Source organism: Chiloscyllium punctatum, chromosome 48 (genome assembly GCF_047496795.1).
Source record: "Chiloscyllium punctatum isolate Juve2018m chromosome 48, sChiPun1.3, whole genome shotgun sequence".
NCBI classification, from domain to species: domain Eukaryota; kingdom Metazoa; phylum Chordata; class Chondrichthyes; order Orectolobiformes; family Hemiscylliidae; genus Chiloscyllium; species Chiloscyllium punctatum.
This window is the reverse complement of record NC_092786.1, coordinates 53,446,261-53,653,578: the sequence shown is the minus strand read 5'-3', so window position 1 is coordinate 53,653,578 and position 207,318 is coordinate 53,446,261. Positions and strand designations below refer to the sequence as shown.

General features: G+C 44.9%; 1 protein-coding gene across 2 annotated transcripts; it reads left to right on the top strand.

Moving 5' to 3' along the window:
- The first annotated feature begins 3,798 nt into the window (after nucleotides 1-3,798).
- coro2ba (coronin, actin binding protein, 2Ba) lies at nucleotides 3,799-191,190 on the top strand. Of its 2 annotated transcripts, none has more exons than XM_072565256.1 (12): nucleotides 3,799-3,816; nucleotides 129,596-129,796; nucleotides 140,686-140,802; nucleotides 147,383-147,532; nucleotides 149,977-150,141; nucleotides 159,621-159,737; nucleotides 160,808-160,912; nucleotides 162,153-162,249; nucleotides 164,489-164,601; nucleotides 174,972-175,062; nucleotides 180,245-180,381; nucleotides 182,970-191,190. In XM_072565256.1, the coding sequence occupies exons 2-12, from the start codon at nucleotides 129,596-129,598 to the stop codon at nucleotides 183,099-183,101; spliced, it is 1,425 nt and encodes a 474-aa protein (XP_072421357.1). In that variant the 5' UTR covers nucleotides 3,799-3,816; the 3' UTR covers nucleotides 183,102-191,190. The 2 variants fall into 2 exon arrangements, with proteins under 2 accessions (XP_072421357.1, XP_072421356.1); XM_072565255.1 differs by lacking the exon at nucleotides 3,799-3,816 and adding an exon at nucleotides 3,981-4,449.
- Nucleotides 191,191-207,318: the final 16,128 nt, after the last annotated feature.

Below are 207,318 nucleotides of genomic sequence, written 5' to 3'. Positions count from 1 at the left end.
TGAGGCATGGTGGCTCAGTGGCTAGCACTGCTGCCTCACACTGCCCGAGACCTGAGCTCAATTCCACCCTCAGGCAACTGTCTGTGTGGAGTTTGCATGTTCTCTCTGAAAAAGGGCTTATGCCCGAAACGTCGATTCTCCTGCTCCTTTGACGCTGCCTGACCTGCTGCGCTTTTCCAGCAACGCATTTTTAAGCTATGTTTTCTCTGTGCCTGGTTCCCTCCAGGTGCTCTGGTTTTGCTCACAGTCCAGAGTTGTGTAGGTTAGGATGATTGGCCATGGAAATTGTCCCATAGTGTCCAGAGATGTGCAGGGTTAGGTGGGTTAGCAATGGGAAATGCAAGGTTATAGAATAGAGGGGGTAAAATGCTCTTCAGAGGTTGGTGTGGACCCAATGGGCCAAATGGCCTGCTTGCACACTGTAGTGTTGAGATGTAACTTTATCAGTCACTTTTAACAGTCTTTGTCTCAGGAACTCTGTCTTGGCTGAGGCACTATCTGTACGGAGCTGCACTCCAGCAACAGGCAACACCTTTGAGAGAGAACTCTGACAGTATAAACTGATATTAATTCAGCTGAAGGTCCCTCTAACTCATTTTATAATTGTCCCTGACATTGCACTCTCAATGTTTGGTGAATGGTGGTTAAAACAAAGCTGAGTACTGCCGAATGAACAAAGAATCAACAGCGTTATTCGATCCTAAACTACAGGTTCCTCTGGAAAGCCAAGCAGCTGTGACTGAAGAATGCAGATAGACTGTTATTTGACCTGCACACCCGACAAACAGATTGAATTAGTCAGTAATATTGTCCATGAATCAAACTGGAGTGTACACAGGGGAAGGAAATGGCGGAAGAACCTATTTTTGGAATTCATTGTTTCAATAATTTGGAGGCTAAACCGTAAATAACTTTAACAGGAGAAAATCACAGAGTGGTGAGGAAATAGTTGAGGAAAATGTAAAGAATTAAGAAAGGGCTTGTGCTATTCTGCAAAATCTGCTACTTCCCACCCGAGAGATGCTGAAACATAGCTACACGTAAAGGCAAGTCAACTGATGATCAAAGAATTATTACACTGGAGATGGCCATTCAGCCCATCGGGCCTGCACTGGGTTCTATCACCTAGTGCCAATCTCCTGCTTTTCCTCCATACTCTTGCATGTTATTTCTACCCAAATAATTATCCAATCCCTCAATTGAACCTGCCCCCATCATATTTCCAGTCAGTGCATTCCATACCCAAACTATGGGCTGTCTGAAAGTTTTTTCTCACATGGCCCTTGAACCTTTAGCACATCACTTACATCCTCTCTATCAAATCTCCTCTCAGCCTTTATCTGTCTGAGGATGTGTGACTCTGTGCTGTGAGAGTGGACTGTTCATTCTTTATCTGCGTCCAGCTACATTCACTGGGCTTTCACCTCCCAAAATCCACTCCAAACGAAATTCCATCAGCCCCAGTCATGAAAAAGCCGATTAACAATGCTTCAGTGGAACCGTTCCCAATTTTTCAACCTTGTCTCACAAAAGCTTTCCAGTTTTACACCTGATCTGGGTAAATAAAATTAAATGGTAATGAATTCAATTCCTTTCTGTGGGAGCTTGGCTGCCTCATTCGACAGTCTTAATAATTTAATGCCTACGAAGGAGGTGAGAGCTTTTATTGAGCAATGCAGTAAAGCGTGGGCTTAACACAAATTGGGGAAATCCGAATCCAAAATCCTGATCTCAAGCCAGGATATAATTCCACTTATTACACAAAAGGACATCTACTGGTTACATTACATAATGGCATAATGGTATTATCGTATCAGACCACGGCATTTTGATAGGAAGATGGTCATGTCATGGTAATGCCACTGGCCTAGTAATCTACAGGCTCAGGTAAATATTCAAGGGTTCGCATCCCACTATAGAAGCTGATAGATAGAGAGATTTTGGATCAGTAAGGGAATCAAAGATTATCAGGAAAAGGCAGGAAAGTGGAGGTGAGGATGATCAGATCTGTTGTGATCTCATTGAATGGTAGAACAGACTTGATGGGCTAAATGGCCTATGTCTGCTCCTGTGCCTTCTGGTCTTAGAATCACAGAATTGTTTCAGTGCAGAAGGTCAGGACATTGAAGATGCTGTGTGGATGCAAGCTGGTGTTATTGCTGCAGACTGCAAAACTGAGGGAGAAATTATTTGAAAATTGGTTAATTACTCTCATGTCAATTAGTCGACACAGCCAGTGCAGTACTGAGGACATTCTCCATCTATTGGTAGTGCTCCCCTTTGGGTGAGACATTGAACCAGGCCCTGTGCCTGTCCTCTCCGATCGACATTGAAGTTTCTCTGATACCATTTGGAAGAGCACCAGGAAAGTCCTGCCTAGAGCATTGTCCAATACCCTGCCCTCAATCAGTAGCACCAAAAACAAAGGGCATCTTTTACTCATCTGTGGGAGCTCCCTGTGTATATATTGGCTCTCACAGTCCTTCCATTGGAGCAGTGATCAAATTTCAGAAGCATGTCATATAGGTTTTAAAGCGAGTTGGAATGTCCTAAGATCAACTAAGGCTCTATATAAATGAGAGGCCTTTTTTGTATTTAGCCAGTGAGCTATAATTTCCTAGAATATTCAACCAGCTCTCTCAGCAAGTTCAGTTGGCTGGAAGCTTGTTTGCAATACAGAGTGATGCTGTCAGTAACTCAGTGGTTAGCACTGCTGCCTTACAGGGCCCCTGATTCAACTCCAGCCTCCAGTGACTGCCTGTATGGAATTTGCATGTTCTCCCTGTGTCTACATGGGTTTCAACTGGGTGCCCTGGTTTCCTCCCACAATCCAAAGACATGCAGGTCAGGTGAATTGGCCATGCTAAATTGCTCGTAGGGGTTAGGTGCATTAGTCAGGGGGTAAATATAGAGTCGGGCAATGTGTCTGGGCAGGTTACTCTTTGGAGGGTCGGTGTGGACTTGTTGGGCTGAATGGCCTGTTTCCATACTGTAGGGAATCTAAACTAAACAGTGTGGGTTCAATTCCCGCACTGGCTGTAGTTACCATGAAGGCTTTCTCTTCTCAACCTCACCCCTCCTCAGGTTAAAGCACCACCAGCCCTCTCTATCTCAAATGAGAGAGTGGTCCCATAGACTGTGAGTACAATAGAGACAGTGACACTGACATGGAGTCTCTATCAGGAAGGTGAGACCAGTGATCCTACGAAGTGTTCCCGGTAACTTATTGTAAATAAGGGTACACATTTTCAGTTTCTTTTTTTTTATCTTAGAAAGCCCGATTGTCTTTTTTTTTGGGGGGGGGTGAAATTTGTCGCCCTCGTCTGGTCTGGCTGTACCTACACGGGACTCCAAGTCCACAGCAATGTGGTCCCACTGTTCTGAAGGAGCGTCACTGGACTGGAAATGTTGACCCTGCTTTCTCTCTCTCTCTTTCCACAGATGCTGCCAGACCTGCTGAGTTTCTTTAGCAACTCCTGCGAGGGTTGCGGCTGTCTCTTAACCAGGGGTGGACAACAAGCGCCTGCCCCGTCCCCTGACTTTTACCTGTGAGGCTGTTGGCGTGGTCTGTTCAGAATGGACAATTGGGACAGCCAAGAGGATGGAGACTGTGCACGCAGCAGCCAGGGGCAGTTCACAATGAGTCAAACAGCTGCAAGGGGACCATAAAGAAACCTATTGTTCAGGGGATTGAGAGTTAAAAGCTTTTACCAGTTGTGCATCGACCCAGATTGTGAAATCTGGAAAATTCAGGAACAGCGGTTGTGGCTGACTCTCTCCGACTTTGTGTAGCCCTGACGGACAGGGCTTTGTAAGGTGACTTATGCCTGTGCTCGGAGACTGCAGGTTAAACCTGCACCCTGACCGGTTCCTGTATCCATTCCCGGCTCTGCGCCAATATCAGATTGGCCCTGCGTGAATTCCACTTGCCTCCCTCCTCCCTTTAAATTCCTGCTCTCTTTGGGCTGGAATCGGTATTGTTACAGAGAGAGAGAGAGAGAGCGCGGAGGGGAGGGAAGAGAAAGAGAGCTTTTTTAAAAGACACTGGTGATTTGGCAAACAGAAATGCGTCCACTTCCTGCTTGTTTGCAGTCGTTGGCTGTTACACACACACACAGCTCTCTCTCTCTCTCTGTGTCTCTCATCCTCCAAGATTTCTCCAGTGCCAGCCTCCCTATTGGACTATTCATCTATTATAAATGAGAGCTGACATCACGGGTTAGGCTGGGTTAATCAGATTGCAACAAAAAAAAAGGTCTCGGACTTCCTCTGCCACTGCAGCAGTGGGAGAGTCAGCTCATCTCCCTGTTCCTGCAGGCACCAGCCCTGTTTACTCACTGGAGGACTCTCGTCAAACCCCCAGGACCTCCTCCACCTACACTCCCTCCCCACCCCCCCACCCCCCTCCCCTTTCACTCCAGAAATAACATCTGCATGACTGTCACAAAGGTAAGAGGCGTGGGACAAACCCATGATTTGTTATGGATGCGTGTGTTTATGTGTATGTGTTTTAACATGTTGTTTAATACACAGCCAGCCGGGATGATGAACTGCTTTTGCAGGCTGTGCTTCTGAGTGTGTCAGTCCGGCTGCTGCGGGCAGACAATGCAGGAAAAGCTCCATCTCCTGACTCAGCCTGCACTGCGCTGTCTAGACCGTGTAGTTAGTTCGCAGGCAGCCAAAGGGCTCTGGGTGCTGTCCTCAGGACCCTGGGTTAGGAGGAGACTCTTGCCTTGGGGTCCGATTCTTCAGAGAAGCTGTCAGAAGAGGTGGGTGAGAATGTAGGGGTGGTGGGGGTGGAGGGGCTAGGGGTTGGAGTTGGAGGTCTCTCCTGCAAACAGAGCTTGCTCATCTGCCAACTCTCATGCTCACTGCATTACCAAGGAGAAATCAAAGCCATGTGTGTGTGTGTGCTGGCAAAACTCAGTTCCCAACTGTTTATTGGACAGAGGCAAGACATTCAAATGAGCCGACTCAACTTTACAGTAGTTACAATTCTATGTTAGTCGTTCATTCTCAACCTTACCCCCACCCACCCATCTGATGTTTCATATATCAGTGAAGTGTGTTTGTAACTGTTGAGAGCCTCCATTCCATGTATCTTTCACAGCTGTTGCTGTAACAGGTATAAGGTAAGGGATTGGTTGGTGTGGGTTTATGGATGGGATTCTACCACAGGGTGAAGCCTAACATAGGGCACTGACTTACCAAGAGGTCCAGCTGAACAGATAAAAAGTCTAGCGTGCGTTTTTGTGATATTGAGGAGGGATTACTTCTCTCAAAGGTCAGGATTTGGAGATGCTGGTGTTGGACTGGGGTGGACAAAGTTAAAAATCACACAACACCAGGTTATAGTCCAACAGGTTTATTTGGAAGCACTAGTTTTCGGAGCGCTGCTGGCATTGTGTGATTATTATCTTCTCTCAAAGGGTCGTGACTCTGTGGAATTCACTTCCCCATAGTGTGGTGGATGCAGGGATGTGAGGAGGTGATCAGTATTTAATTGGTAATGGTTTGAAGGGTCATGGATAAATGGCTAGGAAAGAGGAGAGGAGACTGAGATGAAGTCAGCCATGATCATATTGAATGGCCCAGCAAGCATGAGGGGCTGAATAGCCTAGTTCTGCTCCATGTTCGTATTGACAGAGAAACATCTGAAGGAGAGCCCACTGCTAGGAAGGATTGTCGATTCACTGTTCTCGCCACTCAGTTATTGGAGGCGGGTTGATCCCTGCCAATCAGAGAGGACTATAATGTAAATACATGAGGTAGACTTCACTGACACCCCCCCCCCCCATTACCCAGCAGACAGGTACCCCATGATACCCCAATGTCCTGGCTCACTGCGGCGAGTTTAGGGGCACCAACTGGATAGATACTGGTGCCAATGGAGACTGTGAGGTTCAAAACTGTTTGGTAGCCAGTGGATGTATTGGCTTGGACTGTAGCCTTATCGGGAAAGGCTGGTAGTATTTCTAGTTCTGTGAACCAGTCCTATCTGCTTGCCCCTGGCACCCCCACTGCTCCCAAAGCCAACTTTGGAACGCATTCCTGGCGATTGCAATTTCATCAAATAATTCCAACTGTTTTGCTCATCAAAGAACTGTATTCCCTTGTAAATAATATTTTTACATCTAATCAACAACCGATCCTCCTTGAGGTGGAGTAAAAAAACACCATGTCCTATCTAAAATACCCTTATGACCATCTGCCTGAGTTTTTATTATTGGCATCTGGGGAGCCAGCAGTGTCTGGGAAATATGCATTTCATCTCTGGGGACTCCCAAGACAACCCCGGAGAGTTGGCAACTCCTTCTCATGCACTCTTTGTTCCTGGAGGGTGGTTTGGGAGCCATGTTCCTGGAGGGTGGTTTGGGAGCCATGTTTCTGGAGGGTGGTTTGGGAGCCATGTTCCTGGAGGGTGGTTTGGGAGCCATGTTCCTGGAGGGTGGTTTGGGAGCCATGTTCCTGGAGGGTGGTTTGGGAGCCATGTTTCTGGAGGGTGGTTTGGGAGCCATGTTCCTGGAGGGTGGTTTGGGAGCCATGTTTCTGGAGGGTGGTTTGGGAGCCATGTTCCTGGAGGGTGGTTTGGGAGCCATGTTCCTGGAGGGTGGTTTGGGAGCCATGTTCCTGGAGGGTGGTTTGGGAGCCATGTTCCTGGAGGGTGGTTTGGGAGCCATGTTCCTGGAGGGTGTTTTGAGAGCCATGTTCCTGGAGGGTGGTTTGGGAGCCATGTTCCTGGAGGGTGGTTTGGGAGCCATGTTTCTGGAGGGTGGTTTGAGAGCCATGTTTCTGGAGGGTGGTTTGAGAGCCATGTTTCTGGAGGGTGTTTTGAGAGCCATGTTTCTGGAGGGTGGTTTGGGAGCCATGTTCCTGGAGGGTGGTTTGGGAGCCATGTTCCTGGAGGGTGGTTTGGGAGCCATGTTTCTGGAGGGTGGTTTGAGAGCCATGTTTCTGGAGGGTGGTTTGAGAGCCATGTTTCTGGAGGGTGGTTTGAGAGCCATGATTCTGGAGGGTGTTTTGAGAGCCATGTTTCTGGAGGGTGGTTTGGGAGCCATGTTCCTGGAGGGTGGTTTGGGAGCCATGTTTCTGGAGGGTGGTTTGGGAGCCATGTTCCTGGAGGGTGGTTTGGGAGCCATGTTCCTGGAGGGTGATCTGAGAGATACATTTCCTACCATGGACCCAGCAAGTGGCCCCACAAGGAAACTAATTGGGAGGGGGGAGTCAAAGAGGTCGAGGACACCACTTCAGACTCATTGGGCTGTCTCACGGGCCGTAATTTATAGTAATAGCAGTATCCACTCCTAACACCTAACCTTTTTGCCTAGGGAACTGCCCGCTCCCCAGGGGTTAGGTTCAGCAAGGTCCATTCTATAAATAAATCCAGCCACAAGCATCGCTAACAGCAGTCATTTCTCAAGCATAATTTAATAACATATTCCAGAATGTGCTTTAACTAGATGTCCACATGGAATATGCACAAACAATACCACACATACAGTCCTGAAAATTCTTAATTTTGTATCCCATTCCTGTGGGACCAGTGGGGCATCAATACGTCTTTTAAAATATGTTGAATCTTGGCTTGTAACATTGACAACAAAAACAACGATCGATTCTGCCACTTGCAGACTGATTTGTAGCTCACTCGTGACTTTGATGCTCATGAGTTACGTGGGTCAATTTCACAAAAAGAGATTTTTATCACAAGTTAGAGTCAAAAGTGCGAGGCTAGAGTATATAAAACAGAAAAGTTGCCAATAATACAGTCTATAAATATTTCAAAGAGTTATGTGGGTTGCTTCAGCTATTCGTAGAGTCCTACAGCACAGAAACAGACCCTTCAATCCAACCAGTCCATGCCAACCTTGTTCCCAAACTAAACTAGTCCCACCTGCTTGCTTTTGGCCCATATCCCTCCAAACATTTCCTATTCATGAACTTAACAAAAGGTCTTTTAAACATTGTAACTGTACCCACATCCACCACTTTCTCTAGCAGTTCATTCCACACACCAACCAACCACTCTCTGTGTAAAGAAGTTGCCCCTCAAATCCTTTTTAAATCTTTCTCCTCTCACCTTAGACATATGCCCGCTAGTTTTGAAGTCCCCCACTGTAGGGAATAGACCCTTGCTATTCACCTTATTTATGCCCCTCATGAATTTTTAAAGCTCAATATGTTCATACCTCAACCTCCTACGCTCCACTGAAAAAAAAACCCAGTCTTTCCAGTCTATTTTTATTCCTCAGACCCTCCATTCCTGCAACTTCCTGGTAAGTTGTTTTTGAACCCTCTCCAGTTTAACAATATCCTTCCTATAACGGACACTAGAACTACACACAGTACTCCAGAAGAGGCCTCACCAATGTTCTGTACTACCTTAACATCACGTTCCAACTCCTATACTCAAAAGCTTGAGCAATGAAGGCAAGTATGCTAAACACCTTCTTAACCACCCTGTCTACCTGTGAAGAAAATTTCAAAGAATTATGTACCTGAACCCCTAGGTCTCTCTGTTCTGCAACACTACCCAGGGCCCTACTATTAATTGTATGAATCCTGTCCTTGTTTGGATTACCAATACCTCACATTTATCCAAATTAAACTTGTTGGGCTGAAGGGCCTGTTTCCACACTGTAAGTAATCTAATCTAATCTAATCTAAACTCTACCTGCCACTCCTCAGCCCTTTGACTCAATCAATCAAGATCTCTTTGTAATCTTAGATAATAGTGGGCGGCATGGTGGCACAGTGGTTAGCACTGCTGCCTCACAGCGCCAGAGACCCGGGTTCAATTCCCGCCTCAGGCGACTGACTGTGTGGAGTTTGCACGTTCTCCCTGTGTCTGCGTAGGTTTCCTCCGGGTGCTCCGGTTTCCTCCCCCAGTCCAAAGATGTGCGGGTCAGGTGAATTGGCCATGCTAAATTGCCTGTAGTGTTAGGTAAGGGGTAAATGTAGGGGTATGGGTGGGTTGCGGGTCGGTGTGGACTTGTTGGGCCGAAGGGCCTGTTTCCACACTGTAAGTAATCTAATCTTCACTGTCCACTATATCGTCAATTTTAGTGTCATCTGCAAACTCACTAACTATGTCTCCCATATTTCCATCCAAATCGTTCATCTAATTGACAAACAAAAGTGGACCCAGTACCAAAACTTGCGGGCTGTGATAATCTTGAGGACCAAAGCGTGTTGTTTCATCCAAAAACAGAAATTGCCGGAGAAACTCAGCAGGTCTGGCAGTGTCAGTAGAGAGAAAGCAGATTTAATGTTTCGAGTTCAGTGACTCTTTCATAGAAGAGGCTTCACCTTTCTGTTCTGAAGCAGCATTTCACTCTAGCAATTTCTGTGTTTGATTCAAATTTTCAGCATCTGTGGTTCTTTGGTTTATTTATGTCTTGTTTAATGTCTCATCTATCTTTTGAAAGAGATGTTAAACATGTGCTCCACGTGCTTCTCAGGTGGATGTAAAGGATTGTATGGTGTTAATTAAAGAAGAATAAGGGAGTTCTGGTCAATAATAATCCCTGAAGCAAAAAAAAATTACCTACTTATAAACATCTTGCTGTTTTGGGGAGCTTGTTGCACATAAACTTGCTTTACAAAGTTGGCTGCAAAGCACTTTGGGTTAACTTGAGGTTGTGAAAGGTGCAATATAAATGCAAGTTAAAAAGTGTGACACTGGAAAAGCACTTCCAGGACTGCACTTTTCGACTCTGATCTCCAGCATCTGCAGTCTTCACTTTCTCCTAAATAAATGCCAGCCTTGCTATCTCTATTTTGTATCTTATTTAATATCAGTTCAATCTTCATAGTTTTTTGCAGATTGATAAGACCAAGAAGTCAGACTATAAATTTGCTTCGCCTCAACATTATGGGAAAGTGCATCATGACCTGCACAACATTGATAGCACACCATACTTAGGGAGGTGGAAAAAGGAGAATTAAAACTTGTGAGTTCTTCACCTGTTGAGGAGAGAGTGAATTAACGGAGGTGATGACAAGATGGGTCAATGTGTGGTTGACCTCCACAATGGGCTTCTTGGGGCTGAATGGCCTCTTCCTGTTCCTGAACAGATCATGGTTTTGTTTTAGCTTACTGGTTATTCAGCAGGAAGAAAGTGGGAAAACAGATTTTTTTTTCCCTGCACCACTCTTACAGGGAGCACAGACTGGAATGCAAAATCCTGTTGTTTCCAAAATCCTGGCTGGATATTTTGGTGAAGAGAGGGGAAAGCAGACAGAAAGAGAACTTTTAAAAATCTAGACTGACTCAAGTTAGAAAATGTGGTGAGAGGGGAGACCTTCCACAAATATTATGTGTAGCTAAATTGTTCTTTCTGAATGAATTAAAGCATTGCCATAGCAACCAGAGCAAATTTTCTTATTCATTCATGAGATGCGGGTGTTGCTAGCAAGGCAAACAATTATTACCCTATAAAAACCAAAAGAACTGCAGATGCTGGAAATCAGAGACAAAAGCAGAAATTGCTGGAAAAGCTCAGCAGCAGGTCTGGGCAGCATCTGTGGAGAGAAATCAGAGTTAACGTTTCGGGTCCAGTGACCCTCCCTCAGAGCCGATTAGAACTTCCTCAGAAATTATTAGCCTAATTGATGTTGAGAAAGTGGGGATGAGTAGCCTGTTGGAGCATAAATGAATGGCTTACTCAGCCATTTCACTGGGTTGTTAAGAGTTAACCAGAGTGTGTCTGGAGTCATACATAGTCCAGACCAGGTAAGGATGGCAGATTGGCAGAAGTGGGTCCTGCAGATGCTGGAGATTAGAGTCAAGATTAGAGTGATGCTGGAAAAGCACAGCAGGTCAGGCAGCATCCAATGAGGCTCATTCCTGATGAAGGGTTTTTGCCCAAAGCATTGATTTTCCAGCTCCTTGGATGCTGCCTGACCTGCTGTGCTTTTCCAGCATCACTCTAAGGATGGCAGATTTCTTTCCCTAAACAGCATTAGTGAAGTAGGTGAATTTTTATGACAATCTAGTAATTTTGTGGTCACCATTATTGGAAAATAATTATCCTAGATTTATTTAATTGAATTTTAATCCCTAATTGCTGTAGTTGGGGTATGAACCCATATCTGTGAATTATTATTAGGTCAGGAGCATATCCACTAAACTACCAACTCGTTTACAATAACATTCCTTCTTTTGATCATATCAGCAAATTTGTGACAACTTATTTGCAAATATTATTGACAGCAGGAACGTTTACCCCTTCCACTGGGCTCTGCCTTAGCAAGTATTTCTCTCATTTCGGGCATCAGCCCTTCTTCAGGAATGAGGAGAGTGTGTCCAGCAGGCTAAGATAAAAGGTAGGGAGGAGGGACTTGGGGGAGGGGCGTTGGGAATGCAATAGGTGGAGGGAGGTGAAGGTGAGGGTGATAGGTCGGAGTGGGGTGGGGGCGGAGAGGTCAGGAAGAAGATTGCAGGTTAGGAAGACGGTGCTGAGTTTGAGGGATTTGACTGAGACAAGGTGGGGGGAGGGGAAATGAGGAAACTGGAGAAATCTGAGTTCATCCCTTGTGGTTGGAGGGTTCCTAGGCGGAAGATGAGGCGCTCTTCCTCCAATCGTCATGTTGCCATGGTCTGGCGATGGAGGAGTCCAAGGACCTGCATGTCCTTGGTGGAGTGGAAGGGGGAGTTGAAGTGTTGGGCTACGGGGTGATTGGGTTGGTTGGTCCGGGTGTCCCAGAGGTGTTCTCTGAAACGTTCTGCAAGTAGGCGGCCTGTCTCCCCATATAGAGGAGGCCACATTGGGTGCAGCGGATGCAATAGATGATGTGTGTGGAGGTGCAGGTGAATTTGTGGTGGATATGGAAGGATCCCTTGGGGCCTTGGAGGGAAGTAAGGGGAGAGGTGTGGACGCAAGTTTTGCATTTCTTGCAGTTGCAGGGGAAGGTGCCGGGAGTGGAGGTTGGGTTGGTGGGGGATGTGGACCTGATGAGGGAGTCACGGAGGGTGTGGTCTTTACTTGTGGACCTGCACCTCCACACACATCATCTATTGCATCCGCTGCACCCAATGTGGCCTCCTCTATATTGGGGAGACAGGCCTCCTACTTGCGGAACATTTCAGAGAACACCTCTGGGACACCCGGACCAACTATCCAACCACCCCATAGCCCAACACTTCAACTCCCCCTCCCACTCCACCAAGGACATGCAGGTCCTTGGACTCCTCCATCGCCAGACCATGGCAACACGACGATTGGAGGAAGAGCACCTCATCTTCCGCCAGGGAACCCTCCAACCACAGGGGATGAACTCAGATTTCTCCAGTTTCCTCATTTCCCCTCCCCCCACCTTGTCTCAATCAAATCCCTCAAACTCAGCACCGCCTTCATAACCTGCAATCTTCTTCCTGACCTCTCCGCCCCCACCCCACTCCGGCCTATCACCCAAACCTTGACCTCCCTCCACCTATCGCATTCCCAACGCCCCTCCCCCAAGTCCCTCCTCCCTACCTTTTATCTTAGCCTGCTGGACACACTTTCCTCATTCCTGAAGAAGGGCTGATGCCCGAAACGTCGATTCTCCTGTTCCTTGGATGCTGCCTGACCTGCTGCGCTTTTCTAGCAACACGTTTTCAGCTCTGATCTCCAGCATCTGCAGTCCTCACTTTCTCCTCAAGTATTTCTCTCCCCTTGCCCATTTTGCTTGCGGATTTGGTAATCCTGCCAAAATGTAATCTTGAAGTGTTACAGTTCCTGATCCTGACCTCCCCTCCCATCCTTTCTGGTTGAGCTTATCCACACTGTGCCCCTTATTCAGCAGGAACGTCCTAGATCTTGGGTTCGGTGGCTGGTTGAATTTCGGATAATAGGTTTCAGGGTGAGTGGGATGATGGAGTGTGTGTGTGGGCGGGGTGGGGGGAGAAGCCAGATGTGGTTACTGCAGCACTGGGGGAGGCAGAAGTGACGCGAAGCTTAAGCAGGCTTTCCTTGAGCTGGGCTTCTGCCAATCAATTGCGGACAATGCAGTCATTGATTTAAACAAACTCTTGGCTGGAAACTGACTGACTGCATGATAAGGGTTGGTCTAGGAGAATGTATGGCACAAAATAAATTAAATCCTCCCGGAACAATTGACTCTTTCCATACCGACAAGGGTCGCCAGTCCTCAGCAACTGTCCAGGAGTCTCTCAGACACTCTGAGAAACCTGTGAGGTAATCTTAAGGAGCGCTTGGAAAACTGTGGCTTCTTTTTCCACTTTCTTCCCTTTGTTATTGATCGAAGTGTGACAGCTTGACCAAGAAGGAGGCCAGCTGGTGAAACCTTCAAGCATGGTCTTGTGATGCAGCATTAGCGTCCCTACCTCAAACCCAGAAGGTCTTGGGTCAAGCCAAGAGTGTGGTGCTGGAAAAGCACAGCCAGTCAGGAAGGGCTTATACCCGAAATGTTGATTGATTCTCCTGCTCCTCGGATGCTGCTTGACCTGCTGTGCTTATCCAGCATCACACTCTTGACTCTAATCTCCAGCATCTGCAGTCCTCAGTTTCTCCCGGTCTGGTGTCAAGCTTCACTTGCCCTGGAGGTACATCATAAAATCTCTGAACAGATTGGTTAAACAATAACCATAACCAATCAGAGTTGGCAATAATAATTGACTTCTGGTAAATATGTTAAGAATTTCTTTTAACAGCATTAATTGATCAGACATTGCTCCATTTACAAGACTGTTTGTTGTACTTTCATACTGTTGTGGTTCTATATAGCAGGGAAGGAATGACCTGGGTAAATACGACAAGGTTACTTGCTCCTTCAGTCTCCAGTCTGACATATCCGATTCACATATCACTGGTTCAAACTACGAGATTTGTCACGAATATTGTCCTCATCTTTGTGACTCAATAGATAAGTCCCCTAAACAGCTGGAAGTTGGGGTCAATAATAATCACATAATAGGTAATAGATAATAGGTAGACAAGTGTATCACTTGTATATCTCACAGCCATTAACTTGTCAATGCTTAGTGATAATAGAAAACTTTTATTCAAAACGTTAAGCTGTGGCAGCTGAGCTGGTGATTGAATTCAGTGAATTCTGACAACATTAAACTCCAAGGTCAAGCTTGAGGCAAATTAGGAAAATCTTTGCTGTTGCATTACTGCTTGAAACTTCAGCGAATGAGCGAGTCAGGGGCTACGGTTCAGTTTACACCTCCTCCCACCCTTCCTTCTGCAAAAATGCTATCCGGTATTCCTGATTCCTCCACCTCCACCGCATCTGCTCCCAGGAAAACCAGTTCCACCACAGAACACACCAGAAAGACCAAAATTTCCCCTCCCATGTGGTTGAAGATGCCCTCCAATGCATCTCATCCACACCCCGCACTTCTGCCCTCAAACCCCACCCCTCCAACCGCAACAAGGACAGAACCCCCAGGTCCTCACCTTCCACCCCACCAACCTCCACATAAATTGCATCATCCACTGACATTTCCGCCACCTCCAAACGGACCCCACCACCAGAGATATATTTCCCTCCCCACCCCATCTGCTTTCAGTAATGACTGTTCCCTCCGTGACTACCTCACAAGCTCCAAGCCCCCCACCAACCCACCCTTCCCTCCTGGCACCTTCCCCTGCCACCACAGGAATTGCAAAATCTGTGCCCACAGCTCCCCCCTCACCACTGTACGGGGTCCCAAAGGAGCCTTCCACATCCATCAAAGTTTCACCTGCACTTCTACACATGTCATTTATTGTATCTGTTGCTCCCAATGTGGTCTCCTCTATATTAGGGAGACTGGATGCCTTCTTGCAGAGCGCTTCAGAGATCATCTCCGGGACACCCACACCAAACCACCCCACCGCCCATGGCCGAACATTTCAACTCCCCCTCCCACTCTACCGAGGAGGCCTTGGGCCTCCTCCATTGCCACCCAATGCCTGGAGGAAAAATGCCTCATCTTCTGTCTCGGGACCCTTCAACCCCACGGCATCAATGTGGACTTCACTAGTTTCTTCATTTCCCCTCCCCCCACCTTAACCCAGTTCCAACCTTCCAGCTCACAGCTGTCCTCCTGACCTGTCCCACTTGTTAATCTTCCTTCCCACCTATCCGCTCCACCTTGCTCTCCGACCTATCACCTTTACCCCCACCTCCATCCCCCTATTGCACTCTCAGCTACCTTCTCCCCAGCCCCACCCCCCTCCCATTTATCTCTCCACCCCCGAGGCTCCCAGCTTCATTCCTGATGAAGGGCTCCGGCCCAAAACGTCCATTCTCCTGCTCCTCAGATGCTGCCTGACCTGCTGTGCTTTTCCAGCACCACACACTCTCGACTCTGATCTCCAGCATCTGCAGTCTTCACTTTCTCCTAAGGTTCAGTTCTCCGTTCTGTGACCTAGAGCTGGGAACGCAGTGACCAACCCTCCGCATAGACAGAGCACAACACGAATAACTAACTGTGGTGATTGGAACCAGGTGGGCTGCATTGACTAGGAGGTTCCTGATTTGCCCAGGTTAACAAATCCAATCAGGAAAGTCTTGGCTGACCAAGATAACCAGGAGAATAGAATAAATAAATAAATAATAATCAAATATAACCTGAAAAAAATAACCAGGAGATTAGAATCTCCTCAATTGAGGACTGCCTCTGAGCTGGCTGGCCACAGCCAGTGTACTGTGCAGTGGTGAATAAAGGGTGACAGGATAGTACAGTACAGAGGAAGGCTATTCTGCCTATTTAGTTGGTGCCAGCTCTTTCAAAGAACAATCTAGCTAGTCCCACTTGTTCACTCTATTTATCCAGTTCCTTGCAAACATAAACAAAGCTGTACCCACCACACAGTGCATTACAAAGGCTACCCACTCATCTGCGTAAAAATATTTTTCCTCCTGTTACCTCTTGTTCTTTTTTCTAATCATGTTTAAATTGGTTATAAATCCTTCAGCCATTGGAAACATTTCTGTTTTATTCACTCTTCCAAAACCCTTCTTTATAAACAGCTCTATCAAATTTCCTCATAGCCTTCTCTGCCCTGAGAAGAACAGCCTAGCCTTTTCCTTACCTCTGTGTATCTGTAATCCCTGATCCATGGAACTAACTTAATTTTTTAATGTATCCCTGACAAAGCCTTAACATCCTTCCTAAAGTCTGTTGCCCAGAATTGGACCTGATACATCAGCTGGTTTTGCTTTATCTCGATTTATCAAAGTTTCCTGGTTTTTGTCGGCAAATTTAAAGTGATGCACACAAAAAGAGCATTTTCACTTTTCAGGTCTGCCTGAGTCTGTGGTGGAGGCCTGTTCAGCTGAAACATTCAAGAGGGATTAGACAATTGCCCGAAAGAGAAGATTATGCAGAGTTATGGGGCGAAGGCTCTCTGAATGGTATTCTATGAGTGGATCATTCAAAGAGCCAGCATGTTTTTTATGGGCCAAACAGCCACCTCCTGCACTGTAATAAGTCTGTGATTCTGTGAATTCTCTCAGTTCCTGAACCTCATTAGATGGCTGTGTTTAAATTGTGAGCAGGTGGAATGTGTCAGAGGGTAATAAGAAGATAAAACAGTCCTTTCTAAAAGAAACAAGGGAGGCTTGATGGGATGGAATTCTGCTGTACACGTTGACTGTAAATCAGTAGCTGCTTGGCATTGTGCCCCAACACAAAACTCCTGCAAGGTGACACTAAGTTGACAATCTCATTCTGAGAGGCAACGGAGTATAGCTGATTTTCTCTAAGGTCAAGGTCACCATAGTCCCACCAGACGACAGGGCTGCTGTCTCATTAAAGAGAGAGGTGACTGGTGGTGGTTTTAAACTGAGGGTCACCAGGCCTCAGATGAGAGGTGAGGTTGAGAAGGAGAGTCTTTCGTGGTAACCTCAGCCGGTGCGGGAATTTAACCCATGCTGTTGGCATCGCAAACCACCCATCCAGGCTCACCGACCCTCTAGTTCCTCACTGCTTCCATTTTTTTAGAGTAGCTTTGATAGTGTGCAAACAGGCCCTTCAGCCCAACAAGTCCACACTGACCCCCCAAAGACTAACCCACCCTGACCCATTTCCCTACCCTATATTTACCCCTGACTAATGCACCTAACAAAGGGCTTTTGCCCAAAACGTCAATTTTCCTGCTCCTCAGATGCTGCCTGACCTGCTGTGCTTTTCCAGCACCACTCTAATTAATGCTCCTAACACTGTGGACAATTTAGCATGGCCAATTCACCTGATTCACACATCTTTGGATTGTGGGAGGAAACCCGCACAGACACTAGGAAAATGCGCAAATTCCACACAGGTAGTTGCCTGAGGCTGGAATTGAACCCGGGTCCCTGGCACTATGAGGCAGCACTGCTAACCACTGAGGCACCGTGCTGCCCCTTGAAACATAAGAAACCATAATATACAGCATTTTCACTTGAAACGATATTAATAATTTTCTGTATAATTTAAATTTAGAATAGTAGTTCATTTGGTTTAAGCAACTTTTAGCAAAGGGGAGTGAACTGCCAACAAGATGAAGATTTGTCACAGGGGAGAATGAGAGACTACGTCACTGAATGGTACAATATTAAAAAGAGTGAAGGAATGCAGAGACGTGGGGGAGGATTATGTGCAAACTTTGCCAAGAGAATGTATTTAAGGGGTAGTCAGACTAATACACGACAGGTAAAAGAATAGAAGTCTACACTGATAAGCTGAAATGCAGAGGTGTGTGTGTGTGGAATATAAGTATCAAGATTGGGCCAAATGGCATGTTTGTCGGTGCTAAATTCAATGTGGTCACAATTTTCTTCAGTTTACAGGACAAGATGAGGAGAATGTTTAAAAGTACTAGCAGAGTTTTTGTTTTAACAGATGTAAGCACGGAACGTGAATGTTTCTGAATCACTCATTAGGCCTCCCCAGTAGCTCTGCACTTTAGGAGGGATGTTGGACATTGCAGGAGGTACTGAGGGGATTGACTGGACTGAAAACACAAATGAAGGACTTCAGTGAACATGGGGAGAAGCTGGAGGGTGGTTCTCCATACGAGTATAGAAGAAGAAAATGAGATGTGGTGTTATTCAAAATCATAAAGGGTTTGGTTTGACTGAATAATGGGAATCTGTTTCCACTTGGCAGAAAGACCAGAAACGGGATTCAAAACAATTGGCAAAAGAATAATGGGAGATCATTAGGATTTGTTTTAATGCAGCAGGTTAAAGTGACCTAGAATACGTTGTCTGATGGGGTGGTGGAAACAGATTAAATCATAATTTTCAAAACGGAATTGCATACTGCTTGCAGGAGAGTTGGGACTAAGATGTAGTATAAGCATGTTGGGCTGAATGTCCTCCTGTTGAGTGATGTTCTTCTGAGACATTCTGGACTGGTGTACTGTGCCTGCCAAGCAGTGCTGCTGCTGATGTCTTGAGTGTCTAAGGTTTTCCATACTTTAATTTAAACAATTTGTTGAAGGAAGAAAGTTTGAATTCAGCAAAACACAAAATAAAGATATTGTGGGTTCCATTCTTCAAACATGCTGTTCAGGCCACTGTCCCTGGCAGTAGTGAAAGGGTTAACATGCAGTACTCTGCAGTGTCCCTGAATGTATGAAGCTGAGCTATTCACACGCCTTGGAACAATGTCAGCTGTTGGGAATGCAGACTGTAAATCAAGTGCATTCATGCAACTAAAGGGGAAGCTGGATACATACATGAGAGAGAAAGGAAGAGCAGGCCGTGCTGATAGTGAGAGGGTGTAGGATTGGAGAAGGAGCAGTTGCACAGGCTAGTTAGACCAAATGGCCAGATTTGATGCTGTAAATTTTCAGATCGGTGTAAATTGATAAATCATTGACATCTGGGTGTTGATGGGTCTAGCCTGTTACAGATTCACCTCCTCAACTTGCATAGCTGTGCTCAGCAAGCTATAGACCAGCATAGCAAAGTAATTGGTTGGCTGTAGCAGTGACTACTAAACCTGTCTAACATCTGGAGCAGCATGTAATTTCAATAACTGTCCTATACAGATGATGTAGGAGCTATACAAATGATGCATGTTTTCTGTATCACTGGCTGTGGGGTGATTCCTAGGGCTCAACAAGTTGTGTACATTGAACCATCAGAGCAGGAGGTGCACACCAGGGGCAAAATGAGCTCCATGCCTTTGTCACTGTCTCCCCTTCTTTTTTTTGTTCACTCATTGAATTTGGATGATACTGGTTGGACCTTGATTGCACATCCCTATTTGCCCTTGAGAAGCTATCGTCATGAGCCACTGCAGTCTATGTGCTGTTGGAAGACCCGCAATGCTGTTAGAGAGGGAACCGCACCGAAGGAACGGCAATATGTTTTCAAACGTGGATGGTGATTGGCTAGGGGAGGAATGTGCACGTAATGGTATTCTCATGTATCTGCTGCCTTTGTCCTTCTAGATGGCAATGGTAGGTGCTGTCTAAGAAGCCTTGGTGAACCTCTACAGTGCATTTTGTAGATGGTGCACCCTGCTGCTACTGAGCATCGGTCGCGGAGGGAGTGGGTATGGTGCCAATCAAATGGGCTGCTTTGACCTGGATGGTGTCGAGCTTCTTGAGTGTTGCTGGAGCTGCACCCATCCAGGCAAGGGGGGAGCATTCCATCACACTGCTCAGTCGTGCCTTGCAAATGTGGACAGGTTCTGAGGAATTAGGAGATGAGTTATTCGCTGTGGAATTCCCAGCCTTCCCAGGACTACAGATGCTGGAGATCAGAGTCAAGAGTGTGGCGCTGGAAAAGGACAGCAGGTCAGGCAGCGTCTGAGGAGCAGGAAAGTCAACATTTCGGGCATGAGGGGGTTAGACCTGAAACGTTGATTCTGCTGCTCCCCGGATGCTGCCTGACCTGCTGTGCTTTTCTAGCACCACACTCTTGACAATTTATATAGCTAGTCCAATTCAATTTCAGGATGTTGATAGTGGGGGCTTCTGTGTGAGTCATGCATTGAATGTCAAGGGGAGACTCTCCTGATGGCAGTGGTCATACCCTGGCACTTACGTGGGACAAATGTTACTTACTGCTTGTCAGCCCAAGCCTGGTTATTGTCCAGACTTGTTGCATTTGGGAATGGACTCCTTTAGTATCAAGGCGTTGCAAATGGTGCTCATCGGCAAACATTTCCACTTCTGACCTTATAATGGAGGAAATGTCATTGATGAAGCAGCTGAAGATGGTTGGGCCTAGGACACTACCCTGAGGATCTCCTGCTGAGATGTGGGAGCTGAGATGACTGACCTCCAACAACCACAACCATCTTCCTATGTGTCAGGTATGACTCTTACCAGCAGCGAGTATTGCCCCTGATTCCCATTGATTCCAAGAGTCCTGAAGAAGGGCTACACCCAAATCGTCAACTTCTCCACTTCCTGATGCCGCCTGGCTTGCTGTGTTCTTCCAGCCTCCTGCTTGTCCAGCTAGGGTTCCATGATGCCACACTCAGTTGAATGCAGTCAAGGGCTGTCACTCTCACCTCCCCTCTGGAATTCAGCTCTTTTGTCCATGTTTGAACCAAGGCTGTATTGAGGTCAGGTGCTGAGTAGCCCTGGCAGAACCCAAACTAAGCATCACTGAGCAGATTATTGATGACACCTTCCATCACTTTATTAATGACCAAGAGGAGTCTGATGGGCCAGTGATTGACTAGGTTGTTTTGGTCCTACTTTTTGTCTGCAGGACATAGCTGGGTAATTTTCCACATTATCAGGAGGATGCTGAGTTGTCACTGTACTGGAAGAGCTTGGCTCAGGGAGCAGCAGGACTTGCAGCACGAGACTTTAGTGTTATTGCTAGAATATTCTCAGGGCCTGTATCCTTTGCTATACCCTACCATTTCTTGTTGTCTTTGTCGATATGCTAATTTTGGCACTAGCTCCCAGATGTTAGTAAGAAAAGCCTTGCAAGATTGGCAGAGTTGTTGGCATTTCTAGTAACTTAATAGATGCTAAGTTGTGCATCCAATTTCATTCCTTTTTCCTTTCTAGACATTAAAACAACTGAGTTCCTTGCTTGGCCATTTCAGAGGGCAGTTAAGAATTAATCACAGTGATGTGGGTCTCGTGTCACATGTAGGCCAGACTAGGTAAGGAGGGCAGATTCCTTTGGAAAAGGGCATTAGTGAACCAGATGGCTTTTTAACAACAGTTGCTTTGTGGTCACCATGAGACATTTAACTCTGGCATTTTAATGGGGTTTAAACTCCACCATTTGTGGTAATGGGATTTGAAGCAGGGTTCTGAGAATGTTACCTGGCTCTCTAAGTTACTAGTCCATTGGCCACAGAAATAAATCCGCAGAGGCCAGAATACCGTCACCAAGTCACCCCTTTATATACACGTGGAGTGTCTTAGAATCCCTACGGAGTGGAAACAGGCCATTTGGCCCAACAAGTCACAGCATCATGAACATCAGCACCCAGAGCGTCAGAATCCCTGACACACCCTTTTATTTTTTTCTTATTTTATTAAACAATACAGTTTACAAAACAGTTAACATTAACAGCTGAATACAGAGAAACAGCAATTTTGCAAGGGAGAGGAATAGCAAAGCCAGGCCCCAAACCCTACTGTTCAACCAGTTTTCAGGAAAATGAGGGCAAACCTCAAATCCCACTTTCAGTCATCATAAAACAGTAACAATGACAGGTACATATAAGACAGTCCAATTACATAAAAAGCTGTGCATACAATACAGACCCCCAGCAACCCAGCAAACCACCCATCCCTCCCACTTTCCAGCCACTCTGAGGCAGCCTGCCCCTACACCCCTTCCAGCCCTCAGTCCACCCTGAAACACCTATCGAACACCTCTAGGACAGCCCATCCTGCCTCCACAAACCTCCCCCCTCCCCAGGACGACAGCGCCCTTCGCACCTCCCGGCGACCTCTAGGACAGCCCACCCTGGTATCTGCCCACCCAGACACACTCTTCTATATCTGTCAGCCAGAGCTGTCTGATTGGACCAGGTTAGCAACCCAGTGAGGGAACTCCTACTCTCTGAGATCCAGCGAGCTGACCCCGTAACAATCACGACAACCACGAGGCCCTCACCTTCCTTAATCTGGGCAATGAGCCTGATTCCCAATGCTTTCTTATCCACTCCACATATTTACAACCTTTCCAATGTCAACATGTAGGTGCTTTTTTTTTAATTGCAGCACCTACTGAAGGGGCAATAACCATGACAACCACAAGTAAAGGCCTCTGATAAGGCCCTAGTTTTATTACAATAAAATACTCCAAAAATCTGAAATAAAAACTGAAAGTGCTGGAGAAACTCAACAAGTCTGACTGCCCATGCAGGGAGAAACAAAGTTAATGCTTCGGATCCAATATGACTCTTTGAGAATGGCTCATCATATGAACTCTGTTTTTCTTTCAATCCAAAGGCTGATGAGTTTCTCCAGCTGTTTCTAGTTTTATTTCAATGTTCATTTGCTTGGTCCATCCAGCCTCCCTCTTACAGTTGTTGCTCCAGGTATTTAAAAACATTCTTTCTCCAGCAAGAAAAAATATACAGTACTCGAGGAAACAAATATCCGGTCACATTCTCCCAAGTGTTAATGTTTCAAAAGTGCAACAGAAACAGAAATTGCTGATGAAACTCAGCAGGTCAGGCAGTACCAGTGGGGAGAAAGCAGAGTTAACTTTTCGAGTCCGGTGTCTCTTCATCAGACTTTTAACGTTGATTCTGCTTTCTCTCCACTGATGCTGCCAGACCTGCTGAGTTTTGCTAGCAATTTCAGTTTTTGTTTCAGATTTTCAGCATCTGCAGTTCCTTGTTTTACTTTCAAGAGTGAGTCTGCTGTAAAGTAGGAAGGTATTGATTGTAGAGTGTGTAGACCATCAAGACAATCCATTAGAACTTCCTGTACATCCAGTTTGAGCTGACCTCGCAAACGTATTGAATCAGTAACAGCATAATGTCAGACTGTGAAGATAATGATTACTTTGTGCATGTGAAGTAAAGGGCGCTTCTAAATTCTCCTGTGTGAAATCACTAAATACACTGAGATTGTCCATCATACAGACCAGTAAAGCAAAATGGCATAGTGGCTCAGTGGTTAGCACTGCTGCCTCACTGTGCCAGGGACCCAGGTTCAAATCCAGCCTCAGGTGACTGTCTGTGTGGAGTTTGCACATTCCCCCTGTGTCTGCATAGGTTTCCTCCTATAGTCCAAAGATGTGTAGATCAGGTGAATTGGCCATGCTAAATTGCTCATAGTGTTAGGTGCATTAGTAGGGAGTAGGGGAATGGGTCTGGGTGGGTTATTCTTTGGAGGGTCGGTGTGGACTTGTTGGGCTGAAGGGCCTGTTTCCGCACTGTAGGTAATCTAATCTAAAAAAAAATGAACTGTCCAAAGGCAGGTTTGAGGTGTGGCTAGTAACAGGTGATATATTTTCAGATGAATCCAACAGCAATCTAATGCTGAAGTATTATTTATACTTTGAGTCTATTGCCTGCAATGACTGTCATAAGCAAGGATTAAATTTTTCACATCCATGACTAAGCATCAGTTGCAGAGTAGAGAACTCTGGGGTGACACCCCTCCCCCACCCCCCACCAATAAAATGCTGTGACTGTGAAACAGTTAGGTCAATGAGCAAAATGGGGTTCAGTGTCAGGATTGGTTTCAACTTGATTTTACTGAACCTCTTGGTCATTGTGGGTTCCTGGCAATGATCTATGAGGAGAGCCATCTGCAAACATAGGAAACTGCATATTCCCAAACCGTCCTTTTAACAGTGGTGAACTCGCAAGGTATGTCATTCTCTACTGAGGAGCCTGGGAGTATGGCAAAAGTCAACAATTCAGCCAAGTTGGACATTTCCTTTTCCCACATTACACCTGTGCTGAGATGACCAGCTACAACCATTCACTGGAAAGCCTAGCTGGACAGGCTGAGTTTGAGACTGATGCTATATACAGTAAACACAAGCCCTTTTTCGAATTCGAGAGCTCCCACCTTGCTTGACCAGTCTGTGCTTTTTCAGAGGGTTTTCTGTGGATTTGGAGATCCAATCTCCTCCCGCCACCCGGTTCAAAGTTAGGCCACTTCCTATGTAGTATTGTGTCTCAATCGAAACTGAATGGAGCTGCACTGTATTAAAGTATTTGTGGCAAAGCATCTGACAAACAACTTCCATTCATGAACCACAAGAGCTTCAAATCATGTTTCTCTCTATGGTGTGTGACGGTGACACAATTCTACACAAGCTACATTATTGACAGTGACTCAATAGCTATTTGCCCGTTTAGTTTTCCGTTAAGATACTGCCCTTTAAGGGTATCAGATGTGCAATTGCAATAGAAAATTCCTTTTAAAAACATGGAACAGAATATTGTACTGGAGATTAGGACAGCCAGTCATTGCAGGCAATAGACTTAGAGTTTAAACAAAACTTCAGGATTAGATTGCATTTGGATCCCATGAAAATATATTGCCTGTTAACAACACGTTGATTCTGCCTTTGGACAGTTCTTTTTGCTTTAATGGTCTGTGTAATGGACAATCTCAGCGTATTTGGTGATTTCACAAGGAGAATTTAGAGTTGGCTTTACTTCAGAAGCACAAAATAATCATCGTCAAAATCTGACATTATTCTGTCACTGATTCAATACATTTGTGATATCAGCTCAAACTACATCTGGAGTACTGTATCCACTTCTGATCTCCCTGTTTTAGGCAGGATATTATCAAACTGGAGAGGGTTCAGAAGAGATTTACCAGGATGTTGCCAGGATTGGAGGCTTTGAGTTATAAGGAGAGGCTGAATAGGCCTTTTTCACTGGAACGTAGGAGGTTTAGAGGTGACCTTATAGAGGTTTGTAAAATCATGAGGGGCAAAAATAAGGTGAGGGGCAGTCATCTTTTCCATAGGGCGGGGGATTTCAAAGCTAGAGGGCATATTTTTAAATTAAGAGAGAAAGATTTAAAACAGACATGAGGGGCAATTTTTTTACACAGAGAGTGGTTTGTGTGTGGAATGAACTTCGAGGGGAAATGGTGGATGCGGGTACAGGTACAACATTTAAAAGGCACTAGATAAGTACATGACAAAGAAATGCTTAGAGGGGTATGGGCCAAGTGCAGGCTGGTGGGACTAGTTTAGCTTGGGAACATGGTCGGCATGGACTGGTTGGACTGAAGGGTCTGTTTCCGTGCGGTATGACTCTGTGATTCTAGATGTATGGAAAGTTTTAATGGATTGTCTATTGGTCTGTGCATCACCCACCATGAAACTGCAGCTTCACTCACTGACCTTTAGTTACTTTACTTCAGAGATGGGACAGACTGCTTAGAAAGTCCAGCCGACTGACTGTATCTCAGGACTTTGGGTTAAATCTTAGGACAAGCTTTGGGACCTTCATGCCAGTCTGAAAAGCAGGTGTTAAGCCGGCACTGAGTCATACAATCACAGAAATGTTACAGTGCAGTAGGAGGCCATTCGGCCCATTGTGTTTGCACTACTTCGTTATTACTGACTGACAATCACTTGCTTTTTCCCATTACCCTTGCACATTATTTCAAATAATGTCCAAATAATCATCCAGGGCCTTCTTGAATGCTTGAATTGAACCTGACTCCATTGCATTTCCAGGCAGTGCATACACACGCACACACGCGTGCACTCACATATACACACATGTGTGCACAAACACAAGCCCAAACACGCACACATACACTTACCATTACTACATCCTGCGGGTAACTAAATATGGGCAACAAACCGACTAGTGATGCTGAGAATGAATATAAGATAAAGACCTTTTTGATAATTGAGTTTCAATTCCCCACCATCTCTAATTCCCCTTCAGCCCCACTACTCTGCAGGAGTTTGAACTCCCCCATTGCTGACTGCTTTTAATGAATCCCCCATCAACAGCCAAGCCTCCAGCATCCAAGGTTGGAAGCTGTTGTGTGGTGCAGTGGTAATGCCACTACCTTTTGAGTTAGGTGATCCAGGTTCGCGACCAATTCTCTAGAGATGTATAATAATATTTCTAAAGCAAGAGTCATTTTGGATTTGAAGCATTAACTCTCTTTCTGTCTCCAAAGATGCTGCTGAGTATCTCCGGGCATTCCCTTTCTTTGTTATCAATATCTTAGAACATCGGAAAATATCTCGAGGCTCTGGAATTCCTTCCCTAAAACTCTGCCTTTCTCTCCTCCTTTACAAGACTGTCCCTAAAACGTAGGAGCAAATCACTGCAGATGCTGGAACCTGTATTGAAAACAACAAATGCTGGAGATCCCAGTGGGTCAGGCAGCATCCATGGAGAGAGAGCAAGCTAACATTTTCAGTCTCGATGACTCTTCATCAGAGCTGACAGGAGTGTGGAGGGGACAGCATTAATGCAATAATTGGTGAGGGGTAGGGGTTGTGGTGGTGAGGTTGGAGTGTAGAGTCCTGGGGAGAAAGAATGTTGATAGTTCAGATTAAGTGATCCCTGTGGAATTTGCACATTCTGCCCGTATCTGCGTGGGTTTCCGCCGGGTACTCCAGTTTCCTCCCACAGTCACAAAGATGTGCAGGTCAGGTGAATTGGTCATGCTAAGTTGTCCATAGTGTTAGGTGCATTAGTCAGAGGGAAATGGGTCTGGGTGGGTTACTCTTTGGAGGGTCGGTGTTGACTGGTTGGGCCGAAGGGCCTGTTTCCACATAGTAGGGAATATCAGCATCTAAAGTCTATCTCTTTGATAAAGGTTTTTGTCCTTCTATAGCTCCACGTCATTTTTTGTCAATCCTGCATAGGATGGTTATCTCAATTAAAGATACCATGTAGGCGAAAGTGAGGACTGCAGATGCTAGAGATTAGAGTGAAGATTAGAGTGCTGCTGGAAAAGCACAGCAGGTCAGGCAGCATCCGAGGAGCTGGAAAATCGATATTTTGGGCAAAAGCCCTTCATCCGGAATCTTTTGCCCGAAATGTTGATTTTCCTGCTGCTTGGATGCTACCTGACCTGCCGTGCTTTTCCAGCACCATTCTAATCTTGACTAAAGATACCACGTATCAAGGAATTAAGGGATACGGGGAGAGTGTGGTAAGTGGCGTTGAAATGCCCAGCAGCCATGATTAAATGGCAGAGTGGACTCGATGGGCCGAATGACCTTATTCTTATACTCCTATTTCTTATGGTCTTATGATAAACAGAAACTGTTGTTGGAATTATATTCTGCAATTTCAGGAGAAGAAGGAAACAAGATGATAAATTTATCTCACTCTCTAAAAGTAAAGCAGATTTCATTTTGATGTATTCCCATTAGCTCCTAGAGTTAAATTGATGCTGTGTCATTCATTCATTCACTCACTAACACATCATTTAAACCAATCGAGGTGCGAATCTTGCCACATCATTAAATGAGGCATCACCTGCAGCAACTGGGGATTCAGTTTCACACTCAGAAACTGCACTACATTTTTAAACAGTGCTTTCTATGAAGATTTAATTAAGCTAAACCAACAAGTAAAAAAATAATGTGTTAGGAAGGTAAGGAATGGGGATTAAGTGAATCTTTTGCAATGTTTTTTTTCAAAAGAGAAATGAAAGAACTGTCGATGCTGTCAATCTGAAACAAAAACAGATGTTGCAGGAAAAGCTCAGCTGGGCGGGCAGCATCTGTGGAGAGAAAGCAGAGTTAACGTTTCAGGTTGTGTGGCCCTTCCTCACAACACATTCAATTAAATGCAGCTAATTTATAATCGAACGGCTCCCAGCTACAATCGCCAGAAATAGACACGAACCTCAGTTCTGAGGAAGAGTGACTGGACCCGAAACGTTAGCTCTGATTTCCCTCCATGGATGCTGCCAGACCTGCTGAGCTTTTCCAGCAATTTCTGTGTTTGTCTTTTTTTCTTTATGCTTTCGTGAGATGTGAGTGTTACTGACTAGGGTTTGTAACTGATTCTGCAACTGCCTGTAAACTCAGTGGCTGACATGGACCATTTCATAGTACCAACCACATTGGGCCTGGAGCCACGTGTAGGTCAGACCAGAGAAGCATAGCAGATGTTGTTGCCTAAAGGACATTTGTGAACAGGATTTCTTTTGATGAAATTCTGATGAAGAGTCACTGGACCCAAAATGTTAACTCTGCTATCTCTCCACAGTTGTTGCCAGACCTGCTGAGTTTTGCCAGTAATTTCTGCTTCTATTTCAGATCTCCAGCACCCGTGGTTCTTGGTTTTATATTTGGCTTTTATGATGGCAGTTTCATGGTTAGCAAAACTAAGGGTAGCATTTATATTCCAGATTTATTCATTCAGCTGAAAAGTCCACCAGCTGCCAACCCATGTCTCTGGGCAATGGCCTAGATTTCTGGTTCAGTGATAATACCAATACATTGTCACTTCCTCACAAAGCCATTGGTGAACGTGTCCATTACCGGTGGAAGGTGTTCAATTGTAGATCAGCTGCATTTAATTGTATGCCGCTGATGGGCATTAATTGTTAGGGTTGGGGAAGGAGGAGTTTACTGACGCATACAGAAAGATGCCTACTGACACCGTGACACGGACGAGTTAGAAGTTATAGATATTTTTAATCAACCAGTCCAGACACATTATGACATAGTACTGTGGTAGAGGTGATTGTGCTCATGCTACTGAGTGAATAGTTTCCTGGTTCAAATCCCACCTGCTCCAGAGGTGTGCAATATTGCCTCTGAAATGGTTGATTAGAAAATATCTAGCTTCAGTGGGGCCTCCAGGAGCCCTGTTGTGGTACAATGGTAGTGTACCAAGAGGCCCAGGTTCAAGTCCCATCTGCTCCAGAACATCTTTGCACAGGTGGATGAGAAAAGTAGGTTAAAGGAAAGAATTTGGTGACATGCATCTGGATGGTGTTTTCATGCTGTAGAAACTATGGAGCTGATGAAATCTGAACCAGTGCCTCTGTGCCCAGAGGTAGGGACACTGCCAGTGCACCAAATGATCGCTAAATGATTTAACAGCGCAAAGTTCGAAGATTTATGATTGTAATGTTTCTCTGGAAATAATTAAGACTGAGTAAAGATTGTCTACAGTCTAATGGCTTTCTAGATTATCACAAAAGTGAAGGTGGTGGGATCTAAGGAATGACAAGTTTTGAGGCTCTGGGAATGTTTAATTAGGATAGACAAATGCAGGAATGAGAAATGATCTCCACTTTGAGGATGTAGAGGAGTGGGTATATGGTGGAATGTAGAATTGAAGCTTAGGAAGATAGAGAATAAGATTCAAAAGAGCAATGGCCATAAATAAATTAGGGGAATTTTACAGGAGACACAAATGCTCTGGAACCAGGGAGACTGTTTCACTTTGAGGTTTGTGGAACTTTGGGATACGAAGCTGTTGAGCATGTTCACAAACTGAAATCTGTGTGAACTCTAAGGGAATCAAGAAATCTGTGGGTTTAATGGAAAAGTGGAGTAAAGGTAAAGGATCCAGCCATAATCTTGTTGAAGGTAGCAGACCAAGCTTGAGGGGCTGAATGGCCTACTCCTGCTTCTATCTTGTTCTAGAATGTTGGAAGCTGAATGATTTTCTATAATAACAACGGTACAATAAATATTCCAAGTGATATCCGTTTTTGTCAACAATTGTATTTATTGCAGCTGGTACGATTTATAATTCAGCTATCCTACATGCATCTGTAAAATTGCAATTAGAACACCGATAACATGTAATTTAAAACAATGAAACAGGAGGCAATTTTGCATTCAGCTCATGACCTTTTGAGAAGGCCTCATGGTTGCCCTGGTAACAGGATTTTCCAGCACCCTCATTTGGTTGTAGATTGTTCATTAGGAATTACTGCAATTACACAATTTTGATTTGCCCAGTATGGCTGTGTATGCCAGCAGCAGAATACTGCAGCATTAAGCCTTTTGCACCAGTTAGCCCCTGAGGAGGCACTAAATACCTGGATTATCCAAACATTTGTTTGCATTGTATCTGCCTACTGTAGCCACATAGTCCAACATTACAGAGCAGAGCAAATAGAAATGGATAAGAAGTATTCCCCAAAGTGAATAGGACACAACCTTATAAAGGTAAGTCACTTGGCAGAGCGTAAAATTAGTCTGGTGTACAGACTGCTCACGTTTGCACAACAGCTTGGTCACTCTTTGGTGACGTTCTACTCAAAACAGCTCGGTTACTTTTGTAACATTAAAGTGAAATAGTCTGAAATAACCACAGAAAGTGCTGGAGAAACTCCGCATCTGGAGAGAGCGAGAAACTGAGTTAACATTCTGAGTTTTCAGAAAGGCCAATGACTTGGTTATTTCTGTTTCTCTCTTTTCAGATGTTGCCAGACCAGCTGAGTTTCCTCCAGGAACTTGCTGTTTGCATTTCAAGTTGTTTTCTGCCTTATTACCATGGCCAATCTGTGACGAGTGTCCGGATTCAGTGAAAGGGCTCTCTTCCAGTTTGGACATTGGCATCCATTGATGTAACTAGGACTCCAAATGCCATCTGAGTTTGGAATTGGTCAGATCCTGGGCAATTTGAGTTCTGATCAATTTCTCTCCACCAGAAGTGGAGAGGACCAGTCAGAGGAATGTGTTTGATTGTTTTTGTATACCTCAGGAACCACATCTGCTGCCTGAGGCACCTCCCCCCCCAGCATGATTGCAACGACCCCAATCCCAGGCCTCCTGCCCCCACTCCCACACCCTCCCTTTGTTGTGCCACATCTCAGGAAGTGATTGCCATGGAGAGCTGTGGGGAGCAGAGCCCTTGTGAGTATTTAAGGCTGAGACAGAGAATCGTGATCAGTCAGGGAATCAAGGGTTATGGAGAAAACGCAGAAAAGTGAATGTGAGCGATGTCCAATCAGCCATGATCCTATGAAATGGAAGAGCAGATTGGAGAGGCCTATTATTTTCCTATTTTCTAACGGTCTTATGGTCATCTCTAACCTAATATCGAGTCTTCATTCTGAACAGCAGCATGGGGTCTTCACTGTATCCCAGCGCCTGGCCGGTGACAGTGAGACCAGAACCTTGAAATGATGGGTGGAGGGTTCTTTTGGATGCTAAGGAGTAAAATCTACCACATGGTATTGCTGTCATTAGTCCTCAGTGTTTTTACCATTTTCTGTCAACTCAGCTCCCTCGCACTGACAACAGCCACGATCACCTCATCCCTGTGCTGGCTGGTGATGCTCATTGTTCAGGGTATTACACAGTGTGGTGGGTGTCAGCCTAGAGGTAGTAGTGGGTCAATTCCAGGACTTCACACCTATTCTTGTCTGTCACTGTAATCTGGTATTGAGGGAGTGCTTCAGTGTCTGAGGTGTCATCTTTGGGAGAAGACATTAAACCATGGCCCTGACTGATGCCCTTGGGAGAAGCACCAGATCTCCGGGCACATTTTGGAGAAAAACACAACATTTTGCTTTCTGAAGAAGGCCCACTGGACTCAAAGCGTTAACTGTTTCTCTCCCCAGGTCCTGCCAGACCTGCTGAGTTTCTCCTGCATTTGTTTCAGATCTCCCATATCTGGAGTTCTTTGCTTTTCTGCAGCATCCCACCCACAGTGTTTTCACTAATGCTTACCACTGAAGGCAACATTAACATTATCTGTTTGTGGGTGGGCTTTTGTTGTGCCTAGGTTGGCTGCCGTTTTTCCAACTGCAGTGACCACACTTCAAAAGTACTTCCTCGCTGCTCATTAATAACGTTATGAAGTGTTGACAAAGTAGGAAAACATGGCTATCGATCTGCACACAGGAAGCTCCCACAGCCTTCTTGGGAAAATATGCTGCCAAATGTGGTGAAGCACAGTGGCTCAGTGGTTAGCACTACTGCCTCACAGTGCTAGGTACCCAGGTTCGATTCCAGCCTCAGCTGACTGTGCAAACTTCACATTCTCCCTGTATCTGCATGGGTTTCCTTTGGGTGCTCTGGTTTCCTCCCACAGTCCACACATGTTCAGGTTAGGTGGATCAGCCATGCTAAATTGCTCATTGTGGCACACCAATGTGCAGGCTAGGTGGATTAACCATGGGAAGTGAAGGAGGTGGGTCTGAATGGGATGCTCTTGAGCAATTTGCTGTGGACTTGATGGGCTGAATGGTCAGTTTCCACATTTGTAAGGATTCTGTTTTCCCTTCCATTCAGGGTGGAATTAACTGGTTAAGTAGAACAATTGTTTTAATGAAGTATCTGTATTGTTCATTTTAATCTTTCTGGTAGTGAGTTCTACATTCTCTGTTTTGCTGTTTTACTTTTTTTGACCCTAATTAATTTGCAGATATGTTCCAATTCCGGGATGTTATAACTCACCTCTGGAGCAGCTGAGACTTGAACCTGAGGTTCAAGTGGTAGGAGCACTACCACAGCACATCGAAAGCCCTCTTTCAACAGGGGCTTAAATTTCACCATAGCGAGATTTGAAGCCTTGGCTGTAGGCTTTTAGCCTGGATTTACCAATCTAGTGACAATACCATTGCATCACCACCTCTTTTCCACATTCTCCCTCTTTTTGATTTTTTTAGTCTCTCACTTCCCTTCCTTACGGACTTTGGCTTTGCCCTTGTAAGCTGCCCCCGTGTCTTCCACCACCATCACCCTCCCCCCCCCGCCCCATCCCAATTTCCATTCCCTCGATCAAGTTGTTCAGATGTTATTACACACCCTCTGGAGCAGGTGGGATTTGAACCCAGGCCTCCTAGCTCAGGGACAGGGACACTAGGCCTGCACCATCATCTTCTTACGGCTTTCTGGGCGAAGACGTTTCAGCTGAAATCTGTCTCGAATTTGTTAGTGATCCACCTTTATATTTATGATACTTGGCTGTGGATTCCCTCCACTAGTGGAACCAATTGAAGGCTGGTTGTTGTTGTAATAACAAGAGTATCGGAGCAACGGGTGTAAATTAAACGCAACTCCATCAGTGCAGTGAAACGCTAACACTCCAGTCTAACCTGGAGCACTGAGCTCTTGTGGTGCAGTGGGTAATGACCTTACCTGTAGGTGAGGAGGCCCGGGTTCAAGTCCCAGCTACTCCAGAGATGTGTCAGAGCATCTCTCCGAATAGATTGATTAGAAAATACCTATCCTGTAGCACTGTAAGTGGAGAGCTAGTGGTCATTGAAATATTTGAAAGTAGAATGACGAATTTGAATGAACAATCTCTGAAGCGATGTTGGAGGTTGGGGTTGCTCAGTGGTTGGCACTGCTGCCTGACTGTGTCAGGAACCCTGGTTTGATTCCAGCCTTGGGCGACTGTCTGTGTGGAGTTTGCACATCCCCCGCCTCTCCTTTGTCTGTGTGGTATTCCTCTGGGTGCTCTGGAGTCCTCCTACACTGTAAAGATATACAGGTTGGATTGGCCATGCTAAATTGCCCATTGTGTCCAGGAATGTGCAGGCTAGGTGGATTAGCCATAGGAAGGGTGGGGTCATGGGTCTGGGTGGGTTGCTCGTCAGTGTGGGCTTGATGGGCCAAATGGCCTGTTTTGACGCTGTAGAGATTCCTGTGATGAAATGGCATGGACATGTTGGACCAAAGGGTGTGTTTCTGTGCTGCAATACATCACTGACTATTATTATTATAAACTCCACGGTGTATTCACAGCTTGGGTCTTTGTGTTTTTTTCTCTGTCCAATTGTGCCTACTCTTGTTTTCACACAAACACACACACAAGGAACTGGTAAACCGTAGGTGGTTGGGGGGGCATTGGACAGAAGCAGCAGCAGATGAGGTTCCCGTGTGAAACTCAGTAAGTGTGAGACAGTGGCTGCAGTATTTCCAGATGTACATCCCAGCTGTACACTCCAACACATTCGCCCTGTTACAGTGTATTTTACAGCAGGGAGTTGGAACAGCGTGCCAGAGAAATGACATCAGTTCTGCCATTACACCTCTTCAGAAAACGAAGGAAAAATCCGATTGCTTTTCTCAGCCTGTTGGATGCTGCTGACCCTCCAGGTCAGTAGCAGGGTTAGTTGTTGTAAGAGACTGTTACACAATTCCCATTGATGGGATTGGACAGGGGGAACAAAAAACCTTTTTAATGCAGATCTGGACTATTCTCCCCATTGTCCTGTGTCAACATGTAGCCCTCAATATCAATAGAACAAACCACGTCATTATTTATTTTGGTGGGATCTTGCTGTGCCCCTTTGGGCTGTTGTGTTTCCCTTTTTCTTTATTTCCTGCAAGAGCGACTGCGCTTTCAAACAAAAACCAACTCCTCCGTTGTAAAGCGCTTTGGGAGATCAGGAGGTCATGTCATCCTGTTGTTTGGATAGTTCCTGAGTTGTATACGTTTTCATTCTCTCTCCCCTCCTTTAACCTCCACCTTCTTAATGTTTAGCTCTAATACACAATCTGAGTTAACCTTCGTCAATGTTAAGCTGAGAGGAGGCCTGCACTGTTAGGCGAAATGTTAAACAGAGACTCTGTTTGCTTCTTCAGGGATCTGGAAGTTTCTTTGTAGGACTTGACATAATAGATGCAGAAAGGTTATGGAAGTGTCCAGGACCAGGGACATAATGACAGAATCAGAGGTCACCCATTTTAAGTCAGAGATGGGGAGGAATTTCTTCTCTTAGGCGGTAGTGAGTCTGTGGAATTCATTACCGAATAGCGCTGTAGAGGCTGGCTTATTAAGTCTGGCAAAGACTGACATTGTTGAGAGAGTGTGGTGCTGGAAAAGCACAGCTGGTCAGACAGCATCTGAGGAGCAGGAGAGTTGACATTTTGGGCACATGCCCTTCATCCGCTTATGCGAAAGTGAGGACTGCAGATGCTGGAGATCAGAGTCGAGAATGTAGGGCTCGAAAAGCACAGCAGGTCAGGCAGCATCCGAGGAGCAGCAAAAATGACATCTTCTGATGAAGGGTTTTTGCCCGAAAAGTCAATTTGCCAGCTCCTGAGATGCTGCCTGACCTGCTGTGCTTTTCCAGCACCACACTCTCGACTCTGATCTCCAGCATCTGCAGTCTTCACTTTCTCCTCCCTGAAGACTTTTTAATCAGTAAGACAATCAAGGATTTGGGGGGAAAGGCAGAAAGTAGAGTTGAAGATGATTAGATTAGATTACTTACAGTGTAGAAACAGGCCCTTCGGCCCAACAAGTTCACACCACTCCTCCAAAGAGCACCCCACCCAGCCCCATTCCCTTACATTTACCCCTTCACCTAACACTATGGGCAAATTAGCATGGCCAATTCACCTAACCTGCACATCTTTGGACCGTGGGTGGAAAGTGGAACAAACCCACACAGACACAGGGAGAATGTGCAAACTCCACACAGACAGTTGCCTGAGGTAGGAATTGAACCGGGATCTCTGGCACTGCGAGGCAACAGTGCTAACCACTGTGCAACCACGCCGCCCACTACTTGTAGCAATCGCATGGGTCCTAGCTATGCCTGCCCCTTTGTCAGGTGTCTCAAACAGTCCTTCTTCCAGTTCCCTGGCATCCAGCACTTCATCTTCACTATGGACATGTAGTCCTTATACAAATCCATACCCCACAAGGAGTTGGGCTGTGGTAGTTGGGCTTGTGGATCTTGGAACAGGTGGAACCAGGCAGTGTGGTGCTGAGGCACTGAGTTGGGAATTGAACCCAGGTCTCTGGCGCTGTGAGGCAGCAGTGCTAACCACCATGCCGCCCCTATGATCAGATCAGTCGTGGTCACATTGAAAGATGGAGCAGACTCAATCAGCTGAATGGGCTACTTTTGCTCTTACATCTCATGGTCTTAGCAAGAGAACTCTTCCCAGCATCCCCACCAATGTCTATCCGTCGGCCTACATCATAAGGGAGAGTAAAGCTGAAGGGTTGGACATTGCTGTTTGTGGGATCCTACTGTGCCCAATACTGACCATATTTCCTACATTACAACAGAGACTATACTTCCAAACAAAAAACACTCTATTGGCTTTAGGATATTCCAAGGTTATGTAAGGTACTATATAAATGCAGTCCTTTCATCTTTCTTCAACACCTTGCCCCTTGAATCAGTCCAATGTGTTTTCAATGTTGGGAGCATGTTTTGAGCACGGAATGCAGGCTGACAGCTGAGTGCAATACCCAGGACCTCCCCTTCCGAAATGATACCTTCCAGACTCTGTGACCCCTTCTCATGTGTTTGGGAGATAATCCTTTCTTGAAGCTGTGTCCTATGTGTGTGCGTGTTGTTTACAAAGTTCTGGGACAATGCTGTATTCCACTCAATGCAGAGTGAGCAGCGCAACACCCTCACCTAAAGGAATTAATGCCAATCGTCGTTCAGCCCTAAACTCAGGTCCTTCAGTGATTAATGTCCTGCAGCAAAGTAGCCAGGTCCTCATCCACTGGAGCGTTGGTTACCGTGAGAGATGGCAGAGTGAGAACAATCTGAAAAGACCCTATTAATGGGACCTGGTCATTGAAGCCCGTTATAATGGCACTAAACAAGCTGCTGAAAGCAACAATGGGATCAAAACGCTCAAGCTCTTCAAACTGGGCTCTGGTTTTGTGCCTGACAGCAGCTGTGAATGCAGTCAGTTTAATTGAGATGACAGTGAGCAGCAGAGTAGGAGCTGTGGGATATGGTGCATAGCAGTAACCATGACTGGGAGGTGTGGGGGCTTAGCACCAGCCTGCAACTTAGTGACGGGCAAAGACTTGGGAGAGCAGGGACCTGGAGAGGATAACCTTCCCAATTTTGTCTTTCCCTGAGCATGGTGCCACCTGTTGTGAGAGCACAGTGGCACATTGTCCTACCCAGTTGCCCACCTTGCTGTTAGCTTTGATGCTGATTTGGCTGGCTAGTAACATATATCCAGTATCTGAACAGGATGGAGCCCTTGCTTTTAAATTCTCACTCATCTTCTGTAATCTCCATCTTCCTGTTTTTTTCTAAATGTGATCCAGTATCCACTTGCTACCTAGAATTTACAGGACAGAAACAAGCCATTTCATGGAACAGCTTCATTCTCCAATATACCGCTCACTACCCTTCCATATGTCCCAACCTTCTACATCTCTCCCTCTCTCACGTGTTGGTCTAGTTTCCCCTTAAGTACTTCTTGGCTACTTGCTTTGCTCACTCCCTGTGGTAGGGAGTTCCACATTCTAACCACTCTCTGATAGAAAGAGTTCCTCCCCATTTCATTACTGCATTTATCACTGACTATTGTATATTCACAACCTCTCTCCTTCTTGGTTTCCCCAGAGATGAAAGCACCTTCTCTAAGTCTACATTATTGGATCCTTCCCCCTACACGAAGACTTCGATCAGGTTACCCACACTTCCTCGCTCTCGGAAAAGCCTTTTTGTTTCCAGGACAGGACATCACAGATGCTCAAACATTGGGTGCATCCAAAGAGACAAAGCGCTGCTGCAGGGCAAAGGGACAGCTGCTAATTGGCCATCAAAGTCAATGAGCAGAGTTAGATTGGCAGCCGTGACCTAAGCTGAAGCGAAGCAGTTTGTCTCTGTCTCTGGGGATGGAGCTAAACTTCATTAAAAGGTGCCAGTGAGAAACAAACAAGGTTAATGGTGAATTAATTATACCTCATTATGATTTCTCTACTCTTGCCTTTTGTCTTCTCTTTCTCTCTCAGTGGGCTGACTCCTTACCTGGGCAGCACTGCATAGATATAGAAACTGAAATCAGAAACTAAAACAGAAATTGCTGGAAAAGCTTAGCATGCCTGGCAGTATCTGTGAAGAGAAACCTGAGTTAACGTTTCGGGTTCGGTGACCCTTCCTCAGAGCTGGGTATAGATCTCTGCACATTAGGAGGAGGAGTTGGCTACTCAGTCTCTCTAGTCTATTCCATTGTTCAATAAGATAATTGCTGATCTGATTACTCCACCTTACTGCCTCCCCTAATGACCCGTAACCCCCTCCCTTTATCAAGAACCTATCCAACTCTGCTTTAAAAACATTTAAAGGATGGTTTTTTTAAAATTCACTCATGGGTGTCACTGGCTGGGCCAGTATTTATTGACCATCCCTAGTTGCCCTTGAGAAGGTGATGGTGAACTGTCTTCTTGACCCGCTGCAGTCCACTTGCTGTAGGTAGACCCACAATGCCATTAGGGATAGAATTCCAGGATTTTGACCCAGTGACAGTGAACGAATGATGATATATTTCTGAGTGAGGATGGGTGAGTGGCTTGGGGGGGGAGCTTGCAAGGGGTGGTGTTCCCATGTATCTGCTACCCTTGTCCTTCTAGATTGAAGTGGTCATTGGTTTGGAAGGTGCTAAGGATCTTTGGGAAATTTCTTTGGCCACCAAAAACAAAAGGCACTTCCACTATTTAAATGAGTGTTGTTAATAATCTTTTTGTGTTTTAAATGCAAAATCAAAGAATCTGGGAGGAAATGCTCATTTTGAATTGAATTAGCTTTATTGTCACACGTACTCAGTGAAAAGTTTACAAATGACTGTTTATGGCGCCATCTTAGGTACAAAGATACCTGGGTACAGATACTTAGGTACAGATTTTTTGGCATAAAACAGAAACATAAAGAAATGAAGAGTACGCAATTTACAGTCCTTCCACCCCAGTCTGCACTGGCCCACTTCTCAGGACTTGCCTCCAGTTAGCACACTAGCTTAATTTGATTATTAGAAGCTAACGTTGACTGTCATTAGAATCTTGCATTTGCAGTACAGTAGATAAGCAAAGGTAGATTGGAGAGGTGCCACATTAGAGATCCTGGGATTTTAAGTCTGATTTGTAAAGGCTTCCTGCAGCTAAAAGCTAAAGATAGCTCCTGACACTGCTTTATCAGTGAACAGAGAAATGTTGCTGAAATAAAAATAGCAGCCCTGAGGTAAGAGGAAGACAGAATAACAATGAATGTGCAGAACATCATGTTAAGTGAGGTGTGTGATGTTCATATGAACTGTGACTGGGCACAAGGAGAGGTTAATCCGAGAAGGACAGGGATGAAAGAGATGCTCAAGAAACGTATGTACAGTGGAGAGCAACCAGAATCAGAATTTTTGTAACAGACTAAAAACCTCTTGTGAATTATCTACCAGTAACTCCAGTAAAATGAGGGTTCCTGATTTTACAATGTTAAAGAATGAATATAAAGGGCAAGTAGGTGTTGCTGATTTATATGCACCCAGAGAGTTCTGCAGGTCCACCTTCCAATGTTCCTCGTTCTTTATTCCAAAGAGTTCCCCTCTGACATAGTAAATGGGACGGCCAGAACATTGCTGCATTGGTGTGGTATCAGGCCGGAGTGCTGGAAGGAAACCTAAACAATTGGACACTTTGATTGAAGGGGAATGTTGCCAGAACGAAGTAGGAAATGGGACTGTGTAGCTGAAGCTGAGATCCCTCCGTGAGTGTCAATCATGTTTCGGCTTGGTGTCGGTTGGGCAAGATAAGAAAGTGCTAAAGCTCTTCCTGGCTTCTCACCCTCAGCAGGATAGGGTTGTTTGCTGTGCATGCCTTTGTTTGTGTGTCGGAGTTCTTTGTTGCATCTATTTTTAGAGTTAATAATGGAAGTGAAATTAGTCCAAGGCCCCCCAGACATGGAGTAGCTTTTAAATGTCGTTGCTACTTAGTGAGAAGGGGGTCAGATTGCTCAGTTGGTTGGATGGCTGGTTTATGATGCAGACTGATGCTACCAGCCTGACTTCAATTCCTGCACCAATTGAGGTTTCCATGAAGATCCCTCCTTTTAACCTCACCCCTCACCTAAAGCATGGTGATCCTCAGATTAAGCTTACCACTAGTTTTCCCTCTCTCTCTGTCCCTCTCTCTTTCTCTGCCTCTGTGTGTGTGTGTGTGTCTCTCTCTCTCTCTCTCGCTCTCTGTGTATGTCTCTCTCTGTCTGTTTGTGTGTGTCTCTCACTCTTTGTCTATGTCTCTCTCTCTCTGTCTGTCTGTGTGTCTCTCTCTCTGTAAAATGAGAAAGTGACTTGAGCTTTTACTGAATGAGTTGTGTTCACCTTGTTTCTTGAAGCTTTCCATTCTTCCACAGTGCACTGTCCAGTGAGTTTGTTGGAATGGACTGTATTTTCCATGTTTGTCTGGAGTGGTTCAACTTCAGAAACTGGCTTCCTATTCAAAATAAATGATGCAAATCTAACGGGCGGCAAGGTGGCACAGTGGTTAGAGACCCAGGTTCAATTCCCGCCTCAGGCGACTGTGTGGAGTTTGCATATTCTCCCCGTGTCTGCATGGATTTCCTCCGGGTGCTCCGGTTTCCTCCCACAGTCCAAAACAAGTGCAGGTTAGGTTAGCTGAGTTAGGTGCAGTGTTAGCTGAAGGGATAAATGTAGGGGAATGGGTCTGGGTGGTTGTGCTTTGGCGGGTCAGTGTGGACTTGTTGGGCCGAAGGGCCTGTTTCCACACACTGTAAGTAATCTAATCTAAAATAGGTGCAGAGGAACCTGTCTGAATACGTGCGTAAGTTGTTCAAGGTGGCAGGATAAGTGGAGGGAGCAGTAAATGAAACATACGGTATCCTAGGCTTCCATATAGGGCCACAGAGTACAATTGCTGGGAGGTAATAGTGAAATTTTACAAGGCACCAGTTCAGCCTCAGCTGGAGCATTGTGTCTGGTTCTAGATGCCAGACTGATGGGAAGGATATGAAGGCATTGGATAGGGTGCGGGAGAGATGGGAGAGGAGGAATTTCAGCCGTGAAGTTAGATTGGAGAAGTCAAGGTAGTTTGAGAGAATGGGAGGAGATCTGATTGAACTGCTCAAGGTCATGAGGGGTCCAGAGATAACAGATTTCCACTTGACAGGATTGTGAAGGGGAGGGCACAGGTATCTCGACTATTTCTCCAGAACACACTAATTAATGTAATTAGTGGAAGAAGCAAAGTGATATGAGGGAAAACGTTATTGCGCAGGGGGTGGTTGGAGTGTGTAACACTCAGCCCGAGAGGGTGGTGAGGCAGGTTCAATCAAGGCTTTCAAAAGGGAATGAGGATGATTACTTGAAAAGGAAGGATGTACAAGGTGAATGCAGGAGAATGGCACTGTGAATTGCTCAATCGGAGAGCTGGCACAGACAATGGGCCAAGTGACCTCCAACACTGAAACAACTTTGCATTTCTGTGGCTCTGAGCTGTCGTTTAAACTCTTTATATTGTGACAGGTTCCTCATGGTCCCCTGTGGGTTGCAAAGGATTCCTGGGTGAGGAGGGGTGGGGGTGTGAATTACCCCCATGCCTCCTCTAGGTTGTGTTCTGGGGGAATAGTAGAGATACCTGTGGACTTGCCCCAGTCTAGGGCATCTCTAGGGTCCCAGCTGTAGTGAGGGGGAGGAGAGCTGGGCAAGTGCCAATTGGAAACATGCGCTTTACATACTGACTGAGTGAAGAATGCCACAGTCACATTGCATGTGCCATGCCTGCTGTGTTTACAGGAGACAGCAAACGTCATTCCTCAGCATTTCCCTGAGGCAGCCAGACAGGTTAAAAGAAGAAAAAGGCCCAAAGCTATCCAGTGTCCCATCAGCTATCAAAACTGCAATGGGTTTTGTTTTGTTTTATTGCTGTGTAATATCAAGCTACATTTTTATCCCTGTTGTTCGGCCTCTCCCAGATCTGCGTAAAATTCTAATTACAATGAGCTGTGCTGTCCCCATTGAATGGAATGTAATTATACAGAGAATGAGCAGCATTCAGGAATTTCTGCCTGTGTTGCTAGGAGGCTCAAAAGAATGTCCCAGAATCACTTGCTGACTAATGTTCGTTTTAAGACATGAAACTTGGTGCCATTTTTTGCCACGCGCTTAGACAGAGCAGGAACTAGATGAACTTGTTCTGTGAGGACAAAGTTAAAAATCACACAACACCCAGTCACAAAGCTGGCTCCCCCACATCATTGGTCTGTGTGACGAGAGTAGAAAATACAACATGGGAAAACACATTGGATCTGCTAGCAGCCTTGACCCTGCAGGTATTACCCTTTCCTTAGCCCACTTGGCTGACCCACTCTCAAATGCTGAGGCACCTTTTCAATCAGTGATCATTAGTGCACAGCACAGTGGCACAACAGAAATTTGCATTTGTGTAGTGCCTTTGACAGGACAAAATGTCTCAGGATCCTTCACAGAAAAATAATCAGATAGAAAAACGATTGGGCAATACAAGGAGATATTAGAATCACTGGGCTGAGAGCATGGCTAAGGGGTCAGGCTTTAAGGAGTATTGAAGGGAGGACAGAGAGGCAGAGGTTTTGGGAGGGAATTTCATGTCGAGGCAGTCGAAGGCATAGAGGCTGATCTGAAGCACACCTGATTCTTCAACTTCGAGGAGCAAGAGAATTGACATTTCAGGCATGGGCCTTTCCTAATGAAGGGCCACACTTTTCGACTCTGACTCTCCAGCATCTGCAGTCCTCACTTTCTCCTTGGAATTATTTTTGTTTGGCTAAAATTTTTTAAAATGGTCATTAACTAAAATGGGTACTTTTATGAAATCAATTATTTTTAATGGCATTTTAACTTTCAAAATCCATTAATCTGCACATCTGCAGGCAGCTGGCAGAATATCCAAACATGCTTGTGTCATAAAGTATGTAACAGGAGAAACAGTCAGTGAAGGGAGATGGAGTGTGTGTGTGTGTGTGTGTGTGTGTTTGTATGTGTGTGTGTGTTTGTGTTTGTATGTGTGTGTTTGTGTGTGTGTTTGCGTATGTGTGTGTGTTTGTATGTGTGTGTTTGTATGTGTGTGTATTTGTATGTGTGTGTGTTTGTGTGTGTGTTTGTGATTGTGTGTGTGTTTGTGTGTGTATGTGTTTGTGTGTGTGTGCGTGCGCGTGTGTGTATGTGTTTGTGTGTGTGTGTCAGGGGAAGGGGGCGTTGGGGTCTGCTGTGAGAAGTCACCAGGAAATCTATTGTCAGTCTTGAAGCTCTAAGTATTATAGATATGAACTGACAGTTACACCGTAAATTCACATTATTATTTTTTTCTTTAAGCATAACCTTGAATGTGATCTTTTGGTCTGATGGTCTTACAATCTTGTGCTCTTTCTATCAAAAACTCCTTGCTAGAATTTGTGTTTTATCATCTGAGGATGTTAGCCACGATCATATTCGAGAAAGTTTAATCAAACAAGTGCCTATTTTCTCCCCTAAAGCTATGAAGAAAATACTGTAAAAATTGCTCTTATTTTATGAGTGGAGTTGAATTTGGCACATGGACCTGAAGGTCTCGCTGTCTCCATTTGCCCATCTCCCTCTGCTCCTTTGGCTTGAGTGAGATGACGATGGAGCAGTTGTGTCTCTCGGTTGGTTAAGTATTGATGGTGTTTTTGCAAGAGGAGGTATTTTCAACAGTCCAGCGTTTTGCCCAACTGTGGCAGATGAGGAAAGTAGTAGAAGGGGAGGTCAATCAGTTAGAGAGTTATAGAGGTCCACAGCACAGAAAAAGGCTAATTGAGTCTGAGCTGATCCAAAATTACCACCTAACTATTCTAATGCCATTTACCAGCCTTTGACACATAACCTTGAATATCTTGGTATCCCAAGTGCACATCGAAATATTTCTAAAATATTATGAGGGTCTCAGCTTCTACGTTACACCCTATGGATGAAAATGTTTCCTCTCCAAACCTCCTACCCCTTCCTTAAATGTATGCCCCTGGTTATTGATCCCTCCGTTGAATGAATGAATTATTTATTGTCACGTGTGAAATAACTCCACAGAGGTTGGTATCCCATCCCCAAGTCACCCTTTATTTACATGTGTACAGTACATGACACTGACCCAGCTAGCTCTGAGCCAGCTCCGAGAGTGAGCAGAACCCCTGACAGTCCTGTTTATATCTATCAGCCAGCACTCCCTGATTGGACCAGTTTTACAGCCCCATTCTGAGGTCCACCTGGCTGACCTTGTTACAATCACTATAACATGAAATGTCCCTACCTGTCTATGCCCCTCATAATTTTATACATCTCGGTTATGTTCTCTCAGTCTCCTCTGCTCCAAGGACTACAACTCCAATATGTCCAAACAAAATTAAAATCTGGGATTAAATATCGAATGATGACCATTGCTGATTGTCAGAAAAACCATCTAGTTCGCTAATGTCCTTTTAGGGAAGGAGACTGCCATCCTTACCTGGTCTGGCCTACATGTGACTCCAGACCCACAGCAATGTGGTTGACTCTGGGCAATTAGGGATAAATGCTGGTGTAGCTAGTGACATCCTCATCTCATGAATGAATATCAAAAATAAACAGAAATTGCTGGAGAAACTCAGCACGTCTGGCAGCACCTGTGGAGAGAGAAACGTTTCAAGTCCAAATGTTAACTCTGCTTTTCAGCAAGGGGAAACATCTCTTCCTGTCTACTCTAGCTATGGTCCTCATTCTTTTATACATCTCAATCCTGTTTCTTCACTTCCTCTGCTCTAAGGAAAACAACTCCAGCCGGACCGATCTCTCTTCATAACGAAAACTCTCCAGCTCAGGTAACATCCTGGTAAATCGCTGCACTCTCTGCAATGGATTTGAGTCTCTCAAGCCTGCTTGGTTATTAGACAATGGCTCATCAGTCCCACAACTCCATTTTCAAACATTTGCTCATGTCCCATGATAGCTTTACTGAACAAAATTCAATCAATCTCAGATTAACTGAATGTTTTATTTGAAGAATGAAGTGGATCAAAGCCAGCAATGTTGGATTAAGAAGGGAAATGATAAGGGGAGCAAAAATGAAACATCAATATTGGCATGGGCTAATTAAACTTAATGGCTGAAAGAGTTGAGTATCCCCTTCACAAATAACTGCAAAATGCATTTGCCCCCAACAGGTTCAAATTTGCATAAAGGTGGTTGTTTTTATTCATTCACAGATGTGGGTGTCGCTGGCTAAACCAATTCAAATTGCTCAGAGGAGTTGTAGAGTCATAGAGATGTACAGCATGGAAACAGACCCTTCAGTCCAACTCATCCATGCTGACCAGATATCCTAAATTAATCTAGTCCCATTTGCCATCATTTGACCCATATCCCTCAACCCTTCCCAATGCATGTACCCATCCAGATGCCTTTTAAATGTTGCAATTGTACCAGCCTCCACCACTTCCTCTGGCAGCTCATTCCATACACACACCACCTTCTGTGTGAAAAAGTTGCCCTTTAGGTCCCTTTTAAATCTCTCCTGTCACCTTCAGCCTGCACCCTCTAGTTTTGGACTCCCAACCCCGGGAAAAAGACCTTGGCTATTGACCTCATCCATGCCCGTCATCAGCCTCATTGCTGTGGGTCTGGACTTATATGTGAGTCACATAATGTAAGTTTGGCAGTTTACTTCTCTATAGGTTGTAGAGTCATACAGCACAGAAACAGACCATTTGGTCCAATCAGTCCATGCCAAACATAATCCCAAACTAAACTAGTCCCACCTGCTCCTGGCCATATCCCTCCAACCCTTTCCTGTTCACGTATTCATTCGAACGAGTGAACCAGATGGGTTTTCTGATGACTGACAAGAGTTTTTATTGAATTCAATTTCCACCACCTGCCATGGTGGGATTTGAACCTAGGATACTCAGAATATTACCTGTATCTACTAGATAAATAGTCTAATGACAATACCACTGGTCTATCACCTCCTCCTAAACCCATTAACATGCTGGCACCATAACTTAGTGCAATGGGACTAAGGTTATCTGAGTGACTCATCAAGTCAATTTGTGTTGTTCAAAAGTAGGACAAAACCAAACTGCTATAGGTGTAACATCACAGGGAGATACCAGAGAGAAAAATAAATGGAGGTACACAGCACAAATGTAAACCAAAGTACTTTGCCAAACAAGTCTTGATTTTCTGATCACAGACAATTGAAGTGATGGCTTTCATTTGTTGCCCAGCTTGAATGAAAAATGTGGGATGATCAATCCTTTCTGTCCCAGAGCTTTGAAAGCGAGGTCAAGCAATATCACATAGTAAATAGCAGGACGCAGAGAAATTCACTGGAGGCCACATGATAAGATGTTTTCAAAGTGCATTGACATTGAAGGCTTACTGAGGTGGAAAGCACTTGCACTGGGTAAATAATGCAGGATCACTCTCATTGCTGCTGAAGAACATAAAGAACCCATTAATGCTGACGTGCATCATTGATCTTACATAACACTTCTACTGTTAAGAAATGGTGCCTTGGAAGAAGACAGTGTAGCTGAAGATGCAATGGTGAAGGTATATAAACTAGGTTATGAGTGTCGATAGGTACACCTTCTAGACTCTGTGTTTCACTGTGCCCATTTGTTTTTAGCAGTGGGATTAATCATTGAATAAAAAACACAAGGTAATTCAACTGCTATTCTTTGGACAGAGGTGGTTAAGGGATGATTTAATAGACATGTATGAAGTGTCAAAATATTTCCTCATCAGTTTGATTTTAAATGCTTTCAGTGTGGAGCTCTCCACTACATCCACGCGTCCTAACAACAGTACCCCTTCTGACTACTCTATCATGAAGCCCTGCTACATTTATCTGCAAGGGTTGAGAGTGGCCAGTTAGAAAAAAAAGAGAAACAAAGACAATTATTTCACACTTAACTGTAATTAGCTGCTTGTTACAGATTGCTGGCCATTCATATGTACTGTCCGATTTGTAAACCTCTCTCACCAACAGAGTTAAACTCTAACTGACCTTGGACTGGCCTGCTTGTATATTGCTATTAGGCATTGCGGCCTTAAGCTCATTTCAATCTTAAAACTGAATCGTACATTGTGCATTACTTGGGTTAAAGCTGCTCTCAATATAAATCAATCCCATTCTGCATTGTCACCTAAGTTTCAAACCTAAGAAAGTCCATGAACACTGGCTAATCGACTCTTATTATTACAAATCTATGGGTCTATCCAAACCTTTTCTCTCACTCTTGTTGTAAGATGCATTTTCTTCCTGTGGAAAGAAGGAACGTGCAAAATATTTTGATGTTGTAATCACCCTGGGATTGATAAAGCTTCCTCAAACAAATTACATCGTGACGTTAAATGAGATTTGGGTGGACTTGGACAGTTGGAGATCATTACTACTGTCGCTTTGGGGAAGAGTTGAAGTAATTAAATGAGTGCGGTAGTCACCAGGGAAGGATAATGCTGACCTTCATGTGGCAAAACATTTAATACAGTGTTGAAAAATTGATCAGTCTCTGCAGATGAATAGAATCTTTGGAATCTTACAGATAGAAAGGAGGCCATTCAGCCCATCATGTCTTGCCCTTCATTAACCACTGAAATCTAGCTGTATGACATATCCTGTAAGGATCCTGATGGCTTAGTTGAATCATTTGTTTCTGTTTGCAGCGATATTGAAGGTCACTACCAGTTGCCAGGGGCACCATAATATTGATTCATTTCTTCTTCGTAATGGGAAAAAAGTCATGGAGGAGGTGACATCAAAGTAGCTCAATGAGCAGATAATGTTGCTGCTGAGACAAGGGACAGAGCCACAAAGCCAGAAAATTGCTCTGTCGTTTATTCTCCAGCTCCTCAAATGGCTGTCCTTACATTGGGGCAAATCTGTGTTTTGGCAGCTATTTTTCCTCACTGGGCTTGTTGTTAAAGATCAGGCTGTTTCGTTGGGGTACGGCATGCCTCGGTAGACATCCCATCCTGAGGTGGGATTTGATTCCGGACCTCTTAGCCCCCTAGGTAGGGATGTTCTCACTTCACCACTGGACCTTTTCACCTTCCAACTTGTTAATTATCATTACTTCAACCAGAAACTCACTGAGTGACTCATTGGCATTTCTCCCTGATGGGTGCCATCTGATGGGCACAAAAGCAATTGCATACACCCAACATGTCACAGTCATTTTCACGCCAGCAACATCTGCTGGGTCTGTGAGGTTGATGAGAAAACTACTTTGGGGCAGTTCAAACTTTGAGTGCCTTCTGCAGTTGTTAACAGTGCAAATAGAGTGAATGTAACAACTTGAAGTCCTGACTTTGCCTGAAACTACTGGAGCTATTGAATCAATAAGAACTGAACTTTGCAAAATTGCTGACCTGCTTTATAATGACTAAGTGGTATCTTTGACATTAATGTCCATGGTGATGGTAAATGATTTATGGTGTTTGCTATAATATGCTATATTGGATATGTTAAATGGCTTTGGGTAATTTCTATAAGGAGTGGCATGTTTACATGCCCATCGAGAAGGTTGAATTGTGATACTGAACACTGTCATCAGGATTTATTAAAGAAAGAGCTATCTAGATATTGTACAACGTTATCAGCATTGAAAAGCATCCTCTGCTTTACACTGCACCCACAAAAACACAAAGCACTGTCCCAGGGAAAATGATCAGTCATCTATTGTACGTCATGCGTTTGTTGACTTTGGTCCCTGATACATGGACTTCGAACAAAGGCATAGCTCCTTGAAATGCTGGTCTACAAAGGTTACTGCCAATTAATGCTTTGAGGACTGATATCCTTTAATGCTCAAAAAGTCTCAAAACCCACTCACTTACACAGAGTTCAGATTGAGCCACTAGTGAACAGTAATTCATTTACTTTACGTCGTTCAGTAAACATAGACCCATCTGTTAATGGTCGGAACAGAACAAAGATCAAAGAAAATTTACAGCCCAGGAACAGTCCCTTCGGCCCTCCAAGAAAGCGTACAGGTGTTGCTGGTATTTCTTACTCTCCTCCAATTGCCTTAGAGATGATCAGCTGACTATACCATTTCTGAGAGTAGTTAAGGCTTAACCACATTACTGTGGGTCTGGAGTCACAGCTAGACCAGGTAGGGATAAGTCAAAAACAGAAATTGCTGGCAAAGTTCAGCAGGTCTGGCAGCGTACGTGGAGGGAAAGCAGAGTTAATGTTTCGGGTTGAGTGACCCTTCCTCAGAAATAGGTGGGCAGAGCAGATTTTCTTCCTTAAGTGAACCAGATGGGTTTCTGCAGCAATTGGTGATGGTTTCAAGGTCATCTTTCCGGTGGCTAGCTTTGGATTCCATTTCTGGAAAAATGTCACTAACTACACAGCATGGGATTTGAACCCTGGCCTTTAGAGCATCAGGTGCTGAGGAAAGGCGGAGGAGCGGGAAGTGGAGGAGATGCGGTGGAGAGCATCGTCAACCACATCTGAGGGGAAATTGTGGTCTTTGAAGAAGGAGGCCATCTGGGTTGTTCGGTATTGGAATTGGTCCTCCTGGGAGCAGATGCGGCGGAGGCAAAGGAATTGGGAATTTGGGATGGCGTTTTTACAGGGGGCAGGGTGGGAGGAGGTGTAATCTCGGTAGCTGTGGGAATCGGTCGGTTTATAGTAAATGTCCATGTTGAGTCGGTCACCCGAGATAGAAATGGAGAGGTCTCCATTACACCTCCTCCCACCCTGCCCCCTGTAAAAACGCCATCCCATATTCCCAATTCCTTCGCCTCTGCCGCTTCTGCTCCCAGGAGGACTAATTCCAATACCGAACAACCCAGATGGCCTCCTTCTTCAAAGACCGCAATTTCGTCTCAGACGTGGTTGACGATGCTCTCCACTGCATCTCCTCCACTTCCCGCTCCTCTGCCCCCAGGACAGAACCCCACTGGTCCTCACCTACACCCCACCAACCTCCGGATACGTCGTATCATCCTCCGTCATTTCCGCCACATCCAAACAGACCCCACCACCAAGGATATATTTCCCTCCCCTCCCCTATCAGCGTTCCGGAAAGACCACTCCCTCCGCGACTCCCTCGTCAGGTCCACACCCCCCACCAACCCAACCTCCACTCCCAGCACCTTCCCCTGCAACCGCAAGAAATGCAAAACTTGCGCCCACACCTCCTCTCTCACTTCCCTCCAAGGCCCCAAGGGATCCTTCCATATTCGTCACAAATTCACCTGCACCTCCACACACATCATTTACTGCATCCACTGCACTCGATGTGGCCTCCCCTACTTTGGGGAGACAGGCCGCCTACTTGCGGAACGTTTCAGAGAACACCTCTGGGACACCCACACCAACCAACCCAACTGCCCTGTGGCTGAACACTGTAACTCCCCCTCCCACTCCACCAAGGACATGCAGGTCCTTGGCCTCCTCCATTGCCAGACCATGGCAACACGATGCCTGGAGGAAGAGCGCCTCATCTTCCACCTAGGAACCCTCCAACCACAAGGGGTGAATGCAGATTTCTCCAGTTTCCTCATTTCCCCTCCCCCCCACCTTATCTCCCAACCCTCGGACTCAGCACTGCCTTCTTGACCTGCAATCTTCTTCCTGACCTCTCCGCCCCCACCCCCTCTCCGGCCTATCACCCTCACCTTAACCTCTTTCCACCTATCGCATTCCCAACGTCCCTCCCCCAAGTCCCTCCTCCCTACCTTTTATCTTAGCCTGTTTGGCACACCTTCCTCATTCCTGAAGAAGGGCTCATGCCCGAAACGTCGATTCTCCTGCTCCTTGGATGCTGCCTGGCCTGCTGCGCTTTTCCAGCAACACATTTTTCAGCTTTAGAGCATCAGCCTGAGTCTCTGAAGTACTGCACCTAAGACATTGCTAAGACACCACCTTCTTGCTTTGTGCCAATCATGATGGAATAAATATTATACTGTTGCCGATTCATTCAGCAGACTGGATCTCGATCCAAAGAGATTCTACAAGTACATTAAAGCAAAGAGCAGCTAGGAAAAGAATAGGGCCCCTTAAAGATCAACGAGGTCATCGATGTGTGGAACCACAGGAGATGGGAAGGATACTAAATGAATATTACCATCGGTTTTTACTGTGGAGAAAAAATCGGAGACTGGACCTTGGGGAAATAAATATTGATGTCTTAAAAGCAGTCCACATTACAGAAGAGGAAGTACTGGAGGTCTTAAAGAACATAACAGGATAAATCTTCAGGACTAGATCAAAGGGTCCCTAGGGCAACTTATTCTCACAGAGGGTGGCTCGTATGTGGAAGGACCTGTTTCTATGCTGTATGAATCTATGACTCTGTAACTTGGGACTGTTCTCCTTAGAGAGAAGGAGACTAGATTAGATTCCATACAGCGTGGAAACAGGCCCTTCGGCCCAACAAATCCACACCGGCCCTCCAAGAGTAACCCACCCAGACCCATCTCCCTCTGACTAATGCACTTAGCACTATGGGCAATTTAGCATGGCCAATTCACCTGATCTTTGGAAACCCACGCAGACACGTGGAGAATATGCAAACTCCACACAGACAGCCACCCAAGGCTGGAATCGAACCTGGGACCCTGGTGCTGTGAGGCAGCACTGCTAACCACTGAGCCACCGTGCCACCCTTTGATAAAGGGCTTTCAACATAGTGAGTGGATTGGTTAGAGTAGATAGAGAGAAGCTCTTCCCGCTCGTAAAGGAAAAATGAACGATAGGACATAGATTTAAAGTGATCTGCAAAGGAAGCAAGGGTGATGGGAGAGAAATCTCCTTCACCCAGCAAGTCATTAGAGTCTGGAATGCATTGCCTGGAAATGTAGTGGAGGCAGGTCCAATTGAGGCATTCAAGAGGGGCATTGGATGATTATTTAGATGAAAATTGCATGTAAGGGTACAGTAGAGAAATCAGGAGATTGGCACTGGGTAATGATACTTGCTTGAAGAGCCAGTACAGGCCTAGTGGGCCAAATGGCTTCCTTCTGTACTGTACAATTTTGTGAACTCACTGTCGTGCTTTGAATATGTTCTGGTCAGCATTTTATATGAAGCGTTGTCAGGTGAGGAAGGCAAAATCTGAGAACAAAAACAATGAAATATTTGCATTGATGTTTGTGTATTTTTTAACCTCACACTATTTTATAAATTGCAGCAATACCTTACAAGATGCTTTTCTCTTTCTTTCAATGCTGTATGCTAACAGAAGGGCTTCATTCCCTCAAGTTGTTTCCCAAGCCTTTGACCTAGAAGCAACCAAAGCCATTCACGTATTTTGCGCATGTTGGCTGTTGTCAATTATGACATAATCTCCATAAAATGTGAGAAATGTTTTATGTTGGGTGATATCATCATGTGTGGCTTAAAGTATCAAAAGCATCTGCTGAGCCCCTGTGACTGTAGATTGTGGGAATGTGACACCAAGGCCGTGACTCAGGGTTGGGGTGAAATACTAGACCAGTTAGTGAGATGTTATCCCTCCTCTAGCTCAGACCTTCTCTATGAGTTGTCAGTTCTGGAGCTCATTTCATGTGAAATCAATTTCTTCGGTCTTGAGGGGAGAGTGGGAGGAGGCAGGGGTCTTGAGTGTGAGCTTGCTGCTCTCTCCCTCTGGTTACTCCTTCAGCCATAGAAACAGAAGAGAGGAACTGTCTGTAATTGGGCTGGACAGTGACTAGGCCTTGGACCACGGAAACACACAGCCTGCAGATCAGGGTCCGGGAGGGTTACTGTGAGAGTAGTTTGAGCAGGAGATCAGGCCACTCGTGAGGGTAGAGGAGGTGCGGTGTGAGTTAGGTGTGTACCGCTGCTGAGTGGGGTCAAGGCTGGGCCATCAGATGGGGATGGGGTAAGATTTAGAGTACCGAGGGGGTTGAAGGATAGAGACAGACTGTCAGGCAGGGGGAAGTGGGGGGCACGAGGGGATGTTGGAGGGCAGGCAGGGTAAGAGTTGGTCAATTGGAGGTGAGATTCCTGCCACTAAAGGAAGGCGGGAAGGAAGTGGCTAAAGTGAGAGTCAAGCTGCTGGAGGATGAAGGGTTTGAGAGTTGGACCACTGGATGGTGGAGGAGGGGGTTACAGTCAAATCCCCAGGGGCTGGGGGAGGTATAGAGAGAGAGGGAGGGAGAGAGAGAAATGGGCCACAGGCAGTTGAGGAAGGAGGGTCGGACTCTGGGGGAATGGGGTCAGAGAATTGGATTATGGGGGATTGAGGAGGAAGGGTCAAATTGTTCGAGAATGGGGAGGGAGAGTTGGACTGTGGGGGCTTTGGGAGGGCAGGTCAGATTGTGGGGGGAGGGGGAGGGAGGGTCGGGTTGCGGGGTCGGGGGAGGGATGGTCGGGTTGTGGGGGTTGGTGTGGGAATAAGGTGCGATTTAAGACCATAAGACCATAAGACATAGGAGTGGAAGTAAGGCCATTCGGCCCATCAAGTCCACTCTGCCATTCAATCATGGCTGATGGGCATTTCAAATCCACTTACCTGCATTCTCCCCGTAGCCCTTAGTTCCTCGAGACAACAAGAATCTATCAATCTCTGCCATGAAGACATTTAGCGTCCCGGCCTCCACTGCACTCTGCGGCAATGAATTCCACAGGCCCACCACTATCTGGCTGAAGAAATGTCTCCGCATTTCTGTTATGAATTTACCCCCTCTAATTTTAAGGCTGTGTCCACGGGTCCTAGTCTTCTCACCTAACGGAAACAATTTCCTAGCGTCCACCCTTTCCAAGCCATGTATTATCTTGTATGTCTCTATTAAGTCTCCCCTTAATGTTCAAACTCCAATGAATACAATGCCAGGATCCTCAGCCATTCCTTATATGTTAGACCTACCATTCCAGGGATCATCCGTGTGAATCTCCGCTGGACACGTTCCAGTGCCAGTATGTCCTTCCTGAGGTGTGGGGACCAAAACTGGACACAGTACTCCAAATGGGGCCTAATCAGAGCTTTATAAAGTCTCGGTAGCACAACGGTGCTTTTATATTCCAACCCTCTTGAGAAAAGTGACAACATTGCATTCGCTTTCTTAATCACGGACTCAACCTGCATGTTGACCTTTACAGAATCCTCGACTAGCACTCCCAGATCCCTTTGTACTTTGGCTTTACGAATTTTCTCACCGTTTAGAAAGTAGTCTATGCTTTTATTCTTTTTGCCAAAATGCAAGACCTCACATTTGTTCACGTTGAATTCCATCAGCCATTTCCTGGACCACTCTCCCAAACTGTCTAGATCCTTCTGTAGCCTCCCCACTTCCTCAGTACTACCTGCCTGTAAACCTAACTTTGTATCATCTGCAAACTTCGCTAGAATGCCCCCAGTCCCTTCATCCAGATCCTTAATATATAATGCGAACAGCCGTGGCCCCAACACTGAACCCTGTGGGACACCGCTCGTCACCGGCTGCCATTCCGAAAAAGAACCTTTTATCCCAACTCTCTGCCTTCTGTCAGACAGCCAATCCTCAATCTATCCCAGTAGCTCACCTCGAACACCATGGGCCCTCACCTTGCTCAGCAACCTCCCGTGTGGCACCTTATCAAAGGCCTTTTGGAAGTCTAGATAGACCACATCCACTGGTATTCCCTGGTCTAACCTACTTGTCACCTCTTCAAAGAATTCCAACAGGTTTGTCAGGCACGACCTCCCCTTACTAAATCCATGTTGACTTGTTCTAATCAGACTCTGCTCTTCTAAGAATTTAGAAACCTCATCCTTAATGATGGATTCTAGAATTTTACCAACAACCGAGGTTAGGCTAATTGGCCTATAATTTTCCATCTTTTGTCTTGATCCTTTCTTGAACAAGGGGGTTACAACAACGATCTTCCAATCATCCAGGACTTTCCCTGACTCCAGTGACTCTTGAAAGATCTCAACCAATGCCTCCGCTATTTCCTCAGCCACCTCTCTCGGAACTCTAGGATGTATTCCATCGGGGCCAGGAGATTTATCAATTTTAAGACTTTTTAGCTTTTCTAGCACTATCTCTTTTGTAATGGCAACCATACTCAACTCAGCCCCCTGACTCCCTTTAATTGTTGGGATATTACTCATGTCTTCCACTGTGAAAACTGACGCAAAGTACTTGTTAAGTTCTCCTGCTATTTCCTTATCTCCCATCACTAGGCTTCCAGCATCAGTTTGAAGTGGCCCAATGTCTACTTTTGCCTGTCATTTGTTTCTTATGTATTGAAAGAAACTTTTACTATCATTTCTAATATTACTGGCTAGCCTACCTTCATATTTGATCCTCTCCTTCCTTATTTCTCTCTTTGTTATCCTCTGTTTGTTTTTGGAGCCTTCCCAATCTTCTGATTTCCCACTGCTCTTGGCCACTTTATAGGATCTCTCTTTTTCTTTAATACATTTCCTGACTTCCTTTGTCAGCCATGGCTGTCTAATCCCTCCCCGGATAATCTTTCTTTTCTTGGGGATGAACCTCTGTACTGTGTCCTTAATTATACCCACAAACTCCTGCCATTTTTGCTCTACTGCTGTCTTCCCTGCTAGGCTCTGCTTCCAGTCTATTTTCGTCAGTTCCTCTCTCATGCCCTCATAATTACCTTTATTTAACTGTAACACCATTACATCCGATTTTGCCTTCTCTCTTTCAAACTCCAGACTGAACTCTACCATATTATGATCGCTGCTTCCTAAGGGTTCCCTTACTTTAAGATCCACAGACTAATTCGAACACAGAATCAGGGATTGTAGTGACATGCTGTACTTTCTTTCCTCCTGCCTCACTCCTTGCTGCGACCATTCAGTGTTTGTCCCAGATCTCAGGGACTGAGTGAGCATTTGGATGAGATGGTGAGGTGGGTAAGGGGTGGCGCTGAGGTGGCCACACATCCACTCACCCAGATCCCCCTGCAAAACACAGAGCACTCTGGGAGAGGAGGATAGGCCATGCTGAAAGGCGTCGTCACCCTCTCCTTCACGTTTATTGGAGTGTGCCCCACCAGATGCAAGCTGAGATCAGTGTGGGTTAAACTCAAGGCCTTAGCACAGCCCCAGACTCCAGTGCCTTCCCTGGTCTGCTTCATAACTGAAACGTTTTAAGAGTTAGCTGTACGCTTGGTACTGCTGAAGAGTAATTTCTGTTAGTTGCTTATTTAAATGATAAATTTATGGCACTTGGATTGTGTTATTCCCATGTGTGTTCACTATTCTGGCAAAACTTAGATGTGCTCAGAAGCCTCTAGAGTGAGAGGAGAATGGAAATATACCCCCAAGGAGTGAAAAGTTTGGACAAGCCTGTTCCAAGAGTAGACCCTGAGCACCCGCAGAACGCAGTATGGAATAGTGATGGGTTTGGAGTCTGTGTGACTTCAGAACTCATTCCCTGTTGCTGTGCTTTTTAAATTTTTAAATTTTAAATTAGGTTTGTTTAATGAAGCATTTGTTCGTTCACAAGAGAGTAAGCCTTACCTTCCTACAGTGACTGCATGTAATTGGATGAGGGATTATACAGTCAGGTTCAAGGCTTGTTGGTTGTGAGGTGGTGTCATCGTGATTCTCACCATGGAGTCAGGAGGGAGTGGGCAGCCTTCCCGAGAATTCCTTTCTTGCTGCAGCTTTCAGAAGTTGAAGCCATCCACCGGGACACCGATTGCCAAGCATGGAGTTTCCCAGCGGCTGTGTGATCTCACAGCTTCGAGGGAACGTCGGTTATTGGTTCAAGCCCCATGCCAGTCACCTGAGCATAAACCCGAAGGCAGACCTGAGGAAGTGCCGCACTGTCAGAGGGCCTGTCTTTCACAGTGTGGGAACAGGTCATTTGGCCCATCGAGTCCACACTGACCCATTATGAAGCACAGTGGAACACTCCTGAATTGTGTAAAGCTCTTTTCAGTGAAAGTTAGGCTTGTACATGAAGAACAGCCATATGAATAGGTATATCAGAGAACAGGTCTGGCCTTTATTGGAATATTCAATTAGCAATATAAAACTGGACAGGACAAACTGCAAGGGTTTTAAAACAGCTTAAATGTGCTGCTGTCTTTGAGTGAATATTTTATATTGCTAATTGAATATTCAGCCCATCCTCCAGATAATGCTTCACTGTTTCAGGGCCATTTCTAAATGATGGAGATGAGATGGAAGAGAGTTCAGAGAGATGGCACGTGTTCATTTAAAGCTTAGGGAATGATGCACTGCAGCCCACTGCCTGTTGGTGTATTATCTAAAGAGGGTTGACTCAACTGCACAGTGCAAACTGAGGCACTGGGTGGGTTTGGGGAAGGGAAACAGTAAGGGCTGATCTTGTCTTTGCAGTTGTTCCCCTTTATCAGAGGAGCAGTCACAGTGGGCGTGCAGATTTTGGGGAGGCATCGTGGTAATATCAGTGGACCAGTAATCTCAGAGCCAGGCTAACGTGCTGTGTTCAAATCCCACCATAGCAAATGGTGAAATTAGAGACGGGCAATAAATTCTGACCTTGCCAGCACACCCACATCCTTTGAAAAAAGGTGAAGCATTCATCAGATTGCCAGTTGCTGAGACTGAGGTTAGATGCCGTGTAATTTAGAAGGAATGTTGGTTGAGTTTAATCCAATGCAATTATTTTAACAGCAGTTCAGCATTTCAAACAATTGTCATAGTTACAACTGAACATAAGAGTGGAGGAAATAGAAGCAGGAACAGACCTTTCTCAAGTCTGCTGTGCCATTTGTCATGCTGCAGCTTTATATAAGACTTTGGTTAGGCCACACTTAGAGTATTGTGTTCAATTCTGGTCACCACATTACAGGAAGGATGTGGAGGCTTTGGAGAGAGTGCAGATGAGGTTTACCAGGATGCTGCCTGGATTAGAGGGTATGCGCTATAAATAGAGGCTAGAAGAATTTGGGGTGATTTCTCCAGAGTAGCATAGGCTGAGAGGAAACTTGATAGAAGTCTATAAAATTATGAGATGCGTAGATAGAGTTGACGGTCAGAATCTTTCTCCCAGACCTGAAATGTCTAAAACCAGGGGGATGCATTTAAGGTGAGAGGGGGAATGTTCATTGGAGTTGTGAGGGGCAGTTTTTTACACAGAGTGGTAAAAGTGTGAAACACACTACCAGGGGTGGTGATGGAGATAGATACAGTAGGGGCATGTTAAGGGACTTTTAGATAAGCACATAAATAAGCTAGAAATAGAGGGATATAGACCATGAGCAGGCAGAAAGGATTAGTTTAATTTGGTTCTGGATTAGTGGTGCTGGAAGAGCACAGCAGTTCAGGCAGCATCCAAGTAGCTTCGAAATCGACGTTTCGGGCAAAAGCCCTTCATCAGGAATAAAAGCAGTGAGCCTGAAGCCTGGAGAGATAAGCTAGAGGAGGGTGGGGGTGGGGAGAAAGTAGCATAGAGTACAATGGGTGAGTGGGGGAGGGGATGAAGGTGATAGGTCAAGGAGGAGAGGGTGGAGTGGATAGGTGGAAAAGAAGATAGGCAGGTAGGACAAGTCCGGACAAGTTATGGGGACAGTTACTGAGCTGGAAGTTTAGAACTAGGGTGAGGTGGGGGAAGGGGAAATGAGGAAACTGTTGAAGTCCACATTGATGACCTGGGGTTGAAGTGTTCCGAGGCGAAAGGTGAGGCGTTTTTCCTCCAGGCGCCTGGTGGTGAGGGAGCAGCGGTGAAGGAGGCCCAGGAGGCCTAGGAAGTGCCCAGTCTCCCCATACATTGGGGAGACTGGGCACTTCCTAGCAGAGCGCTTTAGGGAACATCTCCGGGACACCCGCACCAATCAACTACACCGCCCCGTGGCCCAACATTTCAACTCCCCCTCCCACTCTGCCGAGGACATGGAGGTCCTGGGACTCCTTCACCGCTGCTCCCTCACCACCAGACGCCTGGAGGAAAAACGCCTCATCTTCCGCCTCGGAACATTTCAACCCCAGGGCATCAATGTGGACTTCAACAGTTTCCTCATTTCCCCTTCCCCCACCTCACCCTAGTTCTAAACTTCCAGCTCAGTAACTGTCCCCATAACTTGTCCGGACTTGTCCTACCTGCCTATCTTCTTTTCCACCTATCCACTCCACCCTCTCCTCCTTGACCTATCACCTTCATCCCCTCCCCCACTCACCCATTGTATTCTATGCTACTTTCTCCCCACCCCCACCCTCCTCTAGCTTATCTCTCCACGCTTCAGGCTCACCGCCTTTATTCCTGATGAAGGGCTTTTGCCCGAAACGTCGATTTCGAAGCTACTTGGAGGCTGCCTGAACTGCTGTGCTCTTCCAGCACCACTAATCCAGAATCTGGTTTCCAGCATCTGCAGTCGTTGTTTTTACCTAGTTTAATTTGGTAACATGTTCAGCACAACATCCTGGGCCGAAGGGTCCTTTTCTGTGCTGTACTGTTCAATGCTCTATTTAAGAAGATCACAACCATTGTTTGACTTAAAGCATCCACATGAAGTTCGATTTCCATAGTGTCCAATAACCTAACAATTTCAACGTGGACTATCACCAGCAGCTGAGAATTCTGAGGAAAGAATTCAAAAGAATGCAAGAAGATTTTCAGAATACCACATTTTGGAAATCTTGATTGGGAAGGAGTGAAGAGTAATGGGGAAGGTGAATTATAAAGTCATCCTTTGTTTCAAATACCTCCATTGCTTGACACAACATTATCTTTGTAATTGTCTCTATCCCTACATATGTCTTGAGATCTTTGCATTCCTCCAACTGTGTGTACTCTTAGAGTCATAGAGATGTACAGCATGGAAACAGACCCTTCGGCCCAACCCGTCCATGCCGACCAGATATCCCAACCCAATCTAGTCCCACCTGCCAGCACCCGGCCCATATCCCTCCAAACCCTTCCTATTCATATACCCATCCAAGTCCCTCTTAAATATTGTAATTGTCCCAGCCTCCACCACATCCTCTGGCAGCTCATTCCATACATGTACCACCCTCTGCGTGAAAAAGTTGCCCCTTAGGTCTCTTTTATATCTTTTCCCTCTCACCCTAAACCCATGCCCTCTAGTTCATCTCTGCACCAAGTTTTGTATTCAGCTGCCAGAGCCTTTATAACTCTTGCTTACTCCTGCTGCTCTTCTGTAAAATGCTACTTGGACCTTTCTGCTTTGACCAGGCTTTCAGTCACCTGTGCAACTTGGTGTCTGTCTGTTTGATAATGTTTCTGCAGTTTGCCTTGGAATGGTTTACCACATTCCGGGTGGGCATGTAAATTCGGGTTGTTCCTGCTGTAATAGGGACTTAATTGCATTAAGGGCATCCAGAGGTGCACCAGGGAATAAAAGATAAACAATTCAGGGCTTCCTGCCACCCAACTCAATTCTTTTAATTGTGTGCAAATAATGGTAATTACATAGCACCTTCTCATCTGTGTAACATCGATTAAATGATAATTTTGAGATTCATTAAAAATGTAAAATATTGAAACAGGAGTAGGCCATTCAGCCCCTCAATCCTGTTCTGCCATTTTATATAAAATCCTGGCTGACCTTCCCCAGGTTTCGATTCCTGTTTTGTGCCAGTTCCTCATAACCCTCAACTGTTTGATATTTCAAAAACCAATTTTCCTCCCCTGTCAGTGATCTAACCTCCACATTCTCTGGGGTTGGGAATTCCAGACACTTACTACTTTCTGAGAGAAGGGGGGCACAGATGCAAAATCACTAAATGCCATTAAAAAGCAGGAATTCTGCTTCACCCCATCATCGCCAGTCTTTAAGGAATATTCTCAGTGCCTTTTTACAGCTTTGTAACATGATCTATGGATTGCCTCAGTTTTGAATGACTCAGTATCACACAGGGATGTGCATTTAATAACTGAGCCAAGCTTACATCCACCTTGAAGCAGCCAAATTATCATTGCACAGAAGATTCTTTGCAAGAAACCCCCTCGAGCTGATATTTTGTTCAGATGACGCAAACAGAGAACCAGTTAGCTGGCAATTTTGAAATGGACTATCTCAGTGTTCCAGCTCACATGGTTTGGTGATAGCTAGGATCCTACGATTAGCTGTCCCTGCTGTATCTCCATATGAATGATAGCCTAAACCAATCAGCACCTTCTCATGCTGTTTAAAATGATGCCTCTTTATCGAGATTGGAACCAGGAGGCAAGTAACAATGATTGCAAGGTGGAAAGTTTCAACTGCCAGTCTCCTTTTAATAACATTTTAAGTTCTGTACTACTGTACTCAACATTCATTTATGTGTGAAGTGGAGAGTAACAGATTTTTGATTACCAGCAGCATAAAAAGATCTGGGGAAAAAAGGCTTTGAAATGCTCAATTAACTAAGATCACATTAAATTGACAGAACTGGCTTGATGGGCTGAATGGCTCCCTGCTATTTCTATCTATCTGTATTTTTCATTTTAATCCTTCTAGTAGTGAGTTCTACATTCTCTCTTCTGCTGTTTTAGTTTTCTTTGCCCCTAATTAACTTGCAGATATTTTCCAAATCCGAGATGTTATAACTCAGATGAGACTTAAGAACACTACCACTGCATCACAGAAAGCCCTCTTTCAACATGCACTTAAATTTCACTATAGTGAGATTTGAAGCCTTGTCTGTTGGACTTTAGCTTGGATTACCAATCTAATGGAGATTGTTTAGGCAGCACCTGCTGGCAGTGCTGGGTATGTTTGACCCACTGAGACAAGGAAGGGATGGTAGGGTGAAGAAACCTTGGGTGACAAGGGATGTGGAACAGCTGGTCAAGAGGAAGGAGGAAGCTTACTTAAAGTTGAGGAGGCAATAATCTGGTAAGGCTCTAGAGGGTTACAAAGTGGCTACGAAGGAACTGAAGAATGGACTTAGAGCTAGAAAGGGGCATGAAAAAGGTTTTAGTGGGTAGGATTAAGGAAAACCTTCAGACGTTCTACACTTATGTGAGGAACAAGAGAATGGCCAGAGTGAGTGCGGAATAATCGGGGATAGTGATGGGAACTTGCGCCTGGAGTTGGAGGAGATGGGGGAGGTCTTTAATGAATACTTTGCTTCAGTATTCACTACTGAGGGGGCCCTTGATGTTTCTGCAGACAGTGTGAAATAGATTGATATGCTGGAACAGGTTGATGTTAGGAAGGAGGATTAGATTAGATTAGATTACTTATTTTTTAGATTACTTACAGTGTGGAAACAGGCCCTTCGGCCCAACAAGTCCACACCGACCCGCCGAAGCACAACCCACCCATACCCCTACATCTACCCCTTACCTAACACTACGGGCAATTTAGCATGGCCAATTCACCTGACCTGCACATTTTTGGACTGTGGGAGGAAACCGGAGCACCCGGAGGAAACCCGCGCAAACACGGGGAGAATGTGCAAACTCCACACAGAGAGTCGCCTGAGGCGGGAATTGAACCCGGTCTCTGGCGCTGTGAGGCAGCAGTGCTAACCACTGTGCCACCGTGCCGCCCACATGTGCTGAAAGTTTTGAAAAACATAAGGACAGATAAATCCACTGGGCCAGACCGGATATACCCTAGGTTACAAAGGGAAGAGATTGCTGCAGATGATCTCCTCACTGTCCACTGGAGTAGTGCCAGATGATTGGAGGGTGGCAAATGTTGTTCCCTTGTTCAAGAAAGGGAATAGGGATAAACCTGGAAATTATGTAGACCAGTTAGTCTTACATCAGTGGTGGGCAAAGTGAGGATTCTGAGGATTTATGATTACTTGGAAAACCATATTTTGATTAGAGATAGTCAGCATGGCTTTGTGAGGGGCAGGTCATGCCTTACAAACCTTATTGACTTTTTTGAGGATGTGACAAAACACACTGATGAAGGTAGAGCAGTGGATCTACATGGGTTTTAACAAGGTGTTTAATAAGGTTCCCATGGTAGGCTCATTCAGAAAGTAAGGAGGCATGGGATACAGGGAAACCTGTCTGTCTAGATACAGATTTGGCTGGCCCATAAAGACAGAGGGGGTAGTAGATGGAAAGTATTCAGCCTGGAGCTTAGGGACCAGTAGTGTTCCACAGGGTTTGATTCTTAGATTAGATTACTTACAGTGTGGAAATAGGTCCTTCGGCCCAACAAGTCCACACTGACCCACCGAAGCGCAACCCACCCAGACTCATTCCCCTACATTTACCTCTTCATCTAACACTACAGGCAATTTAACTTGGCCAATTCACCTAACCTACACATTTTTGGACTGTGGGAGGAAACCAGAGCACCCGGAGGAAACCCATGCAGACACAGGGAGAACGTGCAAACTCCACACAGAGAGTCGCCTGAGGCGGGAATTGAACCCGGGTCTCTGGCACTGTGAGGCAGCAGTGCTAACCACTGTGCCACTGTGCCGCCCACTACTCTGTGTAATTTTTACAAACAACTTGGATGAGGAAGTGGAAGGGTGAGTTAGTAAGTTTGCCAACGACACAAAGATTGACGGAGTTGTGGGTAGTGTGGAGGGCTATTGTAGGTTGCAATGGGACATTGACAGGATGAAAGGCTAGGCTGATAAGTGACAGACGGAGTTCAACTGGAACAGTATGAAGGGATTTGTTTTGGAAGGTCAAATTTGAAGGCAGAATACAGGGTTATAGGCAGGATTCTTAGTAGTGTGGAGGAGCAGAGGGATGTTGGGTGCATGTCCATAGATCCTTCAAAGTTGCCACCCAAATTCAGCTGGACCATTTCAAACATTCCACCCACCCCTTCCTGGGCCTCTCCATCTATATCAATGGTGACCAACTCAACACTGACATTTTCTACAAACCCACAGCTACCTTGATTACACTTCCTCCCACCCTACCTCCTGTAAAAATGCTATCCCTTATTCCCAATTCCTCTGCCTCTGCTGCATCTGCTGCCAGGAGGACCAGTACCACCACAGAACACACCAGATGGCCTCCTTCTTTAAAAACCACAATTTCCCCTCCCACATGGTTGGTGATGCCCTCCAGCGCATCTTAACCACTTCCCGCACCTCTGCCCGCGAACCCCATCCCTTCAACTGCGACAAGTCAGAACCCCCCCCTGGTCCTCACCTTCTACCCCACCAACCTCCGCATAAATCGCATCATTCGCCGACATTTCCACCATCTACAAACCGACCCCACCACCAGGGATATATTTACCTTTTCACCCCATCCGCTTTCCGTAAAGACCGTTCCATTCGCAACTACCTCGCGCCCCCCAGCAACCCACCCTCTCCTCCTGGCATCTTCCCTTGCCACCGCAGGAATTGCAAAACCTGTGCCCACACCTCCGTCCAAGGCCCAAAGGAGCCTTCCACATCCATCAGAGATTTACTTGCATTTCCACATGTGTTTGTTGCTCCTGATGTGGTTCCCCTCTACTCTGGGGAGACAGGACGCTTACTCGCAGAGCGCTTCAGAAAACATCTCCGGGGTACCCACACCAACCAACCAACCCCACTGCCCCGAACACTTCAACTCCCCCTCCCAGTCTGCTGAGGACATGCAGGTCCTGGGCCTCTTCCATTGCCACCTGGAGGAAGAACGTATCATCTTCTGCCTCAGGATCCTCCAACCCCATGTCATCAATGTGGATTTCACCAGTTTCCTCATTTCCCCTCCCCCCACCTATTCCCAGTTTCCTTCCAGCTCAGCACCACCCTCATGACCTGTCCAGCTTCCTTCCAACCTATTACCTTTACCCCCACCTCTATCCACCTATTGAACTCTCATCTACCTTCCTCCAGCCTTTGGCCTTGCCCTTGTAAGCTGCCCCCATGGCCCCTGTATTCCCTCTATCAAGCTGCTCCAGATGTTATGACACACCCTCTGGAGCAGGTGGGATTTGAACCCAGGCCTCCTAGCTCAGAGACAGGGACACTAGGCCTGCACCATCATCTTCTTACGGCTTTCTGGGCGAAGACGTTTCACCTGAAATCTGTCTTGAATTTGTTAGTGATCCACCTTTATATTTCGGATACTTGGCTGTGGATTCCCTCCACTAGTGGAACCAATTGAAGGCTGGTTGTTGTTGTAATAACAAGAGTATCGGAGCAACAGGTGTAAATTAAACACAACTCCATCAGTGCAGTGAAACGCTAACACTCCAGTCTAAACTGGAGCACTGAGCTCTTGTGAAGCAGTGGGTAATGACCTTACCTGTAGGTGAGGAGGCCCGGGTTCAAGTCCCAGCTACTCCAGAGATGTGTCAGAGCATCTCTCCGAATAGATTGATTAGAAAATACCTATCCTGTAGCACTGTAAGTGGAGAGCTAGTGGTCATTGAAATATTTGAAAGTAGAATGACGAATTTGAATGAACAATCTCTGAAGCGATGTCGCAGGTTGGGGTGGCTCAGTGGTTTGCACTGCTGCCTGACTGTGCCAGGGACCCTGGTTTGATTCCAGCCTTGGGCGACTGTGTGGAGTTTGCACATCCTTTCCCCCCCTCCTCTGTCTGTGTGGTATTCCTCTGGGTTCTCTCACTCTGGAGTCCTCCCACACTATAAAGACATGCAGGTTGGATTGGCCATGCTAAATTGCCCATCATGTCCAGGGGCGTGTAGGCTAGGTGGATTAGCCATAGGAAGTGTGGGGTTACAGGGATAGGATGGGTCTGGGTGGGATGCTCTTTGGAGAGTCAGTGTGGAGTCAATGGGCCAAATGGCCTGTTTCCAAACAGTAGAGATTCTATGATGATTCAGTGAAGTTCCTGTTAGTACCTGGGTAGCTATCAAGCGATAGGGAGTGGTGTTGGGGTTTGTGGTGGTGGGGGCACTGACAGTACCAATGCTGCCAAAAGGGTCCCTGGACCGTAAGGTCTGTAAGGAAGCTATGTTCAAACTGAATTTAGAATTGAAAGGTTTGGCCACAGCTGAGTTAGCAATGACTGGTAGGCAAAACAGCGAGACTGAGATTGACTAAAGAAATATTTGTGGATAGGCGTGAATATTTGCAGAAAGAAAGCTTGGCAACAAGGCATATAACCGTTGCCACAGCAACCGTAACCAGATCTGTGCAAAGTCACAGTGGGTCTTTGAAAAGGGAGCGCTACCCTCTCTGTTTCTTAGCGAGACTGGGAGGAGAGAGAATCAGCAGCAAACAGAGATATCAATGACATTGTGTGAAAATCCTCGGTTGGAGGAAGAGAGTGAGAGAACATAGAAGATGAAGGAAGTGAGGAATGCAGGATGAGTGAATGTGTGAAACATACAGCAAAGGTCAGCTATACCAGAAGAGAGAGACATGTTTCCATCAGACCTTTGTTATGAGTAATGGGCAAGGGACATTAACACAACATTTGTTTTCCTTACAACAGTGTATTGTTAAAGAGGCCCCTTTAATTTCTTCAATTCCATGAGGGTTTCACTCTTAACTATCCCACTGGGCAGTCCAAACGGATTTAGTTACCGGCCTACAGCAATTTAGCTATACAACAATCAGCTTATAAAGCCTTTTGTTAAACACTGAAGCCTGGAAGCAACTGGGAGCTATTCAAGCAGGTATATTTGCCTGAAGGATAGCTAAGAAAGTGTGTTGTGAAAATGACAAAACAATTTAAAGATCCCAGCTGATGTCACTACCGAACAAGTCCAATCCAGATAAATATGACTTGATAGATCATATTTTATTTTTATTCATTTAACGTTACAGTCCTTCACTGAAATGTAAGTGCATTTGGCTACAGATTTGGTTGCAATAATAAAACAGAAGTTTATCACACAAAGGAAATAAAAATTAAAAAGACCAAACCAAGCTTTCTAAGTACTGAATACCACAGTTTGAAAGATATCAAAGCACAGAGCAAAAGCAAAATGCCATCTACTCCCTGACGCCATCGCTTATTATCCACACTGGCTATTGATGCCAATGTCAGTGTGGGTGCTGTTTTACCACAAGATGGTGAAATGGTGACTAAATGGCCTGTTGGTTATTTTGTAAAGAAACTGACCACATGTCAACAGAAACTCGCAATAATGAAGGAGACTTTGTATTTAATCAAAATCCAGAGTAATTCCTTCCCTATCAAATCAGTAAGTTTGACTTAACATTCACCCTAATAGCATTCGGGGAATCCAGCTACACCATATGGGCTGCAGTTGTTCAGGAAGACAGTTCACCACCACTTTCTCAAGGGCAACTAGGGATGGGCAATAAATATTGGCACAGCCAGCAATGCTCACACATCCTATGATTGATCATAAAGAAAAATGCTTCCTTTCAGTTCACATTCTGTAAGGCCTTTTACCTTGATTACTCATATATCTTAGATCTTAGACTTTCTCAGCTTTGAATAACCAATGCAGGTTTCTAACCAGGTATGCCTGATTTGGAGATTTCATAAAAAGAAATGGTAGCACATGGCTCACAGTACCAAGGACCCGGATTCGAATCCTGCCTCAGGCGACTATGTGAAGTTTGCATATTCTCCCTGTGTCTATGTGGGTTTCCTCCGGGTGCTCTGGTTTCCTCCCACAGTCCAAAGAGTCATAGAAATGTACAGCACGGAAACAGACTCTTTGGTCCAAGTCATCCATGCCGACCAGATATCCCAACCCAATCTAGTCCCACCTGCCAGCACTTGGCCCCTATCCCTCCAAATCCTTCCTATTCATGTACCTACCCAGATTCGTTTTAAATGTTGCAATTGTACCAGCCTCCACCACTTCTCTGGCAGCTCAATCCATACATGCACCGCTCTTTGAGTGAAAGAGTTGCCCCTCAGGTCTTTTTTATATCTTTCCCTTCTCACCGTAATCCTATGCCCTCTAGTTCTAGACTCCCCCACCTCAGGGAAAAGACCATATCTAATTATTGTATCCACGCCCCTCATGATTTTATACATCTCTGAGGTCACCCCTCAGCCTCCAATGCTCCAGGAAAAACAGCCCCAGCCTGTTCAGCCTCTCCCTATAGCTCAAATCCTCCAACCCTGGCAACATCCTTGCAAATATTTTCAGAACCCTTTCAAGTTTCAAAACATCCTTCGATAGGAAGGAGACCAGAATGTGTGCACGATATTTCAAAAGTGGCCTAACCAATGTCCTGTACAGCCTCAACATGACCTCCCAACCTCTATACCCATTGCTCTGACCAATAAAGGAAAGCATATATATTTCTGGACGGTGGCACAGTGGTTAGCACTGCTGCCTCACAGTGCCTGAGACCCGGGTTCAATTCCTGCCTCAGGCGACTGACTGTGTGGAGTTTGCACGTTCTCCCCGTGTCTGCGTGGGTTTCCTCCGGGTGCTCTGGTTTCCTCCCACAGTCCAAAAGATGTGCAGGCCAGGTGAATTGGTCATGCTAAATTGCCCGTAGTGTTAGGTAAGGGGTAAATGTAGGGGTATGGGTGGGTTGCGCTTCTGCGGGTCGATGTGGACTTGTTGGGCCGAAGGGCCTGTTTCCATGCTGTAATCTAATCAAACTGCTTTCTTCACTATCCTATCTATCGACGACTCCACTTTCAAGGAGCTATGAACCTGCACTCCAAGGTCTCTTTGTTCAGCAACACTCCCTAGGACCTTACCATTAAGTGTTTCTTCGGACCTTAGATGTGCAGGTTAGGTGGATTGGTCAAGCTGAATTGCGTTTAGTGTCCTGGGATGTGCAGGCTAGGTGGGTTAGCAGTGGGAAATACAGTAGTAGGAGGTTAGGTCTGTGTCTTCGGAGGGTCAGTGTGGACTCAATGGGTAGAATGGCCGCTTCCACACTGTAGGGATTCTATTATTCTATAAAAAAACTGTTTCTCTGAGGTAACTTATTCCCTTGGATGTTCTGAACAATCTCTTTTCTTGGAAAAGACATGCTCTCATCTGTCTCCAGGACTCCTTTGAATGAACCTAAAATCCTTTGAACAAAATTATTAAATACTTGTTCATATTAGATTTCACTAAGCCAATGACTTAATATTTTCTCTCTCTGGCTGTAAACTACCACTGGAAACAAACTTCCATTAACATTCTCAGAAGCCTTGCAGTCATCTCTCTGACATATACTGGCTGAACGTTATGGTTCGGAAAAGACCAACTTCATTAATTATTCAACCCTTTCACAAAAAAAAGGACAAAACCCTTATGCCACTTGTATGAAATCCAAAATGTTTTAAAAAATGATATTAATATGTATAAATCTCAGAACTTTCATCACAACAAGGGTGCAAGCAGATATAAATAAAGTGAGGGGCAAAATTCTGGCAGATAGCGTGTAATTAATGGCAATGTAAAGATGTTCACTTTGGTATTAGAATTAAAAAGACTATTGTTTAATTAGTGATGACTGAAGAATTCTGGGGTGAGGGATAGTCAACATGGCTTTGTGTGTGAGAAATCATGTCTCACGAACTTGATTGAGTTTTTTGAAGAAGTAACGAAGAGGATTGATGAGGGCAGAGCAGTGGACGTGATCTATATGGACTTCAGTAAGGCGTTCAACAAGGTTCCCCATGGGAGACTGGTTAGCAAGGTTCGATCACATGGAATACAGGGAGAACTAACTATTTGAATACAGAACTGACTCAAAGGTGGAAGACAGAGGGTGGTGGTGTAGGGTTGCCTATCAGACTCGAGGCCTGTGACCAGTGTGTGCCACAATGATTGGTGCTGGGTCCACTGCTTTTCATTGTTTATGTAAATGATGTGGATGTGAACATAGTTATTAAGTTTGCAGATGACACCAAAATTGGAGGTCTAGTGGACAGCAACATATTACAATGAAATTTTGTACAGATGGGCCAATGGGCAGAGGATTGGCAGATGGAGTTTAGATAAAAGTGAGGTGCTGTATTTTGGAAAGGCAAATCAGAGCAGGACTTATACAGTTAATGGGAAGGTCCTGGGGAGTGTTGCTGAACAAAGAGACCTTGGAGTGCAGGTTCATAGCTCCTTGAAAGTGGAGTTGCCGATAGATAGGATAGTGAAGAAGGTTTTTGGTATGCTTTCCTTTATTGGTCAGAGCAATGAGTACAGAGGTTGGGAGGTCATGTTGCGGCTGTACAGGACACTTTTGAAATATTGTGTGCAATTCTGGTCTCCTATTGGCTGGATATTGTGAAAATTGAAGGGGTTCAGAAAAGATTTACAAGGATGTTGCCAAGGCTGGAGGATCTGAGCTGTACGGAGAGGCTGAATAGACTGGGCCTGTTTTCCCTTGGGCATCGGAGGCCTAGGGTTGACCTTATAGAGCTTTATAAAATCATGAGGGCAATATATAGTGTAATTACACAAGGTATTTTCCCTGGGGTCGGGGAGTCCAGAACTAGAGGGCGTAGGTTTAGGATGAGTGGGGAAAGATATAAAAGGGACAACTTTTTCACGCAGAGGGTGGTGCGTGTATGAAATGAACTGCCAGTAGGACTGGTGGAGGCTGGTACAGTTACAGCATTTCAAAGGCACCTGGATGGGTATATGAATAGGAAGGGTTTAGAGTGATATGGGCCAAGTGCTGGCAAATGGGACTAGATTAGGTTAGGATATCTGGTCGGCATGGACCAGTTGTTTCTGTGCTGTACATCCCTTTAACTTTATGACTCTAAGAAGAACCTAGGTATTCTTGAATTGCAAGCAACTAGTAGCAAAAATAGAAATTGATGGAAAAACTCAGCAGGACCTTACCTCAGAACTTCACTCGACCTGAAACGTTAACACTGATTTCTCTCCACAGATGTTGCCAGAACTGCTAAGCTTTTCCATCGATTTTGTTTCTGTCTCTGATTCACAGCATCGGCAGTTCTTTTGGTTTTTACAAGAAGTTAGTATTCAGGCCCAGCAAATGATTAAGACTTGATTTGATTTATTATTGTCACACGTACCTAGGTTTGAACAGAGCGAGGAATACAAAGTTACAGCTGCAAAGACAGTGCACAAAAAGCAAGATCAACATTAGATTTGAAATTTGAGAGGCCCATTCAGAAGAAGCTGTTCTTGAACCTGTTGGTACATGTGTTTAAGCTTTTGTATCTTCTGCCTGACCGAAGAGGTTGGAAGAGATTGTAACAGGGATGGGAGGGGTCTTTGATGTTGCCTGCCTTTCGTCAGCAATGAGACATGTAGATGGAGTCAATGGCCATGAGATTGGCTTGTGTGGTGGTCTTGGCTGTGTTCACGACTTTCTGTGTTTTCTTACTGTTCGGGGCAGAGCAGTTGCCGTACCAAGTCGGGATGCATCCAGATAGAACACTTTCTGTATTTTGAGTTGAACTGGACATACGAGAATATGATGCTTTAGTTATTAGTGAGATCATATCTCAAATACTGTGTGCAGTTTTGGGCTCCTTATTTCAGGAAGAATGTAAATGCATTGGAGGAAGTTCAGAGGAGGTTTACTAGATTGGTAAAGGCTATGTGGGCAGGTTGTCCTGTGAGGAAAGATTGGACAACTGGACTTGTTTTCATTGGAGTGTAGAACAGTGAGGATGATTTGATGGAAGTTTATAAGATTCTGAAAGGTAGATGTGGAATGATGTTGCCTCTTGTCCAGAACAGGGGTCACTGTTTTAAGATTAGGGGTCAAGGGGAAATGTTTTCTAAGAGGACTATGTGACCCTACCTTAGCAGAAGGTGGGATAATTGAATATTTTTAAGGTGGAGAGAGAGAGATTTGTGTTAGGCAGGGGAATCAAAGGTAATGGGCCTGTTGCCACACTGTAAGTAATCTAAGTAAGTAATCTAAGTAATCAGGGAAAACTGGGAATATGGAATTCACAGCACAATCAGATCAGGTGTGATCTTACTGAATGGTAGAGCAGCCTTAAAGGGCTGAATGGCCTACTTGTGGTTCTAATTTGGACACAGCATCGTGTCTTGGGCTATTTTATGACTAACTGGGAGGTCAGATGGGACCTTGTTTTAACATCTCTTCCAAAAGGCAGCATCTCTGAGATTGCAGCACTCCTCCAGTACTGCAGTTGACTGTCAGCTGGATTTCATGCCCAAGCCCTTGGTCTAGAAAGTACAAAGGTCTGACTCACAGGAGTGCTACAATTGAACCATGGTTGGGAAGTAGGCGCTGACTATGGTCTGACAGAGTGAGTCAGCTGTAAGTGTTACAATTTCCACTTGTCTTGAATTCACGTTGTTGAAGGGAAATAGCAATGTTATCAGCAAGAGCTTGGAGACCTTGAAGAGTTAGGTTTTGAGGAGGCTTTAGGTGGGTGGAGATGTGAGAGTTATGGGTTTGAGGAGACACTGACAGATTACAAAGCTCTGCAATAACTACTAGAGAACAGAGAGGGATGTTACAATTCCTCGGCATTTGGAGGAGGTTGCAGAGAGACACTAAAACAATGGATGAATTTGAAGATGAAGATGAAGATGACCATGAAATTTTCCTCTTCAACGGAGTTGCATTCTGGGGATATTAATAAGACTCTGAACAGTAAACGCACTTGAAAGGTTTTTTTTGCTCATCAATAATTACATTTAGGCACTGTATGAGGCACAGTCTCCATCAAATAGATCTTGCTGGTCTGTAGCTGTATTGTAACACAAGAAGATTCCTCAGAACTTGAACTATGGATAAATTGCTTATTTGTCTCCATTAAATGTCTGGATCTATTTAAAGACAGTCAAACCACCGCCATGATTTCCTCAGTTATGTCTGAAATGGCACTTTTCCTCTCAGGACTCTTTTAATAGGATGATCAAAAAAAAACAACTGTTTGGTGTGTTGTCTTTCCCAAATTTTCCTGAATACTTTCCACATGGGGCCTATCTTTTTGTTGACGGACTTGTCTGGGGCCTAAGGCGTCCCTCTGAATCAGGAATCCTTGTATCAGCAGCTGTCAAGATGAACAGTCAACTCTTCCTCGAAAATCCAGATGTTTTCCTTCAGTGACATTTATCCATTAAACAGAGTAAACCTGACTGTACGTTTCATTCAGCATCATTTATTCTGGATATTCTTACCAGTAAATGAGCTGCGATAGCTGATCGGCAAGAGCTGTTTTCACATGAGCATCACCAGCTGCACAGATTTTGTTCCCTTTGAAGATTTTCCACCCCACATTCTCTCTCACTCCTGTCTTGTCCTGATGGCTTGGATTGCAAAGCAGAGAGCTGTTCACTAAATATCTGACAGCTTTCAGCGCCTTGCTACTCTGCCAAGATAAACAGTGAATGCAAACAGACCATTTAACAAAGAGGAACTTCACAGCGCAACCCAAACCTGTCCTCTCCTTAAGTCTCCACAACAGGTTACTGGTTAAGGTTGGGATCAGAGATCTTGGTCAATCTTTCCTTCTCTAAGCCGGGATCCCAAACCTTCTACTACTCTTTAGGAATTACATTTGAACTCTGTGATGGCATTGGGAAACCTAAGCCAGTGCAATGAATAGAAGAGGTTTGGATATGGATTGACTAGTTTGGGAAAGCTTGGGCATTACATTGTAAAAATCTTGATTTTAACCGAAACCATCTATAGGGCATGAAACCCATTCCAGTCTGCCCAATTTTACATTGTAGTGACATGAATGAAGTTTAAAATCAGCCCAGGTGTTTACCTGATACCCAACTTGAAAGGAGCACCGAAAATGCTGGAGAAACTCAGCAGGTCTGGCAGCATCAGTTGAAAGAGAAACAGAGTTAATGTTTTCAGTCTGGTTTAACTCTTCTTCAGAAGATGAGACAGTGCTCTCCTCAGTGCTATCACATCCCTCCTATAACCAGGGTATAGGAACTGCCCATACAACTCTCACTGTGCTCTAACCAACATTTAATTAATCTCTAGCATCACCTCCCTGCTCTTACACCCTGCTCTTAAACTCTGTGCTTTGACTAACAAAGGCAAGTGTACCCTATGTCTGCAAATTATCCAACAACCTGTAAAATAAAATCTCGGGGTTTCCTGTGCTACTTTTAAAAGGACACCCCAAAAAGGTGGAAACTTGATGGGCTGACGGGCTTTTGACTCTGCTGTGATTCTCTATGGAAACAATATATTCTTTGCTTTTAAACTAAAAGTGTTGTGTATCAGTGGATTGAAATGAGGCAACTCAATGACAGTGAGATAGGTGACAGATGCTTGGCAGCCGTGAACCCTGGGGGTGCTGAACCGTTTTTGGGGGGAAATCTGTGAATGGCAGCAAGCCTCCGGCCCACTTTACTCAGACAATGCTGCAAGCAGCATGGAACATTCTCCAGCATCCTTGCCCCATTCCTGAAGTATATGATCCACACATGTTTCTGAAGGACCTGCTCAGCTCATGTGGTCTGCTGCTACAGAATGTGGCCCTGAGCTAGAAACTGGAGCGGCTTGACAACGAGAGGAGACAAATTGCATGGTTTGTGCAGCATAGCGATGATTGTGATTTGGCAAAACCCTGTTTCTGGCTCCTTTCACAAGGAAGCGAGTAAATAGATTTATTCTGACATCATGTTGAGGCTGAGATCCTGACTCCTTGTGAAGAAATGAGACTGAGACAAAAACAAATTTGCCTGAAAGCTGTTCTTACTTTTCAGAAATAATTTTTCTGGAAATGTAATTTTTCTTCCCTCCCACCCCCCTCCCCCACACCCACCACAATCCCCTGCCTGACTATTGTTGTTTTCCTCTCCATTCGTTCCAGCTGGCGATTTCCAAAAGAGAAAGGGTTTTATTTTGCACACTCTCTTCCCTTCAGCTGGACAATGGGCCAGTCACAGCTCCCTGTGACTTGGCTGTCAGTGCTCAGTCCAATGTTACAAACAGGAAGCTCTCTTGCTCTCTGTGGAATACAGCACGGACATTGCTCCTGTAACCTGGGAGACATCAACCAGATAGGGACCCAGCTTTTCGGGTTGCTTTGCCAATATTCTCTTGAGCCTTGAGGGTCAAGCTGTTTTTTTTTTAAACATGTTTCCCTCTCTGGTTGTCAGCCCTTTTTCCTGAAGGCACTGACTCTTGCTGCAACTGTACAATTGGAACAGTACCTTAAAGTTCTCCTGTACCTGGCCCACTCTTTGTGGGTAAAACTTTGACTGGAAATGTTGGCAAGGTGATTGACTACGGTAGGCAGGTTAGAAGGATAGATTTGCATTAACATTCTGAAGAAAAGTCCTATCGGACTTGAAATGTTAACTCTTTTTCCCACCACAGACGCTGCCAGACATGTTGAGTTTCTCTAGAATTGTGTTTTTCATTGCATTTGTTTGGCACCTTTGAAAGGATCTGTGTGGAGCCACAGGAAATGGGGGAGATACTAAATGAATATTTGGCATCAGTACTTACTGTGGAAAAGGATATGGAAGATATAAACTGGAAGGAAATAGATGGTGACATCTTGTAAAATGTCCAGATTACAGAGGAGCAAGTGCTGGATGTCTTGAAATGGTTAAAGGTGGATAAATCCCCAGGACCTGATCAGGTGTACCCAAGAACTCTGTGGGAAGCTAGAGAAGTGATTGCTGGGCCTATTGCTAGATATTTGTATCATCGACAGTCACAGGTGAGGTGCCGGAAGACTGGAGGTTGGCTAACGTGGTTCCATTCTGTAAGAAGGGCGGTAAAGACAAGCCAGGGAACTATAGACCGGTGAGCCTGACCTCGGTGATGGGCAAGTTGTTGGAGGGAATCCTGAGGGACAGGACGTACATGTATTTGGAAAGGTATGGAGTGATTAGGGATAGTCAACGTGGCTTTGTGCGTGGGAAATCATGTCTCACAAACTTGATTGAGTTTTTTGAAGAAGTAAGAAAGAAGATTGATGAGGGCAGAGTAGTTGATGTGATCTGTATGGACTTCAGTAAGGCGTTCGACAAGGTTCCCCATGGGAGACTGATTAGCAAGGTTAGATCTCATGGAATACAGGGAGAACTAGCCATTTGGATACAGAACTGGCTCAAAGGTAGAAGATAGAGGATGGTGGTGGAGGGTTGTTTTTCAGACTGAAGGCCTGTGACCAGTGGAGTGCCACAAGGATCGGTGCTGGGCCCTCTACTTTTTGTCATTTACATAAATGATTTGGATGCAAGCATAAGAGGTACAGTTAGTAAGTTTGCAGATGACACCAAAATTGGAGGTGTAGTGGACAGCGAAGAGGGTTACCTCAGATTACAACAGGATCTGGGCCAATGGGCAGAGAAGTGGCAGATGGAGTTTAATTCACATAAATGCGAGGTGCTGCATTTTGGGAAAGCAAATCTTAGCAGGACTTATACACTTAATGGTAAGGTCCTAGGGAATGTTGCTGAACAAAGAGACCTTGGAGTGCAGGTTCATAGCTCCTTGAAAGTGGAGTCACAGGTAGATAGGATAGTGAAGAAGGCGTTTGGTATGCTTTCCTTTATTGGTCAGAGTATTGAGTACAGGAGTTGGGAGGTCATGTTGTGGCTGTACAGGACATTGGTTAGGCCAGGTTGGAATATTGCATGCAATTCTGATCTCCTTCCTATCGGAAAGATGTTGTGAAACTTGAAAGGATTCAGTAAAGATTTACAAGAATGTTGCCAGGGTTGGAGGATTTTGGGTGAGAGGAGAAAGATATAAAAGAAACCTAAGGGGCAACCTTTTCACACAGAGGGTATGGAATGAGCTGCCAGAGGATGTGGTGGAGGTTGGTAGAATTGCACCATTTAAGAGGCATTTGGATGGGTATATGAATAGGAAGGGTTTGGAGGGATATGGGCCGGGTGCTGGCAGGTGGGACTAGATTGGGTTGGGATATCTGGTTGGCATGGACGGGTTGGGCCGAAGGGTCTGTTTCCATGCTGTACATCTCTATGACTCTACGACATTTGGCAGCCAATGAGGCATTGCCATTATTTAGTAGAAGAAATGCAATATTCAGTTTGGATACAACCAGATCCCACAACATGCTCGTCGATCATGGTCAGATAGTCTGGGATTTTTTTAAACTGACGCTGGTTCATTGAGCATGAGGAGAACCTCCCTCCTCTTTGATAGCGCCAGGGGATCTCTGTTCTAAATGCAAATTGGTTCAGCACCTCATGTGAAAGGAGGTACCTCTGGCAATGTTGCACTCTGTGAGTACTCCATTGGAAATGGAATGCTTAAGAAAATTCAGCATGTCCACGAGGATTCTGACAAAGTTTTATAGAACCACCATCAAACGCATCCTATCTGGATGCATGACAGTGTGGTATGGCCACTGCTTTGCCCAGGACCGAAAGAAGTTGTGAACCCAGCCCAGTCTATCCACAAACTGGGCTTCCATCCATTGACTCATCTGTACTGCCTGTTGCAGCGGGAAAGCAACCAACAACTATTCCTGAGATATTATTTTTAAAATGATTTGTTACAAGCTGGAATGGTCCACCTAAAAAGGCATTCAAACAATATGCTTCTTATTTTTCTAAGCTCCAGCTGATATGAGCCCAGCCTGTCCAAACTGCCTTCATAAGGCAACCTACTCCTTCCAGGTGTTAGTCCAAATGTATTTGTGTCTTTCCTTAGATAAGGTGATCAATACTGTGCGCGGTACTCCACACGTGGTCCCATCAGTGCACACAAGCTCCCTACTCTTGCCATTAATTGCCCTCACGATAAATAGGATTCTATTAGCTTTCTTTGTTACCACTAGACTGTGAGATGGGGACAGAAGTAGGCGAGTTAGCTCATTGAGTCTGCTCCACCAATCAGCGAGATCGTGGTTAAATTGATAATCCTCAATTCCACTTTCCTGCCTTTCTATTTAATCCTTCTATTTCCTTCTATTTAATAACCCTTCTATTTAATCTCCCAGCCTCTACTGTCCTCTATGGTAAAAAATCACACAGAGTAAGTACTCTCTGAGAGAAGAAATTCTTCCTCATCTCTGTCTTAAATATGCAGCCCCTCATTCTGAGATGATACTCTCTGATCCTAGACTTTTCCATAAGGGGAAACGACCTGTCCACACTTGTCCTGTCAACTCCCCGAAGAGGCTTATACGTTTTAATAAAGTTGCCTCTCATTCTTCTAAATTACAATCTGTCGAGGCCTAATGTATTTAACCTCTCCTCATAAGACAGTTCCTCCATACCTCGTATTAGCCTAGTGAAAAATTTCAGGACTGCCTCCAATTTCCACAGATAAGGGGCCCAAAACTCTAATCCAGCTGTGGTCGAACTGGTGCTTTGTATAATTTTTAGCATATCCTTTTATTATACTCCTTTCCCTTTGAAATAAAGGCCAACATTCCACCTGCCTTCCTTATTCTGTGTTGAACTGTTTATGACTCCTGCTGTACCTGGACACTAACGTATTGTGATTCATGCACAAGGACAGTCTTTGCATCGGACAGTTTTCTCAAAGAGCTGGACACTGGGAAGCTGGGCTACGTGGCCTCGTTCTTTGCTATCTGGGTCTATAATTGATTCTATAAGTGAGTGCTCCCCCTCATTGTACCACAGGGATTCAGAATCTTAGATCACAGGTGTTATCGTTTCTATGGAGCATTCTCTCTGTCAAGCACTGGACACAACACAGACTCTGAAAATACATGATTAACCCTAAGCCTCCTGAGATCTTCTGTTGTAATTTGCCTAATGTGAAAAATCGGTTGATGGCATCTCCTTGGCAGACTTTTAAAAATAATAAATTATGCATGTTTAGGATCATCTAGGATATACAAAAGAAGCTAATGTTTGCTTTTTCCAAAAAAGTGGGGAAAAACACTGCCATGTGACCAGGCAGTGCAGAAGGTCTCAACTCTGTCTCTTGCTGTGCGCAGTTAATAACACTGTCAATGTTTGAATCCCAGGATTTGTGGGCTGGGGGAGGAGAATGAATTAACTCCACATCACCAAGCCACCCTTTATTTACATATGGAGAGTTCCTGGCATTGATCCAGCTCCTTCACAGCCAGCTCTCAGTGTGAACAGGATGTCTGACACTCCTATTTACATCCGTCAGCCAGGGCTCCCTGATTGGACCAGATTAACAGTCCCAATCAGGGAACTCCCATTCTATCAGGTACCCTGGCTGATCCTGACCTTGTTACAATCACTGCAGAGCGGATGGCAGCAGGAAAAGCTCAGCTGAGATTCCTGGTTCCCTCCTCCTCACCCTCCACCACAGCTTTCACTTGAAATCTTCAGTGTTTAGGATGTTAGGGAGTGCATGATTAGACTCTACTGCGATGCCCACAGCAGTTGAACAGCCAGCCACAGTTTCATCTCAGGAGCTCAGTTTGAGTGAGGTGGCAGAGGAATGTTGGGCCAGTGGCTGAGTGGCGGAGAACTGGAGGACAAACTGAGAATATTCTGGATGTCTCTGCTGCCTGTGCCTCATTTAAATGGAAATCAAAATGTCTGAACATTGGGTCTAAAGTGAAGATTGAAGCTCCTTGAGTGACTGCTAAGTTTGATAAAGATTGATTCTAGAATTTTCTACGAAGTAAGTAAAGAGTTACTTCTATGGTAACTTGCTTGTTATTCATGTTACACAAGAGAAGTGAAAGGCCACATTTGATTAGATTAGTCAGACTATTACATATTTAATGCAAGTCTCCAACAATGTATCATTATTGTGATTTTTGATATAAATTTCGGGATTGAGCCATGCAGCAGCAGATGGGATGATCACTCTCTGCCAAAACAGTCTACAGGGGACTGTGGTCTTTTATTATTTATGGAATCACAGGGAGCTGGGAACACTGACTGACTTTGAATGCAGCCAAATGCTTGGGAGAATTAATATTGCAACAGCACAAACTCCTTTTCACACAGTTGGCAAAACGCAGGATAGGCCAGTTTTCCTCTGTAGCGTTAGTGTGTTTTTTGACAGGGCCAGAAACGTGTTATTGTCTGAGTCCTTCCTGAGAACTGAGGGAGCGCCATTTCCACAGGGGCTACGGTGATTTCAAGAGGGCAGCTCTCACCTCGAGAGGGATGGACATTTCTTGTTGGTAGATGTGGGAAGGTTGTTTCCTTTTGTGGGAAAGTCGAGGACTTGAGGGCACAATTTCACGGTGAGGGGTTGCACATTTAAGACAGAGATGGGGAGGCATTTTTTCTCTTAAAGGGTAGTGTATCTCTGGAATGCTTTACTGGAGAGGGCTGTCGAGGCTGGGTTGTTAATTATATTCAAGGCTGAGGTAGATTTTTAATCACAATAATGATATCTTGTTGGAGGCTTGCATTAAGTATTTAATAGTTTGACTAATTTAATCAAATATGGCCTTTAACTTCTCTTGTGTAACATGAATAACAAGCAAGTTACCACAGAAATAACTCTTTGCTTACTTCATAGAATATTCTACAATCAATCTTTATTGAACTTAGAAGTCACTAAAGGAGGGTTATGTGGAAAGGACAGGAAAGTGGAGTTGAGGATGATTAGATAGGGCATGATCTCATTGAATGGTGGGGCAGTCTCAGTGGGCTGAATGACCTACTCCTGCTCCCATGCCCTATGGTCTTGTCAGTGAATGTCTGGAGAACTGTTCTTTCATACCTCCGTTGCTGTTGTGATCACACATCACTTTAATTTTAGCCCAAAAAGCTGAATTAATGACTATGTGAATGACAAAAGAATTGAACATTATGTGGGGGGGAGGAAGTGGGGGCAGACAAGAAAGTGGAGCTAAGACCAGAAGAAAGAGGAACAGGAGTGGGCCATTCAGCCCATCGAGCCTGCTCTGCCATTCAATAGAATCGTGGCTGATCCGACACACCCCTCACATCCACTTTCTTGCCCTTTCCTCGCTAAGGCCACAATCAGGTCAGCCATGACCTTATTAAATAGTGGAGCAGGCTTGAAGGGCTGAATTGCCTACTCCAGCTCCAGATTCTAGTGTTCTTAGCTTCTGTGGAAGTGTCAATTTAAACGTCTCTCCTGATTAGATCATGTCTCTTTGCATCCTCATCGATTTATCCTCAGCGTTCCTTCCTCTCACTCTTCAGCAGGTTTGTTTTGGGTTGGTTGTTGTCCTTGGATGAAGCTCAGGATATTTTCCATTATGCACCTACACACACACACACACACACACACACACACACACACACTTTCTCGCCTACACATACTCCCCCTTCACACACACATACACACATATACTCACATACACACCCTCACACGCATACCCACTCTCATTCTCAGACACACACCCACACTCACTCTCACACGCACATATGTACACGCACTGATTCACACTCTCTCTCACACACACACGCTCTCTCAAACACAAACACACTTGTACACTCTTACACAAACGCATACACACTTGCACACACTCTCATATATACACACACTCTCACACACATACTCTCAGAGTTCCTCGCATGATCAGGTTTCTCCTCGGTGATGTTAGAATCTGCCCATTAGTGTTGGTTTGGGGCCAGGCAATTAGATAAAAGCCGCTGGATTTACTGCCTCTGGCTCACTGCGCTGAAGCAGATGTGACTTATCTGATGCCACGTGCTGCTGTTGCTGAAGCACATTCCACTCCCCAGAAATGCTGAGGGAAATTGTTTATGAATTTGGAGTACAAGGTCAGCTCTGTCAATAACAACTGGAAGCTGCAGGATGGGAAAAGATTAACCAGGAAAAGAAATGATGGGGATTATTTCTGAGGTCTGCTCATTGCCTCCTCAGTGACGTAGTGTCATCAGGTTCGGATTGGGATAGACCTGGGAAAGTAAGAGGAAGAGGGATTCCTCAGGTACCTTCATTATCGAATCGAATGGGATTCAAACTCGTTTTGGACAGTAGGGGAAATGGGACAGAGAAGATCTGGTGCACCAGAGAGAGAGAGAGAGAGAGAGAGCACAGAGATGAAATGAAAGGAACAAGCTTAACACAGACCAGCTTTGCTCTGAACTGGTTTCCTAATTCAGCACCGCTTATGAAAAAAATCATCCCACTGCAGACATTCCCCTGGGGAGTCCTGAACAGACAACTGCAGTAGTGACCAGGAACCCACAGTGTGTGTTGCAAATATGTATTGCTTGGCTCCCAGATGTTCCCTATTTCTGGTAAGTTCACTGGGTGAAAGGTAGGATAACTGAGCATGACCTGAGCAGGAAATCCTTACTTCAATTCAAACATCTTCTTCAAGAAAATAAACCAAGGAACAAACTGTAAAAGATGCTCTTTGCTTTTGTCCCTCTTCTTGAAGGTCTGTGAAGATGCTAGTCCCTTCTGGGAGAAAACTCAGTGCACCAATGGCTATTTGACTGTGGTAGGCCTCGCCACCAAGTCTCATCATTTGGTCACAACACACCGCCATCATGATAGACTCCTCATTGTCGAGGATTCTGAGGGGCAAATGATTTCATTGTCTTCAATGGGTCCAATCATGACTGAAGAGTCCAATGCAAGTTTGGCACGGTCCTCCACAAAACTGGCACTTTGTGCTGTCACCGTTAGTACTTGGGAAAAGTTTGTATCTGTGTCAGGTCTGGCCATCCTCAGAGAGACAAAAAAAAACTGCCGATGCTGGAATCCAAAGTAGACAGGCAGGAGGCTGGAAGAACACAGCCAGCCAGGCAGCATCAGGAAGTGGAGAAGTCGATGTAAGAGTTACACCCAAAACTTCTCCACCTCCTGATGCTGCTTGGCTTGCTGAATGCCCTAATTCTGCTTTTATATCTTATGATTTTAAATGTATTGAATGATAGAGCAATCTGAAAGAGGGCGAATTGCCTAATTGCTTTTAATTCACATCATCATATGAAGAGGTCAAAATTGAACGAGTGCATTTTTTTGATTCCATTCCCTACAGTGTGCAAACAGGCCCTTCGACCCAACAAGTCCACACCAACCCTCTGAAAAGTAACCCACCCATTCCTTTATCCTATATTTACCCCTGACTAATGCACTTAACACTATGGGGCAATTTAGCATGGCCAATTTACCTGACCTGCACATCTTTGGACTGTGGGAGGAAACCGAAGCACCTGGTGGAAACCCATGCAGACACGGGGAGGATGTGTAAACTCCAAACAGACAGTCGCCCAAGACAGGAATTGAACCCAGGAGGGTTTTGGAGGGTTTATGTTGGTTGGGTAGCATTTACAGAAGGGGGTTACAGAATTTGGGAGGGAGGGGCCATAGTCCTGAAGAAGTGTTACACCTGAAACAATGACTTCTCCACCTCCTGATGCTACCTGGCTTGCTGTGTTCTTCCAGCCTCCTGCCTGTCTACTACTGACCATCCTCATGGCTGTCCAGTGGGAATTTGTCCAGTGATGGCCCTTGAAGAAGGTCAGTGCCTTGGCTCCTGTTGCCTTTCAGTCATGGTGCTTTCTTTGGGAGGGCAGCAACACTCTTGGATGCTGCATCGTCCCCAGCTCCTGCTCCAACCTGGGGACACTGCCTCTAACAGTAACACAACTGTGCCATCAAACTCCCATCGACCTGTGCTGCCGGAGGCAAGATGAAGCTAACTGCTTTTGTATCTGTACAATTCAGTCTCACCGTGGCTGTTGAATTAACCTTTGCCACCAATCAAGTAAAAATAATGTTAAAAGTTATCATGCTCAAGGTTCCCAAAAACTTGTTGAGCATCATGAAAGCACAAGTCAGCAGCGTGTTGGAATACTCCCCACTTGCCCTGGATGGGTGCAGCTCCAACAGCACTCAAGAAGCTTGATGCCATCCTGGACCACTTGAATGGCACCACATCCATAAACATCCATTCCCTCCATCACTGACACTTAGTAGCAGAAGTGTGTACTATCTACAAAAGGCACTATGGAAATTCACAAAGTCTTTTTAAACAACACCTTCCGAACCCATGACCACCACCATCTAGAAGAACACCACACAAGAACATCACGAACTGCAAATTCTCTTCCAAGCCAGTCACTATTCTGACTTGGAAATATATCGCTGTTCCTTCACTGTCATTTGGGTCAACATCCTGGAATCCCCTCGATACTGGCACTGTGGGTCACCCCACAGCAGGTGGACTGCAACAGCTCAAAAAGGAAGCTCACCAGCACCTGCTCAAGGTTAATGGGAATGGACTATAAACACTCGCTACCCGAGACACCCACATCATTATCTCATGAACGAATGAAAATAAATAACTCTATAGGTTTCCAAATGTTGTTTTGAAACCAGGATAATACAGGTTTCTAACATCTGCAGCTGGAAGTACTGGCAAAGTGGGGGCTGAGTTTCATGGTGCTCCCTTGTAATCTCCGTTATCAACTCTTCAGTTTTTATACATGAGGAGTGCAGTTGTCTAATGGCCAACTTTCTGTCTGATAATATATAGTAGCAATAGATTCCCTGCAATCCGTATCAGGAGGAATGCTTTATTGCTCCCTTCTAGCCAGCAACTGAAGGCCCCATCACTCAGTGTCTTCCGCAACAGCCTTGCCAAGTTTCAGCACTGCTCTGGCATGTCAAGTCCATCTTCCTCATCCTTCCATTTGGTTCTCATTTATTCTGCTGCTTTTGCAGGAATGAAAATGCTGCCCTTCCCATTAGAAAGCACTTGCTGTGCTGTCTGAGGCAGTGAAGGTGCTACCCATAATATAACCTGGAGTGAGGGGGTCAGTACTAATAGTGAGGTCATGCACAGCTCACTGTATGATAGTGAGGACAAAGAGGATTATCCAATTCATCTGTCCACCTCCATCTCCCCGTATGTCCATATCCCTGTCACCCAACTCTCTCTGATATGATTCGGTATTTTGCTTCTTTATTCTTGTCTGGTCAGAGTCCTCTCTAATATGTTGCTCACTGTTTTTGTAAAACCCTTCTTGACATCATTTCCAAGTCTACTAAATCCCCCCTGCCCTTAGTCTCACCATTGTGGGACTCTGCACTTCGAGTTGTAGAATTGTACAGCATGGAAACAGATCCTTCAGTCCAACTCTTCCGTGACAACCAGATATCCCAATCTGACCTAGTCCCAGTTTGCCAGCTCTTGGGCACATTCCCTCTCAACCCTTCCTATTCATGTACCCATCTAGGTGCCTTTTAAATGCTGTAATTGTACCAGCCTCCACCACTTCCTCTGGCAGCTCATTCCATATACATACCACCCTCTGTGTGAAAAAGTTGCCCCTCAGGACCTTTTAAATCTTTCCCTTCTCAACTTAAACCAATGCTATTTAGTTTTGGACTCCCCTATCCTGGGGAAAAGACTTTGGCTATTTATCCTATCCATGACTCTCATGATTTTATAAAATTCTATAAGGCCACCCCTCAGCCTCCGACGCTCCAGGGAAAACAGTCCCAGCCTGTTCAGCCACTCCCTGTAGTTCAAATCCTCCAACCCTGGCAACATCCTTGTAAATCTTTTATGAACCCTTTCAAATTTAACAGTATTCTTCCTGTAGAAGGGTGACCAGAAATGTACACAGAACTCCAAAAGTGGCCTCACCAATGTCATATACAGCTGCAACATGACATCCCAACTCCTATACTCAGTGTTCTGACCAATGGAGGTAAGCATGTCAAATGCCTTCTTTACCACCTTGTCCACCCGCAGGTCCACTTTCAAGCAACTGTGCATCTACATCACCTGGTCTTTTTGTTCAGCAACACTTCCCAGGGCCCTATCATTAACAGTATAACTCCTGCCCTGGTTTGCCTGACCAAAATGCAACATCTCACGTTTATCTAAATTAAACTCCATCTGCCACTCTTTGGCCCATTGGCCCATCTGATCAAGATCCCATTGTACTCTGAGATTATATTCTTCACTGTCCACTATACCACCTATTTTGGTGTCATCTGCAAACATACTAACCATACCGAGTCGAGAATGTGTTGCTGGAAAAGCACAGCAGGTCAGGCAGCATCCAAGGAGCGGAAGAATTCCTGATGAAGGGCTTATGCCCAAAACGTCGATTCTTCTGCTCCTCGGATGCTGCCTGACCTGCTGTGCTTTTCCAGCAACACACTCTCAACTCTGATCTCCAGCATCTGCAGTCCTCACTTTCGCCTCCTTACTAACCATACCTCCTACATTCACATCCAAATAATGTGCATAAATGATGAAAATCACTGGTCCTTGTGGCACACCTCTGGTCAACGCCTCCAGTCTGAAAAGCAATTTTCCTCCACCACCTGTTAACTTTAAAACAATTTTGTATCCAATTGGCTAGTTCCCCCTGGATTCCATGTGATGTATCCTTGTTAACCCGTCTACCATACTGAACCTTATGGAATATTTTGATGAAGTCCATATTGACAAAGTCTATTCCTCGCTTTCATCAATCTTTCTCACTCTTCAAAAATTTCGAACATGTTAGTGAGACATGCTGATGCTGACTACCCCTATTCAGTCCTTGCCTTTCCAAATGCATCTAAATCCTATCCCTCAGAATCCCCTCCATCAACTTACCCAGCATTAACATAAGGCTCACCGGTCTATAGTTCCCTGACTTTTCCTTACAGTCTTTCTTAAACAATGGCACCACATTAGCAAACCTCCATGTACTTCCTCTGTGCTATTTTCTCTGTTTATGGGATCATGCTGTGCATCAATTGGCTGTTATATCTCCTGTACAACAACTGTCACTGCACTTCAGAAGTACATGATTGGCTGAGAAGAGTTTTGCAATGTCTTGAAGTCACATTAAAGGCACTATGTAAATGAAAGTCTTTCTTTCTAAACCATTACACTATCTTACACAATCCGTCACCCGAAACCATTCTGATTTCTCCTTTCACTCCCCCTCAGAGTGGCCTATTGTTTAAATCTCTCGAGTGCTGCACTTACAGGACGGTTACAGAGATGCAACATGATCTTGTCACCACTGGTAGAAAGGCATTATTTTTTAATTCCCAAGGATGGGCAAGGCGTTATACAAATTCTTTCTTTAGACCAGGGGCTGGTTTACTACAGGCAGTATATAACTCGCATCATCCAACAGTAATCATTGCAGAAAGAGTGGCAGATTAAGACTCCGAGAGTGTTTATTTGCTGTTTGTCTTTAATGGATTCTCCGCCTCATCTCAAATTCATCGGATCTGGCAATCACAAGCCAAATATTAAAGAACAAGAGGTAGACTTACTGCTGAGCTGACAGACGTAGTAGGCAGCTGGCTAGGGCTCTTAAAGACGGGTGTTGATGAGCAGATTTTGAAAAGGACTCTCCCTGTCTGGTGATGAGCCTGATGCCAGCATAAGACAGGTGCTGCCAACGAAACTGGTTGGGTGAATTGATTGTTCGACCTGAATGGAGAAAGACTTTATACAGAGGAGACAAAGGGAAAGAAAAATACAGTGAGGCAGAAAGAGAGAGACAGAGAGAAAAGGAGAGAGATAGAGTGAAACATGCAGTGAGAAAGAAAGTGACAGAAAAGGGAAGACAGAAGTAGAGAATTAACAATGTATAGAAACAGCCTGAGAAAGAAAGAGAGGCAAAGACATATTTGGTGGATTAAATATGTCAGCACAGCACTATTTGAAACCATTTGTATCTAGACAGTGTATTGAAGTCAAAAATCATTCCAATGTCTATCATAAAGGTGGAATCAAACAAATTGAAAGCCAAGTTAAAATAAAAGGAAATATTAGGCAGGGTGATCTCTGTGCTGGGATATAAATGTGTGCTGGGAGGTGAGGTTTAGGGAAGGAATATCAGAGGAGAAGGTACAGAGAAGCTGCAGGGACAGAATGAGGGGAGTGTGTAAAAGACCAGAGTCAAATAAAGAAAGATTTCTGAGCAAGAGGATGGTTTGGTTGGGTGAGATTTTGGGTGAGCGGTGAGATTATGGAAGAACGTTTACAAATAACAAACGACTGGAATGTTTTCTTTGTTTGAATAGATTTATAATTAAATGGGTTGTTCTGAAAACCGGAGGCAATGATACACCAAAGGGTGACCCAGAAGAGAAGCAGCAAAAGAAGCCAGCATTGCCACACTCTGGTTGTTTGAAGCGACTGCATGTGCCAAAATATAAAGGAAACACTCGCAAACAGTCATATTCATGGTTGTGACCTTGTGTGTACAGAGAGATTTCTAAGAGTATCATTCGGAACGGAGTGTAAACAGTGGAGAGGGAGCAGGAGCCATTGGCAAAGGGAGGACAAAATGGTCGAAGAGAGAGAAGTGTTTGGAAGGGAGAAGGATTGCTAAGTGGCATTAGCCATGGAAACAAACTATGCCCATTCAAATATTTGGAAAAACATGCAATGCAGATGGGCTGGCTGATGGGTATTGGTGCTTATAGTAGGCCATTCGGCCTTTCAAACCTATCCTGCTATTCAATGCATTTAATGTCTTTTAACCACCCCAACCTCATAACCTTGTATTCCATTATAGAATCCCTACAGTGTGGATATAGGCCCTTCAGCCCAACAAGTCCATACCGACCCTCTGAAGAGTAACTGACCCAGACCCATTCCCCTATCCTATATTTACTCCTGACTAATGCAGCTAACTTACACATCCCTGAACACTATGAGCAATTCACCTAACCTGCACATCTTCAGATTGTGGGAGAAAACTGGAGCACCCGGAGGAAACACATGCAGACACGGGGAGAATGTGCAAACTCCACACAGTCACCCAAGGCTAGAATCAAACCCAGATCACTGTCGCTGTGAGGCAGCAGTGCTAATCACTGAGCCACCATGCTGCCATTATCAGAAAGTTGCCTTAAACATTCTCAAAGGCTGAGCTTCCACATCTCTCTGTGGTAGACAATTCAAAAGGTTCACAACCATCTAAGTAAAAAAAATCCTTATCATGAACCTGAGAAGCATTCCCCTTATTGATAAATAGTACTCCCAGTTCTATATACCCCAACTGGAAACCATTGCAGGGAGAAGGATTGCTAAGTGGCGTTAGCCATGGAAACAAACTACACCCATTCAAATATTTGGAAAATCATGCAGTGCAGATGGGCAGGCTGATGGGTATTGGTGCTTATAGTAGCCATTCGGCCTTTCAAACCTATCCTGCTATTCAATGCATTTAATGTCTTTTAACCACCCCAACTTCAACCTTTGTTTGAGATTGAAAATTAGCCATGCTCAGATTGAATGGTTCAACAGGCTGAATGGCCTACTCCTGAATGTTTACCCTGTCATAATCAGTCCACTCTCAGCAGATCATTCCAACGCTTTCTCCCTTTTGTTCATCCAGCTTTTGCTTACAATTATCGATATTATTCACCTCAAATACTCTTTGTTTTTTCATTTGTTCATGGGATGTGGATATCAGTGGCTTGATCATCATTTATTGCCCATTCCTGGTTAACCCTTGAGTTTCCACACTGTAAGTAATCTATTCTAATCTAAAACACGTTAGTGAGCTGCGTGTTTGTCCATATGGTGGAGGGGCATTCAAAACCTGGTCCATGGAGTGTAGGTAAAGTGAGTTCCAAAGAGCTCCAGAGAGTCTGAAGTGAAATGAGTTTTGTATTTTCACCATCCTGAAGTTTCTCCTTAATTCTTCATTGCAATTACCTCTGACCACTTAATACTTGTCACCTCAAATTTCAGACGCTCTGACAACCAAATTGCTGGTTTTTAAAGCAGGTAGATAACTGAGTGGGCACTTGGAGTGTTCAAATCATAAATGCGACATTCAGACAATCCCTGCAATGTCCACAATTGAGGGAGCCGGTGGGATTGTGATAATGGAAACAGGAGCTGCAGCATGTGAAGAAGGTGTTTGGTATGCTTGCCTTTATTGGTTGGTGCATTGAGTACAGGAGTTGGGAAGTCATGTTGTGGCTGTATAGGACATTGGTTAGGCCACTTTTGGAATATTGTGTGCAATTGTAGTCTCCATGCTTTAGGAAGGATGGTGTGAAACTTGGAAGGGTTTAGAAAAGATTTACAAGGATGTTGCCAGGGTTGGAGAGTTTGAACTATAGGGAGAGGCTGAACAGGCTGGGGCTATTTTCCCTGGAGCATCAGAGGCTGAGTTTTATAAAAGTTTATAAAATCGTGAAGGGCATGCATAGGATAAATAGACAGGGTCTTTTTTCCTGGGGTGGGAGAGTCTAGAACTAGAGGGCAGAGGTTTAGGGTGAGAGGAGAAAGATATAAAAGGGACCCATGACCTATGACTCTATGTTCAATGCACACCAGTTAAATGGGCAACAAGCAGGATGTTGTGATTTTGCTTAGGGTCTGATGAAGGGCTTATGCCTGAAACATTTACTCTCTTGCTTAGTCATAGTGTCATAGCGATGTACAGCACGGAAACAGACCCTTTGGTCCAACCCGTCCATGCCAACCAGATACCCAACCCAATCTAGTCCCACCTGCCAGTACCTGGCCCATATCCCTCCAAATCCTTCCTATTCATATACCCATCGAAATGCCTTTTAAATGTTGCACTTGTACCAGCCTCCACCACTTCCTCTCATTCCATACACGTACCACCCTCTGCGTGAGAAAGTTGCCCCTTAGGTCCCTTTTATATCTTTCCTCTCTCACCCTAAACCTATGCCCTCTAGTTCTGGACTCCCCTACCCCAGGGAAAAGACTTTGTCTATTTATCCAATCCATGCCCCTCGTGATTTTATAAACCTCTATAAGGTCACCCCTCAGTTTCCGATGCTCCAGGAAAACTGCCCCAGCCTGTTCAGCCTCTCTCTAAAACTCAAATCCTCCAACCCTAGCAACATTCTTGTAAATCTTTACTGAATCCTTTCAAGTTTCACAACATCCTTCCAATAGGAAGGAGACCAGAACTGCACGCAATTCTCTAACAGTGGTCGAACCAATGTCCTGTACAGCCGAAACATGACCTCCCAACTTCTGTACTCAATACTCTGACCAATGAAGAAAAGCATACCAAATGCCCTCTTCACTATTCTATCTATCCGCGACTCCACTTTCAAGGAGCTATGAACCTGCACTCCAAGGTCTCTTTGTTCAGCAACACTCCCTCGGTCCTTACCATTAAGTGTATAAGTCCTGCTAAGATTTGCTTTCTCAAAATGCAGCACCTTGCAGTTATCTGAATTAAACTCCACCTGCCACTTCTCAGCCCATTGGCCCATCTGATCAAGATCCCATTGGAATCTGAGGTAACCTTCTTTGCTGTCCATTACACCTCCGAGTTTGGTGTCATCTGCAAACTTTCTAATTATACCTCCTATGCTCACATTCAAACCATTTATATAAATGATGACAAGTAGTGGACCCAGCACCGATCCTTGTGGCACTCCACAGGTCACAGGCCTTCAGTCTGAAAAACAACCCTCCACCACCACCCTCTGTCTTCTACCTGTGAGCCAGTTCTGTATCCAAATGGCTAGTTCTCCCTGTATTCCATGAGATCTAACCTTGCTAATCAGTCTCCCCTGGGGAACCTTGTCGAACGCCTTACTGAAGTCCATATAGATCACATCTACCACACTGCCCTCATCACTCCTCTTTGTTACTTCTTCAAAAAACTCAATCAAGTTTGTGAGACATGATTTCCCACGCATAAAGCCATGTTGACTATCCCTAATCAGTCCTTGCCTTTCCAAATACATATACATCCTGTCCCTCAGGATTCTCTCCAACAACTTGCCCACCACTGACGTCAGGCTCACTAGCCTACAGTTCACTGGCTTGTCCTTACCGCCCTTCTTAAACACTAGCACAACGTTTGCCAACCTCCAGTCTTCCGGCACCTCACCTGTGACTATCAATGATACAAATATTTTAGTAAGAAGCCAGCAATCATTTCCCTAGCCTCCCACAGAGTTCTAGAGTACACCAGATCAGGTCCTGGGGATTTATCCTCTTTTATGTGTTTCAAGACATCCAACACTTCCTCCTCTGTAATATGGACATTTTTCAAGATGTCACCATCTATTTCCCTACAGTCTATGTCTTCCATATCCTTCTCCACATTAAATACTGATGCAAAATAATCGTTTAGTATCTCCCCCATTTTCTGCAACTCCAAACAAAGGCCGCCTTGCTATCTTTGAGGGGCCCTATTCTCTCCCTAGATACCATTTTGTCCTTAATGTATCAGTAAAGACCCTTTGGATTCTCCTTAATTCTATTTGCCAAAGCTATCTCATGTCCCCTTTTTGCCCTCCTGATTTCCCTCTTAAGTATACTCCTACTGCCTTTATACTCTTAGGATTCACTCAATCTATTCTGTCTATACCTGACATATGCTTCCATCTTTTTCTTAACCAAACCCTCAATTTCTTTAGTCATCCATCATTCCCTATACCTACCAGCCTTCCCTTTCACCCTAACAGGAATATATTTTCTCTGGATTCTCGTTATCTCATTTCTGAAGGCTTCCCATTTTTCAGCCATCCCTTTACCTGCGAACATTTGCCCCCAGTCAGCTTTTGAAAGTTCTTGCCTTATACCATCAAAATTAGCCTTTCTCCAATTTAGAACTTCAACTTTTAGATCTGGTCTATCCTTTCCAAACATTCTTTTAAAACTAATAGAATTATGGTCACTGGCCCCAAAGTGCTCCCCCACTGACACCTCAGTCACCTGCCCTGCCTTATTTCCCAAGAATAGGCCAAGTTTTGCACCTTATGTAGTAGGTACATCCACATACTGAATCAGAAGATGTTCAGTACACACTTAACAAATTCCTTTCCATCTAAACCCTTAACACTATGACAGTCCCAGTCTATGTTTGGCAAGTTAAAATCCCTTTCCATAACCATCCTATTATTCTTACAGATAACTGAGATCTCCTTACAAGTTTGTTTCTCAATTTCCCTCTGACTATTATGGAGCCTATAATACAATCCCAATGAGGGTGTTCTTAGAAATTCCTCATTGTCTCTGTCACTCCAACCAATCCATTCGATCTGACAGAATTCGCAACCAACAACATTTATTGCAGATATAATCCTCAGTAATCCTTAAACTCTCCCTAAACTCCCACATCCGACTCGAAGAGCATATCACTCTGCCAAGGGCCATTTTTGCTCCTTCACAATCTACAGACCCAGAAAATAGCACCATCTTATTCCTCTACAAAACACTGCTCCAGGTTAAATTAATAGTTATGGCTTATATTTTAAGTTTAATCAAGAGACTTATCTCAATAAAACATATAATCAAGAAAGAATCCACTCTACTCACTACTGCAGACTTACTGTAAGGCCATGCTTAAATATTCATTTCTGTTTCTGTGCTGTGACTTCTGCCAAACAGGTTCCTCCAAGATCAGTTGTGAATTTCACTGCTTGTTAATTTTCCCAGACGCACTCCGATGTCCAGCGATACATGAATTCAAACAGCAAAGGCAGTTACGGTACAGGTTCACTGCTGTGTCAGTTTCTTTCTCTCTCTCTCTCTCTCTATCTCTCTCTCTCTCTCCTGCACTAACCTCACCACGTGCTTCCTTTGTCTGTTCCTCTCCCTTTTAAAACTGCTATTGTTTTGACTTTTTTTTTTCTCCAAAGTTCCAAAACAATGCAACAGCATATGAAACAGTAATTGCTGCTCCTGGAATTAATGGAAATCACCTCCAATGAAAACACCTAAAATACCTCAAAAAAGGAGCAGCTGTTACAGCCAGAAAGTTTTCCCATCCTCCATCTTGGATTACCAATTTAATCAATGACAATTACACAGGTTTAGGGGAAGGGGGAGAAGGTTGATTAAAACTACGCTAAAAGATATGACAACAAGTAAGTGGTGTGAAATGTTCAAAAGAAATAGTTCAAAGTGTTCAGTGAAAAAGATCCATCAATGGCTTACTACAGAGATTTGAGGATTGTGTTAGATTACAATAAGTGGTCTCCTACATTGTAAATAATAACTGTATATCTGTGGGTGTCTTAGAAACAAAGGTCAACCAAACAGTTGATGAAAAAAAAATAACAATGCATGTAAACTAACCTAGAACGTAAAAAAAATACATTATAAAGATAGTAGCTAAAGTACACGTTGATCCCGTAAAAGCAGAAGAATTTATGATGGGGAATGAGGAAATGGCAGACATGCTGAAGAAAATGTTCTAAGTTTGTCTTCACAATAGTTTAAAAAAAGTTAGATACCAGAACATATGGACTAGGAGCAGGAGTAGGCCATCTGGCCCCTTGAGCCTGCTCCCCATTCAATAAGATCATAGCTGATCTTTTTGTGGACTCAGCTCCACTTACCCGCCCGCTCACTATGACCCTTCAATCCTTTACTGTTCAAAAATCTATCTACCTTTGCCTTAAAAACATTCAATAAGGTAGCCTCAATTGTTTCACTGGGTTTGTAATTCCACAGATTCACAACCCTTTGGGTGAAGAATTCTCCGATGCTGCCTGACCTGCTGTGCTTTTCCAGCATTGCACCTTTTGATTCTGGGTCTGTGTGTTTAACTGAAATCTCCCGAGCTACTAGGAGATACACTGAGGAATGTTCACCGACAGAAGAGAACTTCCCATTCCATTAAAGAGTGACTGGCTGGTCCACCCAGATGATGGGCCATTCTCTCCATCTGACCACAACAAGCTCTTCAACTTTAACTCAAACAAGTTAACAATTTATTCACAATCGCTCTGGATTCACAAGCCAAAAGTGCAGACTGTGATATTGGAGCTGGTAAGGGTACAGAGGGGATGGAATCAAATGGCATCGTACATTATACGCTGCCTGTTAATAATCCAGGTTTTAGAATTGAACAACCTGTTTGTGATTTAACTGGCACTGAAGGTGGCTCTGCTTCTCACCCCAGCTCCAATTACACCCCTTCTTTTATCTTCAGGAGTAATGATGGAGGCGAGGAAATTGATCTGTGGATTTGTGCTGTGCCCTATGCTGTCATATTGCCCACGCTGCGTTTTATTCTCTCTCTCTCTCTCTCTCTCTCTTTCTCTGTGCAGTCTGGATCCAGGAGCTGTGGAGAGAGTTTCTCTGGCTGTTTGAAATGCTGGGCTGAGTCTGAATTATAGTCCACGGAACAAGAGAACAGGAGCAAGGCTGCAACAGAGAGAGAGAAAGAGAGAGAGAGTAGGTGGGGAGAGAGCAACAGAAAAGGGAAGAGTAAGGGAGAGGGGAGCCAGTTAAGGTAATACCCAGAGAAAGAGTGAGTGACCAGGCTGTGTAAAACCAGTTTACTCAGAAGGCACTGACTGTGCAGTGCACACTGGGCACAGTTACAATCAGCTGCTGTAATCACTTGCTGTCAGCATTAGTGTCAGTCACGCAGAGAGTAATGTATCCTGACTGATTGTTTGATTCCATTGCAGGCTCGAGAAGTTTTATCCCAATTCCCTCTGGAAGTTGTCAGTCAGTGGGTTCCATGGGCTGTGAGGTGATTTTGCAGATACTTAAGGGAGGGACTAACAACTGTCGGAAAGGATCCCGAGGGGATAATTTGTGGGAGAGTTCTCCCCTGAGTTCCGGCTGATGCTTATCCCTAGTCCAACAATCAAAACCCTGGCATTGTTGTACAGAGGCGGGTTGTGGCCAGTTTGGCCCTCATGTTTCCTACATGACAGAAACTGCACATTGAAAATACATAATTAACTGTAAAGTCCTTTGGGGGTGGGGGGCTTCTGGGTGTAAAAAGTACAAATCTTTCCTTCTCCTGGAGCCTGAGTGCATCATTATTTTAGACTCAGCTGGGTTAGCTTACAGATTGACTTGATATTCCAGTATGCTGGCTGTTCCCTGGGAGTCTCGAGAGTACTGATTTGTTATAGCACTGCGCTTCCTTCAGTGCTACGTTCCTCTTCTTCCACCATTGTCATGTGGTTGGGCTATTAAACATCGTAGGGCTCTTCAACTGGGGCACCATCACAGAAAGACATCACAACTTCATAGATCCAGCAATGTCTCATCGCTGAAATTCTTCACTAGAGACAAAAAACACTGCAGATGCTGCAATCCAAGGTAGAGCACAGCCAGCCAGGCAGCATCCGGAGGTAGAGAGGTCATCCTTTCCGGTGTAACCCTTCTTCAGGACTGTGGCCCCTCCCTCCCAAATTCTGTAAACTCCTTCTGTAAAGCCATTCCCCACACCACCCCACACAAACCCTCCAAAACCCTCCCAGGTTCGATTCCAGCCTTGGGCGACTGTGTGGAGTTTGCACGTTCTCCCCGTGTCTGCGTGGGTTTCCTCCGGGTGCTCCGGTTTCCTCCCACAGTCCAAAGCTGTGCAGGTTAGGTGAATTCTAGATCAGAGTGGTGCTGGAAAAGCACAGCAGGTCAGGCAGCATCCGAGGAGCTTATGCCCGAAACGTCGATTCTCCTGCTCCTCGGATGCTGCCTGACCTGCTGTGTTTTTCCAGCACCACATTTTTCAACTCTGGTACTCCAGCATCTGCAATCCTCACTTTCTCCCAGAAACTCCGGCATACGCCCTTCTTCAGGAATGAGCTGCTGTGTTTCTGCACCGATTTCTGTGATTGTTCCATGCTGATCGGTTGTATTTATTCTTGTCACTCCTGCCCTCAGGCCCTAGCCTTCTCTGCCACCCAGTAATTTCTCCTCCTTTAAGATGCTCTTTCAAACCTATCTCTTTGACCAAGCTTTTGATCTCCTGTTCCCGGTATTGCCTCATGTGACTTGGTATCAGATTTTATTTGGTTTTGTGTCCGTTGTTACAGTGGAGATCAACAAACTAAAAAAAGACAAATGTACTGAATGATCTAAGTGCGAAAAACAGCAGAATTGTACTTTTTACTTTAACAATCAACATTCATTTTCATTCACAGGATGTGGGCATTGCTGGTGAGGACAGCATCTGTTGTCCATCCCTAATTACCCAGAGGACAGTTAAGAGTCAACCATATTGCTGTGGGTCTGGAGTCACATATAGGGTTGGGTAGGGATGGCAGTTTCCTTCCCTAAAGAGCATTAGTGAACTAGGTGAACATTTCCAACACTGGATTCACGGTCCTCAGTAGATTCTTAATTCCACATTTTAAAATGAAGAATTAAAATTTCACCATTTACCCTGATGGGACTCAAACCCAGATCCCCAAGACATTACCTGCGTTTCTGGATTAATAGTCCAGTGATAATACCACTGAAGCAGCAGCTCTAAGCATGAATTAACAAGCAAATTGCAGCCAATGTAAACTATGCATCAAATCAAGTCACTACAGTCTGACCCTCTCAGGAGAGAAAGAAAGAGAGAGAGAGAGAACTGCAGGTGGTTTAACCTGAGGGTCACCACGCCTCAGGTGAGGGGAGAGGTTGAGAACATAAGAAATAAAAGGAGGAGTAGGCCAATCAGCCCACTGAGACTGCTGTGCCAAACAGTAAGTCCTGAAGGAGGGTTACACCTGAAACATCAGTGTCTCCACTCCTGATGCTGCCTGCCTTGCTGTGTTCCCATCCCTCCTGACGCTGCCTGCCTTGCTGTGTTCCCATCCCTCCTGACGCTGCCTGCCTTGCTGTGTTCCCCTCCCTCCTGATGCTGCCTGCCTTGCTGTGTCCCTCTCCCTCCTGATATTGCCTGCCTTGCAGTGTTCCTGTCCCTCCTGATGCTGCCTGCCTTGCTGTGTCCGACTCCCTCCTGATGCTGCCTGCCTTGCTGTGATCCCTCAGCCTCCTGCTTGCCTTGGTTGTATTCCAGCAAATGCAGCCTTTCTAATCTCTCATCTCAGTAAGATCATGGTGATCTTTTCATGGACTTAGCTCCACTCAGCCACCCGCTCACCATAACCCTTCATTCCTTTACTGTTCCAAAAGAAGAGAGAGCTTTCATGCTAACCTCAGCTGGTGTGGGTGTCTGTTGACATCACACTGCAACATGAACCAGCTGTCCAGCCAACTGAACTAAACACCCCTGAATGCACATTAAATAGTTCTTACTTCAGATTAAATAGTTGTTGTCCCAAAGATGGTTCTCCTGATATACTAAGCAAACCAATTTACTAAGCATAAACAGATGACATGAATTTCAGTCAGAAAGTTCTTCAAGTTGCTGATCTTTCTCAGGAGAATTCTAGCTCTTCTTCCAAGGGTTTTGGCTGCCAATTCTCATTTGATAACAGGTTTCACAGATTTCAAAACAGTAGCACATTTTTCCATAACCTCTGTCAGTCCGTTAACAACCATCACAATAACGTGGATATGCTACATGTCCAGTGTTTGTCAAATAGTTCAGTTCAAATAACTAAAGTAGCAGTAACCTTGTTTTCCTTTATGGAGAAGGTGAGGACTGCAGATGCTGGAGATCAGAGTCAAGACAGTGTGGTACTGGAAAAGCACAGCAGGTCAGGCAGCATCCGAGGAGCTGGAGAATCGACGTTTCGGGCAAAAGCCCTTCATCAGGATTTCTGATGAAGAGCTTATGCCCAAAATGTTGATTCTCCAGCTCCTCGGATGCTGCCTGTCCTGCTGTGCTTTTCCAGCACCACACTCTCAACCCTCGTTTTCCTTTAACCCCACTCCCAGATCCAGACTTGTTTTGTTCTGATTAATCTGAGTTTAGTATCTTTTAATCTGGTTTTAACAATCTTCAGTTTCCCCAGAAACCTGAAATCCCCGTTTCTGTTTCAGGGACCTGGGGTAGAAATGTAGCTAATTTAATTTGCTCTCTCACCCTGTATACCAAGCTAACTGACAACAATCCAGATTCAAAGCTGCTTGCTTCTGGTTACTGGCTTTGGGGTGGCTCAGTGGTTAGCACCACTGTCTCACAGCGTCAGGGACATGGGTTCGATTCCACCCTCGGGTAACTGTCATTGTGTGGAGTTTGCACATTCTCCCCATGTCTGCATGGGTTTTGTCTGTGTGATCTGGTTTCCTCCCATAGACCAAAGATGTGCAGGTTAGCAGTATTGGCTAAATTGCCCATAGTGTTCAGGAATGTGCAGGCCAGGTGATTTGGCCATGGGAAATGCTGGGATGGGGTATGGTGGCATGTGTCTAGGTGGGACTTAGAGTCATAGAGATGTACAGCGTCGAAACAGACTCTTCAGTCCAAATCGTCCACAGCAACCAGATATTCCGACCCAATCTAGTCCCATTTGCCAGCATTTGGTCCATATCCCTCCAAACCCTTCCTATTCATATATCCATCCAGATGGCATTTAAATGCTGCAATTGTACCAGTCTCCACCACTTCATAAGCAGACCACCCTTTGCATGAAAAAGTTGCCCCTTAGGTCCCTTTTAAATCTTTCCCCTCTCACCCTAAACCTATGCCCTCTATTTCTGGACTCCCCCCCCCAGGGAAAAGACTTTGTTTATTTACCCTATCTATGCCCCTCAGGATCTTTTAAACATCTAAAACATCATCCTTTAGGCTTTGATGCTCCTGAGACAAAAAATCCAGCCTATTCAACCTCTCCCTATAGCCCAAACCCTCCAGCCCTGGCAATATCCTTGTAAATCTTTTCTGAACCCTTTCAAGTTTCACAACATCCTTCCTATAGCCGGGAGGGCAGAACTGCACATGGGCTGATTGGGGATTGTGGGGATTCTATGATACTGTGGTTTAGCCACAGTATGGCAGTATTTGAACAGGCACAGGGTTGGCATAATCCTGACCCCTGCGAATGCCCACACCTTCAAAGTGATAATACGGCGCACCAGTGAAGAATTAAGCTGATTTCTCTAGCTTAATTGTTTCAAATAATATGTTATCCAATAACTGGCAGGTACTGACTTGTGGATCTTATATGGAATTGGAAGCCGCATGGCCTATCACATTTCTGCTGACTACTTTAAAGAGTTTGGTTCCACTCGCCTGCACTTTCTTCATAGGTCTGTAAATATCTCACCTTTGGGAGTTGAAATTCATGAATGAAACTGTTTCTACCAACCTGCTTTACACACATGCCAACAACTGGTGCCCTAAATTGTACATAATATCACAAATGAGGCCCCCAAACATCCATAGGAACACACAAGTCAGAAGTAGGGCCATTGACCCTGCCCTCCCACCTCATGCCTGCTCTTCAACTTAATAAGGTTATGCTAGATCTGACTGTAGCCATGACTCTTCCTTCCTGTCTAGCCCTGACACCATTAGACTGCCTTGTCAATCAAGACTCTGTCCAACTCAGCCTTAAATGTAATCAATAGCTCAGCCTTCACTGCGATGGGGAAGCGAATTCAACAGACCAATTACCCTGTGAAAGAAAAGCAAGTTCTCCTGATTTGTCACGAAGGAGAGATCCCTAATTTGTAAATTGCACCCTTCTGGTTTCTCACGGAAATATCTCTCAGCTTCAACTCTGTCAAGATCCCCCCAGATTGTAGATGTTTAAATAAGAGCACCTTTCTTTCTTCTAAGGAAATAGACACAACTGTTCAACCTTTCCTCAAAATAGAACCCCTTCATCCTATGAATCAGTCGAGTGGGCCTTCTCCAAACTGCTTCGAAGAGATTGAACTGAAGACAGTTCTCTAGATGTAATGTCACCAACTCCCTGTACAATTATAACATTTCTTTACTCGACATTCTAGTTCCCTTATTCCACCTGTTTTTCTAATCACTTGCTGTACCTCTATACTAACTCCTTGTGATTCATGCCCCAGGATATCCAGATCCCTCTGTACCATAGAGTTCTATAACCTCCCTCCATTTTAAATACTATTCTTTGTTTCCGTCCTTCCTACCAAAGTGGACAAGTTAATGTTTTTCCCACTTTATACTCCATCTGCCAAAGTTTTTCCCACCCTCTTAACCTGTCTCTATCACTTTGCAGACTCTGTACGCCCTTGTCACAGCTTTCTTGCCAAGGACTTTTGAGTCAGCAACAAATTGACCTGATTGGCCAAAGCATTGATTTAATACATTTTAAGATCCACTTCTGACATTGCTGTAGTGGGGAGGAGGGGTGGGGGGGAGGTGGGTGGGGGTTGGGGGGGCTTGTGGGGGCTTGTGGGGGAGATATTGCAAGAAGAATTTGATTGGTTTACCAATTAACCTACAATGGAGTGATAGGAAGCTATTCAATACCTTCTCTGGTTCTTCAGCCATATCAGCTGGTGTGTGTATGTGTGTGTGCGCGCATGTTAAAAAGAGAGGACAGAATAGAATTGGCTTGTTGTCTGCTGCCAATATTTGGATGGGATGCACATTTCCTTGAATTACAAGGCTGTAGTGTGTGCAAAGAACATATCTTGGATCCTAGAGGCAGAAAATGGTGAGTTTGTACCATGTCGTCCTTGGTGACTGTTTTGCCTTTCTCAAAGAGCTATTTCTCTCCTCTTGTGTTCTGTAATCTTTTCTTATAATGTGCCAACATTTGAACTGCAACTGGTTGAAGCATAGAAAAGAGATGATTGAAGGTGTGGTGAAGAGAAAATCAGGTGACTTTTGTTTGTCAAACAAAGAGATAAATGAGGATTGAGAGGGGCATTTTCTGCTGTGGTCCCAGGCTCCTCTATTTTCATCAGTAATTAACTGACTACAGGGGCTTGCTGATTTATGAATGTCTGCTTATAAACGTGATCCCATATAGGGTGTAATTTTAAACATTCGTCATGGGAACATTTCTTGTGCTTATGAACAACTGCCTTATATTGTCCTACATTGTGTTCTGACTTGTGTGCAAGTTGACTTGAGAATGGATTCAAGAAGGGAACCTGTTCACAATCCAGGGACTGCCAGTCCATCAAATGGAAACAGCTAGCCATTGTAAGGATTGTACGAGATCCTTCTCTCCCTTCCTCCTGTGCTGAGGCTGTTCATTAGAGGCTGGTTCAACATCATCCATTTCATCGCCTGATTGCCGATGACTCCCGTCTAAACTGAGATTGCCAATTCCTCACTCTTTGAGAATGCTTATGGTGTTGGGAAGAGTTAGCTTCCGAGAGTCAGCCTGAGGAGGCTGATGACCACACGCGGGTGACAGAACAGGGAATGTAGGGGAACTGAGAGTCGGGAGCGTGGTGGGTGAAGAGATTGCTGTGGTAAAGTCAGGATTGGGAAATTGGAGGAATTCTAAATGACAATAAGGATTTGTAATCCAATGCATTGAGGAAGGACAGCAAATGGAGTTGGGTGAGGACTGTGCAAGATAATTGAGGTCCAGTAACATAGTGGTTAACTGACTGAACTAGTAAACCAAGGCCTGGGGTTGCTGATCCAGAGGCTTGAGTTCAGATCCCACCACAGCATCAGTTCAAGTAAAATTTGATTGATTATATTAATCTGGAATGAAGCAGTGTTTCCCAGTCACTGTTATTAAAACGATCAGATTGTTCTGGAATCCCAATTGGTCTGTGAGCGTTCTACAGGAAAGGAAGTCCTTCCACGGTTTGACCTACATGTGACCCCAGGCTCACAGCAATGAGGTTGATGAGTAAAGGTTGTCTGAAATGGCCTAACCAGCTATTTCATTGTATCAAGCAAATGGCTCTCCCCTGAAAAAGCTCGACAGAGGCTGATATCCTGTCACCAAGTCACCCTTTACATACACATGAAGAGTCCTTGACACTGACCCAGCTCCCTCAGAGCCAGCTCTCAGAGTGAACAGAGCCTCTGACACTCCTGTTTGTATCTGTCAGCCAGGGCTCCCTGACTGGACTAGGTTTACGGCCCCAATCAGCAAACCCATATTCAGTGAAGTTCACCTGACTGACCTCATTACAATCACTACATCCCTCCTCCAGTAAGTCTAAGAACATAGGCCAGTTCATTTCTTTGTAGTTCCTCCTGGAGTGTTTTAGCACCTGTTCAGGTTCCTCCAACGCTGCCTTGGGGGACGGATGGTGCGTAACACACTGTAGCTTGCCTCTTGTACCCGGAGTGTCTTGGAAGAAATTTAATTGCCTTTTCAGGCAGCAAAGACGTCAAGGTGGCAACATCCACCACATCCACCATAGACTCTGAGGTATCTTCAACTCTTGATAGAGCAGGAGAACCCACAGATTCTGGAACAATGGAAAAGGCAGTCAAGGAGATGGGCATGTTGTGCTCCCGCCCGGTTTGTGAGTTTACCGCTTTCATATGGTCCATGTGCTTGTTCAGGACTGTCGCACCTACCCAAAAACTGTATACATCAGTGGACCTGACCCAGCATCAACTGTGCTTCATACTCATGCAGAGACATTCCCATGGTTCCTACACTAAACTGTATCCCCTGAAGTAAACACTCTTTCTCACTTAGAGGGGTCCAGTGGGTGGCATTGTTCCTGATGCCATTTTACTCCCCCCCCCCCCCCCCCGCCCCACCCGCTCCCCCCACCCCAGGTCTGGGAAGATCAGATTTAACCTGGTGTGGAGATTACTACCCCACTAGCAACTCTGCTGGAGGTATCTCTGTGATTGCAGAAAGGTACTGTCCCATAATCAAACAGGAACCGGGACAGCTTGGTATCCAGTGAAGCTGTAGACTGGTTCTTTAAGCCTGCCTTCAAAGTTTGGACTTCTCTTTCTGCCACACCATCTGATGGTGGATGGTATGGAGCTGTCCTTATATGTTGAATACTATTCGATTTTAGGAAATACTCAAAATCCCTGCTGGTAAATGATGGCCCGTTATCTGTGACTAACATTTCCAACAGCCCGTGTATTGCAAAAGGTATGTGCAGTTTTTCTATCATCATCCCCATTTTGATGATTGAACTGTATGCATGTCCAGCCCCTATGAGTGGGCACCCACAAAAACTCAGAACATTGAACCCATGAAAGGACCTGCATAGTTGACATCTGAGATTTACTTGGCCATTTTCAAGAATATGGGGGGGGCTGCTGGCAGTAATCCTTGTCCTTGTTGACCTACCCCACCATCACAGCCACATCTGCATCCAATCCTGGCCACCAGACCTAACTTCTTGGCAACATCTTCATTTTGGAAATGCTTGGATGACCCTGGTGGAGTTCAATCAGTATCTAGTGGTGACTGTTGCTCCCCATAATAATATGCTATCCTGTACTGTGATCTGGTCTCTCCGGGTCCAAATGTCCAGTCTGTCTGGTTGTGATGACCCTTTGGTTTCCCCAATCACCACCAGGACCGGATCTTTCTATATCTAGCATCTGATATTGTCAGCTGTGAACCTTTCTGGACTGTTCCAGTGGTGGTAGCCCTGGTGGTGTATTTGCCAGCAGGAGGTGGCTCAAAGGATCCGCAGCTGCTACTGGGCCTCCCAGATGGTGTTCCAACTTGTAATTAAAAGCACTTAGTATTAGAGAGCCAACCGCTGAATTCAGCCTAAAGCAATGGGCAGCACTGCCTTGGCATATTTTAGTACACTTGGCAGAGGTTTGTGGTTCAATATCATTACAATTCACATCCATAAAGGTATTGGTGGAACTTCCTGACTCCAAATATGGCCACCAATCCTTCTTTGGCAAAATATCTGGGTGAATTTATGCTCTGCATTAGCCAAAGTCCAGGATACGTATGTTAATGGGTGTTCCTCTCCATTGGGCCACCTATGAGCTAAAATTACCCTGAAGCCAAACTGGGAGGCATGACATGCCAATTTCATATCTTGCTTGGGATCATACTGTGCCAACACCATGGAGGATGATAACTGTTTCTTCACTTCCCTGAAAGCTGTGGCTAGCTACACGACCGTTTCCAAGGGTGGTCCTTCTTTAAGAGCTGATGCCAAAGTGCCAGGATGGAGACCAGGTTGTGTATGAACTTTCCGTGATAACTCACCAGCCCAAGAAAAGACCTAAGCTTGGGTGCAGATGTGGAAGCTGGGGCATCTTTGATCACCCTCACTTTATCTTCCAATTGGTATAACCTGGTCTTGTCGACTCTGTAACTCAGGTAGGTAACTTGGGGTGCCTGGATTTTTCCCTTCTCAGGCATGCACCCACCTGGGAGAGCTCCTAAAGACTATGTTCAAGTTCTCTCAGTGCTCCTCATTGATCTTCCCTGTTATTAACACACCATCTAGATAAATGGCGTTCTGATGTAGACCTTGTAAAACGGATGCATTATGACAGTCACTGGCATTCAGAAAGCTTAATTGTGAAATGCTTTGGATGTCCTAAGGGACCAGAAAAGCGCTATAAAAACGTACAAGCTTTTTTCTCTGTAAAGCATGTTGCGATGGTCTGTTTGGAGTTAACTGACAGAACAGGATTGTTTTAACTCTGAAAGCACAATTAGTAATTGTCACTTCTAAATTACATTGGAAAGGGAAGTGGGATAAGGTATGGAGCTTGGTAATTAGCATGTGTTTGAGATCAGAAGTAATTAGTTCAAGATTATGGGGGTTACTGTCTTAATTAACACCTCTGGCATACTGCAAGGAGAACACATGTAATTATGAAGAAGTGAGAAATGTGCATTGGAAGAATTTGTGAGGAATATTAATCTTTAAAGAGAATTGTTACTCGGAGCCCCCTTTGGTGAAGTCCAGGCTGCAAGTCTTTTTAACTGCATTCCCCTCGCCCCCTCACATGACTCACCCCAAGGTTCCTGGCAGCCTGTCCAACCTGACGGCTGATCGAGAAGTAGGCAGCTGCATCCACCTGTGATTGTGGTGTTGAGCTTGTGTCTGAGCTCCTCACTTCCACATTGCCAGAGGTCAATTTCCTTTGCATTCATGGAACACGGGTGTTGCTGGCTGGGCCAGCATTTATTGCCCATTCCTAATTGCCCAGGGGGCAGTTAAGAGTCAACCACATTGTTATGGGTCTGGAGTCACATGTAGGCCAGACCAGGTAAGGACAGCAGTTTCCTTCTCTTAAGGACATCAGTTGAATTGCTAGCTCATTTAGGACCATGGGATGACAAAAGACAGCCATTTGCCCATTAGGTAATGAATTCATTCCACCCTTTCCCTGTAAACTGGCTCTTTTCCAGTTTATTTATCCAATTTCCCATTGAACGTCACTTATTAAACTGCTTCCATTATCCTTAAGGCCATGTATTTCACATTACAACAATGTCCGTTTTTTTAAAAATGTCTTTTCATCTCCTTCCTGATTCTTTAGCCTTTTAGTTTGAATCTGTGCCCTTCAGTAACTGACCCACCTGGCTCTGGAAGCCATTTCACCCCATGCCCTCTATCAATACCCTTTACTAATTTCGTATGCCTTTAGTAAACCTCCCTTTACCGTTTACTCAGTTCACTGGGAAATGTCCATCCAGAAGGAATAAGAACAGGCATAATAAGATTGCAGAACTCTGAGATGCAGAGGGATCTGGGTGTCCTAATGCTTGACTTCCAAAACATTGGCATGTAGGTACAGCAGGTAATCAGGAAAACTAGTAGAATGATATTGTTTAATGTGAGGACAATTGACTACAAAAATATTCAGATCATGCTTCAGTTATACACAGCGCTGGAGAGACCGCATCAGTGTATGCTGGTGGTCTCCTTATTTTAAAAAAAAGGTTCTGAAGGCAGTTCAGAGACTAAGTGCTGGAATGGTTTGTCTCGTGAGGAAAGGTTGCATAAGCAGGGTCTGTATCTGCTGCCCTTGGTATCAATGCTATTGGAGAGGCAACGCGATTGAAACATTAAAATTTCAGGAGCCTTCTCAGGGTAGCGCATGGAGAGGATGTTTCCTCTTGTGGAAAGATCTAGAACCAGGATCATTGTTTAGGTCATAAAGGATCATCCATTTGAGACAGATAAAGAGAAAATCTTTTCTCTTAGTTGTTCCTGTGTTATTTGAGCTCTGTTCCTCAAGGTGGTAGAAGTAATAGCTTTGAATATTTTTAAGGCAGAGGAGGATAGATTTTTGACAAGCAGGAGGTTAAACGTATTCAGGGATTGTCAGAAATGTGGACCAATCAGACCAGCCATGATCTTATTAAAGGCTTAGGTGCTGAGTAGCCTACTCCTGTTCCTAGTTTAGAAGTTCAAATCTAACTCCAGCTTTTCTGGTCTCTTCGTGTTATGGAAGTTCCTCAACTCCAATACCATTGATACCAAATATCTGGAATTAAATGTCTAATAATGACCATGAATCCATTGTCATAGAGTCATAGAGATGTACAGCATGGAAACAGACCCTTCGGTCCAACTTGTCCATGCTGACCAGATATCCCAACCCAATCTAGTCCCACCTGCCGGCACCCGGCCCCTACCCCTCCCAACCCTTCCTATTCATATATCCATCCTGATGCCTTTTAAATGATGCAATTGTACCAGCCTCCACCACTTCCTCTGGCAGCTCATTCCATACAAATACCACCCTCTGCGTGAAAGAGTTATCCCTTAGATCTCTTTTATATCCTTCTCCTCTCACTCTAAACCTATGACATGTAGTTCTGGACTCTCCCACCCCAGAGAAAAGGCTTTGTCTATTTTTCCTATCCATGTCCCTCATGATTTTATAAACCTCTATAAGGTCACCCCTCAGCCTCCGGCGCTCCAGGGAAAACAGCCCTAGCCTATTCAACCTTTCCCTGTAGCTCAAATCCTCCAACCCTGGCAACATCCTTGTAAATCTTTTCTGAACCCTTTCAAGTTTCACAACATCTTTCCTATAGGAAGGAGACCAGAATTGCACGCAATATTCCAAAAGTGACCTAACCAATGGCCTGTACAGCCGCAACAGGACCTCCCAACTCCTGTACTCAATACTCTGACCGATAAAGGAAAGCATACCAAACGCCTTCTTCCCTATCCTATCTACCTGCGACTCCACTTTCGAGGAGCTATGAACCTGCACTCCAAGGTCTCTTTGTTCAGCAACACTCCCTAGGACCTTACCATTAAGTGTATAAGTCCTGCTAAGATTTGCTTTCCCAAAATGCAGCACCTCATATTTATCTAAATTAAACTCCATCTGCCACTTCTCAGCCCATTGGCCCATCTGATCAAGATCCTGTTGTAATTTGAGGTAACCTTCTTCGCTGTCCACTACACCTCCAATTTTGGTGTCATCTGCAAACTTATTAACTATACCTCTTATGCTCACATCCAAATCATTTGTGTAAATAACGAAAATTAGTGAACCCAGCAGCGATCCTTGTGGCACTCCACTGGTCACAGGCCTCCAGTCTGAAAAACAACCCTCCACCACCATCCTCTTCTACCTTTGAGCCTGATCTGTATCCAAATGGCTAGTTCTCCCTGTATTCCATGAGATCTAACCTTGCTCACCAGTCTTTGTCGATTGTTGGAAACACCCATCTGGTTCACTGATGTCCTTTAGGGAAGGAAACTGCCATCTTTACCTGCTTGGGTCTACATGTGACTCCAGACCCACAGTCATGTGGTTGACTCCAAACTACCCTCTGGGCAATTAAGGATGGGCAAAAAATACTGCCTAGCCAGCGATGCCCTCGTCACGTGAACAAATAAATGAAAAATGAACTTCCTCTATTCCATCTTTAGGGACTTGACATCCTTCCTAAAGTTTGGACACAAGTTTGTGTCTGATCCTAACTGGTGATTTATAACTTATACTGCCACATTCCGGCTCACCAATGCTCAAACTGCCTCAGGTCAGAGTGAGAACAAGAATAGGCTCAAACTCTGAGTGCGCCAAGGATTGTTTTAAAATTAGTTTTGGGATCTAAGCATTGCAGGGTTGTGCCAGCACGTTGTTCCTATCCCAAATTGCCCTTGAATAGGTGATAGCATTCCCTGTTACATAGGTACATGTTTCATGCTTTATTCTGTAGTAGATTTGATGCGACCGATTGACTTACTAGACTATTTCAGAGGGCAGGAGTCAGTGAGGTCCTCAGATGCTGGAGTTGAGAGTCGAGAGTGTGTTGCTGGAAAAGCACAGCAGGTCAGGCAGCATCCGAGGAGCAGGAAAATTAATGTTTTGGGCTGGACCCCTTCATCAGAGGACTGCTAAGTCAATTGTATTGCTGCACACCTGGAATGTCATGTAGGCCAGACTGGATTTGATTGGCAGATTTCCACATTTGAAATACACTAATGAGCCAGAGTTTTTTTTTCCCCTAACATGACCATTAATAATGCTGCATTTTCGAGTCATATATTATAAATTCCTCCAATGCTGTGATAAGATTTGAAACCCTTGGGTTATTAATTCACTGATTTTGCTGGTGTTCTTGCACTGGATATGGATTGTAGTCCCAGGCTTGAGTCCTAGTCTGTGTCTAAGTCACCGACCTCAGTCAGCACAGCTCTGTTATTGGTATCAGTATCCCCTGGACTAGAAAGGCAAAGATTTGGCAAGATTCCTTCTCTTGGTGACAATCCAGCGATCCTTACTGAAAGGGGTCGGACTCGACTCGATTAGCTGGACTGCAAATGAAGAAAGCCGCTTGAGACAGTACAGAGCCGTGACCGATCATCATAAAATCCTACATCAGCAAGGAATGGTACTTCACAGGGGTGAGGAAATAATGGCAAGCCCAAAATTATCCTCAACTCAGTGAATCTGTGGTCATGATACCTAATAATTGCCTGGTGTTGACAGCTGCATTGAATGTTCTTTGAGAATCCTTGAATAACAATAAATCTGTCACTAAGGTAAGCTTTTAAACACTGGTCATAATAGTTTGTCATAGTGACCAGGAATGCTAAGAACTGGCAGAGTAAAACGTTGTGGTCAATGATGGCTTACTTTTGGAGAGAATAAGAGGGAGCAATCAGCTGAGAAAGGAGAAGAGTTTAAAAGTGAAGGAGGTAACATGATTTCACTTCACTTCACCAGTAACTCAACTTTCAGGAACATTGCCAAGGAGAATGGGCCTCTGTGGAGGTTTTGCCTTATTCCTGAGAAGCCTGGTGAAAGGCCAAAGTTCATAGTTCAGGACAGCACCAACTGGGAAAGGAGTGGGAGAGGATCTGGAGATGTGATGATTAGCGAGTCTGAATTTGGCTTTTACAGCCTGAAGATGGAAAGAAGGACTTCGAGGTGAGGAGTTTTGAAATTTTGCAATGGCTGGACTCCAAAAATCTTGACTGTTGGAACAAATAAAAAGAAGAAAGAATGGAAAACTAAGTCTGAACTTGGAAATTTACTGTCTTTTGGAAAGCACCCAACAGCTTTTCTTAAGAACTGAAATGGTAAAAGATTGATAGCCCCATACCAGAGCAGGGTAGATAATGTCTTGCTTGCGTCCCTTGATGTCACTCACATTTTTCATGGCCCTGCTGAAGAAATCTCTTTGTTACTGTTAACCTGGTCTGTAACTTTAACAATTTGTTTTCTTATTCCAGGTAATTACTTTTGGGGAAAAGAACGACCCACGCTTAGAATCTATATTGTTCATCATTATAAGAAACAGCTCTGAGTTTCACAGCAAACTAATTATTTTGCAGTGCAGTCACAGATAGTGCAGGCAAGCGCAGCAGATAGTTTATGCACAGCAAGATCCCACAAAGATTAAAAAAGGATGAATGTAATTGATATTATTTCTGATTATGAATAATTTAAAGCTCAAACAGACCATTCGGCCCAGCTGGTCTATGCTGGTGTTTTATGCTCAATATGAGTCTGCTCCCACCCCATGCATCCATTCTTCCCTCATGCACTTGTTGAGCTTACCCTTGAAGGTATTATTTTAATTGCTGGTTTCTGGTTAGGTTTCACTTCGCATAGTCTTTAGTTCTCTCTTTGGGTAACATGGCCTTTTCTGGATTTCCATCTGCCCATGTGTGATTAAGGGCTGAATTTGGTAAATTTCTTCAAAACTCCTTTATCCACACGAGAATACATTCTACTTTTCTCTAAGTCCATCTCTCTCGTATTCCTCTTCTTTTCGATTCTAGCAAAAAACTGCTGATATCACTCTTATGTTGTCCTACTCAACATTATCTCAGTAGCCGACAGTTGGTTGTGGGATCAATGTAGTACCCTGTGGAATGTTCTTAAGGCAAAGATAGATAGATTTTTGAACAGTAAAGGAATTAAGGGTTATGGTGAGCGAGTGGGTAAGTGGAGCTGAATCCGTGAAAAGATCAGGCATGATCTTATTGAATGGCAGAGCAGGCTCGATGGGCCAAGTGGCCTACTCCTGCTCAAAGTCCTTATGTTCTTTGGGATAGGACATGCAGTGAGCTCCTACCTTCCTTCAAATTACTGTCCTGAATTCTTCAGCATGCATCTCAAATCACAGACAGCTACAAACTCACTTGAAAACCCCATCTGAAGGTTACATCTTCAGCATTTATTGTCCGTTCCTAATAGACCTTCAGAAAGTGGCTTTCTTGAGTCCCCGCAGTCCCTCTGCTGCAGGAACAGCCACATCAGGAAGGGATACTTCAATGGGTGATTTTCGAAGCTGTTTTGAACACATCCGATATTTTGACAGCGGATGATATAATGTTACATTCCCATCGAACCTCTGGCAAAGCTTGAAACCTCTGAATGTTTCAGTAAAGGAGATGTGAACCTTTTGATGCTCACTAGGATTTCCTCTGATCTGCCAGACTCTGATACTTCTGTGATCAGACTGGAAAATTCCAGCTGACTGCAGACAATAAACCTTAAGAGACCTTTTCTATACTTTCAATGGACTAACTAGGCAGACCCTTTCTGTCTCTAAGGAGATACTGAGGTGTGGAATGGTATTATCAATCCAGAATGCTGGTTGGCAGTAAAACTTTCCATGGCTGCTTACCTCCATTACAGCTATGATGTAAACATACCCCCACACCTACCTCAAAATTCCATTAGATTTAGTTTAATCTGGAATAATTTAAAACCTACTAGGTAACATGTTTACATAGATTCCTGACAGTAATGATGCAATATAATCATTAATCCATTTAAAGCAGCCCACACAAGACATGTGACCTTTGAAAGGTGTCGAATCTCTACAATCCCAAACTTGATCCGTTAAGTATTAACAATGGGAGAGCACTGATCTTTAGAAACTGTAAGTTAATCAAAAGACTGGCTTGTTTTCTGACTGATCCTTTGGCAGTGTCACCAGTAAAGAATGATCACAGTGTTAGTGTTCAGTATTATCTGACATTGATTGACAAGACTGTGCTACTACAAGCACCCCTGAGTGATCTACCATCACTATTAACCATTAGCAAGAACATGAGGTCTGTCTGAACTGATATTCTCAAATAAATGAATGGAAACTTCCATTACAATCATCACGTTGACTCCCCCTCCCCAAACACAGAATGTGTCTCATGAGACAATAAACAGAATGCCCTAAACCTGGTAGTAATGCTTCATCAATGACTCTCCCTCCATCATAAGGTCAAAAGTGAGGGTATCGTCTGATGATAGCACAATGTTCAACACCATTCCTCAGATACCAAAGCAGTCCAGGTTCAAATGCAATAAGATCTGGACAATATCCAGGCTTGGGCTGATAAGTGGCAGAACGCATTAGCATCAAACCAATGCCAGAGGATGACCATTACCAATAAGAGACAATCTAACCACTGCCCCTTGATAATCAATGGGTGTTAACATTACTGAATCCCCCACTATCCTGGGAGTTAGCATTGATCAGAAACTCAACTGGACTCTCCACATAAACACAGTGGCTACAAGAGCAGGTCAGAGGCTCGGAATACTGAGGCAAGTAACTCAACTCCTGACCCCCAAAAGCCTGTCCATTACCGACACAGCACAAGTCAGGAGTGTGATGGAATGCTCCTCACTCGCCTGGACGGGGGCAGCTCCAACAACACTCATGAAACTTGACACCATCCAGCACAAAACAGCCTGCTTGATTGACACCACAGCCACAAATATCCATCCCTCCACCACTGGCACTCAGTAGCAGCAGTGCGGACTGTCTACAAGATGCATTGCAGAAATTCACCAAAAATCATCAGACAGAACCTACCAAACCCACCACCATTTCTGTCTAGAAGGACAAGGCCAACAGCTTTATGGGAACACCACCACCTTCAAGTTCCCCTCCAAGCCACTCGCTATCCTGACTTGGAAATATATCACCATTCCTACACTGTTGCTGGGTCAAAATCCTGGAATTCCCTCTCAATGGCATTGTGGGTCAGGAGAAAGTGAGGACTGCAGATGCTGGAGATCAGAGTCAAAAGTGTAGTGCTGGAAAAGCACAGTTGGTCAGGCAGCATCCGAGGAGCAGGAGATCAACATTTTGAGTATAAGGTCTTCATCAGGAATTCCTCATGAAGGGCTTATACCTGAAACATCAATTTTCCTGCTCCTCAGATGCTGTCTGACTGGCTGTGCTTTTCCAGCACCACGTTGTTTGACTCTGCATTGTGAATCAACCCTGCAGTTCAGGATGGTAGCTCACCACCACCTTCTCAAGGGGCACCTAGGAATGGGCAATAAATACTGGGCCCAGCAGCAACGTCTATATCTCACAAATGAATTGTAAAAAAAAAGTCACAAAAATATGCTTTACATCAAATAATTGCAAATTATCTTTCGCAAGTAGAAATTAATATGTGACCTGAGCTTACAATCAATGATGGCTACACAAATTGCTTCACTTCACCTTCCAAATTCCAACCCTTTGAGACAGTGGCTCTATTTCTCCAAAAGATAGTAGCTGAAGATGATTGAGTAAACAGGATATCCTATTCCTATTAGCAAAAGGGTCAAGACCATCACCAGGGATATTTTATTGGCTGGAAATGAACCATTAATCATTAATGGGACACTGGGACTCTGACTGAGCAATCCCTGAATGTGAACTAATCAAGTTACAAGCATTACTTTATACCACAGCTTATAGATATGACTGGCTGATTGATCAGTGCTACCAGAGACAGTAAGTCTGGGCTCTCTGCGTGGTCAGAGAATCATTCTTTGAGATATTAAATTGAAGTTCAATTTTGTTCTATTTGAAGAACAAGGAATTCTATTGGTGTTCTAGTGAACATTCCTCTCTTTGTCTATTCCAATGAATGCCGGATGAGCCAGTTTTACATGAAGCCTGCTCTTTATGTGTGCAAATTGGTTTGAAACATTTCCCTCCAGAGCATTAGCATACATGTTGTCACAAATGTTAATTTTGCTTTACATATTCATTCCACATGTGTTACAGTTTGCTCCTGTTGCAAAATTGACATTAATATATTTTTGAAACCAGGATGAAGGACATGTGTTACATAGATCAAGAGGCTACAGAAACTGGGAGTGGTCTCAGAGCAGAGAGCATTTAATTGGTTCAAAATTACTATTCATTTCATGAAAATCATTTTAAAGAGAATATCTGCACTGGCTGAAGTGTCAGGAGCCTTCCGATAACATTACTGGACGAATCCTCAACTGCAGATGGGAGAATTGAAATTTAACTAAATCTGGATTAATGTCAGTCATAAGAACCATGAAACTGGCAGACTGTGGTTTAAAACGTATCGGATTTACTGATTCGGTGGGGGGGGGAGATCAAGCCCACAGCAATGTGGGTTACCCCTCACTCCCTCTGAGATGGCTTTGCGTGGACCATCCAGGCAGGTTTTATCAGTAATGCTTATAATCGCAAAATGGTAATGCAGATGACCCAGATTTAATGTAATTGACAGAAGATGATGATCAGATTTTATGTTTTATTCAGTGAGATGTTATGATTGGGAATGTGCTGCCTGTGAAAGCAGTGGAAACAGATTTAATAACTTTGCAAAAGGCAGCACTTGTAGAAATGATTGAGAAAGGTACAGTCTGAACTAGAGAAGGGATTGGATATGGATGTAGATTTAATTGACAAGAAAAAGACTTGCATTTTTAACAGTGACTCGCATGATCTTGAGATGGCCTCAGGATGTCACTAAGTGTTTTGCTGCCAATGAGACACATTGGAGATGAGATTGAGTGCATTCCAACAGCAATTTACACACAGCAAGCTTCCACACAAAGCAATATAAATAATTAGTACATCAGTGATGCTGGCCGAGGGATAAACGTTGGCCAAGTTGTGGAGAAGAGCCTTCTTGTAATCAAACTAATGATTTGGGGATCTTCTGTGTGCACCTGAGAGGGCAGATGGGGCCTCAGTTTAACATCTCATCCAATCGCTGACAGTGCTGCACTCCCAACGGACTGCGCTGTTGTATCAGTCGAAATGATTGTGCTCAGGCCTGTGGACCCAGTGAGTATTCCCCACACAGAGACCAGTGAGTATTCCCCACTCAGAGACCGGTGAGTATTCCCCACCCATGGCCCATGTGTATTGCTCACCCAGAGACCAGTGAGTATTCCCCACACAACACCAGTGAGTATTCCCCACACAGAGACCAGTGAGTATTCCCCACACAGAGACCAGTGAGTATTCCCCACACAGAGACCAGTGAGTATTCCCCACCCAGAGACCAGTGAGTATTCCCCACACAGAGACCAGTGAGTATTCCCCACACAGAGACCAGTGAGCATTCCCCACCCAGAGACTAGGGAGCATTCCCCACCCAGAGATCAGTGAGCATTCCCCACCCAGAGACTAGGGAGTATTCCTCACCCAGAGACCAGTAAGTATTCCCCACCCAGTGACCAGTGAGCATTCCCCACCCAGAGACTAGGGAGTATTCCCCACCCAGAGTCCAGTGAGTATTCCCCACCCAGAGTCCAGTGAGCATTTCCCCACCCAGAGATCAGTGAATATTCCTCACACAGAGACCAGTGAGTATACCTCACGTAGAGACCAGTGAGTCTTTCCCACTCAGAGATCGGTGAGTATTCACCACCCAGAGATCAGTGAGTATTCCCCACTCAGAGACCAGTGAGTATTCCCCACTCAGCGACGTGTGAGTATTCCAAACACAGAAACCAATGAGTACTCCCCACCCAGAGACCAGTGAGTATTCCACACCCAGAGACCAGTGAGTATTTCCTGCTCAGAGACCGGTGAGTATTCCCCACACAGAGACCGGTGAGTATTCCCCACCCAGAGACCAGTGAGTATTCCCCACTCAGAGACTAGTGAGTATTCCCCACTCAGAGACCAGTGAGTATTCCCCACTCAGAGACCAGTGAGTATTCCCCACTCAGAGACCAGTGAGTATTCCTCACACAGAGACTAGTGAGTATTCCTCAAACAGAGACCAGTGAGTATTCCACACACAGAGACTAGTGAGTATTCCTCAAACAGAGTCAAGTGAGTATTCCCTGCTCAGAAACCAGTGAGTATTCCAAACACAGAAACCAATGAGTACTTCCCACCCAGAGACCAGTGAGTACTCCAACCCAGAGACCAGTGAGTATTTCCCACCCAGAGACGAGTGAGTATTCCCCACCCAGAGACTAGTGAGGATTTCCAGCTCAGAGACCGGTGAGTATTCCCCATACAGAGACCAGTGAGTATTCTTCACTCAGAGACCAGTGAGTATTCCACACACAGAATCCAGTGAGTATTCCCCACCCAGAGACCGGTGAGTATTCCCCACCCAGAGACCGGTGAGTATTCCCCACCCAGAGACCAGTGAGTATTCCCCACCCAGAGACCGGTGAGTATTCCCCACCCAGAAACCAGTGAGTATTCCCCACCCAGAGACCGGTGAGTATTCCCCACCCAGAAACCAGTGAGTATTCCCCACCCAGAGACCAGTGAGTATTCCCCACCCAGAGACCAGTGAGTATTCCCCACCCAGAGACCAGTGAGTATTCCCCACCCAGAGACCAGTGAGTATTCCCCACCCAGAGACCGGTGAGTATTCCCCACCCAGAGACCAGTGAGTATTCCCCACCCAGAGACCGGTGAGTATTCCCCACCCAGAAACCAGTGAGTATTCCCCACCCAGAGACCGGTGAGTATTCCCAACCCAGAAACCAGTGAGTATTCCCCACTCAGAGACCAGTGAGTATTCCTCACACAGAGACCAGTGAGTATTCCTCACACAGAGACCAGTGAGTATTCCAAACACAGAGACCAGTGAGTACTCCCCACCCAGAGACCAGTGTTTATTCCCCACTCAGAGACCGGTGATTAATCCTCACACAGAGTCCAGTGATGATTATCCACTCAGAGACCAGTGAGTATTCCCGACTCAGAGACCAGTGAGTATTCCCCACCCTGAGACCTGAGAGTATTCCCCACCCAGAGGCCCATGAGTATTCCCCACACAGAGACCAGTGAGTATTTCCCGCTCAGAGACCGGTGAGTATTCCCCACACGGAGACCAGTGAGTATTCCCCGCTCAGAGACCAGTGAGTATTGAGTATTCCCCACACAGAGACCAGTGAGTATTCCCCACCCAGAGACCGGTGAGTATTCCCCACCCAGAAACCAGTGAGTATTCCCCACTCAGAGACCAGTGAGTATTCCTCACACAGAGACCAGTGAGTATTCCCCACCCAGAGACCAGTGAGTATTCCCCACCCAGAGACCAGTGAGTATTCCCCACCCAGAGACCAGTGAGTATTCCAAACACAGAGACCAGTGAGTACTCCCCACTCAGAGACCAGTGAGTATTCCCCACTCAGAGACCAGTGAGTATTCCCCGCCCAGAGACCAGTGTGTATTCCCCACCCAGAGACCAGTGTGTATTCCCCACCCAGAGACCAGTGAGTATTCCACACCCAGAGACCAGTGAGTATTCCAAACACAGAGACCAGTGAGTACTCCCCACCCAGAGACCGGTGATTAATCCTCACACAGAGTCCAGTGATGATTATCCACTCAGAGACCAGTGTGTATTCCCCACACAGAGACCAGTGAGTATTCCACACCCAGAGACCAGTGAGTATTCCAAACACAGAGACCAGTGAGTATTCCAAACACACAGACCAGTGAGTATTCCCCACCCAGAGACCAGTGAGTATTCCCCACCCAGAGACCAGTGAGTATTCCCCACCCAGAGACCAGTGAGTATTCCCCACCCAGAGACCAGTGAGTATTCCAAACACAGAGACCAGTGAGTACTCCCCAACCAGAGACCAGTGAGTATTCCCCACTCAGAGACCAGTGAGTATTCCCCGCCCAGAGACCAGTGAGTATTCCCCGCCCAGAGACCAGTGTGTATTCCCCACACAGAGACCAGTGAGTATTCCCCACCCAGAGACCAGTGAGTATTCCCCACCCAGAGACCAGTGAGTATTCCACACCCAGAGACCAGTGAGTATTCCCCACCCAGAGACCAGTGAGTATTCCCCACTCAGAGACCAGTGAGTATTCCCCACTCAGAGACCAGTGAGTATTCCCCACTCAGAGACCAGTGAGTATTCCCCGCCCAGAGACCAGTGAGTATTCCCCACCCAGAGACCAGTGAGTATTCCCCACCCAGAGACCAGTGAGTATTCCCCACCCAGAGACCAGTGAGTATTCCCCACACAGAGACCAGTGAGTATTCCAAACACAGAGACCAGTGAGTACTCCCCACCCAGAGACCAGTGTTTATTCCCCACTCAGAGACCGGTGATTAATTCCTCACACAGAGTCCAGTGATGATTATCCACTCAGAGACCAGTGAGTATTCCCCACCCAGAGACCAGTGAGTATTCCCCACCCAGAGACCAGTAAGTATTCCCCACCCAGAGACCAGTGAGTATTCCCCACCCAGAGACCAGTGAGTATTCCCCACCCAGAGACCAGTGAGTATTCCCCACCCAGAGACCTGAGAGTATTCCCCACCCAGAGGCCCATAAGTATTCCCCACCCAGAGACCAGTGAGTATTTCCCACTCAGAGACCGGTGAGTATTCCCCATACAGACACCAGTGAGTATTCTTCACTCAGAGACCAGTGAGTATTCCCCACAGAGAGACCAGTGGGTATTCCACACACAGAATCCAGTGAGTATTCCCCGATCAGAAAACAGTGAGTATTCCCCACCCAGAGACCAGTGAGTATTCCCCACCCAGAGACCAGTGAGTATTCCCCACTCAGGGACCAGTGAGTATTCCCCACCCAGAGACCCATGAGTATTCCCCACACGGAGACCAGTGAGTATTCCCCGCTCAGAGACCGGTGAGTATTCCTCACCCAGAAACCAGTGAGTATTCCCCACTCAGAGACCAGTGAGTATTCCTCACACAGAGACCAGTGAGTATTCCAAACACAGAGACCAGTGAGTATTCCCCACCCAGAGACCAGTGAGTACTCCCCACCCAGAGACCAGTGTTTATTCCCCACTCAGAGACCGGTGATTAATCCTCACACAGAGTCCAGTGATGATTATCCACTCAGAGACCAGTGAGTATTCCCGACTCAGAGACCAGTGAGTATTCCCCACCCTGAGACCTGAGAGTATTCCCCACCCAGAGGCCCATGAGTATTCCCCACACAGAGACCAGTGAGTATTTCCCGCTCAGAGACCAGTGAGTATTCCCCGCTCAGAGACCAGTGAGTATTGAGTATTCCCCACACAGAGACCAGTGAGTATTCCCCACCCAGAGACCGGTGAGTATTCCCCACTCAGAGACCAGTGAGTATTCCCCACTCAGAGACCAGTGAGTATTCCTCACACAGAGACCAGTGAGTATTCCCCACCCAGAGACCAGTGAGTATTCCCCACCCAGAGACCAGTGAGTATTCCCCACCCAGAGACCAGTGAGTATTCCACACCCAGAGACCAGTGAGTATTCCACACCCAGAGACCAGTGAGTACTCCCCACTCAGAGACCAGTGAATATTCCCCACTCAGAGACCAGTGAGTATTCCCCGCCCAGAGACCAGTGAGTATTCCACACCCAGAGACCAGTGAGTATTCCAAACACAGAGACCAGTGAGTACTCCCCACCCAGAGACCGGTGATTAATCCTCACACAGAGTCCAGTGATGATTATCCACACAGAGACCAGTGTGTATTCCCCACACAGAGACCAGTGAGTATTCCACACCCAGAGACCAGTGAGTATTCCACACCCAGAGACCAGTGAGTATTCCCCACCCAGAGACCAGTGAGTATTCCCCACCCAGAGACCAGTGAGTATTCCCCACCCAGAGACCAGTGATAATTCCCCGCCCAGAGACCAGTGTGTATTCCCCACCCAGAGACCAGTGAGTATTCCCCACCCAGAGACCAGTGAGTATTCCACACCCAGAGACCAGTGAGTACTCCCCACTCAGAGACCAGTGAGTATTCCCCACTCAGAGACCAGTGAGTATTCCCCGCCCAGAGACCAGTGTGTATTCCCCACACAGAGACCAGTGAGTATTCCCCACCCAGAGACCAGTGAGTATTCCACACCCAGAGACCAGTGTGTATTCCCCACACAGAGACCAGTGAGTATTCCAAACACAGAGACCAGTGAGTACTCCCCACCCAGAGACCAGTGTTTATTCCCCACTCAGAGACCGGTGATTAATCCTCACACAGAGTCCAGTGATGATTATCCGCTCAGAGACCAGTGAGTATTCCCCACTCAGAGACCAGTGAGTATTCCCCACCCAGAGACCAGTGAGTATTCCCCACCCAGAGACCAGTAAGTATTCCCCACTCAGAGACCAGTGAGTATTCCCCACCCAGAGACCAGTGAGTATTCCCCACCCAGAGACCAGTGAGTATTCCCCACCCAGAGGCCCATAAGTATTCCCCACCCAGAGACCAGTGAGTATTTCCCACTCAGAGACCGGTGAGTATTCCCCATACAGACACCAGTGAGTATTCTTCACTCAGAGACCAGTGAGTATTCCCCACAGAGAGACCAGTGGGTATTCCACACACAGAATCCAGTGAGTATTCCCCGATCAGAAAACAGTGAGTATTCCTCACTCAGAGACCAGTGAGTATTCCCCACCCAGAGACCAATGAGTATTCCCCACCCAGAGACCAGTGAGTATTCCCCGCTCAGAGACCAGTGAGTATTCCTCACACAGAGACCCATGAGTATTCCCCACTCAGAGACCAGTGAGTGTTCCCCACACAGAGACCAATGAGTATTCCTCACACAGAGACCAGTGAGTATTCCCCGCACAGAGACCAGTGAGTATTCCCCACCCAGAGACCAGTGAGTATTCCCCACCCAGAGGCCAGTGAGTATTCCCCACCCAGAGGCCAGTGAGTATTCCCCACCCAGAGACCAGTGAGTATTCCCCACCCAGAGACCAGTGAGTATTCCCCACCCAGAGACCTGTGAGTATTCCCCACACAGAGACCAGTGAATATTCCCCACTCAGAGACCAGTGAGTATTCCCCACTCAGAGACCAGTGAGTATTCCCCACACAGAGACCAGTGAGTATTCCCCGCTCAGAGACCAGTGAGTATTCCCCGCATGTGGCCAAGGTTGGCACCTTTTTAGTGAACACGTGTACGCTCACAGCTGCTTCTGACCGAAACAAAGAGGATAGTGAAGGCACTGTAGCCAGTGACAGTGAGATTCATGTCAGTGGATAATGCTTCTTGTGTACTGTCTCGGGTAAGGAACTGCTCATTTGCAATGTGAATGGGTTGAGTGATGGGGATCAGATCTATGAAGTGTTCTTGTGCAACCAGCACTTTGGCGAGGCCTGCACTTGCCTGTTGCTGTTTTTGGCTGTTCTGAATTCGCAGGAAGAGTGGGACTGTTGTTTCTCTCTGGGGCTGCCTCGTTCATGCAGGAAGAAACTCTCTGAGTTTGTTGTGTCGAGTGTCAGGTCAGCCTGTCAGCACAAAACTGTGTGTCCAACAAAAGCAGATCCCGGGGAATTGAGAATCCCCAGCATTGAATGGAAAAGAATGGGTCTCACCCCTCCCTGCTGAAGTGATCTAATGTAGCCGTAAATCACGAGGAGCAAGGTCATCTCCGAACAAACAGGACTTCACATTTTGCATAACTGTGAGAAAGGACAGTCACGGTAGAGGAGGCCATTTTCAAAAAAAAACATGGCTAATTTCTTATTTTCTTTGACTGCCAAATAACTTCTCCTCCTTGCACAGCTGGAGGAGAGTTTCTAACATCTGCTGGAAGTAATTTTTTCATGAGGTCTTTTTTTGATCTGAGCTTCTGTCTCTCCCCTCCCCCACCCCCACCCCCAGTAAGCCGGGAGGCTGTAACTGTGAGACCCTCCAGTTGTGTAAGCATCATGTAGCATGAGGTATCCTTTAATCGTCATGATACCAGAACAAGCCTCACCTTATTTTCCAGGCTGGGAGTGCATCCCCCATTATTTCGAGTTGCTTGGTCATGCAGAATATTGTTTAAAGAGAGGTGTGTTCCTAAACTTTTGTCTTTGTCTTCTGTTCACTGGGACAAATGCAAAAATACCCAATTTCAATTGATCATTCTGGTGGAGTAGTGGGCAGTGTGGAAGAATGTTACAGGTTGCAGGGGAACTTGGATAAATTGCAGAATTGGGCTGAGAGGTGGCAAATGGAGTTCAATGCAGCTAAATGTGAGGTAATGCACTTTGGGAAGACTAACAGGAAGGCAGAGTACTGGGTCAATGGAAAGATTCTTGGTAGTGTGGATGTACAGAGGGATCTTGGAGTCCATGTACATAGATCCCTGAAAGTTGCCACCCAGGTGGATAGTGCTGTTTAAGAAGGCATACAGTGTGTTGGGTTTCATTCATAGAAGGATTGAGTTCTGGAACCGCAATATCATGCTGCAACTGTACAAAACGCTGATGCGGCCACACTTGGAATATTGTGTACAGTTCTGGTCCCCATATTTCAGGAAGGATGTGGAAGCATTGGAAAAGGTGCAGAGGAGATTTACCAGGATGTTGCCTGGTCTGGAGGGAAGGTCTTATGAGGAAAGACTAAGAGATTTGGGTCTGTTCTCATTGGAAAGAAGAAGGCTAAGAGGGGATTTGATAGCGACATACAAGATGATCAGAGGATTAGATAGGGTAGACAGTGAAAGTCTTTTTCTTAGGATGATGATGTCAGCTTGTATGAGGGGGCATAACTACAAATTGAAGGGTGATAGATTTAAGACAGATGTCAGAGGCAGGTTCTTTTCGCAGAGAGTGGTAAGGGTGTGGAATGCCCTACCTGCTAATGTAGTTATCTCAGCCACATGAGGGAGATTTAAACAATCCTTAGATAAGCACATGGATGATGATGGGATAGTGTAGGGGGACGAGCTGAGAATAGTTCACAGGTCGGCGCAACATCGAGGGTCTGTTCTGCACTGTATTGTTCTATGTTCTATGATATGCAACAGCAGGAAGTTCCAATGAGGGGTCACTAGACTCACTACGTTAAATCTGTTTCTCTCACCACTGATGCTGCTGAGTTTCTCCAGCATTTGCAGTTTTAAAAATTTTATTATAAAGTCAGAGTCACACGGCACAGAAACAGACCCTTCAGCCCAACACGTCCATGCCAACCAGGTTTCCTAAACCAAACAAGTCCCATTTGCCAGCACTTGGCCCATGTCCCTCTGAACCCTTCCTACCCAGATGCCTTTTAAATACTGTAATTGTACCAACCTCCACCACTTCCTCCTGCAGCTCATTCCATACACACATGAAAATGTTCCCCCTTATGTCCTTTTTAAATCTTTCCCTTCACACCTCAAACCTCTGCCCTCTAGTTTTGGACTCCCCCACCCTGGAAAAAAGATCTTGACTATTCACCCTATCCATGTCCCTCATGATTTGATAAACCTCTATAAGTTCACCCCTCAGCCTCCAACGCTCCAGGGAAAAGCAGCCCCAGCAGAAAGTGAGTGCTGACTAGTTTATAAGTTGACTCTGATTTGTTAAGTATTGGTTTCTCTATAGCAATGTGACTCTGTAGTTCCATAGCAACACCTCAACCAATCAGCAATCCCCCTCATGTTGTACAAATTGTTGTGATGCTTTGAAATTTGGCATTCTTGCATTTGTTTTGATTGAGTACGAGTTGAAAAGCTTCAGAATCCTATCTCTCCTTTCAACTACCATTATTCCTTGAACCATGTGTTACACTTAACTGACAAATGAAAAGCAAACATTATGTTCAGGGGCTGATTTAGCAGATGAAGGTGTCCTGTGATCTTATCTATTTATCTCAATGTCATCCATGAGTCAATGGAAGCTAACAGGTAACACATTGAAATCTGCCAGACCATTTTGTGAGCAGCCAGGGCTCAGTTTGGAGTATAATTAGCTGGTTCACAATTAGTGGAATGTTTATTTCTGTAAAGCTTTCTTCTTGCTGCTGAGATAAAAGATTGGGTGTTCAAGTCCCACTGCAGAATGTTGAGCCTGTATCCTGCACTGACACTTCTGGTGTAGTACTCAGGATGTGGTGTTGGAAGTGTAACTTACAGATAAGACATTAACCTGATACCTCAACTCAGAAAAGATCCCATAGAGTCAAAGAGATATACAGCACAGAAACAGACCTTTCGGTCCACCTCATCCATGCCAACCCCCAGATATCCCAACCTAATCTACTCCCACTTGCCAGCATTTGTCCCATATCCCTCTAAACCCTTCCTATTCATGTACCCATCCAGAAGCCTTTTAAATGTTGTCATTGACCACCACTTCCTCTGGTAGCTTGTTCCTGAAGAAAAGTAGAGGGTTTTCCCTAGTGTCCTGATTAATATTTATCTCTCAGCCAACACCATAAAAATATCTGGTGTTATCACTGTGTGTCTATATTGGCTGTTACATATCAAAGAATCCCTACAGTGTGGAAACAGGCCCTTCAGCCCAACAAATCCACACCAACCCTCCAAAGAGTAACCCACCAGACCCATTCCCCTACCTTATATTTACCTCTGACTAATACACCTAACCTACACATCCCTGAACACCGTGGACAATTTAGTCTGGCCAATTCACCTAACCTGCACATCTTTGGATTGTGGAAGAAAACCCACACAAGTAGTCGCCCCAGGCTGAAACTGAACTTAGGTCCCTGGCGCTGTGAGGCAGTAGTGCTAACCACTGAGCCAATGTACTGCCCCCCCCCCCCCCCCCCCCCAACCTACTGTAAAGATGATAAAAACCTGACTGTATATCTGACTTTAATACTGAAATAGTTTTGAATAGAAAGAACACTGGCCTGTAAAGGCTGCAGCAATCCCTTGATCACAGGTTGGTCAAGTCTGGAAAAAAAGATAGTATGAACCAAAACTGCAGTTTATCAGATGCCGCTAAAGTGTTGCGGGTGTTTTTATTTCCACCCTTTAGTGAATTTTCATTGTATTGAAAGTTGTAACCTCACCTCCAATGATTGAACCTGAACAAGTACAACTTCCACAGGTTGCTGACCTCAACCCAGCTCACCTCTCAAGAAGCACATTGTGGCCGAACACTAGAGATGGATTTGTGACTGGTACTAGCGAGATAAAGGCTTCTCTCAGCCTCTCGCGAAGGAAGAAAAATGCCCAGTGACATGACCGATCTTTAAAAGAAACACCAGAACACTGAAAGGTCAAAGGGCAACTGGAATCTTCATTCCAGCTGAAGGTTGGGCTCCAATTAAACAACTGGGTGTCTTGGGAATGAGACTCTAACCCAAGAACTTTAAACTAGAGAGTTCTTTCATCTATTGTACCAGGCACTATCTCCTCTCAGCCTTGTGCCCACGTGTATCTGCCTGATGTTGTCTCTTTATCTGCTAACTGCAATGAAATGATAATCAAATTGCTCTTTCTGTCTATCAGGAGAGCCCTGTAATTGGCTCCTGGCTGGTACAGTAGGCGTTGAGTAGTTACGTTTTTATTAGACAGAGGTATGGCCTTGTGCAGAAAAGAATTGTCGTGGCTAACTAAAAGAGGTTAAATGACTGGATCTGATTCACTCCTTGAATTGCCCACGGCCAATCCACCCTAACCTGCGCATCTTCAGTCTGTGGGAGGAATCCCTCGCAGACACTGGGAGAATGTACAAGCTCCACACAGACAGTATCCCGAGACTGGAATCAAACTGGGGTCCCTGGTGCTGAGAGGCAGCAGTGCTAACCCCCCCCACTCCCCCAACTTTATCACCTGCATCACCCTGCACTTCCAAAATTACCTCATTAACTGCAAAACACATTGGGGTGTCTTGATGATGTGAGATACACTTTGGAAATTTAAAAAACATTTCTATTTGCTGCAAGAGAAGGGATACCTGATGCAGTGAGATAAATATATTGGGGTGGCACTGTGGCACGGTGGCTCAGTGGTTAGCACTGCTACCTCTCAGCACCAGGGACCCTGGTTTGATCCCAGCCTCGGGACACTGTCTGTGTGGAGTTTGTACATTCTCCCCATGTCTGCGTGGGTTTCCTCCCACAAACCGAAGATGTGCAGGTTAGGTGGATTGGCCGTGGGAAATTGCCTGTAGTGTCGAGAGATGTGAAGGATCGACTGTAGTAAATGCAGGGTTATGGGGATAGGATCATGGACTGGGTCAGTGCAGGTGTGATGGGCTGAATGGCTTCTCTCTGCACGGTAGAGATGCTATGATTCAAATAAAGCTCCTGAGCATTGTTTAATCTAGTAGATATTTGGTGACTGATGTACAGCTTTAATCTCACATGGGATTCCAACAGTATTAAGAGTCATGAGAGCAATGCATAACCTTCAATGTCTCATCTCAGAGATTAGATTAATGCCTTGAAATCATTAAACAAAAATTGCAATAAATGGTCATCCCATCCTGACTCACTTTAGGGAGTTTTGTTCTGGTGATGCTGATTATTCACTGCCCCCTCCCCCCACCCCCAACTCTGAGATTCAGTGCCATCACCACGGATACACGGGCAGGAATCACATGGTGCTCACTTGGCCTGAGCGCAGATGATGCTATAAAGTGTTCAAAACTTGACCAACCCGCGGTCAAGGGATTGCTGCAGCCTTTACAAGCCAGTGTTCTTCCTTTTCAAGACCATTTCAGTCCCAGGTATTAAAGTCAGATATAAAATGCAGTCCAATTTTTAACATCTTTACAGTAGGATATGCAACAGCCGATACATATACAGTGATAACAACAGATAATCCATTTTTATGATGTAGGTTGTGGGATAAATATTGATCAGAACACGAGGGAGAGCCCCTCTACTTTTCTTCAGGAATAATCTGCCAGAGGAAGTGATGGACAATTACAACATTCACTTGTAGCAAATCTCTGGGCTGAGTATAATGTCCTCTTTTCTATCAGAGATGGATTATAATGTCCTCTTTTCTATCAGAGATGGATTTTTTTTTAATTAAGTGGTAAGTGTTTCTGCTTGGGGGGGAAGGAGCCACTGGTCAGGTTTTTAAAAAAAATATTCATTCATGCGATGAGGGCTGGCTAGGTCAGCATTTGCTATCTGTTCCAGAGAGCAGGTAAGAGTCAACAACATTGCTATGGGTCTGGAGTTACATGTAGGCCAGACCAAGTAAGGATGGCAGATTTCCTTCCATAAAAGGACATTAGTGAACCAGATGGGTTTTTACAACAATTGGCAATCATCAGACTCTTAAGTCCAGACATTTATTGAATTCAAATTCCACCATCTACCCATAGCAGGATTTGAACCCTGGTACCCCAGACATTACTGCAGTCTCTGGATTATTAGTCTAGCAATAATACCGTTAGGCCATCATCACCTCTTACACAATTATGTGCTTCTCTGATCATTCCATAAACATAAACACAAGTTTAAAAAAATTTTCCCAGCAGGGCAGTAAGGATTCCTCTTGATTGTTATCCGGGAGATTTGGGAAAGCTGTGCCATCAGGAGGCCACCACTGCCAAAGGAAAGCAGTCTGGGCTCCACGGGAGGTCAGTACCCATGGGTGACTCAAGAGAGGGTTACAAGGGGACAGAGGACCTGCTGACTTTAACCAGGGTGTGTCTCATTCTTTCCTTGATGTTTCATGTCTCTGAGAGTGTGAGCTGGCATTGTGAGGTTACCACTGGAGACGTGCCAGGTTGAGTCAATGTCTGCCACTTCGTTGCAGCGACCAGTGTTGCACAATTGGCACCACAGTGGCACTACCTCTCACCCATATGCCAGGGTTCACTCTGAAAGCACAAAGGAGCTCATACACCCGGCCGTGCCACACTATCACCTCACTGACCTCATCACGACCTAGAGAATGTACCCTTCAGGTAGCTTTCCATCTGAACGGTCACGGGACAAGGACACAACCATAAACTTGGCTTCTGGACCAACAGCTCTCAGGGACACACATTGCAGAATGCTTTGTTTTTTCTCATTGACTTTAACTCATTAGTGACACTAAGCCACATTCCATTGAGAACCCTCTAACTCAGAACTGTATTCCCCACCAAACCACATTGGTATTAGTAACACACTGAGCCAATCACAGCTCTAAGGGTTGCCATCTCTCTCTGTATCTATGCGTGCAGACAGTGTTGTCATGCCCTTGTCACTGTCTCTTTGTCTGTAAGGGTAAGGGTGAGTATGTTACATGTGAATGTGCCCAGGTCCATGAACATGAGGCTCTTGACCTTCTTTAGGGAGCAGGTTGTTGAGGTACTGGGATAGCAGGGGGAAGGGGCTAAAGGCTGGGTTGGATATCTCTAACTGTCCAACAGGAACACCTCCAATCAGACCAAGCAGCTGTATGTCACTGAGACCTTCAGTCAAGGTGATAGCTCCTGCCTCTAACAACTCTCCTTACATTGTTCTACACAGCCTCCAGATTCGAAAAGAAAGAAACGTAGAATCCCTACAGTGTGGCCATTCGGCCCAACAAGTCCACACCGACCCTCTGAAGAGTAACCCACCCCTCCCCTATTACTCTACACTTACCCCTGAGACTGGAGAAACTGGGGATTTGCTTTCCTTGGAACAGAGAAGGTCATTATGATATTGAATAGGGCTGTTCAATATCAAGGCAGGTTTGAGAACCCATTTTCATGAACAGAAGGACAAGTAACCAGGGGACAGAGTTCATGGTGATTATGACAGAAATAGGCAACATGAGGGAAGACATTTCAAAACCATGTATTGTGTTCCCATGTCCATTGACTAAAAAGGTGAATGGAATATTTACTCATCGTTTTCAAAAGGAAATCAGATAAATATTTGAAATGATAGAAAATTACTGGGACCTTGCTGTGCAAACTTTGGTACTGTAGTTTAGAAAATTATAACAAAGACTACACTTGTAAGTGTTGGCTGCAAAAGGATTTGGTGTGATTTGAATGATGTGATGTAAATTCTTGTATCTATTGATCTATTGCGCTAAATGTTCTGTCTTGCTTCCAACCTAGATCACATCTAAACGTGTGGTACATTTGTTACAGATATTTTCTAAACAATCTGGTGGCTCAGTGGTTAGCACTGCTGTCTCACAGCACCCAGGTTCGAATCCAGCCTCGGGTGACTGTGTCTATGTGGAATTTGCATGTTCTCCCCTTATCTGTGTGGGTTTCCTCTGGGTGCTCTGGTTTCCTCCTACAGTCCAAAAGGATGTGCAGGTTAGGGTGAATTTGTCTTGCTAATTTACCAATAGTACTCAGAGATGTGTAGGGTAAAGAAGAGCGCACTCTCCACACACCACCCCCCAGGTCTGTCTCTTTAACAGCCCCTTGGACCTGCCTCTAAAGAGGAACAATCCTGAGCCTCAGAGATGACCATGTCAGTGCCTTCCTCCCTGCCCTTCCCCAGCCTCAGGGGTATCACCTCAATGGGTGATCCTATCAGAGTCAGCTCAGGGTCACAGACATGGGGCCACAGCCAGGAGGAGGGTGGAGCTCACACCCTTCAAAGGGTCAACCTCTACTGCCCATGTGCCACGACTTTCATCTGAGAGGCATGGATACACCAACTGATTGGCTGGGTGAGGTGCTATTGCTCATTGAGAGGGAAGTGGAGTGTCAGAGCGGGCCCCGTGGGGAAGCCATCCTGGGATATTCCAGAGGTACCTGGTTGTCTCCCTCTGTATTTCCAGCCCCTGCCCAGCCAGACGGAGCCCTCTCTAGGAGGCCACCAGAAGGTGCCCACCAATATCATTTGAGACAATCAGCCAAGGCAGTCAACATGTTTCCTCACGCTCAGTCACAGATGCCAAGTAGCAGTCAGCCACCAGATTAGGAAGAGGAAGAGTAGACAACACGGCAGTCTCATTGGGTGCACAGATGTCAACCTGCTGTCCAGCTCCACACTTGACACAAATATAGCACTTTGTACGGCAGTCTGCAGTGGCCCGTTTCACTGCGGTGAAGTGTTGGACTATTTAAGACTTCCCTGACGTTGTCCTTGTGGGTACTGATCACTGTGCCAGCTCACACGTAGGCATCATGTGCAAACCATGTTGATGCTGTCCTCCCAGCTGCCCTCTGGAAAGCTCTGGAATGTTTGGAATTTGGCAGCCTATCAGCTTGGGGTATTCTCTCTCTCTCTCTCTCTCTCTCTCTCTCTCTCTGTCTCTCTAATAGACAAACAACCCTTACATAGTGAAACCCAGTTCCTATATTATCCTGCATCATTCCTGTTCCTCTGTTTGGGTTGAAACAGATATTTTGAAGTTTATTAGCAGCTATTTATGGTATCACAGACACATTCAATTTAGGTTCTGTCCTTGCTGACTGACTACTCTGAGAGAGTGGGAGGCAGTAAGGACTGCAGACGTCAGAGTCAATAGATGTGAAGCCTGAAATGTTGTGTTTCCTGCTCCTTGGATGCTGTCTGACCTGCTGTGCTCTTCCAGCTCCACATCTACTGACTCTGAAAGAGTGACCTTTAATACTGGAAGGTTGTGGGTCCGTAATTGTCTGGTATCGATGTAAGAATGTGATAGATGCCCGGCCCCTATCCCTGGGGGAGATTTCCACTAACACCATCGCTTCTGCTTCCTTTCCAGATGTCATGGCGCCCACAATACCGCAACTCCAAGTTCCGGAATGTCTACGGCAAGGCCGCCAGCCGAGAACACTGCTTCGACGGCATCTCCATCACCAAGAACGTTCATGACAACCACTTCTGTGCCATCAACCCCAGGTTCCTCGCCATCGTCACCGAGAGCGCTGGCGGAGGATCCTTCCTCGTCATTCCTCTGGAGCAGGTAGGAAGTGTTTCCAACGGCAACCCACAGCCCATGGTAACCCCCTTGCCCCCCACCCCGGCCCTGGCATGGGCACCACAATGCTGTAAGCGATGCGTCTGCTGTCTCAGAGCTCCTCCCACCGATACCGCCATCCCACTCTACCCCTTGGCAAAACGCAACAATCAATAAATGAACAAAACAGGGAGTGACTCGAAAAAACTCATGCAAACATGTCTAAGTGGTGCTGTCGATGGGAAACAGGGGCATCGGGGCTGTAGCTTCTGTTAGAGGGATTTGTGCGGCAACAGAGTTAGGAGGGGGCTGAGTGGGTGGGGAGGGAGGCATGGGGGAAGGGAGCGAGGTGCTGTTTGTGGGATCTTGCTATGCAGTGATTGGCTGCATTGCCATTAGAGGAGCAGTCTTTGACACCTGTAGAGGGGCCCAGTTGTGAAATAGGCTCCGTGTGTTTGTGGGAGCGAGCGAGTTTGTTCTTTTTTTTAAAAAGAGTTTTGAACCTATTTTCCGAACCATCCTGCTATAACGCATCTCTGGACCAAGTAGGGCATAAACCTGGGTCTCCCAGTCCAGGAGTGTGGACGCTAACACGTCATCACGGGAGCCCCTCCCAGTATGTGATCTACCGTGAGGCAGGGAGAATAGACACCGATGTGAATAGACTTTTGCTGAAGGGGGCAACAGATATTTCAGCTTTGAGAGTAATTAGGGATGGGCAGAAAATACTGACCTAGCCAACAACACCCACAGCCCGTACACAGGTCAGGAGGAGGTGGGGGGGGGGGGGTAAAAATGCTGAGATTTCTGTTTTACCTTCTTCCCCCCCCCAGCCATGTCTCTGTTCCAGATCGCTGGGGAGTTCAGGGTGAAGCCACAACCAGATGGACAGTGGGCTAACTGATGGTTGGCTCAGTCCAGCTGGAACTCTGCTGTCCCACCTCCCCCCACTGCCCCCACTGCCCCTACTGCCCCATGCAAGTGAGCGTGGGCTGGTCGTGGGGGTGTTATACAGCAGTTCAGAGGCACAACTATCAGCACTGGTTCACGTGATGACGTGGGAACACACATCCTGCAGTGACTACCAAAGGACCAGGGAGCTCAGGCAGGTGGGGTTTACTGAGAAGGTCAGTGACTAGATGGAAGGAAAGAGGCTGAAATCAGTGCTGAGATGGGTCAGGGGAGGAGACACACATTTTAATTAAATGCTTTGTGGATTTATCAGGAGCAGGAGATCATAGAGATGGACAGCAGAGAATGCTTTGGTCCAACCCGTCCATGCTGACTAGATATCCCAACCTATTCTAGCCTCATTTCCCAGCACTTGGCCCATATCCCTCCCAACCCTTCCTATACATGTCCCCATCCAGATGCCTTTTAAATGTTGTTATTGTACCAGCCTCCACCACTTCCTCTGGCAGCTCATTCCATACACGTACCACCCTCTGTGTGAAAAGGTTGCCCCTTAGGCCTCTTTTATATCTTTCCCCTTCACCCTAAACCCTCTAGTTCTGGACTCCCCCACCCCAGGGAAAAGACTTTGTCTATTTATCCTATCCATGCCCTTCATGATTTTATAAACCTCTATAAGGTCACCCCTCAGCCTCCAATGCTCCAGGGAAAACAGCCCCAGCCTGTTCAGCCTCTCCCTGTAGCTCAAATCCTCCAACTCTGACAACATCCTTGTAAATCTTTTCTGAACCCTTTCAGTTTCACAACATCTTTCCAATAGAAAGGAGACCAGAATTGCACGCAATATTCCAAAAGTGGCCTAACCATTATGCTGCACAGCCGGAATATGACCTCCCAACCCCTATACTCAATGCTTTATCCAATAAAGGAAAGCATACCAAACGCCTTCTTCACTATCCTATCTACCTGTGACTCTACTTTCAAGGAGCTATGAACCTGCACTCCAAGTTGTCTTTGTTCAGCAACACTCCCTAGGACCTTACCATTAAGTGTATAAGTCCTGCTCTGATTTGCCTTTCCAAAATACAGCACCTCACATTTATCTAAATTAAACTCCTCAGCCCATTGGCCCATCTGATCAAGATCCTGTTGTAATCTGAGGTAACCTTCTTCGTTGTCCACTACACCTCCAATTTTGGTGTCAACTGCAAACATATGGACAGTATTGTGGCTCAGTGGATAGCACTGCTGCCTCACAGCACCAGGGACCAGTGTTCGATTCCAGCCTCAGGTGACTGTGTCTGTGTGGAATTTGCACATTCTCCCCGTGTCTGCGTGGGTTTCCTCCGGGTGCTCTGGTTTCCTCCCACAGTCCAAAGATGTGCAGGTTAGGGTGGATTGGCCGTGGGAAATTGCCCGTAGTGTTCAGGGGTGTGTAGATTAGGTGCATTTCAGGGGTAAATGCAGAGTAATAGGGTAGGGGATTGGAACTGGTGGGTTACTCTTCAGAGGGTCAGTATGGACTTGTTGGGCCAAATGGCCTGTTTCCATACTGTAGGCATTCTATGATTCTTTGAACTTACCAACTCTACCTCCTCTGTTCACATCCAAATCACTTATATAAATGATGAAAAGTAGAGGACCCAGCACCGATCCTTGTGGCACTTGACTGGTCACAGGCCTCCAGTCTGAAAAACAACCTTCCACCACCACGATCTGTCTTCTACCTTTGAGCTAGTTTTGTATCCAAATGGCTAGTTCTCCCTGTATTCCATGCGATCTAACCTTGCTAATCAGTCTCCCATGGGGAACCTTGTCGAACGCCTTACTGAAGTCCATATAGATCACATCCACCACTCTGCCCTCATCAATCCTCTTTGTTACTTCTTCAAAAAACTCAATCAAGTTCATGAGACATGATTTCCCACGCGAAAAACCATATTGACTATTCATGATCAGTCCTTGCCTTTCCAAATACATGTACATCCTGTCCCTCAGGATTACCTCCAACAACTTGCCTGCCACCGAGGTCAGGCTCACCGGTCTATAGTTCCCTGGCAAGTCCTTACCACCCTTCTTAAACAGTGGCACCACATTAACCAACCTCCAGTCTTCCAGCACCTCACCTGTGAGTATCGATGATACAAATATCTCAGCAAGAGGCCCAGCAATCACTTCCCCAGCTTCCCACATAGTTCCAGGGTACACTTGATCAGGTCCTGGGGATTTATCCATTTTTATGCATTTCAAGACATCCAGCACTTCCTTCTCTGTAATATGGACATTTTTCAAGATGTCACCATCTATTTCCCTATATTCTATATCTTCCATGTCCTTTTCCACAGTAAACACTGATGCAAAATACTCCAGTGTCCATGTCTTATGTTTAGTGGATAACTTTATAATTCCCACCGTAGGGGCTGTTATGGTGCAGTGGTAGTGTCCCTACCTCGAGCCAGACATTCCAGGTTGAAGCCTCAATGTGCTCCAATGATGCGTGATGACACCTCTGAAGAGATTGGTTAAAAAATCACCCAGAGTGCCCACCGTGAGATGCCTCAGTAGCTGATGCACGGAACAGTCCAATCCCCTTTGAATGTATTTAACACACCCACCCTTCCCTTCCCACAAGCTCCTCCATCAACCACTCCACCAACCACCCCCCCCCTGCACACACACACAGACACACACAGACACACAGACACACAGACACACACACACACACACACACATATACACACATACACACAGACAGACACACAGACACACACACAGCCATTCACACAGACATACACACAGACACACACACACACACACTCACACAGACATACACACAGACAAACACACACACAGACACTCACACAGACATACACACAGACACAGCCACACACACAGCCATTCACACAGACATACACACAGACACACAGACACAGACACACACACAGACACACACACACAGACACACACACATACACTCACACACACACACACAGACACACAACAGACACACAACAGACACACACACACTCACACAGACACACACACAGACACACACAGACACAGACACACATATACACACACACATACACTCACACAGATACATACACAGACACACAACAGACACACATACACTCACACAGACACACACAGACACAGACACACATACACACAGACAGACACACATACACTCACACAGACATACACACACACACAGGCACACACACAGGCACACACACACACAGCCATTCACACAGACATACACACAGACACACAGACACACACACAGACACACACACAGACACTCACACAGACATACACACAGACACACACAACAGACACACACAGACACACATACACTCACACAGACACACATACACACATACACTCACACAGACATACACACACACACGCAGACACAGACACACATACACTCACACAGACACACGCAGACACAGACACACATACACTCACACAGACACACACAGACAGACACACATACACTCACACAGACATACACACACACACACGCAGACACAGACACACACACACAGGCACAGGCATACATACACACACACACACAGTCACAGACACACACACATACACACATAGATACACACAGACACACGCACACACAGACACACATACACACAGACAGACACACATACACTCACACAGACATACACACACACACACGCAGACACAGACACACACACAGGCACAGGCACACATACACACACACACACAGAGTCACAGACACACACACATACACACATAGATACACACAGACACACGCACACACAGACACCCACACACATAGACACCCACACGGACAGACACCTACACACACACACTGGCAGAGACACATATACAAAAACACACACACACATGCAGACAGACATACAAATTAATAATCTGTACTGAGTGAAACTAACACACAGTCTGCTGGAGCCTGCTGGGGTTCGTCTGTCATTGATGAGTTTTGTCCCGGCAGGATGGAACTATCTAACTGGGGCCCCATGTTTAACAGAAATTAATGTCAGTTTGAAAGAATTCCCATGGAAACAAGAGCACAACCCATAATCAATGGGAGAGGTACGGAGGGAAGCGGACCAAACGCAGGCAAATAGATCCAGATTAATTGTGTAAACTGGACAGCACAGACAAGTTGGGCCGAAGGGCCTGTTGCTGTGCGATAATCCTCTATGAGCTGTTGTCTGACCTTTACCATTTTATTCTATCCTGTGTTCACACGAGTCTGTATGTTTTAAGTGACTGAGGGGAGAGTGTTTTCAAAGCCCTGAGCTGTGCTCCTCTGTATTTCCCACACACCACCAACCCCCATCCCACCCTCACCCACCGCCCTCACCCACCGCCCTCACCCACCACCCTCACCCACCACCCTCACCCACCCCCACTGTCTGTAACCACAGGGAAGGCTGTTACTGAAGCCCTGCTCAACGCCAGACTGTGGGGCACAAGCTTAGCTTTCAGTTGGTGTTACAGGGGAAGCAGGAGGTGACACCAGAGAGAGGGGGGGAGGCTGTGATGGGAGGTTGGATTTGGCAGCGCACTGAGGCACAGTACTCAGCCGGATAATAGGTTAGAGAGGGATGGATTGGACTGCGGGCAGACAGTAACCAGTGAGAGTGGGGTGAGGGAGAGACAGACACCAGTTACAGAGGTAAAAACAATGACTACAGATGCTGGAAACCAGATTCTGGATTAGTGGTGCTGGAAGAGCACAGCAGTTCAGGCAGCATCCAAGTAGCTTCGAAATCGACGTTTCGGGCAAAAGCCCTTCATCAGGAATCCGATTTCGAAGGTACTTGGATGCTGCCTGAACTGCTGTGCTCTTCCAGCACCACTAATCCAGATACCAGTTACAGCCCACAGTTTCCAGGGCCAGACAGTGCCAACTCTGGGCGGTGAATGTGAAGGCAGACATGGGTACTGCAGCTGCTTGGAGATTAGAGTCAAGATTAGTGCGGTGCTGGAAAAGCACAGCAGGTCAGACAGCATCCAAGGAGCAGGAAAAATCGACGTTTCGGGTAAAAGCCCCTCATCAGGAATCAGTGTTGAATGTGAAGGTTGAGGAAGGTTCCTTCTCAGGAAGAAGCAGGCAGTTTTTAAATTCATTTTTAATTCACCCATGGGATGTAAGCATCACTGACTGAACCAGCATTTATTGTCCTATCCCTAATTACCCAGAGGGCAGTTAAGAGTCAACCACATTGCCTGTGGGTCTGGTGTCACATGTGGGCCAGACAAGCTAAGGATGGCAGTTCCTTCCCGAAAGGACGTTATTGAACCAGTTGGGTTTTTCCAACAACTAGCCCTGGAAAAGCCCAGCAGATCAGGCAGCATCCGAGGAGCAGGAGAGTTGATGTTTCGGGCGTAAGCCCTTCATCAGTATGCTGCCTGACCTGCTGTGCTTTTCCAGCAACACACTCTCGACTCTGATCTCCAGCATCTGCAGTCCTCACTGTCTCCTCGCTGATTTTAACCTCACTGCGAAGCCTCTTTCAGGGATGCCTACCTTGAAGGAGTTCTCCTCCTCTCTCTCAGTTACCTTCTCCCCAGCCCCATGCCCCTCCCATTTATCTCTCCACCTGGAGGCTCCCAGCCTCATTCCTGATGAAGAGCTCCTGCCTGAAACGTCGATTCTCCTGCTCCTCGGATGCTGCCTGACCTGCTGTGCTTTTCCAGCACCACGATCTCGACTCTGATCTCAGGCATCTACAGACCTCCCTGTCTCCCTAAGAGGTTGGTTCCCCCTTGTGGGAGAGTCTAGAACCAGAGGGCATCTAGTCAGAATAAGGAGTCGAACAGTTAAGGCGGAGATGAGGAGAAATGTCTTCTCCCAGAGAGTAATGAATCTGTGGAATTCTAAATAAACATATTCAAGACTGAGCGAGACAGATTTTTAATCTGTAGAGGTTACAGAGAAAAGGTGGGACGGCAGAATTGAGAGTAATCGGGTCAATGTTTCGAATCTGGTATGATTAAAGAGTCATAGAGCCATATAGCATGAAAACAGACCCTTCGGCCCAACCAGTCCATGCTGACCATAATCCCAAACTAAACTAGTCCCTGCATTTGACCCTTATCCCTCCAAAACGTTTCCTATTCATGTACTTATCCAAATGCCTTTTAACTGTTACCTGCATCCACTGCTTCTGCTGGAAGTTCATTCCACACACGAACCACCCTCTGTGTTAAAAAAAATGCCCCTTATGTCTTTTTAAAATCTTTCTCCTCATTTAAAAATAGAGTCGTACCAGACTTGAAGTATTAACTCTGTTCCTCTCTCCTCAGATGCCACGTGTATTCCTGAGTTTCTCCATTCTCTAGTTTTAATTCTTTTCGGTGTCCTGATTAATATCTGTCCCTCAATCAACACTAAGGGAAGGCACAGGTTGCCTCTGGCTGTTAGTGAGTTGCAGCTTCCACCATTTGCTGTTTAAAGGGACAGGAGGCCATTGGTTCAAACTCAGGAGGTGCCCATTTACAACAGAAATGTGGAAATTCATTTCTGTCATAGTGCTCAAGTGTCTTTACAGCTCCCCCCGCAATTCAGCTGAGTGTTTTTTAAGGCAGTGGGCAACAGATTCTCAGTAAACAAAAGGTGGGACAGTTCTTGGGGGTATTTGGAATCAGACCAGCAACAGATCATATTGAGCGGCAGAACAGACTAGAGGGGCAGAGTAGCCTCGTCTCACTCTCCTAACCCGTGACTACTACTTTTCCAGCAACAGTGAGCGGTCTTCAGGTGCGTCATTGGCTGCAGATCTCTGGAGCCTTCGGTGGTTGTGAAAGGTGATATATAAATGCAAATCCCTAATTCCAGATATGCAGCTTTTCGAGGTTGTGGGACTGAGAGAAATAGGGAAAGCAGCTGTTAGCAACGCTGTTGATTTGCATCAGATCGGGAGCAGTTGTAATTTTTAATTCAAACCACGCAAAGCCGGGAACTGCTTAAGTTTGGAAGGAGTGACGAGAGGGAGGGCTGGTCACAACGGCCTGTCTATTGGTCAGTATCATCTCTGTAACTTCCATTTATTTTCAAGCCAACTGGGTGAAGAGAGACCGGTGACAGATAGATTACCCTACTTTTGAACTGGCATGAGGTTGAGAGAGTTCTGAAGAAGGGTAATTCGACCCCCAAACATTAACTCTATTTCTCTCTGCAGATGCTGCCAGACCTGCAGAGTTTTTCCAACACTCTGTTTTTGTTTGAGAGTGTTCCAACTTTGGAGCAAGTGTTGGTTTTACAGGCAACACCGCCACCCCGTGGAAGAACTATGAATAACAGTTGCACAGCATTTGCTCTCAGATCTCAATGGACTTGCAGATATGGGTAGAAAAGAACTTTATATATTTCCCAGCTAATTTATTATAAAATATTTTCACCTATTTATATTTTCTGGACAGAATTAACTTTAATGCTGTAAAACTAGTCTCCATTGATCAACATATTTATAGGCTGAGTGACAGGGGAGTGAGAGGTTCTGGATATCTTTTTCAAATGGCCATCACGGAAATGATGAACTGAATGGCCACCCCCAGCTCTGTGGTTTTAGAAGCTAAGCATCTGCTAGACTTGGTTTTCTTTTAGTAAGGAAGGACAGAAACTGCATTTGCATAGCGCCCTTCACAACTTCAGGATAGCTCAAACAATTTACAACCAATGAAGTTCTTTTGAAGCAAAATCTGTGTTAAAATTGTGGACGATGTATATAATCTCCTCCCTGTTCCCTGCTGGTTGCAGCTCTCCCTTTGAACTTGTGCTGAATTAGGTGAAGCACATCATTGCCGACCAGTCCACTGTGTGTTACCGGTCATTCAGATGTAACAGCTGTGCCTGCATTTTTAAAATTTGCTCATTCAGTGCTTCCCTGATTCCCTTCAGTGTGGAAACAGGCCCTTCAGCCCAACAAGTCCACACCGACCCTCCGAAGAGTAATCCACCTTCATTTCCCTACATTTACCCCTGACTACTGCATCTAACACTATAGGCAATTTAACTTGGCCAATTTACCTAACCTGCTCATTTTTCTACCCAGAGGGCAGTTAAGAGCCATTGCTGTGGGCCTGGAGTCACACGTGGGCCAGATCGGGTAAGGATGGCAGTTCCTTCCCTCAGGGACATTAGTGAACCAGAGGGGCCTTCTCTACAATCAGCACATGGTCATCATTAGAGTCCTAATTTTATCAAGCTCAAATTCCACAATCTCCTGTGGCAGGTTTCGAACCCAGGTCCCTGGGACATTACCTGGGTCCCTTCATTAACAGCCCACGAGGCCATCACCTCCTCAGTGTACTGCTGTCCTTCCTCTCGACCCTACAGGTAACCCCTGACCTCACGTCCCATATCAGAGTCTGCAAGGACCCTACTCAGTGCAAAACCGTGCTCCCTACACCCCGTCTCTACAGACACACAGATTTGCTGCTCTCCTGCTGCTCTCGTTCCTAAAGAGTGATTTTTCAGAGGTATGGGCGTTTGATAGGAATGTAAAGTACCTGATCCCACCCCCCTCCCCCTCATCCCACCGGGGTCCTGTGTGATTATTTCGAGGGGGTGTGGGGTGAGGGGCATATGGAGAGAGTTCCCCAACGCGCATCAAATATTAAGCACACGATCTGGCCAATGATTGTGGGATCTTGCTGTGCCTACATTGGATGCCATGTTTCCTACTCCCAGACAAGTGACAGGACTGCAGAAGTAATGTAAAGCGTCCTAGGACTCCTGGTATTTGTCAAAGGCGCTTGCTAAATGTACAACTTTATTTTCTGTCCAGGCGATCGTTAATCCTACCCAGCGTGAGAAGCCCATTTCCTCAATATTTTATTGTTTGTAAATTTCCTTTTCATTTTTCTCTCCCGCTGCCCTGAACTGTGCCAGCAGCTTGAGATGGGCAGTGAGTACCAAGCTGCCCCACATGTGGGTGACACAATCCAACCTGATTCAGAATGTTCTGTCCCTCTCAGTTACAGTCTGGGAGTCTGAAGGAATGCTGCACTGTTTTGGAAGCAACATTAAACTGATCCCCCAAATTTCCTCAAAGACAAATGCAAAAGATCCCATAACAGTGGGGTGGACAACAGTGCCTCAGCTGTGCTGCCTCACAGCGCCAATGACCCGGGTTCAATTCCACCCTCAGTGTGGAGTTTACATATTCTCCCCGTGTCTGCATCGGGTTCCTCCACAATTCAAAGAAATGCAGGGTAGATGGATTAGCCACAATAAATTGTCCCATAGTGTGCAGGGTAGATGGATTAGTCACACTAAATTGTCCCATAGTGTGCAGGGTAGATGGATTAGCCACACTAAATTGCCCACTGTGTGTGGGGTAGATGGATTAGTCACACTAAATTGTCCCATAGTGTGCAGGGTAGATGGATTAGTCACACTAAATTGCCCCATAGTGTGCAGGGGAATTGGAATGGCCACAGTAAAATGTCCCATAGTGTGTAGGGAAGGTGGATTAGCCACAATAAATTGCCCCATAGTGTGCAGGGTAGATGGATTAGTCACACTAAATTGCCCCAAGTGTGCGGGTAGGTGGATTAGCCACATTAAATTCCCCATAGTGTGCAGGGGAGATGGTTTAGCCACACTAAATTGCCCCATTGTGTGTATGGTCGGTAGATTAGCCACACTAAATTGCCCCATAGTGTGCGGGATATATGGATTAGCCAAACTAAAGTGTCCTATAGTGTGCAGGGCAGGTGGATGGTCTGTGTGGACATGATGGGCGAAATGGCCTCTTCTTGTACTGTAGGGATTCTGTCCTCCGAGTGACAGAGCAGCGAACTCCTGCCAAAGAGGCTGACATTTGCCAATAGACACCATGGAAGGAGGTTATTGTACGGGAAGGGCTTTGCAATGTCCTGAGGATGTGAATCAAAGGTGCTGCATAAATGCAAGAACTTTGACAGAATCGGTTCAGGAATAACCACCCTCTCTTTCTCTTCTATCTTAGACGGGCCGAATAGATCCCCTATACCCAAAGGTCTGCGGTCACCAGGGCAACGTGCTGGACATTAAATGGAACCCGTTCGTGGACAATATTTTAGCGTCTTGTTCAGAAGATACCTCAGTGAGTGCTGCCATCAACGGTTTTACAGTCACAAAGCCTGGCTTTTCAAAGTCAATAATTTTAAACGAGGAACTCAATTTAAACCAGACATGAATGGCATCTCCTCGATCTGAGGAGTACGGGCAGGAACTGCCTCAGTGTTGGTCCCACACCCGCACAGAGCTCACGCTGCTCTGCCTATGGACCACAGACAGCACCACTACGAGCATAACTGAGGGGGCAGGCACTCTGAAACGGTCCGTGCTGAGGGAGTGATGCACTGTCAGAGGGTCGGTGTTGAGGGAGTGCTGCACTATGGGAGGGTCAGTGCTGAGGGAGTGCTGCACTGTCGGATGGTCAGTGCTGAGGGAGTGCCGCCCTGTCGGAGGGTTGGTGCTGATGGAGCGCTCCACTGTGGGAGGGTCAGTGCTGAGGGAGCATCGCACTGTCAGAGGGTCAGTGCTGAGGGAGCACTGCACTGTCGGATGGTCAGTACTGAGGGAGTGCTGCACTGTCAGAGGGTCAGTGCTGAGGCAGCACCGCGCTGTCGGAGGGTCAGTACTGAGGCAGCACCGCACTGTCGGAGGGTCAGTACTGAGGGAGTGTTGCACTGTAGGAGGGTCAGTACTGAGGCAGCACTGCACTGTCGGAGGGTCAGTACTGAGGGAGTGTTGCACTGTAGGAGGGTCAGTACTGAGGGAGCACCGCACTGTCAGAGGGTCAGTACTGAGGGAGCGCCGCACTGTCGGATGGTCAGTGCTGAGGGAGTGCTGGACTATCAGAGGGTCAGTGCTGAGGGAGCACCGCACTGTCGGAGGGTCAGTGCTGAAGGAGTGCTCTGTGACATTTGAGACATGAATTTTCTGAGCAGATGGTGGGAATGCCTACCCTCTCAGCTGGACAGTTTGATGAAGGGGCAGGGAATCCCCTCCCCACCTCAGCCCCACCTCTACCCCCATCCTTCCTCAATAAACATTAAACAAATCGATCACGAGGTGAACATCAGCTCGATGTGGCACAATCTGATTGTTCCTGCTGTCAATCTCCATTCGGCTTTTATCCAAACATTCCGCAAGAAACAGGCGATTCCTTGAGGAATGAATGGAGTTGGATGATTTACAAATCAGTCATTAATGTTTTTGTGTTTAAGAATTCTGGTGTCAGCAAAGAGTTTGCAGATCAATTACAAAGTGAGATTTCAAGCCGTGGGGTTTACTTGCTGCTTTACAATCGTTCACAGCAAGAAAATCCAAACTTGTTTTTGTCCCATTTTCCTGTCATTGCAAGGCTCCTGAGACTCTTGTTGGAATTACTGGATAATACATTGTACTGGATCTTCCCTTCCTGAAGGGTTTGAATTGCCTGCACTCTGTTTGGCTTAATTTAACAAATGGAAGCCTTGTCTTTAATTATCCACTGACCTAGTTTTCAAACCTCACAGTGCATTAGATAAAGAGGTTCCTAATCACCTTCCTCTCCGTCTCTCACAATAAAAAATTCATGTTCAGCTCCCTGGCATTCTGTCATATCTCAGTGAGCCCTAAGCAAAGCTCTGGAAGTGGGGGATGGGTTCACTGCTGTTAGTTTGTGGAGTGGGTGATTCATTGTCGAATTGTAAACTAATCCAGGTTCTGGATTCGTGGTGCTGGAAAAGCACAGCAGTTCAGGCAGCATCCGAGGAGCAGGAAAATCTCTGGATTAGTGGGTGCTGGTGCTTGTTCTGTCGTCAACTGAGAGATGGGAAGGACTGCAGATGCTGGAAGCCAGAGTCTGTGGATATGGGGCTAGAAGTTCACAACCGGTCGGACAGCATCCGAGGAGCAGGAAAGTCAACGTTTCTGGCTGAAACCCTTCCTCAGAACTACACTGTGTCCCAGCAGTGTTAGTCTGAGCAGGTCACTGTTTCAGGAGTAAAAATATTCAGGGGGAAGCTGGGGACGGAGACGGGAGAGAAATCACTGGCCTTGGTGTTTCTCTTGTTTCTGTGTCTCTACTTCCCTTCCCTCTCCACCCCCCACCCCATCTGTAACCCTCTCCCTCACACCCATCAGAATTGGAAACAGCGGTCCATGTGATTTTACTTTCTGGGGGCTATCTTGCGCCTTTCAGTGGCTCCTTTCTCATTTGCACATGCTCATTTTTTCCATGGTGGGGGCATGTTGTAACAACAGCTCCTGAATTTCTGTTGCCGTATGGGATACTTAGACAGACTCAGCAGCAGAATGAGAATAATTCACCAATATCCTGGAGAATGATCAGGCTGGAATAACCTGAGCCACAGCACACAGTGAAAGTGTTGATTAAACTCCCAGTTTGCACAATCACGGGCATACGTTAGGAATAACAGAGATTTGTCCAAAATACTTGACACACTTCCGCATGCAAACGGCCATCGCCCTAAAGGAACCTTCCACAATCACTGAGGTCATAGTTGATGAAGTTCCCTCTCACATGCACAATGCTGGCAGTTCCTACTATAGTCACAGTGTCTCTAATCTTGATCTCCAATTAGATACAATTGACAATGTTCATTGCAATAGCGCCCCTGCACACTCCACCTCCAGTTGGTATTCAGATTTAAGCTGTAGATGTCACATGCATGGTTTTCAGTGATTTTCCGTTTTCCCAGCTCCAAAAAAGCTGACTCGTCATTCGTTTGCAGTTTTTAAATCGTTCTGACTCATCTGCAGCCTCTGTGTCTTCGTATAGCACCTTACAGTCCCCCCTCTCCTTCTCCCACTGCTGTCTTCCACCCTGCCTACTCTCTCTCTCTTCCTCTCACCCCATCCATTCCTTCCAGCCTCAATCTCTTTACCCCAGTCATTGCAGCCTCCTGCTCTCCCATACAACATCACTTTCTCTCTCTCACTCTTTCCTGCAGTGCTCTATCTCAAGCTCTCACTCTCCCCCTCCATACACATTCTTCCCCTCCCCACTCTCTCTCCCCTGTGCTGTCTACTTCTCTCTCTGACCCTCCCCACGCACTACCTCCCCCACCCCACTCTCTCTCCCCCCACCCCACTCTCTCTCTCCCCCACCCTACTCTCTCTCTCCCCCTCCCCCCACACACTCTCTCCCCCCACACACTCTCTCTCCCCTCCCCCCACAGACTTTGTCCACCCACCCCACTCTCTCTCTGTCCCCACACACTCTGTCTCCCCCACACCCCACTCTCTCTCGCCCGCCCCACACACTCTCTCTCCCCCACACACTCTCCCTCTCCCCTCCCCCACCTCCACTCTGACTCTCCCCGTACCCAGTCTCCCTCCTCGGGGGCACCCTCAGACTGGGGCTGCTTCTGTCCTGTATTTGCTGCAGACTAGGACCTCCAGTCAGTCAGGGTTGTCTTTGCTCATTGCTGATCAGACATGAGGATGTGTGAGGCCTTCCACAGCTGACTGGACACACGAGGGACCCCCCTGCTTGCCTGGGAATCCAGACTTTTTGGAGAAGAGGGGTGGGGTGCGGCAAAGGAGAGGGATGGAGGAAAACTGAAAGCAACGTTTAGTCCCAGCACCTCACCTTGTGTCTGGGGTTACGAGTGGCACAAGAAGCAGCTTATTGAAGGGTCAGTAATGAGGGAGGGGAGAGGTAGGAGCTTTTGAAAGGATTGGAGGAAACAATTTTTCACCCGGGGTGGTGAGGGTTGGGGAAAGATGTGTGTGGGGGAGTCTGGGATGCACTGCCTGGGAGGTGAATTGAGGCAGTACTGCGATAAACACTTGAAGAGTGTCATAACACTCAAAGGCCTGGGCCTAGTGTGGGAAAGTGGGACCAGTGTAGATTTATAGTCGACTCGATGGATTGATGGGCATTTTCTGTATCATTCGCTGATTCTAAATAAATGTAACATCTGATAAAAAACCCTAACAGCACTGGATGGGGAGGGGTGTTCCTGATGAGTCCAAATCTAGGAGTTTACGATTTAGGGGTCTGGGGTTGACTGAGCTGAGGGGAAAATGTCTTCCCCCAGAGAGTGGGGAGCTTCTGGAAGTGTCTCCTACAGAAAGTGGTCGAGACCATAAACATTGAATGTTTTGAAGAAGGAGATGGATATCGGTCTGAGGGAATGGGGAGGAAATGGAAGCATTGGGGGTGACAGAGTTGGATGATCAGCCGTGATCATAGAGAACCACGGAGCAGGCTAGAAGGGCTGAATGGCCACTCCTGCACCTAGTTTATGACCCTCTCCAAAGGGCTATTGAAAATGGAGCACTTGAAGATTGTGGGAAGTTCTCAGACCATTGTGAAATAATCTAATTATTGTATTCAACAGGAACATTGGGATCAGTAGGTAAGTGCATTTCAGTTCATCTCCCCTCTCCCCCTCAATCACTTCAGAGTTGCTAAGGTGATGGATTCAAGCCATTTGCCCCCACATGGGGCATTTACACTTCAGTGTAAGTGACTGAATTTATTCCTAGGGTCTTTGTAACTTGACCTCTCACCCTCAATGGCTGTGTATTATCTGACAGCCTTGCTTTATTTTTATATCTGGAATATCTCTTGAACAATCAGTAAGAGGTTTCCAAGGAAGTAAAATCAGACACGGCCAGATTTTCCTAAAGCCCCTGTGAACTTCTGTGAGCATCCAGGAGATTGATGCTCCAGTTTCTGGCGAGTCCGGGCCGACCCTGGGGTGTGTTGGTATTTTAGATTCTAGATGAAGTATTTACAGCGACTGGCATGAAGTTCAAAGGTCCCTGTATTTAAGAAAGGATACATTGGCATTGGAGGCATTTCAACAAGATTTAGCCAACAGATTCCTGGGATGAAGGGATTGGCTTATCCAGAGCAGCTAAACAACTTTGGCCTTTGTTCATCAGAGTTTGGAAGAATGAGGGGTGATCTTATTGAGACACTGAGGAGCTTGGACAGGGAAGATGGTGAGAAGGTGTTTCCACCAATGGGGAACATAGTCACCAAATGAGGGGGCACTGAGGTAAAGTTGAGATGTATCGGAATTTCTTCTCTCAGAGAATGGTGGAGGTCTGGAATTCTCTATCCATAAGTGTCGTGGGGGCTAGATTGCTGAAAAAGGAGGTAGATTTGTGAAATATCGGGGAGCTGATGGCTATGAGGAGTTGGCATTGAGGGAGAGCTGAGTATTGGACCCCATCCGCCATGATCTTTTGGAATGGTGGGGCAGGATTCAGGGGAACCCCTGAGAACGTTTGGGTTGTGAAGAACGCTCACCAGATTTGAAAAGTTAGCGCTGTTCCTCCCTCTACAGATCCTGCTGAAATTTATTTTGTATTATCAGCATCTGCGGTATTTCACTTACGTTTGAAGGTCAAATGCCCTTCTCCTGCTCGTATATCTTATGTCCTTAACAGGTGACCCAAATTTGAAGGTCAGAGAGTCATTGGGACATAGGAGTCCATTCAGCCCATTGAACACATACCATCTCTTTTCAGGGTAATCCAATTGATTCTCTTGTCTCTTCCCTCGTTCTGTCCCCTTGATCTTGCAAGTTGATCTCCCAGATGCTCCTAACCAGTTTCCTTTTGAAGTCATTGACTGTCTCCTCATCCACCACTTTCACAAACAGCCCATCCCAGATTGTTAGCACTTGTGGAATAGGATCAGTGTAGAAGCAAGCCATTTGGCCCATTGAGTCCACACGCACTCTCTGAAGGGCATCCCACCCAGACCCATACAGCTATCCCTGTAACCCTGCATTCCCCATGGCTCACCCACCTAGCCTGAACATCCCTGGACACTACGGGGCAATTTCCCATGACCAATCCATCCTAATCTGCACAGCTTTGTGGGAGAAACTGGAGCACCCGAAGCAAACCCACACAGTCAGTCGTCTGAGGCTGGAATTGAACCTTGGACCCTGGTTATGTGAGGCAGCAGTGCTAACTACTGAGCCACCGTGCCACTTGTAACAATAAAAAAAATTATTCCCCACTTCTGACAGGCTCTTTTGTGCATAGTCCTCAACCTGTGCGTCACCCAGCTACCCCAATGCTCAGCCCAATAGTTAACAGGGATAATTTTCTGTGCTTTGAAGAGGATTGGAGAGGGGGAAACAGATCGGATGAAGAAGGTGAAATCCAGAACTCGGAACCCTGGCAAATGAAGGTACATCCACCAACAATGGAATTGTAGGTGAGGCAGAAATTGGAGCAGTGCAGAAATCTAAGAGAATTATAAAATGGGGCATGGAAGGGATGATAGGGTAGAGACAAGCCCAGAGTGAATGTCAAGGAGCATTTATTAAAGGTTTGGAAATCTGCCATGGTGAGCTTTTATGTGGAAGGAAGGATGAGACTTAAATCTATGATGCTTTAAAATAAAATTGCCAGCTATTGCAACAGGAAGCTAGTAGAGTGGGCCATCAGATGGGTCACAGGTCTATGTTGTAGTATGGGGTCCCACCAGTTTAACCACATTATATCATTATCCTGACACAGGGTGGTTACTGAAATACGAGCTGCTAGTGTGAGAACCTTTCCTTGGGTTTCACTGCCCTCAGGGAATGATGCAATTTCTGATTCATCTCAAGGATGGACCCACTTTGATTCTTCGCTTTCCATTTTTAATTGAAATATTTGCGTGCTTGGCCTGAAATGATTTATTTTGTTGTTTGCAGGTGAGATTATGGGAGATCCCTGATGGTGGGCTGAAACGGAACATGACAGAAGCTGTTCTCGAACTATATGGACACAGTCGACGAGTTGGCCTTATTGAGTGGCACCCCACAACCAATAACATCTTGTTCAGCGCAGGTTATGATTACAAGGTAAAGGGGGCCAGGAGTTTTCTCTCTCTCCCCTTCTCTGTCTGTCTCTCTCTCTCTGTCTCTATCTCTCTCTCTATCTCTCTTTTTCTCTCTCTCTCTGTCTCTGTCTCCCTCTCTCTCTGTCTCTCTCTGTCTCTCTTGGTGTCTCTCTTTCTCTCTCTGTATCTCCCTATATCTGTCCATCTCTCTCTCTCTCTCTCTCCCTTTCTCTCTGTGTGTCTCATTCTCTCTCTCTCTTTCTCTCACCCCCAACATCTCTCTTTCTATCTCTCTTTCTGTCTCTCTCCCTAACTCTCTCTTCCTTTCTCTCTCTCTGTCTCACTTTCTCTCTGTTTCTCTCTGTCTCTGTCGCTTTCTGTCTGTCTGTCTCTCTCTGTCTCTCCTTCTGTCTCTCTCTCTCCCTATGTCTCTTTCTCTTCCTTTCTTTCTCTCTCTCTCTCTCTCTCCTTCTCACTGATGTTGTGTGTCACATTGTTGACTGAAAGTTGTACAGACGGAGTGCTGCACTGTCAAAAGAGCTGTCTTTCAGATGAGATGTTAACCAGAAGCCGTGTTTGCTCACTCAGTTGGAAATGAAAGATTCTGTGGCATTATTCGAAGAGGAGGGTATTTCTCCCTGTGCCCGAGGCAATGGTATCCCTCATCAAATATCAGAGAAATCAGACTGTGCTCATTTATCGCTTTGCACTTTGTGGGAGCTCTGTGTTCAAATGGGTTGCCATGTGCCCTGCATTACAGCAGGAGGTCCACTGTAAAACTACACCTTTGGTTGTAAAGCATTCTGGGACCCCCATGTTGCAAAATGCGCTATATAAATGTGGGCCATTCTTGCACAAAAAGCTTATCACATCCTCCAGGTCACAGAGTGCTTTACCACCAATGGATAATTGATGAGGAAATGTCTCTGTGGAGTGCGATCGCCAGCCCCTTGGGGAGGAGGCAGCCGTGGGAGTTTTGCCTCGAATCTCTCTGGTATCAGACATTGTTTGTAGGTCACCATACCCACTCCACAATTAAATCAGGGACTTAGTGGAGACACTGAGGGTGGTTCTGGGAGACAAAAGCACTAGCAAGATGAGAAACTGTGCACGGATCCCATCACAAATGAAAGCAGGCCTTGGAGGAGGGTAAAAGCTTGTTCTGGGGCTCAGGGATTTAACCCAAATGTAGAGTGTGGTCTGCAGACTTTCACCATGAGAGTCTCCTGTCGTGTTTTATTCTGTAATGTGTGTTGGACATTTTGATTGGCATTTGTGGAACCAATTTACATCCCAACTTGGCACAATAGCTGATGGATGTGGTCAGTGGAACTGAGAAGTAGGGGATGATCTCCCGGTGTTGGCACATTGCGGGGCCACAGTAGAGGCAGCTTTCCTCTAATCTCAATCATTCTTGACATGACACCAAAGGGTTTGACATCGTGTTAGATTAAAAACAAATCCTTCTTTTGCACAGACAGCTCTTACTTGGAGCACGCAAACCTCACAACATCTGTAAAATAAACCCGGGAAAAAGCAAGGTACCATCTTTACACGTTCAAACAGCCACCAGGGAGGGCTGGTGTGGCACTGTACAAAAAAGATAAGAGTCAGTCGCTAATTCTAAAATTATAACCGATACTGAAAGTGTCTCACAATGATGACAGATAAATACATTCAGAAGTCTGAGGGAAACCACAGCTGGAAGCAACATGATTAGAAAGGAACTTGTAATTTGTTTTTGCAAATTCATTATATTCAGGTACTGCATTCATTTGTCTACATTGACAGAGTTGATGACACACAGCTCAAAATGTAACTGTGTTACAGAGTCCTATAGCATGGAAACAGACCCTTCGGCCCAGTTGGTCCATGCCGACCATAATCCCAAACTAAACTAGCCCCATCTGCCTGCACTTGCCCCAAATCCCTCCAAACATTTCTTATTCATGTGCTCTTTAAACATTGCAACTGTACCCACATCCACCATTTCCTCTGGCAGTTCATTCCACACATGAATCAGCCTCTGTGTAAAAAAGTTGCCCCTCACATCTTTTGTAAATCTTTCTCCTCTCAACTTTCAAATTTATTCCCTGGTCGTGAAATCCACCTCCCTCAGGAAAAGATACCTGCCGTTCACCTTATCTATGCCCCTCATTATTTTAAAAGCCTCTATAATGTCACCTCTCAACCTCTTATGCTTCAATGAAAAGAGCTCCCAGTTTATCCAGCCTTTCCCTATAACTCAACTGTCCTTTCCCGGCCATATCCTGGTAAATCTCTTCTGAACCGTCTCCAGTTTAGTAATATCCATCCTATGGCCGGATGACCAGAACTGGACACAGTACTCCAGAAGAGGCCTCAACATGGCGTCCTAACTCCTATAGTCAAAGGTCTGAGCAATGAAGGCAAGCATGCTAAACGCCTTCCTAACCACTCTGCCTACCTCTGGTTGTTTCTCCTAAGATACTGATCTGGAACCTGGAAACAGGCGAGCCTGTAAAGATGATAGACTGTCATACAGATGTCATCCTCTGCATGTCCTTTAACACAGACGGAAGCCTGTTCGCGACCACCTGCAAGGACAAGAGGCTAAGAGTGATTGAGCCACGGGCTGGCAAAGTCCTACAGGTAAATAATGATTGATTGTGCCTGTTGGTAGCACGGATCTTGAATACTGCTGAAAAGAAAATGGATGGTTGAAGTTCTTCATCTTGCACTTGTCAGGACAGTTTACAAGAAATACCACAATCAAGGGAGAATAACCTTTTGAAAACTGTAAGAGAGGCCATTGTGGTGCTAGATACAGAGGCAGTATTTACTAAAGACTGGCAGATTATATCAGACAGGAGATCAGTTTAATCATTACAAGAAGCAAGGTTTTAACCATGTCCAACCAGTTTGTGTTTCAAAGCTCAAAGCAGAGGGTCCAGCATTTGCTAAATAAACCTTAATGTGTCAACAGTTCCTCTGATAACCAGTTTAAGATTGTCAGTCGCAGTAAAGCTAGCAGTGTGGTCTATACTGGAAGTGTTGTATATTTACACACACTGCTCTGTTATAGAGTCATAGAATCATAGAGATGTACAGCCCGGAAACAGACCCTTCAGTCCAACTTGTCCATGCCAACCAGATATCACAACCTAATCTAATCCCATTTGCCAGCACCCGGCCCATATCCCTTTGAACCCTTCATATTCATATACCCATCCGGCAGCCTTTTAAATCCTTTGTAGACAACATATACACACACATTACTCCTGATTCAACGCAACAAAACAAGCGACAGCCATGCGCTGGTTCATTTCTCCTACAATGCCTTGGCCAATCAAAAGCAACCTGCTTGGTTTAAATTTAAACAAAGCTTGGTGGTCAACTACCAGTCATCATTATCCATTGAAACACGTCCTCTATTTGCCAACCAGTCTGCACTCCCTTTTCTCACTCAGTATAAAAAGGTTGCTTCCCTTTCACTTTGGTATTTCTTGCAAATTGTCCTGATGTGTGCAAAATGAAAAGCTTTATCAAAATGCGTCTTTTTTTCAGCAACTCAAATTGTATATTTCTTAGAAATCAAAATAGATTATAATGGCAAAGTATCACTGTTCAGAGGGAATTGAGTTGCTCTTGTACAAGAGACAGTTAAAGTGAACATGCAAATGCAGCAAACGATTAGGAAGGGAATAGGAATAATGATGTTTATACCACCAGTGAAGGTATACTACGAAGGTATATGTTTTGTGAGAGTCCACAGTTGTGTTTGCTAAATCTACAGAAGGGTATTCTCATCTTCAAACGGAACAATGAATTTTGACAAAATTGTTCTCTGGGATGAGAGAATTTGGTTTGATATGATTATTGTCACATGTACCTAAGTACAGTGAAAGGTTCTGTTTTGCGTGCAGTACAACAGGTCATAGCATACACTGATCACAGGGTGATAGAACAGAGTGAGGGATACAAAGTTACAGCTAATAAGAAGATGCACAAAAAGCAAGATCAACATTATATTTGAAATTTGAGAGACCCATTCAGAAGTCTAATAATGCCGGGAAGAAGCTGTTCTTGAATCTGTTGGTACGTGTGTTTAAGCTTTTCTATCTACTGTCTGACAGAAGAGGTTGGCAGAGATTATAACTGGGATGGAATGGGTCTTTGATGATGTTGGCTGCCTTTCCGAGGCATCAAGAAGTGTAAATGGAGTCAGTGGATGGAAGGTTGGTTTGTGTGATGGTCTGGGCTGTGTTGACAACTCTCTATAGTTTCCTATGGTCTTGGGCAGACCAGTTGCCTTACAGAATGATTTATAGTCGAGAGCTTATAAAAGAAAATTAATTGAAGTGTAAGATTCTGCAAAGACACTGTTTCCACCAAGGAGGAAGTCCAGTGATAGAGGATTTCAGGAGCAGCCATTTCCAACAAAGAGGAAGAGAATTTCTTCACTCAAAACGGTTGTGAATATTTGGAAATCTCTTGCCCAGAGAGTTGTTAGTGAGTATATTTCACTTTAGAATATACAGACATTTGGACTTTAGGAGGATCATGGGATGTGGAGATCAAGTGGGTAAGTGCAGTTGAGTGTCAAAGGTCAACCCATGATCTTACTAAATGGCAGAGGAAATGTAAGGAACCACTGGGACTCCTCCTGCTCCTGTTTCTAATGGGGTTATTTCTCAGTTCTCTATGATGCTTGCGTTTCTCCTGAAAGGACATTTAATAAGTAAAAGACAAACAAATTCAATAGTTGGTGACTCATAATGTGACACATGAATGGGAGAATACTCAAAGCCATTACCAAACCATGAGCTTTCTTTACCGGTGCTCACTTCCAGGTTTGAATCTAATGTTTATTGTCATGTTGAGCAAGGCAGAGCCATCAGTGCTTCACTTTTTATCCCCCAGAGACTATGATGTTTATCATTGACGAGGCAGGTTGGTCTAGTGGTAGTTAGTAATGACAGAGCGAGGTTCCCTCTGCATGGCAATTGGCATGTGAATGCGTTGACCTCCAGCTGCCGTGCATAGACTTTGACAGTCTCATAGCAGCCAGAAACCTTCGGGGGAATGTAGAGGCACAAATGAATGTTCTTGGTCATAGGTTCAAATCCCAGAATACCAGATAGTGAGGAATGAATTCAATAAGAACTCTGAAATTAAAAGCTTGCCTATTGGTAAAATCCCAGCAGGTTCACAAACACAGGGAAGGAAATCTGCTGTCCTTGCCTGGACTGGCCTACATGTGACTCCAGACCCACAACAATGTGGGTGATACTTAATTGACCTAACAATGGCCTCAAAAACCAACCATTTCAAGAGCAACTAGAGACAGGAACCAATATGGACCTCATCACGATCACCCACAATTCCATCAGAAAATTTTGAAACATCTGTTTTCTCCCCTTCCTGTGAAGGAATGACTGGCAGTTCATTGGCTTTTCTGTCATAGAATATGGGCATTGCTGATAAGGTAGTGCCTAATTGCTATCCCTAATTGTCCTTGAGAAGTTGGTGATGAACTGCCTTCTTGAACCGCAGCCTTCCATTGGGGGTGGAGTTCCTGGATTGTGACCTGACAACAGCGAAGGAATGGTGACATGGTTTCAAATCTGGGTGATGGGTGTTATTTATAGGGGCAGCTATCACTGGCTAGGACAGCATTTATTGTCCCAGAGAGCAGTTAAGACTCAGCCACATTGCTGTGGTCTGGAGTCACTTGGAGGCCAGATCAGGTAAAGATTTCGTTCCTTAGTGAACCAGCTGGGCTTTTACAATAATAGTTTGTTACCTGGTCTATGTTATTGTGAATTTTTATTGAATTTAAATTCCACCACCTGCCCACAGTGGAATTCAAACAGTGTTCATCCAGAATATTAGAAGAAGATGATCTCTGCAGATGCTAGAGATCAGAGTCGAGAGTGTGGTGCTGGAGAAGCACAGCGGGTCAGGCAGCATCCGAGGAGCAGGAGAATCGACATTTCAGGCTAAAGCCCTTCATCAGGAATGAGGCTTGTGAGCCGAGGGGGTGGTGAGATAAATGGGAGGGGGGTGGGGCTGGGGAGAAGGTCACTGAGAGTGCAATAGGTAGTTGAAGGTGGGAATAATGGGAGAGGAGGGTGGAGCAGATAGATAGGAAGGAAAGTGGACAGGTCGGACAGGTCATGAGGGCATTGGCGAGTTGGAGGATTGGTACTGGGATAAAGTGGGGTGAGGGGAAATGAGGAAACTGGTGAAATCCAGATTGATGCCATGGGGTTGGCGGGGTCTGAGGTGGAAGATGAGATGCTCTTCCTCCAGGTGTCAGGTGGTTAGGGAGTAATGACAGAGGAGGCCCAGGACCTGTGTGTCGTTGAAAAGTGGGAGGGGGAGTTGAAATGTTCAGCCACTGGACGGTGGGGGTGATTCATGTGGATGTCCCGGAGATGGTCTCTGAAGCGCTCTGCAAGTAGACACCCTGTCTCCCCAATGTAGAGGAGACCGCATCGGGAGCAACAGATGCAATAAATGACATGTGGAAGTGCAGGTGAAACTTTGATGGATGTGGAAGGCTCCTTTGTCGCTTGGATGGAGGTGAGGGAGGCGGTGGCAGGAGAGGGCACCAGGAGGGGAGGGTGGGTTGTGGGGTACGTGCACCTGACAAGGGAGTCATGGAGGGAATGGTCTTTATGGAAAGTGGATAGGGATTGGGAGGAAATATATCTCTAGTGGTGAGGTCCATTTGTAGGTGGTGGAAATGATGGAGGCATTTGATGAGGCACATCTCATCCACTTGCTGCACCTCCGCCCTTGAACCCCACCCCTCCAACCACAATAAGGACAGAATCCCCTGGTCCTAACCTTCCACCCCACTCAGCGCCAAATGTATCACATCATCCTCCGCCATTTCCGCCACCTACAAACGAACCCAGGTTTATTTGAAACTGCAAGCTTTTGGAATAGTGATCCAAAGACCCAGGATCAAATCCCATGGCACTGGTAGAGTTTAAATTCAATTCCTAAATCTACAATATGAACCAGAGTCAGTGACAGTGACTGGGACAGTCATCTTCAATTACTGGAGAGACCCATTCCCTTGGTTCACCAATGCCCTTTGGAAAATCTAGTTTGAGCTATAAGGAGAGGTTGGATAGGCTAGGACCTTTTTCACTGGAGCGTAGAAGGGTGAGAGGTGTTAGACGTTTATAAAATCATGAGGGCCACACATGAGGTGAATCTCAAAGGTCTTTTCCCTGGGATGGGAGAGTTCAAAACTAGGGGGCATATTTTTAAGATGAGAGGAGAAAGATTTAACAGGGACCTGAGGGTGAAATGAGCTGAGAGGAAGCAATAGATGTAGGTACAGTTACATTTAAAAGACGTTTGGATAAGTACGTGAACAGGAAGTGTTTAGAGGGATATGAGCCAAACTCAATTAAATGGGACTGGTTTAGTTAGGGAAACCTAGTCAGCATGGATGAGTTGGACCAAAGGACCTTACCATTAAGTGTATAAGTCCTGCCCTGATTTGCCTTTCCAAAATGCAGCACCTCACATTTATCTAAATTAAACTCCATTTGCCACTTCTCAGCCCCAGTTGCCCATCTGATTAAGATCCCATTGTACTCTGAGGTAAACTTCTTCACCGTCCACTTCGCCTACAATTTTGACGTCATCAACAAACTTACTAGCTATACCTCCTATGCACACATCCAATTCATTTATATAAATGACGAAAAGTAGTGGACCCAGCACTGATCCTTGTGGCTCACCACTGGTCACAGGCCTCCAGTCTGAAAAGCAACCCTCCACCACCACTCTCTGTCTTCTACCTTTTGAGCCAGTTCTTAATCCAAATGGCTAGTTCTCCCTGTATTCCATGTGATCTAACCTTACCAACCAGTCTACAATGAGAAGCCTTGTCGAAAGCCTTACTGAAGGCCATTCAAATAAACCTGTTGGATTAGAACCTTGTGTTATGTGATACTTAACAAAGTCCATACAGATCACATTCACCGCTCTGCTCTCATCAGTCCTCTTCGTTACTTCTTCAAAAAACTCACTCAAGTTATTGAGCGATGATTTCCCATGCACAAAACCAAGTTGACTAATTAGTATATATATATTTCTGGATGGTGGCACACTGGTTAGCACTGCTGCCTCTCAACGCTAGAGACCCGGGTTCAATTCCCGCCTCAGGCAACTGTCTGTGTGGAGTTTGCACATTCGCCCCGTGTCTGTCTGGGTTTCCTCCAGGTGCTCCGGTTTCCTCCCACAGTCTAAAAATGTGCAGGTTAGGGTGAATTGGCCATGCTAAATTGCCTGTAGTGTTAGGTGAAGGGGTAGATGTAGGGGAATGGGTCTGGGTGGGTTGCTCTTCAGAGGGTCGGTGTGGACTTGTTGGGTGGAAGGGCCTGTTTCCACACTGTAAGTAATCTAATCCTTGCCTTTCTAAATAGATGTAAATCCTATCCCTCAGGATTCCCTTCAACAACTTGCCCAGCATCTTTGGACTTTGGATGAACTCATCCTGTGTGATGACAGCTTCTAGTTACAACATCAAACCAACCTGAACAGTTCATTATGTCAACCTGTAATTTCAGTTTTAAAGTAAAAATACACAAATTCCCTTTGAAATGCTAAGAAGCTTGTAAATGGGTTGGAAATCTGACAGTTAGCTTAAACAATACTGGGATACAGGACAAAGAACCAAATTTCAGGACTATCTGTCACTGGGAATTGGGCTTAAAGCTCAGTTTTTACTTTCTAGCAGCTTCTATGTCCACTCAATCTCTGAGTCATCACCCAGGCTTAACCAATCAAGCACAGCGCAAAGATCGGGTACCAGACTCAAAAGCGAACATCGAACAGTTGAACCATTGAACACAACAGCAGGGTTGAAGGAGAAGGATGGGGACTAAAGATCTGAAGCAGGAGAGGTCTGGGAGAACCCTACAGTAGTTTCTGGAAATTACAGATTAATCTCCAGTGAACGACACCTGGAGAAGAAATCAATTTCCTTTTAAATGTAATTTATGAAAGTGTGAATGATGAACTAGAGTAGGCCACTTGGTCCTTTAAGGTGGCTCTACTGTTCAACAAAATCATGGCAGACTTGATTTTAACCTCTTTTCTATGATCTTGCATTTCCTGGATAATCTTTCATGTCATTTTAATCTTCCATCATTTATTGAAGATAAAGATATTGGAGATGTGTGAAAAGGGCTGTTTGATTGGGAGGAGCATGTGATTAAAGCAACAGGACTCTGTCCAAGAGCTGACAACCCTACCCAGAAAAGCAAGTAGGTGTTAGCCAAGATAGGGGTTACTGGGGAGTAACACATTGGACAGAAATGCGTAGAGGTAGTGCAGCTTAAGATGAGGTGAGGTTACCTGAGAATATACAGCAGGTTACTTAACACAGCAATACAACACTGGCATGTTGAGCTATTGGTGAGGCTGCCTGTGATATTCGTTACCATCTGAATGAGTCAGCAAGTTAGAAAGGCAGAAGAGAAGTCCATGAAGGAGTGATTCAAACATCACGCAGGTCATAGAGAGGCCGGTGGGATCAAGGTCACCGCCCAAGATCACTGGAGGCTCAGAGAGACAGGGAGCTTGGTATCTTCGCCCACATTTCCTGAGGATCTGATTTCACCCCCAAGCACTGAATGTGAGGTCAAACTGTGGATGTTATTCTTGATGAGCTCGATTTTTGCAGAACAAGCAACATAGATAAGTTTCAGAATTAAATATTTAAACTGCCGTTTGGTATCTCCATTCCCATCACACCATGAATAATGCACTACACAAGACAGCTCAAATTTCAGACGTGGCTCAGTTAGTCATTTCTCCTTGATGCCTTTCAGCAGTGTTAACTTGTTAGAGGCTGCAGTCTGTATCTGTGTAAAAACTTGTCAATATTACACTTCAGACCCTTCAAAAGGTGTCCTTTAAAGCAGAAAAACTGAGTCTACATCATAAGGAGAAAGGCTAAGTGGAACTGCAGGCTGAAGTGAGGACTAAATTGGAGGACTAACACCTCATCTTCTGCCTGGGCAGCCTACAGCCTGGAGCACTCAACATTGAGTTTTCCAATTTCAAACAGCCTCCCTTCCCATCCCCCAACTCCCTTAACTAGCCCCACCCCTTCCCTTCCATTCCTCAAACCGACCTCTCCTTCCAGCTACCGACCAGATTCACTCTTCCCATGGATTTACCAGGTTGCACCTACCACCTGTATTCACCTAAAACGACCTCATCACTCTGCCCCTCTCCCCACCCATCACCTTTCTCCTCCCCCAGTTCCTTTATCTGCAGCTCCCCCTACTGCAACCCCCAGTCTTGAAAAAAGGTTACACCCGAAGTGTCAACTTCTCCAGCCTCCTAATGCTGCCTGCCTTGCTGTGTCCCTCTCCCTCCTGATGCTGCCTGCCTTGCTGTGTCCCTCTCCCTCCTGATACTGCCTGCCTTGCTGTGTCCCTCTCCCTCCTGATGCTGCCTGCCTTGCTGTGTCCCTCTCCCTCCTGATGCTGCCTGCCTTGCTGTGTTCCCCTCCCTCCTGATGCTGCCTGCCTTGCTGTGTTCCCCTCCCTCCTGATGCTGCCTGCCTTGCTGTGTTCCTCTCCCTCCTGATGCTGCCTGCCTTGCTGTGCTCTTCCAGCCTCCTGATGCTGCGTTGGATTCCAGCATTTTTTTGTCTCTAACAGAGTTAGGATTATAGCATTGATGCAGCAGTTCAGCATTCTGCACTCATCTCACAAGGCTCTGTGCATTTTTTAATCTTTCATATATCGGTGGCTCAGTGGTTAGCACTGCTGCCTCACAGCGCCAGGGACCCGGGTTCAATTCTCACCTCGGGCGACTTTCTTGTTGAGTTTGTACATTCTCCCTGTGTCTGAGTGGGTTTCCTCCAGATGCTCTGGTTTTCGTCCCAAAGTCCAAAGGTAGATTGGCCATGCTAAGTTACCCACAGAGTTCAGGAATGGGTAGGCTAGGTGCATTAGTCAGAGGAAATGTAGGGGAATAGGTCTGGGTGGGTAACTCTTTGGAGGGTCAGTGTGGACTTGTTGGGCCAAATGGTCGTGTTTCCACACTGTAGGGATTCTAAGATAACTTCTATGATATCTCTGTGTGATTTAACAGGAAAAACAATCAGAGGCAGCAGCAGAAATTATTAGATCAGAACTAACTATAAAATAATGCTGAGGTGGAAGGTGTTTTTCATTAATTAAACAAAAGTCATCCAGCAATGGCTGCAGAGTGAAAATACACTGTTAAACATAAAAATCTAAAGTTACTGCTGAGATGAACCACGAGTAAATTGTGCAGAACTGGCATCTCAAGGTCTGGATCCCATTAAAATGTACTGAACAGCACACAGTTCGTACTGGCATCATAGATATAGACTGAGGTTGCTGCAGTGAGTTAGGAAATGTCTGTTTTAGTGTAGGTATCCATTTTAATGTGGTAAAATTCAATTATTGCCAAAATATCTCTGGCACTGAGAATTAATGTTTATAAATGTGGAGTCTTATTTCATCAGCTTTTAATTACTGTTGGAGTTCGTTCCAACATTAAATTATTTAAGCCTTACTTTTCCCTTCTATCTTGCAAGCTGAATCTTTCTTCCCTCTACTTTTATTTCTGTGCCTGATTTGACAGCGAATCTGTTATTCTAACTAACCCTTCCTGGTTCCTATTCTGCACTGTTCAACAATACTCAATATGAGGTACAGCTGAAAGAGTTAATGAGCATCAAAGCAAATCTATTTTACTCCAAGTCAACATGAAACATGACTGGAGAGGCATGAACAATGTCAGACACAGGATTGGACAGGGTAACTCTAGGAAAGATGTTCCTAATGACCAAGGAGTCTGGAACCAGGGGTCAGAGTTTAAGGATACAGGGTTGGCCAGTTAGGAGTGAGACAAAGAGAGCTTTCTTCACCCAGAGACTGGTCAGCTACGGAGTGTGGTTGAGGCCAAAATATTAAATATCTTCAAGAAGGAGTTCTGAGGGGAAATAGATCTGAGGGTATGGAGAGGGTACTGTGTGTATTGACTTAGATGATTAGCCAAATGCTAATTCATGTTGCTGTATTCTGTGTCTGTGTTGATCTGCTCTGTCACTGCAGGAAGCAAATTGCAAGAATCACAAAGTGAACCGAGTGGTGATCCTGGGGAACTCAAAGAGACTGCTCACCACAGGCATGTCCAGGTGGAACACCAGGCAGATTGCTCTCTGGGATCAGGTCAGTACAGATAAGAACACGTCCCTCAAAATATCGCCAGCCTTTAGGATCTTGAAAATTCAAGCAGGGGTGAGGGTCTCTGTGCTTTAGGTGATGGATGGTATCAAACATAAAGTGTACTGCAAAACAACTGCTCATCACTAATGTCAAACAACAAGAGGGTTAGAGTTACCAGCTGTGGTTGTCTGCTTTCCTGGAAGGGTTTATTTCATAACCACTGTCCTCTCATCTGGTCACTAATGTCCTTTAGTGAAGGAAATCTGCTGTCCAGACCCACTCTCGTCTATAACTAACCTCAGCATCACACCACAGTGTTTGACTGCTACATGTCCACAGAATTGTCTAAACAAACCATTAATTATATCAAAACCACCAAGCACGGATTCAGACTGACACTCCAACTGCATTTTCTAAAGGTGGGTAATAAATGCCAGCCTTAATAATGACAGTCACACCCTGAAGATCAGTGTTTTTTAGTTAGATTTTAATGGGATTAAGTTAAACTGACCACCAATGGATAAAATCCAAGGGCTGAAGAGTGGGCAGTACAGATGAATTGTGCCCAACTCCTTAAGAATTCTTAACAAGCCAATAATGGGCACATGATGGTGGACATCAGATGAGTTGCCTCTCCCTCCTTTTGACCTGAAGAAGGGTTACACCCAAAAGGTTGACCTTTCCACCTCCTATGCTTCCTGGCTTGCTGTGTTCTTCCAGCCTCATGCTTGTCTACCTTCCTTTCGACCGAGCTTTCTCTATCAAACAGCGCCATCAACATGCAGTTCATAACTTCCTGTTTAGGAGAACTTCCTTTGAGTAAATTGGCTGTTGCATTTCCAGACCAGGTAAGAAGGGCAGATTTCCTTCCCTGAAGAACATTAGTGAATCAGATGGATATTTAAGTCGAGTCATCTCATTGACATTAACTATTTAAGTTCTTGTATATTTAAGTAAATGAATTGAACCCATGTTTCCAGATCAATAGTCCAGTAACATAACCACTGTGCTACCAGACCCTGCAGTATAAATGCAAAGTCTTTATTTACCTCTGCTCCCCTTTCTTTCTTTAGGAAGATTTATCGATGCCAATTAAGGAGGAGGAAATCGATGGGCTCTCCGGGCTCTTGTTTCCCTTCTATGATGTTGATACCCACATGCTTTACTTAGCTGGAAAGGTAAATTATTAATCATTTAACAGAAATTATAATATAGATAGAGGTGCTATTATTAAGATAACATCATGTGATACCGCACACTACGCCTTCAACTTTGCCATTTTAAAGATAAATTAAAGGCACCATAGTCCCAGAGGGCTGCTCTCTCATTAGAGAGAGAGAGGGAGACAGAGGACTGGGAGTGAGTTTAACCTGAGGTTCAAGATTACAGCAGGTCAGGCAGCATCCGAGGAGCAGGAAAATCAGGATGAAGGACTTGTCGCTTTGTCATTGTCGAAATGTCGATTTTCCTGCTCCGTGGATGCTGCCTGACCTGCTGTGCTTTTCCAGCACCACTCTAATCTCCAGCATCGGCGGTACCCACTTTTGCCTAGTTGATTTTAACCTGAGGTTCCCCAATGAAGGGTGGGTTCAGAAGCGAAGTGAAGAAGTGAAGGGGACCTTCGTGGTGACCTCGGACAATGCAGGAAAGGAGTCTTCTGGGAAGGTACAGAGACTAAATTCCACAGGTTGTGGAGTCAAGAAACAAAAGTCTCAAAATCTGAACCATAAGGGGAATCAGGAAGCATGTTTCAAACAAAGGATAGCGTGAATCTGAAACTATCTTCTCCAAGGCCTGGCCCATTAAATACCCTTCTCTCAAATAGACTTCACATTCCTTCAAGAACCATGAGAGGAGTTGCTCCTGTCCCTTTTAAGAGGTATTTAGACAGACACAAGAGCAGGCAGAGCATAGGAACCACATGGAGGCAGATGGGATTAGTTTAGAACAGCATCATGGTTAGCACAGTCATGGTGGGCTGAATGGCCTGTCCCAGTGCTATATCGTTCTATGTTCAAAAAACTGCAGATACCGAAGGTCTACTGAAAATTTTAACTATGAGCTTAATAAATTTTAGTCAAGTCAGGGTACCAAGGGATATGGAGCAAACATGAGGTGGAAATCATCCTTGATGTAAATGGATGACATAGCAGGCAGTGTGAGGGCTGAACGGCCTCCCTATTCCACACCATTCCCATTGTTCACACCCTTGGTTTTTTGTTCTATCCTGACAGAGACACGCAGTGCTGACAAAGGCTCATTTTCAACGCAGTGACCTGAATCCACTGCCAATTGAAGGCACAATGATGGAGACAGGGTGGGGCAACATTAATCCGACAGGTCAAAGTGCACAGTGAAAACCTTCCTTCCACCCCAACACACTTTTTAACTTCTGTAACCCTTTTCCCTTTCTCACAGGGCGATGGCAACATTAGATATTATGAAATTAGCACGGAGAAACCGTACTTTCACTACCTGATGGAATATCGTTCCCCTGCTCCACAAAAAGGGATGGGTAAGATCTTACATTGGTACCGATTATATCAGATGTGTTTGTGATTGATATCGATGGAAATGAGGCATGCTCTTCCACGGCTGCTAATGGGACCAGTCACCATTGTCCAGTAATGCTGGAACGGAAAGGTAAAGTGACTATAGTCCCAGAGGACCACAGGGCTGCTCTCTCATGAGAGAGAGTGTGAGATAAAGAAAGAGAGAGAAAGTGGGAGTGGGAGAGTGAGAGAGAGAGAGAGAGAGAGAGAGAGAGAGAGAGAGCAAGAGAGAAAGAGAGAGAAGAGTGGGAGAGAGAGAGAGAGAGCGAGAAAGACAGAGAGAGAGGCAGGACTGGTGGTGGTTTAACCTAAGGGTCACTACGTCTCAGAGGTTGAAAAGGTGGGACATCTATGATGCTGGAAAAGCGCAGCAGGTCAGGCAGCATCCAAGGAACAGGAGAATCGACGTTTCGGGCATAAGCCCTTCCTGAAGAAGTGCTTATCTGAAATGTCGATTCTCCTGTTCCTTGGATGCTGCCTGACCTGCTGCACTTTTCCAGCAACACATTTTCAGCTCTGATCTCCAGCATCTGCAGTCCTCACTTTCTCCTCGGACATCTGTGATGACCTGGAGCAGACCTCCAGCCATAATTCCCCATTTGTTAAGATCAACTTTGGAATGAATGCATATTTTATATCTTCATTTGTTAAGAAGGGCGAGATATGGCTTAGTTGAGTTTTGTGGGCTTGGAGCTGGGAAATCTGTAACATTGTACTCAAGACAGGTTTTACATTCATTAGGGGAAGAAAAACAGGCAGAAAAAATAACTGTGCTGTTGGCTAGTGAGAGGAGGATCAGAGAGGTACAGAAACATCTAGAAATATCAGCAAGTCAGTATGTGGCTGTACCAGAGAGTAGAGGTAGGAGGGAGAAGGTATAAACGCTCTTGAAAGAAATCAGGCAAGACTGCTGAAAACTGTGTTTAGGGAACTGGTGTTTACCCTGGAGTTAAAGCAGTAGTGAGTTTAATTTGCAATTTTAGGTGTCTCAGAGACAGATACCAGCTAATGAATGAGTGGATGTTTAAAAAATTACCAGAAGGAAACTGATTGTCAGCCTGATCAAAAACCCTTAGATTTGAAGTAATGAATTTTCACAGGATTTGCTATTTGTAAGGATCTTGCTGGGATAGAAGGAATAGTGTGAAGTTTGAATTCTTTTACTGGTATTTGTACAGAAACTTTTCCAACATTTTGTGTAGTGCAATTATAGCTCATCATTTTTTTGCTTGATGAACTTTTCATTGTTTGCATTAAATGTACACTGGCAGATTCTTATGAACATGTTCAGTAATTAACTTGCATGGCTTTTAAAAGAAAGAAACAAAGTTGGGGGTCTCTCAAGCCAGATTTCTAACTTTTCCAGTATTAACATCAGCTGGGATCGTAATGTACTGCCCAATAAAATAGTGATTAGTCCAAGCTTCTGCTGAGCATTCCTTGATCAACACATATTTTAAAAAAGTACACTGTTCCCTTAACTCAACACACCTCTAAATATGACCCCAAGATTGTACCTAAAGGATGCATGATATGGCAGCAAGCAGACAATTAGTAACTAAACCACCTAAAATGTACTGTTAGTAACTTTGTACCATCACAAACAGTATTTCAGACAACAGCCAGTGTATCCTCACATAAGTAGCTCAAAATGATACTGTTTTGCAGAAACAAACACTCCTCAGCACCAGCACTGGAGCAAAGCTCAAGGTAGTGAAGCTCATTATAAAGGTGCTGACCATTAGTCAGCAATCCGGAAAAGAAAACTAGGGAAAGGCACTGCCAAAATGAAGCTGTCCCAATTTGTTCCATTTGGATCCATGGGCCATTTTATGGGAAGTGACCTTCCTGCAAGGGGAGGTTCAGGTTTCTCATGTTCATTCAGTTTGAGAGGAATGTGAAGCAAACACGGAAGATGCTGGAGAAACTCAGCAGGTCTGGCTGCATCAAGGGAAAGAGAAAAAGAGTTAACATTTCAAGTTTGGTCTGACCCTTCTTCAGAACTGCTCTGAGGAAGTCAAACAGGACTCGAAACATTAAGTCTGTGTTTTTCTCTTTCTGTCTCTCTCCACAGGTGCTGCCAGACCTGCAGGGTTTCTCTAGCATTCTCTGTGTTGGTTCCAGATTTCCAGCTTCCACGGTATTTTGTTTTTATTTGAGAGAGATGTGAATTTGCTGACTGGTGCTTTGTACATGTTCCAGGTGTGATGCCAAAACATGGGCTGGATGTCTCCATCTGTGAGGTGTTCAGGTTTTATAAGCTGGTCACGCTGAAAGGAATAATTGAACCCATCTCCATGATAGTGCCAAGAAGGGTGAGTGAGATCGGCCATTTTGGTGGTACCTTTTGCTGTTGGTTTGCTTGTGAGGATAGTTACGTTGCTATGATTGGGTCTGCACTGCTTCAGCAGGTGGTGGAAGAGACTTCAGTCAAAACTGTTGAAGAAGAGATTATTTTTATCCATTCCTTCATGGGTTGTAAGTGTCACTGCTTAAGCCAACATTTGATGCCCATCCCTGGTTTGCTTTGAGAAGCAGATGATGAGTTAACACCTTGAGGTGCAGTCATGTTCTCCCCATGTATGTGTGGGTTTCCTCCGGGTGCTCCGGTTTCCTCCCACAGTCCAAAAATGTGCAGGTCAGGTGAATTGGCCATGATAAATTGCCCATGGTGTTCAAGGATGCGTCGGTTGGGTGCATTAGTCAGGGGTAAATGTAGAGGAATAGGAGAGGGAATGGGTCTGGGTGGGATAATCTTTGGAGGGTCAATGTGGACTTGTTTGACTGATGGGCCAGTTTCCACACTGTAGGGATTCTATAACCGTAACCATCCGTTGGGTAAAGGGACTTGCACTATTCAGTGAGGCAGGGAGTTCCAAGATTTTGACTCATAAAGGAATGATAAAAACTTAATGTCCTAATTTACCTAATGTCGGTTCTTAACTCATTTTGAAGTCAGATTGTGCAGACACCAATCTTTTACTGAGGCCAGAAGACATGGGAGCGGAAATGGCCATTCAGCCCATCAAGTCTGCTCCGCCATTCAATGAGTTCGTGGCTGATCTAATAATCCTCAAATCCACTTTCCTGTTTTTTTACCTGTAACTCTTGATTCCCTTACTGGTTAAAACTCTGTCTGTCACAGCTCTGAACATATTTAATGACCCAATTTTGACAGCCCTTTGTGGTGAAGAATTCCACAGATTCACTACCCTCTGAAAGAAGAAGTTCACCCTCATCTCTATTAAACAGGTGGCCCATTATTCTAAGATATTGCCCTCTGGTCCTCTCCGAGAAACAACCCTTCCACAATTACCCTGTCAAGTCTCCTAAGGTTCTTGAGTGTTTCAATCAGGTCACCTCTCCTTCTTCTAAACGCCAATGAGTTTAGGCCCAATGTACTCAATCTCTCCTCATACAACGTCACTGGGTATCAGCCATAGCACTACCAAAGACATTTTTACAAACACCTGCCTACATTCTCTACCTCTGTTATACAAGTTTCTCTTTGGATTTCTTTTTTACAAACCCACTACCACCTCACCCGAATGACCAACTAAACAAACAATTAACAAGTAGCACAGGCAGAAAAGAACAAAAATCTGGGGAAAACAAGGGAGGGACTAAATGAAGATGATGTTAAATGGGGAATAACATACTCCAGCCCCTGCAGACTCTCTCTTCCATTCACTCGTGGGATATGCGCGTCATTGGCTGGGCCAGCATTTATTGCCCATTGATGGTCACACCATTGAACGTCAAGGGGCAGTGATTAAATTGTGACTTATTCGAGATGGTCATTGCCTGGCATTTGTTTGGCCTGAATGTTACTTGCACTTGTCAGCACAAGCCTAGATATTGTCCACACCTTGTTGCATTTGAACATGGAGTACGTCAGTATCTGAGGAGTCACCAATGGTGCTGAGCAATCATTAGTGAACATGCCCACTTCTGACCTTGTGGTGGAGGGAAGATCATTGATGTAGCAGCTGAAGATTGTTGGACCTAGGACACTACCCTGAGGAACTCCTGTGGAAGTCTCTTACAGCTGAGAAACTAACCTCCAACGATCACATTCACCTCCCTACGAGCCAGATATGACTCAAACCAGTGGACACATTTCCCCCACATCCACTGATTCCTGTTTGGAATAGCTCCTTGATGCCGCACTCGGTCAAATGCGGCCTCGCTGTCACTCTCCCCTCCCCTCTGGAATTCAGTTCTTTTGTCCAGGTTTGAACCAAGGCTGTAATGAGGTCAGGAGCTGAGTGGCCCTGGCAGAACCCAAACTGGGCGACACTGAGCAGGTTGTTGCTGAGCAGGTGCTGCTTGATAGCATTGTTAATGACACCGTCCATCACTTTACTGATGATCAAGAGGAGACTGATGGGGCGGTTATTGGCCGGATTGGAATTGTCCTGCTTTTTATGGAGAGGATATACCTGGACAATTTTCCACCAAGTTGTTGAGGTACAGAGTTGTCGCTATACTAGAGCAGCTTGGCTTGGAGAGGAACAAGTTCTGGACCACAAGTCGTTAGTACTGTTGCTGGAATGTTGTCAGGGCCTATAGCCTTTGCAGTATCCAGTGTTTCCAATCCTTTTCTGATATCATGTGAGCTGTCTTTTGACTACATTTTAAAAATATAAGTCATAAGTACTAAGTTAGCCTGGAGCAGTGTTTTTTTTTAAGAGCAATAAGATGGTGCTATTTTCTGGGTCTGTAGATTGTGAAGGAGCAAAGATGGTCTTTAGTAGAGTGATGTGCTCTTCTTGTCAGATGTGGGAGTTTAGGGAGAGTTTCCATGTTTCTGATGATTATGTTTGAAGGAAGTGTCTTTGGTTGCAAATCCTATCATATTGCATGGGCTGATTGGAGCGGCAGTTAGAGGGAATGAGGAATTTACAAGAGCTAGGGGGTGTGATGGGTGGCAGTTATTGGAAGGAAGAAAAGCCACAGATACAGTCAAGTAAATGGATTTACTCCAGGAGAGGTAGGAGGGTAGGAAGGTAGTGCAGGAGTCTCCTGTGGCTATCCCCATCTCAAACAGTATGTTGGTTTGGAAAATGTAAGGGGTGTTGGACTCTCAGGGGAATGTAGCACGAACAACCAAGTTTCTGGTACCAAGAATGGTTCTAATGTAATGAGGGGTATGTCAGGTTCCAAGCGATTGATTGTGATAGGGGACTCTCTGGTCAGAGGCACAGACAGAGGTTTCTGTGACCAGCAGCGAAAAAGCAGAATGGTGTGTGGCCTCCTTGGTGCCAGTTTCAAGGATATGTTGGAGAGAGTGCAGAATGTTCTCAAAGGGGAGAGGGACCAGCAGGAGCTCATTGTACACACTGGAACGAACGACATTGCAAGGGAAAAGGATGAGATTCTGAAGGGAGAATATAGAAAGTTAGGCAGGAATTTAAAACGAGGTCCTTAAAGGAAGAAATATCTGGATTACTCCCGGTGCTACAAGCTAGTGAGGGTAGGAATAGGAAGGTAGAACGGATGAATGCATGGCTGTGGAATTGGTGCAGGGGAGAAGGGTTCACATTTTTGGTTTACTGCAATCTCACCTGGGGTAGAAGTGACCTGTACAGGAAGGTTGGATTGCACCTGAATTGGAAGGGGATTAATATACCGGCAGGAAGATTTGTTAGAGCTGCTCGGGAGAATTTAAACTAGTAAGGTGGAAGTCGGGGGTGGGACCCAGGGAGATAGTGAGGACAAAGATCAATCTGAGACTGGTACAGTTGGGAAAAGGAGTGAGTCAAACAGTCACGGCATACAGGAACAAAGCAGAGAACAAGGTGGATAAATTAAACTGCATTTATTTCAAAGCAAGAGGCCTAACAGTAAAGGAGATGAACTCAGGGCATGGTTACGAACACGGGACTGGAATATCATAGCAATTACAGAGATGTGGTTCAGGGATGGACAAGTCTGGCAGCTTAATGTTCCAGGATACAAATAGAAGGATAGAAAGGGAGGCAGGAGAGAGAGGGGTGGAGGGGGGAGGTGGGGAGTAGCATTTTTGATAAGGGATAGCATTACAGCTGTGCTGAGGGAGGATATTCCTGGGAATACATCCAGGGAAGTTATTTGGGTGTAACTAAGAAAGGGATGGTCACCTTATTGGGATCGGATTATAGGCCCCCTAATAGTCAGAAGGAAATTGAGAAACAAATTTGTAAGGAGATCTCAGTTATCTGTAAGAATAATAGGATGGTTTTATGGTAGGGGATTTTGACTTTCCAAACATACACTGGGACTGCATAATGATAGGGGTTTAGATGGAGTGGAATTTGTTAAGTGTGTACAAAAACATTTTCTGATTCAGTATGTGGATGTACCTAGTAGAGAAGGTTCAAATCTTGTCCTCCTCTTGGGAAATAAGGCAAGTCAAATGACTGTGGTGTCAGTGGGGGAGCACTTTGGGGCCAGAGACCATAATTCTATTATTTTTAAAAAGGTGATGGAAAAGGATAAGCCAGATCTAACAGTGGAAGTTCTAAATTGGAGGGAGACCAGTTTTGACGGTATTAGGCAAAGACTTTCAAAAGCTGACTGAGTGCAGATGTTTGCAGGTAAAGGGACGGTTGGAAAATGAGAAGCCTTCATAAATGAGATAACAAGAATCCAGAGAAAGTATATTCCTGTTAGGGTGAAAGGTAAGGCTGGTAGGTATAGGGAATGCTGGATGACTAGAGAAATTGAGGTTTTGGTTAAGAAAAAGAAAGAAGCATATATCAGGTATAGACAGGATAGATCGAGTGAATCCTTAGAAGAGTATCAAGGCAGTAGGAGTATATTTAAGGGGGAAATCAGGAGGGCAAAAAGGGGACATGAGATAGCTTTGGCAAATAGATGTAAGGAGAATCCAAAGGGATTTTATGAATATATTAGGGACAAAAGGGTAACTAGGGAGAGAATAGGGCCCCTCAAAGATCAGCAAGGCGGCCTTTGTGTGGAGCCACAGGAGATGGGAGAGATACTAAATGAGTATCTTGCATCAGTATTTACTGTGGAAAAGGATATGGAAGATATAGAACGTGGGGAAAAAGATGGTGACATCTTGAAAAATGTCCACATTACAGAGGAGGAAATGCTAGATGTCTTGAAATGCGTAAAAGAGGATAAATCTCTGGGACCTGATCAGGTGTACCCTAGAACTTTGTGTGAAGCTAGGGAAGTGATTGCTGGGCCTCTTGCTGAGATATTTGTATCATTGAAAGTCACAGGTGAGGTGCCGGAAGATTGGAGGTTGGCAAACGTGGTGCCACTGTTTAAGAAGGGCGGTAAGGAATTGCCAGGGAACTATAGACCGGTGAGCCTGACCTCGGTGGTGGGCAAGTTGTTGGAGGAAGTCCTGAAGGATAGCATTTACATATATTTGGAAAGGCAAGGACTGATTAGGGATAGTCAACATAGTTTTGTGCATGGAATACATGGAGAACTAGTTATTTTTGGTACAGAACTGGCCGAAGGTAGATGTCAGAGTGTGATGCTTTTCAGACTGGAGGCCTGTGACCAGTGGAGTGCCACAAGGATCGGTGCTGGGTCCACTGCTTTTCAACATTTATATAAATGATCTGGATGCAAGCATAAGAGGTATAGTTTGTAAGTTTGCAGATGACACCAAAATTGGAGGTGTAGTGGACAGCTAAGAAGGCTACCTCAGATTACAACAGGACCTTGATCAGATGGGCCAATGGGCTGAGAAATGGCAGATGGAGTTTAATTCAAATAAATGTGAGGTGCTGCATTTTGGAAAAACAAGTCAGGGCAGGACTTATACAAGTCAGGGCAGGATGGGTAAGGTCCTGGGGAATGTTGCAGAACAAAGAGACCTTGGAGTGCAGGTTCATAGCTCCTTGAAAGTGGAGTCGCAGGTAGATTGGATAGTAAAGAAGGCGTTTGGTATGCTTTCCTTTATTGGTCAGAGTATTGAGTACAGGAGTTGGAAGGTCATGTTGCAGCTGTACAGAACATTGGTCAGGCCACTGTTGGAATATTGTGTGCAATTCTGGTCTTCCTCATAGAGGAAGGATGTTGTGAAACTTGAAAGGGTTCAGAAACGATTTACAAGGACATTGCCAGGTTTGGAGGATTTGTGCTACAGGGAGATGCTGAATAGACTGGGTTTGTTTTCCCTGGATTCTCGAAGGCTGAGGGGTGACTTTATAGAGTTTATTAAATTATGGGGGGCATGGATGGGGTAAATAGACAAGGTCTTTTCCCTGGGGTGGGAGAGTCCAGAACTAGAGGACATAGGTTTAGGGTGAGAGGGGATAGGTTTAAAAGGGACCTAAGGGGCAACTTTTCCACTCAGAGGGTGGTGCGTATGGAATGAGTTGCCAGAGGAAGTGTTGGAGGCTGGTACAATTGCAACATTTAAAAGGCATCTGGATGGGTATATGAATAGGAAAGGTTTAGAGGGTTATGGGCCAGGCTCTGGCAAATAGGACTAGATTAGATTAAGGTATTTAGTTAAAAATCACGCAACACCAGGTTATAGTCCAACAGGTTTAATTGGAAGCACTAGCTTTTGGAGGGGTGCTCCTCACCAGGTGATTGTGCTTCATCGGGTGGATGAAGGAGCAGCACTCCGAAAGGTAGTGTGGTTTCAAATAAACCTGTTGGACTATAATCTGGTGTTGTGGGATTTTTAACATTCTATACCCCAGTCCAACACCGGCATCTCCAAATCATGTTAAGACATCTGGTCAGCATGGATGAGTTGGACTGAAGGGTCTGTTTCCGTGCTGTACGTTTCTATGACTACCGCTCTAAGAGTGAATCGAATTGGTTGAAGATTGATATCTGTGATGCTGGGGACCTCTGGAGGAAGCCATGATGGATCATCCACTTGACACTTCTGATTGAAGATTGCTGTGAAAGCTTCAGTCTTATCTTTTGAACTGATGTGCTGGGCTCTTCCATCATTGAGGATGGGGATATTTGTGGAGCCTCCTCTTCCAGTGAGTTGTTTAATTGTTCACCACCATTCACAACTGGCTGTGGCAGGATTGCAGAGCTTAGATCTGTCTATCAGTTGCTGCTTATGCTGTTTGGCATGCAAGTAGCCCTGTTTGGCAACCTCACCAGGTTGACAGCTCATCGTCAGGTGTGCCTGATGCTGCTCCTGCCATGCCCTCCTGGACTCTCCATTGAACCAGGGTTGATCCCCTGGCTTGATGGTAATGATTGAGTGGGGGATATGCCAGACCATGAGGTTACAGATTGTGCTGGAGTACAATTCTGCTGCTGTTGATGGCCCTCAATGCCTTATGGATGCCCAGGATCTTGAGGTACTAGATCTGTTCGAAGTCTGTCGCATTTAGCGCTGTGATAGTGCCACACAACACGATGGGGGGTATTCTCAACGTGAAAGCAGGACTTCATCTCCACAAGCGCTGTGTGGTGGTCGCTGGTACAGATACTATTATGGACAGTTGCATCTGCAGCTGGAAGATTTGTAAGGGTAAGGTTAAGTATGTTTTTCTCTGTTTTAGGTTCCCTCACCATCCGCTGCAGACCCAGTCTAGCGGCTATGTCTTTTAGGACCCAACCAGCTTGATCAGTAATGCTGCTGCCAAGCCATTCTTGGTGGTGGACATTGAAATCCCCACCTAGAGTACAGTTTGCACCCTTGCCACCCTCAATGTTCAACATGGAGGAGTATTGGTTCATCAGCCAAGGGAGGATGGTACACGGTTAATCAACAGGAAATTTCATCACCCTTCTTTAACCAGAAGGCACCAGATTTCTTGAGGTCCAGTATCAATGTTGAGGAGTCTCAGGGCAATTCCCTCCCAACTATATCCCACTGTGCTGCCCCCTCTCCTGGGCCTGTCCTGCCAGAGGGGCAGACAATGGGGACACAAGCTGATATCTTTCAGCGGGTAATGCTCATCCTCACCCTGCTAATCAAATCATTGACCCTGACATTAATCCATTTCCTTTTGACTTGTAGATTTTCCTAGAGAGCTCCCTCAATGATATGAATAAGGAAGAGCTATCTTCACAGAAATGATTTGAAGGAAAATTTCTTCATATAAATCTGACTTTTTTTTAAAAATGTGATTTGACCTTCCATGTGGAGTCAAATTCTGTTTGATAACATTCTTGTGAAGTGCCTTGGGATAAAAAGATACCACATAAATGCAAATTGTTGTAGGTCAGACTCTCTCTGATCGTGAATTTGTCCCAAGTCCCTTTAAATCAGCCCAACACTGAAAGCCATTAAACTATACAATCTTCACTGTGTGGAAATTCATATTAACTGATCAGCTAAAGAAAGGATCGTTTTAATCTGTTGCCATGTCAACACACCGATTGAAACAAAAACTGTTTTTAAGAGTATTCGGATTGATTTCTCCTGCTTTAATCTACAGGGTAATCACTTTCAGAATCAAATGTTGCTCCACCGTGTCTCAATTAAACCAACCCCCAAACACCCAAGGCCCCCCACCCCATGCATCAGTTTCCTCCAATAGTATTAAACAGAAATAAATCCAGTGAACTCCCCAGTGACCCAGTTTGCAAAGATGGCCAGGGGCTACGAACAACAGAGGATCCAGCCTCGATTCATGGTCCATGCTGACAGTCTGAATCATCTCCTTCAGGACAAGGAGGAAGGAAATGTGAGGGGGCAAGTTCCTGTTCAAAACAAAACGTGTGAACTAAGGGGTAGCATTTTGTTTTCCAGAAGGTAACCTGTAATCATTTTCCTAATTTCGTTCACCACCACCTTTCTGCACCTCTAAGAGGGAAACAGCTGCAGAGAGTTTTTCTCCCAGTCCTTTGGCTAACCCCACCTTCACTCTGTCAGAAAAATGCGAAGAAACTTGGCATGAGGTGGCACCTCCCTCAATTCTTATTCCCTTTGAAGAGAGAGGTGTGGCTCCACAATAGGAATACTCCTTCAGAGACTGAGATCAAGACCAGCAGGAAAATGAAGGAAAGGAAAAGGTAAGTATTTCCTCTGGTGGGGATGAGTGCAGAATAAAAGGGGCATAACCCTTTTAAGAAGGGGTTAAAGTCAGGCAAGCACACTAACACCTCTACTTCCCCAGGAGGCTAAAGAAATTCAGCATTACCAATTTTTACCAATGCCCCACAAAAAGCATCCTATCTGGATGATTCGCAGCTTGATATGACAACTGCTCTGCCCAAGACAGCAAGAAATTACAGAAAGCTGTGAACACAACCCAGTCCATCACAAAAAACCCAGATTTCTATCCACTAACTCCATCTATACCTCCCACTGCCTCAGGAAAGCAACCAACATGATCAAAGACCCCTTCCACCCCAGGTATACTCTCTCCCACCCTTTTCCATCAGACAGAAGATACAAAAGTTTGAAAAGACATGCCAACAGATTACAGAACAACTTCTTCCCTGCTGTTGACAGACTTATGAACGACCATTCGTATATGAGAGTTGACCTTTCTCTGCACCTTCTCTGTAGCTGTAAGACTATATTCTGTATACTGTTCTATTACCCTGATGTAGTTCTGTAAAGTATGATTTGCCAGGATAGCACTCAAAACAATACTATTCACTGTATTTTGGTACATGTGACAATAATCAATCAAATCAAATCAAATCAAAGCACTAGGCCTTTTAGGACAGTGTGGGGAAATACTTCCTCACAGCAAAGGGAAGCCGGAATCTGGAACCCTAAACCCTAACCCTAGACCCTAACCCTAAACCATAACCCCTAAACGCTAAACCCAAACCCTAACCCTAACCCTAAACCCTAACTCTAACCCTAAACCATAACCCTAACCCTAACCCTAAACACTAAGCCACAACCCTAACCCAAAACCTTAACCCTAATCCCTAAACCTTAACCCCACACCCTAACCCTGAACCCTAAATCTAAACACTAAGCCCTAAACCCTAACCCTAACCATTTCCAAAATGAAAACTGTCAAGGCTTGGGATGATTCAAAAATTTCCAAGCAAGGATGGATTTTTTTTGATGGGGTAAGGAACCCAATTGGGGCAGAGGGAGTGAAGCTGCTGATTGGCTGTGATCTAATGGAATGAAAGCAAAGGGACTGAATTGCCTCTTCTTGCCTCATTGTAACAAGGCGTTACTGAAATCTTCATTGGGGACATCCAGCTGCAGTATTCAAAAAGCACAGCTGGCAGAAATGTGGGTGATTGGGTTTCCGGTGGAAGTAGTGATTATGCAAGTAAACAAATAAAATCCAGGTTAAAAAAAACTCATAAAAGCCAGAGACCTGGAAAATGATCTGCTATCTTAAGTTTAAATCAGTTCAATCAATTAACAAAGTCTGCGATAGGAAGTTAGCATGAGTGACAGCGAACATGGAAATCATTGGTAAAACCCTCCAGTCTCTTGGGAAGGAAATCTACCATTCCTTACCTGGTCTGGCCGAGATGTGACTCCAGACCCACAGCAATGTGGTTAGTTAAATGTTGGCTGGCACCTGAAACAGCTGGGCGAACCACTCCATTGTATTCACCAGCTTCCCTCATGGGCAAGTAGCAATGGGTAATAATTACTGGCCTTGCCTAGAAACACACATCCTGTAAGTGAATGAAAAAGTAGTTTCAACCTGCTTATTATGTTGGGAATGGAATAACTAGCATTAGGCAGCATTAAAGGAACTTGTGATTACTCTGTCCTTAACTGAGTTTAATTCCTCTTTGCTTTCAGTCTGAAACGTACCAAGAGGATATCTACCCAATGACATCTGGGACTGAACCTGCACTCACAGCAGACGAGTGGCTCAGCGGCATGAACAGAGGTCTCAGTGTTCCTGTTAATATTCGTAACACTAATGCACAGCACCAATTGTATCTCACAGTACTACTAGCAACCTCATGCAGAAATCCATGCAATTCTGATGACAATTACAGCCAGGGTTAAAGTACAATTGGACATCAACCTACAAACCCCAAAACTTGCAATTATTATGAGTGCGACTCATTTAATCTTTAAAGTTATTTGCTGATGAACCTCAAAGGTCTACGTTAGGAATCAACTGCCAAACTGAAGGAAAATAATTGGAGTCATAGAGATGTACAGCACAGAAACCCTTTGGTCCAACTCGTCCATGCTGACCAGATATCCTAAACTAATCTAGTCCCGTTTGCCAGCATTTGGCCCATCCAGATGCCTTTTAAAGGCTGTAATTGTATCAGCCTCCACCATTTCCTCTGGCAGGTTATTCCATACACACACCACCTTCTGCATGAAAAAGTTGTTCCTTAGGTCCCTTTTAAATCTTTCTCCTCTCACCCTAAACCTATGCCCTCTAGTTCTGGACTCCCCCACCCCAGGAAAAAGACCTTGTCTATTTACCCTATCCATGTCCCTAATGATTTTATAAATCTCAATAAGGTCACCTGTAGTGCACCTCACATTTCCCATGGGAGGTTTCACTGTATTATAAAGGCTGGATCATGGTGTATCATGCAAACATTTCAGAGAATAAGCAGTGCAAAAACAAGCCATTTAATTCAATCGGTGTGTGTCTGGGTTAATGTTGTACTCAAGCCTCCTCCCATCCTTCCTCGACTGAATCAAGCAGCTTAGTTGGTGACAGCCTCTGAGTCACCAATGTTTCAGGATCAGACTCCTGTGGCCTGAGGATTTGTTTGTCAGTGTTGTAAAGAATTTATATTAGGACCACGTCATATGTCAAATCCATAATCATGATCCTATCCTTGTGCTTCCACACCCATTCTGCTTGAGTTGTAATCCTGCTCAAACTGGTCATAGCACAAATTATGAAGAAACAGTGAGGTAGATTCTTGTCCTTCTCATCTGGGCGGCATACTGAGTCGAGTGTGGTTGTTAACATTTTTTAACAAATGGATTAGAGTAGAATTGTAAAGAAACAGACTGCAGTTCAGTTGATAACACAAATCACTCCAGGGTTTGAGTACCTAATTGAAGGATGGTGCTTCGATGCAGTGCTGAGGGAGTGCTGCACTAGCAGAGGTGCTACCTTTCTGAATAGCTGTTAAACTGAAGCCACAGTGACCTGTTTGGGTGGGTCTTACAGACTCTATGGCACTATTGTGAAGGACAGGCAAGTTCTCCCCAGACCTTTTAACCAACATCACGGAAACAGATTAAATTGTTATTGTCGCAGGTCTGTTTATGGGATCTTGCTTTGTACAAATTGACCACCCCATTTCCTACATTAAACTACACCATGAAAGAGCTTAATTTGCTCTTAGGGTTTTGAGTTGTGAAAGGCACTATATAAATGCCCAACATTTCCTTTCGTGAGATCTATGCTGGTTATTCTGTGTACGAGCAACCCTCCTCACCTTACTGTCTTCCACCTCATCAACATATACTTCTCCTTCAATATCCCATTAAATTTCTCTCGTTTAATTACATAATTTTTTTTCCTTTCAGAGTTTTCAGGTAAGATTCCAAATCCCCTGTCCTAGCTCCTCTTCATGTTGCATTTTGATACCTCACTCGAGTAGCTAATTGCGAGAACCTGGATGTTAATGTTAACAGGCTATTCAACTGTGAAAAGCAACACGTTTGTACCAAATCCTGGTGTCATTCCAAAAGCCACAGTAACATGTTTACATTCAGTGGGTGGGAGCCAGAACGGGAATTGTCATATAGACCCTTCCACGGTATCACCCTGTCCTTGCAATGTGATCATTTCCAGCTCCACTTTGTAAATGCCAATCTCCTGCATCTCAGTCACAGTATGTTCCTTGTGTTTTCTGCTCTTCCACTGGGGCAGGACTTTGTAACCTCACTTCAAAAGATGCAAATTGCATTGGGGAAAGCACGTATTCCAGGTAGCCACTTGGGCGAGGACTTTGGGTAGTATTGTAGAACAGAGAGACTGAGGGGTTCAACACCATCATTCTTTGAGGTCTGCGTCCCATATAGACAGGGTAGTTAAGAAGGTGTTTGGCATGCTTGCCAACATTGCTCAGTTTTTTTGAGTATAGGAGTTGGGACGTCATGTCGAGGTTGTACAGGCTGTTAGTGAGGCCTCTCCTGGAATACTGTGTCCAGTTCTGGTCACCCAGTTATAGGGAGGATATTATTAAGCTGGAGAAGATTCAGAAGAGATTTACCAGGGGTATGGGATGTTTGAGTTATAAAGAAAGGCTGGATAGGCTGGGCCTTCTTTCACTGGAGTGTAGGAGGTTGAGAGGTGACCTGATAGAAGTTAATAAAATAATGAGAGGTATAGATAGTGAATGGCAGTTGTCTTTTCCCTAGAATGGGGCATTTCAAGAGTAGGGGGAAATTTTCAAGATGAGAAGAGGGAGATTTAGAAAAGACATCGGGCAGATTCCTTACACAGAGGGTGGTTTGTGTGTGGAATAAACAAGTTTTAAAAGACATTTGGATAAGTACGTGAATAGAAAAGGTTTCGAGGGATATCGGCCAGGAGCAGGCAGGTGGGATTAGTTTAGTTTGGGATTATGTTCTCCATAGACTGGTTGGGCCGAAGGGTCTGTTTCTGTGATGGGGACCCTGTAGGAGGACACCAGAAGTCAAGCTTTACTGAATTTCAGGCTTATTCACAAATATTAAACACTATAGCATTCCTGACTCAACTATTCAATAAGCTTCTTTTTATATGTACTTGAGTAATTATCCACACTTGCTGTCACAGACACAGGAAGAGAAAAAATCTAAACCTCCAAATCCCCTTCCCTCCTATCCGTCATCAGTGTTGTATAGATATTTGATAAAGGAGATGTTTGTGTTTCCGAAGCCCCCATTACTGTGTGGTCAGTTTTTTTTTACAAAACTACCAGCGAACACCTTTTTGCGGGAGAACTGAACAAAGGTGCATAGGAGATTTACTAGGATGTTGCCTGGTATGGAAGGAATGTCTTTTGAGGAAAGGCTGAGGGCCTTGAGGCTGTTCTCATTAGAAAGAAGAAGGTTGAGAGGTGACTTAATAGAGACATACAAGATAATCAGAGGGTTAGATAGGGTGGACAGGGAGAGCCTTTTTCCAAGTATGGGGCCGGCAAACACGAGGGGACACAACTTTAAAGTGGGGGAAGATAGGTATAAGACAGATGACAGAGGTAGTTTCTTTACTCAGAGTGTAGTAAGGGTATGGAATGCTTTGCCTGCAACAGTAGTAGATTCGCCAAGTTTAAGTACATTTAAGTCGCCATTGGACAGGCATATGGGCGTACATGGAATAGTGTAGGTGGGATGGGCTTCAGATTAGTATGACAGGGCGGCACAAAATCGAGGGCCGAAGGGCCTGTACTGCGCTGTAATGTTCTATGTTCTATGTTTTATGTTAAAGAGGACATTTAGTCACATGCACACATTGAAAGAAACTGATACAATGACATTCACACATGAAAAATGTAGTTTAAGAGAACTCTCAAAACATATTAAATCCAAACAATCATTGTCTGTTCACATTTCTTTGACTGTCCAAAGGAGGAATCTCTTTCCATTCGACTTCCCTTTCAGATAAGTAGTGGAACAGGCTCAAGGGGCTGAATGGTCTACTCCTGTTCCTATGTCCCTAGATAGTTGAGGGTGGGATTCTTGGATTTATTGCATGGCTTTATTGAAGAGAACACTGCTCAGCAGGTCTTGTAGACAAGTACTTCTGGCTGCTCTGTCAGAAGGTCCGACGTCTTTATGGGCAAACTCAGGATTTTGGAACCAAATTTGAATTTTCGGGTAAGCTTTGACAGTAGCAGGTTGAAATTCCAGAAGGGAGTGTTCATCCATTCAAGGGGAGATTCCCCTCTCCCTCCCTCACTCCCAACCCATTATTATTCAGTTCAGAATTTGGAAGATGGATAATCTCTGCTGAAGTTGCAAAAGTGACCTGACCCTCTTGGTGTCAATGTTAGTTCATCAGTATCCATTTTAACAAAAGTTTCAACATGTGTAAAATCTTCCTGTCTCTACTGCCTCAACAATATTTAACCTTACTTCACACAATTAACACTGTCAGTGATGAAGAAGAGGACATTTGGTCCATCATTTATTAACGGTGCATTAACTATTGTCCCATGACACCACCTGATTCAAAGGTTTGGTCAGTGCTACCCTACCTGAAGAGCACTCGAATCACAGTCCTCCAACTATGTTTGGGTATCAATCCCTTGTTTAAATGCTAGCAATCCCCTGGTTCTGGAATATTTCAACATCACCTCCTCTCTCCTCCCCCCTTTAAGAGTTTCCTTAAAGCCTGACACTTCGACCATGTTGCTGGTTACACATGCAATTTCTCCACTTTTAGCTCTGTATCAGATTTCATTCAATTATGCTACTGCAAGTTTGTCATGTTGGAGGTGCTATATAAATGCATATTGGTTTTGCTTCATCTAAAGTCATATTCTGAATTTTTCAAATATATAATTGACATAGAAACATAAAAAGTAGGCAGAGGAATAGGCCATTCGGCCCTTCCAGCCTACCCTGCCATTCAATAAGCTCATGGCTGATCATCCAACTCAGTTCTCTGTTATTGCTTTTTCCCAATACCCTTTGATCTCTTTATCCCAAAGAACTATATTTAACAACTTCTGAAAAAAATTCAACCACTTTCTGTGGCCGGGAATTCCACAGACACACCAGTCTCCAGGTGAAGAAATTTCTCTACCTCTCAGTCTGAAATGGCCTCCCTGTATCCTTTGACAGTGACACACTTTAATATGAAACATAACATTGATTTTGTTAAAAACAAAATAGTCTATGGGAGAAAGAAATGTTAATTGATTTCTTTTTAGGCTTCCGTGATCTGGATTTGGGAATGTGTGACACTTCAAGCATATCAAGATTGTGTTATTTCTAAACAAAAGAATCCAAAAAACTGCAGATGCTGGAATATGGAAACAGCGATAAAATCCCTGCTGAGCTTTTCCAGCAACTTTTGTTTCAGTTTCGTCATTTCAAGTCGACCGTTTTCATGAGCCCTTATGCCTTGTGTGGTTTGTTTTGTGTCGCAGATCCAATTCTCATGTCTTTGAAGGAAGGTTACAAATCAACAAACGTTGCTTTCAAGGTGCCTAAAAAGGACAAGAAGAGTGTCGTTGTCAACGGAATCGATCTGTTAGAAAACGTGCCTCCTCGGACAGAGAATGAGGTGAGTCCGGAGAAATCCTGAAGGCAGCACTTTGAACCCACTGTGATCTCTTCCCAAGCCCTTGCCTCTCCTGGAAAGAGTGAGCACTGCAGATGCTGGAGATCAGAGTCAAAATGTGTGACACTGGGAATGCACAGCCGGTCAGGCAGCATCCGAGGAGCAGGAGTGTTGGGCATAAGCCCTTCATCAGGGATGCCATTGTCAATTCTCCTGCTCCTTGGATGCTGCCTGACCTGCTGTGCTTTGCCAGCGCCACATATTTTGACCCTTGTCTCTCCTGTCCATTTGGACAGATCAAAACCCCATCTGCCCTCTCAAGTGGCTGGGAAAAGGGTCACTGGAATATTTCAGAAAGAGCAGGGCCATTCTCCCCAGAGTCCTGGTCAGCATTTCTCCCTGAACTGAAATCTGTAGGATTGAGGAACTGGCCATGACATGTTACTTGTGGCTTATTTGGTAGCTCTCTTGTGTCCTGAGTCAGACACTGAGTGCTTGAACACAGAAATCCTGGCGGACACTCCAGTGCAGTACTGAGGGACTGCTGCACAGTCACAGGGACAAACTTCACATGAGGACTCCATCTTTGAAGCTGTACCTGCCCCGTCAGATAGATGTAAAGGATCCCGTTATGAGGATCTAGGTTGAGGACTCTAGGTCTGTACTCAGTGGAGTTTAGAAGGATGAGGGAGCATCTCACTGAAACGTACAATATACTAAGAGGCGTGGATAGAGTGGATGTGGAGAAGGTGTTTCCACTTGTAGGTGAAGGGCCAACCCTTTGGAACTGAGATGAAGAGGAATTTCTTCAGCCAGAGGATGGTTTATCTGTGGAACCAACTGCTGCAGAAGGCTGTGGAGGACAAGTCATTGAGTGTACTTAAGACAGAGATAGGTATGTTCTTGGTTAGTGAGAGGATCAAGGATTATGGAGAGAAGGCAGGGGAATGGGGTTAAGAAACATATCAGCCATGATTGAATGGTGGAGCAGATTCGATGGGCCGAATGGCCTAATTCTGCTCCTATAGTTTATGGTTTTATGGTTGCCCTGTTTTGAAGAAGAGCAGGTGTCTGGTGTCTGAGCTATTATTTACCCCTCAACAAAATGAAATTGTCTCACTGTCATTTGTGGGATTATTTTGGGGCACCAAATTCTGTTTTGCATTTCTTAGGTTAGAACATTGACTACTCTTTGAAATGACTCCCGAAACTGATTTATGAAAAGCTGGGGGGGGGGGGCATGGAGTTTTTTCCAATCCTTAATGAGAAGAGTGGCCTATACTCATTCAGATTAGATATTAGTTCTGATCCTTAGTCTCTGATTACTGCTGGAACCATTCATCTATCACAGCTTGTCTCAGTAAAGCAAGGCCAGGAAGTGGGAAACATTACTGATCTTTATCTTGCAACAAAATGCTGGTATATGGTAACACCAAGAATGGATTCATTTATTGTGCTGAGTAGAGTGCAATTACTTACTGACCAGGTTGGCACAGTGGCACCTGGGCAGCTTATTGTGATGATGCTGTGGCTTTAAGAGGTATATTTTCTCCTCTTTATTTTCAAAGAGAGCTTTTAAGACAGAGGTGCCAAGCTACATACTTGGCAAGCCAGTGAAGTAAACAACTTGTGAGGGACTTGGATTTTTTAAGTTGAAACAATGGAAGCAGCCTGGATGGGTGTAACCAGCTCTCACAGTCCAGGATTTCTAGGGTTTTTAGGTTTAGCTTTAAGCAATTGCTGTTTTGGGCTTGAAGAAGTGAAATCTATCTTTTCCCTCACTCGGCTACAGCTAGAAGCTGTAGTTTCTCTCCGCTGCTGGGTTACCTGTGAGATAAATCTATTTTTCTGAATTTGCCTTTTTGCCAAGGGCGTGTCGATACAGTTGATTCTGCTATAACATGCATTTCTTCAACACAAATTGGCTATAACGCGATTGAAGAATTTAGACCATTATTTGTAGAAACCAAACTTTCCTTACCTGTGTTGGCTATAATGTGAATCCAGACCTATTGGTTCAAATGGTGCTGCTATTATGTGATTTTCTTATAATGCGGGATCACATAGTAACAGAACTATTGTGTTATATCAGAACAGACTGTGTTGCTATGTTAGAACCAGTTACTGTGTCTACTATTCTGGAGAGTTAAATTATTCAAAGTTCTTCTCTGTTTTGTTTGTATCTTAATTATAGCATTTAAATAAGTTGTGTTTTTCCTTAATGTCAAATCATTTGACCAGTGGCATTGCATGTGAAAGAAGGCATTTTAAATTTGCCGTTAAAAATAAGATAACATTAGGCTTTGGGCTACCTTCCTAACATATTTTAAAGGGGTCTGGTCTGATCCATAATAATTATCCAAAATATATCAGTGCTTATGGAATACCATCAAATGCTGACTTCCTAAGGAGACTTCAAGGAGAGAGAGGAAATGAAAGGGGAAAATTAAGGGGGTGAGAGGGAGGAGGAGACGGAAGAGCAGGGAAGGAAGGGATGAGAATATTTGAAGAAGATTGTAGAGGGAAAGAGAAGGGAAGAGGACTAAATTAGAATTCTTTGGACTGATTTATTTCAAATGTCATTTGTTTAGCTCCTTCGAATGTTCTTCCGACAGCAAGATGAGATCCGGAGACTGAAAGAAGAGTTGACACAGAAAGATGTGAAAATACGGCAATTGGAATTGGAGCTGAAAAACTTGCGAAACGTCCCAAAGAGCACTTGAGCTGACAGCTACTCCCTCATCCCTCCTGCAAACCACTGAAATACCATAACCTGCAGGCTATAAGACCCCCAGTACTATAGGACCTGTTTTTAAAAAACGCGCACACATAGAATTCTTCCCCACCTTCCCGAAAGACAAGATAAACTGGAAGTCACATGTCTTTGTTTTAAAACAAAAAAAATTGTTCAGTTATGTGCACAACCTAATGCAAGATCTGAGATGGTCTATGCACTGTATCCCAGCAGGTACCTGGCGAGCTAATTTGCTGTTCTCATTAGCAACTTTGAGACATATATTTAAAACATTTCTGTGCTAGTGAACTGTTTTACATTAAATACTCCAAGGTGCCTCACAGAATCCATCTTTGTGAGCTTTGCCCATGCAGTTACTAGGGTCAAAGCTAAGTTTTAATATGTGAACTTAGAACAAGATCAGGCCATTTGGTCCATCAGATCTATTCCTTGTACAGTCCATGTATCACTACCTCAATCGTGGACTCTCCTGCTCAATTTAATCACAGTTGTGTTAGCTCCATCCCCCAATATTAATCTCTAACTAGTGTATCAGGGTAATGACAGTACATGGGCTAATGAAGGAACATCGAACGTTGAGTCCGACTGGCTTTCATACTGAGCTCGTTACTGTCTAAAATTCGAGTGTCTCTGCAATGGAAAAGCAGATTCTCAAGATCCAGAGTAGCTATGGCAGCATTAGATTAGAATGGAATATTGTTGCTCCATCGAGTGAGCACTCTACAAAATACCCCTCCCCCACTCCATCACTTTATTTCAACTCCAGCTATGACAGATAGGATGGAAGTATCCATTCTGTAAGGCCCAATCTGTTTCCACCTCTGCAAGGCCCAGTCTGACTCTCCCTCTGTAAGGCCCAGACTGATTCTCCCTCTGTAAGGCCCAGTCTGACTCTCCCTCTGTAAGGCCCAATCTGTTTCCACCTCTGCAAGTCCCAGTCTGACTCTCCCTCTGTAAGGCCCAGACTGATTCTCCCTCTGTAAGTCCCAGTCTGTCTCTTCCTCTGTAAGGCCCAGTCCAATTCCCTCTTGTTTGGTGAACACACAGCTCCAAACTGCCAACTGTGAGTTTTGCCCGTGCTACTATTAGTGATAAAGCGACATTTTTAAAATAAGAGAACTTGGATCCAGCACAGCCCATTAAATCTACTTGCAGTTTGACTTTGAGCACTTTGAAGGCCTTAAGATTGTCTGGTGTTGGAAGTGGAAATGCCCAACTACGATGCAGTAAATTGAGATTGTCCCTAATGATGATGGTAGGTTGGATGTGCCGTATCTGAGCTGGGGAGCTTGGGAAACAAACAATGGGTGAAATGGAGATGGTGACTCCAGACCTCCCCAGCACAGACAGTCTGTAAACATTGAGTACAAAAATATCTCGCCCCACACAACTTTAGTGAATGGGGACCGCCAGATACTGGGGCTCACCACAAAGATTTTCTGCTGGAGGTAATTGTTGAAAGGTTTGATTATATAAACTTGAGTTTCCTTTAAAGAGGACATTGCAATCCCTTTTAGGGCTTTAGGCCCCAAATTTATTACTGCTCTGTGGGCGGTAGATTCCACTTGAAATATTATCTCGGCCTGACATGAAGTCTGTCTTTTGAATGATTGTATATGTAGGAACAAGTCAGTTGTAATAGAAAGTATGATCTCAATGCAAGGGTCTACGCACATAAATATTGGGCAGAAAGGTGTGTTGGGGCAACCGAACTACCTAGAACTCCTATTTTGCCACCTTTGAGATTGAACAGAATAATGTTTCCTCCAGCTGCCAATTTCAAGGGTTGTAACATGAAATGATCTTGGGCTGTGTCAGCTCCTGTCCCAGTTCGCTTAATCCCTGTTCAACACCAAACACTTGAGAAGGCCCTTGTGTGGCCAGTGGAAATACTGAAACTCTGAATCAGGAAGAGGATGTTGTTTGAGCTTGGTGTCTGAGATCCATTGTTGGGGTAGAGTGGAGGGGATGTTACAGTTCCGTCCAAAGCTGTACTTGATGAACTTTGACCCTTTTCATAAGAAAGGGGCCAATCACGTTGCAGAATGGGAGAACGTGCTGTCAAAATTGTGTTTACATTTTCTCCACTTTCCTGCAGCAGATAGTGAAATCAACATAGAAATCACCATAGAATCGCTACACTGTGTAAATGTACTCATTCACCTTTCACGTAATATCTAGGAACATGTAGCAAGACTAGAGAGCCCTGGTCTGGCTGATTACAATACACTACCTCCAACCTTCTCATCTTCAATTGGTTTGAATTATACACCTGATCCCAGATGAAGCCTAAGCTATGAATGAGATGAAGTGAACACTATGAACTATATATTCATAACTGTTTGATGGTACAGTTCTTGAATGTTGTTGAAAAGAAAGACATGTGACTGAAGCTTTTCCTCTGGAAACATCAGGACACATGCAAGAATGCCAGATTTTAAGTGTTCACAATAATTTATACTACAGGAGAAAAGAGTGCTAATGGGCTGACTGATTGATTCTGATTGTTGCGATTGCTTGAAATTTGGCATTCTTGTGTTTGTCTTGATGAGTACAGGAGAAGAAGATGCAGTCAACTGTCTCTCTTACAAAAGTTATGGTAATTGCAAGATTTATTCAACTTCTGAAAATAAAAGTAGGCCTCTTCCATACAATTGAATTATTTTGCAAAACACTATATAGGATGGAGCACTATCACTGATGCTCTGGTTAGCTTCTTGTTCCCAGACAGACTCTGACTGAACCATTGGCAAGATTGCAGCTAACATCTGACCCCAATTCCTGAAGAGATATTCTTGAACAAAGAGCATTGGTAACATATGGGGAAGATGCTGATATTGTCAAAACGTGGTCCATGAAAATATAACTTGGGGCAGTTAGAAATGTTATAACTTATTATCATTGCACAAAGTCAAGATTTTCCCCTCTGCCTTTCCAACTCCAAGTTGCCAACCTAGCAGATATTTTGAACAATCACTTGGACGTCAATTACATTAGAATGTGTGAATTGAATGGGTGGCTAAATGTTCCAAACACTATGAACACCTTGTGACTGCCAATATTACAGTCAGTGTGGTGAGCAACCAGAGACATAATTAGACTAACACTTATGCACTTTGCAAACTCCACCACATTTAACAGAATTAAGGCACAGATACATGTTTGGCATAACAGACTAGAATATTTATTCAATACAGTCACAAACGTGAACAAGTCCGATAAATAATCCATCATCATGTCTCCCCAACAGTCTACAGGATCTGAGTATGCCTGCTTGTTAAATGGGTCTAGTTTTCAGCTTTTGTGAGAAGGTCAGTGAGGATCATACAGTAGAGAGAAATGAAAACTGATTCCAAGAAGGCGTAGCCTGCATACCCATCTCCTCCCCCGTAGCCTCGTCACTTTGTTCTCTGGTTTCGAAGACCCACAGAGAAGGTCGGTGAAAGATCTTTTGCATTTATCAGTATTTTCCTGATCAACCTGTTCACAGATGCTCTTTTGTACCTCCCTAGGTGGGACTTGAATCTGGGCCTCCTGGCTCAGATGTAGGGCACTACTGCTGTACCATAAGAGCCCTCCGCTTGTTCTTATACTATGGTTTCTCATGGAGTCCTGCAGATTTTCACATTGAATTAATGTTGAAATGAAGTCAGTCCTGTCATTGGAGGCAAGCACAGTAGCATAGTTAGATCCCATGATCAGCAGTTGAGATGAATGATGGGTAATTTTATGTTGGCTGCAGCAGGGAATGTTGGACAGGAACTTCCTGCTATAAGTGTTGCCATGGGGTCTTGTGATTCTATCCAGACAGATGGAGTCTCCAGGGCTAGGATGTAGTCTTCAGGAATTCAAGATTCACCTGTTGTGCAGGCTGTGAAAACCATTGCCAAAACATTTTTAAGAAAAACTCATGCTTGTTTCCACTTACTTTAAACACTCAGTTGTAAAGATATTGGAGATGGGACATGAAAGGTGTATTTGCTTGAGGGAGCTGGTTGAAGACAGTCCATTACATGAATCATTCAAGTGGGCATTCGATGATAATTTGGATAGAAAGGGCAAGTAAGAGTATGGAGCGAAGGCAAGAGATTGGCACTTGGTCATTGAACTAGTACAGGCACAATGGGCCAAACAGCCTCTATCAGAGCAATTCTATGATTCTGCTCAGGAATTCCAATAAGAGTTGGCAACCTTTCAGTTTGTGTGTGTGTGTGGTTGCCCTTGGAAATGAGGAGGATGCTTACTGCTGTCAGGTAGCTGTGCATTGAGTCTTGTAATGCAGGCAGCCTGCTGTGCTGTAATGACCAACCAATCCTGGCTGGCCAGCAGCACACTCTCATCCAGCCTCCTAAAGATTTATATGGCAGAATTTACAGCGGGATAACCAGTCTGCTTGGTTGCAGTATTCCACCCTTTCAGTGGCAATGAAGCCCTGATGTGGGATCTCACCTGGACCTTCTGGCCCAGAGGAAGGGATATTACCCACTGGCACCTGAAGACTTCCTGTTGCCTTTCAATTTACTGTCCTATCCAAAAGATGGCTTGCCCATCAGAGAACAACTGCTCTTGGTGGCTTCAGCTAGACCCAGCCTAGACCCAGCCGAGACCCAGCCGAGACCCAGACGAGACCCAGCCTAGACCCAGCCGAGACTCAGCCTAAACCCAGGCTGAAGCTCTGGAGTGTTGTTTCATCCCACAAGCTTCAGGTTCCCCACAATGTGTCATCTTGTGAAGTGCCAACGCCAACACACCGCCTCAGCTGTAGGGAGCACAGGCTGACAATTCCGGCATGCAGTCTGCTCCAATAGCTAGTCGTCAATTTGGTGTTGGTTCACCAAACCAAACACTGGCAATGGATCAGAGAATTACAAAGACAAGGCCAAGGACGGAATTATGGTATTTGGTTTAGAAGATAATAGTCTTTAAGGTACTAGGACCATGGGTATGCTGTGCTCAGGACCATATGTGTGATGGAGGATCAGTGGGACTAGTTTAGTTTGGGAAATTTGGTCAGCATGGACGAGTTGGACAGAAGAGCCTGTTTCTGTGCTGTATGACTCTCTAACTCCATAAGTGGCTAGAGGGGGATTGTAGAGATTTGGTGCACGTGCTCTGTTGCGGCAGAGCAAATCTTCGCCTAACCTTCCCTCAGGCGATTTGTGATGTGGCAGAGTAGAAGGTACCACTGTTATTTCTGGGATTGATTTATTAATGTGGAATAGCACAAGCCTTCAGTCCTGTAGCTCAGAGGACATCTACCCACCTCCATCTATCAGTGAAGGGGTGACTTCCCTTCACTGTTTCAACATTTCCAAAATATCAGATTGCCCAGAGGATGTCACCTTGCTGTTCATTCACACACCAAGAGTAAGACTATGTCTTTGACTCAAACTTTGAGTGAGAAGTTGGGCCTCACGTTTAGTGTCTATTTCAAAGGGCACTGTCCTATCTTCAAACAACATCAGAATTCCCGCACTTCAAATGAACAGGTACATAGATGATAAACCACCTTGCATGTTCCTATGAATATTTATAGGTATAAATTTTCTCCTGTTTTTGACATTCCCAAATATCAGAGGCTGAGCATGTTTCCTGTGTATTCCTTGGACAGGTCATTGCCCTGCAGCTCAGTAATGGGAATCTTGACACTGATTACCCATAGAGCCAAAGTACATGCAGGAGCCACCATACTTAACTGCCTGGTCTGCTCTGGAATTCATTCTTGATTATGCCAGCAGGTGACAGTACACAAATGTTCCTCGAGCCGAATATTATCGCTGGGAGAAATTAAACAATAATTGTAGATATTTTATAATTGATCTGTTTTGATATGCTCTTAGACACCTGTGGAGATGGTGTGACTTGTATCCAAGTTCTTCTGGTACAGAAGTGGGGACGCTGCCACTGTTTCCCCACGAAACCACAACTGTATGAACCAAGACAGCAATTATTAAAATATTGAATGCAGAAAGCATTTGAAGGGGCAGAGTTAACGTGGCAAATTCTCTGCTTAGTAGAAAAGAGACTCAGGGCTCATGTGGTACAGTGGCAATGTACTGGCCTCTGAGCTAGGAGGTCCAGGTTTAAGTCCCTACTGCTTCAGAGATGTGTAATAACTTCTCTGAATAGGTTGATTCGCAAAGTATCTAGAAAAGAGCTTGAATGTTCAGGAACATATCAAATGAGTTCACTTCCTCAATGTGTTGAATGTTACACAATGAAGCACACATTTCCATTTATATGGACTTGCTTGAACTCTCTGGATCATGGACCTTCTCAACAAATAGTGGCAAGCTAATGTTCAAATGTCATAACCGTATCAATGAATTGGCCAACTCTGAGTGAAAGAGCCAGGTTTGAGTCACTTTGACCGTGTCAGTGTAGACCAGGGGAGCCACTCCGTAATACCCGCCTGTTTCTGAGTTCCTCACCTCCGCCCCCCCCACCCCCCCCAACCCTGTGAAATGTATTTATTGCCTTCAATCTTGATATTTCACCTTTTTATAAAAAGGTGAAGAGAAACCTAAAGAGTAGCAGCTGGCCTGAAGTTAGCAATTATACCGTTTGATGCAGAATTGAATAATGCAGGTCAGGAATGAATCTACTCCGATTTTCTGTCTGTACAGAGTTTGCTGTGAAGCAGTTGGGTATAATCAGGTGGGTGTGTGCATTAATAGGGCTACAGGCAATAATTAAAATGGGATCAGAATAGTTCCTGCTGAGTATCTGCAGCATTTTCTGTCGTCAACGCTAACTATATCTGATAATATACAAAAACCTTACACCTGTTAGAAACCTACAATGTAAAAATTTGTTTTATAACAGGAACTGTCTATGCAATCTTGTCACAGTGCAAATGCACCCAGGGTTTATCAGTGACAGTTCCCATTATAGATATGGATATAGGAATTCACAATGGAGGTATGAAAATGAAGACAAGATGGAGACTGAAATAACCCTGATCCACTTATGATACCTCACTCATAACCCTCTTCACCCAAAAGCTTGTTTGTGACTGTCAATGTGACTAACTAACAATACTATTTTAATAAATGAATCCACAAATACTGTAATGTCGAGAATTTCTGGCTCAGTTTGAGCTGATTCTGTATTTGGCCGTTAGGCTGAGACCAAGGTGTAGTCCCTCTCTGAGTGACCGCCTGGGAGACCACAAGACATGCTGTGAAACCCACCACCCCAACACATTGTTACTACACTGTATCTCACACTCACAAAATACTGTTCATGTTCTGTGCTGAGTAACAATTAAGAATATGCAGAGATAAACTGCGAATGTAGAAAGGTACACACGTAATATGCTTTCGAGAAAATACAGCCATTATCTAACTATGGTTGACACAATCTCATTGATTCATGGGTAACTTACACTGTCATCCTGTTTTGCCTGGGCTGAAGAGGTCTGTTTATCTGTGAAAGTCTATATTTTCACTGAAGGAAATCTGGGGAGAAATCTAATTATTTCAGTCCATGTGCCAAGCATCAAGTATTAAGACTATTGTTGGGACAGACATTTGCTTGGGAGCAGTGAGTTTTGCAGTAAAATGAAAACTTAGAAGGGAAGTCATGGTAACATCGCGATCCCAGAGTGATTGTGGTAAAGGATTATGAAAAGAAAAACTCTTTTAGCTAAGAATAGACACTGAAGAAATAAATAAAATAGGCTGAGATTCCAGGATCTAAACCAGCCAACGCAGGCAACAGAGACAGACTTTCACATGAGGTAATGCTAATTGGCCAGACTTCATGGGGGTAGGCAAGTTAGATAATGTTGATGCCTTTTTGGATAGTGAGGTGATGAATTAGCCACCCCTTTGTGAGAATTGTTCAGAATAGATGGTAGTTAAAGACTCTGTGATATGTATGCACTGTACATTTTATTTTTGCCTATGTATAATGTTCTACCCTGCCATCATTGTGTAATGTGAATACTCATTTCTTCAACTAATAAAAGTCCTGGTCACTGTGATTTTACCTTTCTAAAAATCACATGAGCGCATTCAATAATAATAATAAAATGCTGTTTTCTCTGTTTTTAATATTCTGATTACTTAAGATTATTCAAAAGAGAGTCTTGACCTATAAAACATGTTGCTTCCCTCTATAACATCTCCAACTCTTTCGCATAGACATGAAGCACAATAGCTATGATGGAAATGGATATTGACGCACAGTGCCTCAGTGGTTAGAAAGCATAGTGTCTCAGTGGTTAGCACTACTGCCTCACAGAGCCAGGGACCCAGGTTTGATTCCGACCTCGGGCAACTGTCTGTGTGGAGTTTGCACATTCTCCTTGTGTTTGCATGGGTTTCCTCCCACAGTCCAAAGATGTGCAGGTTAGGGTGGATCGGCCACATTAAATTGCCCATAGTATCCAGGGATCTGCAGGCTAGGTGGATTAGTCATGGGAAACGCAGGGTTACAGGGATAGGATAGGAGGGTAGGTCTGGGTGGGATGCGCTTCAGAGGGGCTGTGTGGACTCGATGAGCTGAACAGCCTGCTTCCACACTACAGGGATTCTATGAAATGGTTTGAGGGGAAAGTATTTGACAGCAGACCAGGATGATAATTGATCCTAAGCTAACTGGTGAGGTCATGAAACTAGATATCCTTTCCTTAAGAGTTTACAGAATGCAGCATTACAGATGTGTGTCTCCCACTTGCTGATCCCCAATGACCCTCTTTATACTATTTTAATGAAACCAACTAAACAAAATTAAACTAAATAAACCAGTGGCACTTTAAAAGGGCACTGGAATTAAAGAAACAAACCTAAAAGGAAACTTCACAATTTAAGTTAAAAATTGATCTTGGGGGGTAATGATGATATCACAGTCTCTCTGGTATCCAGTGGTCATGGGGGCCCTGAAATGGATACTGCATGCTCCTTCTCCCAGGTAACCATGGAGAGGAGGAAGGCAATTAGGTATCAGTCTCACTTTATAAGAGCAAACCATCGCCCTAAATGATCCATCATGACTCCTTTCAAATCTGGAGACTTGATTATGATCCTCAGGATATTAGTTTCACCAGGAAGTCATTTCCTAATATTTGTCAACCTTAAATTTTTTCCTACTTCCACTTGGTTCTTACATAATAGAATTCCTTACCCATCACCCCCACTGCCTATCCCTTGCAAAAACTATACTTCTAGTTCCTTTAAGAGAGAGGTTGGATGGACTAATAGGTATTTTCCTGTTTGTCTTGTTCACTCGTTTGTACTTCTATTGCTCTCTTTCTTTCTGTCTCTGTTTTTTCTTTCCGCTCTCTACCCTCACTCTTATCCACATCTTCCCATCCTCACCACCTCATTCCCTGTCTTTCTAAGCCATGTCTCTGCCTTTCTCTGGACTTCCCTGTCTCTATCCACTCTTGCTTCTTTTTCCCTATATCACACTTCCTACCCCTTATTCCTGCTGCTTTCGGCTTCATTCTTCAACACTGCTGAATGTCAGTGAATGATTTGAATAAGCAGCTATAGAAACCCTTAGCACTGTAGCTTATTACTTGCATAAATCATAGCTAGTTAATCATATGTATGAGTGCTGAAGATCATCACTTCATTAATCAAGCGATCTAATTTGATGCCTGTTATAAATTTCCTTTTTTGTACACACTAGTTCATTTATGTCATTTATTGCCCTAATCACTATTTTGTCTGTTCCTGAGTAACCATTTGATCAGTTTTACTGAAGGGCACCCTTTATTCTAATGTACCAACTGTTCCCACACTAGTTGAATTATATTATAATAACGCTGAAAGGATATTAGAAAAGAAAGAATTGAGAGGAATTGAATGTAACGGAATCACCTGGGCTAGGTTGATACCTCTCTGGGTGATACCTTCCTGATGAAGGGCTTTTGCCCAAAATGTCAATTTTCCTGCTCCTCGGATGCTGCCTGACCTGCTGTGCTTTTCCAGCATCACTCTACTCTAGACTCTGACACCTCCCTGGTTTTGCTTGGTCTGCCCAGAAGTTTAAATGTAAACCGGCCACATAGAAATCTGGTAACTGAATTATCAACGAATTTATTTCTAATCACTGCTAAAATTTTCAAAGCATATTCATCAATCAGGTCACAAGTTATAATTTCATCTGCTTGCCTCCTCTCCCCATGATGTTTGATTTCTCACATTTGTAAACTTTTTGCTGAAGTAAAAAGTACACTTTTTGCTGAAGGTGGGCGGCACGGTGGCACAGCGGTTAGCACTGCTGCCTCACAGCGCCAGAGACCTGGGTTCAATTCCCGCCTCAGGCGACTGACTGTGTGGAGTTTGCACGTTCTCCCCGTGTCTGCGTGGGTTTCCTCCGGGTGCTCCGGTTTCCTCCCACAGTCCAAAGATGTGCAGGTCAGGTGAATTGGCCATTGCTAAATTGCCCGTAGTGTTAGCTAAGGGGTAAATGTATGGGTGGGTTGCGCTTCGGTGGGTCGGTGTGGACTTGTTGGGCCGAAGGGCCAGTTTCCACACTGTAAGTAATCCAATCTATGCAATGTATAGTCTGAATGAATATCTCCATCAAAATATTTTGTAATTGCAACTGGGACCATCAACATGATAACCGATCATGAGCTTAGCAAAACCAAAGCTCTCCCCTTCAAATTTAGAAGCTAAACCTTACTGATGGAGAGACGGTGTTAAAATCATCTGATGCAGCAATGGACGCTTATCCTAGAATGAATCTCAGTTTTCATTAAGGGTCAGGACTAATGTGTAACTGATGTAAAATACGCCAACTCCAGGAGGTAGGTGAGCAGCACAGATTAGACTGCCAGCAAAGAAAGTCTGGATTTTTAACAGGAGCAGAATACTGTGGATAATGGAAATGTGAAATAACAATCAGAATATGCTGAAGAGACTCAGCAGATCTAGCAGTATTTGTAGAGACAGTAACAGAGTTAACATTTTGAATCCAACAATACTCTTCAAAACACTGAAGAAGTCATACTGGACTCTTGAGTTAACAGTTTCTCTCTTCACAGATGCTGCCAGACCTGCTGAGTTTCTCCAGCGTTTCCTGATTTCGTTTATAATAGGACGATGTTCTTGTGTCAGATGAGATTATGAGAGCAAGTGTCATTATTAGAAATTCCTACAATTAAAGGCATTTGAACAGTACTGCTGTTCCTCAGTACAGCAAATAAACAGCACATCTTCTTACAGCCAGGAGAGAGCTTGATTAGCCTAATGAAAGGCCGTTAACTCTGATTCTCCCCATAGATGGTGGGGAGCATATGCTGCATTTTCTGTTTATAGCCATCAGTCAATGCTCCTGAACAACTTACAATTAGAATCAATAGGTTACACTGAGGCAGATGCAATCAATCTGACCATTTGAACGTTAGCCATATCTCAGCAGACTTTGGTTAGAGCCAATTTCCTAAACTGACTTGTAGTGTTATATTCAGTTCAGGTTAGAGAAGTTGCAAGATTTCACGTTGGATTTGGAAAAGGCATGCTGGATGTGTGGGAGGGGTAGGGACGAAGTGCATGGACTATCTGAGAAGTTGTGAATGGTGCTGAACATTGTGCAATCATCGGTTAACATCCTCACTTCTGACCTTCTAATGGAGGGAAGGTCATTGTTGAGGCAGCAGAAGGTGGTTGAGCTTTGGATACTAACCCGAGGAACTCCTGCAGAGGTCTTCTGAAGCTGAGACGATTGACCTCCAACAACCACAACCATCTTCCTATGTGCCAGGTACAACTTCAATCAGTGGAGAGTTTGCACCCTAATATCCATTGATTTCAGTTTTTTGCCAGGGCTCCTTGATGCTATACTCAGTCAAATGTGGCCTTGATGTCAAGGGCTGTCACTCTCCCCTCCCCTCTGGAATCCAGTTTATTTGTCCATGTTTGAACCAAGGCTGTAATGAGGTCAGGAGCTGAGTGGCCCTGGTGGAACCCAAACTGGGTGAGACTGAGCAGGTTGTTGCTGAGCAGGTGCTGCTTGATAGCACTGTTAATGACACCGTCCATCACTTTACTGATGATCAAGAGTAGACTGATTGGGTGGCAATTGGTGGGTTGGATTTGTCCTGCTTTTTATGTGCAGGACATACCTAGGCAATTTTCCACATTGTCAAATGATGTCAGGAAGATATACGTTGAGAAGATGTGTGTAAAATATTTCAATGATTTTGGACTCTGTCTTTTTTTTTGAGTGGATTATCCAGATGTTTAATAAATGTAAATTAGACATCAAACACATTGCTCTTAACTGAAGGAGGAGGACCATGCAATTGCACCAATCCCAATTTTATTTACCATCAACTTCAACTTCCCAGATAGACTGCGGACGATTCATTGTAGTTGCTTACCTTCCTGATGTGGAGGAGCTGAAGGGTAAGACTGACCTCCCAGACATGACACCAGTATCCTGGCATCTGGGAAACATGCAGCGTCAAACCAGTCAGTGTTGGGAGGGGTTCAGGGAACATTGACTGTACTTTTGCTAACGGTTGAAGAAATCAAATGGTGAGAGGCCACAGCACCCAGAGGGGTTACCTGGTGTCATTGCTTCTGGTGTTGACAGGCCCACAGATCGTCATAGTGACCTATGCCCGCCCACAGGAGGTGTAACGATTTCCCCTCAGCCATCAGTTGGTGTGACCATCAATGGGTTAGGGCCTTCATGCAATGATCTTTTGGGTATCCTACCAGTCTTCTGACCACCTAAACTGCCCAGAAAATCCTACGGTAAATACCCACCTTCCATCCTAAAAATGTGTCCAAGCCTTTGAAGACATCTCTGGTTTATGGGGCACTGGCAGACTTGGGAGATTTCTCTCTGAGAAATGAGTGGTGCATTCTCATTCAACCAGACAACGTAACACCGAGATGTCAGGGCTAATAATGAACCCCAGCTGCTCCTCTGACTTCTTAATACCTGCAGACTTTTACAATGACGTGGCGTGACCTTGTTTGGGGTGAAACAAATCACGTGGATCTCTGTGTAGGTCAGAAACCTGGCAATTCTCATCAAATGCAAATCTAAGTTTCATTCGTTATACAATAGGGAGTGTGAATAATGAAAGATGCCCCTTGTCTCCATTCTCCCTTTCTAATTTAGCAAGCAAATCCCCCTGCCTCCAACTGCTCCAGCAACTTCCTCCTCCATTTCCAATTCCTCTATAAATTCCAAAGGAAACTCTTTGAAGAAATTTAGGATTAAAAGATTAAAAAGTCTCATGATGTTTTCATTCTACATTGTTTGCAGCTGCATCAAAGAAATCAATCTTTAATATCGGGATAATCCAGGAAAATGCCGGCGGATTGGGAACCTTTGAGTGGAGGAGGCAACAGATTAGATTGTAGATAGGGAACTCTGGAGTCAAACAGCACTTCTGAAGAAAGCAGATGATTTGTGCAAGTTTAATAAAAGAAAGTCCCACGCAATAACCATTTGGGATGTTAAAAAGCTGCAGCCATGGTCATCAGATAAACCTTGACCTATGAGTCATCCCACTTCACTTTAAAGCAATATTTCCACAAATGAAGATGATTCCAGATAAATGTGTCCCTCTCTCTCTCTCTTTCTCGCTCGCTCAAGTAGGCCTCACGAACAGCCTTGACTGGCTGATTGCCTATTAGTTTAGAAAGCAGACAACACTATCCAACCATTTATAACAGATTCTGTCAACTGAAAAACACACCGAGCAAAATGAATTAATATTGAAAATACTGGTCACAGGACACAGTGTTACAAGGCACTAACTCCCTTGAGTGACTGCTGATTCATTTCAGTGGCACTCTCGCCTTGGAGTTACTTAGACAGTGGGTTCAATCCCACACCTGGGATTGGAGTCCAAAATACAACAGAGGGAGTTTCTGCCTCCGAGATAATTCCTGATTTTCTGTCAACTTAACCCAGAAAAGCTGGAATAAAAACCTCTGTGTGTTAAGGTAGATCAGATGAACAGAAGAAGGAGATAACCTGCTCCCAAGTGAATTGGGTTTGGCAGGTTTATGTACTGACAACATCAATCAGGGACAATGAGAACGAGATGCGAAAGAAAGAGAATGTTTCATTTGGTTAGAGAGTTGGGAAGATCTGGGGCTGTGTTGCCTGAGGTGAAAAAGATTCAACGTTAAAAGGAACTTTGATTAATGCTTTAAAAGTAAAGGCACTTGCAGAGCTTTAAGTTTGAGTCAGCAAATGGAAATAATTGCAATCTCCTATAAGAAGCTAGTATAAGTATGATGGGCCGATAAGCCTCCTTCTGTCATGTTGGGTTACTGGGTCTGGCATTGCTGGGTCCTTTCATTTTCAGAAAGTGCACAACAAAATAACACAGCTCAAGAGAGAACAAAACCAATGCATTTTAAAATTCTCCTTACCTGAAACACCGAGTCAGGTTAAACCTGCAGTCACTTTCCACTTTGTTAATATATACAGTTCTTTAAAACAGTGGAGTTTGTTACACACCTGAGCTCATTCCACATGTGGCTTAGAAAATGCGTTCTAATAAAAGAATATAAAATGCCAATCACCACTGACCATAAAACATAAGGATTAGGAACAGAAGTAGGCCATTCAGCCCATTGAGTCTGCTTTGCCATTCAGAGAGATCATGGCTGAACTGATTATCCTCACCTCCAGTTTCCTGCCTTTTCCCAAATCCCTTGATTCTCTTCCAGATTAAGAATCTGTTTATTTCAATGTACTTAATGACCCAGCCTCGGCAGCCCTCAGTGGTGAAGAATTTCACAGATACACTGCCCTCATAAAAAAGTTTAAAAAATCACACAACACCAGGTTATAGTCCAACAGGTTTAATTGGAAGCACTAACTTTTGGAGTGCTGCTCCCTCATCATAACCACCTGATGAAGGAGTGTCGCTCCGAAAGCTAGTGCTTCCAATTAAACCTGTTGGACTATAACCTGCTGTTGTGTGATTTTTAACTTTGTACACCCCAGTCCAACACCGGCATCTCCAAACTCATAAAAAAGAACTTCCTCCTCGTCCCTTTACTCAAGGTGATGTGTAGTTGTAGAGGAGGCCGTTCTGAGGAGGTTCACCTTCCAGAGATGAAAGATTTGCCTTCTGAAGAGAGATTGAGCAATTTAGGCTTATACACTCTGGAGCTTACAAGGATCAGAGGAGATCTAATTGAGATGTATAAGATGCTAAAGGGAATTGAAACAGTTGATGTAGAAAGGATGTTTCCTCATTTGGGGCAATCTAGTGTCACAGTTTTATTTAAGCAATGGCAAATTTAAAACAGAGATGAGGAAAAAATATTTCTTACAAAGGGTTGTAAATCTGTGGAATTCACTCCCCCAGAGTGAGGTGGATGCTGGGGTATTGAGTAAATTTAAGGTAGAGATAGATCGTTTTCAATTGGTAATGGGTAAAGGGCAGTGGGGAGTGGGCAGGAGAGTGGAGGTGAGGCTGAGATCAGCCATGTGATTGTATGAAATGGCAAAGCAGGCTCAAGGGCTGAATGGCCAACACCTGCTCCTAGCTCTTATGGTGAGTCCAACATTGCAGCTCTCCCAATGCAGGGCAATGTCAGAACAACATTGCTCAGTCTGGGGATTGAGTAGCATTTCTTTGGACAGACTGACCATTATGTGTGAGTGTGAGTGTGTTTTTGTGTGTGTTTATGTGTTTGTGTGTGAGAGTGTGCGTGTGCGTGTGTTTGTGTGTGTGTGTATTTGTGTTTGAGTGTGTGTTTGTGTCTGTGTGTGTGTGAGTGCTTGTGTGCATACTCTCTGAGTAAAGAAACTGCCTCTGACATCTGTCCTATATGTATCACCCCTCAATTTAAAGCTATGCCCCTTTGTGCTCGCCGTCACCATACTTGGAAAAGGCTCTCCCTGTCCACCCTATCTAACCCTCTGATTATCTTATATGTCTCTATTAAGTCACCTCTCAACCTTCTTCTCTCTAACGAAAACAGCCTCAAGTCCCTCAGCCTTTCCTTGTAAGATCGTCCCTCCATACCAGGCAACATCCTAATAAATCTCTTCTGCACCCTTTCCAAAGCTTCCACATCCTTCTTATAATGCGGTGACCAGAACTGTACACAATACTCCAAGTGTGGCCGCACGAGAGTTTTGTACAGCTGCAGCATAACCTCATGGCTCTGGAACTCAATCCCTCTATTAATAAAAGCTAAAACACTGTATGCCTTCTTAACAATCCTGTCAACCTGGGTGGCAACTTTCAAGGATCTGTGTACCTGGACACTGAGATCTCTCTGCTCATCTCCACTACCAAGAATCTTACCATTAGCCCAGTACTTTGCATTCCAGTTACTCCGACCAAAGTGAATCACCTCACACTTGTCCGCATTAAACTCCATTTGCCATCTCTCAGCCCAGCTCTGCAGCTTATCTATGTCTCTCTGTAATCTACAACATCCTTCGTCACTATCCACAACTCCACCGACCTTAGTATCGTCTGCAAATTTACTAACCCACCCTTCTACGCCCTTATCCAGGTCGTTTATAAAAATGACGAACAGCAGTGGACCCAACACCAGCCCTTGTGGTACACCACTGGTAACTGGACTCCAGGATGAACATTTCCCATCAACCACCACCCTCTGTCTTCTTTCAGCAAGCCAATTACTGATCCAAACTGCTATATATCCCACAATCCCATTCCTCTGCATTTTGTACAATAGCCTACTGTGGGGAACCTTATCGAACGCTTTGCTGAAATCCATATACATCACAGAAACCGGTTTACTCTCATCTACCTGTTTGGTCACCTTCTCAAAGAACTCAATAAGGTTTGTGAGGGACGACCTACCCTTCTCAAAACTATGCTGACTATCCCTAATCAAATTATTCTTTTCTAGATGATTATAGATCCTATCTCTTATAACCTTTTCTAACACTTTACCAACAACTGAAGTAAGGCTCACTGGTTTGCAATTAGCAGGGTTGTCTCTATTTCCCTTCTTGAACAGGGGAACCACATTTGCTATTCTCCAGTCTTCTGACACTATTCCTGTAGACAATGACAACAAAAAGATCAATGCCAAAGGCTCGGCAATCTCCTCCCTGGCTTCCCAGAGGATCCTAGGATAAATCCCATCCGGCCCAGGGGACTTATCTATTTTCACGCTCTTCTTTGTGAACCTCAATCCCACCTAGTCTAGTAGCCTGTATCTCAGTATTGTCATTTTCTAGAGTGAATACTGTTAAAAAAATTCATTTATTGCTTCCCCATCTCCTCTGACTCCACATACAACGTCCCACTACTATCCTTGATTGACCCTAATCTTACTCTCGTCATTCTTTTATTCCTTAAATACCTATAGAAAGCCTTGGGGTTTACCCTGATCCTTTCCGCCAACAACTTCTCATGTCTCCTCCTGGCCCTTCTGAGCTCTCTCTTTAGGTCTTTCCTGGCTACCTTGTAATGCTCAAGCACCCTAACTGAGCCTTCACATCTCATCCTAACATAAGCCTTCTTCTTCCTCTTGACCAGAGATTCCACTTCCTTTGTAAACTACAGCTCCCGCGCTCTACAGCTTCCTCCCTGCCTGACAGGTACATACTTAACAAGAGCACACAGTAGCTGTTCCTTGAATGAGCTCCACATTTCTATAGTGCCTATCCCCTGCAGTTTCCTTCCCCATCCTATGCTTCCTAAATCTTACCTAATCGCATTGTAATTGCCTTTCCCCCAGCTGTAACTCTTGCCCAGTGGTATACACCTATCCCTTTCTATCACTAAAGTAAATATAACAGAATTGTGATCGCTATCAACAAAGTGCTCACCTACTTCCAAGTCTAACACCTGCCTGGTACCATTACCCAGTACCAAATCTAATGTGGCTTTGCCCCTTGTTGGCCTGTCTGCATACTGTGTCAGGAAGCCCTCCTGCACACACTGGACAAAAACTGACCTATCTATAGTACTCGTACTATACTGTTCCCAGTCAATATTTGGAAAGTTGAAGTCCCCCATGACAACTACCCTGTCTCTCTCACTCCTATCGAGAATCATCTTTGCAATCCTTTCCTCTACATCTCTGGAACTATTCGGAGGCCTATACAAAACTCCCAACAGGGTGACCTCTCCTTTCCTGTTTCTAATCTCAGCCCATACTACCTCAGCTGACGAATCCCCAAACATCCTTTCTGCAACTGTAATACTGTCCTTGACCAACAATGCCACACTGCCCCCTCTTTTACCATCTTCTCTGTTCTTACTGAAACATCTAAATCCTGGAACCTGCAACAACCATTCCTGTCCCTGCTCTATCCATGTCTCCGAAATGGCCACAACATCTAAGTCCCAGGTACCAACCCATGCTGCAAGTTCACCCACCTTATTCCGGATGCTCCTGGCATTGAAGTAGACACACTTCAAACCAACTTCTTGTTTGCCGGTGCCTTCTTGCATCCCTGAAACTTGATTTCGGACCTCCCTACTCTCAACCTTTTCTATATTCGAACTACAATTTTGGTTTGTGAATGTGTGTGTGTATGAGTGTGTGTGTGAGAGAGAATATGTGTGTGTTTGTGTGCGTGTGATGAACCTTCAGAGAAAGTGGTGGATGTGGGTACAGTTTTAATATTTAAAAGACATTCAGATAAACACAGGAATAAAAATTGTTTGGAGAGATATGGGCTAAGCGCAGTAGTTGGGATTATGGTCAGCATGGATTGGTTGGACCGAAGGGTCTGCTTCCGTGCTGTATGACTCTTAGACACTAGATGTGACATGGTGGAGGCAAAACTCATCAGGCAGTTAGATAGTGCAACATGAGAATCACAGGAAGGATGAACGTTTTCAATTTCTCTATTTAAAATAGAAAAATTATATAAATAAAAATATGAAGTCTAAGACTCTTCTTGGGATGTGGGTAACACTGACAGGGCTAGCATTGACTGCTCGTGTCTAACGGTCCTTGAGAAGATGGTGACAGTGAGCTGCTTCCTTATATTGCTGTACCCCTCAGTGGGTATGACACCCACCGTGCTGTTAGGGAAGGAGTTCAAGGATTTTGACTAGCGACAGTGAAGGAATGACGATATATTTCCTAGTTAGAACATAGAATAGTACAGCACAGTACAGGTCTTTCAGCCCTCAATGTTGTGCCCGCATTATACCCTACTCTAAGATTAGACTAACCTACATACCCTTCATTGTACTATCTTCCATGTGCCTATCCAGTTAGGACGATATGTCACTCAGAGGGGAATGGTGGTGGTTATGGTGCTCCCATGTATTTACTGCCCAAACTTCACTTGACAGAGGCCAAGTGTTTGTGAGCTGTTGTCAAACAAGTTTTCTTGAGATGCAGATGGTACACACTGCTGCTGCTATGCAGTGGCAGTGGAGGGAGCAAGTTTTGAAGATGGTGTATCCAACTTTCTCTCTTGATGTTGCTCTCACATGCCTGGTCACTCAATGTGAATAACAGTTCCACGGACATCAGCGATCTTTAGAAATGTAGCTCAGTTAACTTGGATGGCTGGATTACAAGGCAGTATCATTTTCAACAGTGCAGGTTCAATTCAGACACCAGCTGAGCTTACCATGAGGCTCCCACCCTCTCAATATTGCCCTTTCAACTAAGGAGTGGTGACCCTCAGGTTAAACTCACCACCAGTTCCCGCACTCTAATGAGAGATAGGACAATGGTGACTTTACCTTTACACAAAGGTAAGCTAGCACACTGAGTTTGACTGGTCCAACCTAGCACACAGGGCAACCCAATCACGTCGAACTTTGTTCCCACAGGCACACCTTCTTACAGTGATCAATAGATGGTGATCAGGGATAAGATCTCAGTTTACGGAAAGATCAGTAAAGGTTCCCATTATGCAATTGGAAAAGATACTGGAGGGACTATGGAACAACTCTTGAGAGCAAGTTAGCACTTCGATGGGTTAGGATCACCCTGATTATCACCATATTTTGGTAACGTAGATGAATGTAGTAAGACTGTGGCCTATCTCAAATACTGTTTGGAATGTTCAAAGTACATATTGACCCTGATCAGAATATGATTGCTGTCTTCCATTCTAAAAAATATTAAAAAGGGAACAACTCCAGTAAGCATCAATGGTCCTCGTGTCTGGAATGGGACTGTGCGTCATTGAAAGAGGATAGTGCCCTCTACTGTTCACTGAGGAAACTTCTTTGAAAGGAGAGATGGCCAGGCCTGCGCCCTCTGCTGGGTGAAAGCAAGAACCATCCCTTGGAAAGAAGTCTCATACAGTGGGTTAGATGGAGTAGGAATCAAACTCGAAATGACTCTACTGGCGAAAGTTGGTCGAAATGGGTTCTCAACTGACTGGACAACAATGGAGGTCAAACATAATCAAAACAGAGGGTGCCAACGTTTGACTGAGATGTTAATCTGAGGTTCAATCTACTTCCTCGGGTCAATTTAAAACATACCAAGTCACAATTTCACTAATCAGTTGCTTCTTTGTAGGGAAAGCAAAATACTGTGGATGCTGGAAATCTGAAATATAAATGGGAAGTGTTGGATAAGCTCAGCAGGCCTGGCAGTATCTGTGGAGAGAGAAACAGAGTTAATGTTTCAAGTCCAATGTGACTCTTCTTCAGAGCAAAAGGCAAACTGCTCCAAGAAGGAGTCACATCAAACACAAACCTTTATTCTCGTTTCTCTCTCCACAGATGCTGCCAGACCTGCTGAGTTACTCCAGCCATGTCTGTTTTTATTTCAGATCTCCAGCATACATGGGATCTTGCTTTCAATTTTTTGGGAGGTGATAAGAGTGTGGTTGATGATACAGATGAACTTAAAATAGGGATTCATCTCAAAGAATGCAGTTAACCTCTCAACCTAAACCTACACTCTTTAATAAGTATTAGTTCTACTGTCAATATCTCGATATTAGAAGTGTTTGGGTTTCTCCCTCTAGATAATATACTTAAGAAGTTTGTAGAGAGTTGGGTTCATTTCAATTGTAACAGAAAATCTGAAGTGTGATAACTTACTAAATTCATAGTTACTTTGACAGAAATGAACAAGCAATACAGTTTAAGTGGATACCTATGTGGCTATGGTGAAAACCGTGAACATGTGTAAAATCAAATCTAATCTAATCCAGTTTGATGTTATTTCTAACTATTGATTGACAAGGATATTGCTAGAATTGGGGGTTTGAACCATCGGGATAGGCTGAATAGGCCGGGGTTATTTTCTCTGAAGCATCAGAAGCTGAGGGGTGACTTTATAGAGGTTTATAAAATCTTGAGGGGCATGAATAGGATAAATAGACAAGGTCTTTTCCCTGGGGTGGGGGAGTCCATAACTGAAGGGCATAGGTTTAACGTGAGGGGGAAAGATTTAAAAGGGACTGAAGGGTAACATTTTCACGCAGAGGGTGGCACGTGTATGAAATGAACTGCCAGAGGCAGTGGTGGAGGCTGGTACAATTACAGCATTTAAAAGGCATCTACATGGCTATGTGAATAGGAAGGGTTTAGAGAGATATGGGCCTAATGCTGGCAAATAGAGCTAGATTAATTTGGGATATCTAGTCGGCATGGACAAATTGGACACAGGGTCTGTTTCTGTGCTATATAATACTATGACTCTACGCCCACATTGACCCTCCAAAGAGAATCCCACCCAGACACACTCCACCATGCCCTATCCTTGTCACCCTGCAAGTGTCTGTTTCCTTGCCGTACAAATCTGTGACTATTGAAGAACGTTAGGAATATCTGAGAGTAGCCATGAATAGAATAAATAACAATACCTACGAACAGAACATCCATCAATATTTAAAGTTTTACCTTAAAGGTCCGAGCAAAACATCTTCTCTTTGTGGGAGAAAGTATCTTTTGAGAAGTATACCTGAGGGTTCCTAATGCATCTGAGAATGCATCTGTGTAAAGGTTTCTCCAACTTTCACACGATGCTATATCATTTAACGCAACTCCTTAATTATTCAGTAAAGTATTCTTTGTGAAGTTCTGACCTTTTCTCTTGTCAATTTATTAGTGGTGTTTTATTCTCTTACATGGATATTCCTTTTATCTCTTCCTTATACATTCAATAGGGGTCATTTACCTCATTTAGCTGGTTTGCAAGGCAGAGTGATACCAATAGTGTGGATTCAATTCCCACACCGGCTGAGGTTACCCTGAAGGACTCTCCTTCTCAACTTCTCTCCCTCAGCTAAGGTGTGGGTTAAGCTCAACACCAGTTGTCTCTCTCGTGACAGCGGCCCTATGGATAGTAGAACAATGAGATTTTATCCATACTTCCAACCTTAAAAGAAGCCTTTCCTTAACTGCTTATTAACAAAGATCTCTCTTTTCTTTGTCTTCATGAGTGTTGTCTTAATCCTGGTTTCTCATGACATTAATGTGATAAAGATCTTTGCCATCTCTTGTCAGTTGGATAGTTCCAGTATTTCTCCTGTAATAGTTTCACACCCGGGTACAATGTTGCCATGTTTCTTCGGTGATTAAGTTAACATAGAAACATAGAAACATAGAAAAATACAGCGCAGTACAGGCCCTTCAGCCCTCGATGTTGCCTAATAGTTAACTAATAGCATTTCCATATCCCTTTCTAGACATAGTCTAATTTCAAAGTTGACTTGGCATTTCCTACTTACAGTGATGGTGTCTTTAATAGTTAACTCGGATAAGAATCTTTAGCTTAGTAACTTTTTTTTAATGTGTCTGTGTGTCTTACTTACTTATTTCTCAATCAAACCAATATATCTCATGAACTATCATTACACTTCAAGGAGGAAAAAGGTGTGGTCCAGAAGCAGGTTTTAGGGTGGGAATCACAAAGCATGGGTCCTCATCAGTGAAGACCCTATCACTAATGTGTACGATTCAAATTGAGAATGACAGAGGGGCCTTGGAGACATTGATCACAAGACCCACTTGTAAAATCACACATTACATGAAAGTATCATACTTTTCACTTGCAGAGACAGCTTGGCTTTGTACCCCAGGGCTCGAACCCAGGAGTCCAGAAACAGAAGAGAATGGGGAAAAAAACTAACTCAAATTTCTGACTCTCCTGTTCAGTGCCTAATTGTCCCTGAATTTTTGCCATCACAAGTTTCCCCAACTGCTTGTTTGCTTTTTGAGTTAATTTTGTTTCTTTATCCATTCATTCATATTTCTGCCTGACTGAATCTCCAGGCCCCGTTTGTAACAATGTTCAGGCTTCAATCTGTCTCGACTGATTGATTCCTCCACTGATGGTGTTCTACACGGCAAGTATGAGGAAATGGCCTTGCTTATCAGGCCCAAATGTCTCTCCCCCTCTTCATACTCTTTTCTCCTGTTGTTTGCTTTCTCTCTCTCTTTTGGGTCAGAGTTGGGAGACCTTTGTAACAAGAGGTTATGGAGAAAACGAGTTCCACCCATCACCACTGAGACATTCTGGACAGTAGTCTAGGCATATAGAATAGAATCCCTACTGTGTGGAAACAGGGATTTTGGCCCAACAACTCTACACCGACCCTCCAAAGAGCAGCCCATCCAGACCCATTCCCCTACCCTATTACTCTACATTTCCCCTGACTAATGCACCCAACCTACACATCCCTGAACACTATGGGCAATTTAGCTTGGCCAACCCACCTAATCTAAACACCTTTGGACTGTTGGAGGAAATCCACACAGACACAGGGAGAATGTGCAAACTCCACACAGCTTGAGGCTGGAATCAAATCTGGATCCCTGGTGCTATGAGCATCAGTGTTAATCACTGAGCCACTGTCTATAGTTAGTGTCCTAGGCCCAAGAGAATTAGATGGCATTAATAAAATGGCAATAATACCAGATTAGTAATCCATAACATTAACAATCTGAAAATATGGATTCAAATCCCACCATGGAAGATGGTGAAATTTGAATTCAATAAATATTTGGAACTAAAGCAAAGCTCATCTAATGGAAACTATTTTGATTGTCATAAAACCCCTTCTAGTTCACAAATGTTCTTTAGAGAAGTAAATCTGTCATCCTTACCTGATCTGGCCCATGTGTGACTGCAGACCAATGGCACTGTGTCACAGAGTCATACAGCAAGGAAACAGACTCTTCGGTCCAACTCGCCCACACTGACCAGACATCCTGACCTGACCTAGTCCCATTTGCCAGTATTTGGCCCCTATCCCTCTAAACCCTTCCTATTCATATGAGGGGTACCTTTTTCACGCAAAGGGTGGTACGCGTATGG

Excerpts from the sequence above, each read along its gene's own strand:
- coro2ba (XM_072565255.1), top strand. Across the intron at positions 162,250-164,488 it reads TGCTCCACAAAAAGGGATGG|GTGTGATGCCAAAACATGGG; the intron begins GTAAGATCTTAC and ends TACATGTTCCAG. Across the intron at positions 180,382-182,969 it reads CTCCTCGGACAGAGAATGAG|CTCCTTCGAATGTTCTTCCG; the intron begins GTGAGTCCGGAG and ends TCATTTGTTTAG.